Source organism: Monodelphis domestica, chromosome 3, assembly GCF_027887165.1.
Source record: "Monodelphis domestica isolate mMonDom1 chromosome 3, mMonDom1.pri, whole genome shotgun sequence".
In the NCBI taxonomy this organism is placed as follows: Eukaryota; Metazoa; Chordata; class Mammalia; order Didelphimorphia; family Didelphidae; genus Monodelphis; species Monodelphis domestica.
In genome coordinates this window covers 113970958-114223387 of record NC_077229.1, presented here as the reverse complement: position 1 = coordinate 114223387, position 252430 = coordinate 113970958, and the positions used below count along the sequence as shown (strand labels likewise).

The 252430-nt window shown below is 39.4% G+C and overlaps 1 protein-coding gene across 1 annotated transcript; it reads right to left on the bottom strand.

The window, feature by feature from the left end:
- Positions 1-25204: 25204 nt before the first annotated feature.
- Positions 25205-243289, bottom strand: KCNK9 (potassium two pore domain channel subfamily K member 9). The gene is made up of 2 exons (XM_001370833.3): positions 241782-243289; positions 25205-51108 (listed from the first exon to the last, which is right to left on the bottom strand). Exons 1-2 carry the CDS (start codon positions 242593-242595, stop codon positions 50267-50269), a joined length of 1656 nt encoding a protein of 551 aa, XP_001370870.2. The 5' UTR covers positions 242596-243289; the 3' UTR covers positions 25205-50266.
- Between the last annotated feature and the right edge of the window lie 9141 nt (positions 243290-252430).

The window sequence follows — 252430 nt, the reverse complement described above, 5'->3', positions numbered from 1 at the left end:
TCTAGCTCTAAAATTCTATATTCTGATAGACCATGGCACATAGACTATGTTTTATTCAACTCTTTACATATTCTGATCCCCAAGTACCAGATTATCATGGAGCAGCATTGGCAAAGTATTGGCACACGTGCCCAGCTGGCATGGGGGAACTCCTCCATTCCCCCTCTTCCCAGCACCCAGGACATTTTTTGTATGACCCATTCCTCTGTCCAGTTGCCCAAAGCAAGCAGCAAGCACTTCCTCCCTCTACTTTCTGGGTTAATGTGGGGGGCTCAGAGCCAGCTTAAAGTTGCAGTTTGGGCATACAAACTTGAAAACCTTTACCAATGCTGGCATAGAATATCCTAGAAATGGATGATGGGATTACTATTTTCTGGTTAAAAAAGGTTCTATGAGGTCTGTTCAAATATAGATTTGGGTCATCCTAGCTTGAGATCTCTAGTAAGAATGTGATAGAAAATAAATCTGATGAGTTATCTGGGTAAAGGGTGTCTCTGAAATCCTAACATACCTGGGAAGATTTGTATAAAATCATGCAGAGTTAAGGTAAGTAGAATTAGGAGAATCATTTATATAATAACATGCTAAAGATAAACATCTTTGAAATATTAAAGAGCTTTGATCAGTTCATTAATCACCCATAGAGGACCAGTGAAGAAGCATGCTACCCATTCCCTGAAATCAAGGTGATCAACTCAAGATTCAGAATAAGCCATATATTTTTGGATGTGGCCAGTGTGGGCATTTGTTTTGACTGTTCATATTTGTTACAAGATTTTCTCTTTTTTCCCCATGGAAAATTAGCAGTGAAAATAAATTATTAATTGAAAGATGAAATAAAAGTGAAATCATAAAACAAAATTACCATGCTGACCAGATTCATTTTCTATCATATTCTGACTGGAGATCTCAGGTCAGGAAGTCCAAAATCTATATCTGAACAGACCTTGAAGAACCTTTTTAAAACCAGATAATAGTAATCCCATCTTCCATTTCTAGGATATTCTATGCTCTCCTGCTTCCATCTATTTTATGCACATTATTTGATACTCACACCAGAGCTGGGAAAGGAGCAAGACAGAGATTTTGCTGATGAAGAAGGTGGAACTGAGGCAAATTATTTTCTGAAGTCCCATTTATTTAATGCAAGGTTTCTCTTTTTAGTTACCCACTGAAGTGTAGTATCTTGCAGAGTACCTAGAGAGACCACTCGGTCAATAAATAAACTGTTTACCATGTGCCTGAGCCAAAAGTTGGAGATACAAATAAAAGCAAAAAAAAGTCTCTGCCCAAAGAAGCTTCCATCCCAAAGGGCAAAATACAGGGTAGATGGAAGGAATCAAGAAAGATATCTTGAAACTGTAAGATCTTGGAAAGCTTCTTAAAGGAGTTAAGAGATGAGTTTATCCTACAGGTTCAAAAAGGCAGGAGTTGGGGACACCTGGGTATCACAGTGGATAGAGTTCTAGGCCTGGAGGTCTTGGGTTCAAATGTGGTTTCAGATACTTCCTTGCTATATGACCCTGGGCATGTCACTTAACCTCCATTGTGTAACTAACCCTTACTGCTCTTCTGCCTTAGAACCAATACTTAGTATCAATTCTAAGAGGGAAGGCAAGACTTTTTGAAAAAAAATGAGAGAAAAAAAGATATGTGGAGGTCATATATGGAGAATGGCAGACTAACTTGGCTAGAACCTAGAGTGAATGAGAGAGAATAATATGTAAACCATCTGGAAAGATAAGTTGAAACCAGACTGTGATCGAATTTTAAATGGAGAAGAAAATGAGGTTTGATATGATTATTTTGCTGGCTTTTCCAAAAAGTTTCAATGATGCCATATTGCATCTAGGATAAAATATAGTTTGGCAGCTTTGTGAAAGATGGATTGGAAATGGGAGAGACAAAGCAGGGAGCCCAATTAAGAAGATATTACAATAGTTCCAGCCTCTGAAACCTCTCTCCTGGACTAAGGTGGTTATATGACTGGCAAGAAGAAGATCAATTCCAAGAGATGTGGTCCAGGTAGAATCAATAGGACTTGGCAACTGATTGCATGTGGGATGTGAATTAGATTGAAAAGTCAAGAATGATTCACAGATTGAGACCTGAAAAAGAGAGGAAAATAGAAATACTATGACATAAATATGGAAGTCAGGAAAAATCAAGCTCATTGGTTTGTAATTTCCATTTTCTACTCTCTTTCCTTTAAAAAAGGGGGCATTTGCCTTTCTTAAGTCCTTCAGCATCTCTCCTATTCTCCAAGATCTTTAAAAAAAAGATCACCAATAGGGACATGACAATCATATCTGCCAGTGCTTTTTTCCCCCAGGAGGAAGTTCATATATGCCTGGCAACTTGAGCTTATTGTGAATTTTAGATTTACTCCACCCTGCTTAGTCTTTAGAATTTTAGCAACCAAGGAATGTATACACCCCCACTTAAGGATTAAATGTGGGGAGGATGGCCTATGACCAGCATGTGCTAGTGAGTGACAAATCAGAAACAACTGACTGAACCCTGGGCTGTCCTAAGCCAAACTTAAGCCACCATTGGTACATGTGAGACACAGGAAGTGATGTAAAGAACTGGCATCACTTCTTGTAAGTGCTCTCTTAGCGGCGTTGGGAGCTTTTGATGGTGTTTGGCATGCTCACAGCTTTGGCGGACTTTGGCAGTGGAGGTCACTGGGAGGAACTCTGTAGCATGGTTTAGGTGAGGTGGTTTCCCTGAAGGACCTTGATGAGTGAGAAGGCTGACCCCTCTTCCTTGATCTGCTGAGGGGACTATCCTCCGAAAAGGCCCCTCATCTTGGAGGAGGCCTCGTGTTTGGAAGCCAAGTTAGATTTAATCTTCTGAGAAGGCCCCTTGGCTGAGGCCTCTGAACTCCCCTTGGCTTAGGCCAGGCCAGAGAAAATCTTATACTGTTTCCTTCTTCTCCTTTGTTACAAGGGAATCACTTTAAAAGACTGATATATATTAATTTAAGGTCGCCAAGGAATTCAGCTATGTAATTCCTAAATGAAAACTCAAGTCAGCAGTAAATCTTTTATGGAGTTTAATTACAATAGGAGTAAGAAAGGAATTAGAGATAGAGAGAGAGAAAAAGGGAGAGAAGGGAATAGGGCTTAAATACCCCTTCTGTTTAGGCTGGGCCAAAAGGCCCAAGCCCTTAGATAGCTGGGGCAAAGAAAAAAGATCAGTCCCTATTACTCACGTGACCAAAATGGAGAAACAGTCTCAGAGGCCCCCACTTTCAGCTTCCTTCAGAGCAAGCTTCTCAGAGCCCACACGAACCACACCGACCAACTTCTCAACCACCCCCGAGTCTTCAGACCCCCCTGATCTTTAAGGAAACCATCCAAGTTGCCTCCCCTCAGTTCTTACATCTACCAATCACTGTCCATCAATTTCCCTGTGCCAATGGAGGCTCTAGCTTAACCCAGGACCGCCCAGAGGCTTTGCACATGTCTGTTGAAGGTCATATTTTCAAATGATTAAATCTTTGCTCCTTTGCTACAGCCCTTTCTAAATCCTGTTAACCTGAGTAGGGTAGAGATTGGAATAATTAAATTTTGATCTAGGCTGCAGCCCTTACTCAATCCTGTTAGGACTGAATAGGGTGGAGATTGATTCCAAGTATCTCCATTGTATCAATTCTAAAATCAATCATGACTCAAAGAAATTCCTGTTCTATGCTTAAGCATAGGTCAAAGTCCTTTCCATTGTTCAGCAAAAGGTTTCTGTCCTAAAGTAATCTTAAGAAGGGAAGAGAAGGAACCTCCCATGCCAATGGGATTCACATTCCAATAGTCAAGACCCACTATCAATAGGAAATTTTTCAAGTATGAAATTTCCCAATGGTGAAATTTCCAACATTTATAAGAATAAGAAATTTTGAGGTTTACACCTTCCTCTTGATTTCTTCATTCTATTGTAACTTGTGAATTTTGAAACAACTCCACCCTACTTAGTTTAACAAGGTCAGGAATGTCTGCACCATACTCAAAGATTTAATTATCTAAGAAGATGGCCTTCAACAGACATGTGCAAAAACAGCAGACAGACCCCTGGGCTGTCCTAAGTCAAGCTAAGGTAACATTGGTACAGATGAGATGCAGGAAAGTGCCGTAAAACCATCTATATAGGTCATATCACTTGCTCTATTGGCTCTCTTTCCCCAGAGAGGAGGCTCTGGCTGGCAGTGTGTTAAACATTCTGACATCTTGGCGTGGTGGCAGCTATTTGTCTGGGTTTTGGCGGTGAGTTTTCCCTTGAGCTAATTCAGGTTCAGGCATCTTGGCTAAGCCCTCTTAGAGTTCAGGCAGATTCCTTCCTCCTTTATACTCCAAACCCTTACTTTCTAGATCCCATAATCTTCCCGCCCAGCACAAGCCAGGCAGGAGAAATCCTACACCCTTTTCCTTCTCCCTTCTTCTTAATTTCTTTCCACTGTATTAATTAAATCACCATAAAATTTCAGACTGACTTGGGTATTTTTATTTTATTATTTGGGATATCCATGGTGATCAATAATTAATATAATTTAGGTCACAACGCTAAAATTATCCTTCATAAATTAAACCACCATAAAATCCCAAACTGACTTGAGTATTTCATTGGGATTGAATTATAATCCCTGGCAACTACTAATATAATATATTCAGTCAACAACCCTGAAATTTACCCTTAACATTATCAAGGTCACCAAGGTGCTCAGTTACTATCCCTTATTTATTGTAAGTTTCAACTAGCCTGTTGTACATTTTCATTCTTTTCCTCTTAGTAAATGGAAAGCATTTTGAGGGCAATAATCATGTCTTTAATAATACAATGATAATAATAGATGACATTTCTTCCAAGCTTGCAAAGCATTTTATATATGTAAACTCATTTGATGTAAATTTTCTCCCCTTATGCTTAAAGTAGTACTTTTAGTTCCCTAAATTTGTAGATTAGTTACTTAACTTTCAAGGCATAGCAATTAGTGGATTGCCAGCATATAAGAGTGTAGACAGCTTAGTGTAGTGCCAGGACCAGAAAAAAAACTTAAAATATATTCCTTAATGAGGATGAGTCAAGGGTATAATACTTGAGTGGACAAGAGAGGCAACCAGATGGCACTGGTGATAGAATTTTGCAATTAGAGTCATGAAGATCTGAATTCAAATCCTACCTTTGAAAAAAAGTTGCTAGATGTGTGACTAGACTCTCTTGGTTTTTTTTTTTAATCATTCATAAAATGGGGTGATAATAGCACCTACCTAGCAAGGTTATTGAAAGGATCAAATGAGAATGACATATAAAGTTACTTTGCAAACTTTAAAGACTATATGAATGCCCTCACATCCAGTAAGGTCTCAACAAATATTGGTCACATTCTTCCAATACAAAGACAGATGATAAACATCTCCATGAGTTTTCTCACTCTTCTCTGAAGAATTATGTTTGAATATGTTAAGCCTGCAAACTTTGCAAATTCTGGAGCAAGATGGCACTCCCTCAAATTCTTGTGGTGTTATTAATGTTTGCATGTTTTATGTGGAGATCTGGTATAGATATCTACCCTTTGAACCCTTTATGTATTCATGTTGTGAACCTTCTTAGGTTCTATTCAATCAATTTATCAGGAATAATTTATTGAACACCTACATGCACCAGGTACTGTTAGGTACTGAGAACACAAATATAATAAAAGAATTCAAATTCCTTGCAAGTAGAGATTGTTTAAAACAGAAAAACCAATAAGGATATGTGTAAAAACAGTAAAAATATAAAGAGAATCAATGCAAAATTATTAAAAATAACAATAGTATTTATATATGACTTTAAGGTTTAAAAAGCATTTTACAGGGTGGAGCCAAGAGGACCAGTTTGGAAAAGTAGTACTACAGCCAAGCATTCTCCTACAACTGTAAAATAACACTTCAAATTGAATTCTGGAGGAACAGAGCCAACAAAAGATCAAGATGAGACATTTATCCTGCCCAAGACAGCTTAGGAGATTGGAAGGAAAGGTCTATGATATTGGAGTTGGGGCCAGCCTAGAGTCCAATGGCAGCAAAACCAGTTGTGGGACTTGATGGCAGGGACAGTTGAGTATTAGTTTTGGGAACTCTGAAGCCAGAGATGGCAAGGGAATAGGGCAATTGGTCAGAAAGAGTTTACAGGGGCCTCCTGTGGTAGCACTAGACACAAAACTGGGCATTATTTGGCAATTCCATGAATCATACTCACTTCCAGGTCATAGTTCCAGGACAGAGAGGAGCACTTTCTATCTCAGTGGAGCAGGAGCTCTGAAGAACAGTATCACTAGTGGTCACAAGGGATCAAGGCACTTTCCTAGACAAAGACCAGAGAACAGTCCACAGCAATGACCACACCTCTTCCCAGGTCACACTACCTTGGAAGGACCAAAAATTTCTAAACTCCAAGAACTGGCTTTGAAAACAGCAGCATGAAAAAAGCCTGAAGGTTGGGACAGGTTTGTTCCCACTCCCCCCCCTTCCCTCCAGGAAAAAAAAAGTCCAACTTTAACATAAAGTTCAAAGTCAGAAAATAAGATGGAAAAATGAGGAAACTTCACTTTCAGGGGGGGGGGATCCCCAGGACTAGGAGAGTGAATTCAACCAAACATTTAAGAAATAATTAATTCCAATAATATATAAATTATTTGAAAAAATAGCTAAAGAAGGAATTCTACCAAATTACTTGACATAAATATGCTTTTGCTCCCTAAACCAGGAAGAGCAAAAACAGATTTAAAAAAACTATAGGCCAATTTCTATAATGCATGTTGATGTAAACATTTTAAATAAAATACTATCAAGGAGATTACAGTAATATATCACAAAGATCAAACACTATGACAAAATGGGATTTGTACCAGGCACACAGAACTGGTTCAATAATAGGAAAAAATTAGCATAACTGACTATATCAATAACAAAAGACAACAAAAATTACATGATTAGCTCAATAGAAACAGAAGAAGCTTTTGACATAATACAGCACCCATTCCTACTAAAAACACTAGAAAGCATATGAATAAATGGAGCCTGTCTTCAAATGACAAATAATACTTATCTAAAATCAAGATAAAACATTCTGTAATGAGAATAAAATTGAAGCCTTCCGTGTAAGATCAGGGGTGAAGCAAGGATGTCCATTATCACCAATATTATTTAATATTGTATTTAAAATGCAATAATACAAGAAAAAGAAAATGAAAGAATAAAAATGGACAATGAGGAAATAAAACTATTACTCTTTGCAGATGATATGTTGCTATGCTTAGAGAACTCTAGAGAACTAAATAAAAAAACTAGTTGAAACAATTAACTTTAGCAAAGTTGTAGGCTATAAAATAAAATCACATAAATCATCAGCATTGTATATACGTATTACAAAAAAAAGCAGAAAGAGATAGAAAAAGAAATTCAATTTAAAATAACCACAATGTGTGTGCATGTGTGTGTATGTGTGTTGAGAAAGGGAGTAATACAATCAGATCTTTGCTTAATGAAAATCATTTTGACAGTGGATAAAATGGACTAGAGTATAGAGAGACTTGAGGCAGCAATTTGGAAACCATTGCAGGTAGGCAAGAAATGATGAGAGCCCTAAGGTGGTAGCCAGGGGAAGAGAAAAGAAGGATCAGATGCAGGAAATATTATGGAGGAAGAAACCAATAAATGGCAATTATTTGGATAAAAAATGAAAAGTTGAGAATGACGCCATGATTATAAAGCTAGGAGACCAGCAGGGCAGTGATACTTTTGACAGAAAAGAGAAATTTGGAAGAGTGGGTATGGAGGGAAAAAAATAATGACTTCTCTTTGGACAGGATATCCAGTTTGAAATGTCCAATAAGTGATTGGTAACATGGGAGAGATTGGAACTAGATTTATAGATCTGGGAGTTATCTGCACAGAGATGATAATTAAACCCATGGGACCTGATGCTGTCACCGATAAAGAGTGTAGAGAGAGAAGAGTAGGGGGCCATAGATAGAGCCCAAGTCCTGTACTGATTAATCAGGAACTCCATGATGTCTAATTAATCTCTCTAAAATCCCATCATTACCAGCATGACAAGGAGACTTCAGGCTTTGTGTCAGTCTGCGCACATAGGAATGGGTAGGCAAGTTCATGTCTGTGCCTGGATGTGCTCTGTGCCCTCTTCCCATCTCTAACTGTCCTATGATTCTGTAACAATCCTCATAGCTCCATAAATGGTCTCAGAATGTTAGAATCTTAAAATGATAAAGCTAGACAGAACCATAAAACAGAGAACAGAAAGCCAGATGCAGTCAAGAATTGTTAGTTTTTTAGTAGTTTTCAGTCATGTCCAACTCTTTGTGACCCTATCTGGGGTTTTCTTGGCAAAGATATAGATGAGGAAATTGAGGAACACAGGGTTAAAGTGACTTGCCCAGGGTTACACAGCTAGTAACTGTCACAGGCTAGATTTGAATTAGTCAAGAATCAGGAGACACCACTTCAAATCCTGACTTTGAAACTTACAAAGCGTGTGACCATATAGAAAATAATACTTAGAATATAAGAACAAATAGAACATTTCTACATTGGTTTAATGTATAGGAAAGGGATGAGACTTGGTATTGGTATGGCGCCTACTATGTGCCAGGCACTGTGCTAAGCACTTTACAAATTGTATCCCATTTGATCCTCACAACAACCCTATAAGGAAGGTGCTGTTGTTATCTCCATTTTACAGTTGAGGAGGAAACTGAGGCAGATAGCAGTTAATTGTTTTAGCCAGGGTTAAACAGCTGGTAAATGTTAAAGGCTAGATTTGACCTCGGGCCTTCCTGACTCCAGCTCTAGCATTCTATCCACTGCACCATCTACCTTCCTCAGAACATTTTTACCATATTTGTTTATAAAGCATTTCTACACAATCCTGTGAGATATATTATGCAATGGGGAGGGGCCTTCATCTAGTCAAACTCCATCATTTTACAGGGGAGGAAAATGAGACTCAAGGAATCTAAATTGCCCAAACTGAAATGACCAATAACAGAGAACCAGGAATTGAACCTGTCTCCTAACTTTGAGTCCAGCATCCTTCCCACTAATCTACACTGCTGCCTTGCACCTAGTAGGCAGCTAGGGAAAGAAATAATGGAGTGCTAGGACCAGAGGCAGGAAGACCTGAGTTCAAATTTGACTTCAGAAAAACTTACTTATTTTGTGACCTTGGACAAGTCACTTAAAAAAAACAACCTCCAAATGTAAAATAGATACCTACCTCACAAGGTTGCTGTGAGGGTTAAATGAGATAACAGCAAATTGTCTGGCATAAAATGGGTGCTTAATAAATGCACATACTTTTCCCTTTCCATGATAAATTTTTGTTAAATTGAATTTAGACCTTCATTACTTCTCACTCAGCATACTGCAATAAACTCCTAACAATTGTCTAAAAATCTTTAAAATTAAAGTTTTGGCACATGCATGTGTGTATATCTGGACCATACATACCTATAATTAAGTCCCACTACCAGCACAGCAGAGACCATAAAGAAATTGATTTTTCAGCTTTGAATTGAATTTTCCATCCCAGCCACATGCACACAAATAGTCACACAAATCAAAGAAAGCATGTTTGCCAACCAGTTCAAACAGACCAGATCTACTTTATAAATCATGAGTTAATCAGTTGGGTGCCATTTCATGGATTCATTCAACAAGCTCTTCACTTGAAAACCCTCTATGTACATATGTCCCACAATGCCTAAGATCAGAGACTTTTGAACTGGAAAAGACCTTCTAGGCAATCAAAAATAGTTAACATTTATACAGAACTTTTAGGTTTGAAAAATGCTTTATAAATATTTCATTTGATCCTCACAGAAACCCTGGGAAGAAGGTGCTACAATTACCCCCTTTTTACAGATAAGAGAAACTGAGACACAGAGGCTAAATGGCTTGCCCAAGATCACACAACTAGCTAGTCTTCTTGATTCCAAGTCTAGCACTCTATCTACTAGCCCCTCTAGTCCAACTTCCTAATTTTACAAATAAGGAAATTGAGACAGGATACACTAGTTAGTAAGAGTCAAAGGCGGGACTTGAACCCATCTGGGTCTTCCTGACTACAAGTCAAGTGTACTATCTAAAACACCTGGATCTTGGGCAGAGATAAAGAAAATGCAGACTGTAGGTTCTTTGAAGGCAGGGTCCTGTGCTCTTCGTGGCATGAACATAAATATGATACATTAAAAAATAACTGGAAAAGACACATCTATGCAAAGAACTCACAGTTATCATTGAATCTCAGAGCTCCGGGGTATTTCAGTGGTCACCTTGTGCCAACTATCCTTAAACAAGAATTCATTCACAGGGAAAGGAATACAGCCTTCCCAATAGCCCATTTAACTTTTGGAACATTCTAATTTTTAGGGAAAATTTCCTGACATAATATGAAGTCCAACTCTACAATTTTCCTCTATGACCTCTAGTTCTGACTTCTGGGGCCAGGTAGAACCAACTTAGTCCCGCTTCCATAAAAACAGCCCTTCAAACACTAAAAAGAAGATGCACCATACAATGCAATGCAACAAAGTAAAAATGGAGAATGGAGGGAATAATCCTATGTTCAAAAAAAACCCAAGGGACAGTATCATGATAGTAGAAATCATGGGTTTTCCACATGTGATCTAGAGACTCCTAAGGGGTTCCCTGAGACCTTTTCATGGAGGCTGCAAATTCAAAACTGTTTTCATAATAATACTAAGATGTTTTAATTTCTAACATAATACTAATATATCGATATCTAGCCATCTCAATAGCCTTAACCCACATAAACAAAAGCTCGATGGAGAATAATCTTAAGGGTGTCCTGAGACCAAGTTTAAGAACCTCTGGCATGGCTGAAAAAAAAAAAGAAAAGAAAAGAAAAACAGAAAAAAATGTTCAATTTGGAGTCTCCATCTGGGTTCTGATGTCAGCTCTGACATTTACCAGCTGTGTGGCCTTGACTAAGTCACAAATTCTCTGGCCTTCCTTGTCTCCGCCTGTCAGATACAGATAGTAGTAACACTTGTGCTACCTACCTCATAGAGCTATTTAAGGAGAGTGATGTCGATTTTAAAATTTTCTAGAAACCTGATTTTTTTTAATTCAACCAAATTTTTATTTATTTTTATTTTTTTGAAGTTCTGGCAAATTTTATTTAATTAATTAATTTAGAGTATTTTTCCATGGTTACAAGATTCATGTTCTTTCCCTCCCTTCCCCCAAACCCCCTCCCATAGCCGACCCACAATTCTTCTGGATTTTACATGTGTCATTGATCAAGACTATTTCCATATTTCCTATTATTGATATTGATCACTAGGGTGATCCCTTAGAGTCTACATCCCCAATCATATCCCCATCGAGCCTTGTGATCAAGCAGAGAAACCTGTTATTATTATTGTATCATTGATAGTTATGAGAATCAATTATCTAAGGCATCCTTTTCCTCGTACCTCCACCACAAGCTGGATATTCTCTTGGCAGAAGCATTTGAAATGGACCTTGAAGCTTAAGTAGGATTTCAGCAGGCAGGCTCAATAAAGAAGAGCATTTCAGGTATAGGAAATTATGTCAGGAAATATTATAGGAAATATATTCACGGATATACTGGTAAAAATGTTTAGCAATCAAATCTCCAGGTTGGAAAAATCTATGCAAGACACACTTTGAAGTTGAATCTGAATTATTAATATTTTTTCATTGTTTTCTTAAATCTAGACAATCAACCAAACAGTAAGTCCTGACTTGTAGCATTTGCTGATTTCCAAGGTATAATGCACACACTGAAAATGCAATAATTGGCTCTCCTAAGGGCCTTGAGCATGTCCCTGGGTAGATCAGCAAAACAGTGAATCATCTGACTGGAATGAAAGGTCCCACCCTGTGACTTCCTGGCCATCTTCAGACCATCTGCCTCCAACTCAAAGGCTCTGACCCTGAGGCTCTGGATTCTGGCTGGTGATCATTCATTTATCTTCCCTCCATCCAGACCCACCACTTCATTTTAGCCATGTTCCGTGTGTTCTAGCCTGGCACAAACCCTGTTCTGTGTATCCCTTTTGTCCAAAACACTCCTCCACAAACCTTCTCCCATTCTGAAGCATTCCTGGCTGGCCACCTCTCTCCTCTATGTTGTGTTCCCTATTAGAAGGGGAGCTCCCTGAGGGCAAGGACTATCTTGCTTGCTTGAATTTGTATCTCCAGTATTTACAACTCCAACAGCTGGCATAATACTGTTGTTCACTAATTTTTCAGTCATGTCCAACCTTTCATGAGTCCATTTGGGCTTTTCTTGGCAAAGATGCTACAGTGGTTTACCATTTCCTTCTCCAGCTCACTTTACAGATGAGGAAACTGAGGCCAACAAGTGACTTTCCCAGGATTACATAGCTAGAAAGTCTTGGAGTCCAGATTTGAACTCAGGAAGAATTTTCCTGATTCCAGATCTGGCATTCTATCCACTGCACCACCTAGTTACCCATCTAACATGAAGTAAATATTTAATAAAATGCCTTTCCATTTATTCTTTCATGAAATAGAGTTTTTGCCTATTAGACATGTCTCCTACTTATATACTCCTATGTGTCTACATGCTTGCCTCACTTTGCATGAATCTTCCTGGAATGAGCAGTTATATGAGCCTATTGTGAAATCTGGCATTATCACACCTTTGTATGCATGTATACACGTGCACGCGCATTTCTGAAGCAATGCTAGCCGCTGAGTTTGCCATGTGTGCCAAAGAGAGCAACAGAGATCTCACTTCCAGCAAATATGGAAGAGAAAGAGAAAGAGATCTGCAAAGAGTGAATGAGGTGACATAGAAAATAGAGTAATGGATTGGAAGGTAGTAAGTGTTTGAGGCAGGATTTGAAACCAGGCTTTCCTGACCATGTAACCCTGAGCAAGTCCCTTAACTTCCTTCCAGATCAGTAGCCTCATTAATATAATGGTGGTAATAATAATACTAACCCTCTCATAAGGTTCTTATGAGAATCAAAAAGATAACATGTAAATGTCATTTTTGCAAACATTTGCAAGTCAGGTGTGTATACATGCACTTTCTCTAAAGAGAAAGTCATTCTTTGGACTTCAAAGAATAGAGATTTGGCTCTACAGGAAAGAGTCAATCGAGGAATGAATTACTGGCTAACATAGGTTCATAGGTTTAGACGTAGAAAAGGAGGTCAAGTCCAAACCTCTGATTTTCAGATGAAGAAACTGAGGCTGAGAGAAGCAAATGATCTGCCAGGGTCACACCTCTAATGATATCAAGGTAAGATTTGAACTGAATTCTTCCTAACTTAACTGTTCAGTATTCTTTCTGAGCTATCTAGCTGCCTCCTTTGTCCGTGGACCACCCAACTTTATCCTCATCTTTCCCCTCCATCAAATCACCTTGGACACTGACCTAGCCCAGCAACTACAAGCGGCAGCATCAGGTTCCTTTTTCTTTGAAGATCTAGAACCCCTGGGCCTGGCAGATGGTCCTCAAGATGGCACACTCTCCAGACACCTTAGGACTTCATATCCTGGACCACACTCTCAGGGACAGCACATGAGACCTGAGCCTTCTCTTCTTCTTCATTGTGGTCATGGTGCACTCCCACAATGTGTACTTTGCCTAAGCAGATTTTTGAAAACATCCTAAAATGCCTTTGTGGGTATCATGGTGGTCATGGCAACTATAGACTATGAGGGACATTAATGATTGGAAGGAAGATAGTAAGGTTCTTGGGCGCCATCGACGGTATGTAGGCCTTTCCAGAGCTAATGATTATCTCTAGCCTAAGCTACACACACATACACACACAACACACATTTATTTCCATGGAGAAAAGAAGAAGATGCATCTGACCCAGAACCCCATCAGCTGCATGTATCTCCCCTCTAATTTGCTGAAGAAATTCTGAAACCAAACATATTCTTCCCTTTGGGACAAGTCTGTTGATGTTAGAAGGTATTAAGAAGTCTCTTTGTGCAAGAGAGAGGAAATGTCAGGAGATTGAGGAATCACAGTGAGACAGCTCAAAACAACACAACAAACAAACCCAAAAAACCCTGCACCAAAAGAGACTGGAGAGATTTATATGTGATGCTTCTCACCCCACTAACTTCCAAAAGTTTGCAGATCTATTTGTGTGCAGGATGGAGTGAAAAATATTGAAATATGTAAATAAAGCTGATACCCCCAAAAAGTCCAACAAAATCCTAGAAAAAATATTTAAAAGGAGAGTGTTTCAAATCTTGAAAGGAAGCGATGATCACAAAGAAAGAGCATGGCTTCATTAGGAGCAGATCATGCCATATTAACACTATTTTGTGTATGTGTGTGATTTTTTTTTAATTTAAGAAGCATCTATTTTCTCTCTCTCATTTCCTTCTAACTTCTGAAAACAAAGCAAGGCAAAACTTGTAAGAAATTTGCATAGCCAAGTAAAACAAATCCCCTATGTCCAAAAATGTAAGTCTCATTAAATTGAGTCCCTCACCTATCTGTCAAGAGGTAGACAGCATGCACAATGTATTATCTATCTTCAGAAATCATGGTTACAGACTTAGGAACTCATTTCTTCTCTCTTCTTTTTTTGGAGAAACTTAAAGACTATTAAATACTTTTCTAAAATCTAGATAAGGTATAACTATAGCATTACCTTGTATTTACCCAATATTCATGATATGCCAGTAAACAAAACAGAGATGTGTAGGTGGTTTCAAAACTGTTAACTCTACCCCAAAAAAATCACTAATAACTTGACGTTACTTTGGCTAGAAATCTCAAACTGAATGTCAGTAGGGATCTGTTTGTTCCTTTGAATTATGCTATTCAGTTCTTCTTATTCCCCAGCAACTTAGAAGATGGCATAGATGGTATATTTACCAAATCTTGGGGAAGGACTGCTTCATTTAGCCTGGACAAGACTTGGAAAGAAAACCTGAACTCTTCTAATCCTTTGTCAGTTGTCACATAGGAAAAGGATTAGTTAGTTCTACCTGTCCTCACAGAGCAGAATTACGATGAATGAGGAGAAGTTGTGGAGAGACAAATGTCGATTCAATGTAGAGAGTAGTTACTCTTCTAGGTTACATCATCAACTTGGCACTCAGATTACAGATTATTCTCTGGAGGTGAATATTCTAAAATATTCTAATGTGCTCTATTGGACTGTAACCCCCAAACTAAAATTTATGGGCCCCCACCAGTATATTTAATTAGAAATAGATTGCCAGTCTTTAAGGAATGCAAAGTCTTCCTGACTTGAGCACATACCACTACTAACAGTAAGTTTAATAAAAACATAGATTTTATTTATTATTGAGCATGTCATCAAACTTCTATCAATCTCAGTTTCTTCATCTGTAAAAGGATAGAGACTTGGGGGACAACTAGGATTGAGAGCCAGGCCTAGAGATAAGAAGTTCTGAGTTCAAACCTGGCCTCAGACACTTCTTAGCTGTGTGACCCTGGACAAGTCACTTAAATCTCATTGCCTAGCCCTTACCACTCTTTTGCCTTGGATCCAATACAGAATATTGATTCTAAGATGGAAGTTAAAGTTTAAAAAAATATTACAGTGGCAGAAATATTGTGAAATGATCAACTATGATAGACGTAGCTATTATTGGCAATACAATGTTCCAAGACAATTCTGGGGGACTTGCAACGAATACTATCCTCCTCCAGAGGAAGAACTGTTGGAATCAGAATGTAAATGAAAGCATACAATTTTTCACTTGTTTATTTGGGTTTATGTCTTGGGGTTTTGGTTTTATAAGATTATTCACTTATAAAAATAAATAAAAATTTTTAGAAGTATGGTAAAATATTAGGTATTAATATAATCAGAAATAATTTGCTCAAAGCAAAAGTATTTCCTTGAATGGCAAAGTAAGTGCAGTAGCTGTTAAACATACCTTCTCCCCCTTCCCCAAATACACAGTCTTTGGAAGAATAGGCACAAATTCCAGGAATATTGGGATTAAGGAATACAAGTGGCCAGGGCAATTTGCCTTCAATCCTTCAATATCCTTTCTCTTTCTCTGGTTTCCTTATGCTGTTTTCCTCAGTTCTGTACAGGAAAAGGCATCCCCATGGATTCTTTGGGCTTGCTCTCCTCTTTGCAGCTCAACACCCAACTACCGAGGTTAATTCTTTCTTGTGTCTGTGGTTGGCTCTTTTCTCAGCTGCCAGGGTTCAACTCTTTAAAGCTTCTTCCTGCTTTGAACCTTGACTGATTCAACTGTCTCTAAGTGTTTCCTAGGTTTAACTTTTGAAAAGTGTCCAGGGGTATGAACCATCTTTCACTAACCAATGCCAAGTTCCCTTTTTAATTAGATCAAAGAACCTTTTCATACTTTACAAAGGAATAACTGAGTCTAGAAATGTTTCGCACTTCTTTAACATGAATACCTCATTATTTCTGATATCTATCCCATATTTTCTACAATCACATCTGTAAACAAACGTAGGGGGAGAGGAAGAATAAGCAATCTACAAACAGACACTACAAGGGGAAAATTCTCAAGAATTGGAATTATCTAACAGCAAAATGGGCTCTTCCTAACTAGAAGTCTTCATATGAATACTGGATGAACATTTGTAAATATCTTCAAAAAGAGTCTTGGTCAAGTTTAGGGTAGACAAGATGGCCCCCAAGATTTCTTCCAACTCTGATATTCTGTGAGTACATACATATGTATAATACTTCTGTTGCCATGCATGCATGCAAGTATGTGGCTCTGAGTGTACATGGTTAGGCTTGTCTGAGTTGCTATGTGTGAGTATGCACGTGTATATATACATACACACACACACACACACACATGTTGTTGGAGTCAGTTCGTGTTTGCATGAGAGCATTTCTCCTATATGAGCCTAGATGGCATAACTGCCCTTGGGGAAGCCAAAAAGCAAAAGAAGAAAATCTCCTTCTTTCAGAAGATCTATTGATGTGATTATTTAATTGACTAATGTTTTTCCATGCTTGCAATTTTCTTTGTTTTAGAGACTTTTGATTGATTTGGTTCAGTTTTTTTTTTTAAGAGATTTGGATTGAGCTCAAAAACTTTCCCCTGATTCATAGACTTTGGGAAGGTTGGCTTGGATGGAATCCAAATGTGTTTGATTTTTTAAATATTCAGAGAACCAGGCAGCCATAAGAGCTTCCCACTACCTGGGTTTGGCTAGGTGATACCAACCACTTTACTTAGAAGTCTTTCCTGGGAATCTTCCCTTCTATAACCACATTTTTTATTTTAATTCCTAATTCTGAGTTCTAGACAAAATTACTAAAACATGACATTTAGAATGTGAGAACAGTAAGTTATTGCTGCAAGGTACCTTTGAAATTATTTGACCAAGCCCATCTTCTTCCAAAGGTGGGAAGGTTTGTCACATGGTCACAGGTCACATGGTATTTAGTCATGGCTTGATCACTTATTAGGTTTCTAGACTCCAAGACCAGACTTTTCTACTACATAAGGGAGCACTTTTCTAAAAGTATGACTCTTAGTAGAGCTGTTCCAACTATTATTTTTCAGTCATTTCCCACTATTCATGACAACATGAACCATACAGTCCATGGGGTTTTCTTGGCAAAGATACTAGAGTGGTTTGCCACTTCCTTCTCCGATCAATTAAGTTAAGTGACTTGTCCAAAGTCACACAGTAAGTGTCTGCAATTGGATTTGAACTAAGGTCTTCCTGGCTCCAAGTACAGTACTCTATTGACTTAGACACCTAGCTGCCCCCTATTCCAAGTATTAGCCTTATGAATGGATAGAGTACATGGTCACCTATATACTATGATTTCATAGCCCAAAAAACTGTCCCCTTGTCAATCTGGATGACTTATCTAGAAATCTTGAATTCCACAATAAACATTCCATTTCTTGGACTTTCTGTTTTCTTCTGTAAGGGTAATTTTTAACTTAGAAAAGGCATTCAGCCCCCAGCCCTTCTATATAAATCAGCTTGTCAGCTAATAAAGGGAGCCTAATAAAGGGAACCTAGGACAGAGAGAACAGGAGTTCAGAGGACTCCTGTTGGGAAAAACAGACTGGTGTGCCCGGAGGGGAATGCATGGACAAAGGGGAATTAGGGAGCATCTAAGATTGATTTCCCTATTTTGCCAGGAAGTGGCTCAGGTTGTGTGCCCCACTTGGCCAGGAAGCACAATCCGTACTGAAGAAGCACCCTCTGGTGGAAAGGACTCTAGATTTTCAATCTATAAATATTAGACCTGGTATTTGAAACCAAGTTTTCTGATGTTAGAATGTTAGTTTCCTCCTATGGGCCTTAGAGATGGAAGGGACCTTAGAGATTCATTCCTCCCATTTTATTTCCCCTTTCAATTTAACAAGCATTTCTTATGTAGCTAGTAAAAAACTTTTCCTAGTCCTTCTTAATCTTAGCACCTGTCCTCTGAGAATATCCAGAGGAATCTACAAGGAGCTTGCCTACAGAGTTCTTGGCTGGTGGTCTTCTCCTTTAGACTCTGAATTTCTTGGGGGCAGGAACTGTAGGAACTGTCTTCTGCCTTTATTTTTATCTCCAGAGTTTAGCCTAAGACCTGGCACATAGCAGGTGTTTAATGAAATGTTTGTTGACTGATGGGCTAGGTGTTGGGGACAGAGAAACCAAAATGAAAACAATCCCTGCCTTCAAGTCACTTATATTCTACAATGTAATAATATACCATAACCTAAGGAAGGAGAAAACATTAACAAACCAGATAAACTGGGAAAGATTTCCAAGAGGAAATAGCACATAGTCTCAGCTTTCCACAAAGCTTAGAGACTCCCAATGGTGAGGGTGAGGAAAGTGCATTCCAGGCATGAGGACAGTCAGTGCAAAGGCGTGGGAAAAATGGGAGATGAAATACTGTTAGAGCAAGAGTAAGTAGGACTTTAAGTGGAATGTAGAAGGAGAGACTGGAGCAGCTAGGTGGCACCATGGTGCATAGAGTGCTCAGCCTGAAGTTGGAAAGACTCTTCTTCCTGAGTTCAAATCTGGCCTCAGACACTTGCTAACTGTATGACCCTGGGCCAGTCACTTAACCCTGCTTGCCACAGTTTCCTCATCTGTAAAGTGAGCTGGAGAAGGAAATGACAAGCCACTCTAGTATCTTTGTCAAGAAAATTTCAAATGGGGTCACAAAGAGTCAGATATGACTGAAACAACTAAACAACAATGAAAAGATAGATGAGACCAATTAGGAAAGGCTTTCAATCAGAAATAGACTATTCTCAAATAAGTACAAGTGCTATTCCCTATGTCTCAAATGCACTCCACCTTACTGCCCTCCCTTGAGTCTATAGTTCTTTTTGAAGCTCAGCTCAAAAGTACTAGCTCCTACATGAGACTTTTTCTGACCCCCTCCTTCCATCCTAGGAAATCATTTTGTATTTACTTGGAATGTATTGGATATCTAAAGAAGAGAACAAGCATTCATTAAGGGCCTACTATGTGCCAGGCACTGGGCTAAGTACTTTTTTAGAATAGTTTCTATTATTATATTATTCCCATTTTACTGATGGGTAAACTGAGGCAAACAGAGGTTAAGTGAATTGCCCAGGGCCTCACAGGGAGTGAGTGTCTGAGGCCAGATTTGAACTTGGGTTTTCCTGACCACACAGTGTTCTATCCACTGTGCAACTAGCTCCCATTGTACAACCAGAAATATATCAAGTGGAAGACTTGGATTCAAGTCCTACCTCTGACATCTATTGGCTATATGACCTAAAGCAAGTCACGTAACATCTCATAGTGCTCTAGAGAGCCCTCTAAAACTGGATCAACCTGCACTCATATCCTCTAGGAATTAATATCAAAATCACAGTTTGGAATTATTAATCAATTAAAAGCACAAAGTTACCCTATCCCTATAAGAAGACACATTATCTCCATTGAAAGAATATAATTTCCTTAAGTGCAGGAATTGTTTTGGGGTTTTGTCATTGTGAGTCTGGCACCTAGCTCAGTGTCTAGTTCTACATAGAACTCAATATATTCTTGCTGAATGATTAATTGGACAAGATGGAAAGCTATAGACTACATCATAGTATAATTAGGGGGATCCAGAGCTGATTAAATTAATGCCTTGCTGTAAACTCGAAAGGAAGTCTCTAATGGGGTGCCCCAGGGATCCATGCTTGGCCTTTATATAAATTACTGATATTTTTAAATGTTGCAAGGTATGATTTTAAAATTTGCAGATACCTATTCTAGAGTAGGAGAAGGCCTTGGTGTTCACACAATCCAGTCCACTAATTGATCATACATTCTCTTCCTAGAAACCTTCACTGAAAGGGAACCCATTGATTCCTGAGATGGTCCATTCAGTTTTAGTTATAGGAGCTTTCTTCCTGATATCAAAACTAAATTGATCTCTTTGCAGCTTCATGAATTTAATGTCTCTTCCTCATGATAGACCTTCAAATACTATAAGATAGCTATTATGCTTCCATCCATTCCCTGTATCTTTTCTCCCCAAATTCCTTCAAGTGATCTTCATATGACTGGAATGAAGGCCCTTCACCATCCTGGTTAGTCTCCTGAATGATCTCAAGCTTATAAAGATATTTCTCACATCGTGGTACCCAGAACTGAATGCAACGTCCCAGATGTGAGAAGGAAGAAAATCCCAGGTATGTGTGGGAGATAGAGAAATAATATTGTGTTTGGGAAACATCAAGTTAACCAGCTTGACTGGAATATGTAATATATAAAAAGGGAAAGTGTGAAATAATTCTGTAAAGATAGACTGGAGCCAGATTGTAAGTGAGTGGCTTTAAATGTCCCCAAAAGTTTGTATTTTATCCCAGAGAAAATAGGGAGCTGATAAACTTTCTCAATCATTTTATTGTAGCAACTTTATGGAAGACATACTGGAGAAGAGAGAAACTAGAAGCAGGAATACCAAATAAAAAGCTAAGGCTTGAACTAGGGTAATAGCTGTATGAGTAGAAATGAAAGAAAGGTAATATCAACATGACGACCACTCATTGAATATGGGAAGTTAGAGAACATGAAAAACCCAGGATGGCTTGAAGGTGCCAGCCCAGATGACTTGTTTGTAATGCATATCAATTTAGGGGGAAAGATAATGCATTCTACTTTGTAAACATTTTGAGTTTTAAGATACTTATGGGCATCCTAATGGAAATATACATGGCACAATTTCTAATTCTGGTGTAGGCAAGCACTATGTTGATCTGAGAATCCTCTGCATAACAAGACCTCATCAGCTCCCATGGGTTCAATTGTCAAAAGCAAACATAGAGAAAGGAACTCAGGACAGAGCCGGTAGTGGACCAATACTTAAGGAGTAGTCCACCGGTGATAACCCCACAATAGAGAATGAAAGAAGCACTTGTTCTTCTTGGCCATGAAGCTCGGTGCAGTGGGTTGACATTATGAGAGAGAGAGAGAGAGAGAGAGAGAGAGAGAGAGAGAGAGAGAGAGAGAGAGAGAGAGAGAGAGAGAGAGAGAGAGATACAATGAAAATATCTTCCTAACAATTAGAGCCATCCAAAAATGGAACAAGTTGCCTTAGGATTTATCCTCCATACTGCAAGTTTTCTAGTAAAGATTGGATGACCAATGGATGTCTCACTGTTGAGCATATACTCAAATATACTTAAGAATAGATGGATGCTAATGTTTCTTTCATCTTTGGGGTTCTATGATCAACCTTGTAAGTAGGAAATATAAGAATTGTTATACCTCATTTTACTAATAAGAAACTTGGGACTCAGAAATTAAATGACTTGATTATAATCACACAAGCAATGTCTGAGGTCATATTTGAACTCAGATCTCCCTAGTTTCAAGCCTAGAACTATAGAAGCCATAGTGTCCCCTAGCTGTCTGTAACTCTGATGTCTTCCCATAGGACCTGGTTTTTCAACCTGTCAGTGTCCTTGAATGCCTCTTCCAATCCCACCTCCAATTCTCCTCCCTCTTTCCTATTTCTAAGCCAATACTCTTTCTAACCTCTCCTACCAACTTCTGGAGTCAATTCCCTCCACCCCTACTTCCAGCAATAAATGTTTTAATCACTGTGTGTTTCACAGTAGGAAAAGAGTATTTCTTCATACACTGCCTCCCCATACCTCAGACTCACACAGACTGGGTTCATTCTTGGAGGTTTCCTACTCAGTTTTCTATGGTTCATCCCCCCAATACTTCAACTCATCAATTTGGCTCATTTTCCCAGAGTGAGCATTTCCCCCTTGGAATATTTTGCTTTATATATCATTCAACCAAAAATTGCAAAGGACTTGCCACTGAGCACAAGATAACACCCTTTCTCTCTCTCCCTAGTAAGACTTGACTCTTCCCAGGAGCTTATACAATCCTACAGCCTCACAGGATTGCACTGGGTAGAGCCTGTTGGACAAGGAGAAAGAGTTCAAGGTTAGAAGGAGGCCTAAAGACCCTGCTTCCCATAGTGCTACCATTGCTTGGAACCTATATATGCTGTAGGACTCACAATGCCACTGGCTACCAAAACTGTCCTGGGGTTATAAGCATATGGACCATATTGCCCAGGCAAGTTGTACTAGCTGAAAGTATTACCTTCTTGAAGCCAATGCCATGGAGATCAACCAGACCAGCCAGCAAAAGCTGGGGTTTTGCTCTAAAAATTATATCTGGAATTTTTCAATTCCAGGAAGCCCTTTTGGCTTCTGTGCAGTATGTGTGCATTTACAAGGAAAGAAATACTCCATTTTCTGGGAAACTTTCCATTACCCTGGGGCCTTTTCTTAATAAAATGTTTGAATTGTCAATGTAGGGCAGAGAGCTGGTGAACCTTGCTCTGAATGGCAAGGAAAACATCCCCAACCACTAGAGTTTTGTTTTCTGCTTTGAGGGAGAGAAAGAGAGAAAAAGAATTTATTTGTTGTCTGCTATTGTGGATAGTGGGGGCAGCTACAGGTATTGATGGAAATTTGATTCTAGTTCTCTCTGACTTTTTATCTCTGTTTCTCTCTCTCCTCCTTTTTCCTCTCTCTCTCTCTCTCCCTCTCCCTCCCTCCCTCTCTCTCTCTCTCTCTCTCTCTCTCTCTCTCTCTCTCTCTCTCTCTCTCTCTCTCTCTCTCTCTCTCTCTCTCTTTCTCTCTCATTTCTCTCTCCCTCCCTCCCTCCCCCCCCTCTCTCTCTTTCTCTCTCTCCCCCTTATTTTTTGCCAACTAGCATTAGATTCAGAATCAAATGATCTGGGTTTAAGTGCCTGTCCTGCATTTGCTATTTGGCTTAGGTAATTCACTTCACCCCTCAAAGCTGAGAAGGGCATTAGTTGAGGAATATTAGAAGCTTTCTTGTCCAATCCTTTATTTTATAAAGGAGAAAACTGAGACTCAATTAGACCAAGATACATGGAATTATATAACCAGTCTTTCCCTTTGGAGTCTTATGTGAAGACAGGCCTTTACAGGTTAGAGGATAGATTTTTAGATTCATTCAGGCGTATACATTTAAAGTCTAAAGAATTTTTGAAAAATTGACCAAAGTTAAAATGTTAAATCAAATTTGTTAAATAGCATACAGTAAAATTTCCTGCAAATACACTAAGTCCCATCTATAGGAAAAGCTTTTTACTCTGCCTCCCCTCCTTCTGAACCCCTCCCCCATACACTGAAATTCCTGCTGACCTTTAAGGCCCCCCACTCAAATGCTAACCCTTCCAGGAAACCTTTCCTGATTCCCATCCCAAGGTGGAAACAAGGGATCTGTCAATACCTGGTTCCTATCAGAAAGTTATTTGAACAGGCACTATCAATGTGCAAATTCATGAACTAAGGGTAAGAGACTTGCCTTTAACTCATGCCCATCAGGGGCAAGGGCGATCGTTTATTCAGTGTCATGGTTCCCAACATGTTAAGATAACAGAAAACATTCATGTGAGTCAAATATCGTCCCTGTGTACATGGGGAACAGTCATGGTATGGAAAAATGTATATTCCTGTTCAGTTAAGCCTCATTATAAAGCACAAAATGTGGAAAAGGGATCATTGTATAGGCTAATTTCCCAACAAGGAAGCACAATTTGCAAGGAGATTGCTCTCTATAGTCCTGTTTGCTTCTACTGTCAACTCAAATCATTTCTTAAATGTTGTGGACCCACAGCTGATTTAATCCCACCTTTTCAGGGAAGAAACGAATTATGCTTTCTCTCAGCCTGGTGTGATTCTTTGGTGCCTTCCAGTCTTTGCCTGTGAAATCTTTCCCTTTTCTCAGGGTTTAATAAATTCAGATATCACCTCCTCCATGAAGCCTTTTCTGATCCCCACCCCATAACACACAACTCTCTCTCTCTCTCTCTCTCTCTCTCTCTCTCTCTCTCTCTCTCTCTCTCTCTCTCTGTCTCTTTCTCTCTCTCTCTCTCTCTCTCTCTCTCTCTCTGTCTCTTTCTCTCTGTCTCTCTCTCCTCCCCCCCCCATTTAATTTCCTCATCAGTCTTCAGAAGAACTTCTCTGAACTTAAGGCAAATTTTCTGCTATTATGCTAATTCCTGTTCCATTGAGACTTTTTCTCTCTTAGAGCTAAAAGAGATTTTAGAGATCTTTGTAGACTAATCTACAAGAGGAAAAAGGAGAAATGCTATGTTCATTATTCTAACATTGTCTCTTTTAAGGTCTTTTCCAGCTCTAAGATTCTACATTCTCTGCTGCAGCATTTTGTGTTCTAAGCCCCCTTCTATGTCAAACATCCTATCAGCCAATCCTTCTATCTTTACATCCAAATTACTTGTATGTCTTGCTTACAAGTACAGAGGACCATTCTTCCCTGTTCATTCACAAACTGACTCATGGTTCTTCCCCACTTCCAAAGGCAACCAATGGAGTCTTATGGAATGGCAAGGGCAGATTGCTAGACGTGGAGTAAGGATTAATTAAAACACAGATCTTCCCAACTCTAACACTTACATGTGTGACCCTGGGCAAGTCATCTAGCCTCTCTTAGTCTCAGCTTCCCAACTTATAAAAGTAAGGAAATATTGGTTTTAACCCCAGAGAGAGGTTATGAGGTTCAAATGATCATGGGTAGTAAAAACTTTGAAAACCACAAAATTCAACATAAATATTAGCTATTATAGGATCATTGGACACATGACTTCCCACCTTTAACATAAAGGAAACAATATACATTTGAAAACGTGCCATAGGATTTTTAATGAAAAATTAGAAAAGTGCATTATTTTACAACACTACAGTAAATGATTCTTTCTCCTTTTTTTTGTAAAGACATTGTAAAATATATACAGGGTTGCTCTAGTGCATTCATTACAAAAGAAAGATGCAATCCCTTGCATAAATTACATATTTTACATGGGTCGGATGTCTACTTGGACTTGTAAACATTTGTGGTACAGTTTTTTGTTTTGTTTTTCATTCTTCAGGTAAGCTGCGATAATAAATACCTCTTAGATTCGTTCGACTGTTGTCTCATTCTGCTAACTTCAGAACGGCATTCTAAGGCCATTTGTGAAGACAGCCTCCCCATATAAGGGAGAAGGCCAGAAAAGGAAACAGAAAACAAACAAACAAACACAATCAGGTTTCTTTGAAGTTTGGTTCTCTGTAGTCAAGTGAGAATCCCTGGTTTTCTGCTTGCTCAGTCAGATGTGTCCCTCCTCCACGGGGCTGACAACCAGCCTGCATCCCTCAAGTCCCAATACACCCCCAGACACAATTCCTTGGGAGAAATTTTCTCAGGGTGAGTGATGGATCCCTTGTCGTCCTGGATGTTGGTGATCCTTGGTGTGGTTGGCAGGGCTCTGGACAAAAGCTTTAAGAATTCCCTCTCAAGATATTTCCCTAAAGAAATATTTTGGTGGTATGTCCAGGTCAGAGACAGTTGATAAGGGCTTTTCAGCTGCCCAACAAGGTACTGGATTTAGGTTCTCTTCTACACATTCATTAGAATCCTCTAGGAATGCACCAAAAATCACAAGACCCAAAAGATGCCCAGTCAATACACTTCATACATACACCTCAAATGAACACAAGGAATTTACTACCCCCCACCCTTTCCACCCCCAAATAATCTCCCATGAGTACACAATTATTTCAGTGAGTGTGTTTGGAAAGAAAACTTTCATAAAAGAACCCCCCCCCCAGGAGATCACAAATGGAAATAGTTTATATCCTTGGACCTCAGAGAGAAAACAGCTAGTTAAAATAAGAAATTGTATCTTAAAGAGAAAGTATCTGTGTTCTCTTGGCCTGCTGGGAACAACTAGAAAGTTTTCCTTCCTGTTGACTAGTTTAAAATCACAAAGGATAAAAATCTGGATTTAAACACTGAGTAAGTTGTGGCCAAAAACCCAGATTAGCAACACAGTATAGTAGAAAGAGGTCTGGACTGAGCCCAAAGAACTGAGTTCAAGTTCCAGATCTGATACTGACTAGCTGAGTGACCTTGGGCAGGTCACTTCCCTTCTTTGAGACCTAATTTCCCCATCTGAAAAAAAATGAGGATAAGAATACTTTCAGGATTTGCCACACAGGGCATTTGTAAGGAAAGCCCTTTGTAAACTGTTACAGTATCATATGAATGTGAACTGTTCTTAACTACCAACAAAGGAACACCACTTGGAAGAGCTGAGGAAATAAAACATGGGAAAAAGTTATCAAGCATTCTAGTCAATAAACATCCCTGGACCAGATTTGTAAAAATTCCCATGCAGTATCTTACTGGAACTATTTAGGAGAGATCTCTTTAAATAGGCAAAGAGATGAACAGGATAATCTCTCATGGTCCCCTTTCCAGCCAAATGGCAACCATCAAAACTCTTCAAGGACTGAAGGATCCACCATGGGAAGAGGTAAATGTCTGATTCTTCTCTGAGGATCTATTTATTGACTTATGGAAGAAAGTCAATGAACCAGACCCCAGGAAGCCAGAACCAACAATGTAATGAAATTCTTGTTTTTCCTTCCTTTCTTTTAAGAATTGGAGCAGACAAGTGTATTTTAGGGATTAAATCAAAACAAGCAGCTAAGGTGACATCTTGAAGTCAAGTGAACATAGACATTCCAAGATGTTCCCCCAAGATCTTATAAGATCCTGAATAAATCTAAAATAAATCTAGTATCTTGGCTGTTTATCAAACTCTAATTTTTTTTTATCCTTGCATGAGTCTATTTTGTAAAGTTAAAAAAAAAAAAGAGAGATTTGCCCTCAGTTAAGAAGCAGCATTGCAGTGTGTAGGGTCCTGGACTTGGATTGATACATGGAATCAAGTTCCCCTTCTGATATATACTGCCTATGGGACTAATCCCTTACCCTCTCAGGGTTCCAGAACATTTTAAAACTTTAAAATGAAGAAGAGTTGCCAGTAGGTGGAAGAAATTATCATACTGAGAGTTCCCATGGCAATGAAACCTGGGTAAAGTTGTTTTGATGTTGTTGTTTGTTTTTTTAAAGAAAAGAAAAGAAAGTAAGAAAATGGGGGGGGGGGTGGAACAGTCATTTCGTTAGGAAAAAAAAAGTGTTACCATCCTGTCTTCCTCCCCTCAATTACCCAACTGAGCATTCTACTTAAAGTTTTATTGTACTTCTGTGATCAACAGTCAAAAGTTGCTATCAATCCAGCACCCAGATTTCTAGGAAAAGTCTTTTGTATTCTAGTTCTGAGAATTAGCTTTGTTGGTCACTATGAACGTTATTTCAGATTTCTTCCTGGCTATTCTTCTAGTAGAACAATGAAGGTAACTCTCTTCAATCTTCCCATTTCCTTTCATCTGTGTCTTTCAAAGTCCTATAGTCCCTGATTGAAGTTTGCCCCAGTGTTTGTAGATTGATTCTGTTTTACAAGTCTTAAGTTTTCAGTATTGCCTAGGTCTGCTAAGCCAGTCTACTTTAATGGAAGTCTACTTTGCTTCCAATTCCACTCTAAAGTTGCAAGAGAGGGAAGTCCTGAGATTAGATGCTAGGAAGTCTTTTAATAGAAGAAAATGATTGATGAGAATGAGTCAGAGGATCACAGAGTCTTACAAAGGAAAGAGACATAAGAGGGCATCTAGTCTAACCTCCCCAAAAGTACATGATTTCCACTAAAAATAAATTCATAAAGTCTTGGAGTGGGAATGGATCATAGAAAGCACCTCATTTCACTTGCTTCTTTTACATAGAAGGAAATTGAGGATCTAAGACTCTAGGTGACTTGTTTATTAAGATCTCCACTAGCCTTGGCTATACGTGTGTACCTGTGCCAATCATCTACTTATTGGTAGCATCATCCCATACTTAGAAGAAGTAATTATGGAGAATTTAGGGAAGAGCAACATTCACAATGGTTGCACCTGAGAGACTTTTCCAGGAAACTCCTCAAGATCTGGGAGTATGAATACCAGTTGCCTTTTTACCTCTTTCATCAATTATGGATGACAGAATTTTAGAGTTGGAAAGTAAATCAGTAGCCATCTAGTCCCCAACCATTCCCTCAAAACAGACTCCACTATAACATACTCAGCAAGTAGTTTGTCAATCTCTGCTTAAAAAACGGATAAGGCAAGAGAACAAGCATTTATTAAGGGCCGACTGTGTGCCAAGCAATATGCTAAGCACTCTGCATATATTATCTGATTTGAAGACCTCCAAAGAGAGGGAGCTCACTATCTCCAGAGCCAAATCATTCTACTTTAGAACCATTCTAATTATTAGGATGTTTTCCCTGACCTTAAAACTAAATTGGAATACTCTTTGCATCTTCTAGTCATGGTTCTTAATTTGACCAAAAAAACAAGTCTAACTCTTTCATGTAACAGTCCTTCAAATTCTTGAAGCCCACCATTTTGTCTTCCCTGAGACTTCTCTTCTCCAGATCAAGATATCTGGGGAAAGTTTCAACCTGGGTAATGAGAACTAGTTTGGGAATATAGAAATTGAATAATTAGTTGGAAAGAGATTTAAAAATTTAAACAAAATTGTTATTGACATTTTCTTTTTTTTGTTTCATTTTCATTTTAGTGGCAGTATTACACATTGCACTGTTACCCAGATTCTCTGGATTGCAGAATCTCAAAGTTAGAAGGGACCATATAGTTCAATACTTATGTATATAACTCCCTACAAAATACGAGACAAGTGGTAGACTTTGCCTGAAGACCTCTAGTGAGGGAGAACCTGTTACTTCCTTTGGGTGACCTCAAGATACAACACCTTATAGTTAGGAAGTTTTTCTTAAACTATCTTTGCAACTTCTACCCTTGGTTCTTGATTTTGCCCTTCTAGGTCAAACAGAACAAATCCAATCCCAAGTTTACATGATTGTCCTTTGAATACTTGGAAAGAGCTGTCATGACCACTCTTCACAGCCCCCCAAAACATTTTTTGCCAAGCTAAACATTCCCAGTTCCCTCAGTTGTTTCTGATGTGACATGATTATTGGATTTTTCATCATCCCAGTCAGTCTCTTCTCACAAGCTAGCTCAAGTACTATATTATTTCCAAAATATGGCCCCTAGCTCTGACCATAAGACTCAAGGGAAACATCCTGATCCACATCAAAGAAATGACTGAAATAGTTTACTCAAGATAAATATGGAATCTGACATGAAAATCAACTGAGGATTTCACCAGGAGGGGGAAGCAAATCATAGCCAAAACATGAGAAGGAAACACAGAACCAAAAAATGAATTGAAAAACAAGTTATGGGGTAAAGGAATATTTTCCACCACCCTACCTCCCACCAGTTATTTCAATGGAATTGACTATTTATGAATGATATTTGTTTCTGGCTCATGAAATGTAACGATAATTGGTAACATGTGCTAATTCTTTTGTGGTATAATGGAAACGGCCCTGGTCTAAGAGGTCAGAAGGCTGAATTTTGTCATTCAAAGGTTACATTAGCTTTCCAAGTCCCTCTACCTCATTTGGCTTCTGTTTGCTTCTCAGCCAAATAAAGGAGGTAGGCTGTTGGACTAGAGTATCTCCAAGATCCCTTCCAGCTCTATAGTTCTAAATATAATTCATGTGCAAATATGTTTTACAACAATGATTTTTTTAAGCCCGAGTGATCTAATGCAAAAGTTGACAAATGATTTAGTCATGAGGGTGAAGAATGCAATGGCAGGCAGGAAGGAGGAATTCAGAGGAAAAGAATCAAGAAAAACAAAATAAGTTTTAAAGAAGCAGTGTTGGCAAAGGAGAATTATGTCCAAAAAGAGGTTTAGTTTTGTTTACATTTTCTCTTCCTCACAGACCAAAATATCTCATTCACATTTAATACGTAATTCCTCCTTTCACTTCTCTCCTCTCCAGCTCCAAAGAGCACTGCCTCTTTCCTCCATCCTCTCCTTCCCTCTGATCTCAGCCTGCACCCTTGATCCCATCCCTTCCTGTCTTCTTTAGGCCCTTGATCCATTAATCATTCTTTCTCTGTCTCACCTGAAGCTGTCTGCCCTCCTCACCCTGCTTTGCACTGTGCTCTCTCTCTCTTATCTCTCTCGACTCTTTCCTTCCCTTTCCTAACAAAAACAACAACGCTCCCCAACATGCTGTCTCTTGAACTTCCATCTTATCTCTTGTCTATTTCACTGCCATATTTCTAGAAGAATTCCACATTTATTGCCTTCCTTTCAGCACAGTTTCAGGTCAGTTCAATAGCCACTTATTAAGCTGTTATAATCTAGTTTCTGCCTCATGTACTCTACTGAATCTGTTCTCTCTATGGTAGGTCATGATCTCTTTAGTACCAAATCCAAGGGCATGGAGGTTTTTTTTTTTTAATTTTAGTTTGTTTTGAGACCTCATCCCTCTTAACTTCTTGAAAGTATTTACACTGTTCATGTTCCTCCATGAAACTGCCCTCTGTCATTGCTTGAATGCGCTCTCATTGTTCTACTCTTCAAACAATGCCTCCTTCTCTTTCAATGACCTTTGTTTTCTTTCTTCATCATGTTGGTATTGTCTTCATCCTTTCCTTTCTAGACAAGCTCTCCTTTGATGATCTCATCCATTCCCTCTACTTCAACTGTCACTTCTATGCAGTGAACTAGCATCAGTACCAAGGAGGGCTTGAATCCCTGGACTTGTCTTCTCATCTTTGTTCCCGTCCTTAACTTAAGAAAGCCTACTGCCTGTCTCTACATGGATGATCCACTAGTATTTCAACCTTATAAGAGGTTTCAAGCCAGATTCATCACACGTACCATTCATTCCCCACCCTCAAACCAACAGCTCTATCTGACCTTTTAATTTCTGTTAACGGTATCATCATTCTCCTAACCAAGTAGACTGGAGAACTCTTACTTGTAGAAATGAATTTAAGGATAAATTTAAATCTGAAATTAAGACCTATTAATATTAATTCTTCTTTGCAGAAGAGATAGGTATCAATAAATATGCCCTCAGAATTCCTCAGCCAGACCATTATAATATCCTCTTAATTATTGATTACTGTCCCTAAGATTTTTCTGTAGATGATGAAGAGCAATAGAAGTCTCTTAAACCAGAGAATGACATGATCCTCATAGTCACTAGACTTGAAGTCAGAAGGAACACAGGACCCAAAGTTCAAATCCTGACTCAGCTACTTAGAATAGAGTTATATAACTTTGAATAAGTCATTGACTTTCTGTGACCCTGTTTCCCCATCTGTAAAACAGTAGCTAATAATGTTTGTGTTACCTAGGTCAGAGATTTGCTCTGAGAACCAAATTAGATTAGATCATGAAAATCACTTTGATAATAATGATGGCAAACATTTAGATAGTGCTTTAAGGTCCAGATCTGGCTTTCAAGGTCTTTTGTGTTCTGGCCCAGTCAGCCTTTCCAGTCCCCTCTCTGTTCTCATTAAACTGGATGACTTCATTGCTAAAACAAACCCTGTACTTTCTTTCCTCCACACCTTTATACTACTCTCTTTATATGACATGCTCATCCTTCTCACTCCCCTGAGTCTGACGTCCATTCATTGACTTGTGGTTGAGCTACAATACTGCCTCTTCCATGGAGCCTTTATAGCCACCCCAACTCAAATATGACAATTCTCTTCTTTCAACACCGACGGAGCAAATAAAATAGTACAGCTATGTTGTTCACTTCCTGCTTTTTTAAACCCTTTCTTTCCATCTTAGAATCAATATTGTATATTGATTCCAAGACAGAAGAGTAGTAAGGGCTAGGCAATCAGGATAAAGTGACTCACCCAGGGTCACACCTCTAGGAAGTATCTGAGGCCAGATCTGAACCCAGGCCCTCCCAACTCCAGGCCTGGCACTCTATCCACTGTGTTGCCCCAGTTGTTCACTTGTTTATAGGTGCACTTGCGGTTTCAAATCAACAGAACTCAATTAATGAATATCATTCTCCAATTCTGTCATCACTAGTGGGCTAAAGAATGAGATGCCCTTTTAAGACACTTGGGCATTTGGTACTCTTTGGTATAATTATATCCACAGCACCAGCATTGCATACAGACATTGCCAAGGTGAGAGAGAGGGTGGTGCAATGGATAGAATGCTAAATTTGGTATCAGAAGGATGTGGGTTCATTATCCTGCCTCTAGCATTTCCAAGTTGCATGACCTTGGACAAGTCACATATACTCTCTAAACCTGACTTTCTTCATCTGTAAAATAAGGGCAACGACTAGAACAATAGGATTCTACCTCACAGTGTTGAGAACATATGTAAAATGCTTTGCAAACCTTAAGGAACTACATAAATGCCAATTATTATTAAGCTAGGACATTTCCATAACATACAGACCAGGGTAGGGAGAGGAGTAGACATCTTAACATATATGAATCAGTTGAATGAACCAAGGATATTGCACAAAGAAGGAGGATTTGATATCTATCATCAATTAACCAACAACAGATGCCTATTGGCCTATTGGTTGACAGATTCAGTTATTTGAAGGACTGTCATAGGGAAGAGGGTTTATTGTCTTACTTGGCCCTAGAGAGTAGAAGTAGGTACAGTGGGCAAAAAAAAAAAATCTAAAGAAAGGAAGATTTAAGCTAAACATATGGGGAAAACTTCATATTGAAGCTATCCCAAAGTTGGATGGTGTGACTTAGAAGTTTTCCCACTTTAGGAGGTAGCATAGGCTGAACATTTTTATAGAGCGGGTGCCTGTTTTGTTTCAGCTTGACTTATATGACCTTGCTTCTAACTATATATTTTTATCTGACTCTGTGGTTCTAAGTTTGAGCTTATCCCATGAGCCTTTCTGTCCTCTATTTACTTTTTCAAGGGCAACCTGACACCCAGAAAAGTCTCTGGCCCAAATTTAGGGGCAGAGCTTGGAGCAAGATGGATGAGTCCCACCTCCCAGCTGCTGTTCTCCCTGCTCCAAGAACATCTTCCTCTGCATCGTCTCCACCAGCCTCCTTCCCAGGGTGAGGTGTGGCTGTCCTGGGTGGCGCCATGCTGCCAAACCTGCAACTTGGCTTTGGCTAGGAGTGGAAACCATCTGGTGTAGCCTTCCTATTTTAAGAGCTGGCTTCCCACCCCCCAAAATACTGGTGGCTTCCCAAATCCCCCCTCTGGTGCCCTCCATCTGGGCCTAAAAAGTGACATGTGGGGACTCTTTGAGAGGGAGTATGGTAATTTAAATACCAAGGGCAAGAGAAGAAATAAAAGGGGCCTAGAGGAACAAGAACTGGCAGGGCAGACAGGAGACAAATGATGTTAGTCTTAGGTCTACCACCCACCAGCTCTGATTTCTAAGGTAAGTCATTTCACCTCTGTCAGCCTTGGGATTCATTGAGTCCAACCCATCATGTTATAAAAGAGGAAACAAAGACCCCATTCTATGTACAAATGTAGGACTTAAAATAAAAGACTCATTTGTGTTCCTTTTATCACACAAATGCATGAAGTATTTACTGGTATAGAGAATGTATAAGTTCTGGTGTGTCAGGAAAACCAGTGTTGTCCCTTCCTGAATAGTTCCCTTGGAAGGCTTCATACCTATGCTTTGAGCAGTGGTAGCAGCATTGATGATTTTAGGACTACCCTTTAATTTTTTTCCAATAACTAGTGCTGAAGGTAGTTTCAATATGGCCCCACATGGAATTTCTTTATCTGATCTCGTTCCATCTCATTCATCAAAACTGATTCCCAATGACTCTTGGTTACATCCAAACATTACATTTATACTCCGAGAATAAAATTTCTTACCCCCAAGGAAATTCAAAAGAGCTCAAATTCTGAAGGTCATTCTGAAGGACAGCATCCTTGAAATCATACTATGTCCTACCATAGGGACAACTTGGAAGGGAGCAGTGATCAGACAGTCAAAAAGATTTTGGTCTATGTATGAAAATATTTGCCCCATTCTTCTTAATCACATGTTATAGAAAGAAAAAAAATTCAACATGTCATGGGTCTTAGGGTAAGATTTTTGAGAAAAAGGAACCTTAAGGCCAATACTCTCATTTTTCCCAACCAGGTAACTGAGGCAGAATTTGATTCCAGGTCTTTTTTACTTCAAGTCCAGTGCCCTATCAATTATAACATATATCCTTCTTAGTATAAAGCAAAAACACTGACCTATATTCTATCCATTGCCAGTTAACTTTGAAGGAGAAAAATGGGGTACCATAAGGTTTGAAGGGTATGTGGTTGTCACGTCTAATTTCTTACAATAATGGTCCTATATATTAGTGTCAAGTAGGGATACTTTACGTTCTTGATTTGTTTAGTTAAAAATAGACAAGAAGAAAGTTAATCTTATCTTCACAGAAACCCTTTCTTTTGGTGGTGATGCCAGGGTTCCAAAGTAAGACCCATCTTGGAAGTTACCTTGGTTCCAAAGTAATAATCACTGCCATTTATTCAGTATTTCTTCAAGTTTGTAAATGTACATTATCTCAACTGATTCACCCCATAGCAATTTAGAGGTAAGCACTACAGGTGTCTGAATTTCTTCACCTGTAAAATGAGGATGCCAAGAAGATACGCAATGCATTTAGAATCACAAGGCTAGCAAATAATGGGCATGATTTTGAACTTGGACAATCCAGGCTCCAAGGCCAGCATGCTACTATGCTAAGTTTAGAACTCTTCTGATGATTATAATGGGATTCCAAGATTAGAACAATTCATGTCTCTATATATCTAGGGTTATAGTAGGGCTATCAGGGAATAACAGACTTTTATATAGTGTTTTAAAGTTTGCAAAGTGCTTTACATATTATTGCATTTGACCTTCCAAAAGCCCTATGATCTTCCCAAAAACCAAGTATTTGACTTGTTTCCTCATTTGTAAAAGAAAGGTAAGTGATTACGTGACTTGTCTGGGCTAACACAAAGAGTAAATGTCAGAATTAGGATATGAAATGCCATCTTCCTATTTCCACATCCAAAACTCTATCTATTGTGCCATCAGGCAATCAATAAGCAATTAAGCATCCACAATTATGATCCTTTGGATAGTTATGATGGATTTCTACAATTGAGATGATCCATTTCAATAAACATCTAATATTATAACAGTCAAAGTGCTTTGTAAATATTTAAAGCACTTTATAAATGTTATTGCTGTTCATTATTATTATTGCTGTTGTTCCCAGACCTTCTAGAGCTCCTACTAGGAATCTCTTTGCCCTAAACTCTTCTAGTCATTATAAGTGTTCCACTCTAGACCTCTTCACATCTAACTAAGGGTGGGATGGTGAAATGTGTAGCAATAGAGTCTTCCTGCTAAAAGGCAAGTGGATAAATGAATTGGATGGAAAAGAAAATTGTCAGCCTCTCTCAATGTCTTGTTTCAAGGAGAGAAAAAAGAATCATTTCTTTTGTCGGCTCTTCCCTTCTACCTTCTCCCTCAAGTCTCCAGCTCTTCCCCACTCCTGGTCTCCCAGAGAAGAGGAAGGAAGGTATCACAAACTTCTCCAGGTGCCCACTCAACACCAGAGATAAGCAATTAATTAATCAAGGACTGGGCTGCCTGGATTGGCCCTCCTGGCTGTGGGGAGATGATGCATTGGAGATTCAATTACTCTGCAGAAGCTAATGGCAAACAGCTCCTGTGGCCTGATGGATTCGCTTTAGTTGCTATTTGTCTGACATTACTCATTCTGAGGGAGGACAATGCAGCTTGGAACTGTGCATATTAATTACTACCTAAATTACACCATTAATCCATGGTGAGTTTTCAGCGGTGGTATATTTGTTATTGTTTTTCTCTAGCTTCTGATGGGTAGCAGGGTACAAAAGTGCCACCTGTATCTATCCATGGTCAGGATACAGGATAGGATGGGAAAGGATTAAGACTAGGGGGTGGGGCAGCTGTCAGAGAAATTAGGGAGGGAAAATGAAATTCTCTGGGCTTTGGGTTAATTATAGTATTTGTATGTCACATGGTGGCGGTGGTGTTATTGGTGTGTGTGTGTGTGTTTGTGTGTGTGTGTGTGTGTGTGTCTTTTAACAGGAGGAAAGACAGTTGAAGCAGAAGGCACTTGGGGTAATATTTCTAGGCTATACTTAGCCACCCAAATGTGGCACTGTGATGATTAAAGCCCAGGCAGCTAAGCTTGCAGAAAGCTGGAATAAGGGGAGAGTTTAAGGGAGCAAGTCCTCTTTCTGGATTGCTTCCTGATCCTCAGATCTATCTTGTAACAATGGACTCGTAGTTATAGCTAGAAAGGACATAATAACTCATTTAGTCCAACCCTCTCATTTTACAGTTAGGGAAACTGAGGCCCCAAAAGGGGAAGTTATTTGCCTAAAGTCACACAGGAAACCTAGGGTTTGCTCCTGGACCTTGCCAAGTCCCTCCCAGTGCTCCTCCTGCTACACCATGCTCCTTTGGAAGCCATTAACCACAGTTTTCCCTAGAGGTTTACTTCCCTTCTTGCACTGCATAGTCGATGAACCTAACCTACAGGTCCTTTGCAAAGAACAGATGGGAGGCAGAAGGTTTCACATCTGGAGCAATCTAAATTAACCCTAAGATTCCCCAGGTTTCATCATACTAAAGAAACACTAGAAATCTAAAATAAATATTTTACACACACCCTGGTTCTCCCCTCTGGCATCAAGCAGAACATCAAACAATCTTTCGGATGCTTTAAAAAAATGATCATGAGCTCACTGTCTTCTCTTCTCCAGAGGAAATATCTTTAGTTCCTATCCAAGCTGACCACCAACTAATCAAAGTTCTTTCTAAAATATAGATCACATAACTAAAGAAAGACCTTTGTCTTAGTCAAGCCACATCTGGAATGTAATTCTTTTCTCCCTGTTCCCCACACCTGATAACTATACCTATATCGAAGCAGCATAAGACCATGTGAATCTGTTAGACAGCGTGCTCCTTGAGGACAGGGACTGACTTTAACATTTTATTTTATTTTATTCTCAACACTTAACCTCGTGCTTATTAACTTGCAATGTTTTATGGATGCCTTGATGAATTTATCTTGAAAAGATCTAAGAATTTAAGTGGACCATAAGCTAGGCAGTTATATAAAACTTGTACAACTATTCATTTTGAACTCAAGTTTAAAGCTTTTGCTTGACAGTAACAGGAAACTCATCACTTTCCAGAACAGCTTATTCCACTTTTGCCAACTTTTCCCAATAACATAAATTTCCTCCCATTAAATATCATCTCATCAGCCTAGATCTTCTTACTCCTAGTCCTAATCTCCTTTAACCACACCATGCCTCTTCCCTCATATGAGTTTATTTTGATTTTAATCAAATATCCTAATGAATGTTTTTATTTCACAACTCCTGACCCCCTTTCCAAAGGAATAATTTACTAAACAACTACCAAGGGAAACTTTTCCCACTTTACTTATAACAATATAGCTAGAGATATAATAGAAGCTAATATTTCCCAGTAAAGAAGAATAATGATTAAGTTCATGAATTCTATAATGTAGCTTTCCCAACACACTACCTACCCATCAAAGATAGAAACTGACGCAACAATGGATCCATTTTAAGTTCCATCCAAAAGGAGTTATTAGAGGTTTTAGAAGGACTCTGCTTTGATCTTCTAACCATTAGCACAGTTCTGTGATATATTCCTGCAAGTACATTAGAGTGAGTGTCTGAGGTATTTATTAAACCTTTAAAACAGCTAAGTTTAGAACTTTGTTAATATCTTGGCATAAAAATGTAGAGTCACCCATTCACCAATAATACATTTGGCACACCATGCCAGATTAATCTTTTTAATGCACAACTCTGATTATATCACAAAGCTTTCAGAGTGACTCTTCATTGCTTATAGAATAAAGTCCAAAATCTTTAGCCTGGCATTCAAGCCCTTGCTCTCAGACCCAATATGGTTCCAATAGAGTTTCTAGCTTGATCTCCCGCTCTTCCTACTTTGCCTTGGGTATTCAAAGGTTTAGAAAGACTCCTCCTGTGAACTTGTGATTTCTTTCCTCTGTACCTTTGTATTAACAAGTGTTACAAAGTCACTTTTCAATGACATTGCTTACATCTTTGCCTACTCAAATTCTACTTATTATTCAAATCCTTACTCAAATACTCCCTCCTCTGTAAAGTCTTTCATTCTGTCTTTTAATATAGTTATTTTATACCAATTCACCAAACGTGTATTAAGAACCTACTACAGTTAGATCCCAATTAGTGTGAATAATGAATCTCCTAATGGTAGCATGTATCCAAATTTGCACTATTAAAAGTTATAATTATGTAGAATAGGGTAATTGGATCCAGTCCAATGGAAATATGCAATATAAATCCAAATAGCATGACCACTTCAGGAGACTCGTTATTTACACTACCCCAACCTAACTATCTATGTGCAAGGCACTGTACTTGGTTCTGACAACACAAAGAGTAGAAATATATTCTGTACCTGCCCCCAAAGAGCTTATATTCTATTGGGGATAAAATAGAGGTGAGGAAGGATACAACATATACATAGAAAAATGTAATTTAAGGTAGTGCTTGGTCCCTCTCTGCCTTTTAGAAGCTTATAATACATTAGAGATAGTAACACACTTTCCCTGGATCTCTTTGTCTCTGACACCGTCTATTTACTCTGAGCAAATGATCCTACAGAAAGAAATACGAAAACGAATGCTAGATAAATGGGTAGATGGACGGGAGAAATGGATAGGTATGTTAACTGACCGTTGCTCCCTAGTATAAAATATTAGACCCCACAGAATCCCAAACCTGTGTGAAATTTCTGTATATGCTGAGAATCTTTTTGAGCACTATGGTCCCAGAATAGATCCAAGTCAGCTCCCTACTTGAAACTGGAACTGGTTGTGCTTCTCAGGGATACAAGTTGTCCCCAGTACAACAAACAGTTAGTTATTCTCTCCCATTGATTTAGATAACCTGTGTTTGCATTTCCTAAGTATGCAATCAAAGCTTATATATTTAATTTATTAAGGATCACCACTGATCACCAGTCAAACCAAAGCAACTATCAGAAAACATTCACGGTTGCATTTCAAATGAGCTAACTTGCCTCACATTTCTTCCTTGATGGGGCTGTTAGCTGGTCTCTGCTTCCAAGGTTATCCACACTAACCAGCTCCTATCAGTTATCCCATCTCCCTCGTATTGTAGATAGTCCACAGTAATCCTGTGATCTAGTGCCTGATGCACTCTGATTCCTTAGGGTTAAGGAAAGGGAATAGAACCTCTTCCACCCTAGATAATTCACCTTTATTGTGCAGTTACTACCTGCTTTACAAAACAAACCCATTGTATAAAAATCTAATTACAAGTGAAAATGGTGCAGGAGTTTCCTGCTCCACCCTAGCCTTTCATATGAAATACTATTAACAACAACAACAACAATAATAATAGCTGGCATTTATAAAACACTTTAAGATTTGCAAAGCACTTTATATATGTTTAACTCATTTAATCCTCATGACAACTGAAGAAACTAAGGCAGACATAAGTTAAGGGACTTGCTCAGGATCATATAGCTCCTAAGAGTCTGAGGCAGGATCCAGACTCAAGCCCTCCTGCCTCAAAGTCCTACACGACCCACAGCGCCACCTAGCCACCTAAAGGAAATTAAACAAATGAGAGAACTGTAGTTCACTTTACAAAAGCTGTATTTGCTTAGCCAAAGGAGTACCATAGGACGCCTTTAAATAGGTTTGTAGAATATTGGAGTTGGAAAGGATCTTAGAGAAGAACCTGCTTGGATCCAACACTCCTCTTTTCAAATGAGGAAAGTGAAACTCAGGAGTTTCCAATGACTTGCCCAAGGTCACGCAACACATTTGTGGCCAGAACCAGACCCAGAATTCAGTATAGTGTTGTTGTTGGGTTTTTTCACTATACCACCCCACCTTCTGAAACAGCTCTCCCCGGGGCATTAAAATGGAAGATCCAATTTACTAACCATTTCCCCTTTAAGTCTTGTTTTACATAAAGCAAAGTCTATAATATTATCTAACTACAATTTCCTGAGAAAATACATGCTGTACAGTGAAAGCTAAAATTCATTCATTTTACCTGTTGACAATCCGAATGGCCAAATGAAACAAGGTTAACCAACCAGCATACTCAGGGGATGGGATTACTGATTCTGACAGTGTCCATTCTCTTTGGACAGAACCCCTTTCAACCTGCATCCCCACAGCAAAAGATACTCTCAGCGGTAGCAACTTACTACTCGAGCATTTTTCTTGACCTCAAGACCAAGAGTCTGTGAACTTGATCCTTCAAAGTATTTTGTTGACTATATTTCAATATGATTGGTTTCTTTCATTAACTTATGGATTGAATTTTATACATTTTAAAAATATTCTGAGGAGAGATCTATAAGCTTCCCCAGAGAAGCAAATGATATGCAAACAATTTAAGAACCTGCTTTCCAAGCATCCTTTGCTACCCTCTTGCCGGCATCACAAGCTTCCATTTGAGCAGCAATTTACAAAGCACTATATTAGCTTCATCCTCTTTAAAGTGGGCACAGTGACACCAACAAAGGTGAAGGGACTTGCCCAAGATTACGTATTTGTTAACTAGTAGAGCATAGACTAAAACACCAATCTTCTGATTCCATAGCTAGTATTTTTTCCACTCTGTCTCTCTAATGCCAGCCTTTATCCAATAAGCAAATATTGAGCACCTACTATGTACAAGGCACTAGGCTGGATACTTGAGATACAAAGAAAAAAGAAAAATGGTCCCTGCCTTTAAGGAACTTACATTCTTCTTAGGGGGTGGGAGGAGTGAGGGAATGGCAAATACAGGATCACACTTCATATCTGTTTATCTTTACCTGAATAGGAAACCCCTTTACAATCTATAATCTTGGCTTGGAGACCTCCCTGGAAAGAGACCCCACCATCTCCCAAGGAATCCCATTCTACTTTTAGAGATTTCTAGTTGCTAGGAAATTTATCCTGATTCCAAGACAAAATTAGACTCTTTTTAACTCCCATTCTTTGTTCTTGATTCTGACTCTTGGGGTCCAAACAGAACATGTCTAATTCCTGCAACTTGTGCAAAGATAAGTATGTGTTCTAGTACTTAATGCCTTCAATTTGGAAAGGAGCTTGTTTCTTCCTCTATAAAATGAAGTTACTGTCTGAGACCCAGAATGGAGAAGTAAATTGCCAAAGATCACACAAGATGTCAGTAGTGGAGACAGGATTTCGAGTCAAGTCTTCTGACTCTAAAACCAATGATCTACTGGGCCTTATGGCCTCAGGTAGCTGGAATATTATAGATCGCCCTCAGACCTAATGGTAGCTTCTCCATAGTGTACACATTTCCAAGCCCACTGCCTTAATGGCCTGGGCACATTCCAACATATTTCTTCCCTCTGATTGCCTCCACTGGTACCCTTAATGGATATCCTAATTATGTCCTAGTATGAAAAAAGAATATGACACAAAGTAAAATGAGGTGAGACACTTCAAGTCAGGGTGATTCCCTTCTCCCCCAATAGGATTTGCCTCCTGGCCTCAAGAGAAAATCATTTAGCAGCTCTGGGGCAGTTCATTATGCTCAGTAGTTTTTAGCTGCTAATGATGATGTCATTGTATTTTCCCAGAAACAGCTACTTTGAGATCTGTAAGAGGAAGAGAAAAATTACCTGCCTGGGTCTTATTTAAGGTCTCTTGGTTGGTGTCCAGGAGCTCTTGAAATTGATGTCAGACACTAGGACAACTGACTGTCTGGTGGGCCTCGATTAATGGGTCTGTTGCCCCTGTTTTATAGATGGAGTTTTAATGGGTGGCTTCCCATGAGTAGATTCCACGTAACTGTCCACATTTCTTCCCTTCTCTAGAACCCTTATGTCTACAGAAGTTATAAAATGCCAGTAGGTATTCCTAGCCTACAAATCACCAGTGATGACAAATCAGAGGGTATTTACAATTCAGATTCCAGCAGAGAAGATACATAAAAACAGTCTCGTGGCTGTTTGCAATAGTTGCAAATATTAATCACAGGATGATGATACTATGATAATTATAAGTAGCTTGCATTTATAAAGAGCAATATAGTTATAAAGTGCATTTCTCACAAGAACCCTGAGAAGGAGGTGGTGCTGGTATAATGATTCCCATTTGTTTAAGAAGAAGGAACTCAGCTAGTTTAATAACTTGAACTTCTGGTCCTCCAATACTTATTCCCTTTGCGACCTTAGTCAAGCCCTAGCTCAAACATTAAGTCCGATATTCTTTCCTCTATCTACTGTCACACTCTCAGAAATTATGTTGGGGGAACCCCAGTGTCTAGGTGGCCTAACCATGGGAGAAGGAGAATTAGATTGAAAAGAGTTGCCAATGTGGATATATGAATATATATATATATAATTTAGTAACTAATATTTACATGGTGCTTTAAGGTTGGCAGAGCACTACTTATATACATTATCTCATTTGATCCTCACAATAACCTTGTGAGATAGATACTATTATTATCCATATTTTACAGAGAAGGAAACTGGCCCTGCCCAAGTCATTTTTTAACCCTTCTCTCTGTCATAGCTATTAAATATGTGCCTGAGGAAGGATTCAAACTCAGGTCTTCCTGACCAGCACCCAATAAGAAAATGGTGAGGTTAGAAAAATGGTGCAGTAGAAGGTCTACATAGATCATTGTTATATTAGTACTAATTGATATTTTTATAGTTCTTTAAGTTTTCCAAATAGATTTACTTCAATTCATTCAATCCTTGCAATAACCAGTGGCAGGGTAGCTTCTGCATATATTTCCATCCCCATTTTACAAATGAGAAAGTTGAGACTTTAAAAGGTTGTGTCCATGGTCACACAGCCAGTAAAAAAAAAAAAAGGCAAGATTCAAATCCAAATCTCTTTTGGCTTCAAGTTCTCTGCTCTTTCCATCATACTAGGAAGCTTCTTTCATGACTAAACATTTAGTCATTAAATGACTAAGCAGTTTGTTTGCCTTTTAAACTTATTTTCCACTAAGTTATTGCTAACTTTTCCAGCAGATTGGGGGGGGGGGGGAGAAGGGGATGGAGTAAAGGAAAGAATGGTTACCCCAGAAAGTAATCTGTGGCTGGTGAGATAGTTAATGGGGTCAATTTAGGTCACGGTTTCAAGACCCTCTATGGGTCCACTTAGCTTTGCTCTATTCTATGACCATAAATTGGCCTCTGACCCCAAACAGGGAAAACCATTCCCTCCTTCGTGTCTATATTTGCATGATTCCCATTGATTATTTTCTCCCATTGATTAGAATTCAATATAATCCTATATACACGCATATACAAATATATATGAATAGAAATATATGGGACATGTGTGTACATATCTACATATGTGCATATAAAGGTATACACAGTCACGTGTCTATACATATATAAAACCTACTAAGTGCATGGCTCAGTGCTACTAACCCAGAGATTTTTTTAAAATGGCTTCCTGCCTTTAAAGAATTTAATATCCAGTGCCTACCACATAGTAGGTGCTGCGTAAATGTTTGTTGATTGATTGTTTGAGCAAACAAGAACATGCACATATGATTCTAAGGTGGAATGTGTTCAGGGCAAAGCAGAGGCCAAGCAAAGAGCTCTCAGAGAATGTTGGCTGAGAAGAGGTTCAGGGAAGGCTTTACACAGAAGATGGCAGGTAATCTGGGCTTTGAAGAAAAGAGGAGGATTTCAGCAAGGCCACATCCCTTCCAATTCTAAAATTAAATGACTCTCTACCTCTCCTATTCCCTAATATAAATTTTCTCCATCCTTCAGGTTTCAATTTAGGAGGGATATACAAAGAGCTATCTCCTGAGTCCTCATAACACTTCCTATGCTCTTTAATTATATTTTTCTGTCCATGTCCTATATTCCCTACTACACTGTAAGCTGCCTAGGGGCAGGGACCACATCTTATTTTCCTTGTCCCAAGGATAGGTTTTCCCTGTTATCTGTGCTCAGTTCAATGAAGATGAATGATGCAGAGGACATGTCTTATTGATGGTGGTTTGGTAGCGTCACCTCTAAATTAATTAGAGAGAGGGAAAACAAAAACCTACTTTGTCTTTGTTTACAGTGACAGGTAATTATGAAGTGATCTGAGTCTTAAAGTCCTCAGCACAGGGGGGAAAAATCATAGAACATAAAATGTCAGTAATGAAGGCAGCCTTGCAATATATAGAAAGTCAGAGCATAGATAATAGGGTGTCAGAGCTAGAAATTGGATCTTAGGACACTGATTAGATTATTAGAGCTAGAAGAGACCTTAGAAATCATCTAGTCCAGCCCTCTCCTTTGGCAAAGAGAGAAATTATAAGGCTCAGCCAATGAAAGAATGGGTTAATGATGAATAGATTGTGATGTGGATAGCCAGCATTTAGATAGCAAAGATCTATACATATATTGTCTTATTTGATTCTCATTGCAACCTTTTGAGTGAGATGCTATGCTTATCCCCATCTTCCAGATGAGGAAATTGAGGCAGATATATTAACTGACTTGCTCAGGGTTATACTGTTAGTATGTCAAGAAGCAGAATTTGAACTCAGATCTTCCTGACTCCAAGTCCAATATTTTATCCACTGTGCCATCTAGGCAATTGAATAGAATTTGGAGTTCTTTTTTATCTTGTACTGGACTACTGGACCAGTGACAGACTATAGGTTGACCTCAGGACTGATGGGGGTTTTACCTCTACCAGCTTAATGAAAATTACCTTCTAAGACATAGAAATGCTGTGATCCTTGAAATGTGGATATAAGATTGGAATAGGACTTGAACCCTCAAGAATATTCCCAAGAAACCTGCTAGAATGTGGCATCTCTGAGATTTAGAACAGAAGCAGTCTGAGTAATGCCATGTAATATAATTAAGTGATCTCAAAAGGAGAAAGGGATGAGAAATGAGACCCAGAAAAGTTTTTGAAACCAGGTCTCTAACAAGATATTCCCAGGGGGATAAAAACCATAATTCTCGGATCTACCATTAACCAGCAACATGACCGTCGGCAAGTAGCCTCCACTCACTGGAACTCATTTTCCTTTTCTGTTAAATGAGAGTTGAACTAGATCAAGGGTTCTTAACCTGAGGCCCATGAATAGATTTCAAGGAGCCTGTAAACTTGAATGAGAAAAAAATCACATATCTATTAATGTATGCTTATGCTAACTTCAAAGTGAAATTGAATATTTTTCATTATATTTTTTAAAAATATTACTCTTAGGTCCATAGGCTTTTCCAGACTGCCAGAGCAATCCATGAGGCACACAAAAATTTAAGAGCTCTTAGATTAGATGATCTCAACTTTCAGCCTTAGTATTCTACATTCCATGTGCCAAAGTTTTATATTCTCTGTTCTATGATTTCATGTTTTGTTCTAAGGTCCCTTCCAGCTTTAACATTAATGATTCTATGATCCCCCAAGTAACTCATATCTTTGTTTACTTTACTACTCTTATAGAATTATTTATCTTCTGGGCTTATTGTGAACAAAACTGAAGAGAAAAAGACTGTCCATTTCAATGGCTCTTCTTACATCACTTTGCCACCACCATCTTCCATGCCCCACTACCTCCTAATACTCAGACTAGCTTCTGATTCCACAACTCTGCTATTACAAATGATCAATACACCAAAAAGAGCAGGAATAATATTTTTTTCCTATGGGCACCCCATAAAACAACAAATACACAACCAAGCCCTGTCTTAGGCTAGCTTTTCACTGCTATAGCTCTGGGACCACTTCTCCTCCCTCCCTAGCTAGTCATCATTGGCCCCAGAGAATGTTTCTTGTTTTATTCATGTCAGCCAGAAAGAACTCAGTTAAAGAAAAATCTGCTGGGAGAAACAATAAAATAAACATCTAACATTTTTCTCTACAAAAACAAACAGAATTGATGGAGAGCTATCTGCTGGGTTGTGTCATCCAAACCACTGTGCCCATTAGAAAGAGTAACCAGAAATGCCTGGGAGAAGTTACTAGTCTTACATTCAGACTCAAGTTCACAAGCCTCTACCCCTGGCAAATTTCTCTGTAATAGGGAAATATTCAATTCCATGGCTTGAGACAAAACTTAGACCATGTGATAACAAAACTCACTTATATCTCACTGTTTTTCTCTTCCAACATATCACAAATAAACTTGGGTCTCCAAAACCAGAGAATTCCAACCAGCAAAAGCATATCAGAATTAGTCTCTAACATGGTTCTCTCACCAGCCTATCACATAGTAATCTATCATTAGTGCTTTCAATGTGTCTCATTATTTTTCCCTGGGACTCACCAGAAACATTCCCACCAGAGATAATAGGGACACTTTTTTAACTTTGTTTTTTTAGTAGGAAACTTTATGAACATGACAGTGTAGTGTCATGGAAAGAACAGAAGGCTAGAAAACTAAGCTAGTACATGTAATTTTGGTCTTTGTATCCCAAAACCGAACATAGTGCTTGACACACAGTAGATGATAAATAAATGGACCAATAAATGTTGATTCCTTGATCAACAATCTATCCTGCTACTGACTTATTGTGTCCAGTCTTGGATGAGTCAGGGGTCTCTGGTTTCTTTATCTATAGGTGGTGAGGTTAAAGTTTCCCTTTTATTCTGGGTTCTTACATTTCATATTTTATGAACTAAAATTCTATTTTCTAAGATCCCTAACAGATCCAGTGTTCTACCATGCTAACATAGAAGAAGAGAAGGAAGTGATCCCTAGTGGATAAAGGAGTGATTTTAAACCTTAAGTCCTCATGTGACTTTAGCCCCATCTTTCCTCATTTCATGGTCCTCATTTCATAGGAATAAAATGTGGCCAACTCTGAGACCTTGGGGGAAAAGTCAAGTGCTTTTCAGGGTCTTCTAGATGTCAAATCCAAAATTAACACAAAATCCCTACTTAATGACAAGATGCCATAACAGGTAAAAGGTCGTCTTTCTATTAGAAAGATATAGAATCAAACCACATTTTTATTCTTATACACTATATATTTCTCAAAATTGGAGTCAGGGGTGGAGGGTCAGGATTAAGAAAAAGTAGAAAGAAATATTGAAACATTAAATTAAATTTAAATTTAAAAATATGACCCCTGGTATGCGTAAGCCATAGCTCAGAAATGTCAATAGCATGAAGTTTTTGTTACCATGTTCACCACCCAAACAACCTCTCCAAATTCTATCATTTGGGCTAATGTAATTAAATAAAAGTATGAGTGGTCTCCGCAGAAGATTCTATTAAAGGGTTGCTGCTTCTCCTCTCAGAAGACCACCAAAAGAGGTGATTGTAACACAATGGATTAGACCCTTGATCTAAGGTTTGGTAGATTGGGAGACTTCAATGAGAGGATGGATGGGAATGTAGAGGAAATTGCTAATTAGTTATAAGTTGGACTACATGACCTTTGAGGTCCTCCTTCAGGTTGAAGTTCTGAGTCCTGAGTTCAAGCCCAGGCTCTGCCACTCATTTGCCACAGGACCTTAGTGAGCAGATTCTATTTGTTTTTTCTGGAGCTCAGGTTCTTCTTCAGCAAAATGGGAATACTACTCCTTGCCCACAGGGCTGTTATGATGATTTTTTTTTTTAAAAAGAATATATTTTTAGAAAGTTTTCATATACAAGTTATCAAATAGGATGCATTCAAAATTCTTTTCCATATTGGGTATGGCCTATGAAGACATGCTAGCTTGCTTTTGTTTATTTTGAGTAAGTTCTCTGGAAAGTCTTGGAAAACTTTCATTGACTAGCCCCCCAAATAAACATGTGTATGTGTATATGCAGGCTGAGTGTAAAATCCATAATACATATGGATGTATGCAAGTGTGGATTATGTATTTTTCCCCAAAGAAAGCAATTGCCAGAGACAAAGGACAGGTTAAAGGAGATAGCTTAGTTAGCTTGGAAGGTAGCTGGTAGGACTCTCCTGTCCTCCTCTTTGTCTTATGACAGGAGGTACATTTTGGGGCTGAAGGAAAACACAAATTCAAGCATATAGAGCTGAAAGAGACCTTAGAGATCATCTTGTCTGCCTCCATCATTTTACAGAAGATTTGCCCAAGCATAAACAACTGTGCTGGCACCCTCCTAAAGTATCTCTCTCCCCCTCCTCCCTTTTGGTTAAATGGCCCTAATTCTTGGGGTTGGTGGCACTTGTGAGGAGTTGTTGGTTGGGATGTAATTTCATTGAGTCAAATCTTTTTAGGTGTTTTAGCAGCAATTGCATCTCTACTGTGCACACCAAGGCACATAGGCCTCTGCACATGAAAGTAGGACAATCTCCAAAAGTAAAAGATCACATGGACACGATATTTGGGGCAGAGTTGGGGAATCAGAAGAGGGAGTGATCGAATTTAGACCACCAGATGATTTCCGCCCCCCAATGAGTTTGAAGTTATCATCTCCCACTGCCAACAGGCCAGCATTTTTAGACCTAAACTCTTTGGGGAATTACAACTTCCCTGTAGGCCAAAACACAAGATACTTTCCCTTGAAACTCTTCCTGAGACCAGCATGAACATTCCCTTATTTACCAATCAAAAGCATTTAAAGACAATTTTTGTTGTATTTTTTTTAAAACAAGGAAGGTCCTGTCATTGTTTATTAAGGAAAAAAATGACATCCACCTATTCATACCCATCCTTATCCAAGTATTCCAAAAATAGAATTCCTATTCATGCAGGTAGATGCTGCACAAAATAATAATAATAATAATAATAGTATAAATAAGAGGAAAATAATAAAATTGATATTTTGAGGCTCCAACAATTTTCCAGTTTCCCCTGACACTTCAGTTGCTTGGTAAATTGTTGGAACTGTAGGAAATGACAAAAATAAAATGTCATTTAATAAATTAATGAGATTATTTGCTTTTGATTATTGGTTCCATTGCTAGTTTGTTGTTGTTGTCTCCTGTTTATAATGCATACCAGTTTTACAAAGTGCATGCTTTTTAAAAAATTTTGAACTGGCAAGCTAAAATGATCCTTCTTTTCCTTCCCCCACCCGTCACCCCCTGTAAAGAAAAGAGTGTTAAGACAATTTAGAATCTGGAAGTAAAAGAAATGACCATGATGCACCTGGACTATAGACATATAGACTGCTCACTGCACATGCTTCATTTTGGCAGAATCAACGTTTAAAACCCCTTTTGGCTGTTTTGTTTTTCCTTCTTTCCAAGTGGAAGCAGTCAGAAAGTTGAAAACGGGCCTTTTACACTATTTCTTGAAGGGGAAAAAAATGAATACCTGATGCTTATGTTTTTGTTTTTGTTTTTTTTGTGGAACTAACTGCACACACACCACACACTCGCCCCATGTGTGCACACGCACACACGCATGCACACACATATGTAGTGACCTGCTCCTTGAGGAGGAAAGAGAAGCAATGAATTAGGTCAGAGGCACCCTGAGGTGCCCAAAGGCTCTCTAAGCTTGGTGTGCATCTTTGGATTTTGGTACCCACTCAGCTCCACCTCATGTCACCTCACATCCTGGTAGGGGCAGAGGAAGGGGGTCTGGGAAAGTGAAGGGGCTGGGATGAAGGAGGGAGCAGAGACGTAAGGCAAACTTTGCTGGGAAGGGTTCATGCTTCATGCGCAGTTCTGAGTCTCAGTGGAGGACTGGCTATTTCTTCCCCCTTTGGCCTTACTCCATCTCTCTTGGGAGCTTAGGAAGAAAGGGTAGCAAGAACAAAGGACCGGGAAAGAAAATGACAGACCTGTAAAAAAAAAACAAGAACAACAAAAAAACCCCCACAAAAACAAAAAGGAGGGCAAAGGAGATGGACCAATGGAAGGTAAAGCCAGAGAAGACAAATGACTTTTTTTTTTCTTTCTTAAAAAATCCTAAATGGACTTCCGCCGTCTCATCAGCCTGTAGTTATCAGTAAAGCTGTGTAGGCCAGGGGAGATGGAGCTAACAGGGGATGGGAAAAGGCTGTTTTTTAATGTGCTTGGAGAAATTTCTTCAATCTTGTATGAGATGGAGTGAAAGTACTGGGGGTTCAGCTTGGTGCTGAAGGAATTTTGGTGGGACACCATCCGGCTGGTATACTCCTGGGATCGGTAGCACATGCATGAGCAGACGGATTGGAGGTCCGTGACCTCGGCCTTGTACCGCGGCCGGCCGTGCTGGGCCTCCTCCTGGATGTGGAGGACCATGCTGTTGCGATTGCCCGCCAGCGAGGCCCGTTCCTCGGCGTCCCGCCGCTCGTCCTCGCTGTTCATGGTCAAGAACCTGAGGACGACCAGGTTGAGGAAGGCCCCAATGACTGTTAACCCCACCAGGATGTACATGAAACTGAAGGCCACGTACAGTGGCTTCTTCTGGAGAGCGCCCTTGGTCTGCAAGGCCACGTAGTCCCCAAACCCTATGGTAGTCAAGGTAATGAAGCAGTAGTAATAGGCGTGGAAGAAACTCCACTCCTCGTACTGGGAGAAGGCCGCGGCCCCAATGCACAGGGTCCCCATGCAGGAGAAGAAGCCCACGGTGACCATGTTCTCCATGGACACCTCAGTGCTCCTCATGCCACAGCACTTCTTAATCCTCTTCAGTAAGTATTTAACAAAGGTGTTCATCCGCTCCCCCAGGCTCTGGAACATGACCAGGGTCAGTGGAATGCCCAGCACGGCGTAGAACATGCAGAAGGCTTTGCCAGCATCCGTACCAGGGGCTGCGTGGCCATAACCTGGAAGGGGCAAAGGGAGGGGAGGGGAGGAAGAGGAAAGAAGACAGAGGAACAAATGAGGATGTGCGATTATTTTTTAAGCTAGCAATTAATAACTCATATTTCTATAGTGTTCGAGTCTTTCCAGGGGGCATTCTTTACAAAATCTCCATGAGGTGAAGGCCACAAAGATTATCATTCCCGTTTTTACAGATGAAGAAAACTGAGGTTCACTCAAATGAAAGGCCAAGAGTCTAAGGCTAGCTAGTCGGGACTAGAACTGAAATCTGAATCGACTCCTGACTCCTAGAGACAAACAGCGTGGTATCAGAAATCAACATTTTTTGTGCCTGATTCTGCATGGGAAATGGAAGTTTCCTATAAGCTACACAAGAGATTTTCCCTAGAAACTAATGTCAGGGCAGAAAAAAAAATTGGCATATATTTGCTTTGTGACTGTGGGCAAGTCACTTTTCTCTCTCCCAATAAAAATTAACATTTTCTCTGCAAGTTACTGGGTTAGAAAGCTGCCTAGAGAACTGAGAGGTGGCTGTCTCACCTGGGAATCATCAACAAGCATTTGTACATTTGTATCAAGCATCCTCTATGTGCCAGAGGAGCTCCCCATACCAAATAAATCTTGGTCCAGTCCCTTTTCCTTCTGACTCGAGGCTGAGATCAAAGGCTGATAGAATTTAGAGCTGGAAGATATAATTTAGTCCAACGCTGTCATTTTACAGGTGCTAAAAGTGAAGATCCAATCACTCTATTACAAAAATGAATAATATGGAAATAGGTATTGAGCAATAATACATGTATAACCCAGTGGAATTGCTTGTCAGCTCTGGGAGGGAGGAGGGAAGAGGGGAGAGAGAGAAAATGAATCATGTAACCATGGAAAAATATTTTAAATAAATAAATTTAAATTAAATTTTTTTTTAAAAAGTGAAGATCCGGAAGGACAAGTAATTTGGTCATCATCTCACAGAGTCAATAATGGATCCGAGATTACAACACAAGTTCTACTCATTCTACACTAGTGTTTTTTCCATAAAGTGCTGCCTCTTAAAAAATAATTTCCTTCTCCCTAGTGGAGGGGTTCCATATCCAAAGTGCCAAAGTTCACCCCCCCAAAGGTTCTTTCCTGTGTGCTTCATGTAAGCCAAGGGATCCTAGATTGGGAGTTAGTGGCAGAGATGGAGGTAAGATGCCTGACTTCATCCTAGAAACTTTGGGCAAAGCCCTCTCCCTCTCTTGACTTCCCATCTGTAAATTAAAATTAAATTATATAAAATAAATTATATAAATTATATAAAATAAATTATATAAAATAAAATTAAAAGCCAAAAGGACAAATGACTTGGCTGAGGTCACAAAGTATTCACTGACATGAGTGTGTGTGAATTCACTGGGAACATGAGGTTACTGGACAGAGAGAGAAAGCACCGACCTGAAATGTAGGAGGTCTAAGTATTAGTCCATTTTGCTGCCAGCCTTGTGACCACGGATAAACGACATTCCCTCTCTCTGCTTTATTTTATCTATTTGTAGAATGAGGAGGTTGGACAAGATCATCTCTGGAGTCCCCTACAACTCTAAAATTTGGCATCCAAAAGTCTCTGCTAGGTGAGGAGCACTCCAGTCTGAGTGTTTTCCAGCTCTGTCCTCAGACACAGATTTTACTTCTTTATATGAAGGATCCCAAAAGTCTTAGTGCAAGTGCACTGACTTGGGAAGTCAAATACTTACGTATCCAAGGTCAGATTTGAACTTGGTCTTCCTGCCTGGGCCTGGCACTCTATCCACTGCAACTCCTAGCTGCCCAACATTTTAATCCCATTTCCCACCCCCTACCTAAATCAGACTTCTATGAAATGTGAGAGGTGACCAGTAACTTACATATAGAGCCTTATGGCAAAAAAAAATAATCACTCAATTTTTTTCCAAGGAGATTTTTCTATTAAGGGAGAGATCTATCAATATATTCTATACCTTCAGAGAAGAGCAAGGGAAAAAGTGAAGAGAGACACTGGTTTTGGAGTCAACAGGACTGGGTTCAAAAGTTGCCACTGCTAGTTACTGCCTGGATGACTTTTGGTAAATCAATTCACCTCCTTGAGTCTCAGTTATCTCTTTTATAAAAGGATGGAGCTAGGTCAGGTTTCGAAGATCTCTTCAAGCTCTGCTGCTCAGAGTGTAATGTTGTTCATTCATTCTGAGTGTTGGATACTTACTTGGTAACAGATGAAATGCTAAGTGTCTCTCATGTTTGGTTTGGTTTTCTATCTGGTTGGGCTTTCCTCATATGTGTAAGTTCTATCTCTTCAACAAAGCTGAGTGGAACCTGTATAATGGGGATAATAATAGCTGACCTTTTGGGTAACAGTTCATGATGCAAAGGTTTTTATGAGCATTATCTCATTTGAGCTTTACAGCTTCCCTTCGAGGTCAAAGCTGCAGCCATCATTATCCCTATTTGGGGTATTGAGGAGACAGGTTCAGAGAGCCTCAGGTTACACCAACCATGTGGGTAACCTAAAGCAAGCCTCTTCTTCCCATTCTAGGGCTGAGGTCCTGGGAAGACATCTGAAGTCCTACCTTCCTCCATGAAGATTTTCTTCATGTGGCTGGCTTGATCTTCATGACTCCTTAAGCAGCATGGCTTAGAAATCCCTCTAAGGCAGGAAGACTCGGGTTCAAGCTCTCACACATTGACACATCCTGTCAGTGTCACCCTAAGTAAGTCACTTACTCAACCAATGCCCTAGCTAGGTAATTCTCTAAAACTATAAATTGCAGCGAAAGATGACCAGCATTGATAGATGGAGTTTCCTCTATGGGGAATTCCTTATACCAATGAAATTACAGCTTCAGTCCCTGTCCTGCCTAACTCTAGAACCAGCAATCTTTTCTCATGTTTCCTTTTAACAATACTTGCTCCCATGAGAAGTCATCATATGGATTAATGAATGTAGGAGCACTTTTAAAAAGTTAAAAGCAAACAAATTTATATAGTCAGGAAATCTTTATTTGCTGAGTGCCTATTATGTCCAAAGTCCAATGCTAAATGTAGACAAATGGAAGGTGGGAGGCACTAGGTTATAGAAGGAAGAATTCTAGATTGAATACCAACACTTGGCTTTAAGTTCAGATGAGCTGAGTCTTCCAAGCTGTGTGTTCTTGGAGATATGGATTCAAATCCTGATTCTAAAACACAATGCCTATGCAACACTGAGCAAGCCACCAAACCTCAGATTCCTCATCTTTGAAATGGGGATGATAGTACTTGTACTACCTACCTTGAGCAAGTCACTGAACCAGTTTCCTCTTCTGTGAAATGGGGATGATAAGACTTGTATTACCTACCTGTTGTAAGGAAAGTGCTTGTTTTAAAAAAAGGACCACAGAAAGGAAGTGATTTGTTCAGGGTCACACAGGGAATCCGAGCTTTTCACCATATATCACCACATCCCACGCTAAATTTGGTTGTCTAAATGTGCCCCATTCTCCATGAGGAGATCACATAAAAGGAGGTGAAATTACGTAACACCTACAGTTTGGTAACATTGTGCACAGCACAAATCTGGCAATTTGTTTCAGCCCTCAATCAGGGAGCTACCATTTGTTAAGCACCTCCTACTTGCCAAGCACTGTCCTGGATGCTGAGGATACAGAAGAACACCAAGGACGATCCCTGCTCTCATGGGGCTGATTTCAAGTCTAAGTGCATACTAACAAGATCCATCCAGGAGAAACTGGAGATGATCAGCAGATGGAAAGAAGGCACAAACATCAAGGAAGATGAGAAAGACTTCTTAAAGAAAGTGAGACTTTACCTAAAACTTGAAGGAATCCAGAAAAGTTGAGAGGCAGAGATAAAGAAGGAAGGACACGTGGAATAAATAAAACACATGGAATTGGGAGCCAGAATGTCTTGTTTGAAGCAAAACAAGAAGGTCAGTATCACTGGATCATAGAGTGCATGGTGGCATATAGAAGACTGGAAAGATAGAAAGGGCTAGTTTATTGAGGGTTTTATAAGCCAAAGAGATTTTGTATTTGATCCTTGGGGCATTAGGGAGCCACTGGAGTTAACTGAATAGAGGGGTAGCATGATCAGACCTGTGCTTTACAGAGATCACTTTGCCAGTTGAGTAACAGATGGACTGGAATAGGGAGGTAAGCAAATAAGGTTAAGTGACTTGCCCAGGGTCACACAGCTAGACAGTGTCTGAGGTCAGATATGAATCCAGGCCCTTCCAACTCCAGGCCTATCATTTTATCCACTGAGCCATCATAGCTGCCCCCTTCTTCTTTTCAAGAGGACCAAATATGTGCCATTTAATAGACTTTAATGAACAAACCACCATCTATGGGATAACCATCCCACTGCCTTTCTGCTCTAATTGGAGTGAACTACTTACCAGAATGTTTGACTTAAGATAAGATAGGCCCAAGTTCAAATCCTCTGATACTTACTAGCTGGGTGACTAAAGGCAAGTCCCAACCCCAATTTACAGATAGGGAAACTAAGGTATATTGAGGTCAATAATACCTGTAACATCCACTTAATGGGTTGTTGAGAAGATAAAATGGAAAACACCTATATAAAGGGCTGTACAACATACATTTCAATTAATTTAGGTCATTTTCAATAAATTTGTGTCTTAAACCCAATCAGTGTGGCACAGCAGAAGGAGTCTTGGAGAGGGAATTGGTGATAGTTTGACATTTTGCCTTTGTCGTTCAATTACTATTATCTAAATTACTAGTACTAGGATATGCCAAAAATTTAAGTGCAGTTTTAAATGTAAGTTGCTTAAACATGTACCCCCTTGTTTGTCCTCCATTTTATATTTTCACCTAACTTCAAGGTTTTTAGTGCAATTTTAAGTTTTAGTGGCTTAAGACAGCATGAAGACTTTTGAAACTCCCTATATTTCCCATACATTGCATTTCCACACACACACACAATCTCTCTCTGTACAGGTTTTTTTACCCAGAACACCCATGGAAAGGGCCCCACTTTTGCTGTATTCTTTAATACAGAAACCTTAGTTCTAGGAATACCCAAGTTTTCAAGGGTTCCTTTACCCTACTCTCATTCTGTCCATAGGGCAAAGGGTGCTCAGAGATTCCCACGAGGAGCAATTTCTTTGAAAAGCCAACTAGCTCTCCTCCTGCCTCCCTGTGGCAGCGAGACCCCTCAGCTATTCTGAGCACAGCCTTATAACAGTTTTAACAGCCTTCCATAAATGCATTTCTGTAATCTGTGAAGGCGATGAATATGGCTTAATGGAAAGAGTATTATGTCTTGCTGTGGGACAACAGACAAATGACTCAAACAAGGCACTCCATCTCCTGACTCTGGACATTTTCACTGGGTGTCTCCAATGTCTGGAATACCCTCTTTTCTCATCTCCACCTCCTAGATTCCCTGACTTCCTTTAAGTCTCAGCTAAAATGCCTCTTTTTTCCCCAAGTAGTCTTTTCTAATCCCCCTTAATGTTCGTATCTTCCCTCAGAGATTATTCCCAATATATCCTGTATATAACTTATTGCTATATAATTGTTCACATGTCATCTCTCCTGTTAGACTGAGTTCTTTAAGAGGCAGGAACTCTTTTGCCATGTCTTAAGTGCCTAGCACAGTGCCTGGTACATAGTTGACAATAAATGTTCTGCATCCTTTCTCTACCAGAATTATTAGATTTTTGTTCTCCTGATGTCAGAATCTACCAGAATACCAAATCAATTTCATCAGCAGTTTTGGAGGGGCAGGGCAGATGCAGAGGAGTCGGGGGCCTGGAGGGAAAAGGTTGCAGGCTTTCTTGCCTGAATAAGGCTTTCCTGGTGAAGACCAGCATAGGGAAAGTCGTCCGGGTCTAAGGTCAGCTGGAGACCTGGAGAAGGAGAGGAATCTAGGCTCAAGGGAAAGGGTCCAATGATGAGCAAGATAATGATGATGCCAATAATTATTATGTCAGTATGAATAATAGCCCCTGGCACATTATATATAGCATTATGACGTCCTAAGTGCTTTTCCCCCCCATTATCTCACTTTCCTTTCAATATGAATCACCAAAATAACAGGAGCTCCCTTGGCCCTTCAACTTTTCTTAACGTCATTTTCAACCCATCCTATGATTGGATTCAAATCACAACAGTTTGGGTTTTTTTTCCTAATAAGCAGAATGAACTAGACCAGTACAATTTCTCCCCAGGAAACATCATTTCACTACCAATCTCAGGAGAAGGACTTTTCAGGCTGTTTGTGGGAGAAGAGCGAGGGTGTATGCAGGGAGATGGTCCAATTATTTTCTCTGCTTGAATAATTCCAGTGATGGGGGAATTCACTCTCTCACAAGGTTATTTACAAACATCCCATCCGTTTTTGTTTTTTCATGTGACTCTTCTGAAATGGGTTGCCTCATGAGGACTGCTGACTGTGAATTTCAAAACTACTCAACCCTGTTCAAACCATTCTTTAGAGGATGGGATTTGGCTATTTCCTGATCAATAACAATAGAGATACTTGGAATGACAGAATCAGGTCTTGGAAACTACAATCTCCACCCTACTCTTGGCCTCAACAGATGCGGAAACATGTCAGGAAGATAGCAAGCACCTTCTTTTGGAATTGCACAAAAGAGGTCATAAGATCTCGAAGGATAAAGTTCAGTAGTGCGTTCCTAAAGTAGAATATTTGGGGTTCATCCTGTCTGCAGGTGCCCTCTTGATTTCTCCCAAATGAATTGAGAATATTCAAAATTTAAGTGCCCACTAAGAAACAGTTGAGAGCAATTTTGGGAGCAACAGGGTTTTGTAGACAATGAATTCCTTGCTATGGGGAAATTACTAAACCCCTTATAGCACTAACAAGGGATTCAGTCCCTGAACCCCTCAAATTAGAACCAGAACACCTGTCAGCTCTATCAGATCTAAAAAAGGCTATCCTGTCTGCCCCCGCTCTAGGCATCCCAGATTACAACAAGCCATTTACTTTGTATGTACATGAGTGAAGAGGAGTAGCTTCAGGTGTTTTAACTCAGACTTTGGGACCTTCTCAGTGCCCAATTGCCTATTATTCTGCCCAACTGGACCCAGTAGCATCAGGAGCACCACCATGTCTTAGAGGAGTAGCTGCTACAGCCTTACTATTGACAAAAACTGTTGATCTAGTATTGGGATGCCCATTGACAAGTATGTGCCCACATGAGGTAGAAGCATTGTTGTTAAGACATAGAACACAGACATTTTCTGATCAGCCAATTACAAGGTATGAAATAACCTTGTTAAACAATGAAAACATTACCTTGAAGCACTGTTCAACTCTTAACCCTGCCACCTTGCTTCCAGATTTGCCAACTTCAGGAGAACCACTACATAGTTGTGAAACACTAATGTCCATGGCAGAAAAGCCTCGAGATGATCTCTTGGACACTCCCTTAAACAACTCAGATCTGGTCTTATTTACTGATGATTCTTCTTTTATGAGAGATGGCATACGCTACACTGGAGCTGCCATAGTCACAGAATTTGCCACTGAGTGGTCAGCTTCGCTGCCCTCTAATATTAGCGCTCAAGGGGCAGAACTCATAGCTCTGAAACATGCCTGTATAATTGCAAAGGTATAAAAGTCAACAATTTATACGGATTCTAGATATGCTTTTGGCATTTGTCACTCAGTCGGGATGCTATGGCTCCAGAGAGGATTTTTAACCTCAGCTGGAAAATCCATAGCTAATGCAGAAATTATTAATGAAGTTCTTTCTGCTCTCAAACTGCCTGAAGCCCTAGCTGTAGTTCATTGCTCTGCTCATACAGGTGGCTCTGACCCTGTCTCTAGAGGAAATGACCGAGCAGATGCCGCTGCAAAGCTAGCTGCCATAGAAGGACCTGGATTAATTTTAACATTAACAACCACTGATAATTTAAATTTATCACTTTCCTATAATGAAAAGGAAGTGGAAAAATGGAAACAATGGAAAAATGGAAACAGATTAATGGAGTATGGGTGTCATCTGAACAAAACCCCTGCTCCCTAGAAGTTTCTATCAACAAATTTGCCAATCTATGCATAAAAATGGTCACTTTGGTACCCAGGGCATCGTGGACTCTGTCAAGAGAGTATGGATAGCCCCCGGTATAACTACAATAGCCTCTAAAGTGTGTTCAGCCTGCTCTACCTGCCAGGCATATAACCAACATGCCTTTCATGGCAAAGCTTTTGGTGGGCGTCCTCTGGCTTACACACCTTTTGAGCACCTACAGATAGATTTCATAACAATGCCAAAGGCTGGACATTATAAATTTTGTCTAGTCATAGTAGATCAACTGACCAGATGGCCGGAAGCATTTCCTGCGACCCAAGCCACGGCGGCTTTTGTTGCTAAGGTGCTTTAAAAAGAAATTATTCCTCATTTTGGCCTGCCAGCACGTATTGATTCCAATAGAGGAAGTCATTTTACTGATTCTGTCTTAAACCAAATATATTCTTGCTTAGGGATAACTCCCAAATTCCATGTTCCATATCATCCCCAGAGCTCAGGCCAAGTTGAAAGGATGAATAAAGAACTTAAAACTATGATTGGAAAATTATGCACTGAGACACATTTAAAATGGCCTGAAATTCTCCCTCTGGCCCTATTTTATCTTAGAAGCAGGCCTAGAGGAGACTTACATATTTCACCATTTGAGATGCTTTTTGGACATCCGCCTATACAGGCTAAGCCTTTCTCCCCAGCATATACATCACTATTAGGGAGGATACTACTACTGCTTCTGATATACAGGAATTACAGCATAAACTGTGTGAACTTCATGAAACTGGAGCTGCAGTACAAGCCGGACCACTAGACTTTTCACTTCACGACCTGAACCCAGGAAACAAGGTGTATATTAAAAATTTCCAGCGTACTGGAGCAACTCAGCCTTTGTGGGAAGGACCATTCCAAATATTATTAACTACTCCAACATCTATAAAGGTTGGAGAAAAGGACTCTTGGATTCATTGCTCACATGTAAAGAGAGCATTTTCTGCTGAATCTGATTGACTGTATCCTATCACATGCATTGAAGATAATAATCCATTGACAAGTGGATGCTGTTTTTTTTTCAAAAACACATTGAATTCCTGATTTTTTTCTTCTCTTTCCCTTATTTTTTTATTATTGCTTTTCTTTTGAATATTTGATTTTTCCCCCTTTCCTCATTTCTTGTACAAAAGGTACATACAATTAAATTTTTTCCGTCTCTCTCTGCAGTAATATAAGTTTAAATATACATACCCAAACAGCTTTAGACTGTGGGAACCTGCCATTTATTGATAAAATGTTATAGGGCTATTATTAATGTTTGTGTCTGATTCCAGGAACTGGGATAAAAACAAAGAGCAAACAGGAAATACTAATGTGGACTCGAGGTTGCGATGCTTGACATATGTTAAGTTGTAGGACTTCCTTGTATCTACACTCTTTATGAAGTACTCATACAAGTACAAAAATTTGACTATCATGCTGGCTCCCTATATCCTTGAGAATGAAAAGAGTCAGACCAGGGAATGACTCTTCCCTATCAAAATAAAATTCTAGTTCCTTTCCTTCTTATAATATGACAACTTCCTGTAGTCTTGGCTGCAAGTGGGTAAGTGAAATATTACTGCATTCTGTCCTACAGACTTGTGGGATAGAAATTACTGTAAATTGGACCTTTACAAGGGCCCAGGGTTATTCTTGTTTACTCAACATTTTACACATAGATTTTGGTATTTTGATTCTGATTTTGAATTTTTTTTCTTCTCTTTCTCCCAAAAGTTTAACTTTCTTCCATATTTTTTCCCTTTATATATATTTGGTTTTTTGTTTGTTTTGTTTTTATTGTTTTTGAATTCTTTTAATAACTGATTAATATACCCCCATAACTCAACAATGAATCCTGAGCTGAACTGGATTTTTTTAACACCCACTTCAGGGGGGATTGTATTTTAATAAAACTCCAAGATTTTGAAAAGTCATTTTTTGTTTGAGAAACATCTTCAAGGAAGAAGCTTGCTAACTCCTAAATCCAGAGAATGAACTGTTGCAGAAAGATGCCAGAAAACCTACATTACATCAAGATCAAGAATGAACCTTGGGGTGTGGTTGCTTGAACTGAAGGTTGATTGAATTTATTTTGAATATACACTCTTCTGCCAAAGGGGACTGCCCCCTAATTGGCTTTTGTCAATGTGCCCAGCAAAACATCGGTTTTGCTGTCTCTCTCTATCTCTCCTATTTTTACCTTATCTCTAACTATTGTAATTTCATAGCTAGTATGTTTACAAGACCCATCTGAGAGGTTAGCCTTCCTTGGGCCTCAGGGGGGGATTGTGAATTTCAAAACTACTCAACCCTGTTCAAACCATTCTTTAGAGGATGGGATTTGGCTATTTCCTGATCAATAACAATAGAGATACTTGGAATGATAGAATCAGGTCTTGGAAACTACAATCTCCACCCTACTCAGGGTAACAGGATTTAGGAAGGGCTACAGCAAAGCTCAAGATTTAATTGTTTGAGAATATGGCCTTCAACAGACATGTGCAAAGGGGACAGCACTCTGGGCGGTCCTGGGTGAAGCTAGAGCCACCATTGGCACAGGTGAGACACAGGAAGTGAGGTAGAGGACAGCTGAGGAGTTCTGGGGACTTCCTGTGTGAAGGAGAGGAGGTGGTTGGAGCCTGGTGCTTGGAGTGGAGGCCCTCAGACTGTTTCTCCATTTTGGTCACTGAGTGATAGGGACTGATCTCTTTTCTTTGCCTCAGCTAGCCAAGGCCTTGGGCCTTTGGCCCAGCCTAAGCAGAGTGGGCAGAGTGGGTATTTAAGCCCTATTCCCTTTTCTCCCCTTTCTCTCTCTCTCTCTCTCTCTCTCTCTCTCTCTCTCTCTCTCTCTCTCTCTCTCTCTCTCTCTCTCTCTCTCTAATACCTTTCTTCCTACTGTATGTAATTAAAAACTCCATAAAAGGTTGACTGCTGACTTGAGTTTTCATTTAGGAATTACATAGCTGAATTCCTTGGCAACCTTAAATTAATATATATCAGTCTTTTAAAGTGATTTCCATATCACATGACTTCCCTGTCAATGAAAAGGATTAAGACTTGGCAGAAAGTCATGAAAGCAACTCTAGGCTGCCTTTGGCATATTGGGAGACCTTGGGGAAGTGATCTGATTTCTCTAGGTTTCAGTTTCCTTTGCTGTAAAATAGACTGGTTGATTGGATGATCTCTAAATTCTTTTTTTTTTTTAACCCTTACCTTCCGTCTTGGAGTCAATACTGTGTATTGGCTCCAAGGCAGAAGAGTGGTAAGGGCTAGGCAATGGGGGTCAAGTGACTTGCCCAGGGTCACACAGCTAGGAAGAAGCTGAGGCCGGATTTGAACCTAGGACCTCCCGTCTCTAGGCCTGGTTCTCAATCCACTGAGCTACCCAGCTGCCCCCCGGATCATCTCTAAATTCTAAAAAAGAGTAAACTTAAATGAATAATATAACAATAGTAATGATAATAATCAGAGATTGGATAATCACTTGGTAGCGATGTTGTAGAAAGGATTCCTGATTCACATAAAAGTTAATGACTTCAAAAGTTGCTTCAGCTCTGAGATCCTATGATGATGCTCTTTTCAAATCAGGTTTGGATCATTTTCAATCATGACTTTTTTTTAAACCCATCCCTTACTTCTTAGAATCAATACTATTTATTAGTTCTAAGGCTAAAGAGTGGTAAGAGCTAGGCAGTGGGAGTTAAATGACATGTCCAGGGTCCCACAGCTAGGAAGTGTCCGAAGCCAGATTTGAACATTAATACTAAAGCTCTATTCACTGAACCACATATCTGATTTGAATCCAGGACTTCCCATCTCCAGGTCTGACTCTCTGTCCACAAGCCACCTAGCTGCCCCAATAATGTTGTTTCTTAACATCATCAATGTAGCAAAGGAGAAAGAGATTTTGACATATGATTGGGATTATAACTTCAAACTTTGCGATTACCATTCAATGAGCTATGTGACATCAGTTTAATAATAGCTAGCATTGAAATGGCACCTTAAAGTTTGCAAAGTACTTTATAAATATTATCTTATTTAATCTCCACAACAACCCTGAGAGTTGGGTACCATTATCTCCATTTTACAGATGAAGAAACTAAGGCAAGCTGAGTTGCCCAGGACCAGCTAATAGATGTCTGAGGCCAGATTGGAACTTCAATCCTAAAATTCTACCCACTGAACCACATAGCTGTCTTGTTTACTTCAATCGGCCTCAGTTTCTTCTATGAAGTGGGAGTTAACATTTGGAATCAGGAAGCCCTGAGTCCCATTTTTGTCAGTCTTCTCTTCTTTCTCTTTAGAAGGACTTGAACCTGTATATCCTCCTCTACTTCAGTATCCCTGAAAAGGACTCAAGAGTCCATGGAGACATCAGAAGCAAGCATCCTCAGGCTTCTTACTTAAGCACATCAAAAGAAGTCATATGTGAGTTATTTGGAACTGAAGAATGCTGCCTTCTTGGGCATAAAGATATTAAGTGACAGATATTGAATGGAGAGAGCCTTCTGCTGCAATCCAAGGAAAGACTATATGGTTAGAAGTGAATAGTGCACCCTGGTGTCCAAAGAAGTCAGGTTATTCCTCAAGGTAATTGAGTATTTGTAAAATTTTGCTTATAAGTCAAATGATGTTTTCTAGTATTCAAAGCATTGGTGCTTTTTCTTTTGGTGCAGCAGATAGGGTGCTGGACTTAAAACTCATAAAAACTTGGGCTCCAATACTGTATTATCTGTGTGACTATAGGCAAGGCACTTAACCTCAGGATTCTCATCTGTGGGGCCAATAACTGTAATACCTTAGGTAGTTGGTGGCACAATGGATGGAGTTCTGGACCTGGAATCAGGAATCAGGAAGACCTAAATTCAAATTCAGCTTTAGAGACTTACTAGTTGTGTGACCCTGAGTCAAGCACTTACCCTCTCTCTTCCTTAGTTTCCTCTTCTGTAAAATGGGAATAATAAAGCACCTTTTACCTTCCTGGGTTGTTATAAGGATAAAATGAGCTAATATTTCTGAAGTGCTTTGCAAACCTTAAAATGCAATGTAAATACTAGTTGTTAGTGTTACCAGCTATGAAGTCATGAATCACTTAATATCTCTGAGGAGGAGTTTCTTAATCTTTAAAATAAGGATAGTTATAGCTGTAGCACCTTCCTTTCTGGTGGTTATAAAGCTCAAATGAGATAAAGATCCTAAGGTGATGTGCAAATTTGAAAGCTTTTAGAAATATCTATTATTACTGCTAATATTGTTATTATTGCCCAGGCCTGTTGTGAGGATCAAATTAAGGTGCATAAAATATTTTGTATAGCTTAAAGCATACCATAAGCCTCAGCTAATGTTATGATGGTAAGCTAGGAATAGTCATAGAACTAGAAACAAGAAGGAGTCCTCTGCAGGTGCCTTTTTCCAATTTTTAGGTCCCTATTTATTCCTCAACAGGAGTAAGGCATCTCCCTTGACTAAATTCAGTTATCTGTATAATCATTTTCAGACACCTATGCCATGGAAGGCCTTATGTCATATATTGAAATGGGGGTTGGGGGCAATAAGAAAGGAAAGGAAGAGAAATCATGGGGTTAGGAAGGAAGACAGAATTTGTCTTAGTGAGGGACCACAAACATTTAACAGAAGGGCAAAGTGAGGCTCAGAGAGCTGAATTAACTTGAGATAAAAGGTGCAAATATTATTATCATCTTTTTTTCAGATAAAGAACTTGAGTTGCAGAGAAATAAAGTGATTCGCCCAGGTTCCCACCATAACTGGCAATGGGGTGTCATTCCTTAAGTTTATTCTTACTCCTAATGTGACTGGGAGTCTAAATAATCTCTCTTTGGATAGTGGATTTCTTGCATGATCCTGCCTATTCTTGCTACCAGTGTAACCAATGAAATTCTATGCCACTGGGTATGCTGAAGAAGGCACAGTCACCCAAAGGGCAACAACCAATGGAAATTTTTCTATGCAACTTCCTCATTATTTTTAGTCAGTAATTCACAAAAACATAGATTTGTTTGTTCTTGAAACTAAGTTTTCCCATCTTGCCCAGACTGGAAGTATCATGGCCATTCATGGATGGTCACAATACTAATAAGCTTTAACTAGCTCCATTTTTCTAACCTTGGCCAGTGTAGCATTCTAACCTCCTTTCAGCAGCCTGGCAACCCTCCATTCCCACGGCATCACCATATTGGTACTAAAATTAGTGTAGACACCCCGTTGGCTTAAACCATACTGCAGCTCAGAACTCCTGAACTTGAGACCCACCAAACTTTAACCATCCTAATCAGAGTTTGGAGGTGTGTGCCACCATGTCTAGCACAGGATCATAGATATAGAACTGATAGCCAGTCCTCTACAGTAAGAGAGTCTGAAGAAAAAATGTCAAGGTATACAAATGGTTCAGATAAAATCAGACAAATTCTTAGATCTACCAAATTCATAACCAAATTCTGCACACAGGGAAAGCTATATTTATCCTTCTAATCTTTGATCTCTGATTTTTTTGTGAACTGATGGATAACAGAAATGGAGAATAGCATCATAGAATCCAAATGTCCACACAAGCCATAGAGAAAGAATAGAACCAGAGGTAGGCACATTAACTTTACACCATGCCACATTACAAGAGTATGAGATAGTGCATGGCAATAAAGACAATGTGATCATAGATTTAGAGCCAGAAGGGGTCATTTTACAGATCTAGAAAACAAGACCCAGGCAGCTTAGACAGACCCACTGTCACAAAAATAACAGGCACAGCCAGGAATTGAACTCAAATCTTCTGACTCTGAAGAGCAGCAATTACTCAAAAAGGGCATGACTCCCATTCCTAGGAAGTTTCCTAAACATGAATGTGTCCCTGTGTGCCTTTTCTAAACCCCTGATTAGAGGGGAAGAAGCTAAGGGAAACAGCATATTGTGTCTGCTTTTCCAAGCCCACACAACATAAACAGTGTGTTCCCAAAGCATCTTGTATGTTAACCTTCCACATAGATTCACCTATACTAACTGAGAAAATGGCACCATCCTACTGTCCCATGGTGAATGGGACTGTGATGATAGAACAATTCAGAAATAACTCCAGATGCATTTCTGACATAAAAGTTATTATGAAATTTCCATCCCATCAACCCCAAGGATATTTTAAGAACCCAGAAATAATCAATGGCATTTCAGGGATGCCAGGGCTCTCTGGCAGATGAAATATATAATTGGAAGGAACTTTGAAAATCACAAAGCACTAAACCAATGCAAGGTGGCATTGTTGTCCTGCCTTTGAACCCTTCTTTCATGCTGTGTGACTTTAGGTGAGTCACTTCCATTCCTCCTCCATCAAACAAAGATAATAATCCCTGCCCTGCCCACTCATAGGGTGATCATGAGGATCAAATGAGATGGTATATGTATTGAGCTTTGTAAACTGTAAAGTACTATATAAAGATGAGGGATAATTATACATAAAAGACTTAGGATTCCCTTGAACCTTACTATCATGCTGTTTTCAAAGACCATGCTATAAAATCATAGCGTCAGAGCTGGAAGGGACAAACAAAATAAGGAAATACCAAGTACCTAGCATATGCAGGACTCTGCACTCAGTGCCGGAGCTACAAAGATAAAAAAAAAGTCAGTCCTCTATAACTTCAAAAATCTTAGTCTCTAAACAAAGCAGAAAGTCATCATAATTCTTATTGTTGTTGGATAAGATCATAGGAGAGTTCTAAACTACCTAGTCAGTAGTTCAATAAACATCTATTACTATTTAGCATAAATAATTATTAAATATTTATTATGTGTGCTAGGCTCAATGTTGAGCCCTCGGGATACAAAGAAAGGTAATAGAGTCCCCCTTCTAGAGGAACCCACAATCAAATGGCCTGAGAGATTTGAGAACATGGAGGTCGCCTTAGCATGGGGAAAGGGAGAGAAGGAAATAACACCTGGTCTGGCTCTTCAAGGAAGGGAAGGATTTTGGTAAGCAGAGTTGGCAAGGGGAGACTAAGGAAGTTTTATTTCATTTCATAAGCAAGTGGGAGCTTACTTGGAGATTTGGAGATTTTCACACAGGAAAATGATGGGCATTAGGACAATTATTATGGAAGAGTGCAGGCAGAACATACTGAAGATGGAAGAGATATTGGAAACAAGGAAACTGGTTAAGAAGCTATTACAATAGTCGGATGAAAAGCAGTAAGACCCTGGACTAGAGTGAGTGTCATGGGAATGGAGAGGCAGGAATGAAAGACACATTAGAGAGGAAGAATCAAGAGGACTTGGTAACTGTTTGGATACAGGGAGCAAAAGTGGGCGAGAAGCCAAAGATGAATGGCATTTCAAGCCTGGGTAATTGGGAGGATATAGTATACCAAAAGAAATAGTTTCCTTGCATGACAAAGTTGAACTAGATAATCTCTAAATTTCCTGATGGGCAGAAAAGTAAAGCTTAATGGCTAAAAGTTGAGAGCTGGCAGTTACTGGATGCATGTCCAAGATGATGCTGTTTTCTTCTGAATTCTCCTGTCCACCAAGTGGTATTATGTAGCCAATTTTCAGTAACAAATCAATGTAGCATCAAGGAAGATGCAATTTAGCATCAAAAACTTTATCACTCCATTGAGTAGGGCTGGGAAATAAGTAAACTTGTTTCTATTACTGTCTCTGACACTAACTAACTGTGTGACTTTGGACAAGATCCTTCTCATGTCTGGACCTCAGTTTCCTTGACTGTACCAAAGGGCAAGTAAGTGCTACAGTGAATAGAGTGCTGAGCCTGGAGTCAGGAAGACATCTTCCTGAGTTCAAATCTGGCCTCTGACACTTACAAGCTATGTAACCCTGGGCAAGACATTTTACCCCCATTTGCCTCCATTTCCTCCTCTGTAAAATGAGCTAGAGAAGGAAGTGGCAAACCACTCCAGTGGCTTTACCAAGAAAATCCTAAATGGGTTACAAAGTGTCAGATATGACTGAAAATAACCAAGCAACAGTTTATGAGCACCAGGTAATTGTCCATTTTCCATGGGCAGCTTTGCTTGGCTTGATTCCAAGGAATTCCATGTCTCTCCCAGGAAACCTGAATCACCTGATTATCCAGGTACCCCTACCCATGCCCATCCCTTTGTTTTTCAGCTTCCTTTTGTAAGTTGTCTTCCCCCTATTAGATTGTAAATTCCTTCAGGACAGGAATTGTCTTTTTCTTATTTGTATTCCCAGCACTTTACACAGGCCTGACAAATAGTAGACAATAAATGTTTACAGAATTGAATTTAATAATTAAAAAAAGAAACCTGGCCAGTGCTAGACGTTCTACACTACAGAAGAAAGATTAAAGTTTTGGCCTCTGGGAGATTATAATCTAGTTTGGGAGGCACTGTAGTAAAGTGTATGGATGTTCTAGGGAGGCCTAGCGCCTCTAGTAAGAGAGCTTTTCAGGGCCACTTATCCACCTTTGGTGTCCACATGGCACTCAGATCTTACCTATAATCCCAAGAAGGTATAGCATATGCACAGTGGCCACACTCCAGTAAACCATCTCAGTAGATGGTTAAACTAGGTTGAGGGTAAACAATTGACCATAAATTTGTCTAGCATGAGCATGTGAATGGTGGAATAGGTGGTTGAGAACAATTTGTTTCAATAGTCATTAAGGTGGCTGAAACAGGTGCTGTGCAGCACATAGAGCTTGGTCAGACACCAAAGATTCCACAGTCATCCACTGTATCCCAAGCTTTCATCAGCCATCCTGACTTCGGTCTTGCCACTGGACTTGGATGACTCTGGAAGAGTGAAGCTACTGACTTTGTGCAACAATGCCTCCCTTATGTAAACCTCAAATTTCCTTAGACTTATAATTGTTGAAAATTTCACCATTGGGATATTTCATACTTGGAAAATTTCTTACTGATAGTCTATTGGAATGGGAACCCCATTGGCATGGGAGGTTCCTTCTCTTCCCTTCTTCAGATTACTTTAGGACAGAAACCCTTTGCTGAACAATGGAAAGGACTTTGACCTATGCTTGAGCATAGAACAGGAATTTCTTTGAGTCTTGATTGATTTTAGAATTGATACAATGGAAATACTCCACCCTATTCAGTCCTAATAGGATTGAGTAAGGGCTGCAGCCTAGATCAAAATTTAATTATTCCAATCTCTACCATACTCAAGTTAACAGGATTTAGAAAGGGCTGTAGCAAAGGAGTATAGATTTAATCATTTGAAAATATGACCTTCAACAGACATGTGCAAAAGCCAGAAACCTCTGGGCGGTCCTGGGTTAAGCGAGAGCCTCCATTGACAGGGAAATTGATGAAGAGTGATTGGTAGATGTGAGGACTGAGGGGAGGCAACTTGGATGGTGTCCTTAAAGATAGGAGGGTCTGGAGACTCGAGGAGGGGGTTGAGTTTTTGGTCGGTGTGGTTCCTGGGCTCTGAGGAAGCTTGCTCTGAAGGAAGCTGAAGGTGGGGGCCTCTGAGACTGTTTCTCCATTTTGGTCACGTGAGTAATAGGGACTGATCTTTTTTCTTTGCCCCAGCTATCTAAGGGCTTGGGCCTTTTGGCCCAGCCTAAACAGAAGGGGTATTTAAGCCCTATTCCCTTCTCTCCCCTTTCTCTCTCTCTCTATATCTCTAATTCCTTTCTTACTCCTATTGTAATTAAACTCCAAAAAAGGCTGACGGCTGACTTGAGTTTTTCATTTAGGAATTACATAGCTGATTCCTTGGCGACCTTAAATTAATATATATCAGTCTTTTAAAGTGATTCCCTTGTAACACTTAAACCCAATTCATGTCATGATATCACCATATGATGTCATTGGTCCTCTTTGAAAATGAAAGACAAGCAACAAAAATAAAGAGAGAAAGGAAGTGTTCTTTGAAATCAGAAGATGTGTATGACTTAGGGCAAATTAGCCTCTTTGAGCTTCAATTTTCTCACGTGAGAACAATGCTCACAATAACCTCACAGAATGTTGTATGAATCAAATGAACTAGTGTGTAAAATGCTTTGTAACATAAGCACAATATAAATGTGAATGATTATTGAGATCTGTTTTACTCATGAGAATTAGAATATAGAAAAAAACAAGAGGAGCTTAATAATTGTTGGATGGAGGCAGCTAGGGAACCAAGTGGATAGGGAACCAGACCTGAAGACAAGAGGTCCTTCTTCAAATCTGGCCTCAGACACTTTCTAGCTGTGTGACCCTGGGCAAGTCACTTAACCCCATTTGCCTAATTCTTACCACTCTTCTGACTTGGAATCAAAACTTGTATCAATTCTAAGACAGAGGTAAGGGTTTAAAAAGTAATGAATGTTGGGTGAATGAATGAATGAATGAATGAATGAATGAATGAATGAATGAATTCAATCTATGGAGTTAGAAGCCTATTCTTATTCTGGCTTCCTCACTTGTGAAAATGGAAGCAAGGTCTTTGCATGTGTTTCAGGAGCTGGGGAATAGGAAAGTGAGGGGAGGGAAAAGGAATGCCAATTCCCTCCTTTCCTTCCATTGAATGCGGAGGGGCTTAGTCTTGTTACAACCTACTTTGCAGCACTATCCGAGTCCCAACCCTTCCTCAGGACTATTCAACTCACACCATGCCACCCCCCTTTCTAAATTACCAAGTTTTTTACTTTCACTTCCAGAGTTAATCAGTGTTTAAGAGATGGCCAACTTTTCCCTCTAAGAGTCAACAAGAGGAAAAAATGAGGAAATGGGTCCAGGGCATCAGAAAGCTGATACAGTATTTGAAGACTACATAGTCTGCCTCAGGATGGTGAAAAGAGGAATCTGGGAGATGCAAGACAAAGAGGAGGGGAATTAACCACTCCCCTGCCCCAACATTTTTGGTTTATTTCTCATGACTAGTGCATAGTAGGTACTTAATAAATCTTTGAAGTTTCTCCATCAATCCAATCCAACCCCAAAAGGATTTTTAAAATCATGACAGTCATATGTCTTTTCCCACTAGACATATCTTATCTAACTAAACTCTATCTGAGAGAGTCATTCGGTCATCAGGCATTTATTAAGTACATGCTATGTGCCAGGCATTGTGTTAAGAGCAAAGCAAAGACAAAAATATGGTCCCTTTCCTCAGGGAGTTCATATTCTAACAGGAGAGGTGGCACACAAAATAACTATGCACATTCAAGATCTACACAGCATAAATAGAAGGTCCTCTTGGAAGGGATTAGCACGTAGGCAGGAAAGAAGTATTATAGAAGATGAGAGTTGAGCTGAATATAACAGTAAGCCAGAGAAACAATGATTTGGGGATGAAAAGAGGTAGCAACTCAGTACTGAGTGACAGCCATAACAAAGACACAGAGTTAGTTACACAGGTCAGTTCTCCTCCCCCACATCTAGTATCTCCCAGGTTCCTCTTTTCACCATCTTGGGTCAGAGAAAGTAGTCTTCAAATGCCATGTCGACTTCCCATTTTTAGGAAGTATGCCTTGGACACATTTCCTCATTGTTCTTTTTCTTCTTGACTTTTAGAGAGAAAGTTGATCATCTGTGAAATATTGACTGACTCAAGTCTAGTTAGAATGTCATGCCTTCAGCACAGCAAGTAGGCCAATGCTGTTAGATTTTTTAGTGTATGGGGGGAAACAAGGTGTAAAAGGACAAGAAAGACTCAAAATACTATGAGATCAGAAAAGCTAGGAACTACGTCTAGCTTGGGATTAAAAGGGTCAAGAAGGCTACATAAAAAGGAAATCATTTGAGCTAAATCTTGAAGGATCAATAGGATGTCAATAGGTAGAAGTGGATGGGGAGGGCTACAGGGGATGTGGTCTAAGATTTTCAACACTACAGGAGTTCAGGAAATGGAGAGCTCAATGAGAACTGACATAGTTGGGATGGGGGACTTCCTGGAAGAGATGGTCCTCAAATGGGAGATTGGGTAGGAAGAGAGAAAGCTTTTACCTCCTTTGTCTTCTAGTGTGCCTATAGTCTTAAGCCAATTGACTAAGTCTCCCTGAGGCTAGTGACAGCTGGAAAATATTACAAGGGGCCATTTGGCCTGATATGCGATGACTCCTTTAATGTGCCTAATGCGCCTGTTCGATCTGTCCTGGGAGACAATTTTCAAAGAAGAGGAATCAGTCATCTCTCCTTTTCAGCTGGTTAACAAAATAAAGCAAATTAATAGAGCCTGTCTTTGAGGGGGGTTGGGGATGCAGGGGATGCAGGCAATGCTGGGTGATAAAAAAAACAAAAAAACAATCATTTCTATTAAGTTCTAGGGATCCCAAAAGAAAAAGCTTTGAAAGAGTTCTGAGCTTGTGCTTAGCATGGCTGAGAAATTTTCAGTGAATTTTCACTGGGTATTAGAATGCAAAAATGGAAGAGACTTTAAAACATTGAAAGTTAGAACAAGAAAGAACATAGAATTATGTTAACATAGATTAGAATCCAGAATGTTGAAACTGTTGGGATCCTTAAAACACAGACTGCTGGAAACAGAAGTCATTAGAATCCTGATTATTAGAAGACAGAATGTTAAACTGGATGGGATCTTAGTATATAGAATATTAAAACTGGAAGAGATCTGAGAACACTGAATATAAGACTGGAAGAGACTTTGGAATATAGGATGTTAGAAATGAAAGAACATAGAACCTATTTCAATTTATGTCAAAACATAGAACATAGTTTGAGGTCTGGTACTACTAGGCCACCTTCCTTCATATATTTTTTTCAATATTTCCCTTGATATTCTTGATTTTTTGTGAACTTTGTTAGTTTTTTTCTAATTCAGTAAAAAAGTTTCTTGGCAGTTTAATGAGTATGGCATTAAATAAGTAAATTAGTTTGGGTAGGATTGTTATTTTTATTATGTTAGCTTGCCCTACCCATGAACAATTAATGTTTTTCCAATTGTTTAGATCTAGTTTTAATTGTGTGGAGAGTGTTTTATAGTTGTGTTCAAATAGTTCCTGTGTTGGTCTTGGCAGATAGATTTCTAAGTATTTTATATTGTCTATGGTGATTTTAAATGGAATTTCTCTTTCTAACTCTTGCTGCTTAGATGTATTGGAAGAGAAATGCTGATGACTTATGTTTATTTTGTAACCTGAAACATTGCTAAAGTTGTTGAATATTTCCACTAGCTTTTTGGTGGATTCTCTAGGATTCTTTAAGTAGACCATCATATCATCTGCAAAGAGTGATAGCTTGGTCTCCTTGTTACCTATTTTAATACCTTCAATTTCTTTTTCTTCTCTAATTGCTACTGCTAGTGATTCTAGTACAATGTTAAATAACAGAGGTGATAATGGGCATCCTTGTTTCACTCCTGTATTTCGTCAAAGGCTTTTTCTGCATCTATTGAGATAATCATGTGATTTTTGTTGGTTTGCTTGTTGATATGGTCATTTATGTGGATGGTTTTCCTAATATTAAACCATCCTTGACATTCCTGGTATACATCCCACCTGATCATAATGAATGACTCTTGTGATCACTTGCTGGATTAATTTTGCTAATATTCTATTTAAAATTTAAAGCAGTGGACATCAAAACAATATGGTACTGGCTAAGAGACAGAAGGGAGAATCAGTGGAATAGACTTGGGATAAGTGACCTCAGCAAGACAGTCTATGATAAATCCAAAGATCCCATCTTTTGGGACAAAAATCCACTATTTGACAAAAACTGCTGGGAAAATTGGAAAACAGTATGAGAGAGATTAGGTTTGGATCAACACCTCACACCCTACACCAAGATAAACTCAGAATGGCTGAATGACTTGAACATAAAGAATGAAACTATAAGTAAATTAGATGAACACAAAATAGTATAATTTTCAGATCTTTGGGAAAGGAAAGATTTTAAGACCAAGCAAGAGTTAGAAAAAATTACAAAATGTAAAATAAATAATTTTGATTACATTAAATTAAAAAATTTTTGTACAAATAAAAAATAAAATTAGAAGGGAAGCAACCAATTGGGGGAAATATTCATAACAAAAACTTCTGACAACACTCTAATTACTCAAATTACTCAAATTTATAAAGAACTAAATCAATTGTACAAAAAAACCAAGCCATTCCCCAATTGATAAATGGGCAAGGGACATGAATAGGCAATTTTCAGATAAAGAAATCAAAACTATCAATGAACACATAAAAAATGTTCTAAATCTCTTGTAATCAGAGAAATGCAAATCAAAACAACTCTGAGGTACCACCTCATACCTAGCAGATTGGCTAATATGACAGCAAAGGAAAATAAGAAATGTTGGAGGGGATGTAGCAAAGTTGGGACATTAATGCATTGTTGGTGGAGTTGTGAATTGGTCCAACCATTCTGAAGGGCAATTTGGAATTATGCCCATAGGGCAATAAAAGACTGCCTGCCCTTTGATCCAGGCATAGAACTGTTGGGTTTGTACCCAAAGAGACAATAAGGAAAAAGACTTGTACAAGAATATTCATAGCTGCACTCTTTGTGGTGGCAAAAAATTGGAAAATGAGGGTATGTCCTTTAATTGGGGAATGGCTAAACAAATTGTGTTATATGGTGGTGATGGATACTATTGTGCTCAAAGAAACAACGAACTGGAAGAATTCCATGTGAACTGGAATGACCTCCAGGAATTGATGCAGAGTGAAAGGAACAGAACCAGGAGAACATTGTACACAGAGACTGATACTCTGTGGTACAATCGAACATAATGAACTTCTCTACTAGCAGCAATACGATGATTCAAGACATTTCTGAAGGACTTATGAGAAAGAACACTATCCACATTCAGAGGAAAACCTGAGTAAGTAGAAACACAGAAGAAAAACAACTGCTCAATCACATGTGTCAATAGGGATATGATTAGAGTTCTAAACCCTAAATGATCATCCTAGTGCAATAATATAGAAATGGATCTTGACCAAAGCCACATGTAAAACCCAGTGGAATTGTGCATCGGATATGGGATGGGGTTGGAGGGAAGGGAAGGAAAGAACATGATTTTTGTAATCCTGGGGTAATGTTCTAAATTAATCAATTAAATAATTTTTAATGGAAAAAACATAAAACATAGAAGATTAGAGTTGCCTCAGTTTCCTCATATATAAAATTAAGAGATTGTGACTTTTCATAGCCCCAAATGGACTCTAAGTTCTCTCCTAGATTTAAAAAATAATGCTACTAAGATTAGCATGATCTAACAACTAAATCCAATGATTCAATCTTCATTTTTCTTCATCTCCCTGAAGCTTGATACTATTGGTGACTGTCTAGGCTCTCTACTATCAACTTCAGAGACACCATATTCTCATGGTTCTTCAATCACTGTAACCATTCTTCTGTCTGATTTGTTGACTCCCTATCCTTTTCCAAATTCCCCATGGTCCATTCATCAAGATTTTGTATCTGTTCTTCATCTCTTCTCTTTCTATAGCCCTTCTCCTTGCAATAGCATTTATTTCCATAGCTTCCACTGTTATCTGTATGGCTCCCAGATCCTTGTGTCCAACACTGACAATTTAGAAGTTCAGACTTACGTGTCCCAGTGCATAAGGAAAGACTCCATTTCCATATCCCATGAACATTTCAAACTCAACATGACCAAAACTGAGCTATAGCTTCAAGTTCCATTTAAATACTCTTTTCCACTAAGAGAAAATATTAGCAATAATAATTACAATCACAATTCTTCATTCCTAAGAAAAATACCTAGAAAAAACATGACCTGGTGGCACAATACATCTAAGGGTCACTATCTTTAATGAACTGATAGAGGACCAATGTCCACCCTAAAAATGCAAATATTAAAATCTGAAGACTTCAAACAATAGTCATACAGGAAATGAAACATTATCCCAGGCCAACGGCCAACATTAATCCACAGAAACAAAAAGCTATTTTTAATAGTTATCGCAACCCCAAATAATGATCATCTCCAAGCTACATAGAGAAAAAAAGTTGCCAAAATAGGAAATTAAAGTTTAATGAGAAGTGAATAAGTTGCCTGTTTTTATCTTAATTTCTTGTTGTATCATTTCAGTCATGTCTTATTCTTCATGACCCCATTTTGCAGTTTTCTTGACACAGATATTAGAATGGTTTCCAATTCCTACTCCAGTTCATTTTACTAGAGGGACTGAGACAAATAAGGTTCAGTGATTTGCCCAGGGTCACATAGGTAGTAAATGTCTGAGGCCAGATTTGAACCCAGGAAGATGAGTCTTCTTGATTTCAAGCCCAGTGTTTATCCACTGTCCCAGCTAGCTGCCCTTATATCTTAATACTCTTATTCAACTACAAAAAGCAACTTTTTCATCCATTTCTCTAATAATTAGTCATTAGGGATTATTTCATTCTTCGAATTTATATCCCCAGCACTTGGCACTGGCATAAAACAGATTACTTAATGCTTACTGATTGATGGATTGTTTGATAAAAGAATAGGAGCAGGACATTGACTTGTCTCAGGATTGTTTTCTATCTGACCCCATTGAAAAAGAGAAGATGAACCAGATAGCAAGAATAAAAATATTATTAACAACTAGCATTTCTACAGAGCATTAATATTGGCAAAGTCATTGGTATACATTATCTAAGAGCTATTCTTTGAAGTGGATATCTACCCCTATCATATTTATATATGTGATTTTTAAATTTCCTCCATCTTGCTTGGTCTAGCACCAAGGAATGTGTACACCTACACTACACGGGCATGTGCTAACTAATGACAAATAAGAAACAATTAACTGCCCCCTGGGCTGTCCTAAGCCAAGCTTGAGCCACCACATTGGCACATGTGAGATGCAGGAAGTGAGGTAGAGAATAGCCTCTGGAGTTCTCACACTTCCTGTGGAGAGAGAGAGAGGCCAGTTCTATCCTGGAGCTCGAGCTTGGAGGAGCCCCGCAGACAGCTTCTCTTCACGTGATTGGTCACATGAGTGATAAAGACTAACTCCCTTCTCGGCCTTGGCTTTCCAAGGCCTCGACTCCCTCTTTGGCTCAGCCTGAGCCAGAGTGGTTCTGAGTTAAACTCCTTTCCTTCTCTCCCTCTTTCCTTCTTTCCCTCTTTCCTTCATTCCCTCTCTCTCCCTCTAATAAATTCTTTCTCCTGTTGTAATTAAATTATCATAAAACTCCATTCTGACTTGAGTGTTTCATTTAGGATTTTTATAAGTGAAATCCTTGGTGACCTATAATTAATATATTCAGTCTTTAATTCTAAATTTGAATCTAGCATACAGTACTATCTAGTTCAAAGACCACTTTCTTCACAACAGTCTATTAAGTCAAAGTACCATGAACATTTGAATCCCAATTTCACATCTGAAGAAACATACTTGAAGAAGTTAAATAATTTGTCTAAACCCTAGCATTCTGAGAAGAAAAAAGATCTCTTGCAGCACCCACAGATTTCTAGCTGATTCATAAGTTAAAATTGGAATAAGCATCTCATTGGTCTGCCCATGTGCCTTGGGCTTACTCATGTCCCAAAAAATCAGGTCTTTAAAATTCTCTGAATCCTCATAACCAACCATCAGTCCTGAAAAAGAAAACACTTCAAGGAAGAGAATGAATCTATAGTAAGCAGGATGGAGAGAAAATATGGAATAAGTCCATATTGTGTCAGTTTCCTAACAACTCATGGAAACTAAGTATAGTGAAAATAGGTCCAGACTTAAGAGTAAGAGAACCAGGCTTTAGTCTCAGGTCCACCACTGTTTATTGCAAATATATGACCTCAGGTAAATTCTCCTCATTGGGCTTCAATTTCCCAGGCTTTCTCACCAAATAAGAGCATTATACTAGATCAGGGGTCCCTAACTGCTGCAGGGTGGCCCTGCCTCCATCAGGGGATGGGGTTTTGGAGGTGGGACAGTGTTGGCAGAATGATGAATGGGACACAGCTTTCGTATTCAACCCGCAGCATAGGTTTCACAGGAAAAGCTGCTCTGCCTTGGCTGAGGCTTGGCTTTATCTTATACCCTCATGGTCATATGTCTACTTGGCACACAGTTTCATTCTCAACATATATGTTTCCATAGATCCTAACAACAGATGTGAAGTCTAAGGAGATTGTCAACAAAAACACTGTTGCTAAGTGCAGGGTCAGAGAGTAGGATCAACATGGCCCAGTTTTAGGTTGGGGAATTATGAGCACAGATTTTCCAGTAGTTTCATGCCTAAAAAAGAGGGTCCTATCTAAGTGGGTACACAAGAATCCTTAGGTTCAATTTTGTAAGTGGGATCTCCTGGTGATATTCTGGGGGACAGGATGGGACATCTGTATTATCCCTGCAAGCATGTTTCTCTCATCTAGTTTTCCTGGGGCTAAGTAAGAATAATAATCATAGCAATTCTAATAATAAGGGGATGTTAATAAGGAAAGTCACTGGGGGGGGGAGGGGTTGAATGGATGTCTCATCTTTCCTGGGGGCTGCTTTGCAGGCCCCGGTTTCCAGGTGTGACCATATCAAACAGCATGGTCTTTGATGGCTCCTGGTACCTAACCTCTAGGTCTATGAATTTGATTTTTTAAAGTGTTTTGATAACTATATTTCAATAAAATTAGTTTCCTTTGTAATCTTGTGTATTTTAAAATTTTCTAAACATTGTTCTGAGAAAGGACCCATACTCTTCAAGAGCCTATCAAAAATGTTAAGAACCATTGGATTAGATGATCCCTGTGGTCATTTTCTAATTCTAATATTCTGTCTAAATCTAACATTCTGTGCTATAAATCCCTTTTCAACTCTAATATTCTATGTTCTGAAGTTCCTTCCCACCTCAAATGTGCTTTGAATCTATAATTCTAAAACGCTCCTGTTTTGCTTGTGGTAGGTTCTAGGGAAAGTCACTCTTGTGGTAGGCTTTGGGAAAGTAGTCATTCTCATTCTTATTCTCACAATCTTCACCATCGTCATTATCATCAATACTTACAGCTTACTTATAGTTTACAAAGTTGTTTCCTCATAGCAAATCTGAGGTAGATAGAGAAATAATCGTCATCTCTATTTTACAAATGATGGAATTGAAGGACAGCATGATTTAAAAGATATGTCCAAGTTCACAAAAATCCACAAGTAGGAATCAAAACCAGTTTCAAAACCAGAGTTTCTGTGGCTAATTCCAGTGTTTTGGGCAGCAACAAAGTGCCCTTCCCTGGCTACCACCTCCCAAGTGTGTTGTCTCTCTCTTGTCAGCTCCTTGAGGGCAGGGACTATCTCATGTTCATATTTGTATGCCCAGCTCTTAGCGCAGTGTGGAGCATATAGTAAGTATTTGAAATTGTTTTTATTAGTTCATTCATTCACTAAATTTACAGTAAAAACAGGAAAATCTGCAAAAGGTGGGAACAGCTAGAGGGGTGGGGGAGGGAAGGTAACATCTTCCCTCATATTGCTGCACAGAGAAATAACACCAAATGGATTTTGATGAGAGGCCCTACTAAGCTGAATCTCAGTGGCCTATCTTCATGGTGTCTGCTGCATGGGAATACACTAGCTTTGCAAGAGCTGAACCTAAAAAACAAATGATGTCAAAAGAAACCCAATCCAGGAGCCTTTTGCCAGCCAGGATCACTATATTATTTCTTAGAACTCAGCAAAAGGCAAAACTGATGAGACAGTTGATCTTTACTCCAAGAATTGGAGGAAGAAAAAAAAAAACAGATGCTTGACTTATCTTCCCTCTATGTCAATTCTACTAAAAAGAATTCCCACCTTGGAAATAAACAGAATTTCAGGATCATTGAATATTTTAAGGTCTTAAGGCAAACAGTGATTTAAAGATCCTCCCAATCTACCTTCCTCACCTTTCCACACAAGCCTAAGCACCCTTAACCACTAGCAAAGATCTCTAAGGAAGGAAAGAAAAGTTTCCTTGAGTAATCTTTCTAGCATCTAATAACTCCTACATTGGAGAAATTCTTTCTTATGTATAAACCACCCTTTCCCCCCTCCAACAGTGGAATCTCCACTTCTTAGGAAAATACTTCAAGGACCTATGGATCATGTGTGTCTCTCTCTCCTTTCTTATTCTCTTCCCTTCCTCACTCCCTTATCTTCCTCACTTTCCCCATTGTTAAATTCTTCCTTATCTAATCTATCCCTCTCCCCACCCCACCCCCTTTTTTAAAGCTGACAGAGAACATGAAAGAAAGGCAATGGAGGATTCTTGAAATAGAATTCAACTTAGAGTTAGTAAATCTAGGTTTGCTTAGGGTCAGAGTAGGAACTATAGTAGAGACTATAGCAAAGTACCTTTGCCTCTGAGCCTCTATTGTCTCTTCTGTAAATGGAGGGAAATGGGCTAAATAATCTCTAAGGTCTTTTCACCTTTTAAAATCTATTTTAAAGGATTTCTACTTAGCAATTCTTTTTAGTAATTTATCCAAGTTACTAAATGAGAAGATGTGGGTTCAAATTCTGCCTCAAGTACTTAAAAATATGACCCTAGGCAACTCACCTCAGTTACTGCCTCTGTAAAATAGGGATACATTTGTATTTTACTCACAGGGTTATTGTGATGATCAAGTAAGATTAACATGTCTAAATCATTTGTAAACCTTTGAAGTACTACATAAATGCTAGAATAAAAACTTTATCCTTGCCAAAGTCTGAGTTAAGATTAAATATACTAATAATTTATGTAGGACAGTGTTTCTAAAACTTTTACTCTAAAATCTGAGGAGGGAGGTATAAGGGCATTGAATTTCACATTTTTAAGCTTTTTTTTTTTTTTAAACAAGGACAACAGGATGGATAAGCTAAGGGTGCAAAGGATTCAAGTAGAGCCAATACTCCAGAGAGGAGCACCCGTCCTGTTTCTCTCACCTGTAAAATGAGAAGATTGGATTTAAATGTGGTCATAAATCATAAAAAGACTTTCCATGTCATTACAATATTGACAACTTGAAGCATGTTTAGAGAAGAGCAACCAAGAAATGGGCACTAGGGACCACGGCAACAAAGAATTGATTGAATGAATCAACATGCTTAGATTCAAGAAGAGAAGATTTGGAGAAAGGGAATGGTTAACATAACATAATAACTGTTTTCAAGTATTTGAAGGGCTGCCCAATTGATAAATGATAAAAAGATATTAACAGACATTTTTGAATGATAAATAAAACTATATATAACTATATTAAAAATACTCTAAATCACTATTGATTAGATTAAAGTAAATCAAAATGACTGAGATATCATCTCATACCTATCAGATTGGCTAGAATGATAAAAGGGCAAAATGACAAAAACTGAAGGTGATGTGGGAAAAATAGGATAATAATACACTGTTGATGGAATTGTGAACTGATCCAACCATCTGTAAAGCCATTCAGAATTATGCTCAAAGAGTAATAAAAATGTATATACCTTTTGTCCCAGCAATACCACAACTAGATTTATTTCCTAAGGTGATAAGGGAAAGAGGTAAAGAACCTATATGTTTAAAAATTATTAGCAGCTCTCCTTGTGGTAACAAAGAAATGGAAATTAAAGAGATGCCCATCAATTAGAGAATGGCTAAACAAGTTGTGGCAAATGATTGTGAAGGAATACTACTGCCCCATATGAAATTATGAACAGGCTAATTTTGGAAACACATGGAAAGACCTATATGAAACTATGAAGAGTAAAATGAGAAGAACCAAGAGAACACCAAATATAGCAACAGGAATATTGTTTAAATAAAGGCTTAGATATGTCCACCTTCAAAGAAAGAAGTGATAAATTGAAATAAGTAAGACATGGTTTTACAAACATATATATGTATATATATATATACATATATATATATGGCTTTTTGTCAAAAGATGCCTTCTTTAATGGGGAAGAGGAGGGAAGGAGGGAGGTAAATGGGTATTTAAATGTAACAAACAAACAAAAATAAATGCATTTAAATTTAAAAAAGAAAGAAAAGGGATTCAACTAGTTTCACTTGGATTTGAAGGAAAGAACTTGGCACTATTGATTAATTATTACAGAGAGGCAGATATCTTCCCATATAATGAAAAGAAAAATACAAAATAAAATGTCTCTAATGACTAGAACTGTTCAAAAAGGGAATGAGTAATGTTGAGAATCACTAGGTTCCCTCTCACAAAACCTCATGTTTGGAAGGGACCTCAGTGGTCATCTACAGTCTAATTCATACCCAACAAGAATTCCCTTAACAAGGTGTCTAGCCAGTGGTCACCCAGTCTTGGTTTGAGGACCACCAGCTCTAGAGGTCTTCTAGTAGGGGTTAGATGATCACTTTTCAGGATTAAAGAGAATTCTTGGTTATTCTGGACTACAGTGTTGAATGCAGTCATCAGAAGAGGGACTACCTAACTTCACCTGCTCCTAGAACCCCTGTTTTGATCAGATATCACCATTCTCCAGCCTTTGGCTATTATGTATATATAATTGTGTATTTGTGTACCTAATTCTGTATTTGTATATATAATTGTGTAACTGATTATAATCACCAATTGTAAAGATTTAATAAAATATGTAAAGATTCTTAAAAAAAAAACTTTCATCCTTCTTGCTGCCTCCCTCTCAAGAGCATTCCTTCCACCCCACTCCCATCATTTTCCCTTCCATTGTGTATCTAAACTCTGTCCCCATACTTTGGCACTGTGTGGTCCCCTGGATTGCACTCCACTTGCCTTGATTAAAGACATTTATTGTTGCCACTTTGGTAGTCCTCTTTAATTCAGGTTGACAATAGTCTCTGTGGTCTCTTCTGGCTCTAAGAACTTCTCTAAAGCCCCTGTGAAGTTATAATTTAACTTATCACTGTGTTGTGCTATGATGTTACTGTTAGATTAACAACTAAAGGAATTTAAATTGGAATTCACCCTCTGTCCCATGTGCCCAGTCTGTTTTACTATTTGGTACTGAAAGCTGAGAAGATTGGGGAGAAAAATAACCCTAAAAGGGGGCAAGCATTTAAAGAGTCCTTACAACCCTTGTCACTCACTATTTAACAATAGGAAGATTTTCTAATTAACATAGTTCTTTATAGTATATACATATATTTATGTATAGGACAGAGAGGGAGGAAATGGCAAAGGTTTTGGTCTTCCTCTGCCCCAATGCCCATCACTGCTTGCTTCAACATCTATATCTCCAAATTTTTCTTTTTGGACACCATTCATTCATTCGTACTTTTTCATTTTATCTGTTTTTTAAACACCTTCTATCTTAGAGCTAATTCTAAGTATATATTCCAAGGCAGAAAAGTGGTAAGAGCTAGACAATTGGGATTAAACATCTTGCCTAAAGTCACATAGCCAGGAAGTGTCTGAGGCCATCTTTGAATCCAGTTTCTTTCCCATCTGTAGGCCTGGCTCTCTATCCACTGAACCACCTACTTGCCCCTCATTTAAAGCCCAATTCAAAAGCTTTCTGAAGCTTTCTCTTAACTTCCAGTTTAGTAAAAAAAAAAACCTTTCTACTCAGACCCCAATTAGGTCTTTGCTTTGCAAACTTCTAAAGTATTTCAATGCCTCAGGCATTTGTAATTTCCTTATTATAATTACTCCTTCCAACAACCTAAACTGACCCTCTAAGACAGAGTAGATAGTATTTGAGATGCTCCAGTCAAAAAATTCATCACCCTGCAGTCAACCTGGTGGTGAGTTTATCTGAAATAGAACTAGGCTTGTCATGGATCATTAGATATAGGGTCCATCCCTAGGTCCAGATAAGTGTGAATTATGGCTATCTGTGCTTATGTTTTATTCCTCTGCTGTAGTGTAAGTTCCTTTAGGGCAGAAACCGTGTCTTATCTAAACTTTGTAAATCCTCTAACACAGAGCCCAAAGCTCTACAGAACAAGTGCTTTAAAATTTTTATATATAGCATTATTCATTCATTCAACCAAAGACCCTTGGGCTTCAAAATGTGTTTCTAACAGTTATACTCTCAACCTTTATAGTGAATGGAGCCAAAAAGCCATAGCTTGAACAGTATCCTTAGACCACAGTTGAAGACATATGCCAAGTTAGCTGATGTTTCTCATGCAAAAACCCCATACAATCAATTTATTATCAAAAATAATTCCAGGGGGAAAGTTTGCAAGAGGTTTTGTTTTTTTTCCTTAAAAAAGAGAGTTCACACAAATCCGTCTACAAGGCCAGTGATACATACAGAACATCATGTCTGTCTTTTGGCCTGAGCTGCTGGGAAACTTAGAGCCAAGTTTAGTGCCGCTGGGTGGTAATTAGTACATCTCAGCTGCCTGGTAGCATCGCTTCTCTTAGTTCCTTTTGGATAGTCTCTGCTCAGCTTTTGTCCTTTACATCCCTTCTTATATTACTGTTTGTTCATTAAGCTGGTGCAGATCCTTTGGGGTGTAGGTGGGGTATAAATATGTGGAGTTTTTCCCCAAATTTAAAAGCATTAATTAACTAATCCCTTCTCTTACTCTCCTAGGAGGACTCATGAGCCACTTCAGCATTATCTATTTGTACCTTGAGGGGAACAATTCTACCAAAAGGATGGAGAGTTTGGAGATGGAGTCAAGTCAGTGTTCTTCTAATTATGCATTGGATACCAACCAGGAATTATGCAAGAAAAGTTACTAAAAACCATTCCTATCCCATCTGATCCAGCAATTCCACTACTGCCCATTGTGCCCCAAGGAAATCAAATACAAAAAAAAAAAAGATTCCATGTGTACCAAAATACTCTTTACAGTACTTTTTTTGTGGTAGCAAAAAACTAGAAATAAACTGGGTGCCCTTGGCCTGGGCCACATCTGAGCAAATTGTATACATGAATGTAATAGAATTTAAGAGCCCCTTTGGAAACAACAAAGGAGAGGAAATCAGAGAAACATGGGGAAGTCGGTGGAGTTGGTGGAGAATGAAATAAGCAAGAACAGAACTCCATGCACAACGACTACAACACAATGGGGCAAATGCACTCAGAAATAAATAGGCACCTAGGTGGCATAGTGGAGAGAGCAACAGTCCTAGAGACAGGAAAAACTGAATTCAAACTCTGGACAAATCACTTACTTCCTGTCTGACTGTTTTCTCACCTACAAAATGGGGATAATTATAGCACCTACTACCCAGGGATGGTTATAATTATAAAGATCATAATTAGAAAGCTTAGCATGGTGCCTGGCATGGAGAAAGTGTTATCTGTGTGCTAGTTATTATTATTATTAATACAAGGGCCAAAATAGAATCCCAAGGTCATACCATGATGTGGTAGCCAAAGATGCCAGTGTAAGTTTTGGCCACATTAAGAGAGACTCAGCTTTTGAAGGATTTAAAGATTTTAAGATTCCTTTAAGGAATACCAGTGGTGGAGCCCATGTCCTGTGCCCTTATTAGATTCTCTTTGGACTATTATGTTCAGTTTTGAGCACTCCAGTTTATAAAGGACAATGGTAAACTGGGGATTGCCCAAAGGAGGGCAATAAGGGGCTGAGTCCATGTCAGAAGAAGATTAGCTGAAGAAACTGGGGATGTTTAACCTAGAGACAAGATTATTCAGGGACAGAATATGATAAATGTCAGCAAGTGTGTAAGAAAGGTGATCCTCAGGATGAAAGATTAGTCAGTTTCTTCTTAGTTCCTGAAGGGAAAGCTAGAAGCAATGAATGAAAGTTGAAAAAAAAAAGAACAATTTCAACTTGATAGCAGAACAATCTTACCTAATAATCAGAACTGCCCAAAAGATAGCTTCTTTCTCACTAGAAACCTTCAAGTGGATAACGTTGTCAAGTGAGCTCTGGTGAGAAGTTCCTTTTAGGTGTGTATTGGACTAGAAGACCTGAGTTCAAATAATCCTTCAGGCATTTAATAATAATTATATGACCTTGGGCAAATCACTTAACTTCTTTATGCCTCACTTTCCTCATCTAAAAAAGTCGTAATCTAAAAAATAATAATAATATCACCTACCTCTCAAGAGTGTTGTGATTAAATGAAAATAATATTTGTAAAACATTTTGCAAATAAAGCAGCATATAAATGCTAGCTTTTAGTATCAATATCATCATCATTGTTAAAACAATGCCTGGCACACAGTAGGTGCTTTTTAAATACTTATTGTCTGACTAATTAGATGCACCCTGAGGTTCTTTTCAGCTCCAAATTTTGTGATTTTGAGATTCTATGATTAGTTTTTCTTTCTTAAAGGAGGTCAAGTTTGTTAGTGATGGTAATGATGTTTTTATAGAGGGAAGGGAAGAGGAGGCATACAAGAAATGAATTGTGATATTATAAAGCATTCATTGAGGGGCAGCTTAAGTGGATTCATTGGATAGAGAGCCAGGCCTGGAGAAGGGAAATCATGAGTTAAAATCTGGCCTGAGACACTTACCAGCTGTGTGACCTTGGCAAATTACTTAATCCCAGTTGACTAGTCCTTACTGCTCTTCTGTTTTAGAACTGATTGATTCTAAGATAGTAGGTAAGGGTTGTTTTTTTTATTTCTTTTTTTTTCAAGGGCAGAAATCTGGGAGCCAAAAGACTTGGATATGCATCATAGTTCAGCCACATACTAGCTCTCTATGACCCCTTTGGTGTCCATTCATCACTTAGAACCTTGAAAGCTGAAAAGGAACCTTGAGGCCTCAGTTTCTTCCTCTCTAAAATGTGGAGGTAGCACTAGCTGAGATCAAAATTCTGACTTTCGAGGTTTCAGCTTCAAAAATTCAAGTTTCCTTACTCTAGAATTCAAAAATTGGCTTACTTTCCTCTCCTATGCCCACTCCTTTAAGAAAATGAAAAGTATTAGAAATCATGTTCTAATGAAAAGAGACTTTTCCAGCTCTGGTTTTGTGTTATGGTAATTTTTTTTAATGAGCTGGGGTAAACCCCCTTAACTTCTGGAGATCAATGATGCCATCTGGAAAATAGAAGCATTACTTTTGTGTAGCACATGAGAAGATGATGATCTCCTTCATGTTCTGAGAGTCTGGAAAGAAAGGACTTCTGAGGTTGTTATGCCTGTTTTGATGTTGGGCTGCCATGTTAGAAAAACAAAGACATTCAATAACTATAGATATAGAAGAAAAATATACATTGCTTAGAATTCAGTCCATCAATATACGCATCTAGGATAACTGCCTCAGAAAGACCAGGGTTACAGAATAGAAAGAGATTTGGTTGAGTCGGCTCTAGAATCTTACATAGCATTCTCAATGACCCCAAGTTGTGCATTGCCAAAAAGGCTTATCCTGTTAACTTTACTATTGTTCCAGTCATTATATATGATCATGAATCACAGTACACTGAAATCCTAGAAAGACCAAATGGTGAGTGACTCCAACAAATACAGGATGGGTTCAAATTACAATAATAGTTGATGTATATAACAGCACTTTGGAATCTTCAAAGTATTGTATAGGCTGTCCCAATAGTCTTAGGGCAATTTAAATTGCTTAAGACTGCATGAAGACTTTTGGAACACTGGTTAAAAATATTATCTCATTTGGTCTTCATGTCAATTCATGAGGTAGATGCCATAGATATCATTAGCCCCATTTTACAGATAAGGAAACTGATACTTGCAGAAATTAAGTAAATTGCCCAGAGTTTCACAGCCAGGTCTCTCCAACTCCAAATCTAGCACTCTTTTCACCAACCCCAAGGTGAATTATGCTTAGTGGGGGAGGGAGGCAGAGAAAACAATGAATTCAGAGTTAGGAACCCTAAGTTATAGTCCCAGAATCCCCACTTATTAATCTGACAAACTATACCTTGGACCAGCCAATATGACTCTTCTTAACTTCATTTCCTCATTCATAAATGGGGCATAGTAATAACTATACTTCTTACCTCCCAACAAGTCAATTAATTAAGCACTTACAGTGTGCCAAGCATCTTATTAGGTACTAGAGTATATATAGAAAGGCAAAAAAAAATGTTACCTTCAAGGTCTTACACTCTATCTTTTTGACAGCAGTTAGTCAAAAGCATCTTTGGAGCAATCTACTATGTTTCAGCATAAAAGATTCAAGGAATAGTTAGGTGGTGTGGTGAATAGAGCATTGGGCATAGAGACAAATACATCCTGGACAAGTCACTTAAACCTTTTAGGCTCAGTTTCCTCATCTATAAAATTGTCTGGAGAAGGAAATGGCAAACTATTCTAGTATCTTTGCCAAGAAAACCCCAAACCAGGTCACAAAGAATCAGGCACAATTGGACATCTGAACAACAACAAAATATAAAATAGCTAGAGTATGTGAAAGATCAATCAAGCAATAAACCATCAATAAATATTTATAAAATACCAATTATGTGCTAGCAGCAGCCACTGAAAACACTGGGGATACAAAGAAAGGCAAAAGGCAGTCCCTACTCTCAAGAAGCTCACAGTCTAATGGAAGAGACAACATGCAAACTATTTTGTTAAACAAGGTATATACAGGATAGATGAAATATAATAAAAGGGAAGGCACTAGACTTAAGGATTGGGAAAAGATTCTTAAAGAATGTGGAGTTTATTTAAGTTGGAATTTTGAAAGAAGCTGAGCAATAAAGAGGCAGAGATGAGAAGGGACAGCATTCCAAGCTTTTCTGGGTGATGAGAAAGAGTAAAAAATTGAGAATGACACCTAAGTAGAAAGCTTGGAGGACGAGGAGATGGTGGTTGCCTTCCACAATGATAGGAAAGTTTGGAGGGAAGGGAAAGTTTGAGGTGAAAGACAAGAGTTCAGTTTTGGAGATGTTGAGTTTAAGATGTCCAGTTTGATATGTCTAATAGGCAGTTGGATATGTGAGACTAGAGGTAAGCAAAGAGGATAGGAATGGATAAGTAGATTTGAGAATCATCATCAATTTTTATCAGAAATGATAATTGAATCCAGGGGAGTTGATGAGATCACTAGATGAAATAGTATAGAGGGAGAAGAGAAGATGGTCCAGAACAGAGTCCTAAGGGACACCTCTGGTTAGTGGATATGACCTGAATAAAGATCAAGAAAAGGAGACTAGGGAGGAGTGGTCAGGTAAGTAGGAAGAGAACTAAGAGAGGAAAGAATCATGAAAACGGAGAGACAAGACAGTATCAAGGAGAAGTTGACTGAAGGGAGTTAAAGAAGTCAAGAAAGAAAAGGACTGAGGGGGAAAAAAAAAACATTAAATTTGGCACTTAAGACATTGAAAATAAGGGAACATTTTCAGTTGACTGATGATGTCAAAAACCAGACTATAGAGTTAAGATGAAAGTGAGAGAAGAAGAGGAACCTATTGTAGATGGATACCTTGAGGAATTTAACCAACAAAGGATAGGAGTGATATGGGACAATATTCAATAGAAACTGATGGATCAAGTGAGAGTTTGTTTGTTTGTTTGTTTGTTTGTTTGTTTGTTTGTTTTTGAGGATGCTAGAAAATGTCTGTAGGCAGTAGAGGAGCAGCCAACAGACAGGGAGAGGTTGAAGATAAGTGACAGTGGGGATAATAGAGAGGGTAATCTGCTAGAGGAGATAGGAAGGAATGTGTAATCACTTTGAGTGTGAGAGGGACAGGCTTCCTAGAGAAGAGAAGATTGGAGCCAAGTTTTAGTTTCCTGGCTTCCTTCAAAAGGTAGAGGTGAGGTGCTGAGCTTTCCAAGTATGGAGGACAATGAACTAAAAGGTATAGATGATAGTAGATGGAATAGAATTCAAGGAACAGCAAGTAAACCAGTGTAGGTGAATCAGAGAATATGATTCTACAGGGAGGGAAAGGTGGGGGGAAGTTTAAGAAGCCTAGAAAGAAAAGCAGGGCACAGATTTTGAAGAGTTTTAATTATCAAATGGAAGAGTTTCTAACCTATTCTGAAGGTAATGGGAGCCATCAGAGCTCACAGAGAGGCAACACAATCAGACCTACCTGCACTTCACAAAAATCACATTGGCAGCTTAGTGGAGGATGCATTAAAGACTGTTGTAAGGAAAAAATGGGATAATATCTGTGGAAGTGGTTTATCAGGATATGAGGTAACCGAAGGAATTTTGGTGATTAAATATTGCACTTTTATTGAACCTTTAGAGAAGACCAATACAGAAATTCACCCTTAAAATAAAATTCCTATACCATTTATAAAGTCTCAGTTGAATACACAGTTCCCTATTTTACCCAAGATCCCCTACCTAAGAACCCTGGTCTTGGAATCAGAAGGTGTTTTTTAGTCATTTTTTCAGTGCTATCTGACTCTCTGTGACCACATATGCAGTTTTATTGGCAAAGGTACTGAAGTTGTTTGCCATTTCCTCCAGCTTATTTTACAGATGAGAAAAATGAAGCAAACAGGGTTAAGTGACTTGCCCAGAGTCTATATTTGAACCCAGGAAGAAGAGTCTTTCTAATTCTGAGCCCAGTGCTCTATCCACTATACTACCTAACTCCCCTTCTGGAATCAGAAGAATTAAGTTCAAATCTCAGTTATGACTTATCCTAAATCGTTCATTTCTCTCCTCCCTCCCTCCCTCCCTCCCTCTCTCTCTCTCTCTCTCTCTCTCTCTCTCTCTCTCTCTCTCTCTCTCTCTCTCTCTCTCTCTCTCTCTCTCTCTCTCTTAGTTTGTATGACTGTATATTTGTAACAGGTTTTGTTTTTACTCAAGGAGGATGGAGAGGGAGAGAATTCAGAACTGAAAATAAGATAACATTGAATTCTTTTTTAAAGACAAATATGAACCACTAGATGGAAAAGCAAAAATGAGGTTGAGGGGTTTGTCAGAATGAACCATTAACTGAGAGTCTGAAGACCTGGGTCTGAGGCAGTTCTCCTTAGAAATCCTGAGGCGTTGGTAATATCATGTTAGTTCCCTAGGCCTTTTCATTCTGGATCTGTGAAATGGGGACAAAAATTCTTGCCTGGTCTATATCAGCAGGTTGCTGTGAAGATCATATGAGGTAATATGTAAACCAACAAATGATGTGTGTGTGAATGTGCTATTATTAGCATTTGATTAGATATAGCAGGGATGGGTGCACAAGCAAGCCAGGCTTGATGAGTCAAAAGAGATCTGAAGATTTCAAGCTTGGGTGACTAGGAGGGTGGTGTTGTCAGTGACTGAAATAGATTAAGTAAGAAGAAATAGTCAGTCTAGAATGAAATGAAGGATTACCCACTAATCTGTTTCTAAACTATAATGAGAGTCAGGTAGAGTCTATTTCAAAATGAGAGCTTGGCACATAGTAGGCATTTAAATTCAGACTGATACATGAATTGAGGTCCTAGTGGCTTCCTAAGACCACCCTTCATCACTGAATCTCCTTATGATCATAGATTTAGAGTTAAGAGGCCATTGAGTCCAACCCTCTCATTTTACAGATAAAGAAACACAGAATTAAATAACTTGCCCAGTGCCACACAGCTAGTCACTGTCTGAGGCTCAATTTGACACTAGCCCTTCCTAGCTCCAAGGCCAGTGCCCCATCTGCAAAGCTATGTATGCTTCCACTCTTCAGCTTTGCTTCTTTGCTTGTTAAAAAAAGAGATTAAATAGCCTTAAGAAGAAAATCTCCTGGTTCTGCATTTTAAGTTCCTTCCACCTCAAACAGTCCTATGTATTAAGTCTCTATGACTGTTGAAATCCTTTGGCCTGTGATTTGACAGTATGTTCTAAGGCTTCTCTTAATTTTTAATGTCCTATGTTCTAGGTTCTAACATGGGATTTCTAGAGACCTTAGAACACAGAAGGAGTTTTTTAGGTTTCATAAGAATCCCTCACTTGCCCCAATGAAGTCAGAAGAAAGTCTGGGTCTGATATTGGTCAAGTCATGTGCGTCAATTCCCAGATCTATAAAATGGAGGTGAACTAAGTAAGGTTCTTTCTAGTTCTAAATCTCTAAAAGTCAATAAAATTCCTGTAAGACTAATAAGAAATAGCCATCCCTACTTTTAGAAGGCTAAATCAAGACACAAAGATCTTAGACCTTTGCCACTAGGCAGTAGACTTCACAAGGACAAGAATCCTTCCATAAATAAGTGCTCAATAAATCTTTACTGGGTGAATGAAGCTAATTTGAGAACAGTTACTAAATGGTTAAGGATCAAATGTCCCAACTGAGGAATGTACACTTTAAGAACAATTTTCAGTGCCTTACCTGGAGATGTTACTAATGGAGACATTTTAAACAGGTGAAGTGAGGATGATTTGGGGTAGAAAGGATTTTTTTAGTGTACTTCCCATCACACCATGTCATCATTTACATACCCCTATGTCATAGGTTGTCCTGAGGATTGAATAATATACTATTTGTAGAGTGTTCAGCCCAGTACTTGGCACAGAGTAGGTCCTTAAAAAATGCTTATTCCCTCTCCCCTCATATATCACATTGGTCGGAATATAAGCTTCCCTGGAGTCCCCACCATTCTTCTAAAATAAATCTCTTCAGGATATAGACAGACAGAGACACATATCTTTGTGTGTGTGTGTATATAATATATATAATATACACATATATACATGTAGGATATTTATATATGCATTTCTATATATCTATAGGATATAGAAATCCTTTGTATATATTATTTCTAAGCATGTATTCGCTATATACACACATATATGTATGTATATGTTCAATGAAAAAACAACAGTTTATAGGCTAATGCAGGTTTACATAAGCCAGTTTTGGGGGGAAAGTGTGGCCTATATTCAAACCAATACAGTGTTGCCAGGCCAGTTGACAAGCAGCTGGTATAGCGGCTCTCTGACACATGAGGGACTTGTCCCTGGAGAACTGCTTCTGACCTTCCCCTGAGCGCCTTCAGTCTGGGTGTATCTCTCCTGGTCTCCCTTCCCTGCGTCGATCATCACTGTGATATCCTGTAACCTATCCATATGGCAAGCTTCCTGACAACATCCAGCCTGAGACCCCAACAACTCCACTAAACAAGCCAGGGGCTAACAGATCAAAAGACCAGACCTGTGTGTGGACAACCATTAAACAATTTCAACTCAAATTTAATTCAGTTCTGACATTTTTTAAGTAACAAAGATCAAAGCACAAGAGGAATACAGGGATGAAATTTGGAATGGACTAAAGGGGAATAAAGGAAAAAGATGAAATAATCTGATGCTCAGATTTTCTGATTCTACCTCAACTTTATGTATTAGAAGGGAGGGAAATAAAATATTTATTGTCTACCCTGTGCTAGGCACTGTGTTAAGCTCATTATAATAACTGTCTAATCTGATACTCATTAGAATGTGAATTCCTTGAGAACAGGGACTGTTTTTTCCTTACTTTGCTCCTAACAGTGCCTAGCACATAGGAGATGTTTAATAAATAATTATTGGTGACATTATACATTCTTTGATCTCCTTTCATATTGGTACTATAACTAATTTAGACTCTTATCAGTACTCAAATCCTAGAGTTTTATCAAAGTCTCCTGACTGGTATGCCTACCTCCAGCTTCCTTTTTCTCCAATCCAGCCATCACAGCTTTCAGAGTAATCAAAGTCATTCCTTATCTTAAAAGCCTTCTGTGACTCCCTATTGCCTACAATTGACTACAGAATCCCTTAGCTTGGCATTGAAGAATTCCAGGTCTCCCCCTCCATCTTCCCCTCCCTCTTTCTCTCTCCTTCCACTTTCTCTGTCTCTCTGTCTCTGTATCTCTTCTTCCTCTTTCTCTCCTTCTCTCTCTCTCTCTCTCTCTTTCTCTCTCTCTCTCTCTCTCTCTATATATATATATATATATATATGTATATTATATTTATATATTTCTAGACTTATTTAATTCTCTCCCCTTCTTTTCCCCTGCATTCTAGCCAATACCAGCCACTCCCCAGGCTCCCCTTGCAGCAAGTCTCTCCATGGTCTCTCTTACTTTTCCTGGCTTTGCAAAATCAGCACAACCTTATGGGATGAAAATGTAACCCCATGCCTGTAAACAATATTCCTTTACCTTTACCTATTAAAATTCTACCCCTTCCAGGCCAAACTTCAAGGCCAAACATATTCAAAAGAAGCTCTCCATGATCCATTTTTCTCTCAAAAAACTAAAATTGATGACCCTCTCCATTTATTTCTTAATGTATTCTGTCTTAAAACCACTTTCTTATCATATTCCTGAGCATTTATTCCCAGGTCTTGACACTACCCCAGCATACAGAGGGTGCTTAATAAATGTTTGTTGAATTTAATTGGATAAAGGAATACCTGGTTCCTACCCCTCAAAGAGCACTCAATGTCCCTATGTAATCCTCCCTACCAGCCCTGATATGGGCAGCTAGGTGGCACAGTGGATAGAGCAGCAGACCCAGAGTCAGGGAGACTCATCTTGTTGAGTTCATCTGACCTCCAACACTTACTAGCTATATGACCCCTAGGCAAGTCACTTCACCCTGTTTGCCTCAGTTTCCTCATATAACTGTAACATGAGCTGGAGACAAAATGGCAAACCAGCATCTTTGCCAAGAAAGCCCCTAAGAGGATCACAAAGAGTTGGACGTGATGGAAATGACTGAACAAAAATAACAAAATCAATCTTGATAACTATGGTCCAAAGAGGATTATGTTCAGTGCTGTGGAGTGATTCCAGGCAACTAGGCAGTGCCTGTGGAATCTGGGGTGCTTGCAGCCCAATATTGCCTCAGGAAAGTACAGTCTGTGTGACCCTGGGCAAGCCATTTTCTTTCTGTTTCCAGGTCTTCATTTTTTAAATGAGAGGATTGGATTTCATAGCCTAAAGGTTCCTTCCTACTTCGAATCTATGATCCTACCTATGAGGTAGCACCTCAGCTACCTTTTGGTACTCAAAGCCCTTCAAAATCTGCCCCCCTCCTACTTTTCTAGTCTTCCTACATCTGCCATTCTTTGATCCAGTGAAAATGGAACAAAACACTCCATCTCCTCACTCCAGGCACCTTTGGGGGCTGCCTCTCATACCTAGAATACTGGCCCTTCTCATACAGATGAGAAGTTATTGGCCTCCCTTGGTTGTTGTTCCATCATTTCAAGCAGGTTTGACTTAGGGTTTTTATGGTAAAGATACCAATGTGGGGTGCCATCTCCTTTTCCAGCTGATTTTACAGATGAAGAAACCAAGGCAGAGTTAAGTGACTTGCCAAGGGCCACACAGCTAGTATCTGAGGCTAGATTTGAACTCCTAGAGATGAATCTTCCTGTCTGCAGGGCTTGTGCTCTATCCTTTGGGTCACCCAGCTGCCCTCCTTATCCCCTTAGTAGTAGAATTCTACTCAGGGCCACACAAACCTGTCCCACCAAAATCAAACCATGCACCAATAATTTGCCAATGTTCACCCATCCCCTGCAATGATGACACTAACATGGATTAATGCAAACCAGCACCACCTTCCTACCAACCTTCCCTCTCTAAATCCAGGACACTTCACCCCCCCTCCTCTTTTTTTTTCCACTGTCTTGTATCTGATCTATTTGTTTTTCCCTTGTTTTATCTTTCAGATGTTAATTTATCCCTCCTTCCTTCCTCCTCTAATTGCTTTTATCTTAGCCCTCCGATCTTATCTTAGCCCTCATTAGGGCCCTACCAATCTGTCACAGGAGTCAATTAGATGGGCCTGGCTCCTCTGGCTTACTCAATGATGATTGCTGTGAAGAGGTCTGTACCCAGTGCCCTGTGAAGATATGATATACAGATGTATAATAGCCTATAACCATGCATCAGGCATCCCCAGGGAACAGCAACAGAGCTATCTCTGTGTCTCCAGTCATTAAGCAGAAGCAGAACTCAGAATCAGGACTTGAATTCATGTCTTTGTGTCACATCGAATTCTCAACAAGTCTAGAAGAGGGATACTCCAAAAGGCTGATGTGTAAGTGGTGTGCGGATGAGAGCAAATCGGATTAATCACACTTGTTTTAAAAATATGAATTATAATTATGGGGTAAAAATGATAATACAGAGAGGGATGGAGAAGGAAAAGGGAATTGAAAGGAGGAATTTATGCAACATTGTTGTTGAAATATTTGTCAAGATGTTTACATCCAAAGATCTACAATAGCTCTGTGTGTGTATGTATGTGTGTGTAGGGAGGAGGTAAAGCTACAAAAACTAAGTCAAAATTGATAAAAAGGAATGTAACAGAGACAAAGGGAAAGTCTTGTATTTGTGACAATTTCTTGAACTCAGGTGTAAGATAGGGGAAGGTTAGTTAGAAGTTCATTTGAAAAACTTTTAGGAATTTTAGCAAATACAAATTCAATATGACTCAACCTAGGGATATGGCAATCAAGAAAGATAATACAAGGGGCAGCTGGGTAGCTCAGTGGATTGAGAGCCAGGCCTACAGATGGGATGTCCTGGGTTCAAATCTGACCTCAGAAACTTCCCAGCTGTGTGACCCTGGGCAAATAACCTGACCCCCTTGCCTAGCCCTTACCACTCTTCTGCCTTGGAACCAATACACAGTATTGATTCCAAGACAGAAGGTAAGGGTTTTTAAAAAATAAATTTAAAAAAAAAGAAAGATAATGCAAAGAGAAATGCCATATCCAAAACTGGGAAAATTAGAATACTGCTGAACCCTGGCAGAGATAGATAGATGCCCCCGTCCACCATATTTTAGTTAGAACACTGGTTAGCTAAAGTGTTTGGAGAGGAGGAGAGATGACAAGTATCCTAGGAAAGCAGTCTATTATCAATAATAAATGAGGGTAACCAGGATGGTGAAGGTCCTGAGTTCACTCCATATGATGATCAGTAGGAAGAAATGAGAATGTTTATTTAGAAAAACTTAGGTGTCACATGAAAGAATATTGGGATAAATCCAAACATTGATATTCAGAGGGGGGAAATGGAAATTCTAACTCTAGGGTATGAAAATCAGTCTCACAAGTACAAGATGAAGGAGGTGTGGTTAGGTATAATTTTTTTTAATTTGTTAAGACCTCGGAGTTTTAATATGATTCATCAGTGTGGTATGGTAGCCAAAAAAGTTAATATTATAGAAATGATTTCAATTTGGGTACAGTTGGATTACATAATTAACCTTTGAGATCCCTTCTAGCCCTCAGTCTTCCTCTGAGATATAATCCAATTATAAGTTTCAGAAAACTTGGAAGGAGTGGAAGGAAACAGAGAGAAGAAAAATCTTTCAAAAGCCATCAGTGCTGCAGGTGATGATGCTGGCATTCCTGCAGAAGTGTTTGGGGGGGATTAGAAAGGATACAGGTATGGAGTGATATGATGGACATATGGATCAGCCATTATTCTTGATTTGCATTGGCCATCTCCAATGCCTTGGAATGCTTTCCATGTTCCCCTCTTTTTTTTAGACTTTCTGATTTACTTCCAAATTCATTGCAAGCACCATTTCCTTTTTTTCTTGGTTCTTTCTTGGTTCCTTAGGCTGCTCTGAAGCTATCTCCTCTCTGATTTGCATGTGTTTTGTTCACACTTGTATAGGTGCTTATTGTCTCCCTCATTGGACATGTGAACTCCGTGATGGCAGGGACTGTTTTGCTCTGAACATGGTGTCACCCATGCTCAGCCCAGTGCCTGGCACATATCTGCCCTTTCATACAAGCTTGTTTATTGAGTAATTGATTGACTGATGGGGAGGAGATGAGGAGAGAGGGGTTTTGGTCAGAGTCAGAGAAGTGAGAGCTGAGGAAAGAGACAAAGACAGGAAGGCACTGGGGTAACATCAGTAGCACCTGCCTTGGGTTGTCCTTGGGGCAGTGGAAAGAATATGGGGTCATTCTTGGTTGTCTGAATCCATCTGAGTCATGACTTGTGCTGCTCCAGGGCCCCTGTTAATGTGATCCAGGGTGGGGTGCAAGTGATAATGAAGCTGAGAAGTCAGATCCAGCCAAGCACTGTCTGCTTGAATGGTCCCAGCTGAGCTTGCTCCAGGCTCCTGCCCCTAGAGCAGGATGTCCTAGCTCCTGGCATCTGAACTAGCCATTTCAAAAGCAAGCCATGATCCCATGATTCACAATGAGCTTATTATTATAGGTGAGGAGGCAAGACACATAGGCACAAAATAATTAGTCAACAATGCTACATGGAAAAAAGGCAGGGAGGGTGAGGAAGGGGCTTGTTGAAGGTGCAGCACCAGCAAGAAGTGTTATAGAGAAAGGGAAAGATCAGTGAAGGCTGGAGTAGTTAAGAGAAGGCTTCCTGTAAAAAAAAATGGGATTTCAACTGAGAAGTCAGCAAAGAGTAGGATTGGGAGAGGAGGAGAGATGACAAGTATCCCAGGAAAGCAGTCTACTATCAATAAAGAATCATGGAATGTCAGTAGTAAAAAAAAAAAAGAAGATATTAGATGTCCTTTAGTTCACTTTTTTCATTTTACAGAGAAAGAAACTGAGGTTAAGAGAGGGGAATTTAATTGTCCTAGGACATACTTCTAGGGGCACTTGGGAAAACCTCTAGAAAAAGAGCCAGGACTAAAATTTAGATCTCCCAATTCCAGACTCCTTGATCTCTATCTAGTACCCTGGTGCTGCTTCCCAGGACTTGAAGACAGGAATAAGCAAGGAAGAATGAGGAGGCTAGATTAAATGGAGTTACAGCCTCAGTAACCCTCTTCCTTCTCTAGAGAGAACCTGTCCAAGGGAGAGTATAAGCTGCCTTTCATCCCAGCCTGCTTTGTGCCACCCTGAAAGATGAATTGAGAATGACCTTCTGTTTGGGAAGGCATGAGCTCTTTGAATTAAAAGTCTCATAACACTGCTGCCTGAGCATGAGGAATGAGAATTTGATGGGGGGGGGGGGAGGGAAGTCATTGCATCTGTCTTATTAGAGGCTAGATGCTCTGGAAGGCATTCAGTCAGTTAAAGAGAATCAGGCCCTCAGGAGTTTGGGGTTGGTGACATCTGATGGTTGGTCTTCACATTTACTGGCAGCCAATTCAGTACCCCTCTGGGAGACAGTGTGATGATGGGGAAATTGCACTAGACTCCGACTCGGGCAACCTGGGTTCTACTCTTCCTGTCATTCACTCTCTTGTCATGTACAATTGCATTGCTTCCCTTTTAGGGTCTTCTGTTCCCTCTACTGTCAAACAAGACGATCTCGAAGATCCCTTCTTGTTCTGACACTCTATAATCCTTTCTAGTTCTAACATTCTAAGTTCTAAGGTCTAATGTTCTATGTCCTAAGGTCCCTCTGAGCAATAACATCCTCTGTTCTAAAGTCACTTCCAACTCAAATATTTTGTTCCCTAAGATCCTTTCCAGATCTAAACTTCTAAGGTCTAATGTTCTATGTCCTAAGGTCCCCCTGTTCTAAAATCACTTCCAACTCAAACATTGTGCACCCTAAGATTCTTTATAGATCTAAACTTCTAAGGTCTAATGTTCTATGTCCTAAGGTCCCCCTGTTCTAAAATCACTTCCAACTCAAACATTGTGCACCCTAAGATTCTTTATAGATCTAAACTTCTAAGGTCTAATGTTCTATGTCCCAAGGTCCCTCTGTTCTAACATCACTTCCAAGTCAAACATTTTGTGCCCTAAAATCCTTTCCAAATCTCACATTTGTATCTCGTTAGTTCAATAAAGTTGCTGGGACCCAGATTTCTTTCCATCCTTCCCCTCCTCCCACCCCATACCTTCACAGCCCTCAAACTCTTGCCCATAAATAAGAAAAAGAAAACAAAACCTGCTGAGATCATGAATGCTGAAACTATCTTCCGGACATGGAGAAGAAAGCCTTGAGAAATGATGCTGACTATGCTGGCACGAAGCAAAAATGTGAAGTCATTGGTGTCTTTCCCTCAGGCCTGCATCCATTTCCCTGTCTCAGAAGCTCTGCTTCACAACTCTCTTTGCAAGCTCCTTCTGCCCTCTGCACTTGGGTTCTAGTCCCCCCACAACCCCCTAAACTCCAGTCAAAACCCACTCTTAGGAAAGTGTATGAAATTCCTTTACACTTCAATTTTAAAACTGATTGATGAGTTATTAAAATGTCAACAGGATGGAAGAAGTTCAAAGTAGTAAGGTCTGTAGAATGGATTTTACAGAACAGAGAATGGTCAAGCTGAAGGGAGACCCAGAGAGTAGTCATGAGTCCTAAACCCTAGCAGGAGACCTGGCTTCATGATCTTATCTGAAAGCTCTACTAGCCATTGAGACCATTCTCTCAGTATCCCAGCTCCCTGTTGCATCAAAGGTTGGACCAGATCAGCAATTCTCAACTGTTTGGGTCTCAAGACCCCTTTACATGCTTAAAATGGTTGAAAACCCTAAAGAGATTTTATTTATGTGGGTCCCAGGCAGCTAGTTGGACAATGGATAGCCTGCAGGAACTGGAGTTAAGAAAACTTGAGTTCAAAGCCAACCTTAGACACTTATTAGCTGTGTGACCCTGGGCAAAACACATACCCTCTCTCTACCTCAGTTTCCTCAACTGTAAAATGGGGATAATAATAGCACATATCTCTTAGAGTTGTTATGAGGGTCAAATTTGATAATCTTTGTGAAATGCTTAGCATACATAGAAGCGCCTGGTACATAATAGTCAATTAATTCTCATTTCCTTGTGCCTATCAATATTTACTTTATTAGAAATTAAAAGATATAGGGAAGTTAGATGACTCATTGGATGGAAAGTCAGGCTTAAAGATGGGAGATCCTGAGTTCAAATCTGGATTCAGATATTTTCTAACTGTGTGACCCTGGGCAAGTCACTAAACCCCCATTTCCTAGCCCTTACCACTCTTCTGCCTTGTGACTAATCATAGTATTGATTCTAAGGTAAGATAAGATTAGAAAGAAAGTGAATAAAAGAAGGAAGGAAGGAAGGAAGGAAGGAAGGAAGGAAGGAAGGAAGGAAGGAAGGAAGGAAGGAAGGAAGGAAGGAAGGAAGGAAGGAAGGAAGGAAAAGAGAGAGAGAGATTATTATGAAAATAATTTTGGCCTTGCAGATCCCTCTGAAAGGGTCTTAGGGATTCCCAGGAGTCCCCATACTACACTTTAGAATTTCTGAACTAGATGGTCTCTAAAGTCCATTCTTACTCTGACAGTTTATGGTATTAAAAGGCCTTCTAGTCCCACCTGTACTGAAACAGGAATTGTTTCTATAATATCTTTTTTTAAAAAGATCAACCAATTTCTGCTTGAATATTTTCAGGGGTCGGAAACTCACTACTGCATAATACCAGATCATTCTATCTTTTGAACAAGCTGAACAACTTTAACCTCCATTCCACTCGATTGCCTTTTGAAAACACTTAAAATATCATTCTTATGCTCCCCTCCCCTCCCTTCCCCTTCCCTCTTCTCTTCTCTTCTCTTCTCTTCTCTTCTCTTCTCTTCTCTTCTCTTCTCTTCTCTTCTCTTCTCTTCTCTTCTCTTCTCTTCTCTTCTCCATACTAAATATGCCCAGTTTCCTCAATTCATTGGTAACACCTTGGAACCACACGATGTCAGAGATATGTTGGTTCATGTTAGAGTTGAAATGAGACCTTATCTATCTATCCAATCCCCTCATTTTCCAAGAGCCTGAGGGACTTACCTTTAATAGAAGTCAATTCAAAAAAACATTTATTAAGTTTAATTCTTGCTTAGCACTGGGGGGGATAACAAGATAAAGCCTATTCCCTTCATTTTAAGTTTACACAGTCTAGTAGGGAAGATACAAGATGTGCCTTTGGTCCCCCAAGGCTGGATTACCCTTCTTCTTCACCCACTGCTTCTAAGAATGCCTAGCCTCCTCCAAAGCACAACTCAGGTGCCCCTACTGAAACAGAGCCTTTACTGACTTTAGTAGGAGCACTCTCTATCTCTCGATATTACTTTCTCTTCGTGTTGTATCGCCCTCAAGAATAAGCTCTTTGCCTATGAGAAAAAGTCCAGAAACTGCTCAGACTACCAAAGAAGGCTCTGCCCTCAACAAGGAATCATTGAAGATTTTTGAGAAGAAATGGGATATGACCTAAACTTTGGTTTAGGAAAAAAATGTGGCATCTTGTGTAGGATAGATTGGAGATGGAAAACCTTATGGTTGAGAGACCAGTTAGGAGACTGTTACAATAGCCCAGGTGTGAAGTATTACAGGTCTGAATAAGGGGGAGACTAAGAATGGAAAGGAAGGATTGATGACTATGAGAGATAAAGTTAAAGAAAGGGTAAGGACTCATAAATGCCCTTGGGGGTGCAGGAAAGATGGTTGTAACAAAGGAGAGGGGTATTTATGGTCAAGGAGGGTATAGTGACCAAGAAAAGGAACTGACATGCAAGAAGAGAGATGAGGATATCCAGTCCAAAATAAGATAAATGTCTTATTTTAGTATATGTTAATTATTCATTGGGCTTGATTATTTGATCCAATTATTCATAGGATCAAAGAATCTCCATGTTAGAAAGCAACTTAGAGGTCATTTAGCCTGTACTAGAACAGGATTGTCCACTATAACATCCTTGCCAAATGTTCATCTACCTATTTTGGGTCAGCTATGGTTGTTGGGAAATACATATTTCATATGGCATGTGAATTCCAGCTCTATATTCCATGAGCTAGGAGGCAATGCCCTGTGAAACTACAATCTATGACTCAGATCTCTGATCCCTGACTGCAACCCATGATTTATATCTTTTCTGACAACTTTTGCCCCACTCTCCATTTTCCTTCCCATCCCACCCCCAAAACTCTACCCTTGGGTACCTTCACTCCTCCTCTCCCCCACCCCCACAATCATCTTCCCCTCCCTGCTCTAGGAAGCCCCCTTTTAATCACACACAAATCCAGTTTCCCCCCACCCCTTGCTCCACAGTACCTGAAGTTAGATCTGAAGCCCATGGGTTCCGAAAGGCCAGGAGACTCTTAGGAAATCCAGCAAAGAGGATGGCAAAGAGTTCTTAGCCCCAGCCCTGGAGAGAGAATTCAGTGCCTAGATCAGTGCCAACCTGCACTGCCCTTGATTCTCCATATTTTGGGAGGGACATTGGCAAGCTGGAGTTTGTCCAAAGGAGAGTGACCAGGATGGGGAGGGAAGGTGTTTGAATCCACACTTTGAAAACAGTACTAGCTAAATTGCTTGGGGATGCTAAGGCTCCAAAAAAAGTGGGTAGAAGGAGCCATAGGCTCTCCCTGAATACCTCAAGGGCTATCAAATAAAAGAAGAATTTGATTCATTCTTCTTGGCCCCACTGGACAGAATTGGGAGCACAAGGGGAATCTAGGGGTAGGCAGCTTTGAATTCAATGTTATGGGGAATTTCCAAACTATTCAGCAGCTCAGTCACTTCTTGGATACCCTCTCCCTCCATAGAGGTGTTTGCAGATAGCAAGATAGCCACTTAACTGAGATGTTGTAGAGAGTCAGCACAGTAAACAAGAGTACTGAATTAGGATCCTGATGATCTGGGTTCAAATGAGTGATATGCTACTTCCTACCTTGGCAACTTTCTTTTTAATCAAGTCTCTTAACCTCTCATGGCCTCCATTTTCTTACTTACAAAAGGAGCACATTGGGCTAGAAGGTCTACAAGAAGTCTTCCAGCTCTAACATTCTATTGCTTGGGAATCACTAAGGATTTATGCTTCAGGTAGATGTTAGATGAGCTGGCCTCTAATATCTTTTCAGAATCTCAGATGCTCACCAAACAGCTAAGACAAACCATACTTAGAACAAACTTACCCTAACAGAGGGGAATGGAGGGTGATTAAGTTTTAATGTGCAGTTGTAGCTAAGATTCAGCCCTATGGCCAGAGTCGAGGCTAACCACAATCAAGGCAAACCCTTATTTCCATGACCAAGGTCAGAGTTCAGTCTGTTAACAAACTCAAGCTTCAGTCTGTGACCAAAATGAGTTCCTGGTCTATGGTCAAGGTCTTTGGTGACCATAGTTAGGACTCAATGTGTAGTCAGGATTAAGGCTCACTCTGTATCCAGGGGCAGGGGAAGGAGCTATGGTTAGGCTTCATTTTGCTGCCCGTTCTCTCTCAGTGGCAACAGAGAGTTATTGTCTATCGAGTAGAAGTCATGACGGTAGAAGACCCAACCCCAGACCCAGACCCAGACCCATAGGGCCACTACTCAAGGGAAACTTGATTCATGGCTATGGAAAATCAGAAAAGATGATTGACGGACAGCACGACCCACCTGCTATGTGAAGGGAGAGCCTAGCCCAAGCAACAGAGCACTGTTTCATGTGGTGTATGGATGGAAAGAACCATCATACCTTCACTCATCCAGAGAACCCCATTAGCAGTAGCACCAAAGCAACTAACATGGATTTTCCATTTGATTTTAAATCAAACCTGTAACAGCTTAAAAGCATTTGGCTCTCATTTCTATAGAACTTGACATAGTGCTCTCACCCTAACACCCCTGTGAGCTAACTACCACAAGTATTTTCACCCTCATTTTACAAAGAGAACAAAGACATCAGAACCTATATTCAAAGGTAGATCTCCTAGTGCTGCACCCAGGACCCTTTCTCTTATGTAAAGATATTATCTTATATCTCTTATATATCAAGGCCTCTCCATAGTGGCTACATTTACACTATAATTTAGAGTTTCCAAAACAGATTTGAATCCATAATCTCATTTGATCCTCCCAAGATCCCAAGGAGATGAATAGTGGAGTTTTCATTCTCCTTGTTTGACAGGCAGATATACAAGCTAAAAGTGGTTTGCCCAAGGTCTTATCATGACTCTGGGGTAAAGTCCGGATTAGATTCCAGATCTCCTAGTCAACATCCCCCCCCCCCATTATCCAATCATGGTTAATGTTCTTTTAACTATAACTAAAGGTAATCCCTAGACATTAGAGATCATGGTTACAATAAGAATAGGCTGCCCTCCGTGCATAAAAATTGCCCCACAACTAGGAAGATAGGTGTTTTGACTGTTGTCCTACTTTAGACAAGACAGCTTGGTGGCACAGTGAATAAAAACATAGTACTTGGAGTCAGAAAAACCTGAGTTCAAATCCTACCTGAGGTACCTATTAGCTAAATAACCCTGGGCAGATAATTTAACATCTCAGTCTCTGTTTCCTTATTTGTGAAATAGGAACAATAGTAGCACCTGCTTCACCAAGTTGTTGTAAGGATCAAATGAGTTAACATATATAAGGCACTTTGTAAATTTTAAATGCTATTGAGTAGAAGTCATTCCAGTAGAAGACCCAAACCCAAGCCCATCGGACCTCTGCTCCAGGGAAACATAACTAATGGCTACAGAAGATCCAAAAAGACTGTAGCTGGACAGCACAACTCACCCGTTGCATTATATTTACTTATATACACACATATGCATATATGTATATGCACATATACGTAGATTATATATAATATACACATGTATTACATATAATATATATTATTCCACCACTTATTTCCAGTGGTAGAAATAAGATTACACTGAACCATCTGAACCATTACACTCTCACATCCCAGCCCTCTGATGGAAGACTTCAATGAAGAGGAATGGCAAGGATTAGTGATATAGTATATGGACACCTATTAATAAACAAGCATTTGTTAAGTGCCCATTACATACCATGTACTGTACTAAGCACTAGGCATAAAGACAAAAACAAAACAAACAAAATAGTCCCTGTCCTCAAAGATTTTACATTCTTCCCTAGTCTTAAGAAATACCGTAGAGGGGGCAGATGGGTGGCCCAGTGAATTAAGAGTCAGGTCTAGAGATAAGAGGTCCTGGTTTGAAATCTGACTTCAGACACTTCCTAGATGTGTGACCTTGGGTAAGTCACTTAACCCCCATTGCCTAACCCTTACCACTCTTCTGCCTTGGAACCAATATTGAGTATTAATTCCAAGACAGAGGATAAGGGTTTAAAAAAGAAAAAAGAAGCAGAGTAGAGATAACAGATGGAAGCACGAATTTAACTCCCTCCTTACATATGAGCTCTTCCACAACAGGTCATTACTATTTAACAAATAAAGAGGAAAGTATACCAAGACTCTCAAGTCCAAGCAATCCAGCCTGATCTACTGGCCAATATTTCTTAGGTGTATGCTATGTTCCAGTGCCTCTGCTTGGTGCCACAGGGAACACCAAGATGGATAAGACAATTAATCATGGTTTCTGAGATGGAGGGGACCTGAGAGGCCATCTGGTCCAAAACTTAATGGAATGACAATACTCCATACAGCATGCCTGACCAATGACCATGTAGCCTCTGGTTGTAGACTTTCAATGAAGGAAAACCTACTACTCAGAAGAGCAGATTTTTTTTTTTTGCTTTGAGGTAGCTCTAATTATCAGAAAGTTTAATCCAGCTGAAATTTACCTTCATCCACTGCAGCTAGTTATTCCCTCCAGACCCAACAGAGTAAGCCTCAGCCCTCCTCCATGACAGCCTTTCAAATACTTGAAATTGTCATGGACCTTCTAAGTCATCCCTTCACCCAATTTATCCTCTCCAATTCCTCCAATTCGTGATCCTCCTATGACACGACCTTAAGACCTTTCACACCTGATCACTGTCCTCTGCTCTCCAGAGCGTCAATGATCTTCCTAAAATGTGGCAGCCAGAACTCATTACAATACTCTACTGTGGTCATATAACATCTGGAGTAGTTGCCTTCAGGGAGTTTATAATTTAGTAAACAATTCCTTTATCTTTCTAGGTCATATTATCTCCTCTGTGAAAGAAGGGGTTTAGACTGAACTATGTACCATCCAGAGAATCATTCGGAGTTCATACATTAAGTGGTTGATTATCTGGTTGGTTCATCAGAAAAGGCTTCATGAAATTAAAGAATAAATGAAAAAAATTATTAAGCATTCACTGTGTGCTTAGGATTGTGCTAAATTAGGCACTAGAGATATAAATGTAAAAAGTAAGACCATCTCTATACTCAAACCTAGCCCTACAGTCTTATATTCTAAGAGAAGAAGACAACACATATAGAATAGTACAGTTTCAGGACAGCTCTCAAGACCAAGTGGTCCAGAAGATGCCCCAAGCAAGTAGTTGGAAATGAGGTAGAGGGTGCATCTAGAGAGGGGGAAAGTATGCGATAAAGATGAAAAAGATCAATAATAGTCAGCAAATGAAGTGTCTCAAGTTCAAAACTAAGGAGGTTAGGCTTTATCTAATAGGCAATAGGGAGCCAAGGAAAAGTTATGAGCATGATAGTGATATGATCAGAGCTTGTACTAGGAAGGTTAATCTGGTAGCATATAAAGGATAAAGTGAGAAAGAAGACAATCCTGATGGAGACACTTGTCACCTTCTTCCCAAAGTGGTACCTGATCCCTTCCAGATGCACGTTACTTTTTGGGACAATTTAGTGAACCATTCTAGTGCAGTTATCCTTTATCATTATATATTACAGTGTCAATGGGGTTTGTGTTTTATTCCATTCCCCCTTCAACTCAGTTATTTTTCAATCTTGTCAGATTCTCTGTTACCCCATTTAGAGTTTTCTTGGCAAAGATACTGAAGTGGTTTTCTATTTCCTTCTTCAGCTCATTTTACAGATGAGGAAAACAAGGGAAATAAAGTTAAGTGACTTGCCCAAGATCATATAGCTAATAAGTGTCCAGGGCAGATTGAACGTGGGAAGATAAGTCTTCCTGACTCCAGTCCCAGGGCTCTATCTATTGTGCTACATCCACTTTATCACCTAGCTACCCCATTTATCCCCTACCCCAAACTGTAAACTTCTTGTCTTATTTAAAATGAATCTCCCTGTAGAAATGCAAAATAAAAATATATGATTGATCACATCATTCGATGGGAATATGATTGGGGATGTTGACTTTAAATGATCACTCTACTGCAAATAGTAATAATATGGAAATAGATTTTGAACAATGATACATATAAAACCTAGTGGAATAGCTTGTTGGCTCTGGGAGGGGGAAGAGAGGAAGGAGGGAAAGAACATGAATCATTTAACCATGGAAAAATATTCTTAATTAATTAATTAATTTTATTTTTAAAAAATAAATAAAATTAAACAGATCTCCCTTAGAGCCTGGGGCAATAGTTGCTTAATAAATATTTCATGGATTGAATTGGCACTCTATGACTAGTTGAGAGGTTTTCACAGGAGTCCAGGCAAAACGTTTGAATTAGACCTTTAAATTAATTTGTAGCCAGCTACTTTAAGCAGTTCTAAGAAGTAGCAGACTAACTACTTGATCCAGGTGAAGATCCAACTCTTGAAATGTACACAACCACAGAACTTGGGAGCTGAAGCATTCAGAAGTTATGTGGTCCAATCCATACCTGAAGAAGAATTCCTTCATCCATAAAGAACCCACCATCTCCATGGACAACCCATTCTACCTTGGAGCAATTTTGATTAGGAAGTTTTCTTTTTCCTTAGACTTGCCTCTGCCATTTCCATCTACAATTCCTAGTTCTGCCCTCTTTGTCAAGCAAAACAAGTTAAATCCCCATTCAACATGACAAAGCTTCAAAAACTTGGAGATAACTTTCCTGTCCCCACTAAATCTTCATTACTCAGCTAAATATCCCCTCAGTTTCTTAAACTTATCTTCATACTGTTTGGCCTTCAGTCTCCTCAACAAAAGTCACTCTGCTAAGGATGCACTCTCATCAACATCCTTCTTAACATGGCCTCCAGAAAACTCAGATGGAATTGTGAACAGTGCTAAAGGCAGAGAGACTACCTCTTCTTTCGTTCTGGACACACAGCCTAAAAGCAGTTACTCTGTATGAAGGACTCCCTTGACACCAACCTCCTGTGTCTTCCACAGACTCCAGGAACCCATCTCATGGCCCCTTCTAAGCCTAAGGAGTCAGTCAGCTGCTGGAGGACACAACTCTTTTTTATCTCTCCCCAGAGAGAAATTTCCCCTTCTCAATCAGCCCTGGGTAATGGTTTCCTGGGGACTATAGTGCTACCTAGCACAGTAATTGAATGATATTATTAACGGCAGCATCATCTGTGTTGTCTGTTTAATTAACTGGAGAGCAAATGAGGCCCTACGGGTCATTAGTCTGGGCCTTTATTGTTTTTCTAATGATCTGCTCCTTCTCTTATTTGATTGTTCAAAACCTCAGAGTCATATCTGACTCCTCCTTCTTCTCCCACTACCAATCAGCCACCAAGTCCTGGCAATTCTAACTTCCCCTGGGTCTTCGGCATCAATCCACTTCCATTGCTACCATTTTGCTTCAAGGCCTCATCACCTCTCATCTGAATTATTGCAATAGCCTCCTAACAGGTTTCCTAGTTGCTGGTCTCTCCCCCTTTGATGTTTTCTGTCACAGCCACAAGGAAGAATATTTTCACCTGGAGCAAAAAAATGTTAGGGAAGACTGATGCATGATGGAGTGGGAGCTTATTGACAACAATAGGGTGAAGGATGTTTAATCCTCATCCCTGCAGGATTTGTGGGAAAGGCAACCTTCAGAGTAATAGAACCAACCTTCTCCCTGAACCTCCATGGACCACTCCTCTCTTGGCACCATTGCATTCATAGTGGAAATGAGCCAGGGGAGGACTATGAGGTGAGGCTTAGAAATGTCAACAGCTAGAGGAAGAAAGCATCCTCTGCATATTGATACCCTGAGACAAACTTTCATTTGCATCTGCTAATTAGAACTCTTCTTCCGCTATGATCTGTCACCTCCTAATAAAGTACTGTTTTGATCAATGCACTTGATCTATGCTACTCTCTAGCTCAAAAAAATCTACAATGGCTCCCCATTGCCTACAGAATTTAAACTTAAACTCAAACTGGCATTCAAAAATAGTGTGCAAGAGATATCTCAAAGGAGGAATCAACAGAGCTTGGTGAGTAACCAGTCAGGGAAATGCCAGAGAGAGAGGATTCAAAGATGACTCCAAAAGTTCATATGTGAATGACTGAAAGAAAAATGGTACTCAGAATAAGAGGCATCAGGAAAAACTGGGTTACAGGAAATGTAAAGAGATAAAGCATTTGAATCACATATTCTTATCTACTTTGAAGTGTCCATGTGATATCTCTCATAGTACATTTTCTTAAATTACATTTAATTTTTTTCCCAATTACATGTAAAAACAGTTTCCATCACTTTTAAAGAATTTCCCTTCATTTCCCCCTTGAGATGGTAAGCAATCTGATATAGATTTTACATGTGCCATCATATCATGGGACATTCTAATAAGAGGAGACTACACATATAGGAGGGTACAACTTCAGGACAGATGTCAAGATAAAGGAGTCTAAAACCCTAGAGATTATCTAGGGCAACTCCCTCATGTCATATACAAATGAGGAAGGCACACAGTGTAACAAAGTCAGTATTCAAACTCAGGTCTTTTGATTCTAAATCCAGTGCTCTTTCTATTATGCCACCATATTGCCTCCAGCTAGGTAGAGAAAATGGAGGAGAAAGAATGGAAAAGACTGTCTGATGTCATAGGTTTGTGGCAAACCAGCCCTGGATACCTCCTTGGACAGAGCATCCTAATGGATCAAAGGCAGTGTTGGCAAAGACATGACACATGGGCAGAGCCAGCACTCAGGGAGCTGCTCTGTTCTCCTTCCCAGCACCTGAGGCCATTTTTTGCATGCCCCATCCCTCTGTCCAGCCACCCAAAGCAAGCACTTTCTCCCTCAATTCTCTCCAGTAATCTGGGAGCTCAAAGAGAGCTTGATTTTGCCCTCTGGGCACTTGAATTACAAACAGGTTTCCAACTAAGGATGGGAGCATCAGTCCACAGGGTAAATGCCTCACTTAATTTCTCTCAAATAGTATAGCTTGGTTCACTACCATCTTGATCTAATGCCCATCAAGCATAAGCCTGACCTAGAGAGTGTGGGAGACTACCTACCCTCATACCCCAGGCAAACATCACTTTCTTTGAAAAGTCAGCACCTTCCTCAGCAATCTTTTCCATTCTGAAAAAATAAAATTGCCCTGATTAGGAAATACTTTAAAATAATTAATTTATTGACGGCCATAGCCTGAAATGGAAATGGAATATAGAATCCGTTTGTTAATGTAGTGTGTTTCAATGTTTAAAGTGTTCAAGGAAGGGAGTTATTGTCATGTATGTTGAATAGGTGATACTAAAGGATAAGTATTATAGTTCTTGTACTTATACAATTGACTAATATAAGTACTTAAAATATCATGTACTATTTTATTCCCAGATGAATCTGGTTTTTTAAAAATTCACTTTGTGAAAATATCAATAAAAAATATTGAAATTAAAAAAAATTCTCTAGCTCTTTGACAAGTTCAAACTCTATTAGATATAGACAGAAGTTTTATGCTCTCACTGAAAGTATAAACAAGCAAAACTTCATCCTTGAATCCATTATGCCCAACACTCAGAGACTGTAGGAATTTATTGTTAATTTTCATCCTCCGTTTTTGAAGAAGAACAATGACATCACGGGATAATGTCTTGCCTTGCGCATAAATTGTATGGAAGTGAGAATTGCACAAAGTCGCCAGCCCCCCTCTCTTCCAGAGTCATCAAAGTCCAGTGGCCAGACAAAAGTTAGGACGACTAGCAATGGCCCAGATTGCAGTGGATGACTTTGGCACCTTCGATGTCTGTCCAAGCTCTAGGTACTGCTCCACAGCATCTGCTTTAGCTGCCTACATGGTCGTTGGAACAATTGTTCTCATCTGCCCATTCCACCAGGGGAAGTCTTTGCATGCTTAGAGTAGACATCCTTCTAACTCACTAACAGGGTTAAAGCCATTGGTTACCCTCAAGCTGGCTGAGCCCAACTGCCAGGAGGATTTTACCAGGGTGTGGCGGCTGCTGATGCTACAGCCTCTTGGAGCCACGGGCAAGAGTTGGGTGTACCAAAGGCGAGCACTTCTGAAAAGGGCTTGGCAAGCCCTCGTGCCCGAAATACTAGTAGAGAAATTAATATTTAGAGGTAGAAGGGACTTTAGAGATCAGCTAGTCTAACACCTTCATTTTAAATATGAGGAAACTGAGTGAATAAATGAGATGACTTACCAAAGTTGTACAGCTAGTAAGTGGCACAGCTGATACTTTCATCCTTACTGTATGGTTCCCTTTCCCACACTCTGCATTTTAAACTGGCTTGCCAATTCTTCCCCATACATTGTACCTCTGGCAAGGGAATATTTGCACATTCATTCTTTTTGGACCTATATTGCCCTCCCCTCCTAATCTCCACTTTCTAGAATTCCATGTTTCTCCTAAAGGAATTCACCTCCTTCATGATATCTTAGATCCTCCTCCCCAAGCCCACCCCCAAATTACTTTACCTATTGAAATTACTTTGCATGAGGAAAACATGAGCTGCAGGGATAGAGAACTGGTCTCAGAGTCAGGAAGATCAAGTTTAACTGACAAATGCTGTCTGTATGACCCTGGGCAAGTCACATAACTTCCCAATGTACCCAGAAACTAAACACTGATGGGATAGCTGTAAAGATGCATGGGTAGAATTGCTTCACTAGAGGTTTCCTATTCCAATGAAGTCACAGCTCCAGATTGTCTCTTCATACCTCTCCCAACCCCCCCCCCCAAGTTTCTATTTACTAACCTGGGAACAATCAATGTTTGCCAAATGGACCTGGTTTTCATTTTGTCTTCTGAAGCTTCAAGGAGTTGTCTGTTCTCTCTTGCTTATGATAGTCCTTCAACTATTTAAAAATAGCTACCACTTTCTCTCCTAAATCTTTTCTGCTCCAACTTAAAAATCCTCCAACTTAAAAATCCTCAGGTTCTTCAGTGAGTTTAAATTGGAAATAGTTTCAAGTTCCCTCTCCATCCTAGTTACCACCTCAGAAGAGCTAGCATTTATATAGCACTTTTCAGGTTTGCAAAGCACTTTGATCCTCAAAGCAACTCTGGAAAGTAGGTGCTATTATTATCCCCATTTTACCAAAGAGGGCCCTGAGGCAGACAGAGGTCAAATGACTTACCCAAGGTCATATAACTAGTAAATGTCTGAAGCTAGATTTGAACTCGAGTCTTCCTGAATATCCATTGCAACTGCCTGTACGAATAATCCTCTGGGTTATTTTTTTTGGGGGGGGGGGGGAGACTTGGTTCTCTCTGTCATATCCAAGCTGTAAGTACTGCAGCCACTCATGGACCAGTATCAGCAGAGAAGCCTCAAAGTATCCTGTTTTCTGACCTAGATCACAAAGTGGCAGAGTTGAGAAGCTCCGTAGAACATAGATGTTAGCATGAAGAATGCCAGATCTAGAAGGGATCTTGCTAGAACTTAAAAAAAAAAAAAGACAGCATGATGTAGAAGAAAGAAGCACTTCACCTAGAAGCCAGAGACCTGAGTTTGAATCCTGGCTCTGACAGTTATAGCCTCTGTGATCTCAATTGAGTTACTTCACTTTTTTGAGGTTCAGTTTCCACGGCTGTAAAACTGGGTTTTAAAAGTATTATATAAAAGAAGGAGCTTCGTAAACTTTAAAGACTCTACAAATGTGACTAGTATTTGATACTTAATAATAGTCATTTCTGATGTTAGGCAATGAAATGTTAGTCTGAAAGCACATTAAAGATTGTCCAGTCCAAACTCCTCCTTTCTTGTTCAATCATTTTCAGTCCCTTCCAGCTCTTTGTGATTTCGTTTGGGGTTTTCTGGGCAAAGATCCTGGAGTGGTTGGCCATTTCCTTCTCCAGCTCATTTTACAGATGAGAAGACTGAGACCAACAGAGTTAAGCGAATTGCCCAGAATCAGAGAGCTAGTAAGGATCTGAGGCCAGATTTGAATTCAGGAAGAGGAGTCTTCCTGACTCCAGCCCTGGCACACATCCACCGAACCACCGAGCTGCCCATCCACATAAGGACACGGAGACCCAGAGAGGTTAAGCAATTTCTACAAAATTCCTCCCTCCTTCAGCAGCCTGGTGGCCTTCCTCTGATATTTATGCCAGACTTGGCTTGGACACTTAATCAGCTTTAACCCTATTACATTTTAGAACTCCCCCAAGGGATCCATCAGCCTCCCCCCTCCCAGCAGCAGGGATGACAGGCATGCACTGTGACATCCCGTCTTGGATTATTCCTTTTATGTCGAAGCCTCTCATCGCGGGGTCCCCAGAACCAAATTCAGTGTTCCATATTCCAGTATTGATTAGAAATCTAGAGACCTGAGTTCAAGTCTGGGTGATATCTATGGGACCTTGTAGAAATTGTTTAACTTCTTTGGGTCTCAGTGTCATGGACTATTAAATGAGTTCTAACCGGGCAATCTTTGAAGTGCCTTCAGCCTAACATTTCATCTTCTAACATTATAAATTACTATTATTAAGTATTAATAATAGTTCACACTTGTGTAAACTTTAAGATTTACAAAAATCATTCTTCATAACAACCCAACAACATAAGTAATGCTTTTTAGGTCTAGTTTTACAGCTATGGAAACTGACCCTCAAAAAAGTGAAGTGACTCAACCGAGATCACAGAGCTCATAACCTTCAGAACTAGGATTCAACTCAGCTCTGTCCGTCGTCTGTCTGTCTGTCTGTCTGTCTGTCTCTTTCTGCCTGTCTGTCTCTCCTCTCTCTGTCTCTGTCTCTCTCTCTGTGTCTCTCTCTCCTCTCTCTCTGTCTCTCTCTTCATAGAGGCCATAACTGTCAGAACTAGGATTCAACTCAGCTCTTTCTCTGTCTCTCTCTGTCTCTGTCTCTGTGTCTCTATGTCTGTCTTTCTATCTCTCTGTCTCTTTCTGTCTCTCCCTCTCTTTCTCTGTCTCCGTCTCTCTCTCTGTCTCTGTCTGTCTCTCTATCTCTCCCTCTCTTTCTCTGTCTCTCTCTGTCTCTGTCTCTCTCTCTGTCTCTCTTTCTGTCTCTCTAACTCTCTGTCTCTCCATCTCTCCCTCTCTTTCTCTGTCTCTCTCTGTCTCTGTCTCTCTCTATGTCTCTGTCTCTCTCTCTGTCTCTCCCTTTCTTTCTCTCTATCTCTCTCTGTCTCTCTGTCTCGCTCTCTCTCTCTGTCTCTCTCTATCTCTCTGTCTCTCCCTTTCTTTCTCTCTCTCTCTGTCTCTGTCTCTGTCTCTCTGTCTCTCTCTATCTCTCTGTCTCTCCCTTTCTTTCTCTCTCTCTCTGTCTCTCTCTCTCTCTCTCTCTCTCTCTCTCTCTCTCTCTCTCTCTCTCTCTCTCTCTCTCTCCCCCTTATTTTCCATGTTAGAGTCAATATGTGTATTTGTGTATTGGTTTTAAGGCAGAAGAGTAGTAAGGGCTAGGCAATGGGGATTAAGTGACTTGCCCAGGGTCACATAGCTAAGAATTGTCTGAGGCTAGATTTGAACCAAAGACTTCCTGTCTCTGGGCCTGGCTCTTCATCCACTGAGCCACCTAGCTGCCCCCCAAGGTGACATATTCTTTCTTCTACATTATGCTGTCTCTTTTCAGTTCTAGCAAGATCTCTAGCTTTGGCATTCTACATTCTAACATTTATGTTCATGTTTGATGGAGCCTTCCAACTCTGCCATTCTGTGGTCTAACATTCTGTGTTCCAGTCACTTCTAACTTTAGCATTCTATGTTCTATGGGCCCTTCCAGTTCTGTCATCCTCCAGTCTAATATTCTATGTTCTAAGGAGCCATTTGTTTCTGCCATTTTGTATTCTAACATTCTATGCTCCATTATCCTTTCTGATTTGAGTATTCTTTGTTCTCTGGTCTCTTCCAGATTTGCCATCCCCCACTCTAAAATTCTCTGTTCTAAGGAGACTTCTGGTTCTGACATTCTATGATTCTGGGAGGTGGAATGGGATCACTACTACTAAGCCATGAACTGAGTGTTCCCAAAGCTCAGACCATGACCTAGGAGGCACATGGGCTTCAATTTCCATCTGACATAACTCCATGGGAGGAGATTCTTCCTGCTGAATTACAAGGGTGAAAATCAAGCCCATTAATCATTTTAACTTTTTCAGTGGAAAAAACTCTGCCTCACATCTCACAGGATAAGGGACGGATTTATCATCCCCCTCACGGCCTTTCATTTTTCTGCTACGGCTGCTCCCTCCCATTCTATTCCCATTTTTCTTCCTGACATGAGTTTTCTTAACCTGTTTTCACTACTTCCTTCTTTCCTACCCGAGGACCTATTAGGAAACCTGAGCTACACCTATCTTCCCTTCTCTTTTTAACTCCCCACATCCCAGGCATCCTTTAAAGCTCATTTTAAGCCCCGCTTTGTCCCAGAAACTTTCCTTAATACACCCCCACCCAAGGTGACCTTTCCCACTTCTGAACTCTCATAGCCATTGAACTGAACTCTTGTCACTGTTTAGCACTCAATCATTGAATTACAGAATATCAGAACCAGTAGGGAACTTGGAGTCCATCTAAGTTCAGCCCATCCTCATTTTATCAATGATGACAGTGGGGGCAGATGTCTTCCCCAATGTCGCAGCTAGTGACTTTAACCCAGGGTTTGAGATTTCTAAAGCTAGTGATCGTTCCATGGCACCATATTTGAGTGAATGCATGAGAACAGGGCAAAACTTTATCCCATGTTCTAAGACAGAAACATTTACTGAGCCCCTCCTACGTATACAATCTAGTAGGAGGGTATTAAGAACGATGCTTGGCACATAGTAGGCACTTGACAATTGAACTGAATATTGAATCTACATGGATGCTGGCAAGAAACAAAGCTATTATAAGACTATCAGAATGAAAATTCATGTATTCCCAGAGACTTAAGGATGAAAAGGGGTTTTCCTACAACAATATTGAGAGTATGATTACCTTTACTTTATACTGAGGGAAAAGAGGTTCACAATGTCAAAGTGAATTGTTCTTCCTATAACATATAATCAAATACCTTGTAAATAGTAGAGCTGGGATTTGAACACAGTGTTTAAAAAAATTCTAAACCCAGTGCTCATTCCATTACACCATACTGCCTTCTTAAAGAAAAACAAACAAATAAAAAACACACCATTTGGACTGGATGAGTTGTATGGTACAAAGCATTATGTAATCTATGCTTCCTACTAGATGGAGTAATGGATAGTGTGTTGAGCATAAAAATGGGAAGATCTGGGTTCAAATACTGCCTTGATCACTTACTAGCTCTGTGCCCCTGAGCAAGCCACTTAACTTTTCTCAGCCTCAGTTTCCTTCTCTGTAAAATGGCAAAAATAATAGCCCTTGCCTCACAGAAGATCAAATGCGATAATCAGTATTTTAAAGCATTTTACAAATCTTAAAGTGCACTATAAATGCAAGCTATTGTTGTTACCTTTCTTGTTATTATTATTATTATTATACCATGCTTCCTCTGTTTGTATCACTTTGCACAAAAGAGGGTGAGAGTTTTACAAAGGTAAAAGTCAGGTTTCCTGAGAGGATCAGGGAAGGCATCGTGGAAGAGGTGGGATGTGGTCTGGGTCTTGAAGGATTTCAAGAAATTGTGATGAGGACAAAGGCAGGGCAAGCGAAAGGCATAGCATGAGCAAAGGCAAAAAGGGAGGAGAGCCCTGTTTGGGGAACAGACTAGTCATCAGGTTTGACTGGAATATAGGACATAACATAGGAGAACAAAAGGAGACGAGGCTGGAATGGTCATAGCATCAGGGGCTGAGCCTTAGAAGGACCCTCAAAAGTCCAATCTAGTCCCATGACCTCGTTTGACAGATACAAAAATTGATACCCAAGGTTGAGCAGGTAGTAAGCAGCAGTCAGGATCTAGCATTCTTTACACCAAATCAGGAAGATGAAAGAAAGTCTTGAATTCCAGATTCAAGAGCCTAGACCCTTCTACAAAGTACATTGAGGTTCACAAAACCATTCATTCATATTTGATATGTGGATCCCTCCAAACATTAGAAGCTCCCCAAAACTGAAGTCCTCTGCTCCTTCTTTCTCTTCCCTATAGAGTCAGGCTCATAACACTTGCCCAATAAATAGTGTTAATGTATTAGAAGGGGCATCTGAGTTCAAATCTAGCCTCAGACAATCCCTAGCTTGGTGACCTTGGGCAGGTCACTTAACCCTCATGGCCTAGCTCTTCCTGTTATTCTGCCTTGAAACCAATACACAATACTGATTCTAAGACAGAAGAGAGAGGGTTTTTTTTTAATGTATTGAAATAACCAGATTTTCCAAATTACAACCTTACATTACAATTTTCTTTGTTCATTTAACAAACAATATGGTAAGTGCCTATTAGAGGGAAGACATCATGTTTAGCACAATGGAGCTACCAAAGATGACTAAGACTGTAAGCTTCATGAGGCCAGGGAGTATATCTCTCAGGGCACTGGAGGAATGGAGAGGGTGGAAAAAATTAAGCCACTTACACGCATAATTATAATTGATTAAATGTAATGGCAAGTTCATAAAAAGAGTACAAAGTTATTTCCTCTTGCTCAGTACAAAGGGGCTGTGTGTTTTGAGCTATGAGATTTGATCAGAGATCACTTCCAGCTGAAAGGTCCCACTTTCCTCTGCACTCGCATGACTCTGATGCATGGCCTTTCAGCTCTGTCACATTGTTAAAGGGACATTATTAGCAATCTGGTGACTGTCCTGGCAGAAGGCTTGTCCAATCAGATAAGACTGTACCAAAGGAACCCAGGCAAGGAAAGCTTGGGGGGGGGGGGGGGTCCATTATACGCATCTTTAAATATTTAAAGAGTCTTCAGGTGGTCAGAACAAGGACCAAAGCACAGAGCATTTAGGGAGGCAAATTTAAGTTTAATAAAAAGAAAAATCTTCCAACCGTTGTAACTGACAAAGGAATGGGCTGCCTCAGGTTTAGGGAGGTCCCCATTGCAGGAGTGAAGGCTAGGCAAAACACTTTCAGGAGATGTTAGAAAAGGGAACTCCATCTTGAATAGCAATCGGACCCCATGAGCTCAGAATCATAGCCTCTCAGAGCTAGAAAAGGACAGCAGTGATTATTGCAACTTACTCTAAATGTACTGTATGGATGATCTAGAAGGATTTTCTTAGACATCACCCTAGAATCCAAGAGAATCCAAGAGCAAGCCGGGAATATTCATTCCTGGGTAATGACCACCCCCTTGTCCCTCCAACACCCCTGCCCCCATCAGATCCCTGTGCTCCTGTTTCCAAGGCTTCAGAATTTAGCCAAAGGAAGCCGGGGAAACTGAGCTTATTTCACCCATTTCAAAACCACAGTGTCTAACTCCAGCCAAACTCTCATTACTGTTTGATGATCCTCCTTTACTCTTATTGACTCTCTATCTCATTCTTCATGGGGACAGCTCCAAACTTTTCACTAGCTCTTATGGCCCTTCCCAACCCCAACCCCAACCCCTATGCTGCAAAAGATGACTTAATCTTCTTGGTTAATGGGGAAATACATTTTGCATGACTTCATATGTATAGTGGGCATCATATTTCTTGCCTTCTTGGTGAAAAGAGGAGGCATGGAGGAAGGAAAGCTCTCTCCTCCCTCTCTCTCTCTCTCTCTCTCTCTCTCTCTCTCTCTCTCTCTCTCTCTCTCTCTCTCTCTCTCTCTCTCTCTCTCTCTCTCTCCCCCCTTTCTCTCTCCTCTCTATCTCTCTTCCCCTGCTCTCTGTCTCTGTCTCTCTGTCTCTCTCTCCCTCTCTCTCTCCTATCTTCAAGCTTTTTCTATCAAATGCCTACAAATATTCTCAGGACTCTCCAGACCTAAAAAAAATCTCCAAATCTTTAAGTCCTCTAACATCATCCCTCTCTCCTCATTTTTGCTGCTAAAAATTTTAGAAAAAAAATGTGACCTATAATGAAAACCTTCATTTCCTTTTCTACCAACTCTTTCCTCAAACCCTAGCAACCTGGCTTTTATCCTGTATTCATACTCCACTAAAACATCCCTTTTGAAGGTTTCCTGTCAATTTCCAATTACCAAATCCAAAATCCAATGATCTTTTTTTTTTTCAGTCCTCATTTTCACTGGTTTCTTTTAAACTTTTTTGATAATTAACATCCCTATCCTACTGGATACCATCTCTTCTTCATGCCACACAAGCTCCTGGTTCTCTTCCTACTCTCATTTTCTTTGTCCTCCTTCTAATTCCTTATGGATATTTGTCCAGATTCTGCAAGCTTCAAGGAATCATAAATTTGGAACTTGAAGGGACCTTAGTAGTTATATAATGTGACTCCCTCATTTTTCAGATAAAAAAATATTAGTACATGGCAAGGTTAGGATTTGAACTCCAGATCTAGTGTTCTTCCCACTATTCCTTGCTTCCAATAGGTTCTCCAGCCCTCTTATTTTATCTTCATAAACTGTCTCCTTCAGCAATCTCATTTACTCCCATATTTTGAACTTCTAAGCAAATGATCCCTGATGAGTATCTCCTCCCCTGCCTACTCTCCAAGCTCCAAGTCCTTATCTGCAGTTGCCTCCAGGGCATTTCTGTCTGAAGGAACAAACAGAACCTTAACCTTGGCATGCCTTAAACTGGGCATATTATATTTACTTCCTTTCTATCTATGGCACATCATCTCTACCCCAATCTCCACCATTTAATCCTATCATCTCTTATGTTCAAAGCTCTGCAGTTATTTTTTTTCCGATAGATGTCCCTCATCTATCAGAAAATATGAATCCAATTATCAAATCAATAGTTTATTGTTACATTCCCCAGCCACCCCCCCAAAAAAAACCCTCCCACTCTCATTGCATTTCTATTCTTAATACTACCACCTTACTCCCCTCTTATTTTTAACCCTTACTATAACCTCCTGCAGTTTGCAGTTACATTTTAATATTTCCATGGGTGGACACCTGAGAAGGAAATTGGAAACTATGGGGAAATGGATAGAGGGGAGAAAGAGAGATTGAGAAAGACAGAGAGAGGTGGGGGGAGAGAGAGAGAGAGAGGGGTGGGGGGAAGGAGGGAGACAGAGACAGAGAGAGACAGAGAGAGACAGAGAGACAGAGAGACAGAGGGGGGGATAAAGATTCAGAGATACGGAGTTTAAAAATATGGGCTCCATCACGCATGCTCCTCTGATGACATTGAGAGAGGGCTCTACAGGTGTCCCCAAACTTTTATTGGAGAATTTAGGAATGTGGAAGGGGAGGTAGCTGATGAACATGTGACATGTCGTAGGTTTTAACACTGGCTCAAATGATAATCACATAATCCAAGAGGAGGAGATTAATCAAACATGTGACTTGGTAAGGAATGTGGTCTAACAAGGTGAGAGCTAGGACCCTGAGGCAAATAATGTCCTGCTCAGGTATTATTTTGTCCTTTGGATTGAAGATTTGGAAATACAATAATAAGTAGCATGACCATGAGTCTGGTATATGAACACATAAGATACAATATCAATACACCAATAATACTTTCAAGATGCTAATATACCTGGTATGCTACACTTACCTTCTGTATTAGTCTCAATTCTAAGACAGATGAGCAGCAAGAACTAGGCAATCAGGGATACATGACTTGCTCAGGGTCACACAGCTAGGAAGTATCTGAGGTCAAATTTGAACTTTGGTCTTCCTGACTTTAGGTCTGATGCTCTATCTACTCCACCACTTACCATCTTTTAAAGCCCAATTCAAATGATACTTCCTCCATGAAGTCTTCTCAGATGCCCCTTGTTGGTGACAACCTTTCTCCCCTAGAACTCCTACAACACTTTGTCTGAATCTCTCTAATAAGGTCCTTGACATCTAATATTGGGTCATATCCATCTCCTAAGGGAATGGCAATACATCTCACCTGAGCTCTCTACCTCTACAGCCCCAGGGTACAGTGCTATGTAGAAAGAAGCCACTTAAGACATGCATAAGGGAAGAATGATAAATATTGCCACAGCAACACCATGAGCACAAGTATTATTAGCAACTCAGTGTCACAGTGGATAGAGTGCTGGACTGGGGTTAGAAACCTGAGTTCAAATCCGGTATCAGATACTTCATGGCTGTGTAACCCTGGACAAGTCACATAACTACTCTTTGCCTTGTCTTTTTTCAAATGTATAATGAAAATCATAATAGCACTTACCTTCCAAGGATGTTGTAAGAGTTGCAGACATCATATTTATAAAGCATTCATGGCACAGAGAGGGATTTAATAGGGAGTACAGCAGAGAAAAATCCAGAACCAAAGTCAGGAAGACCCAAATTCAAATCTTGCCTCAGACCCTTACTAGCTGTGTGTCCCTAAGCAATTCCTCAGTTTCCTCATTTGAAAAATAAATTGGAAAAGGAAAAAGAAACCATTCCAGTATCTTTGCCAAGATGGGGTCACAAAGAGTCAGACACAACTGGAACAACCAAACAGCCACAAAAATAGTGGAGTCACCCACAACTGAAATGATTGAACAAAGGCATTTAATAAATGCCTGTTTCGTAGTTTCTTTCCCTGTTTGTCCCCTGAAGAAATCAAGGCTCAGAGAGATGCAGGGACTCACCCATGGCCACATAGCTACGAAGGACCAGGGCCAGGATTCAAATCCAGATCTCCTCTGACTTTCTGAAGTACTCTGGAAAGCACACAGGAATTGGAGACTCCATGAATAGCGTGTGTTTCTTTTACAAACATATTAAAAGGTTTGCTGTAATGTCCCTGAGCCAAACGCCAATTTAAAGGAATTCATTCACTTTGGGTCAGAAGAGATCCAGGAACCTTCTTTTGCTCTGTTCTTATATTTGGGTTTATTAGCATCTCCCAAATTACCTCATCTTCCACTTAGCCAATTAGCCTACCATTTTCTCTAATAGCTGGCATTTACATAAGGCTTTAAGGTTTACCTAGGCTTCTCACACACCCTTTCATTGGGTCCTCAGAGCAACTACAAAGGAGGGAAGACATCCAATTATTGTATTTTTCCCCCATTTTACAGATGAAACTAGGGACAAGAAAGAGACATGGGCCTGCCCAGGGTCATGCTCTTAACAGCTGGATCATGCTTGAATTCAGGGCTTTTAGCTCCAAATCCTGTACCTTGGGCACTGCTGAATATGTTACCAGGCAGAGGGGAGTCCTGGGTGCTAAAACAAAGCCTGCATGTGACTCAGGTATTTAGACTCAAGTCCTCACCCACTCTTTATCCACAACACAAGCAAACTTTATTTTGAGCAATCCTAATACAAGAAAAGGGCAGCTAGATGGCACAATGAATAGAGGGATGCCCCTTGAGTCAGGAAAACTCATCTCTCTAAGTTCAAATCTGTGGTGGCACAGTAGATAAAACACTAGACTTGGAATCAGGAAGATTTATCTTTATGAGTTCAAATCCAGCCTCTGCCTCTTATTAGCTGAGGGAACCCCTGTTTGCCTCAGTTTCTTCATCTGTAAAATGACCTAGAGAAGGAATGATACACTACTCTAGTATCTTAGCCAATAAACCCCCAAATGGGATCACAAAGAATTGGACATGATTGATCAACAATACAGGAAAATTTGGATTTCACTGAGTATAAAATAAAAGCTGAAATAGATTTCACATCATCTAGGCAAACTCCCTCCTTTTATAGAGGAGAAAGCTAAGGCCCATAGGAAGAAACTGAATTATCGGTGGTCACATGGATGAGTCATAACTGGGCCACGATAGAACCCAGATCTTATGGTTCCCAAGGTTTCCATCATTGTCTTTCTTTACCCAAGATTCTTAGCTCACAGGTAAAGTGATATCTTCATATCTTCTCTCTCCACTATCTTCCATGCTTCCCATTTGGCCTTGCCATTCCTAGACAGTGAGATATACCCATAGAACTTTCTTTCCTATGCTAATGATTCTCAGATCTACCTTTCCACCTTCGTCTCTCTGCTGACCTCCAATCTTGCATCTCCAATTGCCTTTTAGACATCTCAAACTTGGATATCTAGGAGATATTTTAAACTCAATATGTCTAAAACAGAATTCATCATCTTTCTCCCTAAATCTTCCTCTACTCCCACCTTCCTATGCTTGCTTTTATTTATGTATAGTTTATGTTTACTTGTAAATGTATATGTTGTGCCTCTATTAAGGTATACCTTAGGATTCACTTTTACACATTATAAGCGAGGAAAATAAAATTTACAAAGATTAAGTGGCATATAAGCAACTTAAGTTCAAATATAGCCTCTGACACCTACTAACTGTGACTATGATCAAGTAATTTAATCTCTATTTGCCTCAGTTTACTCAACTGTAAAATAAGTGTGATAATAGAAGAAAGAAGAAAAAGCTGATGATGATAATGATGAAGATTCTATATAAAGTTCAGAGAAGCTAATAAACAATACAACCAGAAGTTGAATCTTCTGAATCTGCCCCCCAGTGCTCTTTCCATGATACAACACCTCAGAAGTTTTGCTGATTCTCTCTCGGAATATATAATCAGTCACCAATGCCTATATCTTCCTTTGTGTCTTTCCCATCAATCCCGTCAAGGACTTGTAGAGTTGTAAAGGAAATGCCCTTGGAACCAGCCTCCACTTACATATTCACCAAATAGCCAAAGCATGGATCTCCCTATAATACCTCCATGAGTAAATCTGACCTCAGTGTAATGGAAGACTGGACCCTCTTTGGCCAGTCCACCATGACATTGTTTCAAGATCTCTAGCGAGAAGGAACTACAGTTCATTAGACTGTGAACCCCTTGAGGGCAGAGACTGTATTTTGTCCCTTTTTTGGTATCTCCAACATTTAGCACAGTGCCTAACACATAGTAGGTGCTTAATAAATAATGAATGATTGATTCAGCATGAGGTAACTCATTCTTAACTGATTATTTGAAACTTAGAATAACATTATCTGGAGCATGAAAGGTCTTTAAACAGCTGAGTGACCCATTGGATAGAGTGTGAAACTTAAGAGTCAAGAAGACCTGAGTTCAAATGAGACTGAATATTCTGTGACCCTGGGCAAGGCCTTTTACCTTTCTTTGCTTCAGTCTCTCTCCATCTGTAAAATGGGGATAATGGCAACACTTACCTTGGGTTGTTGTAAGGGTCAAATGCATTAACATATAAAGCTCTTTGCAAACCTTTAAAAGTTATATCAGTGCTATTTCTTTTTTTCATCTAATCAAATCCCTCTCATTTTATAGAGGGGAAACAGAGAGACCCAGAAAGTAGAAGTCATTTCTCTAAGATCAGACACTACTAAATACAGAGCCAGGACTCAAATTCAACTCTCTTGCTTTCCACATGCAACGGTCTTTGCATTACATCATGCTTCCTCCTTACATTGAACCAAAAATCTGCCTCCAGGCAACTTAACGCCCATGGCTCCTAATTCTGCCTTCCAAACCCAAGTAGACCATGTCTAATGCTACTTCAGATATTTAGCGGCCCTTCAGATATTTAAAGGCCAATTCTTGTCCTCAGCCACCACTCTTCTGGTATCCAGTTAAGGTGGGGCTTCTTGTGGATTCCAACTTTTTATTCTTGCTCTGGAGAGAAGAGTTACATATTTAGGGTGTCTGAACTCAGCACTTTCAAAGCTGTGTTCATTGTGTATATGTCTAGATTATAAAAGCAATACCCTTATCGCTGGTCTCTTGCCTCAAGTATCTCCTTCTCCTTCAATCTAGCCAGCCCATATCTCCAAAATCATCCTGCTAAACGTAATATAATTCAATTTGACAAATTGTCTAATTCAATAAATGATGGAATTCAATTCAAACAAAAATTTCTGGAACTTCTATTCTAGGCAAGGTCTTGTGCTTAGGCACTCAGATAACCAAAATAGAGGCATGTAGAGCTCAGAACTTAATTGAGGGGGAAACACACAAACAAACTAGAAAGGGGGAGACCAGTGGCTGTGATGGATAGATTCCAGAGGGAGTGTGGAAAACAAAGCTATTCACTGAAAAGGGCATCCCCTGAAATGTAAACTCTTTAGCTGTGACATTGGCTTTTGTCAGGTCCACAAAAATGATGAGCAGCTTCCCTAACCTTAATTTGGTTCTTCCTTTTCTCTTCACCTCATGTCTGTGGCTTTTCTTCCCACGTGGCCTTTGGCTCTTGGGGCCACTTCTATTCCTTTAAATAACTGCCCAATTATCCACAGCCCAATCTGAGAAAGGGGGCTGGACCTGGGGCTCCTTCTGTCCTTGCCCCACCATCTCCTAGCTTGATGACCTTGGGCAGGGCTCTCCAATCTCTGAACCTACTGCCCTCATCTGTCAAATGGGAAAAAATGACTTCTGCCTCACCAGAGAGAACAAATGAAATGATGGAAGCAAAAGTGCTTCATAGATGGTAGCGTTCTAGGTAAATACAGGTAAGCTAGTCATAGGAATATAATAATAATGGCATTAAACAGTGTTTTCAGGTTTTCAGGGCAGTTGCAATGGTAGCATCATAGCTAGCATTTATATAATGCCTTCTCTGTGCCAGGCTCTGATTTGATTCCTCAATAACCCTAGGAGGCAGGGGCTGTTATTATCACTTTACAGATGGGGAAACTGAGGCAAGTGGAGGGTTTTTTGTTGTTTGTTTGCTTGCTTGTTTGTTTGTTTTAACATCATCTATTTGGGAGCAAGAGGAAATCTCAGAGACTATCTAGTCCAACCAATTCAGAGAAGGAAACTGAGGCAAACAGGGTTAAGTAACTTGCCCAGGGTCATTCATTCATCTAGTCAGTTGGTCATGTATTCATTTCTGTATCTGAGGCTGGATTTGGACTCAAGTCTTCTTGACCCCAGATCCAGCAATGAATACATTATAGCTACGATATAAATACTGAATATTTAAGTGAATGAATAGCTGATGAATGACCAGCTGACTAGATGAATGAATGAAGAGATGAATGAATGGATGGATGGATGGATACATGAATGAACAACTCATGAATGAACACATGAAGGAGTAGATTAATAAAGGTATAAATGAGTGAATTTGATCAATAAGCATTTAGGAAGTACCTACTATAGATTTCAGTTTCTTCAAATTTAAAATGAAGGGATGAGCTAGGTCAGTGTTGGGATTCTGAACCCAGATGCTACTGTCATATTCTCTTCTGTGTGTCCCTGTTATATTTCCTAGGCAACTAGGTGATAGAGGGGATAAAGTGCCAGGCCTAGAGTCTGGAAGAACTGAGTTCAAAAATGACTTCAGACACATACTAGCTGTAAGAACTTGGGCAAATGACTTAATCTATTTGCCTCAGTTTCCTCATCTATAAAATGGGGATAACCACAATACTTGTTGTTTAGTCATGTCTGATTCTCCATGAAACTATGGACCACATCACACCAGTACTAGCAATGGGGTTTTCTTGGCAAAGATACGGGAGTGATTTGCCATTTCCTTTTCCAGTGGATTAAGGCAAACAGAGCTTAAGTGATTTACCATTGATCATACAGCTAGTAAAGTGTCTAAAGTCACATTTGAACCCACGTCTTGCTAATTCTAGGCCTGATGCACTGAACCATCTAGTTGCTTCTTAACAATAAAACTTACCCTATGGGTTGAGGAGAAAATGAGAGAATACTTATAAAGTCCTTGGCACAGTGTCTGGCACATAGTAGGCACTTAAAAAATCTCCATTTCCTTTCTTCTTTGTTGAATATTTACCTATTTAGTGAATAAATAAATCCATGATTAATTCATCCATCCATGTACTTTATTGTGTACAAAGTTCTCTAACAGACCCAAAGGCATTCAGGAAAAAGCAGAAAAATCTAACCTCTGGTCTCAAGGAGCTTATAATCCGATGGAAGGCAGAATTTTGCGTATGGTACAATTAGAATGTGATTATAAAGCAATAGCTCAATCAGTAGAAAAGCAGCATAATAGAATGGTAAAAGTCCTGCACTGGGAGCCAAGAAGGCTGCGTTCTTGACCTCATTTTGCCATTACCTTTCTGTATGACCTTGGACAAGTAACTTTACTTTCCCAAGTCTCAGGTTCTTCCTTTGTAACATGAGGTAGGAGGAGGGTTTGATCAATGGCTTCTTCCAATTTTATCATGCTCCAATTCCAAGAGTCTCCATTATTGCCCCTAGCAGGCTTCCCTCAACACTTCAAATCAAATTAGAGTATCCCAGTCCTCAGTACAGTGACTTGCTCTTGAACTGGGACAGCGAAGGACTATGGAGCCATTGGCAGGCAAAGGTGGTACTATTTTTATGGTTGTATTCAGGGCAAAATTCAGGAAAGTTATTGAGGTTGCCTCTGGACAATGCAAGCAAACGGAAGGAAGCACAGGGCTGCAGTGTCTAGGATTTAGAAAAGGACATCCTAGTTTGTGATATCCCCCATTGCCCTGAAAAGAAGACTGGATTTGGAGCTGAAGGGTTTCTATTCCAATCACCCTCTTCCCCTTACTTCAATGTGTGACCTTGTACAAGTAATCTGACTTTTCTAGGACTCTGTTTTCTTGCCTAAAAATGAGGATATGATTCTGGGTGAGCTCAAAGGTCCCTTCTAACCCTTAAATCTATGATTCTAAGAGCCTATGAACCAGGGGAAATAATTGTACTCAGTTGGGAAATTGAGGGCAGAAAGATGGCACAGTAGATAAAGCGCTAATCCTGAAGTCAAGAAGACTCATCTTCCTGAGTTCAAATATGACCTCAGATACTATCTGTGTGACCCTTGGCAAGTCACTTAACCCTGTTGGCCTCAGTTTCCTTTTCTGAATTGGCTGGACTAGATCATCTCTCAAATCTTTTCCTGCTCAAAAATGGATGACATTAATAAAAAGAAACTTTTGCCTCAGTTTCTTCTTCTGTAAAATAAGATGGATATGGAAATATTCTGATCACTTCAGAACCTTTACGCACAAAACTCCAAAAGGGGTCATGAAGAGTTGGGCATGATTGAAATGGCCCAACAAAAACAAAAGTCAGGAGTATGGACATGAAAGATAGTAGACGCTTAAGATTTTGCCAAATTTAAATTGATTGAATAACTAGCTGCCACACTGTCATCTGGCATCAATCAATGTGTATCTCTGTAATTCAAAATGTGAATTAACAACATAAACTATACACACAGTATATTACCCAGCGAATAAAGTGCTGGACTTGAGGACAAACTTGGAGATATGAGTTCAAATCCCACCTTTACCATACGCTAGTTGTATGACTATCCACAAGTCACTGAAACTGTCTGATTCTCAGTTTGCTCATTGATAAAATGGGGGTAATAATGCCTACAAGATCCATTTCACAGAGTTGATAAGGACAAATGAGATAATAAACATCCCAAATGCTGTAAAGTTTAAAGCTCTAAGTCAATACCAGCCATTTCTCTTCCAGTGGTTTAGGATTTTCACAAGATTTTCCTCCCAGCCATTCTGGGAGACAAATGATAGAAATGTTATTACTCTCATTTGACCAATGAGGAAAATGAGGATTGAGAGTTGAAGTCATTTGCCTCCAGTCGCTCAGCAAATAGATGTCAAAATAGACCTCAGTTAGAAATTGTGGACCTTTTCACTAGAACAGAGATGTTAATACTTTGAATTACAGAGATCCACACTGATTGATGCCAAATGACAGTGTGGCCGCTAGTTATTCAATCAATTTAAATTTAGCAAAATCTACTATGTGCCCTCTTTTATAATAACTAAAAGTGTGCATTTATGTAGCACTTTTTAAGTTTTCCAAATACTATCCCATTTGATCCTCACAATAATCCTGGGAGGTAGATGTTATTATAGTCTCCATTTTACAGATGAGGATACTCAGGGCTGAAAGAAGTTAAATGACTTGTTCAGGGTCATACAGATAGTAAATATCTAACTTAGAATTTGAACTCAGGTCATTCCACTCCCACTTAGCTATACTCCTTTGGACTAGACTCCATCATTCCCCCTAGGAATCTCATCATCCTATAAGACTGCATCAGCCTACAGCTCATACCTCATCAGCTCCCTCTGCCCCTCTGATTTAAAAACTGAAAGGCAGAATAAAGAATTCCTCCTATAGCCTCCATTTAAAGAGGACTTCCAGACTAGTCATTCTTTATTTCCCACTTGGCTACACTCTACTGACCTGGGCTCCATCCCATGGGAACCTTCCATCTCTCCTTTTCAGCTCCCTTTTGTGCCTTCTTACATTACATTGTAAGATCCCTGGAAAGGGACTATCTTTTTCATATTCTATATCCCCACTGCTTAGCACAGCACCTGGCAGGTTGTAGGAGCTTCATAAATGTTACTTGACTGTTTGAGTGAAGTATTACTGACTACAAGTCCAGTACTACATATTTGGAAAGTAATGATCAGCACCTTTTAGAAGAGACAAGATGGAGGCAATGAAAGACAGAAAATGGAGGACAGACTAAATGGCAGACAGACTAAAATGGAAAACGGACTAAATAGGAGACAGACTAAAATGGAGAACAGACTAAATGGGAGACAGACTAAAATGGAGAACAGACTAAATGGAAGACAGACTAAAATGGAAAATAGACTAAATGGGAGTCAGACTAAAATGGAGAACAGACTAAATGGGAGACAGACTAAAATGGAAAACAGGCTAAATGGAAGACAGACTAAAATGGAAAATAGACTAAATGGGAGACAGACTAAAATGGAGAACAGACTAAATGGGAGACAGACTAAAATGGAGAACAGACTAAATGGAAGACAGACTAAAATGGAAAATAGACTAAATGGGAGATAGACTAAAATGGAGAACAGACTAAATGGAAGACAGACTAAAATGGAGAACAGACTAAATGGAAGACAGACTAAAATGGAAAACAGGCTAAATGGAAGACAGACTAAAATGGAGAAAGACTAAATGGGAGACAGACTAAAATGGAGAACAGACTAAATGGGAGACAGACTAAAATGGAGAAAGACTAAATGGGAGACAGACTAAAATGGAGAACAGACTAAATGGGAGACAGACTAAAATGGAGAACAGGCTAAATGGAAGACAGATTAAAATGGAAAATAGATGAAATGGAAGACAGACTAAAATGAAGAACAGAATAAATGGAAGACAGACTAAAATGGAGAACAGACTAAATGGGAAACAGACTAAAATGGAGAACAGACTAAGTGGGAGACAGACTAAAATGGAGGACAGAATAAAATGGAGAACAGACTAAATGTGAGGCAGACTAAAATGGAAAATATACTAAATGGGAGACAGACTAAAATGGAGAACTGATGAGATATTACCTCATACAAAAGGAGGTAAAAGAACTGAAGATTTTTAGCCTGGAGAAAAGAAAACTTGGGGCAGGGAATTGGGGGGCACAGTCTCCAATATCATCATTCTCAGCACCATTAGTGTTATTCTCAATAGGCATTTATCAAGCACGTACTATGTGCTACAAGGTGGGGATACAAACATGAATTTGTTTAATTCCTCCTTTCCATAATAGTTATAATATCAAGTTAAAAGGGGAATTAAATTTGTCCTACTTGCCCTCAGAGCCAGTATGCTAGTTCAGAATGCTAGGAAAGCAAACTTTGGATCAATTAAGGCTAGGTGTCACAGGCCTGGAGCCAGGAATACCTGAGTTCAAAGCCAGCTTCAGACACTTACTAGCTATATGACCCTGAGCAAGTCACTTAACCCTGTTTGCCTCAGTTTCCTCATCTGTAAAATAAGTTGGAGAATGAAATCGCAAACTACACCAGTATCTCAGCCAAGAAAACCTCAAATGGAGTCAAAAGAGTCAACTATAACTGAAAGGACTCAATAAGAACAACAACAAAAGCTTTTTGATCAACATAAAGTAAACAGCTATGTACTGGTGCTATCTTCCTCTTAAGGTAGTAAGGTTCCTTTCCGTGGAGATGCTCCAACACATTCTGTGATAACTTCTTCAGGATAGTGTAAAAAGAATTCCTTGACGGTTCTTGGTTGTATTAAAAGGTTGTATTAAAGGAAGTCACGGGTCCCTTCCATCTCTGAAAATCTGTGATTCTGTAATGACTGTAATGGAGGACCACTGAAGGTATTAGAGAGGCAACCCATGTTCAGTGCACAATTGAATAACCACAATCATGTCAATCTTTTCCCAAACAATCTATAATCTATCTTCTTGGGTTTCTCTAACATTCTTTGTTTTAATACCTCTCCCACCTCTAATGCCCTGTTTCTCTATGGTTCTTCTCCTTGGTTTCTGAAACATCTGGTATACATCTCTGCTGGAAAATAACAGCCTCAAGAAACTAGGGTCCTTTGTTGTTCTTTTTTTTTAACTTCTAAACATGTTTCTTCATTTTCTGATTGTGCTAAATGAGCATATGGTGTACATAAAAAAAAAAATCCCCTGTATTTGGGTCTGACACCATCCTACTGATTCTGTAGCCTCCTCCCGATTCACATTAATCATCTCAGAGAGAAACCCTGGCATGCAGGCACCAGGGCAGATATGCAGTGGGTGCACATGGAAACAGGGCCAGATAAGAAATGACAACAGATTTGGTATGTGGCGGGTCTTTTTGCTGACCTTGGAAAGCCTGCTAAGGGCTAGCACTGGCCTGAGTTGCTCTTTGACTTTTGAGATCATCTAGCCAACCACCCTTATTTTATCAATAATGAAGCTGAATGAAGAAATGGCAACCTCACTCAGATCAAATATAGAATTAGGGGAACCTCCTGAATTTGAATCCAAATCTGTGCTGTTTTGACTATCCTCTTTTCTCTTCTCTTCCCTGCAATCCTGTGTTAGTAACACAATGCCACCCTCCACATCACCTCCTCATACAAACACACATAGAAACAGGTTTCCAAGGACATCATCCTGTTCTTCAGATGGCCCAGTTTGAGAAGTATGGGATCGTCTTGTCTTTGAACTCTTCAGAGTATATACTGTGTAATCAGAAAAAATCTTGTACCTCTGGACTCCATCTCCTAGAATCCTTTTTCATCTCCCAGCATCCCTTTCCCTTCTTTCCCTTCTCCATCACCTTGCATGTTCATTTTTGTATATAAGCTTTGGTGACCTCTCCCACCCACCCTCCCTCCCTCTCTCTCTCTCTCTCTCTCTCTCTCTCTCTCTCTCTCTCTCTCTCTCTCTCTCTCTCTCTCTCTCTCTCTCTCCCTCTCCCTCTCCTCTTTCTCTCTCCCTCACTCCCTCTCTCTCTCTCTCTCTCTCTCTCTCTCTCTCTCTCTCTCTCTCTCCTCTCCCTCTCCTCTTTCTCTCTCCCTCACTCCCTCCCTCTCTCTCCCTCTCCCACCCACTCTCCCTCTCTGTCTCTCTCTCTCTGTCTCTCTCTCTGTCTCTCTCTCCCTCTTCTCTTTTCCCTCTCTCTCTCTCTCTCTCTCCCTCTCCTCTCTCTCTCTCTCCTCTCTTTCTCTGTCTCTCTCTCTCTCCTCTCTTTACTCTCTCTCTCTTTTCCACATGTGAGGGTGGTGAGCTCTCTCTGTTTCTCTAGCCTTTTATTTTCCTTTTTGCTTCAAGGTATTATAAATAAATCTCATAAATATAATACTTGGAGTATTGGATATTAATTTTTTAAAATCTACAATACCCAGTTGTGGGATTTCTGGAAGTTTTGTGGGATAATAATAAATTATTAATAAGAGTAGAAGGAAACTAGCACTTATCACATACTTAATATGTGCCGTCACCGTGCCAAGTGCTTTATGAATATTATCTCATTTGATCCTCACAACAGCCCTGTGAGGTACATACTAGTATTATCCCCATTTTACAGCTAATGAAACTGAGGTAAAGTGACTTATCCAAGGTCAGAAAACCAGTGTATGAGACTGGATTTGAACTCAGATCTTCTTGACTCCAGCTGCAGACCACCTGGATACTATAGCATTCAAATGAGGACAATCAGGACAATAAGGGATCTTCATATGCTGTATTCGAGGATCAATTAATGTAAACAAAGATATTTATTTTAGAGAAAAGAAGACTTGGGTGGATAAGAAGTGGACAGATGATAGCTATGGTTAAGTATTTTGAGTGGTATTATAAAGGGCTGAGACTGACAAAGTAGATGGAGTGCTAAAGCTAAAGTCTAAAAGGTCTGGATTCAAATGCTACCTTAATCCCTCTCCACATTCATAGCTATAGTCAAGTCATTCAGCAGCTCTGAGCCTCAGTTTCTCTCTAATAAAATAGGTAAAATCTCTAAAGTACCCATCTTACACAGTTATTGTGAGGCTTAGTATTTTGTTATTCAGCCATTTTAGCTGTATCTGAGTCTTTGTGACCTCATTTTGGGTTTTCTTGGCAAAGATGCTAGAGTGGTTTGTCATTTCCTTCTCCAAATCATTTTACAGATGAGGGAACTGAGACAAACTGGGTTAAGTGACTTGCCCAGGGTCACACAGCTTGTAAGTGACTGAGGCCAAATTTGAAATCAAGAAAAGGAGTCTTCCTGACTCCAGGCTCAGTGATCTATACCACTAAGGCTCAGTATAGCATTTACATAATTCTTTCATAATACTATAACAGCTAGCATTTATATCATGGCTTAAGGTTTGCAAGGTGCTTTCCACATATCTCTTTTTTTATCCTCACAAGGACCCTAGAAGGTACATGCTATTATTATTCCCATTTTATAGATGAGGTTGAAGAGAGGTCACATGACTTGTCCAGCTGTAAATAGCCAGTAAGTGTCAGAGTTTGGATCTGAACTCAGGTCTTCCTGCAGTCCAAAGCTCTATACCACCTAAGATGAGAGTCGATGAGAGTCTCTAAAAGTTCTTTGGAAACTTTAAAGCATTCCATAAATGTCACCTCCATAGTGTGATGAGTAAAAAATGTTGAGACATTGGGATCCAGGTAAGAAAATCAATGTATTGAATAGGCTAGCAATAACCAATAAATTAATAGTCTCTGCTAGCCCAATCGATAAATTCATATTTAGTCTTGTAGAAGTTTTACTCATCACAATAGGCATCCCCAAAGCATGAGCTAGATGCCTACCATCTTTGTGAGGTTAAATGTGGCCTCATACAGACATTTACTACATCTGTGAACCTTAACCCTACTTTCCCCAGTTTCCTCATCTTTCATCTCTGCCAAGAAAATCCTAACTGAGGTCATGAAGAATTGGCCACGACTGAAATGACTGAACAGCAACAGCAAAAAAGCGTATCCACATGAGCCTTCCTTTCATGGGAAGAGTCAAGGATAAGGCTCTCCCTTAGGTGTGCTGGGATACCCAGCCCATGTTCTATGAATGCTTATACTCACTTCCTATCATCATCATTATCATCCTGCATTAGCAGCAGCCATAGGAACCTGGGAAAAGATCTTGATCGTATTAAAGGAAAAGCTAATGGTTGGAGGTATCCAAAGGTGGAATGGATTACTCCAGGAATTAATGAGTTTCCCCTCTTTGAAAGTCTTCCAACAAAGGCTAGATGAACTCTTCTCAGATGTGTTATAGAGATTGTTAAGATTTGAGATTAGATGGATTAACCATCTAATTGGGTAGATAGAGTCTGAGGTCCTTTGGAACTCTTAAGATTCTATTCTCTTTAAGCAATAGCTTCCATTCTAATTCCCATTCCCATCAAAACTTTACTATGTTCCAGGAAGCATAAAGATGAATCTTGGCCAGGCCCTATTCTCATAAAGTTAGCTGCTGTTCATCCTTCATTTTCAAAAAGGACCAAAGATATCATGAGTGATATCTTGACTTGCTCATGAATTGGATTATTGAAGTGAGGCAGAGCTGTATAAAGTCATTAGCCTCACTCTTTCTTCCAAAGTCACCAAAGTCTAATGGCAAGACAAAAGTCAAGAAGACTGGCAATGGTTCAGATTGCAGTGGATGACCTTGGCATCTTCCATTCGGACCATGATCTAAGCTCTCCACAGCACCTGTTTCAGCCACCTTCCTGGCTGTTGGAACAAACTGTTCTCATCCTCTTATTCTACTGGGAGAAGTCTTCACATGCTTGGGGCAAAAATTCCCTAACTCACCAATGGGTTTGAGCCCTTTTGTTTACCTTCCACCTGATTTAATTCATCTGCTGAGATGGTTTTACTGGGATGTGTCTGCTGCACATGCTTCAGCTTCTTGGAGTCACAGATCAGATTTGGGTGAAAAATGAACTCCAAAGGTTGATGATAAGCCCAAAAAGGGCTCAACAAGCCCTTCCACCAGAGGTGCTGAACTCATCATACACTTACAATCTACTAAGGGAAAGATGACCAAAAAAACCCAACTCGTTGGAGTTAGTAAGCAACAAGCTAAATATGAATCAACCAAATTATGGAACAGTCAAAAAATCTTGGACTTAGTAGAGAGGCATATTCTAGGCTTGATAGTCCCTCTGTGGTCTTCACCAGTCAGACCATATCTAGAATATTGTGTTCAGTTCTGAGGACCACAATGTAGAGAGTACGTTGATTTATGGGAGGCAGGAAGCCAAGATGGCAAGAGGATTCTTGATCATAGAGAACATGGAGGAAGAGGATTGGTGAGAGACAAAGGTCAAGGAGGCCTCCAAAATGATGACCTGGGGTCACTGGGAGGAGGGTGGTGAGTCAGAATGAGGAATGTTTTCCAGCAAAGTTCAAACCAATAATTATTTATGAAGAATTTAATAAGCATAATTGATAGAGGTATCAGTTGGGAAATTAATAAATACTTAGAGACATAAAAGGACTGTCTTCATTTTTGTTTTTGTGTCTTTGATATCTTCTACAATGTCTGTCACATAGTGAAGAATTAATAAATGTTTGTTGGAATGAGAAATAGATAGCCAGTGGTGCAGTGGATAGAGTGCTGGACCTGGAGTCAGGAAGACCTGAGTTCAAATGTAGCTTCATATTCTTACTAAGGTCATGACTGTGGGCAAGTCACTTAACCTTTGTTTACCTCAGTTTGCTTAACTGTAAAATGAGGATTAGAATAGCATCTTGTGAGGATCAAATGAGATATTTGTAAAATCACTTATCATAGTGTCAGGTGTACACAAGGTAGTACATGAATACTTGTTCCCTTCCTTTCTCTTGACAATTTACTGATAATTCTTTCTGTCTGTATCTATCTAATGTTTCCTAGCTAGCTAATGATCAGACATAAAAACAGAGAAAAAGAGAGATACAGAGAGAAAGGGATGGATGGATGGATGGGTGACAGCACCAAACTCAAGGCTGGGTAAATTTGCCTTCTCTGCTTGCTTCCCTGACTTTCTCCAATTATATACTTTATATTATTTCCATGGTTAGCAGGTCATCCTGATAGTTTTAATTATATCATAGGCTAAATAATGAAAATCAACAGAAATAACTTATTTACTTTGAGCTCTCCCTTCCCCAACCCCTCCCACACCCCCAAATCAAGAACACTGAGCTAATATTGATCCTTTGAAAATCCACAAAGGGGTATCCCAAGTACTTTCAAGGCTTTCTCTTGGGCTCAGTAACTTCATATTTCATGACCTTCAACTCCAGATTGAGCAGAAATTTCCCTTTTCACAGAAGATGGATAGACGCTTGTTAAATTACTATTTTTAAAAAACTCAGCTGGTGGGAAAAGATAGAATTGTTCAAATATATTAGATCTGAGACTTTGGCTTTCATTACCATTCACAAGTACTTTAATTAAGCAGGACTGGCAGTATCCTCATGGAGATTCTGAAAGATCTGAAGCAAGATGAGTGTTCTCCCTGTGAAATCGTTATTTAGGCATGCATTTGGCATCATAGGGAGACTGTGTGGTGGGGAAGAAATAGCACTGCATTTGAGATAAGGACCTGGGTTCAAGTCCCATCTCTGAAACTGTACAACAATGGAGAAGTCACTTCACTTCTATCTCAGTTTCTTCACTTCTAAAATAGGAAGGAAGAGGAAGAGGGGGATGATATGGCCATGCCAAAGGAAGAATGGTTGAAGGAGATGGAGATGTTTAGGGTAAGGGAGAGATGATGAGGTGAGAATGGAAGATTAGGAAAAGGTTGTCTATGTATTTAAAGGACTGTCATGCACAAGCTTATCTTGCATGGATCCAGAAAATAGAACTGAGAGCTGTGAATGGAAGTTGGAGCTAGGCAGATTTCAGCTCAGTCACTCAACAAATATTTATTAAACAATGGCTACATGTGTCAGAAAGTGTGCTGGGTGCTGGGGACATAAAGACAGGCTAAAACAATAATCAAACAAACAAAAACTGTACCTGCCCTCAAGAAGCTCACTTTCTGGGCACAAATAAGATGCATGTTTACAGAGTAGGTGGAGGGAATCACAGAGGGAAAGCACTAGCAGCTGTGGGAAACTAGAAACGTTTCCTACAGAAGGTGGGATTGAAGAGAATCCTGAAGGAATCCAAGAAAACTTAGAGATGGAAGGAAATGGAGACAACATTCCAAACGTGGGGGCATCCAGGCCAAAAGCATAGAGATGGGAGATGGAAGACCAGGAAGAAATGCAAGTAGGTTAGTTTAGCTGGATTGAACAAAGAAGTAAGTAAGGTATAAGAAAGAGCATTGGAGAGGTAGGAAGGGCTTAGCTATGCGTTTGGAGAGATTTAGATGCCAAAAGTTCAAATCTGATATCAGATACTTGCTAGCTATGTGACCCTAGGAAAGTCACTTAATTCTATTTGCTTCAGTTTCTTCATATGAAAAATGAGCTAGAGAAGAGACAAACTACTCCAGGATCTTTTCTAAAATATTTTTTAAAAAATCAAATGAGGTCATGAAGAATCAGATAAGACTAAAACAACTGAACAACAAAAAAAATGCCCCAAACGATCTTTTACATTTGATTCTGGAGGTAATAAAAAGCCACTAGAGTTCATTGAGTTTTCTAAATAATTATAGAGGTGCTCAGAAGTAAAATAGGCTGCCTAGACCATAAAGGGTTCTCCATTACTGAAGATCTTCAAGGGAATGCCACATAGCCATTGGTCCATCTTGGTAAGGGACAGGTTAGTCTATTTGGTTTCAGAGACCCTCCCTGCTCAGAGATGCTGTGATTGTGGGGCAGCTAGATGACAGATTTTGTAAGATAGTGAATCTGAAATCAGGAAGATCTGAAATTCAAATCCTGCATCATATTTATTAGCTATGGGGGCTCTCCCAAAGTGATAACCTCTGTCTAGCTGCCTCAGTCTCCTCATCTCTGAAAATGAGGATAATAGGGTTGTGAGGATCCAATGAGATAACATAAGCATTGTGACTTGCAAGCCTTAAAGTGCTATATAAATGCTACCTATTATTATTATTATTTTAATACCTGCCCTACCCACTGCCTCATAGGACCATTAGCAGAGTGACAGTCCCTTTTCTATACTTTGCCTCCTCCTGACAATAACAGCTATGTTTTCAGACACTTACGGTTTATAAAGCCCCTTCCTCACAACCCCATAAGTATATGGATTATTATCCCTATTTGACAGATGTGGAAACTGAGGCTTAGAAAATGATGTAAGTGTAAGAATGTCAGATGTGGATTCAAATGATCTGGATTCAAATTCTGATACCTATTTCCTATCTGTCTGACCTTGAACAAATAAACACCCCCCTTCTGGGAACTCATTTTCCTCACCTGTACATGGGATGGTTTTGTCTATACAGCCTCTGAGGGGCCTTCCAGCCCTAAAATCTATATTCCTAGGGATCTATGACCTGCCAAGGTCACAATAAAAAATGGTGTGAATAACAAGGGACCCACACCTCCTGAATGACTCCAAGTCTTGTGAAAGGAAATTCTTGTTTCTCTTTGTCTATTCTGACTTTACACTTTGGTTAACAATAACTTAAATACCCCTATTTAGTACCTCACTAGATTGTGAAGACAGGATTAACTCTCCCTTGTCTACTTTTGAATTGAATCAAACAACAGCTTGAACACCCTACTTGAACTAGGTAGAGGAGCCTGCAAACCACTTAGAGAATTAACACCCTCAGAAACTTAATTAGCTGGGAATCTGTGAATCTTTTTGATGAGAACTTAACCTTCAGAAGGTGAGAAGTTGATCCTACAGACACTGCCTCCTAGGCAGTACTAGACAATTTGGAAACTGTGATTGGCCCCTGTGAAGAGGGGAAGGGACAAGAAGTCATCATAAAAGCAAGCCTCCCTCACTCCCTCAGAGCAGAGAGTCTTTGGGAAGATAGTCTGAAAGGATTGTCTTCTGGAGATGGTCTTCTGGATAGAGATAATCTTTAAGGGAGCTTCGCTAGAGACTGTGGCTTGGATCGTAGGCTGGGAGCTCGGTTTCAACTTAGACTCTGACTCCTGAACGACTTTGTTGGGTGAGAGAAAGGCTGACTCCTTTCCTAGTTTTTGGAAAGACTAGATCTTGGAAGAGGCCAAGTGGTTACTCACTACCAACCTTTCTGGTTAAGAGCTAATTAATCTCTTCCTGGATTAAGCAGACTCAGAGTAAAACATTTAGTTTTACAGGATAGATAACTCTTCACATTTCTCTATTTTATTGTTTCCTCTCTGTTTTGTAAATATTTGTAAATAAATTTCAGACTCAAGATATAATAAATATTGGTGACCACATGATTTCATATAATTATTATCCAACCATTAATTTTAACCCCTACAGTCTAGCTCTCCTCTACTATGTCACAACTGACATGCTGGGAATAAGATGAAAAGTCAAATTCTATTCTGAGCAAGCTTGGGGGGATAAGGGGGAGGTGGTGGCCAATTACCTGACAGGAGGAAATAGCAGGTCCCCTCCCCACCCCAGGCTGATCCACCCCTTCACTTTAGGGAAAAATCCAGGCTTCCATGTTTTCCTTCCCTGGCTGATGAGCTGCCAAGCTAGAGAATGGAATGGTTGCAGAGAGTAGAATCTGTTTCCTTTCGAAGTTGACACAATTCTCGTTCATGGGGCTGCATGTATTTATGAGACTCTAAAAACATGAAAAAAAAATCACCCCATGGCACTTTTCTCCTTCAAGCTCTTTGATGGTTCTATTTCCTCCTTTTGGAAGGGCCAGCAGGCAGTGGTCTAATCAAGCCAGAGCACACCCAGGACTGCTTTATGCCTGTCCCTGCCTGTCCCTGCCGGTAGGGAGTCATACTTGAATGAGACATGGTGTCACTGGTGAACCAAAAGGGGCTGATTGGGCAGCCTGGTTGGGGCCATGAAAGGTACCTGAATTCAGATATTCCTTTTCAAATTTCCTGTCTAAGATTTCCAATCTTTTCCAGAGGGGAAAGGTCTGTACTTCCTTTCCTTCCCTGTGCCCAAGATTGCCCTTACTTTCTCTCCTCCCAACCCTCCCATGTTCCCCTTATCAGATACTCTACCTGCAGGATTCCCACAAAGTCTTATTTGAAAGTCAACTCCTCCATGAAGCCTTCCATCGTCTGTCTCAGGACATAATGATTTTCCTCTCTCAGGAAATCTTGAAGTAGGGTTTGGATGGCCATCATTAAGGAAGGTGGTTCGTGGCTCTGATAGAAGTAGGGCTAGATAGATCCTTGGGCTTGAAGTCAAGAGGATCTGAGTTCAAATTCTGACTCATACACTTTCCAGTTATGTGCCAGTACTGGACAAGTTACTGAACCACTCTCAGCCTCACTTCCCTTCTCTATGAAATGGGAATCATACTGATCCTTCCTTCACAGAGATATTATGACAATGGAATAAGATAACATGAAAAGCACTTTGTAAACTTTAAAATGTTATATAAATACTAGCTTCTAACTCTGAGACTATGATTCTAAGAGAATCCCAAATAGACCTCCCTTGGCACTTCAAATATACCCACTCAGAGCTTCCTCCTGGGCAAAAGGCAAAATTAAAGTCCTAATACAATCCCTTTGGGCCTCCAATGGCATCCAGGGCTTTTTTTTTACACTCAAGAGTATGAAATTGAGGATAGTAAATCCTGCCGTGAAATCACAGGAGGGAGCAAACAACATCGGAAAAGACAAGAATCTTGCAAGAGTGCAAGAGTCTTGGGTTCTAGTCTTGACTTTTCTACTCTCTACACTTTATGGTTAAGATTCTATAATTTGTCCCAAGTCACACAATCACTCACTTCAAGTTGGAAAAGGATCTCAGAGAGAATCTTGTCTGACTACTACCTAAATCAAGAATGCCCTCCACATTCCTCTTAGAGGTAGCCCTCTAATGAGTCATTTAGCCTTTGTCTACCTCAGTTATCTCAATTGTAAAATAAGGATAATAATAGCACCAGTCTTTGCAGCATTATGAGGAACAAATGAGATGATATTTGTAAAGCACTTAACAGTGCCTGGTCCACAATTAAGTCAATAAATATCTATTCCCTTCTCTCTCCTTCTTCCTCTTGAAGACATCCACTGATGAAGAACTCACTACCTCCTATGGCTATTCATTCCAATTTTGAACATTCTCATTTTCTGGAAAGATTTTCAGTCATCATTTGTTTTCTCTGACTTAGTATCTATAAAATGAGGATTTAAAAAAAATATTGGCCCTGCCTTCCTTTCAGGGATATAAGAATGATCAGATGAGATGGGAGATATGAAATCATTCTGGAGAAATATAAATTGCTACACCAAAGTAAGGTAATATTATCAACTCAGGAAAATCCGTCTGTTCTGAGACTTACATGATGAATCTGGGTAAAATTAAAGCTTTTCAAACAGGGGAGATGTGGGGGTAATGCCAGACAAGAGAGCAAGTTGCCTGACTCATGCCTCCATGACGCATCCATCCCCCAGCCCCAACTCAGCTCATCCTGGGAGAACTTCCTACTGAGAATCACCAAGACTGGCTATTAATGAAGTCATTAACCCTCCTTCAGTGATAAACTTCTTCCTCCCTGCCATTCTAACCCCCCTTAATCCTAAATTGCTGTTTCTCATTCACTGTTCAGAAATATGCTAGAGGGAGTTTGAATGGTTCCAAATTACTAAGTGGAATTGAGCAAGGGGCTCCAGTTTCAACCTCTGTCTTCATTGGAATTGGGTCACTCCTATGCCTTCCAGTCTCACCAGCTCAAATCTTTGTTGGCTTTCAAAGGAAGGTCCAAAAACAACAAAATGTTCCTACCTCTTGTGCTGCTCAGCAAAAACAAAAACAAACACATACAAAGAAAACAAGTTTTTCACAGACAATGCTAGAAGAAGCCTTACAACACAAAATATCAGAAGATGTGACCTTAGCGCACAGAATGTTAGATCTGGAAAGGATCTTTAAAGGAATGTCGGAAGTGAATGGATCTTAGAACACTGATTGATCAGTATCTTAGTACAGAATGTTAGAGATGGAAGGGATCTTAGAACCCTAATCAGGATCTTAGAACACAGAATGTCAGAGGTGGAAGGGATCTTAGAACACAGAATGTGAGAGATAGAAGGGATCTTAGAACACAGAATGTCAGAGATAGAAGGGATCTTAGAACCCCAATCAGGATCTTAGAACACAGAATGTTAGAGATGGAAGGAATCTTAGAATACAGAATTTCAGAGATGGAAGGGATCTTGGAACACAGAATGTGAGAGATAGAAGGGATCTTAGAACCCCAATCAGGATCTTAGAACACAGAATGTTAGAGAAGGAAGGGATCTTAGAACCCCAATCAGGATCTTAGAACACAGAATGTTAGAGATGGAAGGGATCTTAGAACACAGAATGTTGGAGATGGAAGGGATCTTAGAATACAGAATTTCAGAGGTGAAAGGGATCTTAGAACACAGAATGTCAGAGATAGAAGGGATCTTAGAACCCCAATCAGGATCTTAGAACACAGAATGTTAGAGATGGAAGGGATCTTAGAATACAGAATGTCAGAGGTAGAAGGAATCTTAGAACCCTGATCAGGATCTTAGAAAACAGAATGTTAGAGATGGAAGAGATATTAGAACACAGAATGTCAGAGGTGGAAAGGATCTTGGAACACTGAATATCAAAACTAAAGGGATCTTAGAACAAATAATGTTAGAACTAGAAGGAACTTTAAAATAAAGAATTTAGTTAAATACAGAATACTAGATTAGAAAATGTTAGAGTTAGAAAAGTCTGGAGAGGGCGTCTAGCCCAATATCTCTCTCCCCTCTCCCCTCACCATTTTATAGATGAGATACTTTAGACCCAGAAAGTGAAATAATATGCCTATGGTCACACAGGTAAGTTAGTGAAAGAGCTAAGACTAGAACCCCAGTGACTTGATTCTGGGCTCAGAGATCTTTCCAGCCATTATATACCAAGTTGCTCTTCCTTCTCTTCCTTTCTTTTCCCTCTCTGCCAGCTACTGCCTAGGATCTTCCTGATCATCCCTTCCCCTATCAAATGTAAGCTTCTACTTTCACTAAAGGACCCATCCTGGGAGGTCAGACTGGTGATGGACAAGGGAAAGAGAAGGAGGGAGGGAGGGGAAACCTCTGAGCCTGCAGTTGTTCTACAAAGTACTTAGCTTCCACAAGTGCCTTCTCCTCTCCCACTATCTTCTGTTGGTTTGGGAGAAGGAAATGCCTCAGGGACACTCTCAGGTGAACAGTAATCAGCAGAGTCTGGGGACAAATCTTATCACAGGCAGGTTTCTATAGTGACCTACCTGACTCCCATATTCCACAGAGGGACAGAGTAATAATGTCTCTTCCTAGAGATTTACAACCGCCTGGACAGATGGAACTAATTTCATGGATTGAATCCAACATAGAGAAACCACAGGGCACAAACAAGAGGGAATAAAGGAAAAGAAATGTGATACCAACATGACTATAGAAGACACACTGATTCCCCCACCCTGTCCCAATCTGTCACACATAAAATACACTAATAACCCTTCAAATTTTACAAAATCCTTTCTTCCAGGTAGCCATATGTTGTAGGCAACCTGAGTATCTATTATGCCCATTTTACAGATGAGGAAATTAAGACCAAGAGATTAGATAATTTACTATCACATAGCCAATAAATTTATCAAAGTCATAATTCAGATCCAGGTCTTCAAATGTCGACTTTCTATTCTTTGCCCTATATCCAAGTTTGCCTTGGGGTGAGTCTGACATGGCCCTGGGCAAGTCATTTAACTCTGTTTGCCTCAGTTTCCTCATCTGTAAAATGATTTGCAGAAGGAAATGACAAGGCACTATCTTTCCCAAGAAAACGCAAATGAGGTCACAAAGAATTGAACACAACTGAAAAACTATTGAACTACTACAACTGATCATGTCACCGTTAGTGACCTGAAAGTTGACCCCTGGCTCCTGGGGCAATAGTTTGGGCCATCCTATGAAGCTAGAATGTCCTCTGAGAAGGGACATGATGCAATGGGCATGTGAAGAGACTCATATCCTGGTGGGCAACCAGAGGCTGAAGCTTTTCAACCACTGCAACTCATGAAAACCTTTCTACTAACACATGGAAGGCTTGTGGATGGCGTCAATGGATGGAGAAAGCCATCCTGGAGATGTTGTGGATTCCTAAACTATTCAGATAGAGAGTCCACATTAGCCCTGGCTTTAGTTGTCACATCATGAGAACAAGAGGCAGTGATACATTGGAGTGACCCCTCGATACAGAATCAGGAAGACTTAAGTTCAAATCTGTCCTCCAACATTGACTAGCTATGGACAAGTCCCTCAACCTGTGTTTGCCTCAGTTTCCTCAATTGAAAAGTAGAGATAACAACACCACCTACCACACAAGGAGGTTGTAGGGATCAAATAAAATATTTGTAAAATTGCACAGGGCCTGGCACACATTAGGCTTACCACAAAATCCATTTCCTGCTTTCCCTCTCAAGGTTGTTGGGAGGCTAAAATTGGATAATATTTATAAGACATTTCATAAACCTGAACATACAAAAAATGCTAACTACAATTTTTATTCTTTACCTCATCATCAATTATAAGTTTAAGTCAAAGACAGAGGCTCTTAACGTTTTCTTTATAGAATGCACCCCTCCGGCAGTCCAATTCTCAGGATAATGTTTTAAATGCATAAAATAAAATCTTTGGAGTTAAAAGGCAAACTAATTATATTGAAATATATTTATCAGAATGTCTATTTAAAAAAAAACAAATTCATGAATCTCAAGCTAAAAAAAAAACCCTGGTCTAAAGGAAAAATATATTCCAGGCTCTTAAAAACTACAAACAAGAATAGGACCCACTAATAAAAATGCATGGGGAGGGACAGCTAGGTAGCACAGTGAATAGAGGGTCAGGCCTGGAATTAGGAGGACCTGGGTTCAAATCTGATCTCAGATACTTCCTAGTTCTGTGACTCTGGAGAAGACTGATTGCCTAGCCTTCTTCTTTCTTAGAATTGATACTAAGACAGAAGGTAAGGAAGGGTTTATCACACACATGGAGAAGCGTTGGAAGGTTTTTATGTTCACTTGAATTATTTTTTGAAATGAACTATTGGAAGCCCCCAATGTCCAGTTTGCAGCCCCACTGTTGACTCTTAAAATAAGGAGTATCTGCCGAGTACCACCTAGCTTCCAGCCTGTAATAGAATCCTACCTTCTGGCCAGTTCTGTACCAGAGGGAATCAGGACATAAAAATAATTTGCATGAAAGCTGATGAGCTCATGTGTTAGAGGTTTTCTTATTTTATTTCTGAGCCCATTCTCACCCAAACTTAACCCTCACAGACCTTGCCTTCAAGAAACTGACAGTCTGGCTATAGAAAATTGTAGAACAATAATGCCTATTCTACAGAATGATGCTTACTGCGACTTCTTGTTGTTCTTGCTCAGGCATTTTCGGTCATATCTGATGCTTCATGACCCCATTTGGTGTTTTCCTGGCAAAGATACTGAGTAGTTTGCCATTTCTTTCTGCAGTTCATTTTTCTTATGAAGAAACTAAGGCAAATAGGCTAAACCACTTGCACAGGGTCACACAACCATTAAGGGTCTAAGGACAGACCTTCCTGACTCCAGGACGGGCATCTATCCACTGTGCCACTGAATTTGATCCTTACTCTATCCCTCAGAGCTAGGAAGGGAGGACTAATAAAAATACCTCACATTAATACAGGAATTTGAGAAAGAAAGAGACCCAGAGAAGGAGGAGATGTAGTTTGCCCAAGGTGACAGATCTGGGAATTTTTTTTATGTGTGTATTCTAATAATAGCTCACAATGATATGATGGTCATTCATGATTTGAGAGTTCTGATGATTAAATATTCACCTCCTCACAGAGGGGTGAAGGAGTCAAGGAATAAGATGAAACAGACATTTTTGAAGATGGTTAATGTGAGAATGTTTGCTTAACTCTGCTTATTTGTTGAAAGGATTTGTTTCCCTCCCCGCCCTGGAAGGAGGTAGTGAGAGGGAAATGAATGCTTGATAATTAAACAAAATAAAATTTAGTGGCACAATGGATAGAGCACTTAGTCTGGACTCAAGAAGACAAGTTCAAATCTGGCATCAGATTCATACTAGCTGTATCACCCTGGGCAAGTCATTTAATCTTGTTTGCCTCAGTTTCCTTGTCTGTAAAATGAATTGGACAAGAATATGGCAAACCACTCCAGTATCTTAGTCAAGAAAATATTCAATGGAATTGTGATGAGTTAGACACAACTGAAATGACTTAACAACAACAAAATTGAACAAAATAAAGTTTATAATAACAACTCACATTTTTGTCCTGTTTTTTGTTTTTCAAAATGACAACTACCTGAGGCAAGGTAATGCAAGATGAGAAAAGAAGACTTTAAGAAAGTAAGAGGCTGGTCCCAGGGGCAATTAGGTGGCTAAGTGGATTAAGAGCCAGCCCTAGAGATGGGAGGTCCTGGGTTCAAATTTGACCTCAGACATTTCCTAGCTGGTCAAATCACTTAAACCCCATTGCTCCTCTGCCTTGGAACCAATACACAATATTAGAGACAGAAGGTAAGAGTTTTTGTTTTTTTTAAAGTCTTGTTTAGCATCACACAGCTAGTTATGGTCCCTGGCTAGGACATAAAACCAGGTCTTCTTACACAAAGATCAATGTTCTTTACAATATCCCATGTTGCCTATCAATGGACTCTGTCAATTTCTCTAAGAAAGCAAATCAAAATAGATGCTTTGCTAACTCACAAACCTTGAAGATGGCAGACTTCAGCAAAGTGATTGATCAACCCAAAAGCATTTCTTAAGTGCCTACTATGTGCCAGTCATTCTGGCTAGGTGCTAGAGATGCAAAGAATATAAGCTCTTTCCAGGCAAAACTATTTGATTTTTATCTGTTAAGGAAGCCACATATGCACTGATAAACATACACAAAATCAAAAGAAAATGATTTGAGGGGAAGAGGGACAAATCATGAGGAAGACAGGTGGTTCAATGGATAGTGCTGGGAAGTCTGGAAGACCTGAGTTGAAATCCAGTTTCAGATATTAGCTGTGTGACCTTGGGCAAGTCAGTTAACCTGTATCTACCTCAGTTTCCTCACCTCTAAAATGGGGGTAATAATAGCACCAACCTCCCAGGGTTGCTGTGAGGATCAAATGAGATATCTGTAAAGCATTTAATTCAGTGCCTTGTTGTTGTTCAGTTGTTTTTCAGTCTTGTCTGACTCTTTGTGACCCTGTTTCAGGTTTTTCTTGGCAAAAATTCTGGAGTGGTTTGCCATTTCCTTCTCCAGCTCATTTTACAAGATGAGAAAACTGAGACAAACTGGGTTAAGTGACTTGCCCAGGGTCACACAGCTAGTAAATGTCTGAGTCCAGATTTGAAGTCTAGAAAAAGAATCATCCTGACTCCAGACCCAGAGCTCTTATCCACTGGATCATCTAGCTGTCCCCCACCCCCAGCACACAGTAGGTGCTATTTAAAAGCAAACTAGAATTTTTATTACTCAGTGGCTCTTGGGTTGAGTAAGCTGCCCCATTTAGGGTTTCCCCTAGGGCTCCAGCAAGTAGATTGCTTCTTTATGTCTCTTTGGAAAAGGCCAGTTCCCATCTTGCAAACTGCTAAGCAATCAGGATAAAGGCAGCCTTCCCATTTTAAATGCTGAATGGAACCCTTTGGCCCATTAATCTTTATTGAGGCATGCTGCATTGTCCTCAGCATCCTAAAAGAATGTTTGATTAAACCAGGTTTCCAAAGAAGATGAAGAACCTTTTCTTGCAGTATGCAAACAAGGAGTTGCCCTGGACAGCAGCAGATGGGATGCCAGAAGATCTTGGGCAATCTCCAGGGCAGCTCCTCAAGAACCTTGGCCAAAAGACACAAGGAAGAACTTCTGTGGTTACTGGGTCCACCCCTCAACCCCCAGGTTATCCACAAAGGACAGAACTAGGACCAGTAGAGAGGGAGAGAGAACTAGCAGCAAGGCAGATTTGGACTCAATATAAGGAAGAATTTCCTATTAATGCCACCTTCAAGGATGGTCTGTTCCAGTGGTCTGCTAGTAAATATTTAACTGGCTCGCCAAAAAGAAAACAAACAAACAAAATATTTTTTCCATATGTGTATACATATGTGTGTGCATACGTATGTGTGCAGGACACAAGTTTAATCTGTGCTATTACTAATTTCTCCAACACTTTCTTAAGTCTAAACAATCAATAAAACAATAAACCATGCCCTGATTTGCAGTGTTTGCCCATTTCTAAGGTGTAAAAACTTCCAATGAAAATCTAACAGTGGAAGCTAGCTGTAGCAGATAGTGAATCTCTTCTAACTCAAAGGGGCTGCTGCCTTAAGGAGTGAGTTTCCCTTCTGGAAACTCAAGCTAGAAGTATTTAAGCAGAGACCAGATCAAATTAGATAATAGAAGGGCTCTAGGTAGTTCAGTGAATTTAGGGTCCAACCTGAAGATAGGAGGTCCTGGGTTCAAAGGTGGCCTTTGTCATTTCCTAGCTGGGTGACCCTGGGCAAGTTATTTAATCCCAATTGCTCAGTCTTTACCTCTCTTATGCCTTGGAACCAATACTTGGTATTGGTTTTGAGATCGAAGATAAGAGTTTAAAGAAATTAGATGGCATATATGAAAGCATTTTGGAATCTGGGGGGAAATTACAACCATGGGAAAAACACTCACCTTAGATTCCTCATCTGCAAAATGGGAGTAATAATAGCACCTATCTCCCAAAATTGTGGAGAGGATCAATGAGATAATATTTGTAAAGTGCCTAGCACACAGTAGGTACTATATAAAAGTTAACTGCTGTTATTGTTATTATTATAGCTATTTTAAATTAGTATCTGATAGGGATCTTGGAGAGTTATCTACCTGTTAAAATTCTTTTCTTTCTTCAAGATCTATTTAAAAACCACTTCCTCCTAGAAGCCTTTCCTTATCACTCCAAACTAAAAGAGGACTCTCCCTCTTTAAATGTCCTTAAAGTATTGCTCTAGACTTCTTTGTTACCTGATCCATATTCTAGCTTGGATTATGTTTATTTGGACATAGAGCTTATTCCAAAAGTTTTAGTGCAGTTTTAGAATTCTATCTGACCCTGTAAGTAAAAACTCTTCAAAAATAGAAATGGGTTTTTTTTTCCTTATATTCTCAGCACTGAGGACAGTGCCTTTATATACCACAGGTATCTAATAAATATTCTCTAAATTTAACTGGAGGAGTTTCCTCCATTGTAGAGAAGATTGGACAATATAATCTATGAATTCCCTTGAAACTCTCAGACAATTCCCTGAGAGCACTCTCTTTCCTGTAAAATAAAATAAAACCAACTTATTCTAACATTCAGGGTCTCCAGTGATCTGATTCTATCCTATCTTTCTTGGGCTCATTTCACCCACTATTTCCCTTTAAAACCTGTCTTCTGGCAAAATTTGACTACCTATTATTTCTTGGCCTTGCTGCTCTCCCTAAAAGCTAGCCTCCCCACCACCACTCTAGAATCACTGGATAGCTCCACATGTACACCGACTAACAAAAATTATTCCACTTAGCAAAAAGAATATCACAATTGAATATGATCCCAGTAGCCATCTAATGCAATTTTAATCCTCTACAATGTTCCAAAGAGTTCTGATTCACTGCGAAGAATTCAGAGCAACTTGAGAAGACTTCTATGACCTGATGCAGAGAGCAAAGGGGACAATCTATACAATGACCACAATAACATAAAGCAAAGTAATAATAATAACAACCATCAACATAACACTTTAAGATTTGCAAAACATTATTGTAAATATTATCTCATTTGATCAGTGGAGCACTCCTGGAAAGTAGGTGCTTATTTTTATCCTCATCTTACATCTTACAGATATGGATACTAAGGCAGATATCTATTAAATGACTTGCCCAGAGCCCTACAACTAGTGTCTGGGGCCAGATTTGATCTTTGGACCATCTAGCTGCCTCTGGAAATGCACTTATAAAAATTGACATGAGTTCTGATAGTAAAGCATAACATCCTTCTGGGAGTAAAGATCAGAAGATCATAGATTTTGAACTAGAAAGAATCTTGAAGAGACCAAGAACTAGAAATGTTAAGCAACTTGCCTATATTCTAGGGTCACTAGGGGAGTAAGTGGCAGAGACAGGATTTGAACTCAAATCTTCTGACCTCAAACTCAGCTTTCATTCTACAAGACTGTGGATTACACATGTAGAATGTCTGCTTTCAGGCATGGAATATATTTTGGTTTGTTTTGCTTAACCTTTTATTTTTAACAATAAGTGCCCTTTTGGAGGAGTGGTATTGGGAAATGTGAGCAATGTTAATTTTTAAAGTATCAATAAAACACTGTTTTTTAAAACAATTATCCAGCCTCTACTTGAAGGTCTCAAATAATGGGAAATTCCTCAATTCCTGATGTCATTCACTCCATTTTGGAAGGGCTACTATCACAAGAAGGCTTTGGTGTGGTTGACTTTGTTGGATAAATATTGAATTTTTAAAACCTTCCTTTCTGCAAATCCTACCTATGACTCCTGTTTTGGTCCTGTGGTACCATATATCCAATAAGCTGTTAGTCTTACCCCAGCTAGAAATATCACTAGTAGGAATAAGTTATTAGCAATTACTGGAGAGAGAGAGAGAGAGAGAGAGAGAGAGAGAGAGAGAGAGAGAGAGAGATGGATTAGATAAATGGATAAATGAATGCATTAGAAAGAGATAGATAGATAGATAGATAGATAGATAGATAGATAGATAGATAGATGGACAAAGAGAGAGATGGATGGATTAGATAGATAAATGGATTAGATGGATGGATAGATTCGATCAATAGATAGATAGATGGATGGATGGATTAGTTAGATAGATAGACAGATGGACAAAGAGAGAGAGAGAGTATGAAGATAGATAAATAAATACATAGATACAAAGATAGGTAGGTGGGTAGAAATGTGTATATGTGTCTCTATGCATGTAAACATAAATGTGTATGTGTGTGTATATAATTACACCAATAACAGCCCTGCAAATTACATCAGTCCTATTAGCCAATTACTGCAATCACCTTATAATGTCAGTCAGTTGTTAACTGGGAGAGGAGGGAGAAAAAGGAACATGTTCTCTGTCTTCTTCTCTTATCAGTTCAGGCTTCTGGGGTATAGGAGTAAAAATAAATAAACATTCCTAGTGTTGAAAAATATGTAGGACTTTTAATAATAAATTAAAGAGAAAGAAAAAAGAAAAAAAGATTCTTTCAGACAAGTGAGCAGAGCAAAGAGAAACAGAAACTCACCCCTGCAGCACTTTACCAAAAACACCAGCTCCGAAAAAAAAAAAAAAAAGCCCCACAGCATGGGTCTCAGCCAAATTTATCTCCTAAGCCTCCTTCTGTAAAATGAGGACATAACTTAAAAGGATGCTGGGAATGTAGCTCAGGTATTGAAAATTTTCCATCTGCACATTTACCCCTGTGATCCTTTGGGAGACCAGTCTCCCCAATGGATCATTTTAAACATAATTAAGGTACATACAATTTTACACAGGGAAAATACAACAACTTGGGGATAAGGAAACCAAAGGGAATCAAGAACAAAACCAATTAGGGGGCAGTCCCCTTTGGCACAACAAAGTACATATAAACAAATGTATTCAACTCCCCAAAGTTCAGTTCTGCATATTCAGTTTTGCTCAGGAACTCCTGGAGCAGCATGTGGTCTCCACGGGCATCTCCATGGCATCTTCCACAAGGAAATCAGTCTCTGGATTCCAGGAGGCAGCAAATTTCTAATCGTTAAAAATTTTCTTTTCAAAAGGAATTTAAAAGTTTTCATTACAAAATAAAAACAAGCCCCCCTCCCCCCAGGAGGATACAGGGATACATATAGGAATCACACAGGGATACGTGGTCAAGTCATAAGGCATATGGATCAAGTATCAAAAATATGAAAGAATTCAAAGAAATTTTAAAATAACCTCTGAGTGAAATATAAAATATCAAAAACATGAAAAAAAATTCTAGGAAAAAAGGGGGGGGAATTCAAAAATCACAACAGGTTTTTGTAGTGATCCATGTCCTATAAGCCTGCAAGGACAATCACTCACTAACCCAGTTTAGCATTCTGGACTACAGTAAGTTGTCACATCGTGAAAGAAAATAGAAGGAAAAAAAATCTCTTCCCACTCCAGCTAAAAGAAGTTCTCATCTTTAGAACCAGTCCATAATCCTTGATTTAAACCTCATCACCCCTGCGACTAGAGGCTAATATCAAGCACTCAGTTTTTGTTTTGTTTTGTTTTTTCCCCCTTTTCTGTTGACCTGCAGTGCTACCTTTCTGCCCCCAAAGGTAGAACCAATTAAATATGTGTGTGTGTATATATATATATATATATATATATATATATATATATATATATATCAACTAAAAAAAAACAAACATCCAATATAGCCACACTATATCACTGTAGAGAATAAAAACAGAACAACATGATCGCTTCTCTACAAAAAAAGCCTTTTGGCTTTTGTCAAATAGGAAGCCATTAAGTTTCCCAAATAATTCCTTTTCCTAATACTGCTAGGAATTCTTCTTTTCCTACTTATTAATATTAATATGCAAAAGGCTGAAAATCAGAAATTGCAAGCAAAAATACAAGTGTAGAAATTCAATTGGAAATTTTTAAACACTCTTCACATGATCCAGTAGAAAAGGAGGATCCCATTCAAATGTCTAATTCAAATTTATACGAGCCAGTTCCCAAACTACTCAGAGAGGAAAATCCCATTTCTCCTGAAATATAGATGAACTCTTCTCATATGTCTCAGATGGAAAACTAAACATCCTCTCTCATTTTGAGCAACTCTTGGCTAAAACTCCCTCTCCTGCTCCTTCTCCTAATGCCCCTTCCTGCCCTGTCCCTTCATGGTTGCCAAAAATTTTGTAGGAGTAAAACTAAATAAATACTCCTAGTATTGAAAAATCTATAGGAATTTTAATAATAAATTAAGTAGGGAGAGAAAAGAAAACTTGACTTTCAGTCAAGTGAGCAGAGCAAAGAGAGACAGAGCCTCACACCTACAACACTTTACCAAAATCACAAGCTCCAAAAAAAAAGAGCCGCGTAGCATGGGTCTCAGCCAAATTTGTCTCCTAAGCATCCTTATGTAAAATGAGGATGTAACTTAAAAGGATGCTGGGAATGTAGCTCAGGTGTTGCAAATTTTCCATCTGACCAGGGGTCTCAGACCAGAAATCCAGCCTTCTGTCCATCACTCTCTAAGAATCTGGTTGCCTCCAAATCAGGAAAAAAGGAAACTTAAAATCCATCTGAGCCCTAAACATAACTGAACAGGAATCACCTCCCAAAAAACATCTCTGAGAACCTTTTGTTAAATTAAAATATTCAGCTTTTGTTTAAATATCTCTGAGGATAGGAAACTCTAGGTTCTAGGATAGTCCATTCCACTTCTTGAGAGATCTAATTATTTAGGAAATTTTTCTTGAATTAAGACTAAATCAACCTCTTTGCTTTGCATAATGCCCAGCACATAGTAGTTACTTAATAAACATTTATTAATTGATTGCAATTTTCAGTATTTTTTCCTATTTCTGCCCACAAGGCCCCAAGCAGAACAAGTATGAACAATCCTCCATAGAACAGCCCATCAAATACTATTAGCCACTTATGTCTCCTACTCCTACCTCCTCCTAGCAAGTCTTTCCACTCTCAGGCTATATCCCTAAGACAGTGATGGTGAACCTTTTAAAGATGTGAGAAATGTCCTCAGGTATACGTGGAGAAGGGAAGGGGAGCATTCAGGTCCAGCCTCCCTCTGCTTTTCTAGTAATGAACTCTGTTGAACTTGTGCTGGGACGAGGGTGCACATGCCCATAGAAAGGGCTCTGGGTGCCCCTCTGACACATGTGCTATAGATTTGCCACCACAGGGCTATGAAATCTCTAATTTCTTCCAACTGGTCTCCATTTGGAATGTCCTCAAGACCCTTTAATTAATACCACCTATTAATGACATTGTTAAAATTTTGTTAAAATTAGAACTAAATAAAATAGTCCTGCTGGGCTCTGCCAAAATCCATATCTAGAATATCATCTGCTATTTCAGGACTCTTCTCTTAATGTGGCCCAAGACTGCATCACCTTTTTTGGTTGCCATCTTTCACTGTTGATGCATATTGAACTTAGCCACTAAAAAACCCAGACCTTTTTCCCAATGAATTCTTATTTATCCATGGTTCTCCAATCTTGTGTTTGTGAAGGTGATTTTTTTTTTTAAAGAAACTCTCTAATACAGGTCACTACACACACACACACACACACACACACACACACACACACACACAAACTCACAGCTAAGTATCACAATAGATAGAATGCTATGGCTGGAATCAGGAAGATCTGAGTGTCAATTTATCTTTAGACACTTACTAGCTATGTGACTCTGGGTAAGTCATTTAAGCTCTGTCTATCTCAATTCTTCAACTATATATTGGGGGTAATAATAGCATCTATTTCCCAGGGTTTCTGTGAAGACCAAATGAGCTATTTGTGAGGAACTTATATAGTACAGTGCTTGTCACATGGCACACACTTAAATGTTTGTTATCTTTTCTACATATACACGTGCTTGATAATTTACACATGTATAAAATATCTATATGTGTATATATCTATACATATGAAGTGTAACCGCTTCTGGCATATATTTATATATGGTGTATACACATGTGTGTGTGCATGTATGAAAATACACACATGTATATATTGTGGTGTTAAAACTTTAAACTGCACTAAGACTTTGAGGACACCTTGTATATTCAAGTATGAGATAAGAGAGACATGGCTAGAAGGGGGCTCATCTGAATAAGACCTAAAGGGTTTTAATGGATAAGTTCATATATACATACATATACAAAAATGTAGATTGTTAAATGTTATACATACAGGGTACTCAAAAGTCATATGTGGGTTATGTCTCTACATGTGGTTACATGTGTGCACATATGCATATATATTCACCTTATAGTTGCAATTTGGTTTGTGTAATAGATAGATCTCTGGTATCAAGAAGACCTAGGTTCAAATCCTGCCTCATTTACTTACCTTGGACAAGTCACACTATAGGTCTTAGCTTCCTCATGTGTACAAAGAGGGCATCCATCCCCTCTGCCATCTTTTCCACCTCTAAGCATATGATGCTATTAGATCTGGTCCATCATCTAGTCGGTCCCAATCTTGTTGGATCCTGATTTTGGCTTCCAATATATTCATTATCCTTATAGTTTGAATAAAGACATAGATTGCATGGTCATTGAGTTTGACACCATCACTAATAAAAATACTTTTTAAAAGAATGGGGCTAAAGCCAAACCTTTGGGATATTCCACTTAACTTCCTTTTATGTCCCTATTGAGCCAAGAGTGATGGTTTTTTGTGTGTGTATTGGGCCATCCAACCAGTTAGGAATCCATCTAAGAATATTGTTGCCTATTTCACATCTATCCACCCTGTTGGATGAATGACTCAAGAACCTGTGTCAAATACTTGGCTAAAATCTAGCTATATGCTTACAGTATCATCTTAATCTATCAGTCTCGTTATACTGCTCCACTCTCCACTGCAGGAGCTTACTATGTGTTCATTGAACTTTCTGGGACCTCAGTTTACTCATGGAAAAACAGAGGGTTTAGAATAGATCTCTACCGTCCTTTTTAGCTTTAAAAGTCTGAGTCTTACAAAGCCTTGCAATGTTCGGCGGAGACAATGTTTAAGATGTTTAATGTTTTAATGTTTAAAATGTATGAAAAATAGTTGAGGGTTAAAATTAAATTGTCTTTCTGACTATGCCTGGAACAGGACTGGTAACAAAGTTGTGGGAGTGGAAAAAAACATTGGATTTTGAATTAGAAGGAATCTCAGCTCTACTGTTTCCTATATGTATGACTTCTACCAACTCATTTTCCTCTCTTTAACCTCAGTTTCCTCATTTGTAAGCTGTGTATAGAAATCCTGCACAGAGTGGTTGGGAGGAGAGTGGTTTGAAAACCCTAAAGCATTATCTAAATATGAGATGTCATCAGGATGGTTCTGATTTGGTAGGTTCCAGAGCTCATAAAACAAAGGAAAGAAGGAAGTAGATATATGAAATATTTTGTGTGATCTTGTATATTTCACTTATCCCTTCCTGGACTCAATTTCTTCCTCTCTATATATAGTGAAGGTATTGCATTAACTAGTCTCGAGTCAGGAAGATTCATCTTTTGGAATTCAAATCTAGCCTCAGACACAAACTAGTTAATGTGACCCTGGGCAAATCACTTACCCCTGTTTGCTTCAGTTTCCTCATCTGTAAAATGAACTGGAGAAGGAAATGGCAAACCTTCCAGTACCATTAATATCAAATGAGGTCATCAAAAAATCAGACATGATTGAAAAATGACTGAATAGCAACAAAAAATCCCTTACAGCTCTATCCTTGTTCCTTGCATAAAGATACTCCATCTCTGGTCTCAGGAATTTGACACTGGCCGTCTCCATGCTTGAAACTGTCTCCCTTCATATCTCTGCCTCCTGATTCCCTTCAGATCCCAGCTCAGAGCCCACCCTCCTCAAAAAGCCTTTCTTGATCACTCTTAATGTTAGTGCCTTCCTTCTATAATTACTCCAATTTTATCCTGTATAGTTTTGTTTGTCTGTTGTTTGCCTGATGTGTCCATCATTTAACTACTCTTTGGAATTTAAAGATTGTCTCCCTCATTAGCCCCTAGAGAGCAGGAACCCTATCTTGCCTTCCTTTGTAATCCCGGGGTTTACCACAGTACCTAGCACACAATAGGCACTTAATAAATGTTTAATGGATGACTGACTGGTCTGTTCTGTGCTTACCTTCTGTATTTTCAGTTTCCTTCCAGCTCAAACATTCTATCATCTAAGATCCCTTCGAGCTCCAAAATTCATTCACTTAACACTAAAATGCTGCGTCCTAAGGTCCTTCGCAGCGCTGCCTGCCCGGGATTCTATGCCTCCGTCCCCTCTGCCTGACAGATCCAAAGCCCCTCCCTCCCAAAGAAAGAAGAGAGAGAGGGCTTTGGGAAGAAGAGGAGGTTTTTAGAGCGCCGCTTGTACGTCTCCTGGCAGCACCTCACATCTGATGTTCCCCATCCAAAGCTAAAGTACACAGAGGCTGGTGATAACGAAGTCTCTTTGTTTTTCCATTCTTCACCCCATCGCTTCCCGGGCGCCTTTCTCGCTTTTCTCACCCTTCTGGCAGCCGTGATCCCAAGGCATTGAGAGGCTTTGCGCAGAAAAGGCAGGACCATATCCAGGAGCCTTCGTGCCCTCCACTCTAGTTCTCCGGCGCCCCCTCCTCCCTGCTGAGGCAGTCTGTTGGCATTCTTGGAAATCCAGGGAGGGTTGATTTATCAAAATGATTGCCTTGGCTGACTGTTGATAGCTGTTGCAATTGCGGAGATAGGGAGGATCATGGAAAGTTTAACAAAACATCATTTTTCTTCTCCCCTACCCTCCTCTGCTGGAAATTACAAAGGCACTGGGAACTTTCTCCTAATGGAAAATTTTCCAGAGAATCTTAGGAGTTAGAGAATTAGAAGGTTTTACAGCTGGAAAGGGTCTTAGAACCCAAAAGATAAGATTAAAGAGATATTGGAACCCAGTGTTAAAATAGAAAGGGTCCTCAGAATAAAGAATATTCAAGCTTGAAGGAACCTTAGAAAAGATTATTAGTGTGCAGAATGTCAGGGCTGAAAGTGGCACAGGATGCTGAATGATCACATCCAAATTTCTCATTTTTATGGATGAGGTTAATAATAATAATATTATCATTATCAGTTAATAATAACTGAGGTTAAGTGACTTACCCAAGATCTCTCACTAGTAGTAAGTCTTCTCTTTCTGTTGGCCCTCTCCCAATCATTTACTTTGTTCTTCCCTGTATCCTGCTGTGTGTGAATGTTTTCCTCTCTACAACAAATTCTTCCAGGGTAAGAACTATCTCTGTATCCCCAGGGGCTCAGCACCAGGTATTCGGCCACAACTGTTGTCTAATAAATGTTTCTCAAATTGAACCAAAGTAATTAACCAATTGCTATTTGTGTGTGTCCTGCTCTCTACAGGGCAGCAAATAAACACCTTAAGAAGGTAGTCTATTTTTGCATCCCCCAAGGGTCAAGCACAGAGTACTCAAACAGAAAAATTGTATAATAAATGTTTCTTCCATAGAAATGAAGCATGTAATCCCACTGTCTTTGACTTGATACTTCCAAATGGCCCCAGGACTTCATTCTCCTCAGTTCCTTCCCCCAAAGGACCCTTGAAAAAGAATTCCACCTTCTCAGTGCAGGGAAAGGGAGAAGGGAGAGAGAAAAATAACAGCTTCAGGGTACCAAAATTTTTCAAAAGGACTTTGAAAAATAGAGTGCAAGAATGCAGAAGGTTATATTCAAAAGGATCCTCTGAGACCATCTACTACAGCTGCCTCATTGCACAGAAGAGAAAACTGAGGCCCTGAGAGGATTGCTTGATTATTGACATGCACGAAGTTAGTGGCAGAGGAAGGACTAGAACCCAGGTCTTCAGACTGTCAAAAGGCATCTTTCATTATACCACCACCATTGTACATTGAAACAAGAGGAAAACGGGCATCTGTAGAGAAGAGCCTTAGACCAAATACATTCTGCTCAGAACAGGTGTACTGCAAACCAGCACCTTCCAGCCATTACACACTGTTCTCTGCATCTGTCTATCTCCATGGCAACCTACTCTCCAGGTATCCTGACCAAACTAGGAGACAGAAAAGGAGGCTGAAATTGGAGAGAGAAGCACAGAGACAGAGAGACAAAGAGAAAGAAGGAAGACAAAGGGTTGGTTACAGTACTTTTTCCCCTCTTTTCTCTGTCTCTGAAGTCATAAAGTAAGACTTTATAGTTTGTTGAGCCTAAGGTTTCTGGCATAAATATATCCACATAGTCATGTGCTTAAGGGATCAGAGGCTTAACTTGAACAGACAGTGAAGTATAGTGAAAAGACACCAGAATCTAGGCTCAGAAGACCTGGGTCTGAGTCCCTGATCTGCCTCAGAAATCCTGAGAGGTCTGTTATTGCAAAACTAGTTCATCACTCATGTCTGCCTACTGAGAGGCACTATGGTACAATAGAAAGGTCAGATTTGGGGCAGTTATTCAAATTATGATCCAGCTTCAAGACTGTGTGACCATGGGCAAGTAGCTTAAATTCTCTGAATCTTGGTTTCTTCATTTATAAACATACTTCATCCTCTCTAGTACTTTATATCAGAACCCATCCCTGACTTATCATCTGTGCAATTCTTTTCCTTGGCATCCCACAGATCTTCCATAAAAGGGTCTACCAGAGGCCTTTCTCAACCTCCTTTAACATTTTGTGGAGACCAGTGAAACACTTAGGCTGACCATCTGTTCTTCTTGGCTCTTGCCACAATACCAGTCCATCACCTTTTCCCATCATACATTTCTTGGATAACATCTTTCTCACCATCAAGTTAGGACTGGTAATACTGGCTACAGCCAGTGTATTCCTGACAAGTCTGTCTTCCCATCACTGTCTCTGTCTCATTGTGTCTCTGCCTCTGTATCTGTCTCTATCTATCTTTCTCTCTTTCTCCTTCTCTCTTTTTCCCTTGCCTCTGCCTTTCTTGGTAATCCACAATTCTAATTCAAAGTCACAGCACATCACCAGAAGATGGTGGTGTGATCCAAGATGGTGCTCAAATCTGAATTGTTGGGGCTTTGATATCTATCTTACATCTTCTGTAAACCTTAAAATTTCTTAGACTTATAAATGTTGGAAATTTCATCATTGGGAAATTTCATACTTGAAAAATTTCCTATTGAGAGTGGGAACTCTATTGGAATGTGAACCCCATTGGCATGGGAGGTTCCTCCTCCTCCCTTCTTAAGATTACTTTAGGACAGAAACCTTTTGCTGAACAATGGAAAGGGCTTTGACCTATGCTTAAGCATAGAACAGGAATTTCTTTGAGTCATGATTGATTTTAGAATTGATACAATAGAGATACTTGGAATGACAGAACCAGGTCTTGGAAATTGCAATCTCCACCCTACTCAGTCCTAACAGGATTTAGGAAGGGCTGCAGCATAGATCAAAATTTAATTATTCCAATATCTACCCTACTCAGGGTAACAGGATTTAGTAGCAAAAGATCAAGATTTAATTATTTGAGAATATGACCTTCAACAGACATGTGCAAAGCCACAGACCTCTGGGCGGTACTGGGTTAAGCTAGAGCCACCATTGGCACAGGGAAAATGATGGACAGTGATTGGTATATGTGAGAACTGAGGGGAGGGAACTTGGATGGTTTCCTTAAAGATAGAGGGGTCTGAGGATGGTGGTGATTGGTTGGAGAGTTTTGGCTCTGAGTGGTTGGAGAGGTGCTCTGAGAAGCTTGCTCTGAAGGAAGCTGGAGGTGGAGGCCCCGGAGACTGTTTCTCCATTTTGGTCACGTGAGTAATAGGGACTGATCTCCTTTCTTTGCCTCAGCTATCTAAGGGCTTGGGCCTTTTGGCCCAGCCTAAACAGAAGGGGTATTTAAACCCTATTCCCTTCTCTCCCCTTTCTCTCTCCCTCTCTCTCTATATCTCTAATTCCTTTCTTCCTCCTGTTTTTAATTAAACTCTATAAAAGGTTGACTGCTGACTTGAGTTTTCATTTAGGAATTACATAGCTGAATTCCTTGGCGACTTTAAATTAATATATATTAGTCTTTTAAAGTGATTTCCTTGTCACACTTCCATGAAGTCTTCTACAGCTAATAGAGCCCACACTGATCTCTCCCATCTCTAACTGGAGTCCTTTCCACTGTATCACCTAAGTGAAAATCTTAGAGCCAGTGCCTCAATTTCCAAACTTCATGCCACAGTAATCTCACAAGGGGAGCCACCAACTATTTTAAGTTTGTGATCTGACTGCTTAAAAAAACAGAAGTGTTAGTTATTTCTTTTGATCTATAGGCTCTGTGAAAAAAAAATTAATGACTAAGATACTAACAGGGCTATGAACTAAGAAAGTCTGGGAACTTCTGCAATAGTGATAATTTTCTGTGTCAGAGTCAGGAGGATTGAGTTAAAATCTGCATTTTAGCCCTAGATATGTGATCTTGGGCAAGCCACTCATCTTAGGGCCTCAGTTTAATCATTTGCAACATAGAAATAATTATACTCAAAATATCTGCTTCACAAAATATATAGTGAGGATCAAATGAGAACAATTTTTCAAAATAAAAGCACATTATGGTTTACAAAGTATTTTATACACATTCTTATTTGGGCACTTTATCTCTCTCAGTTCCCAGTATTGGGCCCTGCATGTGTAGCTTCAATATATGCTTGCTGATAAAAAAAAAAAATTTTTTTTAAGTTTCTGGCCTGCTCTCAAAGAACTTTCATTCTAGGAAGGGAGATAAGAAATAGCTAGAACCCAAAGAAGATTGTGAACCAGCCAAAAAAATAATAATAATAAAAGAATGTTAAGGAAAGTGTTAAAGATTGTTCAAAGGAAGAAGAAAAGACTTCCACTAGGGAAAGAGGAGAGAATGGGAAGGACTTCATAAAGGAGGTGGCATCAAAAAAAGATAAAATGAAAGAACAATATTATTTCAAGGAGGGCATTTTCTACACAGAGAACTATGTGTAAGATAACTCAACAGCAGGAAAACAAGGGAGCCATCTGCAGAAATAACCTGGTGAGGTTAGATGAGAGTAGAAGAAAAGGTACTAGGTTTGGAATCAAATGGCCTGAATTAAAATCCTGTTTTGTCCCTTTCTTCCTGCATAATTGGGAAAAGTCAATTAACCTCTTGAGCATTGGTTCCCTTGATGTGAAAAATGAATGGACTGACCTGGATGACCTCTTAGGTCTAGTTCTAAATCTGTGATCTTACAATATAGGGAAGTTCTTGGAAGATGAGGCTGGAAAGTGTAAGGAATTAAAATTAAGGGTTTGACTAAAATATATGTAAATATATGAAAATTATAAATAATATGGTAGTTGCCAATTTAAAATATTATAGCTCAAGTCAAAATGACTTTCAATAGTTTTTATTTACAAAATAGGTGGAGAGAGTGAAAGTTGAGAAATACAAAAAGAGGGTAGAGAAAATATTTAGCCTAGCCCACTAAATATTGCTCTGGTGCTCGACTCAGCCCAGCATAACTTGTTAACTCTTGACCAGAATTAATCTTTCTCCAGAAGTCAGGAAAGGAAAGCTAGCTATTCTTCACTCAGCCAAGTTCCCTCCAAGAGGCAGTTCGAGCTGAAGAAGATGACCTGTCAAGGATGAATCCTGAAGCTGACATCTAGCCCCAGAAATTCAGGGCTTTTATAGTGACTTCTTGTCCCTTCCCCTCTTCACAGAGGCAAATCACAGCTTTCAAATTGTCTAGCACTGCCTGGGGGAGGGGAGTGGAAACAGTGCCTTATGGGATCCACTTCTCATCCTCTGGAGGTATAAACTCTTATTAAAAGGATTCATAATTTCCTGACTGATTCAGTTGTTACCCACGTTGGCAAATGACACTTTTACTTGGTGTCTGGTGAGGTACTAAGTAGGGGTATTAAAAGAAAGTCTGATTCACACTTCACAGTCTGGTGAGGTACGAAGTAGGGGTACTTAAGTTAGTGTTAACCAAGTGTTAAACTCAAAATAGACAAAGAGAATAAAGAATTCCCTTTCACAAAAGATTATGTTGGATATAGCCAGATGGCACAGTTGAGGCTCTTTAAAGGAGAGCTAGCTAGATGGCATTGTGGTGATGGTTAATGCTGGGTTTCGACTCTGGTAGAACTGAATTTAAATCCTACCTCAAACACTAGCAGAGTGGAACTCCTATGTGTCTGTTTCCTCATCTATTCAATGGCCTCAAGGTTCCTTCCAGTTCAGTAGATAGATTGTCAAATAGTGAGGGTGGACCTAGGTAGTAGGATTGGAGTTACAGAAATACCAACCAATAAATAATCAATAAATATTTATTAAGCACCTACTATGTGCCAGGCACTGTGGTAAGTACTGGGAATACAAAAAGAGGTAAGAAAGTCCCTGTCATCTAGGAGCTTAAAGTCTAACATGTAAACATGATAACATGTAAACAAATATATACAAAACAAGCTACATATAGGATAAATAGGAAATAATTAAAAGAGGGAAAGCACTGGAATTAAGAGGAATTAAGAAAGGCTTCCTGGAAAACGTATAATTTTAACTGAGAATAAAAGGAAGTTGGGTATGTCAGGAGTCAGAGAATAAGAGGAAGAACATTCATTGCAGGTATAAGAAAAATACCTAGAACTATGAGATGGAGGGTGTGGTTTGTGGAACAAAGACAGGGAGATGGGGAGGTATTTATTATATATATTTATATATTTATATATTTTTATTTATATTGTTATTTAACTATTTCCTGCTAGTAACTCAGTGGAACCCATGACTATCAAATTGTATGACCTTGGACAAATTAGTTTATCTCCTATTTTCCTAGCCACAAAATGAGATAAAAATATTTGCCCTACCAACTTCACTGTAAACTAAGTACTGAGTAGATGTAAACTACAAACAAAAACATTATGATCTCTCCTATCTTGTAACTCCCACAGAAACTGGTCACTTTATAGGAACTCAGTAAAGACATTCAAAAAGAAATATGATCTTCTAGGCAGTGGGGAGCTAGGCAGGTGTTTGAGCAAGGGTGGGTCTGAACAAAGCAGCCTTTGGCCAAGTTTGGTTTTTTTTTCTTCCTTGCTTTCCCTTTTAATTTATATATGTAGCCTGAACAGAAAATCTATTCCCTTGCTAGCAGGCTATGCCCCAGGAGGGGATGTATGAGCTCTCCAACTGTCCAGCCTTCTGCTTTCTGGCCCCTGTTCTCTCTCCCCTGGCTGGAAGCCAAGTGGCCTTAGTCCTCCTGCCAACATCCTTTCCCTCTCCTGCAGTGCTGGCAGATTCCCCCCCCCCCCCAATGTTCAGTTCCCTGCCTGGGCTCCCTCTTGGCAACCAGGGAAAATCCAGACTGGCATGGACCTTTGAAGCCCTACACCACATGCACAGTGGTGCCTCCCATTTATAAAACATGTTGTGATTACAGAGTGATTTCTATGCATCATCTGATGTGAGATCAGGAAGGACAATTAACTTGCCCAAGGTCACTCAACTAGGAAGTTCAGGAGACAGGACTAATCAAGGTCTTTTCATTCAAGCTCCAATGTTCTTTCTACAATATCCCAGAGTTTCTCTGCATGCCTCTGGGTAGAGCTGCAAGTGAGTAGGGAAGGAAGGAGGGATGTCCTGGGGAGCAGCATTTTGCCCCATGCTAGGGCAAACTGAGATGGCTCTAAGAGCACCTGGACCCCTTCAATAGGTAGGGAATCAAATGGATTTAGCAACTAGTTGTAAAAAATAATTAGTTAAAACAGGAAAATATCAAATGGTTTGCTGCAGTCCAGGTGAGTTAACAGCCCTGCTTCCTCCCTTAGTAGCTAGCTGCCTAGAGATGTCCTAGAGCATCCCTACCCAAGTCTTCTGTTTTCCAAGCTAGATATCTTAGATCCTTCCATACAGCCTCCTGGGTCATGAATTCAAGGCTATTTTGTGGTTGCCCTCCTTTAAATACTCTCCAATTTTCCAAAGTCTTTCCTAAAAGATGATACCCCCAAATTAATGCAGAATCTCAATCATGGTCTGACTAGCACAATGCATAGTGGGACTACCTTTTCACTTAGTCTTAGATCCCATCTTTCTCTTTATGGATCCCAAGATCCCATTGTCTTTGGGGGGAGGGGCTGCTACATGAAATTGCTGGCTGACATTAAGCTAGTAGTCCACTAAAACTCCCTGATCATTTTCAGATGAATTTCTTTCTAGCCATTCTAGCCATCTACAATTGCACTTCACCTTGTGCATGTGAAGTTGAATTTTTTAATCCAAATGTAAGACATTATTTGATCATGATTTAATTTCTTCTGATTCCATTTGAGACCATGATATAGCTTAATGATCTCTTTTTGGGTCCTGGTTCTGTCATCTAGTGAGTTAACTAGTTGACTATCTCTTCTAGTTCCATTTCACCTAAAAATGTAATGATCATGACATTTGCCTTGGTACCAGGGTCAGGGATAAAAATCTTAAACAACACACAGTCAATTCCATATTCTTATTAGCACTCTGCTAGAGACCTCCTTCCAGGTAGACAACAAAGCATTAATAAATGACTACTCTTGGCTACAACCATTCAATCGGTTTTGAATTTACTCAAATAAATGACCATCTAAACCAGCAGTGTCAAACTCAAATAGAAACATACCCTGGTGGCCCATATATTGACTTGGAAAACCACAAATTAACATTATGTTGTATTGTATTTTTAATTATTTTGTTAAATACTTCCCAATTACATTTTAATCTGGTTTAGCCAGTTAAGGAGTTTTTCAGAGTTTGACACCAGTTCTAAACCACACTTCGCCAACTTGTCCATAATAATAGCACAATGGATTTGTCAAATTCCCTGCTAAAATCCATATAAATTGTATTATCATAGTTCTCCTAGACTAGCCCTTAGGAAAAGCCTTGGTTCTAGAATAAGAGGTCCTGGGCACAAATCCTGCCACTAACATTTGCTATCCAGGTGGCTTTGGGCAAGTCACTTAACCTCCCTGGGTCTCAATTTCCACACCTTTAAATTGAAAGGATACTATAAGACCTCTATGGTGCCTTTCAGCTTTAGAGCCAATAATTATATTTATTCAGTGCTCCTGAGTATCCAGGGCAGCTAGGTTGTACAGTGGATAGAGCACCAGGCCTGGGATCAGGAAGACTCATCTTCCTGAGTTGAAATCCAGCCTCGGATACTTAGTAGCTATGTGACCCGGGGCAAGTCACTTAACCCTCTTTTCCTCAGTTTCCTTACTTAAATGAGCTGGAGAAGGAGATGGCAAACCACTTCTTTGCAGAAGAAACCCCAAATGGGGTCCTAACAAATCAGACACTACTGAAATGACTGCACAAATCATCTGAGTTAAAATAAGATTTTACTATGCCTAAAAAACTAGAACAACTGTTCATCAAAAAACTGTTTCTAGCCCTCATTTAACAATAAGCCTTGTAATCAATTTATGAGTCTCTCCCATTATTATTTTAAAGAATTTTTGCAATCATGTATAATCACTTAACTTCTTGCTCATTTTTGTCTCATCTCCTTAATGAAATGGCAAGCTCCTTGAGGCCAGGAACAATGTGTCAATGATCACAAATATTGGGGTACTTGAGGATTGGGAGAGAAAAAATCATAAAATGTTAGAGCTGAAAGAAATCTTAAAACAAAGTATGTTAAAGAACCAAACATTGAGATGGAAGGAACCTTAGAACATAGAATACCAGAGATAGAAGGGACCATTGACTTAGACTTGGAAGGGACCATAGAAGATCATTAAGTTCAACCGTATACTTTATAGTAAGGAAATTGAGGCCAAGAGAGGATAAGTGATTTGCCTAAGGTCACACTGGGAGAAAATAAATAAAATTTATAAAATAAGACAGGTCTTATTCTCAATCCTAAACAAGCTTCCTAAGAACTAGAGCTGTCCAAGAGTAGAATGGATCAGGAACTAGTGTGTCCTCCTTCATTTAGGTCTTCAAGAAGAAGCTGCATTTGCTATGATAGGGATTCTTTTTGGAGATAATTTGGACTAGATGACTACTAAAGCCCCTTCCAACACTTGAATTCTCTGACCTTAGTTTCCTTCTCTATGAAGTCAGCTGGTTGAATGAAATGATATGCAGATCCCTTGCTAGGATCTAATGAGCTTTCTAGCTAGTTTCTTAACAACAGTCAATAGCAGAAGGGTGGGGTCACTGGGATAATTAAAAAAAAAAAAAGAAAAAATACCCTTGGAAACTCCATAAATAGCCTGTACCTGGCTGTGCCTGTTCTTCCAATTCTCCATCTGGTGCCTGATCCAAATATGATTCTTCCTCTCCTCCTCCTCTCCAAGACAGGTCTTTGCTACAAGGACATTCCAAATGGAAGAGGAGAATAAAAACTATGGGAGCAGTAGAGTAGACAGAAACCCTGGATTTGGAGTCAGAGGGCTAGAATATAAAATGTTGGGTCTTCCACTCACAATGCAATGACTTAACTTTACTTAGTTGAACCTGTTTCCCCATTACAAAATGTGGAGTTTAGACCAAATATCCTTTATGATCACAGAATCTAAAATTGAAAAAGAACTCTGATAGAGCCAAGGAAGTGCTTCAGGTGTCTCTCTGAATGACTTAGTGAAGATCAGGACACTATCTCCCCCTCAGTATGTCAGCCAAGTTCACTAAATACCAAGTCACAGAAGAGAATACTGGAAGGAAAGCAAGTGCTCTTCTAGGAGGGAACAGAATATTTAATGTATTGAAATGATGAAAAAATTTTAGACTCAGAGAAGTTTGGGAAGATTTCTATGAACTGATGCTAAATGAAACAAGCTACACAATGACCACATTAGTATAAAGGTAAGTATGATTCCATTGACTAGAGTTTGGAAGTATTTCAGCATTCAAACATGACTTCAGAGCACCCAGGAAACACTTTAAAGCAGAAGCATTTTATAACTGAAGGTCAAGAAAAATAAGGAAATGCTTTCTGGATCTGATGTTCTGCTTATCTGAGAAACTTTCAGACCTGTGGCTGAAGTGTGCATAAATGGGGCTGACTACCCCAAATTTGGATTTGGATTGGCAATGAAAAGAGGCTATCTGGAACTAAAGAAATATCCCATCACAGTCCTAATAGAGCTTAATTATAGACACAGAATGAGACATATGGAGGTAGTATGGTATAATGTAGAGTGGTGGCTCTGAGGTCAGAGACTCTGGATTCAAACCTCATCTCTGTTTCCTTCTACCTATATGACCTTGAACAAGTCACTTGGTATCCTTAGGTACTGGTTTCCTCATGTGAAAAATGGAAAGTTGAACTAGATTTTCTCTGAGGTCCCTTCCAGCCCTAAATCTTTGCTGTTATTTAATCATTTTCAGTCATGTCTCTTTGTGACCTCATCTCATGTTTCCTCGGCAAAGATATTGAAGTGGTTTGCCATTTCCTTCTCTAGTTCATTTTATAGAAAGAGAGACCAAGGAAAATAGGGATTATGTGATTTAATCAGAAACAATGAGCTAGTAAGTGTCTGAGACAAGATTTGAACTCAGAAAGATAAGTCTTCTTGACTCCAGGCTTTATCCACTATGCCACCTAGCTGTCCCCTAAATCTATATCCTAATACATTGACTTGTTTTGCTTGACTAGTTAATTTGATTTATTTGTTACAAGGGAGAGTTCTGTTGGGGGAGGTGGAGCGGATATATCATTGGGAAATGATATGTTTCCTTTTGTTTGTTTAAACAGGATCAATAAAACACTTAAAATGAAAAAAGAGAAAGTATTGTTGAGATAGGAAACATCTCAAGTATAAGAAATAAAAGAGGCCATTTCTGCCCCATGAATTAGAAATTTAGATGTCATGTCCTACAATCACAGATGATGAAAAGGGGAATTATCAAAACATTGAAGACTTAGGGAGAATATGTTTACTGTATTCAAGTAAAATTAACCTGTATATAGTATAAGAATAAATTGGAGGGGTTTTAAAATTGGCTAGGCAATGGGGGTTAAGTGACTTGCCTAGGGTCACACAGTTAGGAAGTGTCTGAGGTCAGACTTGAACCCAGGACCTCCTGTCTCTGGGCCTGATTCTCAATCCACTGAGCCACCCAGCTGCCCCCATGCTTAACTACTTAATTTGATTTATTTGGAGTGGGTATATCATTGGGAAAGGATATGTTTCTTTTTGTTTGTTTAAACAGGATCAATAAAACACTTTAAAATGAAAACAGAGAAAGTATCATTGAGATAGGAAACATCTCAAGTATAAGAAATAAAAGAGGTCATTTCTGCCCCATGAATTAGAAGATTAGATATCATGTCCTACAATCACAAATGACGAAAATGGGAATGACCAAGGCATTGAAGACTTAGGGAGAACATGATCACTGTATTCAAATAAAACTCACGTGTATACAGAATAAGAATTTTTTATTTAATCTGAGCTTCATGACAACAGTGTGTTATAGTTATTTCAATTATTATTATTATGTTCATTTTATTTATGAGGAAACTGAGGCTCTGATATGTTAGTTAAGTGACCTGCCCAAAGTCACCAATATAATAATTATTAGAGATAAGACTTGAACATAGGCTTGCATACTGGATAAAGCCTGGAATCAAAAAGACTCATCTTTCTGAGTCCAAATCTTGTTTCAGACACTTACAAGCTCATTTTTTCTGATTATGTCATGTAATTTTGCCTATTTGCCTTGGTTTCTTTTTCTATAAAATTAACTAGAGAAAAAAATGGCAACCCCCTTCAATATTGTTGCCAAGGAAACACCAGTACTCTATCCTATTTGAAAGGCCATCATGTAGGAAAAGGGCAATTAGGTGGCATAGTGGATAGAGCACCAGACCTGGAGACAGGAAGACCTGGGTTCAAATCCAGTCTCAGATAGCAGTTATAACACCATGGGTAAGTTGCCTAAACCTTTTGCTTCAGTTTCCTCATCTGTAAAATGAGTTGGAAAAGGAAATAGGAAATCAGTCCAGTATCTTTGTCAAGAAAACCCCAAATGGAGTCAGGAAGAATTAGACATTATTGAATATGAAGAAAAAGGAACAGACCTGGGCTTTCTGTGCTTCCTCCCAGAAGGAGAGAACTGAAATGATTTATTTAAAAAAACAGACTGATTTAAGTTCAGTATAAGGAAAGTTTTCTTAATAAATAGGGCTATCTAAAAGTAAAAGGGCTATGCCAGGAAGTAGTGGGTTCCCACTCACTGGAAGTATTCAAAGAAACTCCAAATAGCTAGCATTTATATAGGAATTTAATGTTTTCAAAGCACTTTATGAATATTATCTTACATGATCCTCACCACAATCCTGGGCGGCAAATGCCATTATTATGTCCTATTTACAGATGAAGAAACTGAGGTGGAGGGAAGTTGCAACTTGCCTGGTTGATACAGCTAGTAAATGACTATGTCAACATTTGAACTCAAATCTCCTGCACCACCACTGATAAGATCCAGAAAGTTGTAAGAGGCAATTCTTCATCAAGCTCTGACACTTAACGGTCATGCCATGAAAAAAAACGTTTAATAACTCAGGACCTCATTTTTCTCAAATGTATGATGGGAATAAAAATGCCCCTGCTTTGTCCTTCATGAGGTGGTTCTAAGGAAAGTCCTCCATTATGATATATTTCAAATCTAGCAGGGATAGAACTAAAGGCACAGAAGATCAAGAGCAAGAGGAGACCTTGGAAACTGGCTAGTTTCTTCTCCTTATTTTGCAGATGAGGAAAATGAGATCCATTGTAGCTAAGTGATTTTACCCAATATTTAGGGCTAATAGTTGTCAAATAGGTAATAAGTGTCAGAGATGACATTTGAGTGCATGTTCTCTGACTCCAGAATCTTTCCATTATACCATGTCACACACACCCCAAAACCACCAAACATAGCATAAAATGTGAAAATGTCTTTTTCTGGTAAAAAATAGCAGTCAGAGAACCTATCAAAGTCATGAGGAAACAGTATAACACTATGGAAAGAGCATAGGATTTGGTCTTCAAACTGGTTTATTTCTCAGCTTCACCATCAGCTAGTTAGTTTGGTGACCTTTGACAAGTCACTTCTAGTCATTTAACAGATAAAGAAACTAAGCCCAAATATCCATGGCAAATTGTATTTAAATAGACTTCTATGATTCTTTCAGATCTTAAATTCTACATTCTAAGTCTTTGCTCAAAGGTAGGAGTTCTCAATTTGTTTTTTGGTCTCAGGACATCCCCCTCTATTTTCTTAAATATTAATGAGCCCACCAAAGAGCTTTTATTTACATTGATTTTATCAATTTATGTTTATCATATTCAAAATTAAAACCAATAACTTTTAAAATATTAATTTATTCATTCATTTAAAAATAATAGATCCATAACATGTTACCAATATGTTTTTTATGAAAAAAAGTATTTCCCCAAACAAATAAATGGTGAGAAATTGGCATTATTTCACATATTTTTACAAATCTTTTATTAGAAGAGATGGCTTCTCATACATGTTTCTTCATTCAATCTGTTGTGATATATTATTCTGAATGAAGTATATGAATAAAATTTGGCCTCATAAAGGTACTTAATAAAGAATCTCAGTGTAATTGTGAAAATAAATTTGACCTCGAGAACCCCCTGTAAAAGTCTCAAGGGCCCCCGAGCATCCTCAGAAAACACTTTGGAGAGTGGTCCTTTAAGATCCCATCCAGCTCTATGTCGAAGATTCCTTTTTACTCTGACATCCTTTGATTTTAATAAGATATTCTAAGATGTTTTTTCTTCAGCAAAAACTCTGTCTTACAATATAACAGTTTCAAGGGAAGTCCATCTGAGATCTTCAAGCTCTTCTCAATCCACTAGAAAATCTACATTTTAAAAACTAAACATATATAGAATAAGAATTTGAGAAAAACTTTCCTTTTAACTTGTCCACAGCACATTCACATTTGTTCTCTTAATTTCTTCTCACAACATTCCTCTTCACCAAGTAGGCAGATCAAATACTGTTATTATTCCCATTTTACTAGTAAGGAGAATGAGGTCTAGATTTACTTTGTCTGTCTCAAAGCCAAATCAGTGGCAATGGTGGAATGAGAACACTGAATTCGGGTCCAGAGTTCCCTCTTTGGTAGTTTTAGTGATAAGATCTTAGCCAGAAAGATTTATTTTCAACCTGTAGCAAGGAAAACATGCAATTTTATCTGAGCTACGGCTGCTAAAAAGTATTGCATTATTATAAATAATAATTAATGCCTCATTATGACATGGTAGTATCCCTGAGTATGCCGCAGTTATCGTCTCAAGAGTGAGTTTGCAAATAGTCTCAGACCAGGGGCTAGACTCTTAAAGCAGAGGTCAAGGACCCTCCAAAGGGCCTGCATAACTCCAGAATGAGCCTGAACCAGAGTAATTGGAAAATGTTTAACAAGACTAATAAAAGTGCAATACAACAAAGATAATGTCAATTTATGGTTTTCTGAGTCAACATGAAAATGAAGATATGTTTCTCTTTAAGTTGGACACCCCTACAAGTGTTGGAACTGAAAGAATTGGGGATTTTTATTTACTTTAGTTTTTTTTTCTTTATGAGTGGAAGTCTTTAATGTGTAATTAGAAATCTGTTACCCTAAAAACTACAATTCCCAGGAGTCACTGATTTCCTGTCCTTATGCGCTGACATTGACATGAGAATAAATAAGGTGGGGCTCCTGGTCTCACTTTTTTTGCTTCCTGTTGGTGACTATGGTTAAGCAGGCTGTTTGAACAAGTAGATTAGTCTTGAGCATGTGGTTTTATTTTGTTACCTTTTTATTTTGGTAGTTCTAGTGGTCATTAATAAATCTTATAAAATATAATGTTGAAATTATTATATATTAATTTTAATTTTTACATTAACATGGAAGGAACAGAGATAAAAATTTTGAGGGCAAGAGCCACACTTCACAGAAGCTTAATCAGGGCTGAGAAACAGCCCTAATTATATAAGGGCAGTCCCTGGGAAGAAGAAAGACTTCTACTCCTGTTATATTGCTAAAATCCTAAAGCAAATCCATCAGGATTTCAGCTCCAAAATTCCTGTCCCTCCCTTGCCCTGGTACTGGTCTCCTGATGGGGGAGTGCTGCATTTAGCTCAATATATGTAGATGGTGCCAGTCATCTTTTCTCCCGGATCTACCTCGTGGCCAGAGCCATACTCAAATTGATACTGCCATTGCTACTGTAAAGGGTGTCTCTCTTTAATACTGCTATGGATTTATTCACCCTCCCAATAACTTTTGAAACCAAAATACCTTTCTGGGGCTGCCATTGTCCTGCATGACACAAATATTTACTGCCCTGTGTTTTCATTCATTTGTTCACCCTTTCATCCATTGATTTGTTTTGAGAAATATTTATTAAGTGCCTACTCTTGGGAATTATCATTGCTAAGAGCTCTATCAAGGTTATGATGCAGCTACCTATTAGTTTCCTGAGCTTCCTTCCAGACTCAACTCACCATCCCCCTTGAGATCACTTTCCAACTATTCTGTAAATACCATGTCAGTACCTAGCTAATTAATTAATGGGACCTCTCATCTATTAGAGTAGAAGCGCCTTGAGGGCAGCAACTGGTTTTTCTTTTTTTATATCCATGTGGTTTAGCCCAGAGACTGCTAAACAAAAAAGTTTTTTAACTAACTTCTGCCTTCAAGGAGTTTATGGTTTAGCAGAAGAAATAAGGCATTTATGTGAATAATTTTACTACAAAATAGAACATAAACATTTTGAGAGATCTAGACAAGGTGAGATGAAATCACCGGATGGGCAGATAAAATATGGGTATAATATAAATGGGAAGATATGGTGGGGGCATATTCTAAGCACAGAGAACAGGGTGAACCTAGATGAAGAAGCAGGAAAACAAATGTTTTGAAAGCTAATTCATTAAATAAAATATTTGTGCCAATTCTCTTATTATTTGGTTTTTTAACTTCTTTCCATGTTCTTCTAGGAGTACTTTTGGAGCCTGATATCCATTCATCCTTTCCTTTCAGGCTTTGCACGTTCCTTTTCTTGTCCTCTTCTGAGTTTGTATTTTGGTCTTCCCTGTCACTAAAGTAACTTTTTAAGGTCAGGGATTTTTTTTTATCTTTTGCCCATTTTCCTAGGGTTGAGTTTGTTTGGTTTTGTTGGGTATTTTTCTATTTTTTTAAACTTTACTTTCCATCTTCAAGTTAATACTGTGTATTGAGTGGTAAGGGCTAGGCAATGGGGGTTAAGTGACTTGCCCGGCGTCACACAGCTAGTAAGGGTCTGAGGTCACATTTGAACCCAGGACCTCTGGTCTCTAGGATTTTTTTTCCATTTATCTGTCATGGTACTTCTCTATTTGGAACAAAGGGCACACTGCTCCAAGCTTCCAGAGTACTCTTCTCTGGTACTTGGAGTAGGTCTGGCTACCTTTGTTTCTTAAGTTGTGTCCATTGAAGAGATGGCCCTGCAAGCTTGCTCTGGAGAGGTTTGAAGCTATTTTGTCCAACTATATTCAGTACCTCATGTTAGCCTTTCACTTGCTGTTTCACGGGTTGGTACGTGCTTTGCTGCTTCCCTGTCTCTGCCAAGTGGCTTGAATTGGGCAGGTCCCCTGCTCTTGGCTCTCCTGCCTTGGACCCTTAGCTGTCACATGGGAATGTGGGTTTCCTGCAGTTCAGCCACTCTCCCTCTCTGCTCCTTTGTAGCCTCCGGGCTGTTGCCATGTAGGAGTTCAGGGTTTCCTGTTTTCCTGGTCTTGTATACCTGTTAGGGTGGCTCAGGCTGGGCTTCCACCAGTTCTGCAGCTTTGTTGCCTCTATTAGTTACAGCATGTTGGGCTGCTCCAAGTTCTATGGGTTTCACAAGATGCTGTGCTGCCTGGGCTATTCTCTTCTTACCCCAGTGAGCCAGGGTCCTCCAGTTTTACTTTATTTTAAGGTGTATGTGGGAGAGGAGGGTGTCTGTCTGTGCATGTGTGTGTGTGTATGTGTGTGTTTATGTGTGTGTAGAGGCTACGAGTAGAGCTTCCTTTACGCTGCCATCTTAGCTCCCAGCATGCAACTGAATGTTGTATATATGAATAATGTATTCTTTTTAAATCTGTCTTGGAATTGATTCTGTGTATTGCTTCCAAGGTAGAAGAGGGGTAAAGGCTAGGCAACTGGATTTAAGTGACTTGCCCAGGGTCACACAGCTAGGAAGTGTCTAAGGTCAAATTTGAACCCAGGACTTCCTATCTGTAGTCCTGGTTTTCTATCCACTGAGCTGCCTAGCTGCCCCGTGAATAATGTATTTTTGCAGTAACAAAAAGAACTCAAGATCAAGAGTGGAAAAGTAGGATGGACCCACTTTCTAGATGACTCCAAATGCTAAGTTAAGGAGTTTGGATTTGGTCTTTGGATGCTGTTGGGTTTTTTTTTTTTACTGTTTTATCTTTAATGTGTAAACTCTGGGTTCCTTACTAGCTTTCTAGCCATTAAAGATGTCTAATCATGGAAAATGCTCTCCTTTGGAGACTTTCAGCACTGGAGAGAAAGAAGGAAGGAAGGAAACAAGGAAGGAAGGAGAGAGGGAAAAATGAATGAATAAATGGTGGTCAAATAAAAGGATAGAAAGATGAAGTTACCTAGATTTGCAGTAAGACAGGTATGTGGCTGTGGGTGAGAGGGAGAAAGAGAATTTGGGTTGGTCACTTAGAACCATTACACACTCAAAGACATCTAATTCAGATTTTTCTTTTCCTATCACTTCCGATTTCTCCATCCATTTTTCTTCCTTAAGTTGTATACTTACTCCAAGAAGAGTCCTTCCTAGCATAACATCAATTTCCATGGCACTGGTTTTTGCATTTGCCCATGAAATTAAAGTATATACAACTTCCAAAACAACTTCACAATTTTTTTTTGACAGCTTGTAATGTTCTTGTTAGTTCTGAACTATTTCCCTGAATCCTCAGCACCTAGCAATGGGTTTCCAACCAAATTTAATAAATATTTTTTTGAATGAAGTCATCCTCAGGTCTTACAATGGTGAGAAATGACTACATAATAACTGGAAAGCATAGTCTTTTGATGTTTTCCTTAATTAAGACAAAACCTTTTCCCCTAAGCTAGATAGGAGGACATTCAAATAAAGAGACAGATGAAGAGATCATCTCAACACCCTCACCCAATCTCCTAGATTTAAATAAAGATCAAGGTTACTAGCTATATAATTTATTAACAAAATAACAACCAGTAAAAAAGATACTAATAAGTATTCATAATATATAGTTTCTGAGAAAGATTGTAACTAAAGTTACCATTACAAGAAAGGCTGATCTCTTCATAATTCTGGAAACACAGTTCTACCACTCAGTTCTTTCTGGATACCAATTTAATGTCTTTTAAGAGTTTTCTTTACACACTTTGCAAAATAAAGGCTAAATTCAGTTCTCTCAGGACATGAGTTGGCTTAGTCCTTACCTCCTGTCATCACTGTAACTGTTACAATTAACAGGACAGTTAAGGTGCCAATCTTTCAAGATTTTGTCTCTTAATGATGGTGTAGTCTCTGGAGGGTCCAGACCACATAAGAACAGTAGAACCTAATTCCTTGCTATAAAAGAAATAATCCAAATGCAAGTGGTCCAGTGGGAAAACAGGTACATTAATGAATTCTTTGTGAAGCTGTGAAATGATCTAGCCATTCAAAGAAAGCAATTTGGAATTATGTTCCAAGACATACCAAACTGTATATATGAGACAATTTCTGAAAGACATAGAAATATTTGTTTGAACTGACACAAAGTAAAGTGAGCAGAATCAGGACAACAATGTATACTATAATTTTAATATCATAAAAACAAACAATTCAGAAAAATTCAGAAAAAAAAATACCTCTGATCAAGGAAAAGCTAGACTCTAATGCCAGAGAAATGATGGAAAATGCTAACAAGTTCATGTCAGAAAGATGGTGGACTAATATACAGAATGAGAAATGAATTTTTAGACATAGCCAAAGTAGACATTTTTTTGTTTGACAAAGTTTATATGGTATGCATTCCAAATTTCTTTCTTTTCCTTTCTTCCTTTTCCCCTTGGGGGTAGGAGAGAGGAATAAGAGAGATGAAAGTAAAGTATTGATAATTGAGAAAAACACTAAAAAAAAAGAAATCCATATTTGTTATTTTACTTAATCCTTATGACACCCAGTGAGTTTGGCAAGGCAGGTATTATTATGCTCACTTTACAAATAAAGATGAAGGAAGATATACTCAAGGTCACACTTCTAAGAGATGATGCAGGCAAGACTCACCATTTCTTTACCTTTTTATCCCCAGTGCAAGTCCTTGCTTATAGTAAGCAATTGCTATATGTTTGATTCAATTCAAGAAACATCATCATATTTCCACTTGTGAAATATGTACGGAAGTGATTCCTTCTGTAGTTTATCTATAGTTTTAGAATGGGTATTTGTTCAAATGACCGGTTGTTATTTGTTTTTCCAGGGAGTCTGGGTGCGTGTGGGGATCTATCTTCCATTTTCAGCACAGTATGAAGAATAGAGTGCTAGGCTGAGAGCCAGGGAGACCTGGGTTCATAAATTCATAGATTTAGAGCTGGACTAGACCTAGGAGGCCATTTAATCCAACTTCTTCATTTGACTGATGAGAAAACTTGAGTCTGGAGAGACTAAATGATTTTCCCAAGATCACATTGGAAGCAGCAGAGGCAGAATTCAAACTCAGGTTCTTGGATTCAAAAATCCAGTGATATTTGCTTCTATTGAACATTTAACGCTGACACTTTTGACCTATATTAAGTGTGATCCTAGGTGAATTTCTTTTTTTATTTTTATTTAATTACTTAATTTAGAATATCTTTTCATAGTTACAAAATTCATGTTCTTTCCCTCCCTTTCCCCCAACCCCCCTCCCATAGCCAACATGTAATTCCACTGGGTTTTACATATGTCATTGATCAAGATCTATTTCCATACTATTGATATTTGCACAAGGGTGATCGTTTAGAGTCTACATCCCCAATCATATCCCCATCGGCCCATGTGATCAAGCAGTTGTTTTTCTTCTGTGTTTCTGCTCCCACAATTCTTCCTCTGAAAGTGGATAGTGCTCTTTCTCATAGATCCCTCAGAACTGTCCTGGATGATGGCTGCTAGTAGAGAAGTCCACTACATTCGATTGTACCACAGTATATCTGTCTCCATGTACAATGTTCTCCTGGTCCTGCTCCTACGTGAATTTCCTAACTTCTCAGTGCCTCAACTTGTTCATTAGTGAAATGGAGAAAAAAAATAACCACCAACTCTCAGAGTTGTTGTAAGAAGCAAATGAGATGATGCATATAAAAAAGCACTGCAGAAACTACAAGGTTCTATATAAATGGCATAGTTTTATATAAACTACTATATTTTATATACTGCTACTCCCATATTTTAAGATTATAAAATTCTCTCTTTTGTTTCCATTATGTATAATTTAGTAGTAGTGGTGGTGGTGGTGGTGGTGGTGGTAGTAGTATTAGTGATGGCGGTGATGGTAATGGTAATGGTAATGGTAATAGTAGTAGTGATGGTGGTGGTGGTGATGGTAATAGGGGTAGTAGTAGGGATATGGAGAGTGATAGTGGAAGTGGTAGTAATGGTGAAATGATAGTGATAGTAGTAGTAGTTGTTGTTGTTGTTATTATACTAGGAGTAGCAATAGCAGCAGCAGCAGCAGCAGCAGCAGCAGCAGCAGTAGCAGTGACAGCAACAGTATGTCCTTGAATGCCAGAAATAATAAGCTCCATGGCTCTTTAAAGTGCTCACTGGATTGAGGGCAGCTGGATAGCTCAGTGGATTGAGAGCCAGACCTAGAGATGGGAGGTCCTAGGTTCAAATCTGATCTCAGACACTTCCCAGCTGTGTGACCCTGGGCAAGTCACTTGACCCCCATTGCCTAGCCTTTACCACTCTTCTGCCTTGGAGCCAATACACAGTATTGACTCCAAGATGGAAGGTAAGGGTTTCAAAAAAGTTTTTTAAATTAAAAAAAAATAAAGTGCTCACTGGAGATCATCACACTGTATGCCCTGTGAAAGGGAGACTTCCACTACAGTGTTTATATAAAGTAGTCCTAGAAGAGGCAATAGGATGTAGGAGAGCAGCTGCCAACCTGAAACGAAGACAAGTAGGTGGAAATCTCAACACTGCCTCTTTGATTCAACTCTCACATTTATTAAGAGTTCATTCTGTACAGCATACTGGTCTAAATGATGTCAGTCAATAAGCTTCATCTCTCTGTGCCTCACTTTGCTCATCTCTAAAATGGGCAGACCAGTATTCATACAGCTTACCTCCCAGACATAGAGGCACTGAGCCCGTAATGCTCCATTGACAAACGTGAAACTCTTATCATAAATTCCTTCAATAGGATTCTGCTTAAAGTGAATAGGAGTGATGAGGCCGTTCCAAGGGTGCCGTGGCCCTTTCTGTCTTTTCCTTGCAGACTCAAAATATGTGATTAACACTAGACACAAATCTGGCTGGAAAACATGTGTTTAAAGCTAATCCTTATGCAAACCCGATGACTTTATGCATGATACACCATCAGCTGAACATCCTACGCAATTTTTCATGTAAATATAATCGGATGTGTGAACACCTGCAGCAATTGGGAACATGCTTTTTTCCAATACTTAACCCTAAGTTTACTGTGGATCCCAGATGTTCTCTCCCAGCATCTTCCTATGGTGCCATACCCACACTGACTGGCAGCACGGATAGAATTGTTAATTCAGCTACCCCAACTGTCTATAATTAGGCTTGTGATAGCGACAGCCTCCTGGTGTAGAAGTGTGTCTCCCTCCAGGACTCCTTCTGTTTGCTCCAGTTATTATTGTTAATGACAACATACTTGAGGGATGTGTGATTTCATTAGTGGGGGCACTCCCTCCAATCAATCAATCAATCAATCATAAATATCTATGAAGATGCCAAGGCAAAAATGAAACTTCTCCTGCCTTCTAGGAGTTGTGATTCCACCGGATTGTGACTCTTCTCTGCCTTGCTATATAATATCCCTTCTGGCCCTAAATCCTATGATCCTGTGGCCTGAGCTAAAAAAAAATAATGAATAATAATAATTGCATAATGCTTTGAGGTTTATAAATGTTATCTTAGTTCATCCTTTCTACAACATCAGGAGGTAGGTATTATTATCTCCATTCTATAGATGAGGAAAGTGAGACTGAGAGAGGTTAAATGACTTGCCCAGGGCCCACAGCTAGTAAATGTCTGAAGTAGGAATTAAATTCACATCTTCCTGCTTCAGAATCTAATACTCTATCCTCTGTGCCACCTAGCTGCATTTATTAGACTTTTTCCTATCTGTTACTAAGATAGGAAGATTGGAAGAACTCATTTACAGTAGGTTCTCTTTTGGAGATGTATCACTCCACACTTCGATTGGCATGAAGTAATGATTACCAATCTCGGGGATCAAAGGACCTATATTGAAGGGCCAACAGTGGTACTAAACATATTTCTATAGTACTATAAGGTTTACAAAATACTGCTCTTCCGCTATAAGGTGGATGGTTGGTCACAAGTATAATTAGCTCCATTTTACAGATGCAGAAACCAAGGTCCAGACAATGTTAAGAGATTTCTATATAGTCGCATAGGCTAAGAAGTATCAAACTCATAAAAATGAAGTTCAAAAGAAAATACTATCAAAGTCAGAAGGCAGGAAAGATAACTTTTGGCTAGGAGAAATCACGGGGGGAAAACACATTAAGAAATAAGCAACATTTAAACTGGGTTTTAAGAAATGGATAGAGATGGATAAGAATTTAAGAGATGGATAGAATCTCAACAGTGTTGAGGAAGGCATTCCAGCCATGAGGAATCATGTGAACAAAGATACAAATGGGAAAGCACCGAAAATGCTCAAGGTATTATGAGTTTATTCACTTTGGCTGGAGCATAGGTTTTGTGAAGGAAAGAAGATATAAATATGGAAAGTGAGGTTGGTACCAGATCATGGAGGGCATTGACTGCCACAAAACTCTTTGCACCCATTTTCTTTTTTGATCATCACAATAAACCTATGAAGCTAAATAAATAGCAAAGATGATTATCTCCATGGGGATGATAGAGAATTCCCAATTTTTTTGACATAAAATTGAAATCATTTATTTATCTTATAGTTCATCAAGTGCATTCTAGAGAGGAATTTTATACATAAAAAATAAAAAGTGACAAACTGCCTTTGTAAATAAACTATACAAAATGTTCAAAATAAAAACTAGATCCCAAGGCTTAGAGAAAGCTAAGATTTACCTTGGACAGAAACCACAAAAAAATAATAAAATTGAAGAACATAATTTAAAGGGTCCACATTGAACACTGAACTGGATAGCCTTTGCAACAGTGGAGACCTCAATTTATAACTAACTTGGTCTTTTCCTGGAGGATTGAGAGTTCAATGATTTACCCAGCATTATCCAGAGGCAGAGCTTGAACCCTGATTTTCCTGACTCTAAGACAACTATACTAAGCAGCTTCTACCTCATTTTTTCCCCTTTCAAATGATTAGATTCAGAAAACCAGAAATCAAATCACAACTCTGCCATTTACTAACTGCATGACCTTGGGGGAGTCATTTCCTTCTGTGGGTCACAAAGTTCTTTCCTATCTCAGCATTTGGTGCTCTGCAAGTTAAACACCCATCAGGAGTCATGTTAGACACAGAGGTGGTACCTCCCTGGCATAAAAGATGCTTCAGGTTCATCACTGCCAGTTAGGGATGACCTCTCACTTGGCCACACATTTTCAGGCAGTGATTGTGCAAGAAACATCAATAGATCTCCAGGGCATTTTGCCTCTGGTGCATTAGCTTGGCCTTCTTTCCTCCCTCCAAACAGCCCCGCCTTTTTTCTTTTTCAGGGCCATTGTCTCCAAGATGTGAAAAATGAACTGGACTGAGCTCAATGTTAATTGTGTCGAGGGAAGGAAAAAACCCACAATTCTCAAATGGGGGATGATTAACTGCTCGAGTTGTAAAACCAAACTTTTCACCAACTCAGAAGGGCTCTCCTAGAAAAACTTTATCTCCTACACGTTTGCCAAAGCTGGCACCATCACTCACCACTGTCACAGAGATTATCCAGACTCTCGCAAGGCACTCCCCCATGGAGAATGGTACTGACCAGATGGGCAAAGCAAGCAGACAGCTTTGCTCCAAATCTTTATTTCCTATTCTGAGATCTACACCCAGTGCCAGCAATACCAATACTACATTTTCTTCATTTAATTTCAAACAAATGACCCTGTCCACAAGATACAAGGGCAAACCAATGACAATATTGCCCTGTTTCTACCAAATCCTCAGTTTCTTCATCCATATAAATGGAAATAAGCTCCAAGTCCAAATTGGAGGTAGCTAAGTTGCATGGTAGATGGACCACCAAACCTGGAGTAAGAAAGATGGAAGTTCACATCTAGTCTCAGACACTTAATAGTTGTATGATCTTGGGCAAGGTATATACTGTCTTGTCTGCCTTAGTTTCCTTATGAGTATAATAATGGTACCTGCCTCCCAGGGCTGTGAGAACCAAAGGAGATAATATATATAAAGCACTCAAATCTTCTTAAAGCACTTTATAAATGTTATCAGCTACTATTACTATTACTACTGCTAGTTACTGTGAATGCTATTGCTACTGTTACTACTAGTTACTGCTACTGTTACTAATACATTTTAAATTTAAATGTACTTACTTGTTTGTTTTTCACACTAAGAAACTCAAACACCTCCATCTCTCCATTAGAGAGGCAGCATTTGACAAAAAGATGTAGGTACATAGACAATTGTGTCTTGCTTATTTCCATTACTACCATGACTACAATTACTACTTTTGTTGTGGGAGAGCTTGATATTATCTAGTTCAGGAGGGTATCCTCTCTTAAAGAATGACAAGGCTCTGATGAATCTTTAAAAATAGGCTAGGAATTTATTGAGTGAATGGCCAGGAGGCAGGTGCAGGTGAAGTCTATTTCCCTGAAGAGAAGGGGGTCCAGGAAATTTGTACCTTAAAGGAACAGATTTCCTTACCAGGAACAAAAGGAGCAGAGAGGGACAAACAAGGGGGATTAGGCAACATTCCCATGGGAGGTGCCTTGGTGTCTGCAACAGAAGCACTGGTATACATTGTTTATGTATACTTTGTAGCCTTGTATGTATACCTATGTAGCCTTAATCATAAAGGAGGCTGAGTTGTTTATCTCAGAGAATCTAGTGATGTTTGGAATGCAAACAGAAGGTACATATCTGTGCTTATCAGAACCCTAGGATAAATGCACCTACTGCAGAAAGGGAATGGATCTCAAAGAGACTCCTTTGATCATGCAGTTTGTCCTTTAGTTGCATCAGGGCCAGGATTTTTTTAGTCAGCACTATTGGGATGCAAAGTTGGGAAATTTCCTCATGTACTTCTTGACCTGGGATTCCTTTAGAGTAGTGATGGTGAACCTATGGCACCAGTGCCAAAGATGGCACACAGAAAGCTCTCTGTGAGCATTCAGCTACCCTCTTCCCCACCCCAGTACAACATTACCAGAAAGGCAGAGGGCCTCAGGTGGAGCTGCTCTCTTCCTCCTCTCTACTGTGCCGGATGATATTTTTTCATATCACCCGCCCCTCTGCCCAGCAGCCCAAAGGGAGTTCTTTCTCCCTCCTCTGTGTGGGGATAGGGTGTACCCAGTAAGTGTGTGGGGGCACAACATGCAGTCTCTGGTGGTTGGACACAGCACTTGGGGGGAGGCAGCACTCCATCTCTAAAAGGTTTACCATCACTGCTCTAGAGACTTGTCGTGTCCAGGGGACCTTGTACCTCCATAGCACTACTACTGCTGCTGCTGCTGCTGCTGCTGCTGCTGCTGCTGCTGCTGCTGCTACTACTACTACCACCACCACCCTCTAAGCTATTGGAAATATCAAATGAGATCATATCTATAAAGTATTTAGCAAAGTACCTAGCACATAGTTGGCACAACATAAATGCTAGCTACTACTACTACTACCACTTCCACCACCATAACAACTGCTATTACTACTATTTTATCATTTATGTAAAATCAACCAAAACCTAGATTTTTTTTTTTTACTTCAGGTGAATCACTTCCAGTTTCAAAGCTAGAAATAGTCACATGGTTCATCTAATCCAACCCTTCCTTTTATCCATGAGAAAACTGATTCTCTCTAGTTCTCAGTTTCTGCATTAAATTTGATTTAATTAAAGAGGGTTGAGGTGATTTCCTAAGCATTCACTATATGGATGACATTGTGCTTGGCAATAGAAAATAGAAAAAGTCTTCACTGGTTTCCAAAGGGGGAGGGGAGGACGGAGGGGAGAAGGGAGCAGGAGAGGGGGAGGGACAGAGGGACAAAGGGAGAAGTGGTTTGGGATTTAGAAGACTTGGGTTCAGATCCTACCTCCAATGCCTTTGGAAAAGGCCCTGGACTTCATCTGTAAGATGAAAGGGAATTGGTCTAAATAGCCTTTGAGCTCACATCAAGCTCAGAATCTATGATGCCATCCCTCCCACTGCCCTAGATCTTATATATGGCACTTTGTTTTAGGACTCTCTACCACACTTATCCTATAATGTTATATATTTTAGCTATCTGCATATTTGCCATCACATTCCCCAACCAGAATATGAATCTAAGTGCTCATGAGGGCTAAGGCCATGTTTTTACTAAACTATGAATTTTATTTAATTAAAAACACAGTGTTTGTAGGTGCATAATAATTTTTCGATGCTATTCACCCTGGGTTCAAATCTGGTTTCAAATACTTCCTAACTGTGTGACCTTGGGTAAAGTCTTTAAAGTACCCCATTACCTACCCCTTAGTGCTCTTCTGCTTTGCAACCAATGCACAGTGTTGATTCTAAGATGGAAGGCAAAAAGGTTTTTTTTTTAATTGTTTAATATCGTTCATGAATCAATCAATCAACAAGTATTTATTTATGAAGCACCTTCCAGGTGCCAGCAACTATGTTCCTTCAATATCCAAAGATTCTTTCCATCTGACATTCTATGAGAAAACACATTGAAAAGCATTATACAAATTGGTTATCATTATTATTAACTATCAAATAATGCTATCACTTTGCTTAAGGGAAATTGATTTTTAAATATATTTTATTACCATCTTTTATCGTCACTTATGTTTCCCAGATATCCCTTATAATTAAATATGCTTCAAGTAAACTTTTTAAAAATACTTATTATCAAAGCCAGACCCTCAACTTCAAAGAACAACTATAAAATAAAGGAATTCTATTGTCAGGAACCTCCACAGTCTCATTCATTCATTCATTCAGCAAACATCAACTGAGCATGATCAAGTAGCCTAAAGAGTATGATACAAGGATCTCTGAAAGCTGCCAAAAAGTATTAACCACAACTGTCCTTTTCAGCTTCAGATCACTTGAATCTCCTTGGTTCAGTCTAAATTTGACTCTAGCAATGGGAAACTGGACTATCCAGGGAGCTAGATGATAGAAAGTAGGATTCATGGGCTCTGTGGAAAGTCTCTTCTGAGTTGATGGGGAGGCCCTGAAATTCTCATCATGGAGTCCTTAAAGATGGAAGGGAACTTGGAAATCAACTAGCCCAAACCCTTCATTTTACAGATGAGGCACCTAAAAGAGAAGGACTTAATGTTATAAAGCAAATAGTAGCAAAGCAAAACTCAGACTAGAACCTGAATCTCTTGACTGCCCATTGAGTACTTACTCTTTTCTTTGGACCAAACTGCCACTCAAGAAGACATGCATTTTCAGTGGGCTAAAGTGTTATGTTATTCTAGGAAAGAACACAATGGAAGAGTTATGGAAGAGTCTGGGGCCCCACATAGAAGATCTTGGACAGTCAGGGGTTAGTTAGTATAAAATTTGAGTTTATCATGTAAAATCCTCTGAGTCTCTGAGTATCCACTTCTGCAAAATGGATATATTATATTACTCTCTAGGTTCATTCACCCAACTCACACTGTCAGTAAAAATATAGATCCCCAGAGAGGTGGCTCCTATTACTTTCAGGATTCTATGGATAAAAGTGTAGGAGGCCCCCTTCCTAACACTATGTCAATAGCCCCTGAAATTGTGTTTCCCTTTAATAATCCACCAGTAGACTTAGCTCTTTAGCAAAGGAATTTACTCAAATAATGCCAGTAATAATAGTCATAAAGTATTTTCTCCATCACCCAGGGTATATTCTCCCACAAATACACACAGAATACATTGGGGTAAGAGGAAAAGTGGACACAAACTTAAAGCACAGTGGTAATAAGGGACACATACATGGCCAAAGCAATTCACAAGTGCAAGGCATCACCATCTATTCTCTCTCTGGAGGGTTGATGAATGAGTTGTTCTACAGTTTCACTGGCCTGAGTCCCTCAGAGGCATAGCATCTTGGATCATTAGAATCATTAAAAATTAAATTAAATTAAAATCATTAAAAATTAGATCATTGGAAATTTTGTGCCTTTGAGCTACATTTCCTAGAAGCTCACTGACTTCCTGTCATTGTGTGCTGACATAGATAGGGGATAAATAGGACGGTCTTCTGTGGTTAGCTCTCTTGGCTTCCTGGGTCACAACTTTGGTGGAGCAGGCTGTTTGTGCAGGTAGATTAGCCATGGGCACATGGTTTTATTTTGTTACCTTTTTATTCCTTTATTTCTAGTGATTATTAATAAACCTTACAAAATATAAATTTGAAATTATTGTATACTAATTTTAATTTTTACAGCTCCTAGGTTGTGTAGAGCAGATGCCTTGATGGTTATTTAGAGGTGTTACCGCTCGGGAGGCACATCTGGCTAACAACATAAGAAGTGGCACATAGAAATTGAAACTTAAAAGCAGTATATAACCTCCTCTTCCTTTGATTGGTTAAACCCCAATCCTTGTCTTGAGTGGTTAAATCTCAATGTATGAGGTAAGGAGGGGGATTCACATGCCCTGTTAGGGTTGCAGTTTTGGCACTCAGTCTCTAAAAATTTTGTCATCACTGGCTAACCTCTCCTATTTAACAATCCTCCCTGGAGCTCAAAGCCCCTATCCTTCATTGAGGAATTACCTTCCTTGTACCTTGCATTACAGAAAATATTCTTAACTGGGTCCACCCATCCCTATGGATGGAATTCATAATATCATATATGTGGAAAAGAAAATAAAAGATATTTTTATATTCACCAATTTTGAAATTAAATTTAGCATTTCCTTCATTTATGAATTTTAAAAAAATATTCTGAGAAAGGGTTCATAGTTTTCACCAGACTGTCAAAGGGAACCAAATTATAAAAAGGTTAGGAACCCCTGCCTTAAGGTCTTCAGTTCCAATTCAGGCATTTCTACCTCCCACACTCCTTTGGGGATTTTATGTAGATGAATCTAGGAACAAAAGTATGAATCCAGCCTGTGCCCTGGAGGAAAGTCCATGGTCTGGCTGGCCTCCTCATATGTTATTAAGTTATTCAAGCCTCTGACTCTAGCTCAGGTGGCCTTCCATTTATACTTCAGTGTTTAGGTCCTTTAGCCCTTCCAGATTAGGAGCTTTTGCTGAGTCTCATTAGGGCATTTTAAACATGCAGGTATAATAATTAAGCTAGTGGCAGTGGGACTAGACAGCTGTGATAAAGCCCATGATCCCCAAAACAACTTTTATCTCTTTTACAGTTTTTACAATATGTGAATGACCAGGAAATGCTTTGAAAATAATTCTGCCCCATTCGATTCAATTCAGATAACATTTAAATACTTTGGCCACATAATGAGAAGATAGGACTCATTAAAAAAGCTCTGATGTTGTGGAAAACTGAAGGCTAAAGGAAAAGAAGATGACAGAGAATGAGATGGATAGTAGTGTCATCGAAACAATGAATATGAACTTGAACAGACTTCCAGAGATAGTGGAGGATAGATGGGTCCAGAGAGCTGTGGTTGATGGGATCAGGAAGAATTGGATAAGTCTCAGTGACTGAATAAGAATTATTAAATGCCTATTATGTATTCAGTGCTGAGGGTTCAAAAAAATTATAACATAGCCCTTCTCTCAAGGAGCTTACAGCATAATACAGTGGGAAACAACACATTCTGCTTTACATCACAGTTATTTGTGTACATAAGTGCATTGGGGAATAGTGATAGGAAATTTGAAGAGGAATGCCTGGGGAGGGAGGATGTTTAGGGAAGACTTAATGGGGCAAATGGCATATAAGCTAGGCTTTAAGAAAGGAACAGATGAAAATTGGGGAGAAGTCCTTTTTGGATATTGGAAATGACAAGCAAAGGAAGAGAAGACAAGATATGAGGATGAAGCCAAATTATAGTCCCATTTGGCTAAAACATAGAGAAAATGAATGGGAATCATGGCCAAGAAGTCCAGAAATATAAGTATCAAGATATTAAGGATCTTTAATATTTTGATCATGATTATACACATATTCAATATGCTACTGAAGATGAGAGAGAAATGGATGACAGACATAGATGACAACCTAATTATGGGCTAGAAAAAGGACAGATTAGAGGCAGGAAGCCCAGTTAGGAGACTATAATAATTGCTCAGTGTTAAAAATGATAAAGGACAAAAGAGTGGTAATTGTTGTTTGAATAGATAGGGTAAGATAGATGGAAGCTGGAGAAGATACTCTCTAAAATAAAAAGTTGAAATTTAGAACATAAACTCTTTAAATGAATGGAAAGTCATTGAATAAGCATTTGTAATATGCCAAGCATTGTACTAAGCACAGAAGAAAGAAATAGATTAAAAGAGACATATCTTATACTCTAACTGGGCAAGTGAACACATTTCAGCTATAAGGATGGGAAAACCAAGAAGTTTTAAGGGTTCAGGGGCAAAGTGCACTACAAAATTCAGGGATTCTTAGATTACATCAGTAGGGAAGATAGAGGTGGGGATGGGGTTGGAAAGCATGGAGGAAGAGCTATTGAAAAGGCAGTGGTCTTATATATTGCTGAGAGAAAAGAGGTGAATGACTTCTATCTCCTCTAAGCCATTAGAACAGTCAAGAGATGAGGAGATGGAGGCCCAATATGTCCCTGGTTTTGCCTCTTTCTGTTGTCCCATACCATTTTTCCAATAGGCATCTTTAACTCATGTCCAAAAGTGACCTTGTCACATTTCTTATCAAATCTCCTTCTCTACAGATGCAATTCATTATGCATTTTACTAACCAGGTACTATATCTTTGTTTTCCTTCTTGCTTCCTTCAATGATCTTACCACTTCCTGCATTATTCAGATTTGACATGTTAACACAAACTTGATTCCTCTCTTTAACTCACTTCCCGTATTTATTCAGTCACAAAATTCCTTTGAAAAATTTCTCGTACATGCTCTTTTCATTATCATTGCCCCTATCCCCTAGCTTAATTATTATTATTTCAATTCTGCAAATGAGAAAACCATGGTCAAGCTAAGTCACATAGCCAGGAAACACAAGCTGAGACCATCTATTTGCCCCAGCCCAGGGTTCTTTTCATAGCAACCTGGTTTATGCCAGTGGAACTGGAAAAAAAAATAGTGGATCTTGATAAGAAGTAGTTATTCCCTTATAAAGGAAGCTACTTTACTAACTGGTTTCTTCCTATAACTAGTTCTGGTAAAGACACTTAAAAGATCTGAATCTTCCTTAATTTCCTTATTTGTAAAATGAAGATAATTTGTAGTACCCAACCTCCTTAAGTTGATATGAATAAAATACTTATCAGTATTTTTTCTTTTGTTATGATCTCATTCTTCTTGTCTTTTAGAGTAGCACTCAAATAGAAATGCTCTAAGGACAAGTCAGTTCCTTATATTTAATGTTCTATAAACTGATAAAAGTGGGAGGAAATGACTGATTTTTTGTAATTGGATAAGTGTGGCAATATAAACTCATCTTCTATAGACTTAAAGAAAAAAAAGCATCTTGAAGATATCATTGTTATTATTTCAGTCACCCCCTCAATATATATCCCATGCAAGCTATTAGAAAAAAAGCCATCACAAATAGATGAAGTTTAAGGAAGAAAAAATCTGATCATACAAACTGCTTCTCAAAATAATCTCAAAATACACAATTCCTATGGCAACGGCCCTGTTGCCTACAGCCTGCCAAAGGAGAAATGAAGTGTGAAGCCATGCTTCAGGGATTGGGTAGCTCAGGCACTAAAGAAACACCCAGAAAGAACCCTTGTATTTGGTTCCCTAATTATGCCCTTTTAAGCATTTGCCAATGTCAACTAGGAAAGGAAATGATCAAGTCATAGCATCATTAATGAATAAGAGATGAAAAGGACCACAGAGAGCATCTAGTCCAGTCTATTACTTTCTGCAAGAGAATCTCTAAGAAAAGAGCCATCCAAGCTTTCCTTGAACATCTCAGTGATGAGAAACACCCAAACTAGGCAGCCCTTTCTGTTGTGAAATTGTTCTGATTGATGGAAAGTTCTTCCTTAAAACTGACTATGGTTCCTTCCTAAAACAAATTCTAATTTTGTCTATTGGAGTCATGTATAAGAAGTCTAATTCTTCTTCCAAATGATAGAGCTTCAGATATTGGAACTCAAAGAAGCAATGATCACCAAGAATCAGCATGATGTCATTAGGTACAGATCATGGCAGACTAACCTCATTTCTTTTATGTTCTCAGAACAATCAATCAACAAGCATTTCTCAAAAACAAATAAGAAACATTCCCTGGAATAAATGCTCTTGATATACTATGCATGAAATTCCATCAAGGTATTTAACTAGCCTTTGTGAATAAGATGGAGAGACCTGTGAGGCTGAAAATACAGGGAGTTTCAGAACTGGTAGAATTGGGGGGAGGGAATAGTTAAATGGTTCAATGGATTGAGAGCCAGGCCTAGAGATGGGGAGGTCCTGGGTTCAAATTTGACCTCAGACACTTCCTAGCTGTGTGACCCTAGGCAAGTAACTTAACCTCAATTGTCTAGCCCTTACTGCTCTTCTGTCTTAGAACCAATACACTGTATTGAGTCTAAGAAGGTAAGGGTAAAAAAAAAACTGGTAGAATGGACAAAATAAAATTTGAATAGTAGAAAAAGTCTCTGGGATCAGAAGATCTCAAAGTCCACCAATATGTGATCAAGCATACATTGACCATCATAATAACTTGAGATTTGGCAAATCCTTGACAAAAATTCAGGTCAACTATATTTAGAGTTCCCCTCCAACCTGTTCTGTAACAGAAGAAAAGCACTAGCTCTGAATCTAGAGAACCTGCTTTTAAATCCCACTTCTAATCCATGACCTTAGACAAATCATTTAGCTTCTCTAGCCTTTAGTTTACTTATCTGTAAAATTAGAAAGTTGTGCTAGATAACCTCCAAAGGCTTGCCCAGGTCTTAATCTGTGATTCTATGATTATCTGCCTCCAAAACCCAAATTGATGATCTGTTTTCTAGTAATTATTAATGAATCAATATAAACCTAGAGAGAGTTCCTGGTAGAATGTTTCTATCTTTGTCTTTATTTGATTGGACATTTTATCAATTACTTGTATAAGGGTATACATAGAATGCTTGCCACAGAATAACCAAATCTCAGGTTTGAAAGGGACCATGTAGTTGAATGATCACCTGTATAGTAGCTATCTCTATAGTAGAGTGGTAATCCAGTGTTCATTTGAAGGTTCCTGCCTCCTAAGACAATCTGTTCCACTTTAGAGAACTCCTAATTTACTAGGATATTTTCACTGTTACTAAAATTAAATCTGCCTCTCCAACTTCCATCCCTTGCTCCCCATTCTCCCATCTCCTGTAGTCCTACTCAAGTCCTCCTCCTTGAATCCTTCTTCTACTTCAGCTCTATCTCCCCTCTTTCTTCAACATCTTAACTCCTTCCAAACTTCCCTTCACCAAATTCAAATTCTCTCTTCCTTCACAATTCCCAAATCTTTCACAATTTCTTTTCATTCTGTAGCTCATAGGTTTCTCCTTTTCCCACTCAACTTTCTCCCAGGCAAGTAGAATCTGACCTCTGGGACCAAGGAGTACCAATCCAATTTATCTTTCATATGATACACCATTCAAATAATTGGAGACATTCTCAAATTTCAGATGACACAAAGTTGGGAGGGAAAGGGAACATACTGGAATAAGTTTCAGGACCTCAGAAATATGACCATTAGTAAGAAATATTTTGTAGTGGATTCTCAGTCATGGACAGGTTGGATAATATGATCTCTTTCAAAAACAAGAATGTAACTAAGAGGTGAAAGAGAGCTTATCAAGGCTTTCTGGACCTATTACCTATTTACAGATATCTATTTCTAGTGGTTCTCATAAACATAAATTATTTTGATCAATTCAGAGACTATATATATATATATATATATATATATATATAGTCTGCATGACACCTAGTAATCATATAATAAATGTTTATTCTCTTCCCTGTCTGAAGCAATATAGAAAGTATTACCAAGAATTATGAAACCATAGGCAAGAAACTGAAGAGCCTATGGGCACAAGTCTTCTGCTCATCCCTATACCAACAAAAGGCATAGCTTTAGAAAGAAAAGGTAGACTTGGGTCATAAATAGCTGTTAGAGAAAATGGTACCTAAGAATGTGACTTCGATTTCTGGACTATAGGTTAACACATATCAGCAGAACAACAGGAAGTTGGTCAACCCCTGTATTCCCTCATTTCTTTTTTTATTCCTTGTTTTTAGTGATGGCTCTGTGGGTGAGAGAGGGTAAATTGTGAAATAAAGGGCAGAAGTTAAGGTCCTGATCATAAGCAATTTGATTCCAACTTGTCCACCCAACAAAGAGACCTGTACTCCACTGCTGCCCCTGCTGTGCCTCTTTTCCTGCTGTCAGAGAACAAGAAACTACCATCACAGCCAAAGAAAAGATGCCTTACCAACCCTGCAGCATGGTGGCCAGAACAAAAGAAAGAACTGTCTGATTTTCCTCACAATTGTTTCCCCAAGAAAGAAAATCTTCCCAGCAGTTGAGTCCACCATCAGTGTGACAAAGTGGCCACAATCCACTGGAATAGATACACAGAAGGAAATGGCTGCCTTTATAGGTCACCCTTTGCCTCTAACCATGTCTAAGTATTCCACCTGAATATGCCCTAATACTTTAGGCCATCCCTCTTAGTCCAGAAAGAAACTGAGATTCCAAAGCTTTTTGCTGACCTCTCCTATCCTAAATTGTTCACTGTTGTGAATCTAGTGGTCTTACCCCAGTCTACTTCTTCCAATAAAAAATTACTTAATAAGGAGGAAAAAGAGAAAGAAATAATAGTGCTACAAAAATAAAAACTAACCATATGTTTGTTTGTTTTTTAAGAAAGAAAGCAGTTAACTCAGTATGGCTTCATTAAGAACAGGGTAGGCCAAACTAACTTGGATTTTTTTAAGGGGTCACCAAACCAGTAAGTCAGAGTATTATTATAGATATAGTTTGCCTAAATCTTTAGGAAAGCATTTGACAATGATTCTAGTGATATTCTTGTGGATAAAATTGAAATATGTATACCAGACACTAGTAAAATTAAGTAGATTCTGAACTGGTTGAAAAGTCATTAATATTTCAATGTCAACATTGAAAGGCATTTCTAGAGGAAACCTAGGATTTGTCTATGGCTTTGTGCTATTCCACACTTTTTATCAGTAGCTTGGATGAGGGTATAAATGATATGCTTATCATATTTGTTAATGAAACAAATCTAAAAGGTCTAGTTAACACATTGAAGGACAAAGTCTGGGTCAAAGTAAAAACTTGACAAGCTGAAACATTGAATCTAAGAGACAAAATATAATAAACATAAATGAAAATGTTATTTTTGAGTTCAAAAAATCAATTTCACAAGTATAAGATGGTGGGATGGGGCAGGCATGACGTAAGAGTTGTCAATCTGACAAAAGATCTGGGGATTTTATTGAACTAAAAATCCAATAGGCATTAACATGGTGGCATAGTGGCCAAAAAAAAGGTAGAATATATTGTTTTAGGAGTTGATTGAAGATTTTTTAGTTTGGAAATTTTTAAACTGAGGTTGGACAGCCATTGTTCAGTCTCTTTTAGGGTAGGTTCTTACTCCAATAGGGTTGGATTAGATGAGATCCCTTCTAACTGAGAGTTTATATAATTCTGTGATTCCATAACTCTAAGTCTAGCCATATTGGAACTAGAAGGGCCTTAGAAATCACAAGTCCAAGATCTTCATATTTATGGTTAAAAAACATTTGGTCCAGAAAGTGGGAACCATATAAGCCAAGTCACATAATGATTATAAGGAACCTGGAACTAGAATGTCATTCTCCTTTCCTGTGCTTTATTATTATTATTATTATTATTATTATATCAGGCTGTAGACCCACCTTGTTATTCCCCAGTGAATCTCTTTCTGGCTTCTATCAATGAAAAGGCTGAGGGGAAAAGAAGGACTAACAGATTGTAGTTTTCATTACAATAATGCATGGAGGAAAAGTAATGGCTACAACCCTGGTAATGGGAAATAAGTAAGATCTGAGACTATTCCTAAATAGGCATAAGATTTAGGATCCTTCCTAGAAAATTAGACTTGGAGGTGTAAAGCCTGTAAAAGAGATAAAGGGTTCAGTACCTGCCCTAGGGATTCTTAGAGTTTTAGGACCTATGGGAAGGATACAGGGTCCAGAATTCTTCCTAGAGAACAGAAGAAGCAAGCATCCTCAGGACTAAATTATCTGAATGGTCTCTTCTGACATTGAGATTCTATGATCTTATAATTCCATGAAATCAAAGCACAGAAAGAAAATTTACCACATACTCAGGAGAAAATTGTGAAGCACACTGGGGAGTGGGTAATCTGGATTCAGAAATGTTGGAGGTTTGCGCTGCTTCTGTTTTTATATAATGCCTATTAGCTTTAATGTATCATTTTATAAGAACTAATAGGGTGGTAGTTACGCAAGCAAAGGCATTCTGGGCCATGAAATCTGTACCCTAGAAGTGGCCTGGGGAGTTGGCAGGGAATTGGTGCCTTTAGCTCAGCACCCAGGACTGAGAAGCACTCCCTGGCTGCCTGTGTGCATTACAGCTGTGTCTCAAAAACCACTTCCAAAGAGAACTTGATTTTCCCACTGACTTGATGTTGGAATTCCAGGTTACCCTCCCTTCATTTCTAATTAAAGTTTGAATAGCACTCAGGTTTGATTTTCATGATCTCTTTCCTGAGAGAAAACAGAAAAAGCCCTAGACTGGTACTCAGGATGCTTGGGTTCTAGACCCAGTTCTGCTATTAAATCACCACCTGTAACCCTAAGCAAGTCACTTAATAACCTCTTTGAGTTTCTGGATTTTTTTTTTTTTAAGGGGGATGAACTAGATGACTCAGGCTCCCTTCAGTCTCAAACATTTGGGGATCTAAGGTCACTTCCAGTGCTAAAGAACTTCAGTTCTATGAATTTCTCATCAAGTAGCTGATGATAATTTTTTAAAAGGGCTTTGTTAACATTACATCTCTATTTAAATGTCAGCTCTCATTATTATTTCATTTTATCCTCATAGTAACCCTGTAGAGAGGCATAGAAGCCTAGCTTCAGGATCAGTAAGATTTAGGTTAAGGTCCAGACTTGAACATAAACTGGCTGCAATAAAGTGGGCAGATTAAATTCCTTTCACCAGTGCAGATACCAACTACTTACAGCTTAGAATCTTAGAAGGCTTCCTGAAGCAATTTGTTTCCTCACCAAGAACTCCATGTATCAATGAAATCCTAGATCTTAATAAAAAAATTTTTTTAAATGTTTAGTGCTTTGAGATGAGTAATCATTACCTCCATTTTATAGGTAATCCAGAATTCTCTGGGTGTGCCTAGTTCTTCTAACATGGAATATTCTTGAGGGACCTTTTGAGCATGCCCAGTTTGCCTAGCATGGATCTTGCTACATACATCCCCTACCATGAAGATAGTCTCCTTGTGAGACTGAGTCAGTCGCTCTTTTTTCTGCTGTAGTCTCTAAACTGTATGGGCTGCTTGCATTTTACCTGGCTCCAAAAAATGGGTGTGTGTGATTCGGTTGCACTGTTTGTTCTTGTTTCTGTTCTGTGTTAGTTTATCCTCCTTGGTTTCAGGTGTCAGAAGCGATCTCCACAGATTAGGAGTTTGAGCCACAGCCTTGGAGACAAGATTGCAGGTGGGATGGGGAAGCAGCCATCCTGGCATGGAAGGTCTGAAAAAGCCAGGACACCTAGGATGTGACTCCAAGTGTGGTTTCAGATTTGGAATGGAGATGGAACTCAGCTAAACTATGAATATAATGTTCTTCCCCTCCCCAGAGACTGAAGTAGTACAAGAGAGGAGGAGGATTATACCTCCCCTATATTGGGGAAGTACATTTATTTACTTGTGATAATACCTTCAGAAATAAATATTTCTGTCTAAAATCTAACCTGATTGTTCATGATTAATGGAACTGGGGTGCAGGGGACTACCATACACTTGGGAGGAACACTGAGGGTTAGAGCTACTGGCAGAAAACCTGGATACCCTAAATCCTCTTAAGGGTAATGGAAAGCCCTGGAGGTAGAGTGAAATGTAATATACCTGGCCTTCCAGATAGTGAGGACCAGGATAGCATATGTCACATATAGATAAGGAAACTGAGAATGAAAAACATGAAATGAATCACCAAGGTCACACACACAGAAACTCAGATCTTCACATAGTCTTGAGTTCTTTCTTCTCTGATACATTTCCCACTCATGATAGGTAAATAAAAAATTTCAGATGTGATAGAGCTCACAATTAAATGAAATGTATAGTAATAAATAATAGTAAATAGTAAAACAAATAATAGTAAAAAAATTCTAGGCCTAGAAGTGACTTAAGGAGTCATCTCATCCAACTCTTCCTTAGTTCAAATCTGGCCTCGGATACTTACTCTGAGCAAGTCACTTAATCCTGTTGGTCTCAGTTTTCTTATCTGTACAATGAGCTGAAAAGGAAATGGCGAATCACTCCAGGATCTTTGCCAAGAAAACCCCAAATGGGGTCACAAAGAGTTGGACACGATTGAAAAAAAGACTGAACAACAACATTCTGTATATAAGCATCCCTGTGGTTCTCATATTGACTTGGTTTTTAAAATGTTCACTATGTTTTATATTTACTTCATTAAATATTTTCCAATTACATCTTAATCTTGTTCAGGCTATATTCGCGAATATAACCAGCATGTGCAGCTGAGTGTTTGGCACCTCTGATATAGTCCAAACTCCTTTGGGGTGAGTAGATTGCCTGTATCACATGACTGACATGTGGTTAGCCAGCCCCTGCTTGAATATATCCAGTGAGAGGGAGCTAATTATTTACAGGCTGTTCCTTTGCAGGGCAGCTCGGGTTCTTCTTTTAAAAGATTTTTTTTCTTGTATTGAGGCAGCATCAGGCTCCCTGTATGATCTCCCCACCATGCCTCATTCTCCCCTCCAGAATCCTGGCAGGACTTGAATGCGATAGGGTAGTTAATAACCTCTTCCCTTTCCCTCATCTCTCACATCTAATTAGTGAAAGATGACTCTATGCCTTCCAGCCTGGGTGACTAGGATGATGATGCCATCAACAGAAAAAAGGAAAGTTGGGAGGAAAGATCGGTTTTGAGGGGAAGATGATAAGTTCGTTTTAATAAATGTCAAGACTGTCATAGAAAAAGTCAAGACTGACTATTTCCACTCGAAGTTCCTGGCACAAAGTACCTGTTTGACCTTGGACAAGACACTAAACATCTCTAAGTCTCAGCTTCCTCATCTGTAAAATAAAATGACAACAAGGGGGTTAGATTAGATGATCTCTGATGCCTTGTACTTAGCTCTGAGACTTACATTTGAGAAAAGACTTTTGACAAACTGAAAAGCACAGCCAGAGAAACACAACCAGAATGGCAAGAGAACTGGAGGTCATGTCGAAGGAAGATCAGTTGAAGGAACTAGTGTGCTTAGCCAAAAGAAGAGAAGACATAATCCTTCCAATACTTGAAAACAGCAATAGTCATGAGCCCCCAGTCACATGGAAGAGGGATCAGTCTTAGCTCTGCTTGTTCCAAAAGGATAGAACAATAACCAATGGGTGAAAACTACAGAGAAAACTGTAGGTTTAGGATCAAGTTAAGAAAAAAACATCTTATGAGGATTTTCTGAAAGAGAACTGATGAGCTTTAGGAGATAAAAAATTTAACCTTTACTAGAGATCTTCAAGAAAAGACTGAATGACAGTTTATTTGGGGTGTGTAGATTGGATTCCTAGTCAGCTTGGCATAGAACTTAATGAACTCTAAAGCTCCTTCTGACTCTGAGATCCTGGGATGCCATCCCTTGCAGTTCCAGCACACTATGTATGACTCAGTTAACCAGTATAAAAATGTAAGTTTTCATAAAGTTTTCATGAAATGTGTTTTCTTTAAAAAGGGAGCCATTGGCATTGCAAAGCAAGTCCTTCAGTTCCCCTTACTGACACCATCCCCCCTTCCTCAATCTTTCTCTGAGAATCTGAGGAGTGCCCAGTGGAGTCAGGACAGCAGGTGAGTCAGGTAGATTGAGGACCACAGGATGTTACAATGCACAACAGCATTCACAGGCAAAGAGGCAAAACCAAACATCCTAGCAGTCTTTTTTATCCCTCGTGTGGTTGGACACCAACCCCAGGACTCTTTGTGCATGAGTCAAGGGGAAGAACAAGACCTCACTGTCTCGGGCTAATGTGATTTGAAGCAGCAGTGCTATGGGAAACTAAAAAACAGAAAATGCCTGAGGCACCCTCAGTATAACTTTCTCGGAATCTGTGTGAAGCTCTCATGTGTGAATGGGTCTTGGATCAGAGGAACTCTAAAGACAAAAAAGAAGGGGGGAGGAGGGACATGATTTTTACAGTAAATATCAGCTAGATAGCAGAGTAGAGTAATAGAAAGGCATTAGATCTGGGAGCAGGAAACCATGAGAATGTCAGAAAATGGTTCTGCTGCTAATTTAGTATGCAATCTTGGACAAGAGAGGTCATTTGCCAGCTTTCAGTAACGTCATCTATGAAAGGAAGGCAACCAGGGGGTGCAGTGAATAGAATGCTGAACCTGGAGTGAGGCAGTCCTGAGTTCAAATCCAGGCTTGAATATTTACTAGCTGTGACTCTAGGCAAGTCCCTTAACCTCATATGATAATAGCATCTACTTCTCAAGGATCTAATGAGGATAAAATGAGATAATATTTGTAAGGTGTTTTGGAAACCTTAAAGAACTCCTTAAATGTTATCTATTGTTTCTGCTCCTACTCCTACTCCTACTACCACTCCTCCTCCTACCACTACCACTACCACTACCACTACCACTACCACTACCACCACCACCACCACTACTACTACTACTACTACTACTACTACTACTACTACTACTACTACTACCACCAACACCACCACCAACACCACCACCACCACCACCACCACCACCACTACTACTACTACTATTACAGGTCTGAGTTATCTTCTAGCTTCAATATTCTATCTTCTAAGATTAGGGCATATAAAACTCAAAGGATCCTTAGAGATAAATATGACTGACTGATTTTATGGATGAGGAAACTGAGATCCAGGAAGGAAAGTAGCTTTCTCAAGGTCATATAGTTAATATTCTGGCTCCAAATCCAATATTCTATTCACTATAACATAGCTGCCTTCCTGCCACACCAGTTCCTGCTGCTTTAAAATTTTATATTCAAAAATTCTTTACAGCACCATTACTCTATGGTTCTACCCTTTTATTTTTAAGAAAAGGGGTTGGTGGGAGGGAGACAAACAGCAGATCCACAGTTGGTAAAATGCCTAAAATGTTTACTTCAATTCAATTTTGCTCTTGAATAAATCCACCAGCTCCTGTGTTTGGGGTCCATCTGTTTCGCATTGGCTAGAAATTAGTGTTCAGTGGCAGGTACCTCTATTGCTAAGTTCCACTGTTCAGGAAGAGGCAAAACATACAAGTTCCTATAAGTGGTAATTCTCCTGTCCTCTGTATTATTCAAGACACATCCAGAGAATTATGTTCAGTCCTGTGCACTCAACTCCACTACCCCAAAATCTTCTATGACACCCCCAATTGAGGAGAAAGCATCCAAATTCCTCAGCTTGACTTTCTATAGACCCAACATAATCCATCTCTGGATTCTCTTTTCAGTTTCACTGTCCCCCTGTGCAAGCCCAATGGCATAGTCAGAGTGGGAAGCTCTATTTCCTATAAAAAAATATCCTCTATGCTGGATCTTCACTCTCTCTTTACTACCCTCCTCCCCATCTATTGAAGTCCCCCCTGCCCAGCCCAAAATGCCCCTGCTTCCACGTAGCCTTCTCTGATCCTCTTGGCTGACATTCTTCCTTTTGTATATTCACATACTCTTTATAACCTGTATGAGGTCTTGTACTACTAGTGAGTGTATCTCAGACCCCAACTTCAAAGAGTTTACAGTAATCTAGGTAAGTGCTTCTCCACATCCCTACATGTCCCCTGCACATAGTAGGTGATCATAGAATCCCAGATTTAGAGCTAGAAGGGACCCCAGAGCTATCTAGTCCAAACCTTTCTTTTTATAATTGAGAAGACCAAGGCTCAAAGAGGTTAATTGATTTGACCAGGATTACACAGGTAAGTAATGATGAGAGTGGGATTTCAACTCAGATCTTCTGGCTGAAAGAAAAGCCAATGCTCTTTCTGCTGCACCATGCGGCTTCCTTGATTTCATGGAAGGTCAGTATCTTTCATCATCCCTAGGTCATAGTACCTAAATTTTACAGAATGACTATTTTAACAACCTATTCTTCTCCTAAGATGCCTTCCAGCTCCAGTGATCTTTGATCTTACTGTAGTTACCTTGACCGTACCCAAAATAGCAAGTTTTTTCTTCAACTAATTTCAACAAAAAGCAAATGGTGTGGTGGAATTCCATTTCTGACAAATTCTAATCCCGATCACTATCAATAAATTGTTTTTATCATCAACCAATTACTATACTATATGCATATAAAGAGGGTCAGCTAGGTGGCAGAATGGAAAGGGTGCCAGGCAGGGAGTCAGGAAGACTCATCTTCCTGAATTCAAATCTGGCCTCAAGCGCTTAGCTCTGTGACCCTGGGCAAGTCTCTGAACCTTGTTTGCCTTAGTTTTCTCAATTGCAAAATGAGCAGAAGGAAATGGCAAACCCCTCCAGTATCTTTTCCAAGAAAACCCCAAATGGGGTCACAAAGACCCAACACACAGAAAAGACTGAACAATAGCAATAAAAATGTTATGAATGACTTAAAGAAAAATTGAAGTCAGGATGCCTTTGAAGAAATATTACCTTAGAAAAAGCAATACAAATGATATCTAAATTTGAACAATTGATAAAATGTCATGTCTACAGTCACACCACTGTGTCATGCACTGGAGGAAATATAAAGATAAGTAAGCTAAGATTCTGACCATCATGAAGTTTAGTACTAATTAGTTTTTCAGATCAGTAGCCTTCATCCTCAAAAACAGAGGGAAAGGACCCAAGACAGGTAAGTTTTAATGTGAATCAGAAATCAGAAACAGGTAAAGCAAGGCAATCATAGATCTGAGGGGAATGTATCCACTCAAAGAGGGCAGAATTTGGTTCTGGGGCTGAATAATTCTGGGGAAGCCCCGTCCATTTATAACATTCTATGTTCTAATGTTACTTCTAGTTCTAATATTCTAGATTCTGATATCACTTGAAATTCTAATATTCTCTAATTCTATGATTGCTACCTTGAACACATACAAAGCACCACATTTCTCGTTGACCTAAATCCGGTAATAGTCATACATAGAAAATGCCAATGTGGTGGAACTCCATTTCTAGCAAATTACAACCCAAGTCTTCAAAATGCTCCCATGTACTACAATGAGCAAATTGCAATTCCCATTCCAATGAAGCCGTTACATTAACAGAACTGTTCAAAAGAAAGGAAAAAAAAACTCAGTAAGTGAGAGTATGTGGGTGTATTTTCTAAGAAGAAAATTACCTCTGCAAGGTTCCAGGGCCTCAGCCAAAATAAATTAAAAAATAGAGCCTTAGCAAATGTGCCACTAACAAAAAGCCAAATTGCAACTTTTTTTTTCCAATAATGAAAAAAAAAATGAAATTTTTCTGAACAATATTTATTATTTCCCAAATATCAGAATGAGCTTCTGGATCCCCTTTCATGGACTAACTCTGAATTAAATCAATTCTCCACCACCACCACCACCACCACCACCACCACCCGCCCCCTTGGCAAAAATGTTGGTCATTCTTGTAAGCTCCTCCCAGTTTATGTCCATAGTTTAAAATTTGGCAAGCTGGTTATGCCAAACTAAGCAGAATTTTTAAAAAATCATAGGATGTCAACATGAAAATGGCCCTTAGAAGATAGAATGTTGAAATCTGAAAGGACCCTTAGGATCTACTGTTACGCCAAGGAAAGTTAGCATAGAATGAAACCTTAGAACATAGAATCTAAGATAGAACATAGAACGGCAGAGTTGGAAGAAGCCTTAGAACATAGAATGTTAAAATAAAAAATAGAACGGAAATATACTTATAATACAGAATGATAGAACACATCATGGAATGTAGGGACTAGAAGAAACGAGACAAGCCATCTACCCCAGCAGCCTCAGTTAGTAAATAAAGACTATGAAAACCAGAGAAACCAGAGAAACCAGAGACTGGGACTCGCAAAAAGATCACACTGAGCTCTGCCTCAACCACAAAAGGCCATTGTGAAATTAAAATGGGGTCATAGTTATAAAAATATTTTGAGAGCATAAAACATTTCATAAATGATTAATCTATGGACTATAAAAAAATTTACTCAGTGTTCTTACAACAATGACCAATATGGAAATGTGTTTTGTATGACAATAAAAATAAAATAAAATAAAATAAAAAAGAATAGACTCAGGTCTTCAAATCCAATTTGTAGAAGATAAAACAGGTATTCCATACATCCCTATTGCTGGTCATTCTTGAAGACTGCTCTAGACTAAGAAGATTTTTCCATGACATGGAATCAAGGCATCGTGGATTTATAGAATACCAGAACTGGTAGAGGTCTTAGAGTATAAAATGTTGCCACAGAAAATGTAGGCTGTTAGAGGTGAATAAGCCTTTAACGATGATCTAGCTCTAAGCAACCACCCCAATGCAAATATTAATAATATGGAAATAGATCTTGATCAATGACACATGTAAAACCCAGTGGAGTTGCTCGTTGGCTACGGGGGGGGGGGGGCGGGGAGGTTGAGAGAAAGGGAGGAAAAGGACATGAATTATGTAACTATGGAAAAATATTCTAAATTAATTAATTAAATGCAATTTTTAATTAAAAAAATAAAGATGATCTAGTCTGAAGTGCTCATTTTACAGATGCCAAGACTGAGCCCTGGATAAAGGCAGTGGGGTACCCAAGGTAGCATAGAAAGTTAGTGGTAGAGACAGAACTAGAACTCAAGTCTAGGTGTCCAGATTCCTAGTGTTCTATGTACTCTGATTTCTATAACACAATGGTCAAAATATAGCTATGAACTGAGATGTCAATCATGCTGTGACCTACAATGATCCTTAATATAGCCCAAACCGGACTAAATAGGAGGTATTTAGAAAATCAATAAAAATACAGTAGAACATAGATGATTTTAATGCGTGGTTTTCTTTTAAAGTCAAAGCATAGTTTTCAGGAATCCTTATGTACACTTTATCAGTTCCTATTTCCATTTCCATTCCAATTAGCACCACTGGCTATGAGAATCTTCCCAAATCCATCCAGCCAAATGATTGTGAGTTTTCCATTTTCTGAGACAGGTCAAGACAGATGACCACAGTCTAGGAATGCTTAGGAAAATTAATTCCATGATACATTTCCATGGCTCCTGTTTTCTGTATGGCTGAGGCAAAGGATTATATTTTTCTCCAGGTCTTTCCCCATCTACCACCATTCTACCTTCCCAAAACAATCCAATTTAATAAACACTTATTAGATATTAATTATGAACAGTACTAAGGAAAATATAAAGATGAAAAATAACATTGTCTTACCCTTAAGGAAATTTTACTCCATTGTTGGGGAAAGATATGGTTACAGGTAAGTATAACAGAAGAACCTTATTAAACTCACCCCTTCTTCTTGATGCTTTCTTCTCTCAAGATTTTCATGACTCTCCTTTACTTTTTTCTTACCTATTTGACCACGTCATCTCCTTTTCAATAAACTCCTGTGACTCCCTAGTTCCTCCAGAATCAAATATAAAATCCTTTGCTTGATTTTCACAGCCCTTCATAACCTGGCCCCTCCTACCTATCCAATCTTCTTATGCTTTATTCCCCCAAAATACATACTCTGAGATCAAGTGACACTGATCTCGTTACCTTTCCTTTCACATGACACTCTATGTCTAGACTCTGAGCATTTTCACTGGCTGCTCTCTATACCTGGAACAGCCTCATCTCTTTCCTCTTGTGGTTTCCCTGGCTCCCTTCAAGTCTTAGCTAAAATCCCACCTTGTACAAGAAGCCTTTCCTAGCTCTCCTTAATCTACGAGCCTCCCTTCTGAGATGACTTCCAACTTATAAATAAACATAGATATCTAGATATCGATCTATATCTAGATATGGATTACATCTATCTTTATAATGTATTATATATGTATATCTTGTCTATAGATATTCACATGTTGTCTCCCCCCATTAAACTCTGAGATCCTTGAGAAACAGGGAATCTGCTGTTGTTTGTCTATCTTCATATTCCTAGCTCTCAGCATTGTCTTTCACATAGCAGGCACTTAATCCATCCTTGTTGACTGACAGAGGAAAGATGGACCACTTTTATGTGGAATGATCAGGAGACTTCCAGGAAGAGACCATACTTAAAGGAGATGTCAATAAGCAGAGACATGGGGGCAAATTAGTCCTAGGCAGGGAAATTTAATGTTAAAAAAGCCTGATGATTGGGCAGGGCAAGACAAGATAGGGTGTCTGGACAGGCAGAAAAAAAGGCCAATGCAATAAGTGGTATAAAATAAAGCTGGAAAATAAACTAAGTCGGAGCCAGATTGAAGATGCCTAGAATGCCAGGTTGAAAAGTTTCTCTTTTGTCATTAAGCATTATAAAATCTCAGAACTGGACTAGCTCACCTTGAGACTCCTACCTGAATAAGAATCCTTTTTATAATGTACCTGGTAAGTAGTCATTCACCTTCCTCTCAAAGCCCCACAGTGAAAGAAACTCGTTCCCTCCCAAACTAACCTAATTCTTAGGAAGTTCTAACTAAAAGCTTCTCTACAGCTTCCACCCAAAGCTCCCAGTTTGACTTTCTAGGGCCAAGTAGACCCTCTGCCACAAACCAGTCTCCCCTTTTCCAGGGTCAATATTCCAATTCCTTCCAATGATCACTATAGAGCACAGCCATCAGCCCCCCTTTCATCCCAGATACCCTCCTTTACACAGGCTAAAGCTTCCTAAAATATGGTATCTAGATCCAAGTATAGAATTCAGGATTCCAGATGGAGTCTGAATAGAGAAGAATACAACCAGACTAACAGAGCCTAGAGTGCATTTCTCTCCCACCTTTTTGATCTGATGAGCAATTAGATTTTTGAATAGGGGAATGACGTGATCAGACCTGTGCATTAGGAAGATTATTTTGGCAGCTGGATGAAGAATGTATTGGAATGGGGAGAGATGGAAGGAAGAGAAAATAATTAGGAGTGGAAATGAGGGGACCAATATAAAAAGGGCTGAGAATAAAGACTCTACATGACCCACCTTTCATGGCGCAGCTCAAGTTCTATCTCTTCCAAATGCCTTCCTCAAATCACCACAATCTAAAGTACTTCTTTGAAACTTCATCTCTTGTGATATCTCTCTTATATTGGTACCTTATGCTTTATTTCATGTGTAATATCTTTTCTTCCCAATCCTATCATAAACTCCATAGAGGAAAACATTCTTTTTTTTTGTGCATTCCCAAAATGTGCCCAGCACATTCTATATGCCTCACTCAAAGCATTTCCTAAACTTATAATACCCACGTTCCCTAATTCGTGTTGTCATTCAATCATTTTTCAACCACGTCCAACTCTTAGTGATCCCATTTGGGGTTTTCTTGGTGAATATTCCAGAGTGTTTTGCCATTTCCTTCTCCACTCATTTCACAGATGAGGAAAATTAGGCAAACAGGGTTAAGTGACTTGCCCCGGGTCACATAACTAGCAAGTGTCTGAGGTTGGATTTGAACTCAGAAAGGTGAGTTTTCCTAACTTCAGACTGGCACTCTATCCACACTGTCACCTAGCTGCCCCAGTTGTAACAAACGGTCTCCCAATTCTATCCATGAGTCAATGCCCCTACCTCAATGGCCCTTCCTACACAATGCCTTCCTTGTTGCCTCCCCAGCTATGATTTCACAGCATTCTGTACCATATTTATGTTTGTTCATACTGTTTTATGTGACGTTTATTCTGGATGGGATCGTATCTGATGCAAATGTTGTATCTTCCTTCTACACACCCTACCTACACATTTACACACCTTACATATCTCAAACTGTACTCTGTACATAGTAGGAGCTTCATAAAAGTGAGTTTAACTGAAAGGACATGCAGATACATTCCTTAGCACATATAAAATACATCCCACCAGGGCTTGAATTATCTCTACAGTCAATGGAGCTTAAGTCCAAGGAATTGGGTAAGTGATTTAATTTTTTCCAGTTCTCACTTTACTCACATATAGAATAAGTAGATAAGTTTTAATGATGCTACTTTTAGATCTAAATCTTGGGAAATAATTTTATTAAATTTTATTTTTTTCATTTACATGTAGAAACAAGTTTTGACAAGTGTGTGCTGACATTTTGCAATTCAGATTCTTTCCCACTCTCCCTCCTAACTTTCCCCAAGGTGGTAAATAGTCTCATATAGGATATACCAATGTTTTCATGTAAGTCTTATGAAATTTAGCTAGGTGACATCATGGATAGACTGTCAGACTTGGAGTTACAAAGACCTAAGTTCAATACTTGATTCAGACAAGATTATGCTGGCAAATGGGAAGAGTGTATTTGAATAAGGAAGAAAGTCGATATCTGGAAAGAATACCTGGAAGAGGGTGGTAGAATTGGGCAAAAAGGTCACCTAAAAAATGGTCTAGCGAGGATTGACCAGGGGTTCTAGAGTAGAAAAGGTTAAGGAATATAATAATATCAGAACTGTGCAGAAAGATTGGTGCTCAGTACAGGGATGGAGGGAATGGGGTAGGGTACCATCAGAACTCTGGTCATCTGGGAATGACAGGCACTAAAAGGAGAGATGGGACCTAGGCAGAAAAGGAACTTCCCCTACTTGATTGAAGGTTCTTGAGGGAAAGATCTGTTTCATCTGAGACATTCTAATGTTTAGACAATACCTAGCACAGAGCAGGCATTTTAAAAATGCTTCCTCCTGATTGATTGATTAAAGTTGACCCTTCAAATAGCTCAGTAGTCAGTTCAATACCAGTGTAACATTGGGAATAAGTTTCTAGCCTGAGAAGGTTTCTGGGAGATGAAGTCTTGAACAGACAACATAGTTTTTCCTCGCATAGAGGAAGAAATGGGAGGAATATCAGAGGAAAGTGAGAAAATGTGTGGTGGTGTTTGTTTGCACAAATGTTTCTGATTTTGTGCATTTTGTTATTTTGTAAGCTTACTGATGTTACTATTGCTTTACTTCTACTTGTCATTATGCAAAGCTGATTTGTTCTATGGATATGATATACTGTATGTGGCTAGCTGCTTCTATAACACAAGCACATATTATGTGCTAAATGCAATTTAGATTTGTAATCACTGAATCAGTCTGTCAAGCAATGCTTTACACAGTCCTACATATGTCTATTACATGTATTGTCGATGTACATTTGCTATGAATAGCACCTTGAGGTGCCAGAGGCTTAGTTAGGGTAGTCATCCTTGTTTTAAGTTCTGATATTTATGCTGACACAGTTTTGTAAAATTCCAGATGCTATGTATACTGCAGCTGATTTTGCAAGGGACGAAAAAATTACAAACCCTGGGGAGGGATCCAGCAGGCTCTTGAAGATGAGTTTCTGGGAGATGTAATCCCAGATATTTGAAAGGAAAGGATCAGAAGAGACATAGAAGAGCTCAGTTTATAGATTTGGGGCACTGAGCACAAAAGTAAATGGAATCATATAATTGAGAGAAAGGTTAAGGATAGAAACTAGAAAAACAATCTGACTAGTATTGAGCATGTTTAATCTCCCTAGACTGCCTTCACTCAGGAGGTTAGAGTTAAAGACAAATCTGGTCAATGCTGATCTTCACCCTAGAAAGAATTTATGTTTTTCCCTTCCCTTTCCAACTGAAAGGATGGGCATTTAAATTCAGAGCTTGCTGTTCTCTAAAATTACTTATTTGCTATTTTAATTAGTAACAAAGTTGGCCCATTTGATACAAAGGAGTGATCCTAATTGCAGATAAGGAAATATACAATTCAAAAAGCTGTCTGGGTGGCAGAAGCACAAAGGAATAATGTTCAGTATTGTTATATAGAGATAGCAAAAGGATCAAGATTCAAATCCTACAACAAAAGGTGTTGGAGTTCTCCAGGCTGAAAACTATATGATAGAAAACCTTTTACTGTTTATAAGTGTTTTAAGATCTTCAAGAAAAACATTAAATCATATGATTCTTGAACAACCATTAATTCTAGGCTAAGAGTTTGTAAGCAAACAGGTTTAAGTAGTGAAGGAGACTTAGCCAAAGCCTTTTTTTTTCCTCAAAAGGAAGTAACTAGACAATTTTATCTCCTCCCAATCCCCCCAGAATTATTGTCCTCTGTCAGAAGTAGATGGAAACTTTTGAACTACTTAAGAGAGTGACAGAGTAGAGCTATAAAGCTAAGGAATACCACACACACACACACACACACACACACACACACACACACACACATCCTATAGGTCAGCTTTATTTAGGAGAAATTGGGAAGTAGTGGCTATTTATTTTTCCAAGGGGAAGAGCCATCCCAGTAAGAGAAGTCCTTCACCTTATAAAGCAATGCTAATAGATAGCACCACTCTGGTTATACCTGGAAGTTCTTCCTAAAAATTAATACTATACTACCATGGAATGAATTATCTTGAAAGATAGTGAGTCCCATATGATGGTGTTCAAGTGCAAGATATCAACCACTTGTTGGGCATGATGCTGGAAAAATAATCTTTTTATAAATCTGAACACCAAGGTCCCTTCAAACCACAAGTTTCTATGATTCTAAGAAAGCATGTACTTCTATATAGAGATTAGTCTTTCACTGTGTTTAATTCTAATCACTTTACAGATGTAAACAATTAAGGAAAGATTACACAGATAAAATCCTCATCAATTTCAGATGTAATCATTTGCCATCTTTGAAAGAACATTGGCCTGGGCATTAGGAAGCTTGAGTTCTAGACCCTATTCTAGAGTCATGATGTGACCATGAGTTAATCACTTCATTGAGTCTCAGTTTCCTGCTTTGTAAAATAAGTGAATTTTCCAAAGCTGAAAGTGATCTTAGTGACAACTTAGTCCAAACCCCCAAATGTTTCAAAGTCCTTTCCAAATCCTAAAATTCTATGTTCTAAGACACCTTCCAGCTCTAAAAAATCATGTTCTTTGTCCTAACATCTCTTCTAGCTCTGACAGTCTATGTTCTATCTTCTAAGAACCCTTCCAGGTCTGACATTCTATGATTCTAACATTGCATAATACCCCAATGGCATGCTGCCAGACACTGCTTTTTTTTTTAAGATGCTTATGTCATTCCCAAAAGAAAAGCAAAAAATGTAGAAAGATTCATCATGAGCCATAAAGGGGGAAGGGTGCAGGTTAGCTGAAAAAATAAAACAGGAAGAAAAATAGAGCATACTATGACAAAGTCCCATATTATTTTTGATAGGATAAGAGAGGGAAGCAGGAAAAGAAAGGGAAGAAGGAAAGGGAAATGTAAGAAAAACATCTTTAGCTCAACAAAATGGAGAAAAAGCTGTTACAGTTATTCTACTAGATTTGTCCATTAAAAGAGAAATAAGAAAGATAAGAGGGTATAATCCCTGTTCCTTGAAAGAGGTCAGTACTAATCCTAGGTAGAAACTCTCCTGATGACAAAAGTCAGGCTGTAGGTGGGTTGTATTTCTTACAGATTGAAAGGGAAAGTATCTGTCTGGAAACTGTTCTTGGAAAATAAGAAGCCAAGAGAATAGATCAATAAATTGCTAGCATATCTCTGGTCAAGGGGCCATTATTCACTGTATCATACTGAGATTCTGAAATTCCCTTGTTGATTTCACCCAGAGAGATTTCCCTGAGATCACTCACCCTGTGTTAGTTTTTTTCTTTGGAATTTTTTTTGTTATGATTCTGCTTCCATATTCTCCAAGAAAATAACTGGAAGGCTCTATTTTTATCTTAGAATGTTTTTTTTAGAGCAAAAATCACCGACCCATCAAATAATGCATCAAAGGAACAGCTGGAAAGAACCTTGGGCAAGTGATTTAAACTACAGGACAGCAAGGCCTTTTTCTTATCTCAACTTCTATTTCTCTCTCTCTCTCTCTCTCTCTCTCTCTCTCTCTCTCTCTCTCTCTCTCTCTCTCTCTCTCTCAGCACTTAGCATAGCTGTGCATACATTAGAGGTTTAATAAATATTTCTTAAATAAATAAGTCTCTTTGGGTAGCAGATTCCACATTTGTCAAATAAAGGAATTGAACTAAATGATCTCAAAGGCAATTTTTCTGAGTTTGTTCAGAGAATCTTAAACAGGAAGGGTGGGTTCTACAAAATTTTCTTAATATTTACCAAGGGTCACATAGAAAGTTAGCAATAATTGGCAAATATTTCCATGTTAGAGGAAAGTATTCACCAAAATTAATTCCATAAAATGTGGAGAGAGAAACACTGGTGGGGCAGTAGAAATAATGATCAGAGGGGCACACTGGAAAAATGATTCAGGCTGCAGTATCAAGGATGGACCAGAAGGAAAAGAGAACCTACAATGATTATATCATTCCCAAAAGATGCTACAACAACAGTCCAGGTGAGAAGGAGTGAAGTCCTAAACTATGGTGGTGATCATGTGAGTGGAGAACAAACGTTTGTAATCTGAGGTCCCTAAACTTACCTTTTTAAAAAATATTTTGAGAACTATTTCAGTATAATTGATTTTCTTTGTAATCCTGTGTTTCATTTTGTAAATGAAGAATTATTCTGATAAATGATGTATAGTGTTCACCAGACTGTCAAACAGGTCCATTATGCAAGAAAGGTTAACCTATGAGTTAGGGGAAAGCCAAATCACACATCCTACCTTTCAGTCAAATTGGTCTACTTTCTCTTCCCCTAATTGACAATGAATTCTCACCTTCTCGCTCACAAAGCCAGCTATTCCCCATGCCTTGAATGTACTCCTCCCTCACCTCTTCTCACAATAATTTCCTTTTCAAGGTTCTGCTCAAGTAATTACTCCTAGGGTAGAAGTTCTTAACTTGGAAATCTATGGACTTGTTTTATTTTTTTAATATTTTAATGACTATTTTAGTTTAATCAATTTCATTTGCTTCATTATTCATCCTACATATTTTATTTTATTCATTGTTTAAAACTATTTGAAAAGTTTACACCATACTGCCAAGAGGGACCATGACCAAAAGAAAGGTTACAAATGCCTGTCCTGTTAGAAAGGGCATACTTGAGAGATACTGCAGAGATAGAATTGACAATATTTGACAACTTATTAGATGTACAGGTGACAGAGAATTAATAGTCAAAGGTGACTCCAATGTGTCTGGGAGGGTGACAAAGCAATCTACAGCAGTACGAAGGGAGGACAGTCCATGAGGAAAAACAATGATAAGTTGAGTTTTCAATGCTCAGGCTTATCCAGTTGGAATGTCCACTACTGCCGCCTAGAAATAGGAGAAGAGAGTTCAGGGAAAGTTTTAGAAATGGGAGATGGAGGCATCTGAATAGAGATTCTAACTGGAACTTTCAAGTACTGCATCTCCCATCGCTTCAACCACATACATTGTCTTCATTAATGTTTAGAGTGAATGCCTCCAAATTCCTACCATCTTTCCTATTCTGGAGACCTCAGTTATATAGCCTAAAAAGTATACATGTTATTTTACCCTTCCTTTTACCTATGTACTCTGAGTCTAGTAAACCCTAAAAAATGCCCTCTATTTCTTCTTCTACTAATCCCTCTAGGCATCTCAAGACAGGCAGACTGCTAGAGGAAAAGATACCACTCTGATCTCCCTCCCCATATATAGGACTCACCTGCTTCCATCAAGCACAATTCTGATAGCCTGATGTCTATATACAAATACACAATTTGTTACTTCATCTCTTCTTGAATATTGCCTACTGTGAATTACTACTTTTTTTCATTCACTGATATATGGCAGAGTAGATAAAATGCTGGACCTGGAGGCAGGAAGACCCATTTTCCTAGGTTCAAATCCAGACTCAGATACCTACTAGCTGTGTGACCCTGAGCAAATCACTTAACCCCAATTTACCCCAGTTTCCTCACCTGTAAAAATTAGGAATAATAAGAGTACCAACTTCCCAGGACTGTCATAAGCATCAAGTACAAATAACAACTGTAAAGTATTTAGCACGGTGTTTAACAAGAGTAGATGCCATATAAATGATGGCTATTATTTTTTCCTAAATATTTTCCTATTTCATACTCTCCATTTTTCATCATGGCTTTTCTTGGTTTCAATTCCACAGAACATTATGTCTCCCCTAGAGTAAGCTAACCAGAAATCTCATCAACATGTAGATTAACTCAGAATTTGATACTCAAAAGTTTCTCTGCTTCCTTAGCTGGTCCTCTCCTCAATCTGACAGGGGCAAAAACTCCTCCCAAATCATTCCTTTATGGAGGATTCAGAACTTTCCAGATAATTCTCCATGAGATCATATTTGTAAAGCATTTTACAAACCTGAAAGCACTATTATTGTGCATATATATGCATATTTGAGTCAGTCAGCAAATATTTATTAAGCACTTACTATGTGCCAGGAGCAGTACTAAGTCCAGAGCAAAAACAGTCCTTACCCTCAAGGAACTCACATTCTAATAGGAAGATAATAATTAAATAACTGATACATACAAGATTTATACAAAATAAATGGAAGGTAATTTCAGAGGAAGGCAGTGGCAGATAGGTTCCAGGAAGGCTGAAAAAAAACCTCTGTAGGGAAGGATTTAAGGTCAGTTTTGAGGGAAGATAGGGAAGCTAAGAGATGGATGCAAGGAGACAGGGTCAGGACAAAGTCACAGAGACAAAAGATGAAGTATTATATATGAGGAAAAGCAAGGAGGCCAGTGTAGTTGGATCTTAAGAGTATACCGAAGGAAAAAAAAGTGTAAAAAAGAGAGTCAAGTATAAGAAAATGTGAAAGTCAGGAAGTGGCCAAGTTGTGAACAGCTTTAAATGTCAAACAAAGGTTTTATATTTGATCCTATAGTTAATAAGGAGTTTAATGAAGTAGTGAAAATTTTAGGAAGATTGAAGATTTAGGGGAAAAAAACATTTTCAGTCAGTTGTATAGAAGTTGGAATGGAGAGAGAAGAGAATTGAGAGGTGAACAACTGATTGGCAGTTTGCAGCAACAGTCCACTAGAGTATAATGATAGCTTGAACTAGAAAGATGATAGACAGATAGACAGATGGATGGTCGCTCAGACAGACAGACAGACAGACAACAGACAGACAGACAGATAGATAGATAGATAGATAGATAGATAGATAGATAGATAGATGGATGGATGGATGGATAGTTAGATAGATGGATGGATCTTCTTTTCTCTCTCTATTTTCAACACATCTCCACTTCTGGAGTCAGGAATCATGCCTGACCTGATCAAACCAACTCTGCCAGTGACCCTACTCTCCTTTGGCCCTACATTCCATCATTGTAACTTTTTGGACCAAAGAGCCTCTCCTTCATTCCCACTCCTATCCATGTGTTATCCTCACCCCTAGGATGTAAATTCCTTAGACTTCCTACAAAAATGGCTGCTTGACCAGTAAGTTGGCTACCAAGCTCCCATATGCCTACTCCAAGCAAAACCTTGATATTTGCACCAAACTGAGTAACAATCAAGAAACCTAATGAGAAACTATAGCCCTTCATAGAGAAACTTCATAAATAGCCAGAAATCCATAAGCAATAGAAAAGCCACACCCCTAGCCTCCCCTCCAAAGTCTGAGTCCATTCCAGTATCAACACAGTGATGTTCAAGAGCACCTGAAACCTGTAATGCTCTGTGTTGGAAGGCAGTAGAAAGTGCAACGCTTGTGTGAGAAAACCTCAGGATAGATTCTTGGAAGCCCCAGGGTGACCCAGACCACAATGCCACAGCAGTCAGAACACAGTCTAAGCCTAGGGTCTCTGAAGTCCCTAATGGTCTGTCTTGAGACCCACATAAAGGGCCCCAAGAATCAATAATCAAAATCTCAAAGGTCCAAGGGAATTGAACTCCAGGAAGCAGAAGTCAGTACAAGAATCCAGGACACCCACTTCAAGCCCAAAAGGTGAAAATGCAACAAGGGGTCAGATTCTGTACCTGACACAAAGCCCCAGTTCAAGAACTAGGTAGAGATGAGTAAATAAAAGAAATTGTTAACCAGTATAAAAATTATTACAAATCTAAATCCATAACAACTGCAAACAGAAATCAAAGAAAAAATACATTTTCTCTAAGGACCGCCTGAATACCTAAAAGAAATGAAGTCCTGTGGAAAGAATTGGAAGGAGAATAAGTAGCTTAGGAGACAAAGTGGTGGACCTTACCCAAGAAATGGAATCTCTAAAAACTAGAATAGGCCAAAGAGAAATTTTTGACTGTGAGATGGTAAGAAATATTAGAACAAAAACAAAGTAATGAAAAAATGGGGAAAAATGAAATTTTTTTAAAATTAGCATAGAAAATAGGTCAAGGAGGGATAATTTCAGAATCACTGGACTTCCTGAAAGCTATATTATTTTAAAAAACAACCTGAATATATTTCAAGAGATCATAAATTAAAATTTAAAATCATAAAAAATTACATATTGTAGCATTGTTGGGATAATCATATATGCTTGTGTTTATAAAAACCAAAGGGCAAAGTAAAAATTGAATGCATCAATCTACCAATCAACTATTGAAAGGGACCCCCCTCCAAAAAAAACAGGATGTGTTCCAGGAATGTCATAGACAAAATTCAGGGTTCCCACATCAAGGAAATGATATTGTGAATATCTAGAGCTGTCCAAGTCCTAAGGAACTATAGTTAGGTTCATATAAGATTTAGAAGCTTCTAGTTAAAAGCAGAGGACATCTTGGAATACGATATTCCAAAAGGAGAAGAGAAGTTTACAATCAAGAATAAGTTATTCTGCAAGACTGAATATAATCCTAAAAGAAGGAAAATATGTTTTAATGGAATAAAGGATTTTTAAGCATTCCTAATGAAAAACACTAAAGCTGATCATGAACTCTGAAATACAAACCTATGAGTCCTGTAATAAGGTAATTGATTTGAGGGACTGGAAGGGGCTACTTGATGATGTCAGAAGAACGGTATCCTTTTAGGACTTTAATGTTTTGGAATTAAGGAAAATAAATAAGAAAAAATATAGGTCCTTGGGAGATGATTGGTTCTATTTTAAGTATTTAAAAGGGGGAGAAATGAAATTAAAAGAATACACTAATGAATGCATGAAAACAAAAAGGAGGTAAAACTATTTCTCATAATTGAGAAAAGAAGATGAGTATGTAAACATTGAATAATGGTTAGGTGAAGGTATCAGAGGAAATTCCCTCTTATCTGAAATGGCCAGAGGATTGAACACTTGGTTTGGTGTAGAAATATATTAAACCCAATAAAGTAACAAGGAGGGACAATGGAGCAGTTAAAAGGGAGAATCAAACTGGTCAAAGAATAGTCACAAAACAGAACAATCTTCCTGGTTCTGAAGAGGGGATTAAAAGAGGAAAAGGAAAGGAAAAGAAAAGAACTAGAGTAAGATGGTACCTTAGATTGCCTTTTAAACAACTGGGGAATGACTGAACAAATTGTGGCATATGAATGTGATTGATTATTATTGGGCCATAACAAAAGATGAAAAAGACAAGTTCAAAGAATCCTGGATAGTATGAATTGATGAAGCGTGAAGTGAGCAGAATCAGGACAACACACTTTGTAAGGGAAAAACAAGTTTTAAGGTCCCATGATTTCTGATCAAAGCAATGAAAAACCATGTATATCTCCAGAAGACCTATGATGAAGCATGTTACCCACCTCCTGACAGAGGAGTAATAGACACAAGGTAGAGACACAACTTTGTATATGCCCATTGCGTGTATTCATTTTGCTTGACTATGCCTATTTGTTATGAAGTTTTTATTTTCTTTTCAGTTAATCAGATAGGGAAAATGTCAGGGGAAGAAGGAGGTTAGAAATAGTGATACTAAAAGAAAAGGCTACTTAGTAACACTTTTTTAAATGTACAGAAGAGAAAGGAAATTCAACAGGAAGCAAAGACAAGCAGGACAATTTTGAAAGTAACTTGTAAAATACTATCACATATTTTTTTTTTAAATGAGTATAGTGAAATTAAGGGGGAAATAAAGGCTAAATGTGGGAGGAAAATTAAATAAAATGTATTGGCACTGTGGAAAATATAAATGTAACTTCCTTGAGGCAAAGACAGTCTTGAAATTAAAAATACATTTATTAAGCATTTACTATTTTTTAAAAATTCTGAACTTAACAAATATCAAATAAAATGACCATTCCCTTATACAGAAGAAAAAAGAAAAAGAATATTGTATGTGCAACTGCAGAGCTCTATTATGCACAGCTTGCTTTTTTAAAGTATATAATAAATTCAACTCATAGCTTTCAAAGTCATCCTGCCTGTCTGTGCTTTTCTGGCCTTCCTTTTCTTCTCATTTCTCTATTTTTAAAAAGATGCTTTTTCCTCTTTTTTCTTGCTAACCTATCCCAATCTCTTCTTCAACTTTCTTCCCCGTCCCCCACTGGCAAAAGAGAAAAGAAACTCTCTTGTAACAAGTATGCACAATTAAGGAAAACAAATTATCGTCATAGCTGCATCTGAAAATGTATGTCTTATTTTCCATCTTAAGTCCCCCATTTTTCTGTCAAGAGATGAGTAGCATCAAGTGTTTCCTAGGTGCCAAGGACTCAATCAAGGCTTGAGTGGGTCTCCATCATTCCTGGGGTATACCCGAAGAAAGATGACATTCATTCATCATCGTAAGCCATATTAACATATGAACACTTTCATAACCCTCAGCAAGGAGTCACCAATCACGAGGACCCATTTCTTCTTCTTCTGACCAGTACTAAATGGCATCCCCCATGATTGCCCTTGAATCGTATTCGTCGTTTTATGGAATATGATGTCAAATTTTTCCACCTTCTAACCTCTTGCCATAGTTGAGTCCTGATGACTCAAGACACATAATAGAATCAGAACTCCCCTTTGAAATTCACTGGGGCTAAATAACAGTGACAATGGTATTCCCAATCCACCTCTTCAGGTTCCTTTTTCTTTGTTTTCTCTTTAAAAGAACATTTTTAAAAATGCTTCAACGTTTCATTCTCCCTCATGACTTGTAAAGAGTGCTTCTGGAGTCCTTTTACCTCGTCTGGTAAAGGAGACCAACCTGAATTGTATTAATGTAGCTGTTACTTGCCACTGGCAGAAACATAGTCAGCACACGCTCTGCAGCAACCTGGAAAATTCCTCTCATCTTCCGTACTCGCTGCAATTGAGCTCTAAGTTTCTCTCCATCGTTGTGCAAGTCCTGCTGGTTAACCATCACATCGAAATGGCTGCTTGCTATACCTGTTTGCCAGGTCCTATCATGCACCAGGACACCTCATTGGTTGTGGACTCCTGAGCTAGACTCCCCTCCTTCTCTCTGAGACTTTCCCTGCTTTTTCTCACAATGTGATTCTACTTACTTGCTTGTTCAGCAGCTTTTGTTCCAGAATTAGACAATTCTTGCCAAAGTCCTAATGTAAATAGTAGTTACTAAAAGCTAGAGTCTATGAGAAAGCCTTATGTAAAAGCCCAGCTTCGAGCTACTTCTTTTCCCTTTCTTTGTTGTCTCTTACCCTGTGAGGAAAACTGGCATCTCTCTGTCACCCATCATCCTCCGTTTTCTTGAATGTAAAATTAAGGTTCGTCTAACCCAACTCATCGAGTCCTATCCAGCCCTAGTTTTCTATGATTTTTAGATTCTCCTAGTGCCTTGTGCACAGTAAGTGCTTAGTAAATATAGATCTTATAGCCAAGAAGCATGAAATCCAGTAGGACAGATAAGGCACAGGCATAAACAAAACTATACAGCGTATACTTCTCGAAGGTAAAGATGTTCTTTTTTTGCTTTTGGATCCTCAGCATGTTACAATGGAAAGAGCACTAGTTCTAGTTTTAGAGGATCTAAATTCAAATGCCCCCCTCTGATGCTTTTCTATGGGCTGCTGGGTGGCATAGTGGACTGGAATCAGGAAAACTCATCTTCCTGATTTCAAATCCAGCCTCAGACACTTAGTAGTTGTATGACCCTAAATAAGTCACTTAATGCCATTTGCCTCAGTTTCCTCATTTGCAAAATGAGCTGGAAAAAGAAATGGCAAACTCCTCTAGTATCTTTGCCAAGAAAGCACCATATGGAGTCACAACAAGTTGGACATAACTGAAAAATGGCTCAAAAGTAAAATGATGCTGTGTGGCGTCCTTGTGTTTTCTCATCTGTAAAATAGGAATATTGTACCAGATAGCCTTTGTAGGGCCCTGAAAGAGTCTGATCTATAATCCTGTGATCTTCAGTACCTATCACAATACCTAGAATATAGAAGATGCTTGCCAAATGCTTGTTGATTGGTTGATTGATTGATTGATTGATAGTACAAAGCAGAAAGGGGTATCTGTTACTACAAATATGCTTTTTGATAGCCTATAATACTGGATTTATTTTGTTACCATTATTTAGACCTACTAAATTTCAAAGGTGGCTCCTTTATTTCCTTCTATTATATGTCTTGAGTCACCAGAACTCAACTCTGAAAAGTTGGCAGGGCATGCAACCCACAGGCCATAACCATTGCCCACTCCTATAATGTGGGTATCATCTCATGATGGGAACTCGGTGTTAAAACCAGATCAAAGCTAGAACATTTGGTTAATGTCAGCAGAGTTCCAAGATGAAATTATAATTTTAATTTATGGCTGTGGAAGGACTTCTGTTTTCTCCCACATACAGAGTCCTGATGGCTAATCTCATATCCTTCCTTTTTCTACAGAATCAGAATCACAGAACCTCAGAGTTGGAAGGGCACACAGAGGTCCTCTAGGTAATCTGTATAGAGCCAACATCTATAAATGATCATCCCATTGTTCTTGGAAGATCTGTAAGGTAACTAAGTGGTCCAGTAAATGGTGCTAGGCTTAACTTCAGAAAGACTCGAGTGTTCAAATCCTACCTCAGGCACCTATTAGCTATATTTCTCTGGGCATATCACTTATCTCTCTCTGCCTTAGTCTTCTCATCTGTTAAAAGGGGGGATAATAATAGCATCTATCTCATAAGGTTGTTGAGAAGGAGGTCAGGTGAGATAATATATATAGTATTTTCTTAACCTTAAAGCACTCTATATAAATGCAAATATTATTATTACTGCCTTTAATAAAAATGGGAAACTGCTACCTCCTGAGGCTGTTCGCTTCACTTTGGGGAAGTTCTAATTATTAAAAAAATTCATAAGATCATAGATTGAGAGCTAGAAGGGACCTCGGAGGCCATCTAATCCAGCCTATCATTTTACATATAAAGATGTAGAGTCCCAGAGATGATAAGTGTCTTGCCTAGGGTCATACTGGTATTAAATGTCAAAGGCAGCATTCAAACACAAGTCCTCTGGCTCCAGAGTCATTCATCTTTCTACTGTACCATGCTACATTCCTTTCCTCAGATCAAACCTAAATCCGCCTCTGTCTTGAAATCTACTGATTATTCCTATTTCCATCCCCCAGAGCCCAAACAAATTCAATTCTTTTCAGTCTTTCCTTCAACTCTATAACTGGCTTTGCCAAGGTTGTATGACAGTAACCTATAGGAAGGAATGGTCCCATTTCCTAGGGAAGTTATTTCTTCCTATATACTCAGTTTTTTAAAAAACCCAATAGATGGGGAGCTACAACTGTTTCCATGACCCAAAGTAACCAGTGTGAATTTGCCCACCAGAACATGAAAAAGCAAAGAAACTATGGCAAGGGAAAACACCAGGGCTGTTGCCAGAAAGCAGGACTCGTAGATCATTCAGCAGAAGCAGAAAAAAGGGAAAAGGTCAATGAGAAGAAGGAGAAACCAAAGAAACTCTATTGCTCATGCCCATCTCTCTTGCATGTGCATGAAGTCAATCCCACCATGTTCACTTCTCTTTCTATGGTGTTCATTGTAGGTCTCACAACTGATGGCACTCCCTTCCCCCTGTGTCTGCAGTGGGTTCCCTCTGTGCATCCTTCCCCCCCCCCCATCCCAGGCAGCCTTGCTTTCCTCCAGGATACTCCTGAGGGGTGTGGGGGCTACCCCTTCCTGATATTTTTTTTCCTCTAAGACTAACCCCAGAGTGTCAAAAATTGTTGTTGTTGTTGTTTAAATGCTGAGAAGTTTGGGGACAAGTAACATCATCTTTTCTGATATCAGTTTCCTTATTTGTAAAATGGAGAGGTTGGATAAGATATTCTCTAAGATTCCTTTTGACTTTGGTATTCCATAATTCTACACCAAGGGCATCTCTATTCTATTAATTTTAACTTTTTAGAAATACTATCTTTATAACACCCTCTGGGAATTGGTGTAAGCACAACTATCCCCATTTTAGAGTTGAAAAAACTGAAAATCAGAGAAACAAAGTAGCATGCCCCAGTTCACTCAGTAAGCAATGGAATTGAAACTATGACTTAGAATACCTGGGTTCAAGTGTATCGGTCTTCTTTCTACCACCCATACCACCAAATCCTAGAGGTTGTTTTTTTTTTTTACTTCCTGTATTTACATGTCAGGTGCCCTATTCTTCTGATTGGTTTCTGGCTCTACCTATTTATGAGATGCAGAAGATTACCACACTATGGTTTTCAGAATGGTAGAGGAGACACAATCTTTGGCATTAAATCCATGAAAAACTTTTAAATATAAAAGGGGACAGACTGGTTCTGGGTAGATTTCTGTTTAATATTCCTAGTACCTATTGCAATATCTGGCACAGAGAAAGAACTTGATAAATGCTTTATCTACCTTATACATAGAACTTCCTAATAATAAGAGCTACCCCAAACTGGAAAGGGATATCATAAAACAGTTGAGTTCCCCATCACTAGAGATATTCAAGCAGAGTCTGGATGATCCCCATTTATTGGAGATGTTATGAAAAGGAGTCATGGTCAAGGTAGCAAACTCAAAAACGGCCCAACAGAAAATATATTCTGCTATTTGGTAAGATTTAACAATAGAGTAGAGCTCTCATTGATAAAGTTTTGCCTCCTGGTGGAAATGAATATATGGGAAAGCAGTTTATTGAGCTTTCTGTTCAATGAAACTCTGCCCCATCTTCTTGTCTGTCTTGCACTGCTCTCATCTATATACAGGGCATCTCCTTCTCCCCTTACCCAATCTCCTTAAGACTATAAACTCTAAAGAAATGGAAATAAAATGGATGCCCATCAATCGGGGAACAGCTAAACTGTTAGTTCATAAACGTAATGGAAAATTACTGTGCTATAAAAAAAAGAATGAGCATGATGAATACAGAGCAGCATGGAAAGACTTCTATGAACTGATGTAAAGTGAAGTAAGCAAAGCTGAGAAAAATGACATATACAATGACAGCAAAACTGTAAATGGGATGAACAGTCACCATAAAACTATTGAATCCCAAAGCTGTGAAAAGAGCAAGCTTAGCCTCCAAGGAAAAGCTACGAGAATTTACCTGAAGACACTTCCCTCTGCTTTTTTAGAGCCATGTGGTCCCAAAGGGATGGAATACTGAAAAGCTCTGGTGTTGTCTACAATGTGTTCATCAGTTTGATGCCTTTTTTTTCTTTTCTTTATCTTCAAATAATAAACAAGAAACAAATATTGTCATAAATAAGGGATGTCTACTGGGGAAGATGAAGGGGCCAAAGGATACAGGGGAAATCTAGACAATGTAAAAACAAAATATGGCAATTAATAAATATATTTATATTATATGTATGTATATTAATATATGTATGATCTTCAAATTCAGGGACATCATGAAAATCCTTTGTACCACCAGGACCTAGCCTGCGTGTGTTATGAACACAGAAGGTACTTCATTTATGCTTAATTGAACTCTCTCAAAATAATTTCTCTGGCCATTTAAGGCTTACAAAACACTCTGTTATAACACAGAACCAGTTCTCCTAGTTCATTCATGGTATAATCTAACTGAAGTTAGCAATGATGCCCCGGAGAAACTCTGAGCTCCTACAGTGACTTCTGAGTCACAATAGAACCACAAAGTTTAAGCTCTACCCTTTTATGTTTAGGGGCCTTCCTCACTAGGTTTTCGTGAGTTTCTCAAAAATAGAGACCGTTCTTTGACTTTTTTGGTGTTCCCAGCACTTAGTACAGTGCCTGAAACATAGCAGGTGCCTAATAAATGTTTAGAGACTGACTAACGTTGATATTTATATAGTACTCTGAAAAGCCTCTGGGTCTACTTCCAAACCCTAATACTCAAGTGGAATCCCAACCCTCTTCCTTTCTAGATCTTCCTTATGTGTGGTTTTCCCCCATTAGATTGTAAACTCCTTGAGGGCAAGACTGTCCAGTTTGGTTTTTGCACCACTAGCATTTAGCCAAGGGCCTGGCACATCAGAAGCACTTTACATGTATTAGTTCATTATCTCAACAATACTGTGAGATAAATCCTATTATTCTTACCAGTTTAATAATTATAATAACAATAGCATTCTATAGTACTTCTTAGGGAATTTTACAAATATTACTTTATTTTTATCCTCAAAACAACTCTGGCAGACAGGTGCTACTCTGATCCCCATTTCACAGATGAGGAACCAAGGCTGAGAAAGGTTGAGTGATTAACCAGCAATTAATAATTTGTCAAGGCAGGTTTTAAAGAACTGATTAATAGAAATGAGTAAAAGATGGTTATATATATATGTATATATATATATATATATACATGGACATATATCTATTACATAGAATCTTTTGATCAAATGATCCCTTTTCTAATAAGGAGGGCAGGAGGGAAGTAACTGTGTATTTTAATGTAACAAAAATTAATTCATTTTTTACAATAAAGTAAGGTTTATCTCAGTCTAAGTCTAACATGCTAGCTCCTCGGTCACCTAACAGAGCAGTGTGTCTTAACTTGGGATGCGTGAACTTGTGTGTTGTTGGTGTTGTTGTTGTTTAGTATTTTGATCATTGTCTTTCATCATGATGGATTCCTTTGTGATCCTCTGTATTGTATTTTGTGCATTTAAAGGCATTATTCTGAAAGGCATTATTTTCAATGAAAGGCATTATTCTGAGGAATCTATAGACTTTGCCAGACTGTCAAAGTAGTGCAGATATTCATGAATACATACACACACACACACACACACACACACACACACAAGACTTAGGCTACAGAATATTAGAGTTGAGGGGGACCCTGAAGATCATCTAGACTAATACTCTCTTTTTAAGAGACGTAGGAAACTGAGGACTGCAGAGGTAAAGGAACTTGCCCACAGCTAGAGCCAGAGCCAAAACCAGAACTCAATTAGAATTATGTTGTTGTTCAGTCATTTCTCTTTGTGACTCTATTTGGGGTTTGCTTGGCAAAGATACTAGAATGGTTTGCCATGTTCTTCCCCAGTTTATTTTACACTTGAGGAAACTGAGGCAGAGTTAAGTGACTTGCACAGGGTCACACAGCTAGTAAGTATCTGAGGACAGATTTGAACTCATAAAGATGAGACTGCCTGACTCCAGACCTAGTGCTCTAGCCACTGTACCACCTAGCATCCTAGTTTTCCAGACTCCCAGATAACAAAAGGCTTTGCAGATTATGGAGTCCAGCTCCTTCATTTTGTAAATGGATAAACTGAAAACATTAGAGTTGACTTAGCCAAGTCACTAGGGCTATTCTGCCAGCAAGTGCCTAAGGACAGATTTAAACCCTCAGCTCCACAACTCAGAGGCAGCTAGATGATACAACTGATAGAGTCCTGGACTGGACTAAGGAAGACCTGAGTTCAAATCCAGATTCAGACATTTATTAATTGTACAACCCTATTTGTCTCAGTTTCCTCATCTATAAAATGAGGATAATAATAGCATCTACTACCCAGAGTTGTGAGAATCAAATGAGATAATAATCATAAAGGATTTAGCCCAGTGCCTGGATCATATTACCTGATATAGAATAGTTAACTATTTGTAGTTGTGGTAGTAAATGGCAGACTTGAACACAAGACTTCAGTTACCTACCAGCTTCATTTGGAAGAGATCTCAAAGATTGTGTAGTCTAACTCCTTCCTCACTTCTCGTAAGGATTCTGCATTACTACACAAAAGGTCAATTTACATTCCATATATTTTTTGTGTGAATACAGTATTTCTTTCAAAATTGGCAAGGCATGTTCCTATAGACACTATCTCTCTCTGTTGACCAGAATATTTCATTAACCTAAACATCTCTGTTCCCAATCATGCCTAACAACAGAGAATTTACTATCCATTGTCCAGAACCCAAGAAATAAAGCCATTGTGTTGTGGAAAACTATGTGGTGTAGAGAAATGAATGCGGCTCTAATCTGGGAGTACAGAGACCCAAGTTCTTCCTTTCTTGTTCCACCTCTATAATACTCACATACTGGATGACCCAGGGCAAATCTAGCTCTCTGAGCCTCAGTTTTCATATCTGTCAAATAAGGAAGATTCTCAAAGACTGCTTCTAGCCCTACATTTCAATTTCTGAAGAGGAAGGCAATGTGAGACAGATTAAACAGTTTTGGATTTGGAGATAGAGGATCTGGGTTCAAATCCCAAATCTGCTATTTAGAATTTGGCAGCTAAATAATAATGGATCTACTTTCCAAGGTCACACTAGTTATATATCCTAAGGCCCTTGCCAGCTTGAAATCCAATGCAATTATAGATATCTGAATGGTATTGGAGTTGCACAGAAGTCTGCTCTCTTTTTTAAGTATAAAAGGGTAAGACAGCACAAGGGAAAGCACAACTTAAGTTTTATATAAGGAAGAGCTTTCTAGCCATTAAAGATGTCTCATAAAGGAAAATGCTCTCCTTTGGAGGCTTTCAGCACTGGAGAGAAGGAAGGAAGAAATGAATGAACAAAAAAAACAAATGAATGAAGGAAGGAAGGAAGGAAGGAAGGAAGGAAGGAAGGAAGGAAGGAAGGAAGGAAGGAAGGAAGGAAGGAATGGAGGGAGGGAGGGAAAAAGAGAGGGAGAGAGGAGGGAAGGAGGAAGAGAAGACATGAAGAAACAAAGGAATGAGAGAATGAGGGAAAGGGAAAGGAAGGAAGAAAAAGAGACATGGAGGGAGGGAAGAAAGGAAGGAGGGACAAAGGGAAAAAAAATTTATTAAACACATATGCCAGGCACTGTGCTAAGTACCTTAAAATTTTTATATCAATAGGTCTTCACAACAGCCCTATGAGATAGATATTATGATTATTCCCACTTTACAGATGAGGAAACTGAGACATATGTTAAATGATTTGCCCAAGAGTAAAAAAAAAAAATCTGATGCTGAATTTGAGCTCAGATCTTTCTAACTCTAGATCAAATGTTCTCAATACTGTGCCACCCTAACTACCTCTACTTAAGCATAGGCTAGATGATGACCTGTAGAATGTAAGCTCCTATCATATTTGTCTTTTTTTCCAACAAACATCTAATATTGTATCTTGCCTATAGTAGACACCTAATGTATATATATATATATATATGTATATGTATATGTTATTAAAGCAGCAAAGGTGGCACAATGAATGGATGAAGTGCTGAACCTGTAGTCAGTAAGATTCTAATTCAAATCTGGTCTCAGACACTTTTTTAACCTCTCTCAGTTTCAGTTTTCTCCTCTCTAAAATGGGAACAATAATAGCACCTTCCTCCTCAGATTGTTGTGAGGATCAAATGACATAATACTGATAAAGCACTTCACAAAACTTAAGTTCTACATTTTGTTGGTGCTGTTCAGTCATTTCAGTTGTGTCCAACTCATTGTGACTCAATTGGAGGTTTTCTTGGTAGAGGCACTAGAGTGCCTCTTCTCCTCCACCTCATTTTACAGATGAGGAAACTACGGCAAACAGAATGGCACAGTTACTGTCTAAGGCCATATTTTAACTAATGAAGATAAGTTTTCTTATCTGATTTATATTTATATATTATATATGTTTCTGGTACTCTATCCACTGCACCACCTAGCTGTTTCCTATATAAATACTAGCCATTATTACTTGTCTTTTGTTATTGGGTAAGGATGCTTCAGAGGGGATTCCTATCCTAGATAAGATGGATTAGATAGCCTATTTATTAGCTTCCTTCCAATATGGAGTATTACATTAAATAAACTCCAGTATATGAATTCTTCAGATTATGTCATGCATTTTTGATCCCTGTATACAACTTTCCCACCCTGGCCCCAATCCACACAAATCCTTGAAAGACAGAGACTGAGCTTCATTCAACTTTGAAGTCAGTAACTTAAAAAGACTAAATATCTGTTGAATGCATGAGTTGTTCTACATCCTGGAAAAATCACATGCATTTTAACCAGGCTAATTATGACATCTACTGTTGACATGTCCCTTAGGAATTTCTTTGATTTATTTCTTTTTCTTAACACATATCTGTTGCAATGTCTTATGTCATATTCCTTGGAGTTCCTAAGACTGTTTCATTGTTAGGGAAGTTATTTTCAGTTCTGATCTAGATAGATGTTCACCAGTGTGTAAAGCAGCAAATTTGTCAGCCTAGAAAGTCATGAGGTGAAGTTGGTTCTCCTTGAGTTGTGTGCTAGCTAGACTATTGTCATTCACTCAGCAATACGTATTAAGGACTTATTGCACGAAAAGTGCTCTCCGGGATAGTGGATGTGATACAACATTTAGGGAGGGCATTTCTGACAGGGGGAGCAACCTGCATAAAGCACACAGAACAGAGACAGAATGATGAAGTCAGGAAATAGCATTAGACTGGTTTATCCAGAAGAAAGACTGTATGAAGGGCAGCAATGTGGGAAGTCAGGCTAGATCCAGATTGTGGAGTATTTTTTAAAGGCCAAATAAAGGGGTCTCTATTTTATCCTAAGAACAATTGAGAGCCATTACTCCACTGTGTGAACTTGGACACATCATGCCTTCCTAACAAGCCTCTGTTTCCTAATCTGTAAATTAAAGTATTTGGACAATATCTAAGATCTCCTCCCACTCTAAAGTCTTTGTTCTCTGGCAAGGCTTTTATGAACTGAAACAAAGCAAAGTGGGCAGACCCTGAAGAATAATTTATACAATAATGACTATGTTATAAAGGGAAAGAAACATTTTGGAAGGCTTGAAATCTTGAGCTCAGCAGAAGAAGGCTGAAGTGTGTTCTCCATCTCTTGACAGGGAGGTGATGGACTTGAGAAGCAGGCATCTTCAGACTTGGCTAACATGGTAGTTTGTTTTATTTCACAATGTATATTTGTTTTAAAAAAAGGACTTTGATATTTTTTTCTTGAATGTGTAGAGAATAGGGAGATGGAGTTTAGGAATAAAGTAGAAAAAAAGAAAGAAAAGGTCATTGTGGCATTTTTTTAAAGCAGAGAAAAGGATAGTCAAAATAATAGACAAATAGGACAGCTTTGAAAGCAACAGGTTAAATTTATTACTTATTTTAAGAGAAAAGCAAGTTATATAAATATATAAAAACATATAATACCATTCAGTTTTGTATGCAATTCTCTTTTTCTGTCCTATTTTGCATATGGAAGAAAGGAAACAAGTATTTATTGAGCTTCTATTCTATGCCAAGCTCTATGCTAAGCACTTTATACATATTATCTCATTTGATCCCCACAACAACTCTTAGAGGGGAATGTTGTTATTATTCCCATTTTACAAAGGAAGCAACTGAGGTAAAAAGGGGTTAGGGAACTTGCCCAGGGTCACACAGCTAAGAAGTATCAGAGACCAGATTTGAATTCAAATCTTCCTAATTCCAAACCAGTGCTCTATCCACTGTACCATCTAGCCACTCACAAAATGGAAATGCTCATATTATTTGGTGTTTATTTACAAGTTCAGAATAAAAGCAATCTTTTCTTTTTCAAAAAATAAAATAAATTGTTTTATCTTTCCCTGTTCCTCCCAGCTCTAAAATTCCACAGTTCCCTGTACTGTACTCAACTTTCCAGGTATGATTCTGTGTGTGTGTGTGTGTGTGTGTAACAAAGCACCTCTGTAGATGTGGTAAAGGTTCATTAGCCAGGTTATCATAGAGCAGCTCACTGCAGCATGAGACAAAAACACCTACCTTGGTCTGACAAAAAGATAAGTAGCCTTGGGTATGAAAATTACACCTACGAGCCTTGGTAGTGAGAAATTCTCCATTTCCCCAGACTGGTCACTAACTCATCTTTCTTTAAGAATTATTGTTTAAAGGTAATAGCAAGTCAATGTTCATCATCTTAAAAGCCTCTGGGTTGTCTCTTGGCAGAGGACTGGAGGTGCCAAATGAAGCATATACTTTTAGGCATGGCCAACGGTTCAGTTTGTTTTGCTTGACTGGCCTTATTATAAGGGAGGGTTTTTTTTTTGTTTGTTTGTTTGGAGGGTTTGGAGATCAGAAGCAGACTGTAGGACATGATGGGCATCAATTGACTATCCCATAATAAGCATCAGAGAGGGAGAGGGAGAAGGGGATGGAGAGAGGGGAGGAAAAGGAGGGAGGGGGAGATATGGGGGGAGAGAAGGGAGGAGAGAGAGAGAGAGAGACAGAGAGAGACAGAGAGAGAGACAGAGAGAGAGTGTGTTCCAGGCATGAAGTCAAAATGCCTGGAGATGGAAGATGAAATCTCCTGTGTAAAGAGGAGCAAGAAGACCAGCGTCACTTGATGGCATAGTTTGTTTGTTTTTTTGGGGGGGGGGGGGCGGGGAGGAGGTTAGGAATAAGAAGAGTGAGAAGATAGGTAGATAATAAATAGTGAATGGCATTAAAAACCAAAAAGAAGAGTTTCTGTTTGATCCTGGAGAAAATAGGGAATCATTGGTATTTATTGAATTGGGGGTAGAAGTGGCATGGTAAGAACTGGGATTTTAGATGATCCATTGACAGTAGAGTGGAGCATGGACTGGAGTGGGGAGAGACCTGAAAGCAAGGGAGATCAACTGGCTATTGTCAGATCTACTGACTTGAGATTCATATCATACATTTCCATCTTAGAACAGCTTTCTCTAAGTCCTTTCCAACCCCCAAACTTGAAGATTTTAAAGCTGTTAAGCTAACTCTAGGCCACAATAGAAAAGGCATAGGCATCAAAAACTCATAGAGTCAATCATTTGTAAGGACAACTGGAGACCAAGATTCTGAGTTCATTCCCCCCAAATAAAGTTGGGCATACTAGGAACCATTAAAGCTGCCCCCAAGGCCATTTGTTATCTTTAAGAGTTTCCTATTAACATTTGGAAATCTATGCAATGAACAACATATCAAGCTGGTTCTCTAGGAACACCCTGAGTAGCTGAAATCAGATCACAATTTATTGTTGCTTAAAAAAATAAAAATTATTTATGTTTACTATACTTATTTCCCCTAAATAAAGGAAGAAAAAGATCACTTTTAAAGGGAAATATATACATAGAAACAAACAGGAAGAAGAAAAAAACAATGTTTTCCTAAACTTGCTATCCTGGGTAGCCAATATTCAGACCCATTAGGAATACATGGAAGGTAATACTTTACAGATTGGGAGTGATTTCCTTACAACCATATGAGGAGGAGAATGTAAGCACTATTAACCCCATTTTATAGATGAGGAGACTGGACTAATATGACTTGCCCAAGGTCACATAGCTAGTAAGTAAGCAGAAGAAAGACACAGAACCAGGACTTCTGGCTCCTATCCCAGCACTTTCTCCAAAATGCCAAGGACAGCCATTGTTGTTGTTGTTCAGTCATTTCAATCATATCCAACTCTTCCTGACCCCATTTGGGGTTTTCTTGGCAGAAACACTGGCATGGTTGCCATTTCCTTTTCCAGCTCATTTTACAGATAAGGAAACTGAGGCAAACAGGGTGAAGCAACTAAGATCAGTTTTGAACTCAGGAAGATGTCTTCCTGCCTCCAGCACCTGCACTCTATCCACTAAATCACCTAGATGTTCCATTGTGCATGGCCCTTTTGTATTTGACCCTGATGGCTGCTTAGGAGAAATGAGGCTAACTTACCTTGGTTCATTTCAAGTTAGAGATAAAAAAATTGGCATCTATCAGTAATGCTTTCCACAGCTGACATGACAGCTCAGAGTGGGGGATGAGAGTTGGGGAGAATGAAGGGAAGAATTTTCCCTCAAACACTCCATCATCAGGGAAAAATAACTTAGGGAAGTTTGCTAGATTCATAAAATCCTACTTCTATTATCTGAGCCATAGAGGCAAGAAAATGAAATTGCTTAGCATATAAAGGGCTAAGTTGACGTGAGTTCTCATTTCAGCATCACAGAAGCAGGTGGTGGGCTCCATTCTGCCCTTTTCACCTACAGGATGGACATACTTATTCTTATCCTCAATTCATGTGAATATCGTTAATGGAAATCAGGATTTGGACCCTGGAGATGAAACCAGGGCTTCTGTTGCTGCCATATTGTAAATGAAGGGCTTTATTTTTTTTCTCGTGCAAAACACACCTCCATATTAGTCATTGTTTTAAGAGCTCACTCATACAAAACCTAAACCCCCAAATAAAACCATAAATATACTGATGTGAAAGATGGTATGATTTGATCTGCATCCCTTTGACTCCACCAGTTCTTTCTCTGGCAGTGGATAGCATTCCCCATCATGAGTCTTTCAGGATTGTCCCAGATTATCACATTGCTGAGAGTAGCCAAGTGTTCACAGTTGATCGTCATACAATATTGCTATTACTGTGTACAATGTTCTCCCGGTTCTGCTTATTTCACTCTGCATCAGTTTATTCTGATCCTTCCTGTTTTTTTTCCAAAATCATCTTGCTTATCATCTCTTATAGCACAATAGTATTCTATCACCAACACAACTTGTTCAGCCATTCTCCAATTGATGAACATCCCCTCAATTTCCAATTCTTTGCCACTACAAAAAGAGCTACTATGAATGTCCTTTCCCCTTTTTTATTATCTCTTTGGGATAGAGACCCAGTAATGGATTACTGGATTGAAGGGTATGCCCAGTTTTATAGCCCCACAGTCATAGTTCCAAATTGCCCTCCAGAATGGTTGGAGCAGTTCACAGCTCCACTAGCAATGCGTTAACGTCTAAGGGGCTTTATCTAAGTAACCCTCTCTTTGTCTTTGTCTTTAAAATGGGCAAGTTATCCTGAATGATCTCCAAAGTTTCTTTCAGTTTCAACATTCTATGAGTATTCTCTTGGGGAACAGAGGGCTGGATCTAAGAGCAGATGACTTTAATTTGAAGCCCAGCTTGGCATTCAGTGAAAACTCATCTTCCTGAGTTCAAATCTGACTTCAGATATTTACTGTAGCTGTGTGACTCTAGATAAGTCATTTAACCCTGTTTGCCTCAATTCCTCTGCTCCAAAATGAGCTGGAGAAAGAAATGCCAAATCACTCCAGTATGTGTACCGAGAAAACCCCAAAGGGAGTCATGAAGAGTCAGACATGACTGCAATGACTGAACAACAACAATATCTGTGTCTTACTACTTGTATGACTGAGCAAATCATTTCATCGCTTCTAAGCATAAAGTAGCAGCTAGTCCAGCCCAATTGTTTTAACAAAGGAAACTAAGGCCCTTTCTGATTCTAAAACCTGTGAGCTGATGTGCTAAGGTCCCTTCCTGCTCCAACATCATATAAGTCTGCAACTTGTGATTTGCAGACTAGACAGGCAGCTAGGTTTCCCAGCAGATACAGCCTTGAGACTGGGATCAGGGAGACCTGAGTTGAAATCTGGCCTCAGATGTGTGCTAACTATGGGTGTGATTCTGGACAAGTTGCTTGACTTCAGTTTATCTCAGTAGCCTTGACTGTAAAATGGGGATAAGAATAACACCTTCCTCCTAGGGTTCTTGTAAGGATCAAATGAGATAATATTTCTGGAGTGATTAGCACAGTGCCTGGAAAATAGTAGATACTATATAAAAGCTTTTTTCCTTTCCCTCTCACTAGAGAACCTGAGTTCAAATCCTGTCTCTTCTGCTTTCTACTTATTTGAGCCTGGACACAACATTTAACTTTTCTGGGTCTCAGTTTCCTCGTCTGTAAAATGGAGATAAGAATAACATCTCCCACACAGGTTCACTGTGAGACTCAAATGAGTTAGCATAGGTAAAACACTTTGGAAACTTTAAACGCTATTGGTATCGTGATGATTATTAGTATTGCTGCTAATCAGCCTTTTAGGGATATTGTGAACCTTGTCACTACTTCAGTTTGAATCAGTTGCTATATCATTGTTGCTCCAAGTCACCTATTGAGTTAATGGATGGCATTAGGCTTAAAGTCAGGTTGACCTGAGTTCAAATTCTGTCTAAGATTTACTAGTTGTCTAACTCTAGTCTCTTAACTTCTTTTAGCCTCAGTTCCTCTAGCTGTAAAATAGGGATAATAAAAGCACCTTTCTCACAAAGGTGGCAAAAGTGACGATGGATGGAAAGTGCTTTGTAAACCTTAAAGCAACATAGAAATGTGAGCTATTCACTCTAAAACAAGGGGATAGACAAATGAGCTCTAAGGTCTCTTTCCGATCTAAATCTGTGATCCTTCATCTGATTCAGGAATCTTGGAGGCAGTAGCCAAGGGTGAGGTCATATGATTTCTGGCTCCCACATCTCACCTAATTTCAGCATCTGCCTCAAATCCCCCCCCACTCTGGGATCTCCTTTTGTTGTTAAAATAATGCATGCCCCTTGCTTCCGTTGTTTACAATCAGAAATAACAAGTGCACCCCAGTCCTACACAAGGCTCCATAAATATTCAGTGTTTACTAGAATACTGGAGTGTTAAATCAAGTATGACTATCAGCCTTAAAAGGCCAAAGGATGAGGAGAGGTACCCATGGAAAGAGCACGTTTTTACAGAGTCAATGGATACTCCAAGGGAATAAATAAAGAAAATTAAGACAGTTACTTCCTGCACCCAGCCTGGCTCATTATATGAAAATATGCTTTTAAGTTGCTGGGAACACTAGAATAATTTGCCTAACATTTAAGGTGAATGAAGGTGGAAAGCACCATAGTTTACAGAGTAAATTGGATTCGATTGGTAAAATTTTAGACCTGAATACAGAAAAATGTTTTATATGATTGCACATGTAAAATCTATATTGCACTGCTTACCATTTCAGAGAGGGAAGAGGGAAGGGAAGGTGGGGGAGAGAGAGAATTGGGAACTCAAAAAAAATTTTAAAGCACGAATGTTAAAAATTCATTTTTATATGTAATCAGAAGGAAAGGAAAACATTTTTAAAATATATTTTAATTTAATTAAAAAATTAAAAGATAAGTTAATTAATAAATTAAATTAAAATATTTTAGAGCTGACATGGCCTTTGAGATCATCACATCGAACCCACTCATTTTGCAGAGGAGGAAACTAAAGTATTTGAATCAAACACTTCCAGTCAGAATTCTTATTGAGTTCCAACTTGGACAGTTACAGTTAGAAGGGGGAGGTAGAAAGACCATAGGATTTGGAGTTGGAGAATCTGCTGCTTATAGTATCTCTGAGACTTTGAGCAAGTCCCTTAACTCCTATGTGCCTCAGTTTCCCCATCTGTAAAATGCGGTGTGCCAGTAGCATCTACTTCTCAGGATTATTGGGAGGATCAAATGAATAAATATGTGAAATTTTTATATACTTTAAGGTTTACATATATGTTAACTATTATCATTATTACTACCCATTCATCCAAATGTCAATCAATTGTTTTTATTGTCATTATTATTATTGCTCACAACCACATAATGAATTAGTGGCAGTACAGTGAATTTTTCAGCCTTCCAGTTAACCATTCTTTCCATAAGCACTTATTTAGCACCTACTATGTGCCAGGTAGTGTGCTTTACAAATATTATCTACTTGAGAATTAGCTAGCCTAATTGGTGGTTTCAAAAAACCAACAAAACAAAGAAAAAATGATGGAAGATTCCATAAAGCTATTGGTGGCTCTGGAAAGAATTACCTATGAGAGAAGCAAGTGAAGCAAAGAACTGGATTACTTTGTCTCCCTACCTTTATTGATTCAATACTCTTTACCTCAATTCATCTCCTTTAGAAGCAGAGGGTGGAGCCTCTGTGACAATCTCCTAAAACCTAGTAGAACTTTATGAATTAAATTCTATCAAAGAACTTCCATTGAAAGTAACTAAAAAATCTAAAGTTGTAGATTAAAGCTCTAGTCATCCAATCCCCTTCATTTTTAAATTATTTTTTTAACCCTTAGTATTAGTTCTAAGACAGAATTGCAGAGAGAGCTAGGCAATTAGGGTTAAGTTACTTGCCCAGGATTACACAACTGGAAAGTGTCTAAAGCAGATTTGAACCCAAGTCCTCCCAACCCCAGGTATAATGCTGTATTCATTGTGCTGCCCTGCTGACCACAACTCCTTCATTTTTACAGAAGAGGAAACTGAGTTGTTGAGAAGGGAAATGGTTTGTACCGGGTCACAAGATAGTAAGGAACAGGTCTGAGAATGTTCTCTAAAGCCCAGTTCTCTAAATCTGATGACCCTTATTAAAAATTCTTCATAACATCTCCAATTAGGGAGGAAAAGGATAAAAGGTGATGTGTTTGGGAAGCAGTTGTTCCTTTGAAAATGTGAATGCCACTCACTGCTTTATGTGGGAGCCTTAAGTTTCTAAAAGGGGGATCATCTCTCTTATTTCCAGGATTAGCCATGTCAAACAAAGGTGCTGGTTACTATAGAAATGAAATGTTAAACAATAGAATGAAGGGGATATTGGAGGAATTGTGATAAAATGGAAAATATCACTGGAAAGTCATGGACCATAGTTCAAATTTAGACTTTGCCACTAAATCACTTATGCTCATATCTTTGGCTCTCTGATCCAAATTACCTACCAAATGAATAAATGGAGTGGAACCAGAAGAGGATGTTCAGGATAGTAAGAGACCATGTCATCTAAACACTGAATTGAAAGAAAGAGGGATACTAAGCCTAGAGAAAGGAATACTTAGAGGAGATATAATGGATATCTTTAAGTGTCGGTGATTTTTCATAGGAATTAGACTTCTTTTACTTGATCTCAGAGAACAGAAATAGGAGCAACACAAGTATAAATTGTATAGAGGAAAATGTGCATTTCCATGTAAGTAAAAACTTCCTCAAAATTAAAACTACCCAGAATTGCTCTAGGTGGACTCATCAATGAAGACCACATCTCTCAGCCAGAAGACTTGTCAGAAGTTGTGACAGAGATTCCTATTTAAGTATGAGTTCAAATACATACTCTGTGAGCCCCTCTTTAGGTCTGAGGGTATGATTTGGGGCAGAGAACTGGATTCTATGATCTTTAAGATCTCTTCTGGCTATTGTCCTCTTTTTTCTATAAGAAAGTTCTCCTTCCCTGAGGCATAGAATTTTTAAAAACCCAAGTATCCTACAGCAATCTGATCTCTTCAATTCCTGTAATTCACTGACCTGGGATAAGACAGGTAGGAAGGGAAGTGAGAAAGAGGAGGAAATCCATTACTCATTTCCCAGTCTCATATAAAAAGGATGGAGGAAATCATCTGATCTCATATTTTCTAGGAAGGTTAGTAATACCAACAATTCCCTAGAATTTAAATTCAAATAATAATAAATAGTACAAACACTGGTTTAAAAACAATTGTTCTCTAATCCTAACCAGTGAGAATCTACCATGCCTCCTACTGTGGAATAAAAAATTTGGCCCAAGGCATAGACTGCAGAAGTTTGCTACAAGGAGCTGTCCCTTACAGCACCACAATCCAGGGAGTGCTCCAAAGTCAGACATTCACACACAAGCAGTTTAAATTTAAAAGTAAGACCCCAAAGCAATGAATCTAAACTTGCACAAGAATAGGTACATATGTTTGCAGTTTTTTTTAAAGCAATTCCATAATGTAGTTCTAGCTAGGAAAACACAACAGCTGTATATTAAAGATTTCACAGCTTAAAATAGACACATCCACAATTTCTGAAGCCTCTGAAGTTTAAAATGAAAACATTTTCTTCCCATAGAAATGGATACATGTAAGTAGCTCAGAAAAACAATTAGGGCAGAGGCAAAGAGAGGAGGGAAAAGCAAGAGGAAGGGAGGAAGGGAGAGAGAGTCATTAAAATACAAAATCTGAATGGGCACTGAGTTGTATTTGGTCTTTGGTTATTAACTGCATTGATAACTATATTCATGAGGTATTAAAGCTGCAAGGAGACAGAGAATATTGGATATTAGAACATAGAATATACAAAGAACTAGCAGGAAAGAAACTTAGAAGATAAAATGTTAGAATACAGAGCTTTGAGGGACCTTAGAATAAAGAATATGAAAACCTAGAACATATAATGTTAGAGCAGGAAGGAACCTCAGAATATAAAATGTTAGAACATACAATATTAAAGGGACTTTGGAATATAGTGTTGGAAGGTAGAATGTTAGGGATAGGAGGGACTCTAAGATCTCAGAAACCATCTAGTTCAAACCATTCATCTTATAAAGAAACTGTTGATCTAGATGAGCAAAGTTTCTTGCTCAAAGTCATACAACTAGCTTAGAACATCTGGGCTCTTTCCTAACTTTCCCCCTAACTCCCAATCTATCATTTTTTTTCTACTCCATTGTAGCACCTCTCATTAGTACAACTCCTCTGAGATCTAGGTCAGGATTAATGTGATATTCCAAATGCAACAACAACCTCTTTTATGGAAACACAGCCTGTAATCCAAGATGAAATGGCAGTAATATTTTTAAAAGTCACTTTACAAAGCTATCTAATACTTAAATTAGGGAAGGACATCTTCATTAACAGATGCAAAATGCAATATGCTTTTGGAATTCTCCTTCTGAAACATTAGAGGGGAAATGTACCAAGCATGGGAATGTCTGGAGGTTAGATTAAAAAATGAGAACACAAGGAAAGATTAACCTGACTGGTTATTATCATTGCCCAATACAAAACACCTTAGAGAACACAGCTTTGGGGTAGTTTTGTTCAAGGCCTGGGACTACCTTAATTAGCATTTATATTAAAAAAAGAAGAAAACAAACAGAACCAAAATGGGACAACATTTTGTTTCCTGTAAATTTGACCACTTATGCTAAACTCTCAGAAAAAAGGGGGGCATACTAACTTCTGCCTGCCCTCTCTAGTCTAGATTTTCTTGAATTTCCTTATTTCCCCCAAAAGAAATAAATTTCATGGAATCTAAGCCTGAGAGGAATTTTTGACACATAGTTCAATCCCTGACTTCACAGATAAGAAAAATGAGACCAAGTAAGGGGACTTGATTTGAACAAGGCCACCCAGATAGTAAATAGCCAAGTCAGAGTAGGGACTGGAACCCATGTCCTCCAAATCTAATGCCTTTTATATTAGAATTAAATTACCATTCTCCTCTTAAATGAAGATTTGAAATTCTCAGAAGTAAAGGTATACTTGAAAGGAATAAGTACATCAGAAAAACACGGGTCCATATAATTTTGTAAAACAATTCATGTATCTAATCTTTAAGAACAGAATCATGAAATATGTTGAGAGGTTAGATCTATTTATGTCCAATAACTGTAAATGATCTCTTCTCCCTTATCCCCCTTAGGGTCAGAAAAGATAAAAATAAAGAAAACTCTGTCTCTGAGAACCAAGGCTCTTATTTATCACCTGGGGATCAGGAGAGCCACAGGAATCCACATGCACCCCAAAGGTGAGAAAAGCCCCTCCTACTCCCACCTACACTTCTGGCTTACAGGCTTACTAGGGAGAAAGAAAGCCCACCAAAGAGACGGGCATGAAGAGGGGTCAGATGTAAGTGCTAGGGTTGGACTCCTTAAAGCTCCTTATACTTCTGACTGCTCCATTACTATGGCTTCAATAACATTTTCATCCTAAAGATTAACCCTTAAGAGGCTGAAGTCCTACTCAGAAGTAGCCAGTCTTTACCTTGAAAGGAAATATGCATTAATGAAAACTATCAACAATATTGAGACTTTAAAAGGCAAGCATTTCATTTTCCTATAAGGGGAAGAAATCCCTTTTATCAATCTTGTACCCTCATCATTCAAATTCTTCAATTTTACCAACAAACTTTTGGTATTTTCCAGCTGAAATAAAAGCCTTCTTCTCATAGTAGCACAACTCAATTTTAGAGGCACTCTCCAAATGCAAATAAGTATCTCTGTTCACTCCAGGTTCCCTGCTTTGGGACTTTCCCTCTACAGGCCTGATAGAAGTTTGAAGGTGGCAAATTTAATGATGACTGACTGTTCTATGTGACCAAAAAATAGTCTGGACAGCACAGCATTTATTTAGTCTATGACAACAAGAGATCATTAGACTAGGTTGAAGACAATTTATAAGCTACAAACTTAGAATTTCTCTTTTAAACATTCAAAACTGAACCACTGATTAAAAGTTTTTACAAAGTGAATTTTCTCCAACTCTTTTTCAATCTCATGGAAATAAAAATCATTGTGTGCTTCCCATCCCATATGGCAAAACGAGAAATTCTGATTTTATTCATGCAGATCTCTCCAAACAAGAAAAAATATCAGAGAAAAAATGAAAGCAATAATCTGGCTGCAGAGAAAGAAAAAGCAGACCAAGTGAGAAAGAAGGGAGGGGAGGAAAAGAGGGAAGTTAGGAAGGAAAGAGGAAAGGAAGAATGAATGAAAGTAGGAGGGAAGGAAATGGAAAGAAAAGCACAAGAAGCAAGAGCTCTTAGACAGAGTAAAAATGACCCCAAAGGCCCCCAGCACAGTTTAGAACTTTGCATAGGAGAAAATACCTTTCTCTTCTCCACCCTTAGGTCAAAAGATATGCCAATTGGATTGTAAACCAGCAATATCTTCAGGTGGTAAGTGTGGCTGTGTGGTAACAAGTTCTGAATGGTAGAAAGATATTGTCTGTGTCTATTAACAACAGGGAACCAGTCTCCTGTCCTTTCCAATACAATGCACTTTCCACTGTCTACTGGGATAAAAATGACCTTCTCACATCTCCACAGATCCTCGAGCTTGTGTGGCAGAGAGTGCTCTCAGAAAGAAACACGAGCCACCTCCATGAAAGCGTCCCATTTAGTGTAAGGTCACAAAGAAGTACCACAATCACTGGTGTTGACTTTTGTCACGCAGCTACATTTAGGCAGACAGAATGTATGTAGAGGCAGCCTGGACCTCCAAAGCTCTGCATGACATTGAGACAAACACCCCCATTGTCTCCCAGACCAGTTATTAAATGACCTATTACTTTTAGTTAGAAGCATGCTAGTCATTCTTTTTGATCCCCTAAGAAATTGTTCTCATCCTCAACTCTGCCTACCAGAATTACAGAGAGGGGGGAAGGGGGGAGAGAGTGTCACCCCAGCACTCGGCCACCATAATACAACAGTCCTTTCCAGACAAACGCAGAAAAACTTGTACCTGACTTTGGTCCCTCACTCTGTTTTCCAGGCAAAGAGCACACAAGACCCTGATTATTCTAACCCTTTTCCCTGGGTTCCTATTGCTTCCAGCTGCCACAACTCCGGGGGAAACAAGAGTAAAGCAGAGGAAGGACAGGAACAGGGATTAATAAAGGAAAGGCAAGGGTTGAAGGAAGAGGGACACAGGCACCTGTTAAGAACTAGGATAGGTCCCAGGGCTTCCCCACTACCCAAAAGGCACCTTGACATGAGTTTCCTGTCGCCAGCAGGAATGCCAGTGAAGATCCTGAAACTCTCACCCAGAAGGACCCAGTCATCAATAGTAAGTAACAGGATGGAAAAGACTACATCCCGTCATCCTAACCCCACTGTTGGGGGTAGGATGGGGGTGGGGGAAGCAGGAAGGGAGGGAAGGTCTGAAACAGGTTTATTCTTAGCTCCTGACTCTCACAAAAGTGAGCTTCGGCTCCTTATCCATCTCGAAACTCTAGGTTCCAGGAGTTCAAAGCACAGCTACATAGAGACCCTCAGGCCCGGTCTCCTAGCCCCTTGTTGCCACCCCCCACTCCCCACCCCACACACACACACACAAAATGATGAGGAAGGGACGGTGATAAGAAGTAAAGAGCTCTCAAAGACTATACAGAAATAGATTCGATAGGGGACTCTTTGGGTGGGAAGGGTGAAGGTAAGAGGTTGAGGGGGTTCGTTAATAACATTTTAACCCCTTGCACTCAGAAAACATTCCCTTCGTAGCTCTCTGCATTCTTCCACCACCCCTCTCCCTGCCTTGAACTCTTCGGATCCCTTGTCCCTGGAATAAGGGTCAAAGTGGTGAAAGCCAGTTCCTAGGCTAAAGTCAGCTCTGCCCAGCTCTTCCCAGCCCTGCCCAGCCCGGCTCTTACCTATCGTGGTGATCACGGTGATCGCGAAGTAGAAGGATCCGGCGAATTTCCACTGGACCCCAGCGCGGTGGGGCTCCGACTGCATGATGACCAGCTCCAGCTGGAGATAGTCCTCGCTAGTGATGTTGTACTTTCCCTTAATCCGGATCTCCTCGGCTTTGAGTTTCTCCTCCTCGCGCATCTCGTGGTCGGACTCCAGGGCGTCGAAGACAGCGGCGCCCACCAAGAGGTAAGTGAAGGTGCAGATGATGAGGGACAAGGTCCGCACGTTCTGCCGCTTCATGGCCGCCAGCAAGGGGCCGGCACGGGGTGCATGTCCCCCGGCCGCCCGGCGGTCCGACTGCAGCGCGCAGCAGCCACCGCCTCCTGCTCTCCTGCCGCCGCCGCCTCCTCCTCCTCCTCCCCGTCCTCCCCCTCCTCCTCCTCCACCTCCTCCTCCTCTACTGGGAAGTTGTAAGCAGCAGTGGGGCGGCTGCCCAAGGGGCGGGGGGTATGGGAGGTAGCCTCCGCCAACGCTGCTACTGCTGCTGCTGATGCTGCCGCCACTGCTACGGCGCGGGTGGTGGAGGTGGAGGGGATAAGGCTGGAGCTGGAGCTGCGGTAACTGCTGATGCCGCCGCCGCCGCCGTGGTGGCGGCTGCTGCTGTGGCTGCTGCTGCTGCTCCTGATGCTGCTGCTGGCGCGGCCGAGCCTCAGGCTCCTGCGAGGAAGAGAGGCAGAGGAGGCTGCTGGAGCGCCGGGACCAGGTGCCGGGGAGCCCGGACACTCTGCGCAAGACCTGGCCAAACCAACCTGTCCCACTGCGCAGTGCCATCAAAGGCAAACCCCGCTAGTGACCACTGGGGAGGGGAAAAGACTCTCTCCCCCGAAAAACAAAACAAAACAAAACCCCAGCACCCAAGTCCTCTAGTCTACTGTCGCCACTGTCTCTTCTTATTCCAAGAGCAGCAGCTATCCCTCTTCTCTCTCCTTCCCCTTCGTCCTCCCCGCCTCCAGCTTTCTCTTCCTCCTCCTCCTCCTAGCCTCAGCGGGCTTTAAGGAACTGGAGGCAGCGCCTGCAGGTCCGTAGAGCGCAGAGCCGGACTGGAGTTTGCAGGCCCTCTCACCCTCCCTCTCCCCGACCCCAACTCCCACCAAAGGGGGAAAAGTTTACAAAGAGACAGGTCTTCAGAAGTCCCCTCTAGATGCCAGGCAAGGAGGGGGTAGGGAAAAGAGAGGCAAGAGAGGGATATAGGATGAAACAAGCAAGTGCAGGGGGCGGGGGTGTCCAAAAGTCCCGAAGGGAGAAAAGGAGAGAAGAAAATGTTTTCTTCTCCTAGTCGGATCCTCCTCTAGCCTGATTTTCGCTTAAGCCCCCAGGCTGCCTTGCAAGTTTTCTTTCCGTTGCCCTCCAGCCCCAGAGCAGAGACAGAACCCGGGGGGGGGGGGGGGGGGGGGCGATGAGGAGGGCGCGGTCAGAGACCAAGTCTAAGTGCAGCTCATTTCCCTCCCCTCTGTCAGTGCCAGAGCGGGTCTGCGCGGAGCGCTCAGGGGACCAAAAGGGAGTCCCGCGAGCCTCGGGGAGTTCCAGGGCTGGAGCGGGCTCATGAGCCTAACCGGATTCCCTACCCGTGTCCAGGCAGCTAAACAAAAGGCGGGGGAGTCCCAGGGCTGCAGGTGGCGACTGGGAGCGGAGTTGGGGAGAGACACCAGGCGCTGGAAGGAAGGGAGGTGTCCCCTGATTTCTCCCCCAAGCAATAAAGCTCAAACAGCCTCAATGCTGCGCTCAATCGGCCTGTGTAGGTGTGTGTCTGTGTATGTGCGCGCATGGGAGTGTGTAAAATATGTGTGTCAGCCCCTGTGGCTAATCTTCGGGATGGTGGTCGCAGTGGGGGCGTTTGGGGAAGGGCTGATTTACACCATGGCACTCCTCATGTCTTCCCTCGGCGAGTCGCCTCCCCAAAGTCCAGGGCCAGCTGGCTCCAAATCTGTGGCGGCTCTCGCCGCAGACACGACCAGGGCGCAGAGACGCACGCGGCTCGCCAGGAGGGGACTCAAAGGGCGGGGAGAAGATGATGGAAAGAAGGGGGGAGGGGAAGGAGATAACGGGCCAGAACGCTATGAATAATAAAATCTGGGTGTGTGAAAGGAGGAGGGGGAGGAGCTACGGAACACTTGGAGGTTTTTGTTTTTTCGACTGAAAACCAAAGGGATGGGGGGAGGAGAAGGGTGGCATAAATAAAGGCTCCTCAGTCAGTCCTCTGAAGTGCCATCCCAGCTGAGGAGGGCCAGGGGCTTTGGAGAGAGCTCCTCGGGGTCTCTACCCCAGCAAGAGGGGAATTCGGGTGGTCCGAGATTTCGGGCTGGAGACTAGAGCTCAGGAGAAAATCACTGGCAAGGGGCGTATCCCAGGGAAGACGAAAAGATGGGTTTAGGCTGGGGGGCTGGGGCGGGAATACTGATGGCTTGAAAGAAGAGACTGGGAACCTGGAAAGGGACGAGGAAGGAGAAAGAAGTAAACAAGGGAGCTTTGGGGAAAACTGGGAATGGGGAGGAAAAGGGTCCTCAGAAGATTCCCCTTGGGCTCTGTCCACCTGGAACCAGTCAGAGCTGCAGAGCACTTTCTTCTCCGCTTCGGAGCGCGGGCCGGGACTTGGAACTGACTGCAACCACCCAGGCTGGAGGCATGAGCCGATCGGCTGCGAGTAGCTCACGCCGCCGACCTTTTTCGCTGCCAGGTCGGGACAGAGCAGGGAGCCCCCTCTGGCGCGGGCATAGGGACGTCCCAGGGAGGAAGGAAAACGAAGCTACTTGAAACAATCTGGGAAGGGAGATTGATACAAAAGGATAGAGGCGCACGTTCTTTCTTCTCAACCCTCCTACCCCAATCCCATTCAAAGAAAGCGTTCTTCTAGGATGTTCCTTCTTATCCTCTTGGCATGCTCTAGCTGGGCAGATATCCCCTAGTCCCGGTCCTCTCGCTCCTCTCAGTCTCTTCAGAAGCTCGAGAAGGTTGTAGTTGAGTCAGAGACCCCACCCCGCAGTTATCTCCTTGCACAGCCCCCGCCCCCTCCCCGATTTATCTGAGGATTCTCATTCTTTGCAAGGCAAGACAAAAGCATCTTTCTTTTCCTCGCTTTTCCCCACCTTCTTCGCCTAGGTGGGGATGGGGAGACTGAGAAAAGAGCTCAATCCCTAGGCATTGGTCTCGCGCCCTATCCCCTGTTCTTCCCAGCGGGTTCTCTGGTTCTGCCTCCTCTGTCTCCTCTTCTTCCTCCTCCTTTCCTGTCAGTCTCTAGCTATCTCCGACTTCCACCTCAGCCCCTCCCCCGCGGCCGCTGGTCCCACCCCCTTCTATCTGAAGAAACCTACGCGGGCCACGGCCAATGTGTGGGCTGCCCGGGGTAAAATGAGGCACTAATGAAGGCTAGGCAGAAATCTCTCCCCTTCCCTAATTGCCGCTGGGTACCTAAAGAATTAGGGGCTGGCTGAGCCAGGGTTGCACCCTACCTGTCCCACCCCTACATCACTCACGTGACACACTGAATTCCCGAGGAAGGGACAGTGGAGATTGGGGGTGGGGGTATCGGGGAGGGAGTATTAAAGGGTGTGGAAGGTAGGAGCCCACCTCTATCAACCGGGAGAGCTTTGAAACTCACTGCAACCTTGAGCAGTATGAAGCCACCCCTAGCTCCCCACGCTGATTCTGAAGAAGCAATCTGATTACAGGAATTAGAGCCGCCACGAATTTTAGAAAGCAGCTAATCACACAACACTTCCATTTTCCAAGTGAAGAAACTGAGGCCCAGAGATTTTAACGTGACTTGATCACATTCGTATGGGTAGCAAATACCAGAGCTAGGATCCCAGTTCAAATCCAATGCCCTTTCTATGTCATCGAGCTACTCCACCCAAGGTTTAATTCCAGCCCTTGCTTCTGACTTGCTGAGCGACGTTGGGGAAGTCTTTTCCCTTAGCCAGGCCTCAGTCTCCTCTGTAAATTGGGGAGGGGGTAAAAGAGGAAGGGGAAGAACTTTTCTAAAGACTCTTCCGTTTCCAACATGCTTTAAGCATGAGTGAATGAGGCCACCCTTTCCCTGTTTCCTGTCATCGGATGGAGGGACGTTTGGCATTCTTCAGAAACGAGCAGACTGAGTGCTGGGATGCTTCCTTCAGCTGGTGTCACTCCAAAACGAAGAGAAATACAATAAGAGGCTGGGAGCTGGGTGTCAGCAACTCAGACCAGAGTCCAAAAGGCTCCAAGACCATGGGGGTGGGGTAAAGGAGAGGAGTTAATTGAGGGGCGGAGGAGAAGGCTGTGTATTTGCACTAGAAAGGAAGGAGGCTTGGAGAAGATAAGAAGGGAAGGGAGGAAGGACAACCACTCACATATGCTCTTCTCCTGTGGTCCATAAGTCAATTTAGAAACGAACCCCCCTCCTCCCCCCCCCCCCCCCCCGCATCCCCGGGGACAGATTCCTTCTGTCAAGTAGGTGACTCATCCGGGAAGCAGCGACGGAGGATTCCCAACAGCTGGTGATGCCGAACCGCACAGCCCACGACGGAACCCCAATCAAGCCTTCCTCTCGGGGACCTGATGCTCATCAGAGCCCAGTGAGTCAGGACCTGTGGCATCAGATTCCCAATTCACCTGCCCCTCTCTGGAGGGTGCATGCCTTCTGTTTAGCCACCAGGGGGAAACATACAGCGAATTACTGGTCGACCTCGATTCACAGGAACCCGAAACACTAAAATGCAAGATTTTTTGTTTCTTTTTATTTTTAAGCTCAGAGAGATCGCAACTAGAAAAGATTGCTGAAGGTAACTGCTCCAGTCTTTCCTTCAACGGAAGGGGAAATCCAGACTCAGAGAAATGAAATGGCCTGCACAGTAGTGCACAGGACATCAGGGGCAGAGCTGAGAACAGAAACAACTCAAGCCTTCATTCTCATCCCAGACCTCGTAACAATACCTGATCTCAAGTTGTATTGCGGTGTGACCAAAGCAAGTCATTTAGCCTCAGTCTGCCTCAGTTTCCTCATGTATTAAATGAAGTCTGAAGTCCCTTTCTAGCTCTCAATCCTATGACACCTGTCCCAAAAAATGGAGTCTGTTAACTAAAACCCTGTTCATTTTATGAAAGGATTTGCCATAGGAAATCTTTAAATGCCCAAATTCCCTGGGATACTTAAAAATACAATTTCACTTAGATTCTTTTTTTTCCCCCCAGAAGTAGGTATATTAATGCAGCTAAGGATGTGTGTCAGTTCTCCATTGGAGTAAGCTCCCAACGTTTCTCTCCTCCCACAGGCTGCAACCCTACCCTGATTTCCTCACATTCCAAGGGAAGAAAAATGTACCCTTGCTCACAAAACTGGAAGAAAATAGGCAGAAAAATTATTAACCTATCACTACAGTGGAAAATCACATCAAAGCAGGAGGCTTTCCATTGTCTGATCCCTCCTACATTTATGGAAGCACAGATTTTAAAGTTGAAATGGGACCTTAAAGATCATTTTGTCCAACCCTTTTATTTTACTGGGGCCTCAACTACTCACTGATGCTCATCTCATTCAAATCTTATCCTTTCTAACCTACATGAACTGATGCAGAGTGAAATACACAGAACCAGGAAAACATTGTACATAGTAACAGCAATATTATAGAATGATCAACTGTGATAGACTTTACTACTAACAGCAATACAATGATCCAGGACATTTCTGAGGGAATTATGACAAAGAATACTCTCCACCTCCAGAGAAAGAAATGATGGTGTCAGGATACAGATGAAAGCATGTGATTTTTCACTTGTTTATTTAGGCTTATGTTTGGAGTTTTGATTTTATAATATTATTCACTTACAAAACTGAATATAGAAATATGTTTTGTGTGAGAATACATTCATAACCTAGAATGAATTGTTTGTCAGCAGGAGTTAGGGGAGTAAGAAGGAAGGGAGACAATTTGGATCATATAATTTTGGAAAACTTATGTGGAAATTTTTTATTACATGTAATTGGTAAAAATAAAATAAAATAAATCTTCTCCTTTCTAACTTTACATTTCTTATACATCCCCTTCTTTCCACTCACACTACCACAAACTGTATTTTTAATGCAATCCAAGATTTTGATTTTTTGTTCAAGAAAGATCTTCAAGGAAGAAGCTTGCTAACTCCTAAATCCAGAGAATGAACTGTTGCAGAAAGATGCCAGAAAACCCACACTACATCAAGAAGATCCAGAACAAACTTTGGGTGTAGTTGATTGAACTGAAGTTTGATTGAACATTTATTTGTAAATGTTCACTTTTATGCCAAGGGAACTGCCCCTAATTTGGCTTTCTGTCAATGTGCCTAGAAAAACATTGGTTTTGCTTTCTCTCTTTTCTATTCCTCCATAACTACTGTAATTTCTTCTTAGAAAATTAGAAGTGCTTTAGGACTACAAGATGATAATATTAAATGATCAATGGAGAGACTAGTCTCCCAATGATCATGGGGGGGGGGGTTGTGAGTCTTAAAAACTACTCAGACTATACTTTAGAAGATTTGATTCAGCTATTTTCTTTTTGTAACAATGGAGATTCTTGGTCTAACAAGAATCAGGAATGTCTTGGGAACTTTACATTACTCCACCCATACTTAGGCATACTTTAGGAACTCCTGATTGAACAATGAAGATACTTAACTCATACCTTATAGTGAAGCTAGACCCTTAAACTAAGTCTATTTTTAGCTCTAATACAAAAAAAGGTGTTGAGTACCTTTAAAGGTTAAATTAATCACAAAAGGTCAAGTAACTCACAAAAGGCAAGCTTAACAAAGAAGTATGAAGTACTCAGAAGATATAATCTAACCAGAGAAGGTGAGAACTAAGAATGGGCAGTCCTGGAAAAAAGCATCTACTGTGATTGGTAGACATGAAAATTTAGGGGAGGTGACATAAGAGAAAATTTCTTTAAAAGGAAGGGTAAAAAGTCAGTGAAGTAATTGAGTTCAGAGTCGAATTAGATTCTGAACTCAGTTCAGGACTGGAGCTTGCTTGGAGACGGTCTTGTGGTGAGTGATAAGATTGACTCCCTCTCCCTTAGGCTCATGGAGGCCACTTTGGCCTAGGCCTTTAACTACTGCTTGGCTCAGTTTGAGCCAGAGCAGTTTAAATAAATTAATTCTCTCTCTCTCTCTCTCTCTCTCTCTCTCTCTCTCTCTCTCTCTCTCTCTCTCTCTCTCTCTGTCTCTCTCTGTCTCTCTCTCTGTCTCTCTCTCTCTCTGTCTCTCTCTGTCTCTCTCTCTGTCTCTCTCTCCCTCTGTCTCTCTCTGTCTCTCTCTCTCTGTCTCTCTCTCTGTCTCTCTGTCTCTGTCTCTCTGTCTCTGTCTCTCTCTGTCTCTCTGTCTCTCTGTCTCTCTCTCTCCTTTCCTTTCCTTAATTCCTTCTCTCTTTATTAATTAAAATCTCCATAAATCCCCAGCTGACTTGGGTATTTTCATATTTGGGAATTTCCCATGGCGACCACTTATTTAGATTTTAAGTCAAAACACTAAAATTATCCTTACACAACATGGTCCATACCCAAGTTACCACATGCTTAGATTACTATAATAGCCTTCTGCCTCCAGTCTTTCCCCCACTCCAATCTCTTTTCCTTTTAGTTGTCAGTGATATATGCCTAAATTACAGGTCTCCTCATGCCATCCTTGTCACTAGCCTTCCTAGACACACACACACACACACACACACACACACACTCAAAACTCTAATGACTCCATATTACCTCCAGGATCAAATATAAGAGTTTCCTGTTATTTAAACTGACCTCTTCCTACATTTCTGGTCTTCTTATACTTTATCCCTCTCCAGATACTCACTAATCCATCTCCATTGGCCTACTTGTTATTTCTTTCCTAGGAGAGGTAGTATGTCTCAACTCCATGCCTTTTCCTTGATTGGTTCCCACACCTGGAATGTGCCAGTTTCTCTCCTCTGAATCTTAGCTTACTTTAAGACCCAGTTCAAATCCTACTTTCTGGTCCCTCCCAATTGCTAAGTGCATGTTTTCTAAGATTGTTTTTCTTTAGCACAATGCCTACACAGCAATAAGCAGTTAATAGTTGTCAATTGCCTGACATTTATGCTGTATATAATTTATATGTACATAGTTATTTGTATATTGTCTTTTCCATTCAAATATGAGCTCTTTGAGAGCAGGGGCTATGTTCTTACCTTTCTTTGTAAGCATCTAAAATGGAATTTGAATGCAGTAGGTCTTCCAGACACCAGAATTCTGTCTACTATATACCTGTTGATAAGGGAGGCACAGAGAAAATATTTAAAAATCAAATTGTGAACTATTTGATTCCAACTCATAGAGAAGCAATAAGGGCAATTCTGTATTTGTAGTTTATGTTCTATATACTAAAATTCCTGAGATTCTAGGAATTCAAGTCAGAGTTAGAAGGCAACATAGAAAGAATATGACCTAATGTTTCTGTGTGGGAACTGCCTAACATCCCTGACAAGTAGTCCTCCACTTTTTGAAGGCTACCAATGAAGAATAAGTGACTGTCTCCTAAAGAGCAAATCCCACTTTAAGATAACATTAATTGTCCTGATATCGACTTCTCTGGTACTATTGCTACAAAATCTATACTCTGAGGCCACGCACAATAAATTGAACTCTCCTTCAAATGCTTAACAATAAGCAATCATGTTCTACTGACCCAAATACCCTCCAGTTTTGTTTTTGTTTTTTTCCTTAAAAAAAACAAAACAAAACACTTTACCTTATGGCTTAGAATTGATACAATCTGTTCCAATGTAGAAAAGTGGTAAGGGCTAGGCAATGGGGTTAAGTGACTTGCCCAGGGTTGAAGAGCTAGGAAGTGTCTAAGGCCAGATTTGAACCTAGGACCTCCCATCTCTAGGCCTGACCCTCAAACCATTGAGCCACCCAGCTACCTCCTCACTTTCATCATTTGTAAAACTTGGTTTCCTTAAAGGATCAGTTGAAATGCTATCTCCTTCAATTATCATACTCTCATTATCATACTCTAGGTGTTATATTCCTTTCCCCCCACCCCAAAATACTGTGTATTTTTATATTAATAAATATATTTATTTGTGAACATATTGCATTCCTCACCAGGTTCAAAAATGCCATTCCTACTTTAGTGATCCATGTGGAACTTGGGTCTTTCATTCTGCTCTATGTTGACCCAACCCTAAAGGGACTTGACATTTCTTCCCTAGGGTCAGTCTTTTCCTGGAAATCAAAGTGATGTCAAACAGTTGGTGCCTGAGTATTTGCAGGGAACCAGGGAAGATGTGATAGGACATGGTTAGTGTTCTTTTCAGTGAAGAAAAGAGGTTAGGCTAGGTAATTCCTAAGATCTCTTCAAGCTCCGACAGTCTATGTTCTCTGTCTGACCATTCTAGGTTCTCAACTGCCCCATGAGTCAGTCATTTGGGCTGATGAACTCTTGATGAATCTGGTTTCTACAACTTCCATAGGACAAAAAGAGTTTCCCAGGTAGTATGAGAAAAGTAATCTGTCCCAAAACATTCCCTGGCCTCAGGCTACCTTTTTCTAGTATCCCCAGTACTCCAGATCTGCTCTAAAATCTGTAAGCAACACCTTTTCTAGAATTCTTGACTATCCCAATCATTAGGTGTAGACAAGCTTCTTCCATACACAATCATAGATTTAGAGATGGAAGGAATGAACACCTGGCCCACCTTCCTTCTCTCATTTTACAAAAGAGGAAACAGAAGGGGATAAGTGACTTCCCTCAGTCACAGAGGTGGAATTTAAGTTGAGGTTCTCTTGACTCCAGATCCAGTTCTCCTACTCTTGGCACCTTTCTCTGGAGACCAGGTTGCTGTTCTGCAAAAGGAAACAAGCTAGGTTAGTAAAGGAAAACTCAAACTAACATCAAACTACCTAAATTCATGTCCCACCCCTGCTACCATCCCTTGGTATGAACTTGTGAAAATTATTTCATCTCTGAGAGACAGTTAATGTGGTGCAGGGAAAAAACAATATTGACAACTGAAAATCTAGAGTTTAAATCCTTACCCACAGTATGATGGACATTTTAAAAATTAATTAATTTAATTTAATTAAAGAACAGTTGTTCCACAATTGTGAGGAAAGTGCTTTGCAAACCCGTAAGCACTGTGTTAATGTAAGTGATTATTGTTTTCCTCCTCTGTAAAATGAAGGAGTTGGTCTAGATAAAGGACCTCATCCAACCCTAAAATTCTATGATTATTTAAGTTCCTTTCAGCTGAAACATTCTATGTTTCTAACATTCCATGTTCTAATTCTGGAATTCTACATCCTAAGGTCTCTTTTAAGTTTTATATTCATTTTTTAACATTCTATGTGTTATGATCCCTTCTACTTTGAATATTTTCTACTCTGCCATAACAATCTATGTTCTAAAGTCCTTTCTATCTCTTACATTCTAGTTATCTGTGAAAGTAAAACACAGTATAAATACTTGGAAATTTGTGCTCTGTATGCTTGCCATTTCTATCACCATCATCTCTGTTGGCTCATTCATCAGTTTACACCCTCCAGCCCTCTTCAATTCCAACCTCTTCTTCCACCCCACTTGCCAAGGGAGTGAGTCTTTCCTCAAATTCCTTCTCTACAGGTTTACGATA

Bases quoted from the DNA above. Each gene is read 5' to 3' on its own strand.
- KCNK9 (XM_001370833.3), bottom strand. From the start codon at position 242,595: ATGGCACTGCGCAGTGGGACAGGTTGGTTTGGCCAGGTCTTGCGCAGA. The intron at 51,109-241,781 runs GTAAGAGCCGGG...TGCCCCTTCCAG, and splicing joins CACCGTGATCACCACGATAG to GTTATGGCCACGCAGCCCCT.